Raw genomic sequence first — 228,359 nt, forward strand, 5'->3', positions numbered from 1 at the left:
AAAAAAAATGCTGCTAAAAATATTTTTGTATGTAGTACCTTTTTTCAACAGTTGTAAACCTGAGTCAAGAGTCATTAATGAACAAGTGACAGGGAAAACAGTCTTTGGGGTAATTTTCTCTGAAGACAATCTTATTTCCAATATATTTAAGAAATTGATCCAATTGTATATGAATATGAGTTGTTCGACAATTGATAAATGGTCTAATGATTTAAACTGACCATTCTTAAAGGAAGAAATTCCCTATAGGGTTCAGGTTATATGAAAAAAAATGTACCAAATCACACTAATTATAGAAATGCAAATGAAACAATTCTGATATTCTGCCTCATACCCATCAGATTGGCAAAGATGTTCTCCAACCCAGCAGGAGTAAGGGACTCCTTAGCAAAGCAAAATATGTCAGTTCTTTAAGGAATTTGGGTCAGGAGTATTCATCTCCTTGTTGATTTTTTTTTTTTAATTTTTGGCTGATCACAATAAAAAGCCCCCAAACTCAGACATATGTATGTTTGGTCATGTTTAAAGATCCTACAATCTCTCTAGCACTGTCTATTAGTAGCATTGGGCATGTTAGAAGGTGGGAATAGTCTTTTGAGGTTAGCAAATGCTGGCTCCAACCTATTTCCATCATCCTGGTTATACCTATGACTAAAGAACAGAATCTGGCTCAAACAAGGAGGTCTAGTTAGGATATCCCCTTCCCACCAGTCTCTATATTGATCAAATCTATATTTCTCCATGAAGTTTACAAATCTCTGAAAGTTATTAATAATAATTTTTTAATTCAGATTTTTGATTTCATTCTTGGTAAGGAAATTCAGTTTGTCAATGAAAAATGGCAATACTGTGTGACTTAGTCTTAGCTCAAATAAAAGCAGAGTTTACAAAGAAAGGCAAAACACAGATCCTGCTCTTAAGGAGCTCCTAGTCAATAGGAGAGACAACATGAAGATATGTATAAACAAGATATAAATAGGATGAATTGATAAAAATCAATAGAAGGAAAGCATTAGCCTTAAGGGGGAATTGGGATTAGGAAATTAATGAAAAAATTTTCAAGAAAGTGTGTATTTACCTAAAACCTGAAGGAAGCCAGGGAAACCAGGAAGCAGATGAGAAGAAAAGGACATTCCAGGAATGAATGATGGGTACCAAAATAAAGACTGACCTCTGAGAGTTTACAGTTTAATGAGGTAGACAATATGCAAACCAACAAGATATATATGACATAAATAGGAAATCTTTCACAGAGGAAAGGCATTAGAATGAAGAGGGAGTGGAGAAGGCTTCTAGTAAAGGATGGGCTTAAAAGAAGCTAAAAAGAACAGAGGTGAGAGGACATTCCAGACATGGAGAAAGGGAAAGAAAATGTCCAGGGCTGAAAGATGGAGTGTCTTGCTTGTAGAATATCCAGAAGGTCAGTGTCACTAGATTGAAGGACACTTGTTGAAGAGTAAGCTAATATTGGAAAGATGTTTGTTGTTCATTTTCAATCGTGTCTGACTTTTTTGTGATGTCATTTGAGTGACTTGCCATTTCCTTCTCCAGCTCATTTTATACATGAGGAACTAAGGCAGACAGGTTAAGTGACTTGCCCAGACATAGCTGAGGCCATATTTGAACTTAAGAAGATAAATCTTCCTGATTTCAGGCTCAGCACACTAGCCACTAAGCCACCTACTTGCCCAACTGAAAGGTGGGAAGGGCCACATTATAAAAGGCTTTGAATGCCAAGCAGAGCTTTTTGTATTTGATCCTGCAGGCAACAGAGAGCCATTGGGTTTTATTAAGTAGAGTAGTAACATGGTTGTAACTGCATTTTAGGAAAATTGCTTTAATGATCCCAAAAACTAAGAATTGCCCCACTGGGGCATATTCCAAGCTGAACACAATATTCCAACTGTGGACCTTTGCGATCACATTACATCAGTCCTATTTTAGTGAAACTTACATAGGCTCCAAGAGTGACCAGGCAGACATTGGGTCCTGTTCGATAAGGTTTATAGTCATTCTCTTAAAGACAAGTTCTGTTATGGTCATACTGTTTCATAAGGAGGAAAAATAATGAAACTAAAAGTAGAATTTTAAAATAACTTATTTTTTCATAAGTTCCAACCAATTCATAGAACTAGTTTTCAATCTAGTTTTTTTTTTTTTTTTTTTTACTATAATTATGATACTTTTTAAAACAAAAGAAAAAAATAGTCAGGTATAAAGCAGTGGAACTTTATTACAGTATGTTTTCACACAAGATGAAGCTTAAGATTTAAAATGAAACACTTTGCGGGAAGAGTCAAGGACAACTAGAAAAGGACAAAATCAGGGTTGACAGTAGGACTTCAGGTATAATGGTCTCAAGGTCAAGTTGAGTGACCACTCTTGGATTCAGCACATCCAGCTTCCCCAAGTTCTCCATTCTTTCTCTTGATTGGTATGAGATTCCTGTGTCACAAGGAGAAGAAAGAAGCAATCATGTATTAAGTACCAACTATGTAATCAAACACTGCGCTAAATGCTTTTTAAAATGTTATTTCATTCAGTTCTCACAATAACACTGTGAGATAATGCTATTATTATCTTCACTTTACAGTCTAAAAAATTGAGGCAAATAGAGGTTATAATATCCAGAGTCACATAAACTAGTGTCTGAGGCTGGATTTCAATTCAGGTCTTTTGACTCCAGATCCATCAGTCTGCTGTGCATTATGGCATCATGGATATTTAATATAAATAAAGGACTTTCAACCATTCCCGAAAAAACCACGAGAGCTGAATAGAAAATTTAACATTCAAACACAAGATTCAAGGAAGCATAAAAAGGTAAACATAAAAAAATAACAAAATCAAATTGTTTACATTTCTATATGGAAAGATGATATATATATATATAATTACTAATAACTTTATATTATTAGAGCTGTTAGAATAAATCTACAAAGAGGGCATCAGTATGAATCAATTATATTAGGAAACCTCCCCCTCTGAAAAAAATGAAGGAGAAAGAGCTGTGCATAGGGAGAAGAGGAAAGGGAGAGGTAGAATGATGTATTTCGTAACTGAATTTTAAATTATATTCTTTGGGGATATTAATATGATATCTATACATTAAACATAAAGTCTTGTTTTTTTCTTTTGAAAAGAAATAATCTTGTTCCCATCTTATTTGAAAATTCTGTTTCCTTCTTGTATGGACCTTTCTTACTGTTTCTAGAATATGGCATATTTTTTATTTTATTTTATATTTTAAAATAAAACTTAAATATGTTTTAAAATAACTTACAAATTTATATTTTAAGTCATAAATAAATTTATAATTTTTAATTTAAAAAATAGTAGAGGTACAATTAGAACATTTGTTCATATCCATTCAAGAAGTGTCTCTGGGATTCTGAAAAAATTTAACATTTTCCTATCAAGTACTTCCCTTCTATGGCTTGCACCAAAGAGTCACAACAAAATCCTTGTGGCAAAATTGTGGTTGGTTTCTCAAATTCCAAATTTAAAGACAAACAAAACTCAGTTTATTTAGCATAGTTGTTAGGCAATCCTGAAATTTTAAGATCTGACTTCGCATTCTTTCACTGCTGGGGTATCTTATGCCTTCCCCTTAAAGCCTGACTATCTCTATACAATCACAGGACTGAGGATTCCTGGTTCAGCTGCATCATCATTTCCAAAAAGTCATTCAAAACTAAATAATTTATGTAAAGATGATTCTCTTAAAGCTGGGAGGGGGCTTTTTTTCAGACCTGAAAGTTGATTGAATTTGAATTTGAATTAACTTGATTGAAGCTTCTCTCAGCTAGGACTAAGCACAACTAGCTCTTATGAATTTGTCTTTTTCTAATGAAGGAAAATTTCTTTTTCCATCCTCAAAAAATTCAATTCTCTCAGGTTGTTTTGAAAAGAAACTTTTCACAGAATCCTCTCAAAGTCTTGGAAGAGACTTAAACTTTTAGGTTGGAAGGCTTAAGAAAACTGGAATACCTAAAACAGACTAATGTGATTATCTTCAAGGTATTTTCAGCACAATAATCTGCATGGCATTTTTAAAGTCACCAAGTTATGCTCACATTCCTGTAAAATGGTTTTTAAACCCTGCAATGTAGAAGGATAACTGTAGTTCATCATGTTATAATCCTACAAGATTACACCAATGGTTCTGGCTGGGCCTGACTCAGACCAGTCTCCTGGTAGTTTAGGTTCTATATTGGAACAAAATGGGACATTCTTAGGTCATTCAATAGTTAAAAGGAAACTTACTTAGCCATAGCTGGAGAAGGATATTTAAAAAATAATGGGCACTGAGGACCACATAAATTGTTTTAGCTTAGCAAAGCTCCAATTGAGAGTCACCAGTCAAGCATCTAAGAGATCTTTCGCTTTTCATGGCTGCTTGTTATTCAGGTAATGAGAAGTGATGTCAATTGTTTGAGCCCTTAGTCCCCTAAACTAGACAACTTTGAAGATATGTCTTAATACCTTTTAAAGAAAAATTAGCCTACATAGCATGGAAATATGGGAATATAGCATGGGAGAGAGGTTAGGCGATTGCTCCTATTTGTTTCATGTAAGACATCTCCAAAAGTAAATAAACTCATTTGTTCAAGAAAATAGCAAACAGAAATCAAAATTCAAATTAAGTTATATAGAAAACACACAAGAATGAATAAACCTTTTTAGATATAAGTGAGATAAAATCACAGCATAATGAAAAGATTGATCCCAATCTCACTGAAGGGGAAATTTCCTGAAGTTTCTTAGAGAAGCAAGCTGAAAATAAAGGAACATGTTAAGGAGATGGTTTTGTGTACATGTCTGCCTTCTAAAGTCTGTTTCTATCTCCTCGCATGTCTGCAATCAGTCCCCATGTTAGTCTGAAAAGCAACATGTCCTTTCTCAAAACAAAATGAAAAATGGCCCTAATCTTCAAAGCCTCTGACCAAATTTGCCTATCACAAAGTCATGCAGAATTGCATCAAACATTCTTTTCACTATTCCACAATCACATTCCAAAGGCAACATGTCCTTTGATAGTCCTAAGACTGTCCTCCCTTAATCCAGCTTGGTTGGGGAGTAGAATTAATAATACTATGACTAAAGCATTTTAAAGGATTACAACTGTGGAAGACTTAAGAATTAGGATCAATGCAGTAACAATCATGACTAAAAAAGACAAATGGTGCATTATGCTTTTGGCAAAGGACAAGAGGTATAAATGAAATAGACATGTTTCACATATGATCAATGTGTGAACTTGTTTTGTGCAATGATATTTATTTGTTATAAAGGAGGAACTGTATTTTTGGAGAGGATAGGAAGAATTAGAGAAAGGAGTCAAGGTTAATAATATTAAAAAGAAAAAAAGGAAAAAGCATCATTGAATTTTTTTCCTAAAAACACAGAAAAGAGTAAATAGAAGCTTAGATGCATTCACAGACAAGCATGTTAGTGTTGCAACTATCATGTTAAAGTTGAAATTTTAAAAACATATACATCTCAAGTTGTAGGAAATGGAGACAGTTTTATTTTACAATCTTTGTGTTCTATTCTTTGTTTACAGAAATGTCTCTATTTGTCAAGTTCATAATAACTAAAAAGAAAAAAACAGTTCTAGGTATGTGGGAGTGAGGGAACCCATTCTTAATACAAATCTCTTATTTACCAGAAAAAATTTACAGGAAAGGGAACATCTTTGCTGGTTAGGTGATTCACCCTATATTGCCCCTCTTCTTGTGGACTCTGAGGTTGAACAAGATCCTAGGAAGAAGGAGAGGACAAAGGAAAGTGATTGTAAACTTATCCAAGAAAAGGTATGGTGACACTGCTTCAAATGGCTGCTGAAAAAGGAACAATAAAGAAGTAAAATGACTTTAATTGGGTCACTGAAGCTAGTAAGGTTATTTGAGTGTAGCACCAAGAGATGACCAAATGTTAACTGGAAGGGCAAGAAAATGATAACTGACAAATGAGTGAACCAGGAGAATGAGATTGTAATTTTCTCCTCTACCCTTCTCTTCTCTAGACAAAAGATAACTTTCCTGCATTTACTTCCTTTTATTTTACTTTTACTAATTTTTACTTCCCTTTACTTCCTCTTCTTATTGTCCCTTTTAAAAACAATCAATGGCATCTGGGTATGAAAAAATTTATTTAAAAATTTACTTTCATTCTTAAGCCATTGATCAAAGATAAGATTTCTGGCTATCAAAAAAAAAAGTGGGATAAAGAAAAAATCAAAAGTGATTTTGAGATTTTGATATCCAGTTGGCAGTATGTTGGTATTATTTTAAAATGTCATGATAAGGAAAAGTTTTTGAGCAAAAAAATGAGAAAAAATTATTAATTTGAGACATGTAAAGATTTAAATATTAGTAGCACATCCAGACAAAAATATCTAGCAGCTAATTTAAAGTATAAATCTAGAGCTTAGGAAAAATCAGGGCTAGAAGTAGATTTTTTAATTAGTTTTTTTAGTGATCAATAATAAGTATACTTCCAAAGGTATTCAAATTATATTCTTCCAGGCTTTAAATTATAGCATAAAATAGTAATAATCACAATTATTAGGTGCTGGCTTAAAAAAAAAGCAGAACAGCGGAATGCAGTAAATAAAAAATCAGAAATAATTCAACTTAATATCTCGTGTTCAATTATTTGGGATATAATGCCTTATTTTTTTATTAAAGCTTTTTATTTTCAAAACATATGCATGGATAATTTTTTAACATTGACCCTTGCAAAACCTCGTATTCCAAATTTCTCCACCCTTCTCCCTATTCCCCTAGATGTCAAGTAATCCAATATATGTTAAACATGTTCAATTCTTCTATACATATTTCTACAATTATCATGCTGCACAAGAAAAATCAAATTAAAAAGAAAAAAGAAGGAAAGAAAACAAGATGCAAACAAACAACAACAAAAGTGAAAATAAAATACATGTTGTCATCCACATTCAATTTCCACCATCCTCTCTCTGGATGTAAATGGCTCTCTTCATCATAAGATCTTTGGAACTGGCCTCAATTATCTCATTGAAAAAGAGCCACATCCATCAGAAATGATCATCATATAATCTTGTTATAACTTCTTATTTTAAAAGAATTGCTGAGAAAACTGGAAAGCAGTGTAACAAAACTTATGGATAGAACCACATACACCAAAACCACAACAAACTCAAAATGGATCTGCAATTTAAATATTGAAGGTCACACTATTATTAGATAGATAGATGAGATAGATGCTAAGTAAACCAAAAAGGTACCTTTCATAGGCATGGCTAGGGCAAGAAATTATAACCAAAAAGGAATAGATGTCATCATAAAAGAGAGATTTTGCAAGGGTCAATGGTGAAAAATTATGCTTGTATAAGTTTTGAAAATAAAAAGCTTCAATAAAAATAAATAAATAAAAAATAACATTTCTTATCCAAAATATAAAGAGAACTCATGGAAATAGTTTTTCCCCATTAAATAACTGGTTAAAGGATTGAAAAAATAGCAATTTTAATAAGTATCTCTAAGCTTACTCTCCCAGGGCAAGGTTGGATACATCTTTCCCTTAGGTTTCCAGGGGAATAGATGTCTGTCTGTTGGTCGGTCTGTCTCTCTTTCTCTCTTTCTCTCTCATCATTAGCTTAATTCCCCACCAATTATGTCCTCCCTACTGGTAGACCTCAGGGACTAGCTCCTCAGTTCTATATTATCAGGTAACATCAATTTTTTTTAACAAAGGTATATTTGTGTCAAAGCTATAGCAAGAAATACAAGTCCCCCTCCCCCTATTTCTGCTCCATACAGCAGGCATCACTCTTTCCTATGCCATTTTTAAGAAGAGTAGGCTCAACTTTAGCACAATTTGTACACAGGATTGGTCCCATGAAGCTCATATCCTAAAGAAGTGTCCTGGACATGAGTTATTTTCTCAGTTACTATCAGGTTAGATCCTGAAGGATTATTCTTTCTACATGGAGAATTTATGCTGGACTGACCATAAAATTCAGCATGGACTTAACTCTCAGATTCTTATAGATAAGTTCTCCTGATCTTTTGAAACTCACCAGATTCCAGGATGGAACCACTGGATAAATCTCCTTCACTTAAATGAAAGAACAAATCATTAAGGTAGAACCAGAATGGAGATCATATGTTGTCCTAGGATAGATAGAGCTCATTGCATCTCCCTTTACAGAAGTATCTCTCATGAGTGCATATCAATGAAGGATTTAAATTTAGAGTAGATGTATAACCAAAAGATGTCTTTCTGAAGTCACCCCCACCTTTAGTCATTCAATTGTGTCTGACTTTTCATGACCTATTTGGGATTTTCTTGACAGAGATACAGCTGTGGTTTGCCATTTCCTTCTCCAGCTCATTTTACAGATGGGGAAACTAAGGCAAACAGGGTGAAGTAACTTCTCCAGGGTCATTCAGCTAGTGGTTTTCCATTTCCTTCTCCAATTCATTTTACAGATGGGGAAACTAAGGCAAACAGGGCGAAGTAACTTCTCCGGGGTCATTCAGCTAGTGGTTTTCCATTTCTTTCTCCAGTTCATTTTACAGATGGGGAAACTGAGGCAAATAGAGTTCAGTGACCTGCCCAGGGTTACACAGGTGGTAAGTGTCTAAGGCCAGAACTCAGGTCTTCCTGACTACAGGACCAGAGCTTTTTCACTGAGTCACCTAACTAATCTTCTAAAAACATAATTTACTAGTAATCTACATCAGTAGAGAAAGTTCTTCATCAGAAGCTTCCTATACCAACAAAATCAGAGATGCAGTCCCTTCCCCACAATACCCTCTTTAAAAAATAATCACATGAAAGATTCATTTATTTGCATTAACTTGATAATCTTCTTCCCCACATCACTGAAAAACCACTGGCTGTGAGACTGATTATATTTATTCCAGGATAGCTTTGATCCTGTTCTTTCTCTCACCACAGGACTGCTTTCTTCTTATACTCAAACATTTCAGAGACGGGAAGAAAAGTACCTCTTCTGTCAGAAGGCAAAAATCACCTATGCAAGCAGAATATAGATTGACCTCCATATGTTGCTGATGCTAGGACCTTTCTCCCTTCTTTTTTCCCAAAATAAATTGCATGACTCAGGGATGAGTCTCAAGGACTTAGAGAATGCACAGATTTCCCCCATCTCAACTAGTCACTTTATTGATTTGATTTAATTCAATTCAATGAGCTTTTATTAAGCACCTATTATTGCCAGGCGCTAGACTAAGGACACAATGATAAAAAAAAAAAAAAAAACTAAACAGTATCAGGGAGAAAGGGAAGAAAAGATAGAGAACAATGAGCCATTGAGATGGCACACTGGAGAATCACTGTGAGGAAAAAAAACACTCTTTCATCCCCAGACATTTGCTTTTGGCCATGCATCTAGCATGACTCTTCCCTTGACTCTTCCCCTCACATAGGGCAGAATCCTCAAGTACAAACTTTCCAGTTAGATGGTAAAACATTAAATCTTACCATCTTTCCTATTACTGGGTCTTAAAATTCACCAAGTCTTTATTTTTGTCCTCTTGCCCTCCAGATCCTGATCCTGGTCACTGTCAAATCACCAGTAAAAGCAACCCAAAGAGCCTTATCACTCTCCCCACTGCCCCAACCTAGCTGCCCTTTATGTACGTTTAGTTTTGCTATCTGTACTCCTAGCTATGGACTAAGCACTTAAAGCTTCTTCATTCATTTATTCCTGTTTTCTGTCTGAAAGGCCCCAATGTAAAATGTAATGTAAAAAGATTAGTACAAAGGAAAACATTACTAGCCCTTACAGGCAAAAAGATCAGAAATGTCCGTCAGAAGACTAAAATCAGGCTTTCTTTGAGCCATAACCTTTTTATTCCAATACCCTATTTGATCTGCTCATTTCAGACTTGAGCCACTAGGGATCTTTACAATGTTCTGACTCATTCTCCCCCAATAAGACTCTGACTGTGGTTCCTTTTTCTACAAGAAGTATAACTCATGCAATGCCTGTAGCATTAGTAATAGAGACAATTATGTTTGTATTCATTTAAAGAAAACCATAGCTAGTTCTAACCAGTTTGAGCCAATTGTTAAAGTTTCAGCAAAAGCTACTACACATCAGAACTTGATTTATATAGCCTAAAAGTGTGATGTGCTATTTCAAAGAATGAGGCAGTACCAAAAATAAAGAAGGTAACTCAAGGTCTCTCTATAGCTCTTCTCTATAGCTGACATGGCAACTAGGGTGTTAACATAACACCTTAAACCTGTGACAGGCACCCAGTAAATCTTGAGCTTATTTGGAGTCCTGATTTCTGAATATGACTGCTTTGCATTTGGCTTTTCTCCTGTCAGGGTAGAGAGAATTTGTTCCAAAGCTAACAAGCTTCCCTCTCCCAACAAAAAACAAAAGCAGAGTTATTCTGCCGTCAAACTGTCACAAAACATTTTCCATAGATGATATTTATGGGCCAGATTCCATACTGTTTGCATATGTAAAGTGACTACAAAAAGAATACTAGATCAAGCTCTAATTAGGGGAGAAAGGCAGCCTCTGGCTCAGTGATTTCATTTTTTGTGAATTATGTAGTGATAGCCTATGGATTAATGACAATAAATTAACAGATGAGAGCGTTAATCAAATTAGTGCTATCTACACATTCTACTTTCTGACAAGAATGCTAATATTCGCTGACAAAAAAATTAACATAAGTCACCAAAGGAGGGGCTCATTTCATTACTTCATAAAAAAAAAACCCAGAGAGATGTTTTCCGTCTGGTTTTTAATTAAATCATATCTCATAAAATGACATAATGGATGACTATCCTTGGAGTTAGAAAGAACTGAATTCAAATCCTGCCATTATCACATGTTGGCTGTGTAAATATAGCAAGTCACTTAGGTTTTCAGTGTCCCAACAAATTCTCCAAGATGGAGCAAGTTTTCATAAATTCTTTATGTAGATGAACTCATAAGCCTACATCAAATTTAACCACCCACCTAGTACTTCCTTGAAGCTAAAACTTGGAACCAAAATTGGCAAATCAACATTATACATACAACATGAACCACAGTAGAGTTGATCCAAGTTCCATACTTATATTGACTTTCAGTCAGACTTGTCAATGTGGTCCTTTGACTTGGCAACTCAATCCACAGAACCCTACAGACAGACATAGATGCTTTGTTGATATTTCTACATAATTAATAAATCATGGAATGTTAGAGCTAAAAAAAGGACTTTGGACATGATCTATTCTAACTCCCTCATTTCAAAAATGAGGGCACTGGGATTCAGAAAGGTTAAGTAAACTCTCCAAGGTTGCATAGCTAGGGGCAACAATATTGAGAGGAAATTGGGGAATAAATAACTTTTAAGGTTTCTTCAAATTCTAAAATACTGGTTCTATGATATAGTCTATGACTATGACTATAGTATAAATATTATATTTTAAAGATTCCATTATACTTATGAGTTTTCTTTTCATTTTAGTGAACTTAAATCTAATCCTATCTTCTCATTCATTTAACAAATGTTTATTGAACACCTACTATGTGTAACTCATAGAGCAGTGATTAGAGCTTTGGGCCTAGAGTAAAGAAGACTCATCTTCTTGGGTTCAAAATCAGTCTCAGACACTAGCTGTGTGACTCTGGGCAAGTCACTTATCCCTATTTGCCTCCATTTCCTCATCTGTAAAATGAACTGGAGAAGAAAATGGCAAACCAGTCCAGTATCTTTGCCAAGAAAACCCCAAATCGGGACACAGTTAGATATGAGTGAAAAGTAATTGAAAGCAACAAAAAATGTGATGCAAAACTCCTTCAAAAAGCAATTGTAACAAAACAGTAAAGAATTGTGGACCCAGAAGAACTAGAGCACTTCTCTTTCCCCTGTCAGGAGCTCAAGCTCTGGATTCTCCTGGCTCCTAAAGAGTGGATCAAGTGCTTCTTCTTCTTCTTCTTCTTTTTTTTTAATCTTGACTTTTCTAGCTCTTATTATTTGACCCTGAAACCCTATGTACAATCAGGGAAAGTTTAAGTTTGGTTCATGTTGCCCCCAAATAGAGTAATAGAAAGGGACTCACTGTAAAATGAAAATCAGTTGTAGGAAAGCTGTTTATTTCTAGGAAGCAAAAGAATTTTTTAAAACACAAAACTGACAAGTATGCATTGAAAATGACTTAAACTTGAAACAATAACATAACTATTCTCTCCTGAGAGATTAATACTTAAAACATCAAAGCATGAAGCATTTTGCAGGACTAATTTAATTAATTCTAACTTTGACTTTCTGCACTATTTCCCTAAAGCTGCATTTCTTCTAGCAAGACACCATTTCTGTTGGTTGATGAAGGTAATAGGGAAAAAGTAGAGTTTATTGAGTAATAGAGTGAAGTGATCAGATAACTTTAGATAAATAATTTTGACAGTTATACAGAGAATGGATTGAAGAGACTTGGAACATCAAATAAAAACTATTATAATAGTTTGTGTAAGAAGTAATGAGACCCAGAGCTAGGGAAGAAATATATTAGAAAAGAATAGGCTATATTAGAAAGGGATGAAGAAGGGTCATAATGGTAGAGTTGATAGAAAGCTCCTCTCCACAAACTCTTCCTAACAATTCTAGAAAATGCATCAGACCAAATCCCGAGAACATTCAGAGAAAGTCACAATGAATCCTTTGTCCAGTCCAGCTTGGCATAAGGAAATTGAAGGATCAGACCAGGAATAAGCAATTCAAGAAGTACTCTTGTATACCAGGACAAAAGACAGTCTCAGATTGGGGACCACTAATCCCACTCTGGGAATCTGAGATGAGAGCAGATGCCAATAGGTAGCTTTGTCAACCACTCCTCAGGCTCTAGTCAAAGATTCAAGGCAGATTGAGAAAGGTACCTGTCCTTGAGATCCTGGAATAACTAAATACTTAGTACTTTAAGAAAGTAACAATAAGTCTAGCCCAGACCTTCTTTTGATGTTTCAGAGTACAGTCTAAAAAAAAAGTCAGGAAATAGGTGGGAAGAAAGGAGAGGAAAAAGAACTTTACTGTAATCAGCTATTCTGGTGAAAAAAATACACAAAACACAAACAAAAAGGAAAATGATTCCAAAATATCTACAAGAATTGCAACAGAAAAAGATATAGTTTAGGCACAAACTTAACTAGAATTCCTAGAAGAGAAAGAAAAGAGAAAAACTGAAAAATAAATGAGCTATGGAAGAAAGCATTAGAAAAGGAATTGAACAGATTGGCACAAGAGGTATTAAAAAATTTCCCAAGCAACAACTCCCCTGAAAATATGAACTAACCAAATAAAAGCCACTGACTCCAAGAAGAAATAAAAAATATTAAAACAAAGTCAAAAAGTGCAGGGAGTAGAAAGAAGACAAAGAGAATTTAAGATATTTCATAGCAAAGATGTCTGACTGGAAAACATATCAGGGAAGAGAAGTTTAAGGATTATTAGATTATCTGGATACAATGACTAAAAAGGGGGCCTGAAATTTCAAGAAATCTTAAAAGAAAAATGTCTTAGAACAAATTCTTAGAACCAGAAGAGAGTCTTTTCAACATCTAAAACAAAAGCCAAAAATGAATATACTCACATGATTTAATAACCACCATTCTAAAGAAGCAGAGAACTTGGAATATGATATTCCAGAAGGCAAAGGATAGGCACTTCCAGCCAAGAATAACTTAGCCAGAAAAACTGAGAATGAGGTTACAAGGGAAAATGGATTTTTAATGAAATAGAGGACTTCAAGCATTCCTGGCGAAAAGCTCAGAGCGACAGAGAAACTTCAAAATACAAACACTGGAATGAGGAGAAGTGTAAAAAAATAAACATTAACTAACAATGATAAAGGACTAAACAGGGATAAACTATTTATAGTCAAATATTGGGAAATGATAAATGTGTTCCTTCAGATCCCTATCACCAGGGTTTATAGAAGGAATCCAAATATATGACACTGGAAGTAGTTCTTTTATGCCTTGATGATCTTAAGAAAAGAATGAAGAGAGAAAGGAAAGGGGGATACCCTTTAAAGTAGAGGGAGTGAAAGGAAATTGGGGGAAATTATCTCACATAATGATGTTTTACAAGAAGGAGTAGAGATTAGAAACTGATATGAACTTCATTCTCATCTGAACTTTTCTAAAGAAGAAAGAATACAAACACACACATATATACATGTGCATTCACACACCCATACCTGTACACAAGCATATTTACACACACAGTTGGATATAAAAATATATTTCACTCAACAGGGAAATAGGAGGGGAAGAGGAGGAGAAGAGAGAAGGCAGGTTAAGAAAGGGAGTAGTTCTAAGGAGCAACAATATTTATAGCTTTTTGAGGTGAAAAAGAATGGGAATCTAAAGGAGAGCCCAGAAATTGGGCAATGGCTAAACAAATTGCAAAATATGTTCATGATAGAATATTATCCTGCTATACAAAATAATGACCTCAGTAATTTTTAGAAAAGCATGAAGAGATCTCCACAAAATAATGAAGAGTGAAATGAGCAGAACCAAGAAAACATCTTATACAGTAATAGCAGTATTGTTTTAAAAACAACTTTAAGCAACATAAATATCAAAATAATCTCAAAGATCCTATGAAGGAAGATGCTATTTGAATCCAGAAAGGAATATTTCTGTAGTGTAGGGAATGATGAACTGATTTAGAAAAACAAAGAAAGACAGACTTATAAAGGAAGATATTATCCACCTTCAAAGAAATAGATGATAGGAGGAAATAAATGTAGTGCAATCGTGTGTGTGTGTGTGTGTGTGTGTGTGTGTGCGTGTATTTATAGATATCTATGTATATATCCACATACTTGTGTTTATGTATTTATAATATCTATATAAGACATAGATATGTGCCCATATTTAATTAGAGCTTTCTTTATGGGAGGAGTAAAAAGTGCACAGCATAGAACAAAAGAAAACCAACAAGAAAACAAAGACAAGCTGGGTGGCTATAAAAACAAACATGTAATAGTTATTATATAGGTTTTCTTGAAATAGAAATTTATTAGTTTATATTGAATTCTCTCTTATGTTCTGCTATGTGTATAGCAAAATGTTTCCCCCACCCTTTTCTCATTTTGTATTTGTGTCTAAAATTTTTTTAAATAATTTTTTAAACTATTATTTAAAACTGTGGACTCCACAAATATCACCTCCCCTCCCCCCTCAGAGGTTCATAACTTTGGATTTTAAAAAAGATCTTTATTTTCACTAACTTATAATTGGAATTTAGACTTTTATTCTTTTTTTATTTTGTTTTTCTTTTTTTTTTTTTTTTTTGCTAAGGCAATTAGGGTTAAGTGACTTGCCCAAGGTCACACTGCTAGGAATTGTTAAGTGTCTGAGTTCATATTTGAACTCAGATCCTCCTGACTTCAGGACTGCTGCTCTATCCACTGTACCACCTAGCTGCCCCTTGTTTGATTTTTCTTTATGTCTCATAAAGTCATTAGCTTCCACTGGTCCAATTCTAGATTTTAAGGAATTATTTTCTTCAGTAAGTTGTTGTACCTCCTTTTCCATAAGATTGATTCAACTTTTTAAGTTTTTCTCTCCTATGATTTTTTAAATATCTTTTTCCATTTGAATTCTGCTTTTCAAGGCATCCAAAACTTTGGATTTTTGTGTTCTTTTTGACATTTGGCCTATTCTGTTTTTTTAAAGTGTTGTTTTTTCAGTATTTTTTGTATCTCCTTTGCCAAGCTGGTACCTCCTTTATCCTTTTTTCATTATTTTCTTACATCATGTTTATTTCTTTTCTCAATTTTTCTTCTACCTCGCTTATCTATTTTTAAAAATCCTTTTTGAGCTCTTTCATGATCCGAGAAAAAAAATTTTTTTTTGATGCTTTGGATACAGGAATTTTACATTGTTGTCTTCTGGGTGTGTGCTTTGATCTTCCTTGTCATCATGATAACTTTCTATGGTCAGAATTTTTTTCTGTTTGCCCTTTTTCCAGCTTATTTCTTTATTTTTACTACTTATGCTAAAGTAGAGCTCTCCTCCCATAATATAAAGTGCACTGTCCCAAGCTTCAGGATTTTTGTTCATCTGTTTTCAGAGATAATTCTGGGGACCTGTAAGTTTTTAGTTTTTTCAAGGTGGTATGATCTAAAGAAAGGTGGATTTACTACTCTCATATACAATGTACTGGCTTATGAGCAACCATAAACATTCTTTTCAACACTAGAACTGTCAGTTTCCTCAAGGCCTGTTCCTGGTTTGTGGGCCCGGTCTGTACTGACCAGCCTGCACTAGACTATGTTTCTCTCACACTTTGGTGCAACAAACCTTTCCTATCAATCTAAGTTGTCTTGGACTGAAAAACTTTTTCACTCCATATTTCCAGCAGGTTCTGTCACTCTAGAATTTGTTTAGAATTTATTTAAAGGTATTTGGAGGGATTTGGAGAGAGCTCAGGCAAGTCCCTACTTTGGTGTTCACCCATATTGATGCTGCCTCCAGTCTTTCCTTCAATTACAAATGTAGGCAGCAGACATTATTCTGAGAAGGAATCCATAGGTTTCAACAGGCATCAGGGGCTGTCAACCCTACAAAAGCATTCTGCCATCATTACGAAAGGGCCACAGGCCAAGAGTCAGAGTAAAGAGAGGATGCTGGGTTCCTTCAAGCAGAAGTCATTGTCTAGCCAGAAGAGGAAAAGTAAAAGGGGCATTGTTGGGTCAGAAGTGAAATTGGACTCTGGGAAAGGGAAGAGTAGTCCTATCTGACATTAGCTTTCATAGGGACACTCCAGAGAGCAATGGACTTTGGAATCAAATAGAATTTAGGGAAGTTAACTTTTAGTCCCCCAAAATGTAATATATATGTTTAATAGAATCAATTGAAAGGGTTCCTTCTTCATGAAAAATACAATGAGACAGAAGAGACTGTCTTACCACCCAAAGAAGAAAACCAAAATTGTCAAAAATCAGACTGTATCATGCAACTAAACAAGAAGTCTGCTGAATTAGTCTATTGATTTATGTGTATCTTAGATAGGATCTGCAGAGGGACAACAATCTAGGCCCAAAACTCAGGAAAAGGAGAAGACCAGGTTAGATCATAAAACCTATTCTCTTTTTCCTTTTTTATTATATTTTATTTTTATTTTCAGTTCCAAACTTTTTCCTTCCCTAACTCATTCAGAAGACAAGAACTACAGTATCATATATGTGTATGTATGTAATGTAAATAATACATGTATATGAATTCATGCAAAACATATTTAAATACTAGTCACATTCTAAAAGAGAAAAAACATCTGGGTCAATCTGCATTTCCGAGTCCATCAGTTCTCCATCTGGAGGTAGACAGCATTTTTCATCATGAGCTTTTTGGAATTGTCATGGAGCAATTTTGATTATATATTGATTAGAGTTACTAAGTTTTCACAGTTGATAATTTTTACAATAATGCTGTTGCTAAGTAAATTGTTCTCCTAGTTCTGCTTTTTTCACTCTGCAATTTCTCCCAGTTTCTCCTGAAACTATCTCTTTCATGATTTCTTATGGCATAATAGTATTCCTTTACATTAACATACCATAACTTGTTCAGTAATTCCCCAATTAAGGGACAAGCTCTCAGTTTTCAATTCTTTGCCACCTCAAAAAAGAGTAGCTATAAATATTTTTGCATGGGTCTTTTTCCTTTTTATTTTATCACCAGTGTTGGCTTATTGGTAATAGTCTGTCTATGACTCAGGGTACACCGTGACCTCCAAATAATTGAATTTAAATATATAACACAAAGAGCAAAAGAAAGATAGAAAGTGATAGTAAATAGGCTACAACATGTTACCAATGATGACTTCAATTTAGGGAGGGACATTTCAGACACTGACACCAGTATACATGGTTGGAAAAGAAAATGGACTAGTCAAGAAGGATGATAGATAAGATATGGATGGCCCAAGTTGTACCTTGGTACCTTTGAGGTATCCAGTGGAGGAAGCTTGAATAGCCTATCAAAGATTTATGGAAACACATGAACAAGAATCACATAGGTTAAATCTTAGAAGGACTATGATCTGCTTTGATAAAGATTATGCCAATGATAGCAAACCTTCATTGAAAGAAATTAATACAATAGAACTTTAATATAAGTGAGTAGAATACTATATTAAGACACAGATTCACACACAATTTGGAACAAACCTGCCTAGAAGCAAATGCCTGAAAGAAATATACTCCATAGAATAACTGAGAAGATTCTTGTTTCTGAGAATTCAACCATTTATGCCCCAGGTTAAAAATCTATTTTCTCTTTGGGTCTATTATATAAGACATTCTTTGTCTTATATATATATTTGTCTCATAGTTAGGCCAACTAAAATACAAATTTACCTGCAAAACTTCTGGCATTTCCTTCTTAGCAGGAAAATAATAATAGAAACTCCAACCACTGTTTTCTCTCCCCATTACTGAAACAGTGCTTTACATATTGAATTAAATCCAGTTTAACAAGTATTTCTAAGGGCCAACTATATGAAAGGCACTTATTCTAAGCATGGAAAATAGGAAGGTAACTATGAAACATGTCATTCCCTCAAAAAGCTTGCATTCTACTGGAGGGGGGGAGGGTAAATTTTAAAATATGCAAAATAATTTCAAGACAGAGAAATCAAGAAAGTCCTCTTGCAGGATATGGCACAAGTTAGGCTTTGAAAAAAGCTAGAAATTCTAAAGAGCTGAGGTGGGGAGAGAAAAAGAGTATTCCAGATAGGAGGGACAGGCTACATAAAAGTATAAAAAAAGATGGAATATATTATATAAAGACTATCAGAGGTCAGTTTATCTAGAATGGAAATTATCTGGAAAAGAGTAATATAAAATATGAAAGGTAGTTAGGAGACATATTGTTCAGGGCTTTAAATGTCAGGCTGAGAATTCTCTATTTCATCCAAGAATTAGAGAATTACTGAAGATTTTTAATAGGCAAGTAACATAGACAGATATGTTCTAGGATTGTCCATTTGGCTGCTATTTAGAGGATATTAAATTGAGTATAATTTTCATAATTTCACACATCTTACAAGAGAATCTTGAAAAGAAGATATTGCCTTGTTCTCTCAGTCTTTGATTAATAGGAAGCTTTTATAATTAACCTAATTTAAAAATAATTTTTCTCCTCAAAAGACACTTATACTGATATCCTATGTTGGAGAATGTTTTCCATTTGTTTTTTCTGAAACTTAGCCTAAAAAACAATCAGTTATTTCACATCAATTCCTGACAGGTATTTGTGGTAGACCAACAGAAGCAGTTTTTGCAGAGAAGGGGTTCTATATAATTTCATGAGCATGGAGAATTCCTTTCATTAACACAAATCAGGAGTTTACAGTCTTATAGCAAATTGTGGGGGCCTTCATAGTTAATTACTTGCCCAATGTTACACACAGTCATTATGCATTTGTGGAATGACTTGAACTCAGGTCTCACTAATTGGAGATCTGAGTTTCTTAAAACTTTTTTAATGCTATGAACCCTTCTGGAAGTCCATTGATACCTATCAGAATTATGTAACACATAGAGTGATAAATATATATACGTAATTATATAAAATGATAAAATATATGATTCCAAAAGAAACAAATTATATAGTTATCAAAATATTTCAGAAAACAAATTCACAGACTGCAGATTAAGGATGCTCTAAGACTAGCTTTCTCCCCTGCTTTGCTATACTGCTACACTGGTTTTTAGGAGAATTAAAAGTTATTATTACATTCTAACTCTGATAATTAAATGGTTATCTGTTGCTGCTCTCATTACAAAAGAGCCAACTAACTGCCTTTTAAGAATGTCCCTTCTTCTCCAGACTCTCCAGATTACACATCCTTTTCCAAGTTGAGTTGTGAAACTTCTTCTTGGAATGAATCACCCATGATGTGCTGAGAGACATGTCAATGGGAAACAATGCAAGAGAATATAACTTGGTCTGCTGCTGTGGATTTTGTTCAGACCACAAGTTTGCTCAACTTGCAAGGCTGAAAGCAAAGGTAGATTCTATGTTCCCTCCAGTGCCTGTTTCCAGCTGTGATTTTGATTTCCCTCGTGATTGGGAGAACCCAGAACTGTCTCCCCTTCTCCTTCCTGACTGCTGATTTATTGCAGTAGGTTGTTCACTGTACTACCATTATGTACTATCAAAATAAAAGGGAAACTCTGACATATGTGTATTAAAAAGAGATCAGCAGTTAGTTGGTTCTTTTTTAATGACAGCAGCACCCCAATAACCATCTATCAGAATAAAAGCGTAAAGTGAATCAGATTTAGAATCAGAAGACCTGGCTTTGAATCCTAGCTCTGCCCATTCCTGCAGTGTACTGGAACTTGAACAAATTATTTAACTTCTTTATGTCTTGGCAAAATGGTGCTAATATTACTTAGTATTGTACAACCTACCTAATAATGTTGTTGTGAAAAAGAACATTTTGTTATTATAGATATGAGGCATTATTGCATAAAATAGAGGCAGCCAAAGTTTCTGAAATGCCATACAGAAGAAGTTGCACTCAGGCTAATAACCAAAAATTCAAAGAGGGGGCATCTTGCTTAATTCATTTCCTGATTCTAGTAATCTTTTGTAATTTGCACTACTGAGTTGATTAGAGAAAAAGGAAAGAAGGAAGGAAGGAAGGAAGGAAGGAAGGAAGGAAGGAAGGAAGGAAGGAAGGAAGGAAGGAAGGAAGGAAGGAAGGAAGGAAGGAAGGAAGGAAGGAAAGAAGGAAGGAAGGAAGAAAAAAAAGAAGAAAAGAAGGAAGGAAGGAAGGAAGGGAGGGAGGGAGGGAGGGAGGGAAGAAGGGAAGGGAAGAAGGGAAGGGAAGGAGGGAGGGAGGAAGGGAAGAAAAGGGAAGAAGGGAAGGAGAGAAAGGAAGGGAGGGAAAAAAGGGAGGAAGGGAGGGAAAGGGAGGAAAGAAGGAAGAGGAAAGAAGGAGGGAGGGAGGGAGGAAGGCATTCACACATTTTTGAACTGGTGTCTTAAGTTAGGGTCTATAAGATCAAAATTCAGTTTCTAGAATTAACTGTATCAAAAGAAATAGTATATCTTAGAGAAAAGTGGACTGTAAGAAAAATAGGATTAAATAATATTTTGATAGCTAGAAAAAATGTTAGAGGTCAGCTACTCAAAATTCTTGTCTTATAACAGTGAGGAAATCTGGACAAGGACCCTCTCCACATATCCATGGGGTCAAGCCTTTAATTGAAAAAATTTTAGGGAAAGAGAACCTTCCAACTCATTCCATTCCACTTTTATACAATTCTAGCTCTTAGACAATCCCAAAGGACTCATGATGAAACATGTTATCTGTCCGATACTATCTTAATACAAACTGAGACAAGCTATTTTTCTTTTTCTTTTTTCTTTCTTTCTTCCTCCCTCCTGTTTTTCCTTCTTTTCTTTGAGTGTTCTTATACAAAATAACCAAAGTACTAAATAATACTGAATTTATATGTATTTACTCATTTATATGATTTCACATAAGTAACCTATATCAGATTGCTTTCCATCTCAGAGAGGGGAGAAGAGAAGGAAGAATAGAATTTGGAACTTAAAATTTGTTTAAAAGTTAAGAATTGTTTTAATAGATAATTGAGGGAAAATAAAGTACTATTTTTAAAAAGGAGAAAAATATCTTCTTACATGCAGCTTAAAGCTGCTTCTTTTCAACCTCCACCCAGACTCCTAGTTCTGCCCTCTGGAGTCCAGAAAAATAAGTTTAACCCTTTTTTGACACAACAATCCTTTCTTCAAACACTTGAATATTGCTAACATTGGTCCTCCCTCAAGCTTAACTTCACCAGACTAAACATTCTCATTTCCTTCCTTTTTATGAAAAATCGTGTTTCCATGAATTGAGTCAGACCAGTTCCAATTGTTCAGGAATGAAAAGAGCCATCTATATCCAGGGAGAGGACTATGGAAACTGAGTATGGACCACAACATAGCATTTTCATTGTTTGCTTGCATTGTTGTTGTTTGTTTGCATTTTGGTTTTCCTTCTCAAGTGTTTTTTTCTTTGTAGATCCAATTTTTCTTGTGCAGCAAGAAAACGGAGTGTGTGTGTATGTGTGTGTGTGTGTGTGTGTGTATGTGTGTGTGTGTGTGTGTGTGTTGGTTTTAACATACATTTTAACATGTATTGGAATACCTGCCATCTGAAGAGGGTGGGGGGGAAGGAGGAGAAAATTTGGAACAGAAGGTTTTGCAAGGGTCAGTGTTGAAAAATTACCCATGCATATGTCTTATAAATAAAAAGCTATCAAAAAACAAAAGAAAAGAAAAATCTTGTTTCCCACTAGTAGACAATATACACTGAATTGTTTTTTACTTCAATAGTAATTAAAGATTTGCACCTCAGTTGATAATGAAGCCTAATTTTTATAACTCTGTTATAACATAGCTAACTGAGCTAACTAGTCCCTGATAAAAATGAATAAATTTTATTGACTGATTCAATTATTGATCTGATTACTCATTATTGTTTTGATGATGAGCAATCAAATTTAGTTATTCCAAATCCGGATTATGAATAGGATGACTCAGTGCAATTCCAGAGCAAAATGTATAGATGTATAAAATGTCACTCCCAATATGAATATACATTGATTTCCTCCAAGCCTGAAGAATCCCCAAGAACATCAATTGGTTATAATATTAGTTGCAGAATCACTTATATAATTGGAATGGGCCTTTGAGATGGCCTTGTGTTTTAAAGATTATCTTTTAAAAACATGAAAGCAAAGTCCCAGAAACGGGAAATATTATGCTCAAGGTCAGAGTCACATGCATTTGATAAGATGCTTAATAATACTTATAGTATGATTATAGTGTGATGTTTCTCTATATATTTTCATTTGCTTGTGGCAACATGAGAAGATCCAGATGGTTGGAGCATTTAATCTGAGAATTATCGAGAGAATAATTGCACATCAGTTTTGTTTTAATTATAGCTGATTCAAAATTTTAAATGCAATCTGCAATAGGGATAAGCTAGAAGCCTTCCTGATAAGATCAGAATAAATTAAGAATGTCCACTATCACCTCTATTATTCAATATAGCACTAAAAATGTTAGTGTTAGCAATTAAAGAAGAAAAAGAAATCAAAGGAATTAGAATAAGAGATGAGAAAACCATACTATCATATATTGCAAGTGGCTTGATGGTATACCTAGAGAACCCTAGGTAATGAGCTAAAAAAATTACTTGAAATAATTAACAACTTTAGCAAAGTTGCAGAATATAAGATAAGCCCAGATAAATCATCAGAATTTCTTTATATGACTAAGCCTGCAAGAGATAGAAAGAAAAACGCCATTTAAAATAACTGTAAATTCAAAGGTTCTGATAAAGGCCTCATTTCCAAAATATATAGAGAATTGACTTTAATTTATAAGAAATCTAGCTTTTCTCCAACTGATAAATGGTCAAAGCATATGAACAGACAATTCTCAGACAAAGAAATTGAAACTATTTCTAGCCATATGAAAAGATGCTCCAAGTCTTTATTAATCAGAGAAATGCAAATTAAGACAACTCTAAGATACCACTACTCACCTGTCAGATTGGCTAGAATGACAGGGAAAGATAATGCGGAATGTTGGAGGGGATGTGGGAAAACTGGGAGACTGACACATTGTTGGTGGAATTGTGAACACATCCAGCCATTCTGAAAAGCAATTTGGAACTATGCTCAAAAAGTTATCAAGCTGTGCATACCCTTTGATCCAGAAGTGTTTCTACTGCATCTGTATCCCAAAGAGATTTTAAAGAAGGGAAAGGGACCCACATATGCAAAAATGTTTGTGGCAGCCCTCTTTGTAGTGGCCAGAAACTGGAAACTGAGTGTATGCCCATTAATTGGAGAATGGCTGAATAAATTGTGGTATATGAATGTTATGGAATATTATTGTTCTGTAAGAAATGACCAGCAGGATGATTTCAGAAAGGCCTGGAGAGACTTACATGAACTGATGCTGAGTAAAATGAGCAAGACCAGGAGATCATTATATACCTCAACAGTGATACTATATGATAATCATCTCTATCAGGTCTGATGGATGTGTCTCTTTTCAACAATGAGATGAAACAAATCAGTCCCAATAGAACAGTAATGAATTTAACCAACTACACCCAGCAAAAGAACTCAGAGAAGTGAGTGTGAACCACTACATAGAATTCCCAATCCCTCTATTTTTGTCTGCCTGCGTTTTTTGTTTTTTTTTTTTTTTTAATAATTTTTTATTGACAGAACCCATGCCAGGATAATTTTTTACAGCATTATCCCTTGCATTCACTTCTGTTCCGATTTTTCCCCTCCCTCCCTCCACCCCTTCCCCCAGATGGCAAGAGTCCTTTACATGTTGAATGGGTTGCAATATATCCTAGATACAATATATGTGTGCAGAACCGAACAGTTTTCTTGTTGCACAGGGAGAATTGAATTCAGAAGGTATAAATAACCCGGGAAGAAAAACAAAAATGCAAGCAGTTTATATTCATTTCTCAGTGTTCTTTCTCTGGGTGTAGCTGCTTCTGTCCATCTTTGATCAATTAAGGCTCTCTTTATCGAAGAGGTCCACTTCCATCAGAATACATCCTCAAACAGTATTGTTGTTGAGGTATATAATGATCTCCTGGTTGCCTGCGTTTTTTTTTTTTTTTTTCCCTTCACAGGTTAATTGTACACTATTTCAAAGTCCGATTCTTCTTGTGTAGCAAAATAACTGTATGGACATGTATTTAACATATACTTTAACAAATTTAACATGTATTGGTCTACTTGCTATCTGGGGGTGGGGGTGAGGGGAAGGAGAAAAACTGGAACAAAAGGTTTTACAACTGTCAATGCTGAAATATTACCCATGCATATATCTTGTAAATAAAAAGCTATAAATAAATAAATGAAAAAAAAACCTAAAAAAAAACTGTAAAAGATATAAAATATTTAGGAGTCTACCTGCCAAAGCAAACCCAAGAATTGTATGAACACAATTATAAAACACTTTTTACATGAATAAAGTCAGATGTAAACAACTGAAAAAAAAAAATCAATTACCACGGATAGGCCAAGCCAATATAATAAAAACGACAATTCTGCCTCAACTAATTTACTTATTCAATGTCATGCTAATCAAACTACCAAAATATAATTTGATAGAGTTAGAAAAAATAACAAAATTCATTAGGAAGAACAAAAAGTCAACCTATATTATAAAGCAATAATCACTAAAATTATCTGGTATTGGCTAAGAAACAGAGTGGTGGATCAGTAAAATAGATGTGGTATACAAGACACAACAGTTAATGATAAAAATAACTTAATATTATATAAACACAAAGACCTCAATTTTAGGGATAAGAACTCACTATTTGATAAAATCTCCTGGGAAAACTGGAAAACAATAGGACATGTACTAGGAATAGATCAATATCTCACACTATATTGCAAGATAAATTCAAAATGGGTGCATGATATTATACATAAAAAACAGACACCATAAGCAAATTAGAAGAGCAAGGAATACCTGTCAAACAGGAAGGAGGAAAATTCATTATTAAACAAGAAATAGAGAGCATTAAAAATGTAAAATAGATAACTTTGATTTTATCAGACTTAAAAGTTTTTGTACAAACAAAACCAATGCAACCAAGATTAGTAGGAAAGCAGAAAGCTGGGAAACAAACTTTACAGCAAGTATCCCTGATAAATGCCTTATTTCTCAAATATATTAAAAACTGAGTAAGATTTATAAGAACACAAGACATTCCCCAGTTGATAAATGGCCAAAGGAAAAATAAGCAATTTTCAGATGAAGAAATCAAAACTATTTATAAGTGTATAAAGAAGTGCTGTAAATCACTTTTTGATTATAGAAACTTAAATTAAAACAACTTTGAGATACCACTTCACACCTACCAGATTGCCAATATGACAAAAAAGGAAAATGATAAATGTTGGAGGAGTTGTGGGAAAATTGTGTCACTAATGCACTGTTGCTGGAGTTCTAAATTTATCTAGCTATTCTGGAGAGCAATTTGGAATTATATTCAAAGGGTAACTAAACTGTGCATACCTTTTGACCCAACAATACCACTGTGTCCCAAAGAGATCATATAAAAGGGAAAAGGATCTGCATGTGCAAAAAATATTTATAGCACACTTTTTCATGGCAACAAGATATTGGAAATTGAGGGGATATCTTTCAATTGGGGAATGGCTAAACAAGTCGTGGTTGTGTAATAAGAAATGATGAATAGGCAGATTTCAGAAAAACCTGGACTTGTATAAACTGATGCAAAGTGAAATAAGCAGAGCCAGGAAGACTTGTACACAGTATCAGAAATATTGTGTGATGATCTACTGTGAATGATTCACCTCCTCTCAACAACACAATGAATCCAAGAAAAGTACAAAGAACTCACAAAGGAAAATGCTATCTGTAACTAAGTAAGGAACTGATGGACTCAGAATCAAAGCATTTTTTTTTCAGTTACTTTATTCTTTCTTGTGACATTTTTCCCTTTTGATCTGTTCTTCTTTTACAACTGTGACTAATTAGAAAACGTTTTACATGATAGCAAATATATAAATCATATCAAACTGCCTGCCATCTTCAGAAGAGGGGAGGGAGGGAGAAAAGGAAGGAGAAAGGGAGAAAAAATGGGAACTCAAAAATCTCATAAAAATGATTGCTAAAAATGTTCTTGGCATGTAACTGGGGAGGAAATAAAATGCTATTAAAAAATAAAATATTAAATGTAGCCAGATTTAAACAATACAGGGGTTAGGAAGAGTCTGAGGAAGAACCAATAGAGGTTTGAAATGGATATGTGACAAAGGACTGGGAGGCATCTGAGCCAGATAAAATGTAATTTGATAAAAAGTATCATGATGATGCACTTTTGAATTTATGTGATCTTTGAGGACAGAAAAATCTGAAACCACAAATCAAGAGTATTGTTGAAAACTACAGTGACACTGAGGGTCTTCATTAAATTCCGAGGTGACATTTGTATTAATTCAGCAAAACCATTCACCATGAAGGAGAATGTTCCACCAGAAGTTGTGAATACAGGTAAATACTCTATTATTGAGACTGGAAAAAAAAAAAAAAGCAGTGGTACATTTCAAGAAATCAAACATTACCAAAATTACCTAATTTGGCAGAATACTGTGAGGATATCCTAAGCTAAAGGTATAGTTAACAAATGTCATATCAACAAGAAAACATTTGATTTGTGAGTAATTGCTAAAGAAAGGGAAAGTATTTCACCAATGAGCTGAATATACAAGGTAGACCAACTCAGGAAAACTCAACTTTCTAATATCTCCAGAACCTAGATGTAAGCACAGAAGTATGTTGAGAAATGGAACTATTAGTATAATCTTTTTACCTGGAAAGACAAAGAAACAAGGGAAGAGAAGTCATAACAATTTGAAACAAGAAAACCCAGAAAGATCAAACTGTTTATTTTCTGTTTCAAATATATGTATGGTCATATATCAAATGCACTTGAGAGAAATATGACAATTCCTTATAGATCCATCATTTAAACTTATAGAATCTTCCACAGAAGTGAAGTTAAAAAATGAGAATGTGGAATGCAATGGGTATACCAGACAGTGAATCATAGCAACTATCATACTATGAGAAACATTTGAGAATAATTCCACTACAATTTATGAAAAGGCTAGGATTTGGTAGACCAATTGACAAATACCACCCATACTTAGGATATGTAAGTGACATTGAAGTTTCCTAAAGAAGTTTTTGGTGTCAGCTTGAGTCATTGAAATAGTTTCCTCTTTCCTTAAGGACAAAAAAGTCAAGTTTAGCACCATGAGCTTATAGATCTGATGAGAATGATAATCAGCTAACTCAGGAAGAGATGCAGAAAGGTCAGTATATACAAAAGAGCCAGAACTATTTAACTTGTCACCAAGTTAACTAACAATATTGTGAGAGAAGCAAGAAAAATCTAACCCATGTAGCTAAACAGTTCAAATGCTTGCCCATTTTAATGTATTCCTTGCACATAACTGCATATGTTAATGGATGTGTTAGTGTTAGCTTCTTGAATGTAAATAACTATATCTGTTTATTAGATATGTATAAAGTTGCTACTTATGAATATGCTAGTAATTAGACAAGTTTTGGTATTATATAAGTCTATTGATATTGTTATAAGTTATGTTAGTGGGGTATTTTTTGCTATTTGTGATTATTTGCTTGGGTTTATGAATTTACATGTATTGTTATAATATATGTATGTAATATGTCTTATATACAATTAATATATTCAGTCTGATGCAATCTTGCCTATTAAATTAGCATAAATTTTATGTATGTAATACCAATGGGTAATTACTCATGATTTAGAAAAACATTATAATGAATACTGATGTTACTAACATGTCTATGATGTACAGTTGCACAAGTCACATGGGTATTAAGTGGCAGAAGAGATTCAAACTGAAGCTTCTAACCTCAAGATCTAGGGCTTATTCAAATAAAACAAAAGCCTCCTTTTATGGACCAGGAAAGTTATGGCTCCTCCTGTACATTTTGTCTAAGCCAACTGATTCATCCCCCAATTAATATCTGATAAATCTGACTGAGTCAAAAGAGAATATCCACATTGTGCAAAAGGAAAAAAAAAAAAAATCAAGTTCCAAATAAATGCTCTCTTCCCTAGAAGCTCACTAAGTTGATCTGGGGACTCCTATAAAATAATTTATAATTTTAGCCAGATGGATGACCTTAGGCAAGTCACTTAAACTCTCTCATCAAGAAAAGTAATAATAACAAATGAGCAAAATGAATAATAATAGGACTCAAAGGACTCCCTCAAAGGACTGTATAATTTTTTAAATCAGAAAGCATTATATAAATGCTAGCTATTACTATAGTCAAAGTCATGATTCAAACCAAGATCTCTTAATTCTATTATACCTCTAAGGTTTCTCTAAGAGTTATTTTACAACTTGTTATGATGTACTGGTTTCCAATACTGACCAGTGTCTAGGAATCTGTTTAGTCATCTGAATAACTGCCACAAGGAAAAACCTGCAGATCCCTATTATTTGGCTATAACAAAGATTCTAACTGATACTTGTCTTCCTTTATGGCTAAACTTGAATGATGCAGTATTTTCTGAGTGTTAAAATTAGCTAAAAGGAAATGCAGTACAGTATCCAGAACTTGATCCAAGATTCAGTTGATGTGGTAGTCCTTGTGCAAGGGCAGGCCAAGGGTGTGGTAGTGTGGCAACAGCCACAGGCTATGTGCATTGTGGTAAACAGAGGAGATAGAAAGGAAGAAGATATCTCATCGGAGATAATAGGAAACAGTCTTATGACTTGGAACTTTAAAAAAAAATAATAATTTCTTCTGAACTTAAAATGGATAATATTTATGTAATAATTCACAAGGCCACTAAGGAGACCCTAAGCTCTGGACCATACATGGATCAGGTTCAAATTGTGATCCTTCAAGCCCCCTCCCCAGATCCCCAGAAGAAATAAAAACACTTAAGGCTCATGTCTATAGTGTTCTCATTAGAGAATAGTAAGATGCTCAATGTGCATTGTAGATCAGGTATAGGACAGTTTTTCTTTTTTTTTTTTTACTATGAAAGAAATGCTTACAGCTCTAAAGACCCATAAACATACATTGATATATACTTAAAATATGATATAGTAATCTACAACTCCTATTTTATATTTCTAGGATGCCAATACTTAAAAAACTAATCATAAAATACTTAGTAGGACTACGAATAGACATTTCATCTTCACCTTAACTTTGTACTGTCTGAACAACTCCCTGAAGGTTCATGTCTTCTGGTCAGCCAAGGCAGAAATTGGGTTCATTATCTCTTTATGATCATTTTCCCCTGGTAGGGCATAGAAATCTCTTCCTGATATCAAAAAGCTCCAGCTGAAGACCCCAGGAACTCTTGAAGTTGCCTCCAAAGTTGAAAACACCCATCTCCAAATTAGCGTTTGGTCACCTGTGTTCAGGGAAAGAAACACAAACAGAAGAGGCAGACAGAACCTTGAGACCCAAATGCCGACTCAGAGAGGCAGCATGTGTACATTGCTTCATGTGTGAGTTGCTACTATGATTTCCTGGTTGTGGAAAAAGGGCTGTTCTTCCCTTACCCAAAGGAAATCCCATGGGAAGAGTTTGGTTGGGAGAGGAGAGGAAGGAAAGAGGAAGGATAGAAAAGCAGAATTGGTCTCTCTTTTTAAATTCTATTCAGTGGGTAGCTAGTCCTTCCAGAATCATAATGTTGAAAGATGAGTCACCCTAACAGCTTTGGCAGTCCCCAGGCTGGTGTCGCAGGTTTTACGAAAGAATTCGCCGTCTCAGTCTCCAAGTTAAAGGTTGGCAAAGGAGAGTTTATTGACACAGAGGCTCTCAGCCGGCTAGTATCCTGATTAAGAAGATAGTAAGGAACTGAGAGACAGAGTTTAATTTTATTTAGTCGTCTGTAGTCCAGGACTAGGGATTGATCTCCTGAAGAATTAAGAGTGGAAGGTGGTCTGAAGAGTAATCTTCAGGTGAATTAAGGATGGAAGGATTGGGATGGTCCAAAGCCAAAAGATTCAGACTCCCCTCACAAAGATCAGGGGATCAAAGAGTCCTATGACCTCAATAAGGGGATTGCTTCATCAACTGAAAACAAAAAGTCCTGCAGCACAGTGAGCCAGAGACCATGTGATCCACTGTATATATGGGTTAACCCCCCATTATACTTAAAATGTAAAAGTTTTGAGTTTCAGTAACTGGAATATACAAGTTTGTAGAAAGGAAGACAAATACTAAAGTTTGAGAAAATGGCCATAAAAATACTTCAGTGAGAAAAATTCAGGAATATCTGGGAATAAATAGTCCTGTATTGGACCTAGTATACACACACACAAATATATGTGCATGTGAACATATTTATGTATGTGGACAAGTAGTAGCATTGTGGGGCACTGCACTCATGATTTCTTACTATCATGACTCAGATAGTAACTCTGACACTTACTAAACAAGTCACTTAACCCTGATTGCTCAATTTTTCACTTTTAATTGAGCTGGAGAAGGAAATGGTAAACCATTCCATATCTTTAGCAAGAAAATCCAAAATGGTATCCTAAAGAATAAGATATGACTAAAATGATTCAACAACATGCAGATATGTATATATACATACAAACATTAGGAATATAGATATAGAAAAATGTGCATTAGGAGTTGATCCCTGAGGCTCTAGTACTTAATCACAGAAAAGAGATCAAAAGTGATGCTTAATTAAAAATGGGAACTAACCTGGTGGTCCTTCTTAAACAATGAACCAATCCCCCCCCCCAAAAAAAAATTAAATTTACATTTTCAAAAAAAATTTTCCTTAGGTTTCAAAACAAAGAGAATGTATCAGTCACAACAAAATTCCTATTAGTATGAGTAGTACCATACTGTTTCCAATCCCTCCAAGGCCATTAGTGCCTTACCCTCCCTTTTAATAATAATAATACTAATAATAACCCTCTTTTCTATTAGGTTTTAAGGTTTAGAAAGCACTTTTCCCAGAAATATCCTGTAAGGTAGATAATGCATATAATATTACTTCCATTTTTCAGATAACAAAACAAGAACAGAGAATTGATGAGCCCTAATCACAATAATACTGCTAAAAGTGCTAGAGCTGGAGAAAATCCAGGTCTCTTGGGCCTAAGTCCAGAGTTCTTTTCACTACTCAACACTGCTTTCCTTACATCCAGCTGAAATCCAATTAACAAGTCTAGTAACTATTGTTCTAAGTCATTCCTCTCCTTCTCAGCCATACCATATCTCAAGATGAAACTGTCTACTCATGTTATCTTTACTTCTCCTCTCAACCACTTCTAAACCCTTTCAACATAGTTTCTGACCTCATCATTCAACTGAAACTAAAGCTTTCTTCAATATTAACAATGATCTTTTCATTGCAAAATCTGATAGACTTTCTCAGGTCTCATCCTTTACTTCTCTGCTACATTTGACACTGATAACCATTGCCTTGGATACCCTCTACTAAGTTTTCATGAAACTATTCTCTCCTGGTTTGCCTCCACTTTTCCTGACTATTCCTTTTCCATATTCTTTGTTGCTTTATCATTCATATCATACTTCCTACCTATGGATGTTCCTCAAAGTTCACTTCCCATACATTCTGCTCCATATCATCTCTATGCAGATGATTCATAGATATAAAAATGTAACTATATATGTATAAAAAGATATGTTATATGTGTATATATAATAATATATGAATATACTACTATATTAATGGTTATATATACTATATGCAAATTATGCATATATAATATTGTGTGATACATAATATATATGACTATATACATAGAGTTACATACTTATATTTAAATATTAAATTTTATGTATGTTTATAATATATGTGTATATGTTTATATAATCATATAGGTATAAAATTTTATATAGATATTTATATATTATGTTTTTTATATATGCAAAAATATGTATATATTTTATATATAGGGCAAAACAAGATACAGGAACTTAATTCCTATTTATATGACTCTGAAGGCTCCAGTCTCTCCTCTGAGCTTTAAAGCCTTCTTACCAAGTCCCTATTAGATATTTCAAACTTCATTTTCCAAAAACACCTAAAACTTGAAATGTCTCAAATTGAATTCATTATATTTTGCTCATCCTAATGTCCTTACTCTTCCAAATTTCTGTGGAAGTTACCACTATTCTTCCAATCTCCTCAGTTCAGATTTTAGCATTATCTCAGACTCCTCACTCTTCCTCACCCCACACATCCAATGAGTTGCAAAATTTTGTAGTCTTTGTCTTCACATCTCTTTTATCCTACCTATTTCTCTCCTTCAGCACTTACACAGCTACTGACTTAGTTCAGACTCTCTTCACCTTTTATTTAGATTATCACAGCAACCTCCTAATTGGTCTCCCTGACTCATCTTTCTCAACTCCACCAATCCTATACATTGTTTCCAAAATAATTTCACTTAAATACCTGGTCATGTATCTCACTCACTCAATCATTTCCAGGTACCATTATTTTTAAGATTAAATATAAATTATATAATTTTTAAAACCCCAATCTATCCTTCCAACTTCATTGAATATCACTTTCCCTCTCATGCATTCTATAATCTAACCAAACTTGTCTTCCCTTTGTTCCTCACCCAAAACACTCCATCTCCCTTTTCTGTGTTTTGTCTTCCCATATGCTTAGGAGACAGACATTCCTCACCTCCTCCACCTCACAGAGGGCTTCTCTTCTTTTAAGAAATTAATTCTGAAGAAAGCTTTTCCTATCTAACCAACCTCTATTATAAGTGTCCTCCTTTTCAAGAAAGATTATATTTATTTGCTTTATATTTATATGTATAATTGTTGCACTATAAAATGCAGGTGCCTTTGGAGAAGGTACTATTTCACCTAGCACAGCACCTGGTACATAGTTAGATATCAATGTTTGTTGATTGATTGGATGATTCTTGACTTCTCTGCACTATTTGCCACTGCTGACTATCCTCTCTTACTACACATTATCCTCTTTAGTTTTTTGTGATACTGCTATCTCTTGGTTCATTTTTTAATTCCTGATTGCTCCTTATTTTCCTTTGCTGGTATCATCATCATCTATGTCTTGCCCTTTAATTGTGGTTATCTCCCAAGGCTCTGTACTCAGGCCCCTTGTCATCTTTCTCTACACTCTGTTGGTCACTATTTCCAACTCCCCTGGATCTGACAATATTTATTCTCAGATAACATAATATATATATATATGCATATACATATACACATATGTGTATATAGAAACATACATGTGATATGTGTGTGTGTTCATACATACATATAGCTCTAGTCTCTCCTGAATTCCAGTCTTATATCTCCAAATAGTTATTAAATGATATTATTAAAAATCCATCCCTCTATGTAGCTACCAAAATTATTTTGTAAAACAAGTATTTTTTTAAAATTACATTATAGAATTTAGATTATTGTCAAGATCAAATAATAAATAAAAGCAGTAGCTGCCTATTATTTATTTTCTTTAAAACCATGTCTCATTATATATAAGTATAATAAATATTATTTAAATTAATATAATCAACTATTATTAATTATTTTATATATCATATATAAGTATATGTAATATATTAATTATATGTAAAATAAATAATATAACATAAACATATATATATATAAACAACCTCTAATTTTGTAGTGAGAAAGCAGAAACCAGGACAAGTTAAGTGACTTGATCAAAATTATTCAGGACCTAGAAACAAAGCTGGAATCCAAGTTCAGGTCCCCTAAGTCTAAATAGAGTAACTTCTCCAATGTAACAATTATCCAGTCTGGAACTTAAGAGTTCAGGTCATTTCTGCAGTAATAGTATGGAGTCATAAGTTATTAAATCAGAAGTTTATAAGTTGATGACTACCTATATAAATCTTTCTTATGGAGGAACACAAAATTATCCAAGTTTCTATCAAATCTTGTAATACAATAGCCTACCAGTGGTATTTGCTCTGCTCCTCTTCAACTTCTACAACACTTTGTGATTGGTCAAGTACCAAGTTCTTAAGAAGTTGCCTATTTGAACTGGAAGCAGACAAGTACAATGGAAACAGCCTTGGATTTGGAGTTAAAGGACATAGTTCTTCCCCTCGCTACCTGTGAACTTTGGTAAATCAAATTCTCTCTATGTCTCAGTTTTCTCATATGTAAAATAAATCACTTGAACTGGATCAGAGAATGTCATGATCTGAGAGCCAGAAGGGACCTCAGCAATATCAAGTTCAACTTGTATATGAAAAAAAAAAATTCCAACTATAAGATATCCCACAAATAATCACTTAGCCTTGTCCTAAAGACTTCTAAGGAGGAGATCGAACTGCCACTCAGGGCAGCCCATTCTACTTTTGAAAAACTCAAATTGTTTAAAATGGTTTTTGATGTCAAGCCTAAATTGGTTTCTTTGCAACTTTTACCTAATGCTCTTGGTTCTATCCCTCCAGAGGCCAGAACCTGATAGCTCTTCAATTATTTGAAGTCGACTATGACATCCTCCCTCCCCCTGCCCAAATCTTTTTTTCTCCAGGCCACATATGTTTGGTTTCTTCAGTAAGCCAATAAGCAATTTTTTAAGCACCTATCATGTGACAGGCACTGAGCTAAGTGCTAGATACACAAAGAAAGGCAAAAACCTTTTCTTCAAGTTCACAAGCTAATACGAGAGACAATATACAAACATCCATGTACAAACAAGCTTCGTATAGAACAAATAGGAAATCATTAATGGAGGGAGGCCCTTGAATTAAGAGAAATTGGGAAAAGCTTCTTAGAGCAGGTGAAATGAAAATTGAAGGAAGCCGGAAAAGCCAGAAGACAGAAATGAGGAAGAAGCAATTCCAGAAAATGTCCAGTGACAAGAGATTGAATATCTTGTTTGAGGAATAGGAAGGAAGCCATATATAAGCCATAATATCAATGCAATAGATTATGAAGGCCCTTGAACACCAAACAGGAAATTTCATATTTGTTTCTAAAGATGATGGAGAGCTAATGGAGTTGATCGAGTAGAGGACATGATATAGTTGGACCTGCACTTGACAGAAGTGGAGAGAGACTTGTGACAGGCCGGCCGACCAGCAGGCAATTGAAATAGTCCAGGAATGAAGAGATGAGGGTTTAGTAGCAGTATCGGGGAGAGAAAGGAGAGTATTTGAGATAAGATGCAAATGTAAAAATCTGTGATGACTGCGTATTTAAAATCAGCTAGAGTCAGGAATTCAGGTTAAGGGAAAAATCTTCAATCTTTATTCTCAGTAGAGGTAAAGAAGAATTGTGATAGCAATATGGGCAGCTGCGACAGGAAGCCAGCTAGCAGAGGTGAAAGGGGGATTGCAGGTGAGGAGGGGATCAGAGGTGAAGGGCGGTCACGATAGCAATGCGTGCAGCTATGTCAAGACGCCAGCCAGCAGTCTCTCTTTCTGCTTCCTCTTCCATTCCCCTGCCTCCACCCACCAAAAACGTCATTTCCTATACAACACATCAGGACTTGCACAAAGAGTGGGTGGGGGCCATTCTTTCTCCAAGCTTATATATTACTAGAGTATGGTCCAATTACTATTTAGCCTCACATACTTGGGATCTCAATGCATCAATTCAAGCCTCAGCCCATTACAAAAATCAGCAGATTTTAGCAACCGATTGGATAGTGGCAGGTAGATAACATCTAGGTTATAAGTCTGGAACTTTCAAAAGATGGCAGTGCCCTCAACAGTAATTGGAAAATTTGAAAGGGGAAAGGGAAAAAAAAGAGTCCTGTTTTGAACATGTTGAATTTAAAATGTCTATTGGACAATCAGTTTGAAATATATAATAGGCAGGTGGAGATACAAGACTAGAAGTCAGGAGAGAGGTTAAAGCTGGATAAGTACAATTAAGAGTCATCAGCAAAGAGATAATGAATTCCATGCAACCACTTTGCATAAGACATTACTTAAGATCTGTCATCTCAGTTATTTTCCTCTAGACACAATTTCCAGATTCTTAAACTATGGTGCTCAGGATGCAATATAGTGCTCCGAATGAGTTCCAATGAGGATAGAGTACAGGGAGACTATCACCTTTCTGTTCCTATAAACTCTAACTCCTCTTAATGCAGCCTAAGATCTCAATGTCTTTTTTGAATACTATATCATAATAGCATCTCAGGCTGAGTTTAAGGTCTACTATCCTACCTCTAGATTTTGTTTTCATAACAACTTCTGTCCATCCATGCCTTCCTCATTTTATCTTGGTGAAGTTGATTTTTGTATTTTAGTATAAGTCTTTACAATTATATCTATTAAATTTCATCTTATTAAATTCAGCCTAGCTTTACAAAATTCCCCAATGCAGCTTGAACTAGAATTGTAATTGAGAAAGGTTTAATAAAAATAAGTAAAAATACAATGCAACATAGAAAATGTTGATTTGTGGTTTTCTGAGTCCATTTCTATTTGAGTTTGACATCTCTGGTTTAAATTGTTGAGGTTCTAAGTATTAGCTATTCCCAACTTGATGTCATCTGCAAATTTGGTATGTGCTATGGCCTTAATCAAAATGTTAAACAGCACAAGATTTGCTATAGATCTGGGGTTCTCATTGACAAGACACATCCTGTCACAGGACATTGAGCCATTAGCAACTACTTATTGAGTCTGGTCAACCAACTAGTTCTAAATTCATCTAATTGCCTTATTGTCTAACCCATATCACTCCATCTTCTTCATAAGTATGAGATTTTTTATCAAATGCTTTGTTAAATATACATAAACTATATTCACAACATTCTCCTCATCCACTAATTCAATACAATAAATGTTTCATTCTGATTGTTCTTAAGCACATAAATGTGGAAATATGTTTAAAAGAATTTCACATTCTTCTATATTGGTTTCTTGCTGTGTAGAGAAGGGGGAAGGGGGAAAGGGAGAAAAATATGGAACACAAGGTTTTGCAAGAATGATTTTAAAAACTATCTTTGCATATATTTAAAAAACAAAAAGCTATTAAAATATTTTTTCATCAATTCTTGATGGAGTCATCCAAATACTCTGTAACTGTCACTTCTGTTTCTATATGGCTTGTCAATCATCTTTCTAATAATCCATTCTGGAATTTTCCAGAAATTTTCTGCATCAAACTCACTGGTCTTAAGTTTGCAATTCTATTCCTTTTCTTTTAAAAGAAAAATGAGACATTTGCCCCTTTGCAATCTTGTGTAACTCCCTTATTTTCCATGATCTTTCAAATATCTCTAACAGTAGCTCATTAATCATATCTGCCAATTATTTCAGGACCTAAGGGTGTAGTTCCCCTGGACCAAATGATTCAAATTTATTTAGATCCTCTCTTATAGTCTTCTTTCAAATCTTGGCTATTGACTCCTTGTTAGTCATTTTTGGTCCTCTCCTTTGGAGAGATAATAAAAACCAAATAAGGAACATAGCAGCTCTTCCATCTTTCTGCTGTCAGTTACCATCAAGTCATCTGTCTCAAGAAATATCAACAAAACTTACATGTTATATGTCAAGTATTGTTTTAAGTTCTGAAGACACAAAGAAAAGCAAAGGCTGACCATTCTTGCTCTCAATAAACTCACTTTCAAAAATAAAATAAAATAAAATAAACTTACTTTCTAGTAGAGAAAACAACACCACCCAAAAAAATGTATACACAAAATAAGTACAGTGCAAATGGAAGGTAATCTGTAAAGGTGAAAGGGGAATGACCAGGAAAGGCCACCTGAAGGCTGTCTGTGGAAAATAGGATTTGATCTGAGTCTTGAAGGAAGCCAGGGTAACCAAAAAGAGCATTCCAGGAATGGAATTTACATTTCCAGTGAAAAGCCACAAATTAGTATGAGGGAATATAGTTTCCAAGTAACAGCAAGAAACTTGGTGTTGCTGGATTGTAGAGTAAGTGCAAGAAAGTAAGTGTAAGAAGACTGGAAAGGCAGGAAAGAGCCAAGTTGTGAAGGGTCATAAAAGCCAAACAGTGTTTTATATTTGATCCTGTAATAGGAAGCCAGTGGAATTTTTTCTTTTTTTTTCTTTTTGGAGTGGTGAGATGACATGGTAAAACCTGTGCTTTAGGAAAATCACTTTGGCAGCTGAATAGAGGATGGATTGGAGTTGGGAGAGACTTGAGGTGAGGAGACCACCCAGAAGGCAATTGCAAAAGTCCAGGAGTGAAAGGATGAGGGTCTGCACCAGGTCAGAGTCTGTGGGATAGAAGAGGAGAGAACTTAAATGAAGACTTGGCAACAGACTGGACAGATGAAGTGAGTAGAAAAGAAGGTTAAAGAATGACAACCAAGAATTCAAGGTAAGATAAGGGGAGAGCTTAGGAGGAAAGAATGAATTTCTACTCCACTTTGATCCTCATTTTTTCTCCCAAGGTAGCTCACCATCATCATCACATCTCCCTCCTCCCCAAAAAAACATTCCAGCTCTAAATTTATGAAGATTTTCGGAGAGGAGCCCTGCCCCACCCCCACTTCCAGGAAGAAACTTTCAGCCAGTACTTGGCACTGATGGGATCAAACTAAAAACAAACTGGAAAATATTAAGATTACAGTTAAAACTGATGTCTTAAAGAAAGATGAACATATCAAATATATTCATAAAGATTTCATAGCCCAACACATTACCTAGGTATTTCACATTGTGAAAAAATAAAACGATCCCTCATCTGAAAGAGTTTACTGGAGATAGGGCATAACCTGAGCTGTGGATTTTTATTCTTGTTCTTATAACTTTAACAATTAAAAATAAGAAGTCTTATCCCTGCCAAGTTATCTCCTCCAACATACCACAGCTGAGCCCCAGTTATAAAGTTCAGAGAAAGAGTGAAGGGCCAAAGAGTGGGTGAAAGTTTAATGACATGGAGAGCCAAAAAGTGGAAGGACTGAACTGGTCAGCGAAATCAAGAACTGGCTGGAAAACTGCGGTAAGGGCAGGTGCCAGCTAAGAGTGGGTGGAGGGCTGGGCTCTGAGCCAGAGCCTAAGGGAAGGCAGTGCGTTACCTCTGCCTCTGGGAGTGCAAGCGGGCTGGCAGAACTAGCCGGGAGAAGCCCATCCCGCCTGCCGACCCTACCACTAGCATACACCCTCGTGCTTCCCCCTGGCTTTGCCAGCCTGGGGCACGGACGTCCCCACCGCCTGCTAAAGGAACCGCAGAAGCAGCAGCAGCCTCTGCAGACGAGCCTCAGGCAACGCAGCCGCTATTTTCTTCCCCTAAACTGACTGGCCCACTTTTCTCCTTTACCTCGACGCCTCCCACCCCACCCCACTTCGAGGCTACTACTAGCCCGGGGCTTCCGGGCATACCGCAGGTCTGCACTTTGCTGGCGGGGTTTCACCTGCTCTGAGCGGGTGTTCTGGCTGCAGAGAAGAGAAGGCTCAGATCAGACATTCACTCGCTCCACTTCCCCTGCCTCCACATTTGGTTTGATGGAGTTTGGTCGCGACCCCGAAGAGTGGATGGGTGCTGTCACTGACAGATTGATCAGCAGCTTATCGCCTTAGCCAGCCCCGAGCCTGCTTCCAGGGCTCTCCCAGCCTTTACATTCCCTTGCTCTTACCCTTCGTAGACCGGAGGCTCCCATTCTTCCGAAGATCGGGTTAGTCAGCCCGCCCCAGTTTGGCCCCTTCGGCCCTACCCAGCCTCCGCCATGCTGGGACTCCGCCGAGACCGGCTGCTGACCCTGATGTTGCTCGGGGCGCTGCTTTCCGCTGACCTCTACTTCCACCTCTGGCCCCAAGTGCGGCTCCAGCTGCGGCCACGGAAAGGTCGCAGGAGCTGTTCTTGCCCAGATTCCGCTAGCCACCCCCCCGCCCCGCCCCCGGACTCCGCAGCTGCGACCACCTCCCGCCCGGGCGAAGCTGCACACAACTTTTCCCAAGTCCAACCCGGCGAACGGAACATTGAGCAGGGCGGCCGCAGTGCTGACCGCCAGGGCCTCGCCTCTAAACTGCAAAACCTCTTTGCCCACCCGCTATATCGCGCTCTCGAGGAGCCGTCTCTGCAAGGACCCGAGGACACTCTGCTGTCCAGCCGGGAAGCACTACGCTATTACCTAAGAAAGGTAGCCCGTTGGAACAGGTGAGATGGGCCCCAGTTGCTCCACCAGGCGGCGTCACTACCAGCTCCCCTGCAACCAGCCTTCTAGGTACCTTGGGGCTGGCCCTGCTACCTATCCGCCCGCTCAAGCTGGTAACTGACCAAAGCCCTCCTACCTCTTTGGGCCCTGTGCCCAAATTCCCAGCTTACACACGCGCGCGCACACGCGCGCTCCGTACTGTCTAGTATTGATGACCACCAGGACCCATCCTGTACACCTCACATCCCTGAGACCTGGACCCCGTAGATATTAATGACTCCCAGAGGTCAGTTTGAGAGAAGGCATAGGAAAAGTTTATATATCAGACACATTTTAAAAGCTGTTTCACTTCCCCATGCCCAGATCTCTCTCTTCCTTTTTTTTGTTTTTCTGCCTCACTCCCTTGCTTTGGGTCTTGACCCATTTTTTCTTTCTCTCCTCTGTTCTGTTGTAGATTTTGCCCACATGTACTTTCCAATGAAAGTAACCACGTGAAGGCATTTTTGGCCTTGGGGCAAACTCGAGTGGCTCTGGAATTAGTTCTAGATCCAATCTGACTTACACCCATCCCTTTTTCTTCTTCCTGTCCACTGTTGGAGGGAGGAAATAAGACATTAGTGAAGACAGGAAGCATATAGTAGTCAAAAATTGTTTTGTTGTTAGGATTACAGAAGGTAATTTGAAGGTGGCTGTAAAGAGGATGTCTTTCTATGCTGATTTATTTATAGAAATTTTACCCCCTACATATATGAAAACTTTTGTTTTTAACATAAATCAGATAGTTATCTACTTGGGAGTTTTTAAAACTCCAAGTAAACTGGGACAAAATATATCAAGTAATGTAAGAAGGGAGGAAGAAAGGGAGAGAAAGAGGGAGGGAGGAAAAGAGGAGGAAGGAAAAGAAGAAGAAAGGAAGGAGAGAGGAGAGTATAGGAGAAATTGTGTACTCTTCCAGTTAATGGCAAAAAAAAAAAAAAAAAAAAAATTATGAGTGCTAAGAGCTCTATTTTGAATCCTGTACCTATGTGATTTTTTTTGCTATCCTGTCCATAAACTCCATCTACTAAAGCTGAGGAGCAACAGTTCTGCAATTTAGGCAGTTTCCTCAAGTAACTGGAAAGTTAAGTATTTTGTCTATAGTCACCCAGCCATTATAGAACAGAGACCAAACTTGAACTCACATCTCCCTCCCTCCAGACTAGTTCCCTATCCATTGTCCCATGCCACCTCTCTCTGAAATAGAAATTTCTATCACTTTCTCGAAATTCACTTTTCTTCCTTTTTTTAATGCAAAAGATTTCAAAATAAGATGTCATGAAATTGTGTTCTTTCTCTGCAAGGAAGGAGGGCTTTACCAATAAATTTGTTAAAGCAATATACTACTCCTTTCCCAGGAGTCACAGACTGATTGTTTGATGTCACTTTGTAGAACCATAAGAATTTTTCAGCAACTTTCAAGGAAATGAAAGAATAGGAAATCATCATCATTATTTCCAAAGAGAGTATTCTTGACTGAAATCAATGAAGTAAAAGTCCAATTGCCATTCTGTTACCAGGAGCTTTATATTAGAGAAGGAAGGAGCATCAATGGATTTCATTTCTAATTATATGCAACATTAAGGTAGCTTGGGATTAATATGATTTTCAATATTTTCTTGTTTTCATCCGTTGTAGGGTATATCAATAGAAGGAAAGTTTGGCAAGGCTTCTTAAGTCAAGCTAGAACACAAGTGGAACAATGACAAAAGTGCTAACTTGGGGGGGATTTAAATTCAAATCCTAGCTTTGCCACTTAATGCCTAGAGGACTTTGTGCAAGTCTCATAATTTTGGGCCTCATTTCCTCCCTGGTAAAATTAGGAATTTAATTCAATCGACATTTATTTAACCCCTACCAGTTTCTAGACCTGTACAAAGTGATTGAATTCTAACCCGTAAGACATTTTCTAGTTCTAAACCTATAATCCTATAAACCAAAATCTTTTCCTCTAGGATATCCAAAAGTCATCTTTTGAAAGACAAACCCCTTTGGACTTGAAGATACAATTTGTGTGGAGAGTCACTTGAAACTTATTTTTGAAAGTGTTGGCACCATATTGTTTAACAGCTATGATCTCTAGTGTGCTCAATGCAATTTTGATGCAGTAAAAAGTCATAGTTGGAACGCAGCCTTTAGCAGAAACTTAATTACAAACCTGGCCAGGTGTCTATTTAGAGCTGTCTGGTTTGTACAGCTTATATAATATCAAAGGAAGGAAGGAAGGAAGGAAAAAAGGAGGGGAAAAATACAGGAGAGAGGGAAGGAGGAGGGAAAAAAGGATGGGAGAGAGAAGAAAGAAGGAAGAAGGGAAGGGAGGAAGGGAAAAAAGAAGGAAGGAAGAGAAGGAGGGAGGAAGGAGGGAAGGAAAGAAGAAAGAAAGGGAAAGGGGGAAGGAGAGATGGAGAAAAGGAGGTAGGAAAGAGGAAGAAAAAAGAGAGAGGAAGAAGGAAGAGAGGAGGAAAAGAAAGAAAAAACACAAAGAAAAACTAGCAACAAGAAACCATCTGGAATATAATAGAAGATAAATGGAATTGAGCAACCTTGCTATATTCAGTGGTAAAACTGTGTTTCTGTGTGATTGGTGGAAACTGACAGTGGAAATTAGTAATCTTGCTACTCTCTGATAAATGAATCAAAAAGCATATATTAAACACTAAGTACAAAGCATTTTGCTGATAGCTAACTCTGGGATACAAATAAAAACAGAGAGAAAGTGCCTATTCTCAAGTTGCTCATCTACTCGGGAGAGACAACACATATATATTTTAACTGCAAGTCAAATGAAAAGATCCCATTGCCCTTAAGTTATAATATATCTTCTTTCATGTCATTTTAATTGATAAAATCATAAACACTTCAGACATTGGATCATTTGACAGTGCCAAGTATTTCAGTAGTATGAATTTCTCCTCTGAATTTTCAGTAGCTGGGGCTGCTGAGAGGGCAAGAGCTGCATTACCTGCAGAATGGTTACTCAGGATAATGGTTTTAGGGACTGAAAGCACTGTCATTCCAGATGCTCTTGGGATTAAGTGAAAGTTAATGACAGTCAGCAGTTGGTATTGTTGGTTTTGATGACTATGCATATATTCATGGATAAGGTACATGTGCTTTAAGAATAGATAGGAATTAGATACTGCATTGAATCAGATATTGGAATTAGAACTGATAAAAATATAAAAATGTCAATTCCTTCAACTCAATCCTTACTAGAAGTGTTAATATAATTGAGATTAGGATTGATTCTATATCATTTCCTTATCAATCCTATTTACCAGTAATTGATTTTGTCCTGTAACTACTTAACTCATGATTCTTTGTCTCTGAACTTAGTTCAGAATTCAGCAGTCCTGTAATGAGTTAATTCTAGAAATCCAGTTCTGCTAAACAGGACTCTTCTTCCCTCAAGGGCTAACCTTGAGGAATGTGCATAGAAGAAAGGGAGCTGGGCCTGATATCTTTACTATGCCATACTATCTTTCAAGGATATCTGGTTTGCTGTCCAAAAGTCTATTTGGCTCATGAGAGAAGAAAAGAGGTCATTGCTGTGCCCCATTATCAAACTTCCAACTAATCGTGTTGGGACCTCCACCTCAGCTCTATAACTAATCATGATGCCCTGAATCTTGTGAAAGCATCAGCCCTGTTCTGTGCTTTTTTCTGTACTCTTCAAAAATCTATAAAACAGGAATTGTCTTTTTGTTTAGAGTCTTTGGCATGAATGAAGGCAAACCATTGTCCAACTTGTTGACAGGTAATATGTCCCTGCTAACAAATGTTGTCTTGTACAGAGATGTACCTCAGTTTACCCTTGTAATTTATTACATTGCCATATAATAATGCTGATAAGCATGTGTTAAGTATAAATATGCATATTCAACACATGTGTATAATATTTAAGATGGAGTAGAGACTAATATCAGTATAGGGAATATCCCTCATCAAAAAATATCTTTTTCACCAGTTTAAATCTATCAGAAAAGTAAAGGACTAGCAGAGAAATCCTGGCAGAGAGATAAAGAGAGGTTAATGCTGAGAGGAGAATGTCTTCACAGCGGGCAGGGTCCTGACAGGCAGCTATGCCAAGGAGAGGGAGGTTCCTTGACATGGCATGGTTCTGCTTTGGGCCTCTGCAAAGAAATGAGCCCCAAATTGCCCTAAAGAGATCTGAGACTGAAGTGTCAATTGAATGAGATTCCTTCAATGTTGTCATTACCCCAGGCCTAGATTTCCTGTTGAATGAAACCATTTACTGAGCATGGTCCTGAGCCAATTTTCAAATAGAGGTCCATCTCTATTGAAATATCAAAATCTAGATCTCCAGCTAAATGAGACCACTTAAGTTCAGGCTAAGTAGGAGTGGTCCTGGACTCCACTAGTCCCACGAAGGTAATAGAATAAAACCACTTTATCTTGATTCCCTGAGGCAGGCCTGTCCCAGAGGAGAATCAAGTGCAAGTTCAAGGAGAGTTTTTCAAGAGTTCCCCACCAAAGTCAGAGGACAACTTCAGGGTTCCCTTCATTACAGGAATATATTCAGTATCGTTCATTTTGGAAAACCCCTTTCCTCTTTCCCTTTTCCATTGGAATTTAAAAGGTTCATGAATTCCAATTATGTTTGTAGTTCTATTGTGAGGCATAAGACTTTTTAAATGTTTATGCCTTGATTATTAGATCCAATATGTGAACTGTTAAAACATAGGTTTCTTCTGCAAGGTTCAAGATTGGTATTGATTAAGGATAGATTAAGGATAAAGTATCTAGTTCAAAATGTTAGAGTTAACAGAAATATAATCCTTAATTTGACTTTTTTTTTTTTTGCTAGTTTTTTCCCTCTTTGTAGACACTGATACACTTTGGTTTTTTAAATCTTGAATACATGGTCAAAATATAACCTGTAACATATTATAAATGTGAGCATGCCATTCTAAAAATAATGTTATAAAATTTAGCCATTAGCAAAAGGGTTTTATAAGTTAATGGTTGCCTTTGCCATAAGAAACACAAATGTAACACAGTCCATCAAACTTATGTCAGCATTCTTTACAACCTGATTAGCAAATAAAATTAGTCACTTGGTTGGGGAGGGAGGCTTTGCTAGGCCAACAGACAGCAGAGTGATAACAGAAAATGCTTTTATCCAATTTAAGTATCTTATAGATAATATACCTTTGCCTGTGTACTCCTTTCCCATTTCCCCTCAATGAAAAACTGAAGCCAATCAGAAGAAAAATATATCTTACCACTAGTAGTTTAAGATTTAAATTCTATTTGATATTCAATGCTTCTCCCGTTTCTTCCTTTTTTTCCCCAGTATGTTCTTTTTCTTTTCTTCTACTTTGTTCTCTGAGAATTTAACCACAATTAACCCAAGTTAATAAGGTTATAGGTGAAAGTTGTCATAATGAGAGGCAAAACCTAGTGAAAATTTAGGACCTGATTTAGGAGATAAAGAGAAAAGGAATATAGAATGCAAGGTCCATGAGAGTAGGGTTTATTTCGTTTTTAATCTTTATATCTCCAATTCTAAACATACTTCCTAGCACATAATATAGCCTTAAATTTATTATTTATGCTTCAGATCTAGAATTGGAACCTAGATAAAATGGTAACCAATTACTCATCCAAAATTAGTATTCTTTCTCCTATACCACACTGTCTTACCTTTTGTTTTCTTTCTTTTTTTAATAGCAAACATTGGTGTATAACTGTAGATAGTGTTTTCCTATAACTCAAGTTTCCCCATTTTTCAGATTTCTAAGTACATACTATAACTTCTGTGTGTGTGTTTATAGTATTAGATTTGCATTATATAGTCAGAAGATGTCTTTTTCAATCTTTCCACAACATTGCTATCACAGGGGAAAAAAAAAAAAAAAAAAAAAAAAAAAAAGCCTGGTCCTGCATCCTGCTATGACAATTTCAGAAAACTATATTAGAAGATATTCAAAAGTTACAGTTATTTAAAGATAAAATGAGAGGCAAATTGGTTAAAGTTGTTGGTTTTTTTCTTGAGGGGAGTCATTCTTTGAGAAGCTTCAGGTACAGGGTAAGAAAAGATGGAGGTTTTCAGGGGAACTGAAACATGAAGGGGGACAAAAAGAGAAAGGGAAAAGTTAATCAGAAAATAAATCTCTTGGTGTTTTTGAGAGAAGTTCTGCCTCTTCAGTCAAAGACATATATGTAAATGTCACAGCTAATATATATATATAGCCAATAGCAAAAGGATGTTATCAGTTAATAGTTCCCTTTACCAAAAGAAATATAGGTGTGACATAGTCTATTATCCTCAATGTATGTATATGATGCCATTAGGGAATCAAATGATGCAGTCAGTGGCAGTGCAAAGAGTTGTGGGAACCCTTCTTCGGTCGGTGCAGGTCCAATGTGAAAGAATTCAGGAACCCAAAATATTAGACTGGCAAAAGGAAGTTTATTGTTGGCACTGAAGAAGTCAGCCCTGTCCCCAGGCCAATTGAATAAGATCACTTAAGTTCGAGCTAAGTAGGAGTGGTCCTGGACTACTGAGCTGAAAGCTCAACGGAGGGTGCAGCTATTCAATAGAAATATCAGGTCCAGATCTCCAGCTAAATGAGACCATTTAAGTTCGAGCTAAGTAGGGAATAGTTCTGGGCCCATTTTAATTAAACCATTTAAGTGCCTCGAAGGGTGGGTCCCTGTCAGGAGAGTTTCAGGGCTCACCCCAAAAGTCAAGGACAGTTTCAGGATTCCCCCATCATATATACATGTACGTGTGTAAATGTACATGTGTGTGTATCATTTATACATATATATAATTTTAAAGCTTACAAAGCATTTGGTATATATTATGGGATACCTATGGTGTGTGGATATGATCTCATTTGAACCTTACAACAATCTTGTGTGATATGTACTATGTGTACTTATTCCCATTTTATGGATCATAAAAGCTTGGAATCTCTAAACTAGAAGGACTTCCAGTCAACAGATTAAAGAAGATCTCTAACATGCCAGGCTCTATATATTCAAATAGTTTACTAGTTTTCTCTCTATCCACTCTCTCAGAATACAATTAAAATAGTATCTTGGTTTTTATCTAAAGCAAACAAATATTAAAATACCATCTCACTAGTATGAAAGCAACTTCAAATAATAGGAAACTCTTGGGAATATCTGTATTAATAAAGCAAAGGAGAAAACATAGTGAAGAAAGTCAAAGGGTCTTAGCAATATCTTGGGGTACACACAGTCACTTCCCAAGTGTATTCTTCCATATACAGAACAGCAAGCAGAGAATCTCCTTGTCGTCAGTTCCTAGGTGACTCTAGATCAGGTTTCTCACTGTAGCATCCTCCATCACTGCTTTGGCATCTGTAACTACTCTTAATCCCCTTTTATGTACCATTTCAAAAAATTTGTGAACTCCCTTCTACAGACCATATATTAAATAGTTTAGCCTTTTTCTAAGCTACAAAAATTATAATGACCAGAAGTCCATGCAGTTATATTAAAAAAAATTTCCACACACTCCAAAAACTCCAAAAACAAACCATAGTATGGAATTTCCAAAAGCTTTTTTTTAATGGCCTGAAGCTTGCTGTATGTCCTGTAATTACAATTTTAAATTAACTCATGATTAAATTTTAAAACCTAAACCTTTTCAATGCATGTTGAAACAATAAACATTCTTCATTTACTTAGTGCTACCTGTGTAGATGGATAAATCAAATGCCTTTGGGTCATTATAGCCCCTCTGTAGTCTCATCAATGTACTGGGAGTTGATGCAGTTAACACAATTTCATACATAAATAGCATCTGAAAGACCATACCATATATCTTTGTTCTCTTTAGTGTTATTTCTATTTCCTTTATAAACATATGTAGGACTGTGGTGTTAGGTCCCAAATGTGATGATTTCATTGCCCTTGATGTAGTAAACAGTTTGTTATGAGGATTCATGCAAATTTCCCCTTATTTTTCCTTTTTATTCCTTATTCAATTTGAGGGATGATTTTGATTAATTGGATTTCCTGCCCCCAAAAGCTGATATATATTTTTTTTTGTATGCATTGTTTCTTGCTCCTTCATGAGTTATGCTCATAGGCCATCCTTCTTCATAAGATTTTACAAATGAGTTTGTATTCATTCCCACCTTGACTCATTCTTTGGACTTCTCCAGGTTTTCATCAGCAGCCTTACCACTATGAAAATGCCTCTGCCCTGAGGCATGCTCTGCCAAGTGGGTAAACTCTTAAAACTTTTTTTTAAATAGTTCAGTTGAAATGTATTTACATTTATCTTTTGTGAGAAAGGGGTAATTTAAAGGAAATGTTGGGAGTTCTGGAGGTAAGAATCAGAAAAAGCAAATCAAAGTCATTTGAAAAAAATGACTATTCTTTCCAGCTAACCTTCTTTCAAATCAGAGGGAATATTTCTCAGCCCCTGGAGAAGCAATGAGGGAAAGGATGAGAACAACACAGTGAGAAGACCCCGGTAATTTATGGCATTCTGGAAGAAACATGCGTAAGTCACTTACCAGTTTAGAAAATAAAAAAGGCAAACTGTCCTGTGGGGCCCCCTTCTACAGAAGGGGCTTTGGTAGACCATTTCATGACAGGTCCAAGCATGTCTTACTTGACTCCTTGGACTTCTTTCAACAGAAACTCCCTATCTCCTCCCCACCAACTTTCAGCTACACATTGTATTGTCTTTCCCCATTAGATGCTAGGAGCTGTTTTGTTTGTCAATATTAGTATTCCTAAGCATTTAGTATAATGCATGTGATAAGTGCTTAATAAATGTTCTATCTAGTTGCCTAGATATCTATTCATATTCTACTTCAGTGCTGCTTTTGGCAGCCAACTCTACCCATTGGCAAGTAAGTCAGATATCTGCTGACAACTTTCTGGATACTTTTGATCTTTATATAGAAAATAATTTTCTTCAGTTACATTTCTAGATGAAGTTATAGTTGGTATTGATGTCATTTCTGTCATTGTATCCTAAAATTTTTGAATTTTTTCAGTTCAGATAGTTAAATGTTGTTTCAGTACTGATATTGTGTCTTTTTTCTCATTGGTATTCTTGGTTTTTACTTTTTTTGATCTTAGTTTTACTGTCTTCATAGTCAATGGACACCAATCACTGACTCAGGGATAGCTCTCATATTAATAAAAAGTTTCTTCCATTTGTTCAAAATATAATCTCTTTCTTGATAGTTCTATTTGATGTTAGCTATGGTTAGCACCTAAGTATTTTTTTCCACAAATTATTCATGATATCAAAGCATTCAGCTTCTGTGTAATTATCAAGTCTTTGACTTCTCTCATGTTTTGTTCCTGAGCTATGCTTTCCTATATACTTCTCCCCTTCATCACTTTTTTCAACCTTTTCATCAAAGTCACCAAGGGTATGACTATATATTGATTTAATTTGGAGGATCTTATCAAATTCTCTATAGAATTTCTCTACCACTTTATCCTCAACAAGAATGATGGTAGATAACCTGAAATTATTTTCACAAATCTTTATCATTAGCAGTATCTTGGGGTACACAAGTTTATCATCAGTACTACAATACATGATAATCAAATATCTCTCCAAATGTTTCTTGTTGCTTATCATAATACTTGCTCTAGCAAGTCCTTTTTTCTTCAAAAAGTACCTATGAGCTAATTCTTCCATTAGCTGTGACCTTCTTTCTTCTGTATTTATTTATAGCAAGAATGTCAAGGCTGTTACTATTCAGCTTCTCTTCTAAGATTTCCATTTGCTGGATATTAGTCAAGAATCTTGCATTAAAACACCAATAGTCAAATTCAAGCTAATAGGTGGTCTAAAAATTGTGTGAGTTTTTAGCAGTCTTTCCCTTTTTTTTGCTACTCTGTTGTCACTGAAGAAGAAGATAAAGCCCACACTAAAAGCCACATTAATTTTCCTTTGTTTTATAGATAATTTTATGACCAAATTAATTCATCACTAGATGAATAACCTACTGGTAATATGCCTTTTCATATTTAGCTAAGTTGGTTGTGGGAAACAGACCCAATCTTTGGTTAGATCATACCCAAAACTTTTCCAGCATGGTAGAATCTGACAGAGCTAGAGATCCATTAACATAGCCTTTAAGAATCCAAGGTCACTTCTATGCCACAATGAGACATCAGAATAATACCTTATGGAGATTGTTTATCAGTACCTATAATTGGGATTGAAAATTGATAGACAACAAAATGAATCAAGAATTTAATAGGAAGGGCGTGGTATGCATAGTCTTTGGAAACTTGTAAAGCTCCTTTATTGACCCCAAGCTTCTCATCAAAGGAAAGCCTCTTCTTTTACTATTATGATCCCATTGGTGATATATCCTACTGCAGGAAGACATGAAATATAACTTCCTTTGAAGAATTAAAAATAAATATCACAGGAGGCAATGAAAAGGCAAGTGGTAAAAAGCAGCAGACTGCAATATATAACCAATGAGGAAATGGGTAATAAATGGTGTTATTCAGGAACTGAATGATAGCAAGAGAAGATGAGTTTGCCAGCATGCAATAGTTTCTTTTATTATAATTCATAGGATTAAGAGATGGATGAGAATTTAGAAGTCATCTAGTTCTAATCATTCATGGTTTTGACAAAAAAAAATTACTTGCCCACCAAGGTACTAGAGAAACGGATTCAAGCCTATTTCTTCTGGCTCCATATTCAGTGCTCTTTTCCATTACAATAATTTTTTTTAGATGACTTTCTCAATTTGATCACTATCTTGCCCAGCAAAGTGCCTCTTGAATCATATCCAAACCCCCATTCTGGATCTGTACTCTAAGATGATCTTTCTATGAGGTCAAACTCCCTGATAGCCTTCCCCAAAGCTTTTCCTCCTAACTTTTTCCTGTAGAAGGAAGAGCAGGATGTAGGTTTGTCACAAAAAGGAAGGGTGCTGGTGCTGATTATTGAACACTGAACTACATTGTATCATTTGGAGCTGTATACTTAATAATTGCTTTTTAATGATATTGGAAGTGATGCTATTGAAGATGGAATCACTGAAAGAAGGAACATCTCTTTTCTTGATTGGTAATTGGTCAGTACTTGTTGGAATCCTTACAAAGTATAAAGTCATTAGAGTTGATAGAGACAATAATTATCTAATTTAGCATGGTTCAGTATGACTGATCTGATCTTACAAGGAGATGTTATGGGCTGGAAGAAACAAGATACTAAATGGAACTGATAGAAACAATGCTTGTGTTCACACCTTTAGAGAGCTCATATAAGCAAGAAGCTCTTAGGGCCAGAGAGCACTCTGGGAGGAAACCCATAATCCCACTCTCGGATCCCACAATCCCACTCTCAGAGGAGGAGTCAACCTTTTACACTGAGCATAAATAGAGCTTCAGCGAGCCAGTCAGAGTTAGTTCAGCTGAAAAGATTGAGAGGGGAGTGTCAAGTCAAGTCAGCCTCTCTCTGAGGCACAACCAGATTTATTCATCCCACGGTGGTGGCTCACCTCTTGCACTTCCCCCACCGAGACCAAAGCTGGTCTGAAAGGCTCCAGAAAGCTGCCCAGCCCCAGGCAAGAAGACAAGACTCGGAAGGAGCACTCTGAGAGATTGAGAGCCAGAAGCCCTCTCTCGGAGGCAAGAGAGATTCATTCTATTTTCCACTTTTGTGCTGGCTGAAGGACAAACCTTTGGATTTGGAGACATTCAGAGGGAAGTCTTGGAACCAAGCAGAGAGATAGGCCACCAAGAAAAATAACCAGTGCAACAATTGCATCTAACTGCTCCATTGGACTCTGCCTACTCCACATAATTGAAGACCTCCACAGTTTTCCCACAAACATGGTTCATCACTTCAAGGAAAGGGAAAAATAAAAATTGCTAAAGATAGTGAGCCAAGGGGAAAGAAAAGAGCTTTTCTTTAGCCTGATGTCATGGCTGCTACCAACAATATAAGAATAAGCTGGCTTACTTGTGGCTCCCTGACACTAGGAATCACTTGAGTAGGATTGCCATGACATCAGGCTAAAGAAAAGCTCTTTTCTTTCCCCATGGCTCACTATGGTTACATCTTTGACATATAGTCAAAAGAATAATAAACTCCAGGAACATTACATACTAAGGGGCTACACAAAATCTGTGTTATCATATTTAAACACCAAGTCTTTTCATCAATGGGTCCCCATTTGGCCAGAAGCAGCTTCAAAGTTGCTACAAAATTTGCTAAAATGCAACAGAGAACATCTATGCATGCTCCATGAAATACCAGTTATTAAAGTAGTATCATAAAATCATAAATTTAGAGCCAGAAGAAACTTGATAGATCACTAAGTCCAAACCTCTCATTTTACAGATGAGGAACTAAAAGATTAAGTGACAAGTCACAAAGATAGTAAGTGTCAGAGCCTGGATTTTAAACCTAAGTTCTCTGATGCCCAAACTAGCACTCTTTACACTGTGGCAAGCTACAAAGTCTTCAAAGTGATAACATTTCCATAATCAAACCAGCTAATTTTACAAAGCAATGACTTTCTAAGCAATATGTTTAATAAGCTTCTAATGAAAAAGAAATGTTATAAAGAACATTTTTTTAACATCTTTCACAGTAGATTTCTTTGACAAAGAGACCTAACTCAGTTTCAATTGATTAATGATGGACAGAAGCAGCTACACCCAAAGAAAGAACACTGGGAAATGAATGTAAACTATTTGCATTTTTATTTTTCTTCCCGGGTTATTTTTACCTTCTGAATCCAATTCTCCCTGTGGAGAATTGCAACAAGAGAACTGTTCGGTTCTGCATACATACATTGTATCTAGGATATACTGCAACATATTTAACACATATATGACTGCTTGTCATCTAGGGGAGAGGGTGGAGGGAGGGAGGGAAAAAATCGGAACAGAAGTGAGTGCAAGGGATAATGTAGTAAAAAATTACCCTGGCATGGGTTCTGTCAATAAAAAGTTATTATAAAGTAAATAATTTTTTTAAAAAAGATATATTAGACTGACATAGCTATTTAAATTTATATTTGCATTATTCTAACTTTTATAATTAAATATTGGTGATGCTTCTAAAATATATAAATATACATAACTTCTTCCACATATGCATAGCTACACAAATAAACAAATATATATATCACAAAAAAAAAAAATCCTTCACAGAGAAAACAAAATTCCATATGCAGGCATCCACCTGACTGATAAGCCCTAGCATAACTTCCAGTCATCTTCAAAGCTTCTTTGAAATTCAATAACAATAGTTGATATTTACATATCACTTTATGGTCTGGAAAATTATTTACATAATTATAAACTCTTAATAAATGCCCACTGAATTAAAATGAATTTAATCTTCCAACCCTGGAAAGTAGGAATTATTATTTTCTATCCCCAGCTAATAAAAAAGGAAACTGGCTGAGAGAGATTATTAAATGACTTTCTCCAGATCTCTTAACAAGATTTGAACTCAGACCTCTCCTGACACCAAGTGCAACATTCTAACAGTAAGTCAGAAGTTGGCACATTTTCAATCAGTCTTCCTGCCATAATATTGTGGTCACTTAACACTTTCTAGCTTGACACGCAAGAATTTACCTAAACTGAAAAAACTTTCAAACATTTCCCAAGAATCATAGAACCAAAGATAGAATGGTCCTTAGAAGCTATTGAGTCCAACTCCATCGTGTTTTGGAAAAGGTAACTGAGTCACAAAAAAGGTAATTGATTTCACAAGAGTCAGACAATAAATATCTCAGTCAGACTTGGAGATCTTCCTGACTTTTAAGACCACTTCATTATTCACTAAGCACAGTCAGGATCGGTGCTATTCTCACTGGTAAGACCAAAGTTTGTCAGTAATACTAGCACACTTCCTGACTCCCTATGACTGTCTGATCAGAGTGGCTCCCAATTAGGGAGAGAGAAACACTGGGAGTATGGGATGGCTCTTGCTGTCCTAATATGTCTGCTGCAGACCACTCTCAGTCTGCTCTATCAAATATTATCCAATTTGGTGACCAAGGAAAGAATACTGCTTAGTCTCTTAACAATCAAGAACTGTTCATTAGTTACAGCTTTTGGCAAGTCATCTTTAGATTTTATTCTTTTTAAACGGCAAAGTGCATAGAGAGTAAGAGCTGGAGTCAGGAAGACTTATCTTTCTGAGTTCAACTCTGACCTCAGATACTAGCTGTGTGATCCTAGACAAGTCATTCCATTTTGTTTTAGTTTCCTCATCTGTAAAATGAGCTAGAGAAGGAACTGGTAAACCATTCCAGTATTTTGCAACAATAACAACAACAACAAAAATCCCAACTAGGATCACAGAGTTAAATATGACTGAAAATGATGGAATAACATAAATGAAATTACATGGTGGGATTTTTTCCCCTTATATCAAGTCTATGCAAGGTCTATAATACATGTGTGAGTTTCCAGAGTGCTGTTTTCATCCTTCATAATTATCCCAAATCTATTATAAATGTTATTAAATGCTTGAAATAGTTAAAGCAGTACAATGATAGCACTTTACCTGGATGGAACAGAGAACCTTTTGCATCTCTGACTTTCAAACTAGCCATATTATCTAGTGACTGAATTAACTGAGCAACCAAAGCAAATTGTTCATCATGAGTGAGACCAGTTTAATGCCAATGAAGGGATTCAACCAATCTAAGTTGCTAGTGTTAATATTAGTAACTTTATCCAATATAAATCCAAGAATTATTAGTCAGTGCTTTAATAGAGACTTTCTTCATGTATTCATTTAACATTTATTGATTCTTTGATTTTCATAAGGCTAGATTTGAAGGCATACATTTGGTGATGGGATAGAAGGAATAATAGAATCAATTATTTGTAACTCCTGATCTCAGGAAACTTTAAATTCCATGAAAAGAAATATTAAATGTAAATAAATAATAAGAATGAAAGGAATAATATGTTGTGTACTGTAATCATATTTTTGCTAAGAGGAAAGAAATAAGGAAAGAAGCAAACATTTATTAAGTACCAACTATGTACTAGGCACTATGCTAAGCACTTTACAAATATCCTATTTAATCCTCACAACAACCTAGTAGATAGATGCTATTTTATAGTTGAAAAAACTGACGCAGAAAAATTGAAGTGACTTGACCAGGGTTAAAGTGTTTGAGGTCAAATTTTAATTCTGGTTTTCCTGAATCCAGGTCCAGTGTTCTTTCTACTAAATCATTTAGCTTCCTCTATTTTCTAGCTATTCATCAGCTCAAAAACAAGCATTCTTTCTTTATGTTAGACAAGAAAAAACTTGTGGCGAACTTGACCACTGTACATGAGTACTTGAAGGCCTTAGAAATGGAAGAAGAATTAGAATGTGAATACATTTTGCAGTAATGGAATCTAAGTCATAAAGATAAGGGAGCCATTGATCCATCCAGAGGGATACCTGTGAGTGCATATTTGTGTTAGAAAACCATTTTCTTTACTAATTTTGTTAAATATTTTCCAGTTACATTTTAATCTGGTGGCCAGCAATGCTGTAGGATATTTGACACTTCTGCCCTAGGATATAGAATAAGACAAAAGAAATGGAAGTTGAAAATAGGTAGACTAAGACTCCAATACAGAAAAACTCCCTTAAATCATTTCATTTACCCATCTATGAAATAGACTACTTCTAGAAGAAACAAATCCTCCTCCTGGAGGTTTGCAAAGAAAGGCTTAATGACTTCTGTCATTGTAGAAGAATTATTGTTCAAATATGGGTTGAACTAGAGTTCTTAGGGTTCCTTACTTAGAAGGGAACCCTCTTTGTATATGTCAGAGAATGACTTCCTTAAATCATCCTAGTTGCTAGTGCTCTCTTTTTTCAAATTACCTTATATTTACTAAACTAAATTTCTTTGTACATATAAAATCATATGTATGCTTCCAGTTGAATATGTTTGTGGGAAACTATTTGGGTTTTTTGGAATTTTTGGTAGCCCCCATATCAAGAATAACACTTTATTAAAATCTAATCAATGTCTATTGAATCAGCACTGAAGTGGTAAATTTGACAAAATTGTTCCTAAAGACAATGATTTACAAAGAACTAGAGAGAATTCAGGAATAGATCTTATTTCAGTATTTACTGTGAGAAAAAGTACTACTAGACCCAGAGTTTTCCCTGAACAAAAATATAAAGGCAATTTTCTCAAAACTGATATCACTCATACAAAGTGATGAACAATTTTTTTTGGTTGCTCACTCAACTTAGTCCCTAGATAATATGGCTATTTTGAAAGTTAGAGAAGCAAAAAAATTTTTCTATCCAGGTAAACTGCTTTTCATGGGAAGCATGGAATCACACAGAGAGAGCACCTGCACCAAAATATCTCTGTGGAAAAAGAAAAGGACATGATTATTTACACTTCTAGTCAGCTGGACAACAGGTGCTGGAACCATTAGCTCTTAGAAAATCAGAGCATTTGCTGAGCAAATATACTTAGGAGGCTGAAAAGAGAATTATCATTCCCAATGTAATAATACATTCTGGTAGGGCCAGGTCTATCTAAGTTGATTCATCCTCTCCCTTTTCTCTGAAGAATCCCTCTTATCTCTGGAGGAAAGAGAGACCTGACTTCTAAAGAAAAGGGTCAGACTGGTTTTTTATTATCTCTGATGCAGGGAAAATTATTCAAAGCTTCAGTATGGCTCTAAGATGTCACTAAAGAGAGGTGAGGGAAGTAAGAAGCTACTCAGAATATAACAGAAATCAGGTGTGGAATACAAAATGTTAAATACAAAAGATTCATAAATGAAAGGTGACCGAAAGATTCAAAACTAGAAACAGTTAAGATAACTATTGTTACATTCTCCCTGAAGATTGATCTTTTAAGATACATTTTCAGGACTGCTGATTAGACCTTTTACATCTTGGCTTACCACCATCCAAACAATTTCTTCCAAGTCTATGCCTTCTGGAAAACCAAATCAAGGTTTGGGCTCAACTTTTATTTATTGTTGTTTTATTAATCAGAAAGTATTACAGAAGATAGAGAGTGTGTACTTCTCATACTAAGGACTCAAGATTTCTGTACCTATAAAACTTATGAAGTATATTCCAAGAGTTATCATCTCAAGATTGCTGCTCAATTACTTGCAATCTGGCAAAAAACAAAACACAAAACAAAAGAGGGAAACAGAGGCCCAATTCAAGTTCACCCGAGTCCCACTATAATTGTTTTATACAAGTGGTCACCATGTCACCTTGTTGATGAAATGGAGAAGGAGGGAGAAAAACCTACCCTCCACCCTCATGGAAATTCCTAGAATTACATGATTCCACCAGGAAAATAAAAGGAAGAGAGGCTACAGGGAAAAAAATCACTCTCTTAAATAGGCCCACGCTTCCTGGCTTAATGTTTCTTTTCCTCCCCTTTGCTTTTGGCCATCACAATGTGGGGAACCAAGGAAGCAGCTTGGGTTTGCTAGATAGGTCCTAAGTTCTTAAAAGGTGAGCATTCAGAAGTGGTCAGGGTAATTCAGTGCATGCTCTAAGGAATGGCCCCCATAGACCCGTGTCTGTTATGCGATCCTTAACATAGACATAACACTAAGGGTGAGTGGTTGCCACCACAAATCCATTATTCTTTTATGTATTATACCTGGAAGACAGGAGTTGTATTTGCTAATCCATTAATATCCAGCTTCATTCATTTATACTTTCTATTTGAGCTCATGCTGCTGAAAGAACATTTGCCATCTCTGCATTTTGTTCTTTATTATTTATTGCTAGAAGAAAATCATGGCTCCCCAGATTATTCATTTGCCCTTGTTTGATTTATCTATGTCTAAAGCTTTGAGAACAGGGAAGATATTTATTGATCTCTGCTCAGTCATTTTAACATTTATGTGTGTGTGTTTATATATATATATATATATATAAACATTCAGAAAATTTGATCAACCTGTTAGCCTGCCCATTTAAGAATTACTCCTTTGGCAGAATGAAAACTTAGAGCTTTGAATAAATCTGATTATAAGTTCCTTGATGGGAAACACTATTTCACCATTGATTTTTTATTACTAGCACCTAGCACAGGGTAGGGTAAGTGCTTAATAAATATTTGTTGATTAATTGATGAATTTGCTCTATTTGCAGTGATCCTAATCCTTCCCTAAGCTATTGGAAACTTCTTAAGGAATCGCATGTAATGTCTTACATAATTTTTGACAAAGTAAGCTAATGCCTATAAAATTACTTTGAAAACGTATGTAATTATGATATATTACTATCTTTTATCCTTAACTCCTTAACTTAGAGGCTTCTTGAGTCTCACATTCCTTAGTTCACTAACAAATAGGCCATTTATTCCAAAATAGAAAATTATATGAAATCTAGAAGAATCCTTGTGTGCATTAACAGAACAGTTTAAACAGAATTCCATAACTTATAGTCATAGTTTGTATTTGTTGTGATGCTAATAGTTAAGTCTCATCAATATGTTAAATTATTTGAAAGGCTGCTGATTAGTCATTTTACATTTCATCTCAGCACTAGGGAGTCCATTCAATAACTCTTAGCACTTGTTGCTGGTAAAATGGGCCAGATTATTCAGTGACAGCTTTCCTTGCTGTCAATCAGTCCACTCAAGTGAATATCTGTTTCTCTTATGCCCCCGAGTACTATTGCTACTTTCATGCTATTTACCATCTTTTTTAAAACTCATAGAGTACCTGGACACTTTCATCTCAAGTTGATAGTTGATCACCTACTCATAAAGAAAAAAAGCAAAAAACAAAAGAGGAAGCTCAAACTTAGACCCAATTGTTCCTGGTCAGGACATGGGTTGATGACCACATGGAAGCCAGGTAGAGAAACAGGTTCCACTCCCTTCTCTCCTCCATTGGCTCTCAGAAGGCAGTTCAAAGCAGTCCTCACTTTCAAAAGGAAATGTGAGAGGCATACCAATGGGTCATCTTTTGAATATCCATTGAATTTTGGCTTAGCAACCAATTAAAGAGCTTTTCAACATTTCTGTTATAAGCCCCTGAGTGTTGAGTTGTACAGTACTTACCAAATATTAGATTTCACTAAACATCTGCAAGGTCATATAGGAGAAAACAGAGAGTATCTGTTCTTAATTCATATAACCAAGAAGAAATCTGAATATGCTCCATGACCCTATTATAATAAAAGTAAAGAAAATTATATGTATGTCTATATATGTGCATATGTATATATAGGTGTGAATGTGGACATATAGATATATTTGATATTAATGTGGCATATTTAAATATGAATGTGGATTAGATATAAATATATAGAAGTTAGGCAAATATGATGTTGCCAGAAGAGTAAATAGAGTAGTAGAATAGTAAAAGAGCCCAAAACTTTCAATCAGAAATTCAGGATTTGAGTCCAATTTCTGCCACTTACTACTTGTGGTACGATCTTGGACAAGTTACTGGACTTAAGTTTTCTCATCTGTAAAATGAGTAGTTTGGAGCAGATAATCTCCAAAAGCCCTCTCAGCTCTAAGTAGGATCAAGAAAACATTATCCATGTAACTTCCAAAATGCAAACTGAAAGGAAATAAAGCAAAACTTGAATATTGTCTGATTATAATGAAAGGTTGGCCCTAAAGAAGAAGTAAGAAAAGGTTTCTAATTATTGAGAAAGATCTTGGATGGTCTCTCCTTATGGAGCCCTATAAGGCTTCTACCAAGCAGAATGTTATAGAAATGATGGGAAAATCCAGACAAAATATTACTAGAAACTTAAGGAAGAAGAGAAGGTTTCATGGAGGAGATAACATTGAGTGGGAACTTGAAAGAAAGGAAGAATTTCAACAGGTGTAAGTGTGGGTAGCTAGGTGATACAGTGAAGAGTACAGGTTTCAGAGTGAGGAGAACCTGGCCTTGGACACTTACTAATGGTGTGATCCTGTTTGCTTTAGTTTTTCTCATCTATCAAATGAGTTAGAAAATGAAATGGCAAATCACTCCAGTTTCCTTTGCCAAGAAAACACCAAATGGGGTCATGAAGAGTTGGACACAACTAAACAACCATAGCAACATGGGTGTGAAGGAAGTTTACACAACACATGAGAAATAGCCTATACAAATGCATAGAAACAGGATAGGAAAGGACTATGTTAGGGAATAACAAATATTGCAGTTGAATTAGAAGGCATATAAATTCCCTTCTGGTCCTAAATCCCATGACCTATTATTTCTATAGCTCAATTTAGTTTGAAATTTTATATTTATAAAGATAATTTATTAAATTACTGGTATAGGTTTTTGCAAAAATTTCCAATAAAGTAGATGAAGTCCCCACTTATAGCATAGGATCAATGGGCAAGGGTAGAGAAATGCCAAAGAGTTCACATGATACAATCTTTTCCTCCTCCTTTTGGGTTCCTTAAAGAATATTACATGTGTCTGTGTGTGTGCACACGAGAGTGCTCTTATTTCTCTTTTTTACTTTGGAATATCTTGAGGCTTATGTGTTGGGGACCAACATTGTGGGACACTGGTGCCATCCAGGACCAGACTTATTTGAAGACCATCTCCCTATTTTCCAGCCTAACATCAGCTGCTGAATAAGATAACAGGTTTGTTTGTTTTTTATATTCAGGACTCTAGTAAATCCTCCTCATCCTTATCACTCCCAAATAACAAGGTAAATACAAATTTACCTTGAGGGTAAATACACCCTCAGTTTTCTTTAATCTAGCAGTGATATAATTCTTTTTTTAAATTAAAGCTTTATATTTTTCAAAACATGTCCATAGATAATTTTGCAACATTAGCCCTTGCAAAATCTTGTGTTCCAGTTTCCCCCCCCTTCTTTCACCCTCCTCCCCTAGATGGCAAGTAGTCCAATATATGTTAAACATGGTAGAAATATATGTTAAATCCAACATATGCATACATATTTATAAAATTATCTTGCTGTACAAGAAAAATCAAATCAAACCAGAAAATAAAATGATGAAGAAAATAAAATGCAAGCAAACAATAATAAAAAGAGTGAGAATGTTATGTTGTGAAACACATTCAATTCCCACAGTCCTCTCACTGGGTATAGATGGCTCTTTTGATCACGACCATTGGAACTGGTCTGAATTATCTCATTGAATAGAGTCATGTACATCAGAATTGATCATCGTATAATATTGCTGTTGTCATATACAATGATCTCCTGGTTCTGCTCATTTCACTTAGCATCAGTTCATATAAGCCACTCCAGGCCTCTCTGAAATCATCCTGTTGGTCATTTCTTATAGAACAATAATATTCCATAGCATTCATATACCCTAACTTATTCAGCCATTCTCCAACTGATGGGCATCCACTCAGTTTCCAGTTTCTTAGCAGTGGTATAATTCAATAGCAAAAAAGAAATGGACAGAAATCACAGGTGAAAAGTAGAATTGTGATGATGTTGTACATTGCACAACCTCAGTAACTAGGCCACCTGTGCTCTCTCTCAGGGAAGAAATAAAGAACAAATTCTAAAGGAATGGGTTAAATAAGATAGCCACCTCTTTCCCTGCTCAGACTCATGGAGGAAGAAGGTTGTCCTAGAAGGCATGTCACCCACCCTAGTCCTCTAAGCTTGTAGAGTTTACCTTCATAATATTTCTTACACATATCCACTTCTCTGACACTCCCACTTTGATTTGCCTCTCATAAATCTCTCTCCACTCCCATATATCACATACTAGCTATGATTGATTTTCCTAAAACTTCAGGATGGACTATGCCCCCCTCCTCGCACCTCAAACTTTTATGCCTTCCAATCACTTTCAGGATCAAATACAAAATCCTTTTTGGTGTTCAGAGCCTTCCCCCACCTTTCCAATCTTCTTAAACTTAATGCCTCTCTCCTCTTCTCTCCCCCCATCCCCACCATACTCTGAAATCCAGTAACACTGGATTTCAATCCAAACAATCATTTCCTGACGCCAGTCATTTTTATTTCAATGCCATCTCATTTCTACTTCCTGGATTCTTTCACATCAAAGCTAGACTTATCATCTTCTGCAGGAAGTTTGTCCATACCCATAGTATATAGTTATTTCCTCTGCTAGTTTCCTCTGATAGTTATTTCTAATTTTTTTTCTATATAACTTTTTATACATAATTGTTTGTACTTTGTCTTCTTTATGAGTTTGTAAGCACAGAGAGCAGGCCCTGTCTTTTGCCTTTTTTTGAACCTTCAGTGCTTAGCATAGTGCCTGAAAAATAATGGGCACTTAATGAATGTTTATTGACTAAGCCACAAACTGCCTGACTTTAAACTCTACACTTACTTCCCTCATTCATTATCCTCTGTCTGAACCACTATTATCAAAACACCTGTTTTTCTCAGACTCTTAGGGGAGTAAAGAAGCAAGAATCTCATGTTAAGTGTTTGATCCTGCAAAATCTACATCTAGCCTTAAAATTAAGACAGCTCAACCCTTTAACCTGGGTTATGGCTTTCTCCTTTTAGCATTCCTCTCCCAGCTTAATTTCAGTCAACTTTATACAGCCTTCCCGGTGTCTCTGTTCCAAACTATCCTTAATGGTGTGCATTATAGAACTGGTATACCTCACCAGCTAGGATTTAAAAGGAAAAAAATAGGAAATCAAACCTTAAAGGGAGGTTGGAATCAAATAGGAGAGGATCCTACATGCTAACTAAAGAGATCATAGAATTGATTTATTATTTATTCTATGCACAAAGGGGAGCCATTGAAGATTTATTAGGAGGGGAATGGCATGATCAAATGTGTGCATTAGAAAGATGATTTGGAAGCTGTGTACGGAAAGGTAGGGGAGAAAGACTAAAAAAAGAAAAATCATTTATGAGATTATTAATGAGAACCTGAACTGGAGGTAGGGAAAACCAGTAATAAAATGATACACTGTGAGGTGGAGACAGAAAGAGACAGACTGTAAAAATAAAAACAATAGAGCTAGGAAACTGATTAGATGTCTTAGAAAGAGGGGTAGTAAGGAAGAGTCAATGGTGTGTCAAAGATTTTAGGGTTGAGTGATTTAAAGGATGGGGGCAGTAGTACTAGCAATAGAAATAGAAAATTTGAGGAGAGTTAAATTAGGATTAAGAGGGAGGGAGATAGGTAGTAAGGGGCAGATTATCCAATTGTGAATTAAAGAAGAATTGCTATTTCTCAACATCACTTCTAATTTTATAGTCTTTATATTCCTCATATATGCTTGTCATATTCCAATTTTGTTATATTCATTTAAATATGTCTTATCTTCACTGTTATACTGTCAGCCTCTCAAAGACAGGACCTGTCATAACTCTCCCAGTTTTCAGCATACAGCTTTAGATTCAGTAAGTGCTGAATAAATACAGCCAGTTAAGAGATTATTACAATAATCCAGAAGAGAAGTAATATGGATTTGAATTAGAATGTGATAATGTGAATGGAAAAGATAAGAATGATAAAAATGGGGAAAATTTAGGAACTCATTGATTTGTAAGGAGGGGCAAAGGTGATAGGATAATCAAATCTTTCTGGTATTAACTTTACTAACAAAAACTAAGAGAAAACTCAAACTTATAACTACTCTTTTTTTTCTCTGATGCAATTTTTTTTTTAATGGTACTTTTACTTTTTTAAATTATAAGATATTTTTCTTCTACCTGCTCCAGGGGGAAAAAAATATCTTACAAGGCTACTCTTTATATATTTGCTGTGTTCGGGTTTTATACAGTAAGTTTTCTAGTGAAGAGACTCCAAACAAGGACATTAGATTGATGTGTAAATATTGTTATATTTGCAAATCAAGACTGATTTGTTTTGTGTGTGTGTATGTGTGTGTGTGTGTGTGTGTGTGTGTGTTAGTGTGTGTGTGTGTGTGTTTTGTCAAATAAAGCCTGTGTTGGGTTTTGTCATCATATGTCTACTAAGGTGGTATAAATCTAACAATCAATCAAGCCAAATTTGTCTTCTTCAAAAATTACTAGATCACAATTTTGTTTATTACTGTGCAGAAAAGCTAGAAAGAGGCTGTAAATATAATGATAATGACAATGATGATGATAATACAACATTTTAATCTTTGCAAAGTACTTTACATGTTTTATTTGAATGAACTTTCACAATAACGTTTGAAGATAGGAATTATCATCTCCATTTTACAGATAAGGAAACAGAGGCTAAGTGAATGTAAGTGCTGAATTTGGAGTCATGGAGAATTGAATTCAAATTTGATCCCAAAAGACTTAGTAGTTATGTATTGTACCACCTATTTGCCTATCTAAAGAAACTTACATGATATTTACTACAAATATTCAACTAACCTGAATCAAGAAATAATTATGGGTGTTTTCATTATATTTCTTATCAGTCAGTATTAAGCACTTACATTTGCAGGTGACTCTTTAGATCATACCTAAAATAGCCATATCGCTGAAGATCCCAGAACTTTGCCTAGGACTTCTACCTACCTAAGACAGTCATTAAAATCTGATATGGTATGGCAAAAAAAAGTGAAAGGGGGATTTTAGGCAACTTAACCAATTAAGAAATTATCATTTTCTGGGTTAAGGAACCAAATTCTATGAGAGTTAGCCTTTCCAGTTCCACTATTTAATATTTTATTAATATTTTATTTCCAAATTCTCTCCTTCTTTCCCTTCCAATTAAAAAGTCAAGAAAAACAAAATTATTACAAATGTATATATAGTCTTACAAAATAAAATTCTGCCATGTCCTGGCAGAAAATAAAAGAAAGAGAAAAAAAGAAAGTCTGGTTCAGTCTAAACTTTGAATCCATCAGTTTTCTATTTGGAGGTGAATAACATAGTCCCTCACGAGTCCTTTGGAACCATGGTTACTCCTTGTGTTAATCAGAGATATTGTCTTTCAAAGTTGATTATCTTTACATTATTGTTAGTATAAAGTTACTTCACTTTACATCAGTTCATATAAATCTTTGCAGATTTTTCTGAAACTATCTCCTGGATCACTCTCACAGAAAAATAGTTTCAATTCATATATCTTAACTTGTTAAGTCATTCCCCATTTGATAGCATTTTCAGTTTCTAAGTCTTTGCTAACACAATAAAAGTTGCTATATTTTTATACATATGGGTTTTTTTCCTCTTTCTTCGATCTCTTTGTGATATAGAGCTAATAGCAGCATTGCTGGATTGTACAATTTAGTAGTTCTTAGGACATACTTCCAAATTACTTTCCAAAATGTTTGGACTAGTTCACAGTTTCACCAACTGCATATTAAAGTATGACTTGTTTTCCCACAGTCCCTCCAGCAATGGTCATTTTCCTTTTTTGTCATCTTACTCAATCTGATGAGTATGAGATGATACCTCGGAGTTGTTTTAATTTGAATTTATTTACATATTAGAGATTTAAAGCATTTTTTCATATGGCTCTTGATAACTTGGATTTATTCCTCAGAAAACTTCTATCTATATTTTTTGACCATCATTATTTATTAGGGAATGGTTCTTATTCTTATAATTTAAGGCAGTTTTCTGCATATTCTAGATATTGTACTATTGATTTCTGTGACTTTTTATTGTCTGACATTTTCTGATTGTGTGAATTTAGGCAAGATATGCGTGTATATATAGATATATATTCATAAGAATTCAGTGGAAGTAGCTTCAGAAGTTTGTAGGAATCCCCTCTACAACATATTTGGCAAATAACCATTCAGCTTTAACTAGAATACCTCTATTGATAAGGAATCCACTACTTTGGATTCTATAATTTTTAAGTTGTATTTTATTTTGCCAAATATATGCAACATAGTTTTCAAAATTCACCTTTGCAAGGATATCAACAGACCATTTTCAGATGATGAAATTGAAACTATTACCACTCACATGAAAGAATGTTCCAAATCACTATTGATCAGAGAAATGCAAATTAAGACAACTCTGAGATATCACTACACACCTGTCAGATTGGCTAAGATGACAGGAAAAAATAATGATGAATGTTGGAGGGGATGTGGGAAAACGGGGACACTGATGCATTGTTGGTGGAGTTGTGAACGAATCCAACCATTCTGGAGAGCAATCTGGAATTATGCCCAAATAGTTATCAAACTGTGCATAACCTTTGATCCAGCAATGTTTCTATTGGGCTTATACCCCAAAGAGATACTAAAAAAGGGAAAGGGACCTGTATGTGCCAAAATGTTTGTGGCAGCCCTGTTTGTAGTGGCTAGAAACTGTAAAATGAATGGATGCCCATCAATTGGAGAATGGCTGGGTAAATTGTGGTATATGAATGTTATGGAATATTATTGTTCTGTAAGAAATGACCAGCAGGATGAATACAGAGAGGCTTGGAGAGACCTACATGGACTGATGCTAAGTGAGATGAGCAGAACCAGGAGATCATTATACACTTCGACAACGATATTGTATGAGGATGTATTCTGATGGAAGTGGATTTCTATGACAAAGAGATCTAACTGAGTTTCAATGGATAAATGATGGACAGAAACAGCTACACCCAAAGAAGGAACACTAGGAAACGAATATGAACTATTTGCATTTTTGATTTTCTTCCGGAGTTATTTTTACCTTCGGAATTCAATTCTCCCTGTGCAACAGGAGAACTGTTCGGTTCTGCAAATATGTATTGTATCTAGGATATACTGCAACATATTTAACATATATAGGACTGCTTGCCATCTTGGAGGGGGGGGTAGAGGGAGGGAGAGGAAACAACGAAACATAAGCGAGTGCAAGGGATAATGTTGTAAAAAATTACCCTGGTATGGATTCTGTCAATACAAAGTTATTATTAAATAAAATAAAATTTAAATTAAAAAAAAATTCACCTTTGCAAAACCTTGTGTTCCAAAGCTCTCTCTCTTCCTGCTCTACCTTTCCTAGAGGGCAAGCAATCCAATATAGATTAAATATGTGCAATTCTTCTAAATATATTTCCATGTTCATCATGAGCAAGAAAAATCAAATCCAAAGGGGGAAAATACATGAGAAAAGAATAAAAAAATCAAACAAACAACATCAACAAAAAGGTGAAGATAACTACATTTTGATCCACATTTAGTCTCCATAGTTCTCTTTCTGGATGGAGATGGCTCTTTCCACCACAAATTTATTGGAATTGTTTTGAATTATCTTATTGTTAACAAGAGCCAAACTGGGCTGCTATAATTGTTAGAAAATGTATCCTATGTATTACAAAATAACCTAAATCAGATTGCTTACTATCTCAGGGAACACAATATTCCAGGTATAGTCTGAACAGGATAAAGTCCACTGAGATTATCACCTCCCTTACTTTGAATACTATCCTTCTCTTAAAGTAGCAAACCAATTGCTTTTAAATAGTAGACTGCTTAGTTAGCTTTCAATTATGAAGGGAATTCATACTTCTTAGGTTTTTAAAATATATATAGAGAGATAACTCTTGACTATCTAATGCCTGATAATCATTAGGACTTTTTGATCTCTTCCTCTTAACCTCAGTTTCATCATTTGTAAAATGAGGGGGTTATACTATGATATAGCAGGAAAAAAAAGGACTTTCTCATTATAATAATGTTTTCTAGTCTATTGAAGTCAATTTAAGAGAAGTACTAATAAAAACATAAAAAATACTGGATTGTAGGCAGAATACCTTGGTTCCAGTTCTGCCTAAATCATTATCAATCAGTGAAATGACAAGCATTTATTAAGTACCTACCACATGGCAAGCATTGTCCTAAATACTAGAAATAGTGTCCTAATACTAGAAAAAAAAGTGAAACAGTCCTTCCCCTCAAAAAAGATACATTCTAATAGGGGAGACAATATATAAATTGGAAGGTTAGAAATAGAGCATTCCAGAGATGAGGGGCACTGAGACGGGAGATTGAATGCCATGTTGAGAAGTGCAAAAAGACTAGTATGGTTGTATCATGAAATTTGTCAGTCAACAAGTATATCTTGTGTGGAATGGGGAGTTTTATATATATAATGAAATCGGAAAGGTAGAATGAGGCCAAGTTGTAAAGAATTTTAAAAGTCAAAGAAATTCATTTTGATCCAAGAAATAATATGAAGTTTTTGAAATTTACCAAATTAAGGGGTTGAGATAGTCCTACACTGTAAGAACATTACTTTGATAGCTTTGTGGAGCATGCTTTGGAATAAGGAGAGACTTCAATAGAGAGCAATTAGGACGTCCATTATTCTGATGGAAGGTGATAAGGTTCTAAACTAGGATAGTAGGTGTGTTAATAGAGAGAATAAAGTTTGAGATAATGTAGGCATTGTAGATATATAAATGATGAGATCTCAGGTTGCCATGGAGATTGTTAACATGGGTAACTGACCAGTAGTGGTGTTCTTAAGAGAAATAGGGACTTTTGAGGAAAAATATAAATTTGAGGAGGAAAGAAAATGAGTTATGTCTTTGTTTTGTTGAGTTTGAGATGTAGATGTCCAGTAGCCAATAGATGAGATGATAGTAGAATTCAGAAGAAAGCCTAGAGCAGGATATATAAGTCTGGGAGTCATCTGCATGGAACTCATGGGAACTGATAAAGTTATGTGAAATAGAGAAAACAGGAGGAGAAGGAAGAATACTGTCAGTCATGGGTAATATATGGATAATGAAACAGCAAAGGAGGTAGAGAAGAAATACTAAGATAGGTAGGAGGAAACCCAAAAGACAGCAGTGTCACAAAAACCCTGAGAGAAGAGAATATATCTAGAAAATGAAGGTAAAATCAAAAGCCCAGGAAGAATGAAGAGATTGGGAAAAGACCATTATATCCGAAAATCAAGAGATTTATTAGTAATTAGCTGTTTGACTTTGGATAGTCATTTGTTGTCTCTGGGTTTCAGGTTTCTTATCTTTAAAATATCTAGGACTTACATCCTATCTAATTCTACCTCTGTCTCATCTATTCAATAATATTCAGCCTTGACAATAAACAAGGAAATCTAGGGTAAGAGAAGCCAATCATCATGAGAGCAGAATCACGGGCTACACCCAGGAAGATGATTCCCTTTTCTCCTATGATCATTTAAGCCTCAGTTCTCAAGGACACAAAGAGAAAAGGCCAAATGGTGGGAGGGATTGAAATAACTGAAATTAGAAATGTGTTGTTAAGGTCCTTGGAGTAGAAACAGACAGGGAGGTGCTTTGTCAGCATTTTGCGACCTCCTAGTTGTGATGACACTGGCAAATTTCACATAGGTTTGTTCCTGTCTGCTGAAGGTAGTTTGTTGTGCAATTTGTCATTCTGGTTCAATCTCTCTCACTAGAGAGCATATTTGTCAGGGTTTATGTCAATACAGAACATGACAATAATAAGAGTGCTCACATTTGTATATTTCAGGAGTTCTTAACCTTGAATCTATAAGTTATTTTTTAGAACTATGATAACTATTTCGGTGTAATTGATTTCCTCTATATGTTTTCTTTCATGTATTTTAAAAATATTATTCTGAATCTGTGACACATATGCACACAAAGGTTAAGAATTCCTGAATACTGCTTTAAAGTTTACCAAGTATCTATACATCACTTCATTTGATCCCTGCCTCTCAGTCCAGCCAATTATAGATTGGATGTCAACCATTTCCTATAAACACATATGCACTCTCTTATATCACTTTCATGTAATTAAAGCCAGAACTAGCACTGCTAACAAGTTTAAAAGGTTGGAAAAAGACTTGCTTCCTCTTCTTCCCCAACCCCCTCCCCCTCCCAGTACTGACCAGCCCCTACCTTCCCAAGGTCCCAAAAATGGTGAAATTACAGATATGTCCCAGGCAGAACTACTTGTTGTTGTTGTTGCTCTTATTGTTATTGAGTCATTTTCAGTCTTGTCCAACTTTTCATGATTCCTTCTGGAGTTTTCATGGCAAAGACACTGCATTTGCCATTTCCTTCTCTATCTCATTTTGGAAATGAGGAAACTGAGGTAAATAGGGTTAAATGATTTGCCCAAGGTCACACAAGTAGGAAGTGTCTAAGGATGGATTTGAACTCGGCTTTCTTTACTCCAGGCCCAGCACTCTATGCATTGTACTAAAATCTTTTCTGAAGGCAAAGCAGGCCGTCTTTTGCCTTACTTCTTAAATACTCTTTAATCACTGAATGGGTGTTGCCTCAGACAAATTGAAACCTGGGAAAGACTTTAGCTTAAGAAGGCCAAGGTGAATCCTTGCTATATCCAGGGCTGTTGCCAGTCATCTTGACCTGTGTCTTACAACTAAACTCCTATGACTGGAGAAGAGAGTAAGACTAATGATTTTACACAGCAATAGTTCATTTTAATCCAATTTACTTGTAAGTTAAGACATCACCCTTTTGATATCCTCCTTCTGATATATTGGTCTTCTTTGGAAATTGAAGAACAAATAGCTATAATTCATTGCACCACCTATCTGCCCTCAGTGGACAGAAAAATGTACTGTCTACACTGGTACCCAGGTTGATCAAGAGAAAAGATGGAATTGTGCTTTCTTTCACTACCCCTCCACCATAGAAAATTAAGTCCTAGACTTCATTCATTCCTCTCTTCCACTTCCCCAAATTTTTCCATTGTTCTTTTAGTAGTGTTCTCTATTGTTGACAAAATTTTCCCTACATCCTAGAACTCTTCCTTTCATATTTCTTTTATTTTCTGATGTTCATTAAACCTAGCTTTCTTTTAAAAACACCACATATCTTGGTATACTCTCCAAAGATGGCTGCAATTTATCTCACACTAGTGCTACAGAAGACACTGACAATTACATCCTCTTTGCCTCTTGTTACCAATTTTATCTTTTTTCTGCTATTGCTTCGCAACCACCTCTTCTTTTCTAAAGTTTATTTCAGTTCTTACAGTTCTTTACTTTTGTCATTCCTGGATTTTCAAGTATCTCTCCTTTCTCTTTAATAAATTCAGCACTAGTCTTCTTCACCCTAATCCCTGCCTCTTTCATACATCCCAGAGCTCTCTTCCCTTCTAGCTCTCAACCCTTTTCTATTCCCATACTGTTTTCTCTAATCTACTAATAGGAGTGAACATTGAATATTATAACCAGCCTTCCCTAAATTTACTCCAGAGGCAAGAATCTCTGCCTCTTTCATATATCTTGACCTTTAAGTTCCTCAACCCTTTTCAGTTCCCATGATTGACTTCTCTAATCTACTAATAGGAGTGATGGGGTTAAGGAACCAAAATGATGCAATTAGTGGCAGTGCAGAGAGTTGAGGTGTGAGAATCCGCTTCTGGTCTGACTGGCAAAAGGGACTTTTATTGGCACTGCAGAAGTCAGCTTTGCTAGGAGACTGACTTCCTCAGTGGCAAGGTCCTGACAGAGAAGTAAACAGAGGTGTTAATACTAAGAAAAGAATGTCTTCACAGCTGGCTGGGGTCCTGACAGGCAGCTATGCCAAGGAGAAAGGTTCCTTGACAAGGCATGGTCCTGCTTTAGGCCTCTGCAAATTATGACTTAAAAATTGCCCTTTTTTATAAGAGGTCAATTGAATGAAATTCCTTCAATGTTGTCACTGCCCCCAGGCTTAGATTTCCAATTGGATGAGATCACTTAAGTTTGAGCTAATTAGGAGTGGTCCTGGACTCAACTAATCCCTCCAAGATAACAGGATGAAATCTTATCTTGATTCCCTGAGGTGGGTCTCTCCCAGGGGAGAGTTTCTCAAGAGTTCCCCCATGGCTTTCCCCCCAAAGTCAGAGGGCAGTCTCAGGGTTCCCCCCATCATTTCTCCCTTTCAAGCAGTCACCCTCAAATTCATTTGGAGTAAAGGGATGAAGGTCTCTTGGGCAATTGCTTCAAGCAGGCAAGGGTTATAGAGATGTCCCTAATTTCACTTGGGGGTTCATGCCAGGAAGGGAGGTGTGAGATCTGTGATTTACAGTCAGTCCTGCCATGACCTCCAAGCTGGAGGAGCAGTTGAAAATTCACAGCTTGAGGTCTAGAGGAAACAAATCTCAAGAGCAGATTAAAAGTGGGGTGTCATCCAGGATTGAGATGGTGACGTTTGGTAATGGGGCCTTTTGCAAAAAATACATCAGATCCTATCTGTGGACTACCTTAAGAATGCTGATAGCCCACCCAATAATGCTGAATGCCCCCACTGCCCAAAGAGCTCCCTAGCTGAAAGTAGTTAAGAAATTAATTATGCTAATTGCTGGCAGGGACATAGAATGCTAATCAAGAAAAGTAGGAGAGAAAATGTTAGAAGCAAAAAAGTTCTCATCCTTATGAGATATACCCCTGCAAGGTTTAACAGCTCCCTCAGGATTCACTTGGGCACAAATTGGGCAGGGCTGGTCAAACCAGATAGGAGGAGAAAGGATGTACCCTCTTTCTTCTGCAGGGTTTTTTTCTTTGTTGTTGGTTTTTTTTTTTTTCTTTTTTCTTTTTGTGAACTACAGGAAGGGGTATAAGAATCAGGGAGTTGCGGGATTAAAGGTGCCATAGTCTAGCATAAAGGGTAAATGGACAACAACTTTAGCAGCTGAATCTGCAATCTGTTTCCCTTGGCCTGAAACAAATCTCCTTTGTGGTGTCCTTTGGCTACTAAAATGCTCTGGACCCTGGGGGTTAAAACCTCTAATGGCTGTTCCAAAGTTAATTTTGAGGCCTCTTCAATTAAAAGGGCCCTGGCAGCCACTGCTCTGAGGCAGGATGGCCATCCCAGGGAAACTGAGTCCAATTTTAAGAGAGAGACAACCGGTCTGGGATGGGCGTGTCCCTGCCTGTCAAGATTGCAAATCAAGATATGACTGCCATAAGCTTCTCAAAATCTCCTAACTTTCTAACTAAAAGTTGGTGTGCAAAAAATTTCTATGGAGGTCTGAGAAAAGAAAATTGGGTCCCCAATCTCACCATTAAGTCACCAAGTTGGAGAGGCAGAGGTCTCAAGCCAGGTCTCAAGCCAGGTCCCAAGCCCCCTTGCTATCCCCACTCTATAGGGGGAGGGATAGGAGAGACCAGAGGGCCAGAGTGAGAGTGAAGAAGACTCTCCCATCTTACCAGCTGCCAGGTGTTGGGCTGTTGTAGTGGAGCAAGGAGGAACTTGAACAAGCCCCAAATTCCTGCCAGAGGGCAGGGCATTGGGGGCACAGCTCGACCCCTGTAAGCAATCCCTCCAGTGATTCTATTGCTTGAACTCAGGACAAGGACTGGGGAGTCTCCCATGATACCTAGAGCATGAACTTTTGGAGTTCTCAGAAATAGCAGCCAAAAATAGGGATGTTTCTCCAAATCTCGCTTTAATTCTGTGGCCTCTCTCCTTGACTAAAGACTGATTCCTATCATTAAATACTCCAACAGCTGTTTTTAAGGGAGAATTTTGAGGGACCAAATGTGGCTTCTGCAGCTTCTTCCGTATATCTGGGGCAGATTCATTAACATCTCCCCAGGACAGATCAAGGAGGGCATTGGCCTTGGATCCCTCAAAAGGTTGGATGTGGTCCCCAGAACAATGGCCAAGTTTCTCCTCAGTCTGGGAGAGATTTAACATTGAAAGAAGCACCTCTACTCTGAGTGTTTTTCCCAGGAGGTAGAAGTTGCCTTAAGGAAAAGAAAAAGAGCTTGGAGTCCCAGGATTTGGTTCAGATGAGAGAGATAAAGAGATATTGCCGGACATAAGTCTTATTCTGAAAGGGATTTAGAACTGCATAGAGATGCAGAGAACTCCTGAGTCCTTAAAGGACTTAAAGGAAGGAAAGAGTTTGGTTTCCTTCCACCAAATTTAAGCAGCACCCTACAATGCTGTTTTAATTTAAGCCTTTTAGGTTTGAGACCTTTCAAGATCAAGAAACAAAGGTGTTTTGTCCCATTTTTGCCAAAAAGCCTTAGTTTCCCTGACTGTATAGAGCCTCTTCCATCTCTAGATGTTTCTAAAGATGGAGAGGACAAAATGTTCCCTGAATAAGGGGGCCTTTTTGTCAGAAAATGCAGATAGTTTCATACCAGGTCTCCCTGAGAGAATTCTGCTCTAGCCTACGGCTCTGACGACTCAAACCTTCCCAGATATTTGAGTGTCCAGAATAAAACAATAAGAAAAGGCTTTACCTCATCCAGGTTTTCTGGGTTCCTGGTCAGTCAGGGAACCAAATGATATGGTCAGGGAACTGAAATGATTCAATTTCCTGTCAGGGAACCAAAATGATGCAGTTAGTAGCAGTACAAAGAGTTGAGGTATGAGAATCCCCTTCTGGTTGGCGCAGGTTCAACATGAAAGAATTCAAGAACCTGAGAAGTTTGACTGGCAAAAAGAAGTTTTATTGACACTGAGAAGTCAGTCCTTGCAGAGAGAGAAAAGTCCTAGCAGAGGAATCCTGGCAGAGAAATAAACACTGAGAAAAGAGTGTCTCTTCACATAGGGCAGGGATCCTGGTAGGTAGCTGTGCCACTTTGGACCTCTGCAAATTATTAGTTTAAAATTGCCTTTTTTATAAGAGATCAATTGAATGAAATTCCTTCAATGTTGTCACTGCCCTCAGGCCTAGATTTCCAATCCAATGAGACCACTTAAGCTAAGTAGGAGTGGTCCTGGACTCAACTCAGTAGAGGGTACAGCTAGCCCCACCAAGATAACCACTTTGTCTTGATTCCCTGAGGTGGACCTCTCCCACAGGAGAGTTTCTCAAGAGTTCAAGGAGAGTTTCTCCCCCAAAATTCAGAGGACAGTTCAGGGTTCCCCCCATCAGGAGTGAACACTGAATGTCATGACTAGCCTTCCCTAAATTTACTCCAGAGCCAAGAATCCACTGCATCCAATAATATTTTTTACAAGCTGACTCCATCCTTCACTTGAAGGTATATCTGCAAGGGATACAGTGTTTTTAACTCAGTCCTGTGGATGATAATAATAAGTTTCAGCTGAACCAGACACTATACAAGATTAGTCAAGTTCCCTGACACCACAAATACATTTGCATTGGTAAAGGGAGTGGCCTTACCTATGAAATTACAGATTCTTGAAATATTAAAGTATAGGTTAAACACAAGTAAAAAAAATTCAGAGTTTGCAGTCGCTTCTCTTTTTTTTAGTGCTGCCTTCCTAAAAACATCATCTTGTTCCAAATATATTCTTTCTCACTCCCTTATGCAGTGAGTCAAACCTTATAACAAAGACTTTAAAAGAAAGAGAGAAAAAAAATAATTCAGCAAGACCAATAAACACATTGAATGTATCTAACAGTATATGCAGTCTTTCACACCTATAGTCCTCCACCTCTGCAGTGAAGGGAGATGTGTATATGCGTGTGTGTCTTGTATTCTTTTTTTAAATACCTTTCATTTTGATATCATATTCATTTCCAAATATATCTCTTTTTCCTTCCATTACTCAGTGAACCATCCCATTTGACAAAGATTTTAAAAAGGCAGGGGGGAGGAGGGGTGGTAAAGGAAGGGGAAGAAAGCAGGTCAGCAAACTGCTGAAGACATCAACCAAAGTCTGAGAGTATGCAATATTTTACATAATGGACCCCTTAGTGTGCAAAATGAAAGCACTGAACAGTCAGCAAAATCCCCTACTGACTTATCATATCATGTACAGTGCAATGTTTTGTCTCCATTGCCTACTCCTCAGGCAGAAAGCTGAAATTTGTTTTCTGTCTTCACTTTTAGATTATACTTGAATTCTAATAAGGCATGAATCTATATGTAAAGAAAATCTTTATATTTTATTAAATATGAAATTGTTGTGCTTAATGAAAAATAACTTTGCAGGTACACAATTGGGGGAAGTATGATTAGAAATTCTAAGGATTTTAGTGAGTGTGGATATAACATGAGTTAACAATGTGTGTGATATGAAAGCCAAAAGTATATCATTATTGGAGGCTATGTATATGAGAAGCAGACTCATCAGAATAAGGGAGATATTGGTTCCATTGTGCCCTACTGTGATCATTCCTAGAGTTTTCTCTTAGTTCTGGTCACAATTCTTTAGGAGAAAACTTCTATACCCAGCCATCAGACCACACGTTATAAGGATGATTAGAAGCAAATAGAAATTTTAAACCTAGAAAAGAAAAGCTTTTCATAAGATATGATGCTTATCTTGAAATATGTAAAGGAATCTCTTGTTGAAGAAGAAAATTTATGCTGCCGTTCCCAGAATATAGGATTGGAAAGAGATCAAAAAAACTAGTAAATTTATGCTTAATGTAAGGAAAAAATTCCCAACAGTTATAGACAAAAAAAAAAAAAAATTAGTGTTAGAAAGGGCTACTGAAACCTTATAGGTCAACTGATATCTGAACAAAAATTCCCTCTACAACTCACACAATTAGAGATCATTAAGCTTCTTCCTGAAGACTACCAGTGAGGAGGAACCCACTGTGAACTGAAGTAGCCATTCTACTTTAAAAAAAAAAATTGGACCTAAATATACTTATTCATGACTTCAATCCATTTCACTTATTTCTGCCTTATGAGCTAAGAATAATATATTCAACCCATCTTCTACATGACAGCTCTTTAGATATTCAAAGACAGCTCTTATATTCAACTATATATCTCTTCTCCAAGCTACATATACCCAGTTTCTGTGAACTTTTCTCATGTGACATGGTCTTAAAAGTTCTTTGCTATCTTTTCCAGATGTTCTGGATCTTAATTTATCAATGTCCCTCCTAAATTAGATGCCTAGTACTCCAGATGGTTCATGACCAGGTCTAAGTATGGCAGGACTATTACCTTACTAGTTCTGAATGTTATGCCTCTCTCAATTCAAAAATAAAATGTAATTAAATATTACTATATTAAAATGCCAGTCTCTACTGAGCTTGCATTCCACTAAAATCTTCAAATTTTTTTTCAGATGAACTCCTATCTAGACATACTTCTACCATTCTGTATTTGTGGATTTAATTTTTCAAACTCATGTGTATGACTTTTATCTCTATTTAAATTTCATTTTAGTTCAACCCTAGTCAAGATCTCATTGGATCCCATCATTCAGTATGTTTGCTAACAGATATATGTTGTTTGTAAATGTGATGTTTATCTTTCATTTTTATATCTAAGTCATAGATTAAAATGTTAAATTGGTGAGACAAAGTGCAGATGCCTACAGAATCCACTAGAAACTATTCTCCAAGGTGATATCAAATCATTAATAATTATACTGGATCTGGTTATTTAACTAGTTCTGATAGTAGATTACGCCACATCCTTCTATCTTTTCCATGGAAATAATATTAAAGAATTTGTCAAATACTTCATTAATATAATACCCCTGCCAGTTTACCTTTCCAACTCAGTGCTCAGAAATGTATTTTGGATGTCCAGGAAGGGTTACAAGCCCAGGGTTGATGTATTCTCTGAATCTACACTACTCATCCTATAGCTCATAAGCTTACATAATTGAGTTTGACTATAATAGTTAATCAATAGTTATAATTAGCTCAAAGCAAAGACTTTATTGAGGTAAAGTTATCCTTTTCCTTTATAAAGTTAAGGCATGCTTTCTCATTGAAGCACACAGTAACAGTAACAGACTAATAATATGCTAATAACAATGAACAGGTATAGTGGGCACATTTGGCTAAGGCAACTCACCCCTCTAATATTATAGGACCCCAATTCCTCCTTCTTTTCATAGAATCTTCACCATGATTTCCCCTATGGACATAAGCATCTCTGCTGAGAAGGCCATTCACTTGGGCTCCCTGGATTTAGTACCCTGCAGATTAGCTCTCAACTGTTATGATATTTCTCTTATGAATCTACAATTGTCTCCATTTTCTGCCTTTTATTGTCAAATTCCGTTAAGCTGCTTTTTATCTTGAATATTATTACTATATTCCCTCCTGTGGACATCTTAAATTGTCTAGACTGTTTGACAGTTGAATCTCTTCAATTCTGCAAAACTTTCTCTGCTATATGTGGACAAGAAGCTTGAGTAAAACTCAATGGGCTATGAGGAAGAGAAAATCCCCTCCCCTCTATTTCACTTCCTGCCCTTTGATAAAGGTATGGAGATTACATTCCACGGAGCATTCCCCAGTCTTAAACTCCTTAAACTCTCTGACGAATTCAAATTGTCCTCAGTACTGGTAGCTTTAGCTTTCTAAAGGATCTCTAGTGGAGTATGGCTGACTTTTTTGTAACCAATGGCCATCTGCCCTTCTAACCTAATCAAAGAAATGTTTCACATGTTAAAAAAGAATGACAGTAGTAAGACACTTTTTTATGCCTTATTAGAATAATACCTTTGTTATATGTCCCTTATTTTCTGTGATTACATGAACTACACTAAAATGTAAAAAAAACTATATCCATATATTATTCTTCCCATCAGTCTAATTGAATCTAGTAGATCTATCTGTAAAAAAAAAATAAAAAAATAAGAAAATAGATTAGTTTGTCATGACCTGTTCTTTCTTTTTTTTACATTCTTTTAAAATATTTTATTCCCTCCAATTATATGTAAAAATAATTTTTATCTTTGGTTGTTTTTAAGGTTTGAGTTCCAAATTTTATCCCACCATCTCTCAAATTCCCCCTCTCCTTGAGATGGTAAGCAATCTAATATAAGTTATATATATGCAAGCACATAAAACATTTCCATATTAGTTATTTTGTGCAAGAAAAAAGGAAGGGAGGAAAGGAAGGAAGAGAAAGAGAGAGGAAAGAGGAAGGAAGGAAAGGAAGGAGGGAGGGAGGGAAAAAAGAAAAAGGCAGGGAGAGAGGGAGGAAGGGAAGGAATATGCTTCAGTCTATGTTCAGATAACAGTTCTTTCTCTAGAGGTAGATAGCATTTTTCATCATGAGTTCTTTGGAATTGCCTTGGATCATTGTATTTTAGAGAATAGATAAGTCATTCACAGTTGCTCATCATACAATATTGCTGTTACTGTTACAAAGTTCTTCTGGTACTATTCACTTCCCTTTATATCAACTCATGAAGAACATGTTGTGAGTTCAAATGTTGGAGTTCTTGTTCTTCTCAAAACACAGCCAGTTTAGCTTAGAGCCCTCCAAATATCTCCAAATATCTCCAAAGGTTCTGTCCTTTAGCCTCTGCCTCTGCTTTCTTCAGCCTCCAGCCAGCACAAAGATGGAATGACTGTCTTGTCTCCTTCACTTGGGGCTCGGCTAGCTTTCTGGTGAGTCTTTGAGACCAGCTTGGTCTCAGTGGGGGGGAGTGCAGGAGCCCAGCCACCAACCCCAGTGGTGTGAGATGAAGATGAATCTGGTTGTCCTCTGACTCGTAGCTTCTTCCTCTGAAGAACACCTGTTCTTGGTGTTCACTAATTATTCTTTTAATAATATATTTAAGAAAGATGCAAAGAATTGAAGCCAAGGTCATTGACCTTTGAATTTGAATAGGCCATTCTATTTTTGAACGTGGGAATCTTTATCTTTCTCTAGTCCTATGGTATCTCTTCTATTTTCTAACATTCAAAGAAAACTGCCAGTCATTCAATCATATCCATTTTTATCCCCAGTACTTCAGGGTGTATTCCCCTGGGCCTGATAATTAAACTCATCAGTAGTAGATAAGTGTTCTCTCAATATCTCCCTAATTATCTTGAGCATCAAGCTCTTATTAGCCATTTATGTCCTGTCCTTTCCAGTCCAAAGATCATCATGGAAGAGAAAAACAGAAGCAAAATAATCATTAAGTACCAGGCCTTCTTTTCATTGTTTATTATCATCCTGTTAATCCTGAGAAGTGGTTTTGTGCTTTCTTTGATTGATCCTTTGGCAGAGATTTCATTTCAGATGTCCATATAATTGAAACTTCCCATCATTTGCATATCATGCCTTTATTTCACACCTATGATATTTTCCAGGAACTCTTCCTTTTTTTTTTCCTTTTTCAATCTAAGTTGTCTAGAGTATGCTTCAATGACATTGCTTTTGTTTCTGTCTTAAGTGATTATAACCAAAGTATTCTTCACTGTGCTTTTTCACTCTCTTTCCTATGTTTCCTCTTGGGTATGTCTCCTTGAATATGTCTATATTAAAACTGCCCAAATATGTAATGAACTTTATTGGGAGGTAGTAGGCTGCCCATTGCTCAAAGTTAAGTGGAAGCTGGATGAAAACTTGTGATTGTAGAATAGAAATGCTCATTTAAAAAATTGAGAAATGTTTAACAAAATAAAAATATAATGAACATAAGTAATGTTAATTTGTAAATTTTATAAGTCAATATGTGGTTTACAAGGATCGATATAATTATCATAGAGTAGTCTTACTCCATGATAGATTGGACTATATGACCTATGAGGTCTTTGACTTCTAATTCTGTTTTTGTAAAGGGTAGGTAGGTGGCATAGGGAATAAACCTGGGCCTGAAGTCAGGAAGACTCAAGTTTATGAGTTTAAATCTGATTCAGATATTTACTAACTGCGTGACTAGCTGCACAAGTCACTTAACTTTCTTTGCCACAGTTTCCTCATATGAAAAATGAATTAGACAAGGAAATGACAAACCACTTCAGTGTCTCTGCCAAGAAAACCCTAAATGAGATCAGAAGAGTCAACCACTACTGAAAAATGACTGAAAAAACAACATGAAATCATTATCATCAATGTCTGAAATCCTAGAATTTCATCTTACTTTGGCTTTAGATTCCCCAAGGTTGTAGATGGAAATGCCTATATATTTATGCCAAGTCTTGGTCATTATTAAATTTTACCTACCCAAATTCAAGGAAAATGGCTCTCGATTGCTCTTTATACTATATATATATTCTGTTAGAACCTAGGATTCTCTTATTATTTCCTCTTTATAAAAATATTTGACATTTATTCTTTTTTTCTCTGTTAGAGTCAAACAGTTATAGCAAGTTCAGGCTTGAAACTCTGCCACATGAGTCTTGAAGTACAGAGTCGAATATCTAAAAATTTTCTTTCTCTCTAATACCAATGACTTAGTCAGATAGCAGCTACAAAATTTTGTAGCAAAGTCTATAAAGAAGATCAAACTCAAGATTTAACTGCTTCTCTACTCCTTCAGATGTTTTCACATTCACTAATTGTGAAGCCTGTCAAGTAACATTTAAAACATTTTTAATGTAAATAATTTTAGAACTTTAGACTAGAGTAGGAAAGAACTTACAGATCATGTAAACCAATCCCTCATTTTACAGGGCAGGAAACTAAGACCCAGGGAAGGAAAGACCCAGGAATCACTCAGCCAGTAAATGACAGATTGGAATCTAGTTCTCCTTTCAAGTTAGTGTTTTTTCCACTGCAACAACAGTGTTATAATAGAATTCTTCCAGAAGAATTGCCTTATCCAAGAGATAGGCAATCAGAAGATATGAGAAGTTTTAAAAGAAGAAATGCAAACTATCAACAGCTCTATGAATAATATTCCAATGAGAAATGTAAAATTAAAGAATTCTAAGGTTTAATCTCACATCTACCAAATTGTCAAAAATGTTAACAGATCTAAACAGTACTTGTAGAAAGAAAGTACTTTCTTATGTAGTAAGAAAATTAGATGCACTAATACATTATAGATGAAATTGTGAATTGGTTCAACTATTCTAGAAAACCATTACATTAAAAAAATAGTTAAATTATTTATGTTCTTATTGGATTACTTGCCATCTAGGAAAGGGGATGGAGAGGAGGGGAAAATTTGGAACACAAGGCTATGCAAGGATCAGTGTTGAAAAATTATCCATGCTTATGTTTTGAAGATGAAAAGCTTTAATAATACAAAAAGAAAGAAAGAAAGATTTTTAAGTTCTTTGACTCACTGGTTTCTCTGTTGAGTCTTTATCTCCAAGGAACCAAATGACAAAGGAAAAGTCCCAAATAGACCAAAATATTAATAACAGTATTTCGGAGGAAAGCAAAAGAATAGAACTAAAGTAGGTAACCAAAAATTGGGAAATAGCTAAACTCCTATATAAATGTAGCAAAATATTGTTTTGCTAGTAAAGAACAACAATAATTTGAGGAAGTCAGAAAAATTACAAATACTTTAATAAACTGATTCAGACTAAAATAAAATAAGAGTACAACATATATGTATCATAGAAATTGGGGCTACTCTCTCAATCCTCACTACCAAAATTAGATCCATTCTTAAAAGGCAACCAAAATTTCTTCCAAATGAAGAAAGTGAACTCAAAGTAATTGCTACAAATATTTGCTCCCACCAAGTTTAGTTGGCTGAGTCCAGCATATTGTTCCTCAGGGTTGGATTCTCAATAAACTTGGATGTTTTAGTTACTAACAGACTCCACTGTGATCTCCAGGTATTAAGCTTCTGGTGACTCTTCTGATTTTTCAAAATTCACAACCTGGTCTGCTCCCTCTCAGATACTCATGCATCTAAGATCAAGAAAGAGCAAAAAGATACATTGAAATGAAGGTACCATTTGTTCATAGCCACATGGCTACCAAGTTGGAGAGATAAAACTATCACTACTGCTGTTACCATTTTTCTGAGCCAGAAGTCTACAATAATTTTCCTTTGATCATGACCAAGGAATAGAGAATTCATCCATTCTAGATTTCTTAAAGATACCCTGTTCCAATTTAATGACTTTTCTTTTACCATGTAGTAATCAGACAAACAAAAAAAAAAAAAAAAGAGAGAGAGAGAGAGAGAGAGAATCTTAAGTGGGGAAGGAAAGATCCCCTTCATTGTGCATTTCTGGAATCAGGCTTACAAAACTTTCACATAAATATTGTGGCAGGCTAAGCATATTGTTCATCCTTTAAAGACTGGGTTCTCTTTGGCCTTTCTTCCTGTTATACATTCAATACCCATAGTAATTCAAAGGAAAGCAGCCCTAAATGACATAAGAACTGTGGTTAATTTAGTGGCTAATCTTGATTTTAAGATTTTCCTTCTCTCAAAGGAGATATAAAACACTACAGATACAAAATGTTGCCTATGCCATTAGACATAGTCTATCAATCTGTTTTTCATTAACTTTTGTCAGTGTTTTTACCAAAAGGAATGGTTCTATGATAGGAAGTTGGTAAAAAAGAAATACACACACACACACACATATATACATTCACACACATATATGAGTATATATTCTAAATAGTCTACAAACTTTAGCTTCTCTCATTTCTCAATCTATATCTTTTGGTTTAGGCTCCTGTTTATCTTCAAGTTATTGAATATTAAAACATTGATTTGTTTTCCAAAAAAGCAAAATAATTCATTCTTTACACATAATTTATTTACAATATTGTATAAATAGCATTTAATATGGATTAACCAATAGGAAAAAAAAAAGATTTCTGTGCCCTAGAGGTACTGGCATAGAAATAAATTTGACATTTCAATAATTCTCCCCCCTCCCTTTACAGTGTCCTTTCTCTTTACTCCTGTCTTTGAACATATATTAGTCCTGTTGTTCCAACTTTAAAGCTGAGCAAAATGATGTTTTTCAGGTCCTTGTTGAAAATGATGTGGTAAATGAAAGAGAGGGCCAGGAGGATTCTTTAAATCCCTCTGTTTCCTAATCTTTTTTCAATCCTCTGACTCACCCTGTTCACCTTCTCTTCTTGAAGCACTCCCAGCACCTGGCTAATTAACACTACTCACTCCCAAATTGTTTCTGACTTCCCCTCATTCAAGAAGAAAAAGAAATATTTCTTTTAGCACCTTCCAGATGTTCTCATTTTCCCACATCTAAAGAGAAAAGGAGGAGCAAATAGTTGCCAAATTGCCCAAACCCTCTACTCCTACACCCTCACATTCACTCACCTGCCATGCTTAGTTCTGTCTAAACAGGTCTTAAAAGCCTCATTAATTTGGCTACTGCTTACTTTCTGTCCTAAGCGACCTCAGGGAAGGTTCAGCTAGATCCTAATTAATCAAAAAGCAATTATTGCCTAGTACTACGTTTGTTACTGTGTTAGGTGCTGAAGATACAAAGAAAAAAATAATCCCTGCCCAGAAGGAGTTTGCATTCTATCAGGGAAAAAAAATATCAGGGAAAAGAAATATCTTAGTAGATATGAAAGATATACAAGGTAGCATTTTTGTAGGGGTAGAGGGAAGGTAAAAAGATTGGGACAAGACTCAGAGGGAAAGGCACTTGAGTTGACTCTTAAAAGGAAAAGGAAAAGGGGTTCCAATAGGCAGAAATGAAGATCCAATCCATTGCTCTCCCAGAAGAGAGAAGGTCAAAATTTTCAATCTACAGAAAAATTAGAAATTATGAAGACTGAGGAAAGGTCACTGGGCTTGGCAATTAAGACAATCATTAGTAACTTTGGAAACAATAATTTCAGGTGGGTAATGTAATCAGAAGTCAGATTGCAATCTCTTTTGGATGCTAAGGTTCTCCATGGAGCAATAATGACCATATTTAATGGTTTAAAATATGACACACAAAAATGTTATTTTCAAATATAGGATGATCCTTTTCCCTAAAAGCACAGTACTTTGTTATTACTCAGAAAAGCAGTCTTTTTTGAGATGTCATCAGCTTCTTAGTCTGTAGTCTCCATGACAACTACTCCTAATTGGTTCTTGCTCTACTCCGTATGATCTAAAATGTTCAAATGCTATACCACAGTTACCTCATCGTTTAAAATATTAGATTTTAAGGATAGCCAAAATCATTGTCACCAAAAAGAGACCTTTTCCACGTTGTTTCAATTTAATTCAATGAACAATTCTTTTTAAAGTACCTAATCTGCACACTATGCTAGGCTCTAAGTATAAAGTATATCCAGAATGAAACTCCTTCCCCATAAGTGAAGTGGAATAAATATGAAGTGAAAAAGTACAAAAAAATGTTGCTTTTCATCCTTCAATTTCAAAGAGGGCCAATGATATCATAGTTGATGTCTTGCCTTGCAAATAAATTGGATTTAAGAGAGGCAGAGTTGCACAAAGTTGTCATTGAAGTGCAATAGCAGAACAAAATTCCAAGAGGATTGGTGATGCAATGGATGACCTTGATGTGTTCAATGCCTGACCAAGCTCTAAGCACTCCATAACACCTGCTATAACTGCCTTCCAAACCACTGGAACAAATTGTTCTCATCCACTCATTAGCGGGGAGTAGTCTTCTCATAGGCTTGGAGTAAACACATCCTCAACAGTTAGCCTCAGCTTGGTTTAACCCATCTGTTGAGAAGGTTTACCAGATGTGGCCACTTTGCATACTACAGCTCTTTGGAGCCACAGGTGACAGATGGGTGCATGTGAACACCAAAAGTGAATAAGCAGCCTAGAAAAGGACTCAGCAAGTTTTCACACAGAAGTGCTAGCCCTAGTGAACACCCCCTACATCCCATATGTGTGTGTATTCTAAATTCAAAGAAATACAAAATAGAGAGGAAGACACCAGTATTTGTTGGGGGAGGAGGGATTTAGGAAAAGCTTTTGAGTTTGTCATTTGACATATGAGTTAAGTCTTGAAGAGAACTATGGATTCTAAGAGGCAGAAGGGAAGAAGTGCCATGTGTGAGGAATGGTAAGAAGTCTTGTTTGACTGGACCATAGTGGGAATAATCTGTGATAAGAAGTGATAATAGGATGAAGCTAGTGTGTGAAGAGCTTTAAATGTCAAAGGAATTTATATTTGGTTCTAGATCAGTGCTACTTAATCTGGAGTCCAGGAATTCTTTTCTTTTCTTTTTTTTTTTTTTTTGAAGATTTTGATAACTGCATTTCAGTATATTGGTTTCCTTTATAATTTTATATATTTTGTTTTATGTTCTTAAAAACATTATTCCAAGAAAGGACTTTTCCATGGACTTCACCTGCGGAAGAAGTACATGACAAAAAAGAGTAAAACCCCCTGTCTTAAAAGTAATGGGGAGTTTTTTTTTTTTCTAAGAAGGATTAAAGAAAAAATTGTCTAACTTATGTTTTAGGTATGTCACTTTGTCATTTATATGGAAGACAGATTAAACTTCAGAGAAACCAGTCAGAGATTAGAAAACCATTAGAATAGTTTACATGAATATTGATAAGGGGCAGAGCTAGGAAGGTCATGATTATAGGAAGAATCTTCTGGAGAAGATTTGAGGGATAAATAGTGAAGGGTTGGTCTTACTAAAGAGGAACTAAAGAAAAACATGGGAAACAGTGTCAGTGATCTGGAGATGTTTAGAATGGAAGAAAAAATGTTAATGGCAGATGGGGAGGGAGAGAGAAGAACTCAGAGAGGAAGATGTGGGTGGATTGAAGAGTAACAAAGTTTAGAATAGCCAAACCAACTTTCACAACCTCACTTAGCCGCAGAGAAGTTGACTCACAGCTACTCAGTATTTGAATCAGAATTCTAATTACCTTTTCTGACCCCAAGTCCAGTGTGTTGTGTTGTTTTTCCATTTTTGTTCAGTCCTTTTTAGTCATGTCTGACTCTTTGTGACCCCTTTTGGAGTTTCCTTGGCAAAGATACTGAAGTGTTGCCATTTCTTCCTCCACTCATTTAACCAATGAGAAGTTGAGACAAACAGTATTAAATGACTTTCCCAGGATCTCACAACTAGTAAAATGCCTGAGACTGAATTTGAACTGAGGTCTTTTTGACCTCTTATCCACTCAGCCATCTAGCTTCCTCTTTTTCCATTTTTACTATGCTTCTATTTTACCCGTTTCTATGAAAACTTGTAGGAATAGTTTGCTGACAGAAAATCCAACTGTGACTTTCTAGAAAGACAAACTTATTCAGTTTCTCAAACCCTAAATTTATGCAAATTGATATGGACCAGTGCACCCACTAACACAAGAACTCTTAAGGTTTCCCAAGCCCAAGGCATACAATACCACCTCAATACCACTACTCCTAAGCATCCACCAATGTTACTACACTAACAAAGTATAATTACTTTAAAGCAAAAGATAGTGCATAAGCTGCATAGAATGACCCTCTTCTCCCTCCCCAGTCCCATACATACAGAGGTATATTTATATATTTCCACATCACTGGTGGGAAAGGGAATTATTAACATGCCCAGAAAACATGGGTGAGAAAATAAATAAATAAATAAATATCACTGTCAAATATATTCGAACTCCTAAGGCTCTGAGAGTGTCCAGGATGGAAACATTTTCTGCCTTTAATGTAACTTGCTAATATAGGACTCCTTCATGGTTAGATTACTGGACCATGAATCAGAAAGGCCCAAATTCCAATCTAGCTCCAGACTTGTGTTATCTTAATCAATTCACTTAACCTATGTCTTTCAATTTCCTCAAATGTAAAATGGATAATAATATCACCTTCTTCTCAAGTGTTGAGAGGAGCCAAGAAAATAATATTAATAAAGTGCTTTATAAACCTGAAAGTGCTGTATAAATGCAAGCCATCCTATGCTGGTCTACTACAGGGTTGAATTCTGCAGATCCTCTCTTGTTTCCTACTGTTAGGGCTGCCTCTGGCTGGCCTCTTCTTTACAGAGGAAAGTTTGGTGTTTTGTTTTTTTTTTTTTTTTTGTTTTGTTTTGTTTTATCATAGCCCCAGGGACTCTCAATTTTCTTTGTAATTAAGACTCATCCTCTTAGTCACCCATTTCCTTTTAAAAATATATTTATTCCGAACTTAAAAAAGTAAAACAAACATTTCCATAATATAATAAAATGGAAGGAGAAGATAATTGTATGTGACACTGCAAATATATTATGTACAAGTTGCTATTACTTTTAAATATATAATAAAGTTATCATGTAACTTTTTTTTCCTTTTTTTTTCTTCCCTCCCCCTCCCCACACTGTATGCTTCTTCAGCTCCAGCCCCTCCCCATATGGCTCCCCACTTTTACAACTTCAGTGTCATCCTCTCCTTATTGTCTCATCCTCTACACCCAATCTATTACAAAAGCCTATATATATATTTTTTACTTTTATGACATTTCTTGCATATTTCTCTTTCTCTGTAACACTGCCACCTGGTACAAATCATCACCTCACACTTGGACCAGTGCTATGGTTGATCTAGTTGTCTCAGTTTTCTCCCAACTCCAATCTATCTTCTACTCAGTTGTCAATTTGATCTTCTTAAAAAGCACAGGTTTGACCATATGACTCTCCTACTTAATACACTTCCATACCCTTCCAATCTTCTTACAGCTTATATTGCCCCCACTCACAGTCACTAAATTGAGAGACTGTATGTTCCTCAACAAGACTCATCATTTTCACTGATGATCCTCCACTCATGGAAAGTTCTCCTTCCTAATTTCTACCTCCTAGCTTCCTTCCAGCTAAAATCATACATTCCACAAGAAGCCTTTCCTAATCCTTCTAAATTTAAAAAAAAATTTTTTGTTATAGCTTTTTATATATAAAATATATGCATGGGTAATTTTTCAATATTGACTCTTACAAAAACTTCTGTTTGAATTTTTCCCCTCCTTTCCTCCACCCCTTCCCCTAGATGGCAGGTAGTCCAATACATGTTAAATATGTTAAAGTATACGTTAAATACATGTATACATATTTATATAATTATCTTGTTGCACAAGAAAGATGAGATTTAGAAAGATTAAAAATAACCTGAGAAGAAAAAAATAAAAATGCAAGCAAACAATAACAGAAAGGGTGGAAATGTTTTGCTGTGGTCCATACTCATTTCCCTATGTTCTTTCTCTGGGTGTTGCTGGTTCTGTTCATCCCAGATCAATTGGAACTGATTTGGATTCTCTCATTATTGAAGAGAGCCACATCAGAATTGATGCAGATGATCAGAATTGATCATCATACAGTATTGTTGTTGCCGTGTATAATGATCTCCTGATTCTGCTCATTTCATTTAGCATCAGTTCATGTAAATCTCTCCAAGCCTCTCTGTATTCATCCTGTTGGTCATTTCTTATAGAACAATAATATTCCGTAACATTCATATACCACAATTTATTCAGCCATTCTCCAGTTGATGGGCATCCATTCAATTTCCAGTTTCTGGCCATTACAAAAAAGATTGTCACAAACATTTTTGCACATACAGGTCCCTTTCCCTTCTTTGATATCTCTTTGGGATATAAGCCCAATAGTAACACTGCTCGATCAAAGGATATGGGTAATGTGATAACTTTTTGAGTATAGTTCCAAACAACTCTCCAGAATAGTTGATTCCGTTCACAACTCCACCAACAATGGATCTGTGTCCCAGTTTTCCCGCATCCCCTCCAACATTCATCATTATCTTTTTCTGTCATCTTAGCCAATCTGACAGATGTGTAGGAGTATCTCAGAGTTGTCTTAATTTGCATTTCTCTGATCAACAATGATTTGGAGCACCTTTTCATATGACTAGAAATAGTTTCAATTTCTTCATGCAAAAATTGTTTGTTCATATCCTTTGACCATTTATCAATTGGAGAATGGCTTGATTTCTTATCAATTAGAGTCAAATCTCTATATATTTTATAAATGAGGCTTTTATCCGAACTGTAAAATCAGTTTTTTTTAGCTGTAAAAATGTTTTCCCAGTTTATTGCTTCCCTTCTAATCCTCTCCACATTAGTTTTATTTATACAAAATTTTGTGATCAATAACGACCTCTAGTTCTTCTTTGGTCACAAATTCCTTCCTCCTCCACAGGTCTGAGAGGTAAACCTGATCCTTCTAAATTATAGTGCCTTCCCTCTGTAGATTATTTCCCATTTGCCCTGTATTGAGCTTGTTTGTACCTAGCTATTTGCATGATGTTTCTCTCATTAAATTGTGAGCAACTTGAGGGTAGGAAACTGTCTATTGCCTTTCTTTATATTCCTTGTGCTTAGCACAGAACCGTTACATAATAGGTGCCTAATAAAATATCAGTTGACTTCTTTTCGGAGAAGGCCTTAGACATTGCCATTTTAAACTTCCTTTATTTCTGCCTAACACCATGACAACAGGTTGGCTACTATCTGATTTAGGGTTGGTGAATGCCTCTCAGCTCCTCTCCACTCTTATCAATGCCCATTTTGACCTATGAAAATCTCATTTTAGGAGCTGGATTGAAAAAGATTAGGTGAAACTGATGAACTTTGCCATACTTTTTTGCTGTTAACATAGCAACTGCTCTCCCTGCATATGTCAATTATATTTTGGACAGCTAAGCAGTATAGTTTTCTCCACAGATGGGATAAAAATAGAGAAAATGATTATATTTATTTACAATTTATGCTTTCTTAGCTTCAGAAAAGGATGAACATTAGCATAAAAAGGGATAAGCCCTGGCAAGCAGAAAAGAATCTCATACAAATTCTGTAAGCAATTATAGTTTTAGAGTCACAAAAGCTGTTGCCAAGCCCATCTAACTTTCCCTTGCCCCAAGCCTGTTCAGAAGTCTTTCAGTTCTTTCACTACCCCTGTCTGTTGATCCAATTAGGGCTGGAGTAACATCTGAAAATACAAAATTATGAAATTAAACACCCTCTATTATAAAGATGATTATCACCTCAGAGGGCATTCAAATCTGGTTGTCATATAGCCCATGAAAGTAAGGAGAGCAATCAAGTATTCTACCTGTTGTAGAAGTCCCACTCATCTATTCATATTTCCATCTGTGGCCTAACATTATAGTAGTTTGTCTAACCCAACAATTTTCACAGTGTGATCCATGAGGATCCTGAGACTATTTCAAGTGATCTCTGAGATCAAAAGTATTTTCATAATACCAAAATAGTATTTCACTGTAAAAAAAAAAAACAACTTACCCTTTTCAACTATATATCTGTATGAAAGTAGATTTTCTTTACATACTTTGACCAAAACAACATATCACCAAAAATTGAATGACTCATTGAACATTGAAAAGATTTGCAATAATATCCAAAACAAACAGAAATATCACTCTCATCATTAATTTTTTTTATTTGGAAAGAATAGTTATTTTTCATTTTAAAATATGTTAATATGTATTTTTCATTGTTTTGTTAAATTGACAAATATTTTTAAATTGTATCCATTTTTATTTTATTATGGTACATATTAGTAGATATAACCCAAATAAACCGAAGATCTTTCGGTTCTTCAGTAATTTTTAAGAGCATAAAAGGTTCTAAGACCAAAAAAATATGAAAAGTCCTGACCTAGCCTATGGATGGAAGTCATGTCGCCTGTGTTAAAGTTAGAGAGATCTTAGAATTCGTCAAACCCCATAATTTTTGTCAACAGACAATCCCAATTTCATGAAAAATGTGAAATTTAGGTTTATTGCTAGAGAAGTGAGTATGCCTGTGGAAACCAAAGAGTTCACAATCCATACAGAGGTTTACATATTTATGACAACAGGACAAAAGAGGGAAGAGGAAATCAAATCTCCATCTAAAGGAGTGTGAAATGGGAAGAAGGAAATGCTAGTAAAAATAGGAAAAAGACAAAACCCCTCTCAAAGGGAGGAATACGGTGATGATGAAAGCCACATTTCTTTCCCTTAGGAACTGATAAACTATGAAGATAGGATGGTCTGTTTATTTATGACTCCCAGCTACACAGGGTGAGAGAACTTTGTCCTTGGCACATTTAGGGCCTTCTGAATGCTCTGGGTTCAATATTACTGGAAAATGTAGCAATTCAAAAGGATAAGTTCAGAGAACTCCTTAATGGTCCTTAACATTTTATAAATAGGGAAAATTTAATATTGCAGATAAAGAAAATGACTTCCCCAAAATATCATTGTTAATCAAGACAGATTTTTCTATATGTATTCAACTGTTATCTCCCACTTGTTCTCAACTCAAACCAGACTGAATTTCTCAAACATTCTATGCCTATATCTTCTCTCATTTTCTCTCTCTACTAATCAAAATTCAGTACTTTAAAAATCAGGTGATTTCTATTATAAAGCCTGCCCTGACCATTCCATGGTGATGATCCTTCACTATCTTGGGTTTAGATATGGCAGTTTTGTTTTCAATTGTGTCAGATTTTTCATGACCCATTTGGGGTTGTCTTAGCAAAGATACTGGAGTAGTTTTCCATTTCCAACTCATTTTACAGATGAGGAAGTAAGGCAAACAGGGTTAAATTATTTTTCCCAAAGTCACAATTAGGAAACATCAGAGGACCCCAAGTTCCTTTCTACTTGTGTCATTCTACTGTGTCATATATGTTCCTTTGCCCCAGCCTGAACCATAAGCTATAGTTGATTTTAAATAGTATTGTATTTTTTCTATTTCATGTATGTAACTTCCTATCTACTCAAATATATTATAAGCAGGTGTGTGTTGGGACATGTTTAACAACTAGCTCTTCAAAAAGAAAAGAAAAATTTATTTGTGGACACATTTCTATATTTAATCTACATTATTAACGATTTCTTATCACTGAATTAAGACAATCTACAAAACAACAAATCAAATCCTGATTTGTAGCCTATTGTGATTTCCAAGTTATAAATGTTCACACTGAAAATTTAACAGATTCTAGAGTTAAGCCAAGCTGACTTCAGCCCACTACTGATTGTAAGCCTATTGAGGGCATCTAGATGCCCCAGTGGATAGAATGCTAGGCCTGGTCAGGAAGACCTAAATAAAAAATCTAACCTCAGATACCTTAGCTATGTGACTTTGAACAAATCCCAATCTCTTTCAGGCTCACTTTCCTTTACTGTAAAACAGGAAAAAATAATAACATCTGCCTCCCAGGATTGTTGTGAAGATCAAATGAGATAATATTTGCAAAGGCTTACAAGCACAGTGCCTGGAACATAGTAAAAATGGTATAGATCCTCCCTTCCTCCCTTCCCTTCCTCCATTCCTCTCTCATCCTTTTCCTTCCCCTCCTTTGCCTTCTCTTCTGCAACAGTGTCCAATACAATGATAACCATGATAACCACATAGTAAGCTTTTTTTGACTCTTAGTGATTAATCTAAGTCTGCTTTCTTCAATAGTCATCTTGTGGTTCTTATATGACTTTTCCAGGTCCCATATCACAGATGTGATTCACTCAAGCTTTAGAATATAAAGTATTTGAATTTGTATTCTCCATCATTCAATGAAAAGTCTTAGTATCTTCTTTCAGACGACACAAGGCATATAAAGAGAAACTCAATCAGACCTCCTCAGAGGCCCCACTACAGTTCCAACATGAAGCCAGCTGGGTCCAGTTCCAACTTGGTATCAATCGCCATGGATTGTACTCCAGATCAAGTCCCACCATCAACAAACTCCTTCATGACATGAGGCACTTCCCTACCATCAGTGCTGGTGAGGTTTCCTGGAATTTACTAGGTTTTTATCACTTTTTCACTATAGGGTGGGTACATTGTCCCCAGGGCCCAGCAACACCCTAATCACTGAAGGGGAATGATTTGAGACACTTTATAAAATAACAGTAAGCTATTACATTATTAAAATGTTTTTAAACTTATAAAAGAGTTATCACATTTTTAAATTTTATATTTTCACAGCCATTTTATGAAGTAGAATACACAGAGTTAGAGCTGGAAGAGAATAGAGATCATCTATTCATTTTGTTGTTGAAGAAATTGGATCCCAGAATAGGGAAGTGTTTAGCTCATTATCACATAGCTGGTTGATCACACAGCTGGAATTCAATCCAGTGTTCTTTCTATGACAAGTTACTGCCTCTTAGATATAAGGAAAGAGTTTTAGTTTTTTCCATTTTAGAAAAAAAGAAAATGAAAATACTAAGATGCAAGTTCAGAGAGTATCAGAATCATAAGGTACCTGAAAGACCTTCTAGTCTAGTCACCTGGTTTTATAAATGAAGAAACCACAGCCCAGAAGCTACTTGTATAGGAACATATAGCTAATATATGGTAGTTGAAAGATTAAAATTAAAATTCAGATTTTTTGACATGTCCCAATCTGGCCACCATATTTCCCTAAATAAAGGAACTTATCAGAGTTCACATAGCAAGTAATCAGCAAAAATGGGATAATAATTCAGGTCTTCTTCAGTGCTTTCATACTATCACATATTCCACTGAATTTCAGTCTTGAGAGGAGGAAGACAGGAAATTAGAGACCTCTGGGAATTAGCAGGGATGTCTGTTGTGTAGGCAAGATTGGTTTCACTCTGCTTCCTCTCCTTTGCAGATTACAGTCAGGATGAGAAGGCTTTGCTGGGGGTATGTGACTGCACCCAGAGTAAGTGACACACTCCCACCTCTGTCTGGCCCCTAGTAAGTGTCTTGTCACGGATCCTATTGTCTACATAGCAGCACGGAAGGGCTTGGCCATCCATTCAGACATATTAAGCACCAGGAAGAGTCCTGGCACATAATACATGAAAAATACAAAAGCTTGACTGTTTCAATAATAACAATAAAACCTAATTTGAACACTTTCAGAAGTGGAAGAATAAAATCAAAGAGATTGCACACTAAGGATACTGGGGTTCTGCCTACAACTCTTAGAAGAAATCCCATAGATTTTTCAGTGAAAACCAAAAACAGTATGGAAACAGCTATAGTGTTTCCTTTTCCAGTAGGGGAAAGAAAAGCATTCCTTGAAGCCACCAGTATCCTGGAGATTTTCCCTATGGGCAATATAGAAGGCATCCTTTCCAATAGAGACATTTCAACCATCTGCTCATTACAGTGCCTTGAATATAATAGGAGCTTAATTAATGGCTGCTGAAATAAATTGTTTCGAGCTAAAATCCTGGAATTGGGAGGGAGTCAAGATATAAACCAGATCTGGTCAATTAATAAGATTAGGGTCTGAACCTTAGAACTAGGAAACTTCTAAACTCATCCTTCTATCCTATGCCATTGTCCCAGTTGTGAAGCCCAGTGGAGTCCACTTGAAACTGGTTCTGAGGTTCCAAGACTTCGGGAAGGCAATGTTCAAACCCATGAGGTAAGCACCAGCCTTCCCCACTTCTACTGTCTATCTCATGCCCCATTGGGTATTCTGCCTCAACAATTTCTCCTCGCATTCGAGAAAAGCAGCACAAACATTCCAAGTCAGTCATTTAGAGTTTGGCAACTTTCATGTAATGAGCAAGCATTTATTAATCAAAAGAAGTAGATGTTTTTCGAACACAATCCTTCCTGTCTGTGGGATGGAAGACAAAGAAAATTTTAATGTCCACTTAGAAAAGACCTGAGGGAAATGCAACTTGTCTTTTCTTTTTTTACAACTCAGAATGTACTTTCTTCTGAGAAAATCCAAAGATGCTGATTTAGCTGAATCCCTAGTATTTATCTAATTCTACTTAGGGGATAAGTAGAAAGACAGTGTTGTACAGGGGCAAAGACTAGAAATCAAAAGATCTCAGTCTACAACTGGCCAACTATGTGATCTTGTACACATCACTTAAATTTTCGAGACTTAATTTTCATCTGTAAAATTGGAGATAAATGGATGAGATGATCTCTAAGACCCTTTCTAGTTCTTATATTCTATGAAGAATTTGGGGAATGGTGGTTCTCAAAGGCTGTTTACTGAATTGGGACTATAAGCATCCTTCCCTTTTAAAATAGGGAATCTTGACTAATTTAAAGTGAAGCAGTACCAGAACAATTTATATACTGACAGCATTATAAAGAAAAAAATAATTTTCAAAGACTTTAAAAGAACTCTGATCAATGTTAAATGTTAAAATCAGTATTCCAAAGGACCAGAGACAAAACATACGGCTTGATATGGACCAAAACATGCAAATGAAATGAATATTTTTATTTATGGCCAATGTGGAAATTCATTTTGTGTGTCTATATATTTGTGAAATTTTCTTTCTTTTATTTTTCTTTTTTTGATTTAATGGGGGGAAGGGGAAGGAAAGAATGAATGCTTGTTAAATTGGAAAAAATTGAAAATCAATGTTGAAATAAAACTTGCAATAATTTTTTTTCAAATGAGTGATCCTGCTTTTGTGTATTGATATGGATCTGGTGTGACTGCATAGCAAGTTAGGAGAGATTTTGTTTTGTTTTCCTTTTTTTATTCTTTTTCTTTTCATTTGCAGCTTGCAAATTATTGTTTAAATTTTTGACTACTTATTTACATTTTATTTACATTTAAACTGCTTTTGTAGCCCTATCTCAGTACCCTTCTTAGCTTATGAAATTATTACGAAGGCATTGTCTTTCATGTTTCTGGCAAAGTGAACACTAAGACTAATATCCACATTTAATTATCTTCTTCATCTGTTAACGATCATTGTCATATTCCAACAATAGAATTTCTGTTGGTACACAGGTGTTTGTATGTTGTGTCTCCCATTAGAAGGTAATCTCTTTGAGGTCAGAGATCATGTTTTCACCTTTCTTTGTATCCCTAGCACTTGGCACAGTGTTTTATTGATAGTAATAAATAAAATAAAATAAATTAATAAAAAATTGTTGACTGATCTGCAGCCTCCCTAAAAGATTCCTTCATAGACATGTTGTATTTAAGAAGAACCCTGAAAAGATTTTAAAAAGGAATAGGTGCTCACATTTCCTTCCTCTTCTCCAAAGGACTGCTTGATATAGTGGAAAGAATTGTGAATTTGGTGTCAGAGTTTAAATTCACTTAACTTCTGAGCCTCACTTCTTTCATCTACAAAATGAAGAGTTTGGACCAGAAGAACTCAATTCTGAATTCACAATTCTATGAACCTTCCCTAACCTACATAAGGCCTTTCAAAATAATCAGTTTCTTCTAAGACTCAAGATAGCATGAAGAATAGGGACATGATAAATTTTCATCAAAGTAAGGAAGTCTATTTCTGCTGAATTGATCTCATTCTGTTTCTTTGTTCTCTTCTGCTTGCTTACACAGAGCTCCCACCAATTCTCTGAAGTCTATTTCTCAAAATCATTGAAAGTTGTTTAGTTCTCCCAACTAATTCAGATTCTGTCTGTCCAAGAGCTCTTAATGATGAAATAAAATTCCTCTAAATATTATCCTGGACAAAAGCACTGAACTTGAACTCAGGAAACTTGGGTTCCAGTTCTGGCTCTCTAATCAACTTCCTGGTGTTGGAGAAGAAGGAACCTGAGTTCTAATTCTATCTAATTGTAATTCTACAACAAACGCTTGCTTGAAACAGATAACTATGCTCTTCTGTGGCTTAAAAAGGAAAAGAAAAAAAAAAAAAAAAAAAAAGGACATGAAGTAGCCAGTACATACTCAGATCATCAAATCATGATATCTCTGCTGTTTCACTGCTTGTGTGACCAAATCATAATACTCCCATTGTTCCTTTATCTATTCAGTGTAGGGATTGAACCTGTCCTTTCAATTCAATTAGCATTGATAAAGCACCAATGTATGCAGAATGTTGTACAAAGTACCAGTGGAAAAAGATGAAGAAACAATCTTTTGCATGGAGTTTATATTTTAAGAACAGAGGTTTTGAACATATTCCCTGCAAGCTTCATTGTGACTTACAACAAATACTGGCTTGAAACAGATAAAAATATAATTAGAAAATATTTATCAGAATAACTAAAAATACAACAGAACAAAGATAATGTTAATATGTGATTTTCTATATCAATATACAACTATAATGATCTTTATATATGATTTGGTGGCTCCCATTTCTCTGAATTTGACTACACTGGTCTAGGATATGTTATAAGGTATATACCTATCAAATCATAATATACATTATAGGATTATGCAATAGAGAGATACTCCAAAAAGCATGGTTTAAAAGAAAAGGTTCTTATTATTAAGAGTAGTATGTAAAAGGATATGTAGAAGAGTTAAGATTTGAAGGGATGTGCTGGAATTCAACAGGAAAAGGAATTTGTGAGGTTATTTCTTGCACAGGAAAGAGTAAGCAAAAGCACAGTGACTGAAAGTGTAGGCTGTGTAAAGGGGACAGCAAATAGCCCTGTTTGATTGAAATATGGAGAACATGGAGGAGATAAAATCAGAAAAATAGTCTAACATCAGACTATGGAGGGTTCTACAAATGAAAGAACCTGAACCTCTCTCTGGGGCTAGTTTCCCATTTGTAAAATGGAGGTAAAATTGGAAAGGGAATTGGGATTGCTGAGGTCACTGCAGGATCCCAGCATCTTGTTATAAAGACAGACATCTATTTTTACTCTCATATACGCTACCAACTGATACACAATTTAGTGGAATTATAAAGGACTTTCCAAAAAAAAATTAGATAAGAAATTCAATGCTGAAATTAATGAGCCTTTATTTAGCACATTTTTTTAGCCTTTAGACCATGGCAGAGGGAAGATAAAATTCATGAGGGTACTGTGAGATACCTTTCCCTGGATTTGCAGCATGGTTACACCAAACTTATCCTTTCTCCTAATCTGAAGGGTAGGATCTTATGGATCTCATTGCCATTTCAAGCTTCAGGGAAGGCCATAGATATAGCATTTTTACATTTAATATTAATACAATTACAATAATAATGTTAATAACAATAAATATTAATAAAATAATATTTTATCAGGAGGGTCAGTGCCTTAGATTGGCTTCCCACTTCTCATGTCAAAGGGAAGGAGCCTCCCCTCTCTTTCCTCCCAGTGAAGCTAGAAGTTTATAACAAATATATATGTATGGGAGGAATATAAAGAGGTAAAGGAACCATATAAAGCAAAACTAGCTTATCAAATGAAAAACTGCTCCTAGAAACTAGAGAGATTTTCTGGACTACCATCCAGATCAAGAAAAAAAAGTTTTTTTGTTTTTTTTGTTTTTAAACTTTGGCCATACCATTCTTCTATGGCTTAAAAAGGAAATGGAAAAAAAAAAAAAGAGGATATGAAGTAGCCAGTATATATGCTCAGATCATCAAATCATGACTCCTTGCTTCTTTTCAGACAGCAACGGGAGGAAGAGACACCTGAAGACTACTTCTACTTCATTGACTTTCAAAGACATAATGCTGAGATCGCAGCTTTCCATCTGGACAGGTGGGTGCTATTAGCCTGAAGACCAAGTAGATGGTATTGAGAGGGAGGTTGGGGTATGACCTTCCTAAGACTGGATCTGGGCCACCCTTCTGACTATCTGACATTTCTTCCTACTTATCCATTTCCTTTGGATTCCTCTCCCCATCTCACCACTTGTAGACAAACATTATGACACTACAGTTAGTGGCTAGGAATCTTCATGCTACTATTAACTTGTTTCCAGAGGCAGTGTGTAGGAGGAAATAAAGTGCTCAAATTGGAATTAGGAAGAGTTAGATTCAAACACAACTTCATATACCTACTTGTTCTATTCCTAGTAAAAAGGGGATAAAAGCATCCATGTCACAGTTATGAGGACCAAATAATTGAATGTATATAAAGTACTTTGAAAAATTTAAGGTGATACATAAGTGTTTAATGATTATTAGTAATTTTTAAAATTTAACTTCTCTGCAACACAGGTCTCCTATTTTAGAATTGGGGAAAATGATTTCTGCCCTAAGCTACTGAGATTTTTGGGAAACCAAATATAGTAAATTGAAAGTACTTTTCTCAAGTTTCCTATTCCTTTTGGAGATGAATAAATAGTTTAAGGCTCAGCCAGGAAGATGACTGGTATGGCCAAGGGAAAGTGATGAAGTAGGACTACTGCCCCACTTAATTTAAAATTGAAGCTTCCATGGAGGATACTATCAGTTCTACCCCATGGTTACTCATTTGCTTCTCCTGGCTAAACCTATTTAGAATCCTGAACAGGCATCCAAGGTACAGTGAAATTTGGCACTGGCCTGTGAAATGAGATCTGCCTCTATGGTGTGTCTAAAGAGTACAGCTGAGGGGTAGTACTGTGGGGAAAGGGTTCTTCTCTGTTATAACAAAAGAGATTCAATAGCCATTTCTTGAGCACAAATTATGTGTAAAGACATTGTTCTAGGTTCTGAGGACACAAAGATAAGACACAGTTGTATTCAAGAAGTAGCAGTAATGGTCATAGTAACAATAATAACGTAGGAGGAATCTTCTGATTTGGAGTCCCACATACTGATGAAATCATAGATCGATGCTAAAAAAAAACAATAACAACAACAACAATAGTGACTGACTTTTTTATAATTTATATACATCCTCCTCATTTTATCCTCACAATGTACGGATGGGACTGGGTATTGAGACTCACAGGGCTAAGTGACTTATCCTTGAGCATACTGCTAATAAATATCAAAGGCAGAAAGATTTCTATTAAACAACTGTTAGAGGAAGCAAAAGTGGTAAATTCCATAAGAAAGGTTGGGAGAGGGAAAGGGATTTGTAAAGGATACAGAGATTAGAACTAATGCCCACCCCCCTCTCTTTCAGGATTCTGGATTTCCGTCGTGTCCCCCCTACTGTGGGAAGGCTGTTGAATGTCACCAAGGAAATTTTGGAGGTCACCAAGAACGAAATCCTGCAAAGCGTATTCTTTGTCTCCCCAGGTACAGAACACCAGCCCCAACACTTTTTAGGGACTAAGTATAGAGTGAATAAATGTGGAAATGGAGTTATCATCCCACTGTCTTTAGTGCATATACTTTGAATTGTTTTTCCAGTGATGAAGGGGAGGGTTTAGGTTCAATCTTCCTACTCCATCTACTGACTGGGGATTGATAGGTGCCATCTGTGGGTAGGAGACAGAATGTTCTGGGTATGTGATATTAACTGGTTTGATGGGTATTGAACCTACAACCTTAAGCACATTTATGTCCTGCTGTCAATAATCAAACCAAAGGATGATGAGTCTCTGTAACCACATGGACACTATAATAGGGTACACTATGAGACTGAGGTCAATGTATCCTTTCTCCCAGTGGAAGTTGTTATCAGAAATAGCACCCAGATTCCTGTTTAATTACAACTTGTGAGAATTAAATGATGTAATTCTAGAAACCTTAAAAAACTATTTTGGTTAGAAAAAAGCTCACAGGATACTAGATTTAAGTTGGAAAAAACTTTAGAAATCATTTAGTCCAACTCCTTCCCTTTTCACAGATGAGGAAACTAAGGCTTAGAGCAAATAAGTAACTGGTCCATGGTGACTCTACTAGCCAGATATGTCTCAGTTCTGAATCTGGATTTGAACCCGGGTCTCCCTGACAGATGGTAGAAATATTCTACCTACTATACCATGAAGTAAGCTTCATTTCTTCTATAAATGTGATCTCCCCCCACCAAAAATAAATAAATGCTCCAATAGAAAAAAAAAATGCTTTAAGCAGAACCATTTCTTTGCTATATGGAGCTCCCAACAAGAGAGGGTTTAGTACAGATTTGCCTACCATGGAAAAGATATTTCATCAAGATACTCCATTGGTTAAGGAGAATGTAGGTCCCTTCATTTTTGTTTAGTGGGGTGTTGTCAACCAATACAGCCACAAAGATTCCATCTAATTTGTGCATGCTAAATCTCGTAGACTGAGCCTTTTATGCTTTAAGTGAGCTAGAAACTATGTTAAAACCTTAGTCCCCTGAACCAATTAAGTCTGGAGAATGATTTCCCCCTTTCTAAGGAAAAACTGGCTTAATCTAAATGAGAGGAACTTTGCTCCTAATACATTTCACCATATCATAGCTTCAGTCAACCTCTCAGAGGCAGAGTACAGACTTCTCCAAATCCTATAATGCTGGAAATCAGCTCAATGACAAATTCTGTGTCTATTGTCTGAAAATTAGTCTGGCTAAATATGGAAAAGCTCGCCACCAAAAGATTGAAAATTTTTTGCAGGGGGAGGAAGAGGGATCCACAGGAACTCATGAAGATCATGAAACAGTAGAAAGTGGACTGATTAAAAGTCAGATGACCTGAATTCATAGTTAAGCTCTAACATTTAACTACCTATATGATCTAGAACAAGTCAGTCACTTCACATCTCTATTCCTCAGTTTCTTTCTCTGAAAAATAAAGTTTGTACTAAATGATCTCTAAAGTCATTCCAATGCTAAATTTATGATTACATGTTGTACCAAGGTACAAGAGGTAGACATATACATGGTGACAGAAGTACTCACCACAATCAAATCAGGGCTTTTTAAAAGTACTTTTTGAAGTTATTTGAAGTATTCTCTTTATCTGTTTAACAACAACAAAAAAAATTGTTTACATAGCACACCCTCCCAAGCTAAAGAATGGAATTACTCTTTTTTCCAACTGCTCTCTCCTTTTCTAGTAATTTATATTAGCCAGCACTTTTACGAAAAATTTACAAAATATTTTACATGTATCTTATTTGACAATACAGACAATTCTCCCTTTACATATGTGCATTCTGTGCTAAAGTAATTTTTATATTCTGCTAATTTGCCCAAAGACATGGAGAAGGAAAGGAAAGAAGGGGACCACAGGCCTTAAAGAGAGGGAATTGAAATATAGTTCACGGACACATGAGGGCCAGGGACAAAGAATCGAGAGCAAGAGGAGGAACTTGTTAGGAGGCTTATCCAGGATTGAGAGGAAGAACACAAAGTTGCAGGGGGAGAACACACACAAACATGTAGGGGCCAGACACATAGACAGAGAGAGAGAGAGAGCGCAAGAGACAGAGAGAGAGAGAGAGAGAAGGAGGAAGGGAGAAAGAGCACACAATACTGACAGTAAAGTAACATAGGTGGTTTCTTGGAATATGGATTTCTTTCAGAATTCTTTGCATAAAATTTTGAATACAGATTTACATAGAACAAGAATGGTCTACATATGTATTTTTAATGAGTGGTTTTCAGCTAAAAAGACAGTGTCCTATTAAACTCATCCTTTTGTTCCTGCTTTTCTCCTCCCCCATCATCTAGCCAGCAATGTGTGCTTCTTTGCTAAGTGTCCATATATGTGCAAGACCGAATATGCTGTCTGTGGCAACCCTCACCTATTGGAGGGCTCCCTCTCAGCATTCCTGCCATCTCTCAACCTGGCCCCAAGACTATCTGTGCCCAGCCCATGGATCCGATCTTATTCACTGGCAAGAAAAGAGGAGTAAGTCCCTATAGGAGTTGGGAATTTGGAGTAGATGGAGAGAGTTAGCCTATTGGCCCCAATACATACTTGTCATAGTCCTACAATCCATGTCCTGTTTTTTATCAAATATAGATGAACCATAACTAGAATTGTATCTTACTTTCAAAGAGCCATCTTCTCTCCTTAAAAGTCAATCAATAAATATTTATTAAGCATCTACTATGTCCCAGACACTGACAATTCTTCAAGACCAGACTGGTTAGTCACCTGTCCTGGTTAAGTGTCTATCCTTGCTGCCAATCTGTGTGCTTACAGGCTCTTTCTTCTTCCTGTCCAATTTGAAATTCTCCCATATCAGCTATTTCTAAAGAGGGTCATTTAATTTGTACCACTCTCCCACATTTACTGTCTCTCTGCATTGACAGGCTGAGAGATTTGTAACAGCCTAGCTCTGACTGATGTGATCTAACCTTAGACTAGGGTCCATTCTCAGGAAATAGATCCATAATTACCTAAATAATCATCCTAAGTCTTTAGGGATTGACTCTGGCTATGTCTGAGTAGCCTGTGTTTCACTGAGAAATCCCATAAACTCAGAGGGGGATGAATGGATCTAATGGGGAAGTGGGGAAAATGGAAGGGACTCTGGGACCATTTCTGTGTTCCTAGCCTCCTGGATTTTCTTCTTTTCCTTAGGTGGGAGGTGAATCCACTGTATTGTGACTCAGTGAAGCAAACTTATCCATATAATAGCAGCAACCGACTCCTCAACATCATCGACATGGCCATCTTTGACTTCTTAATAGGTAATGAAAAATGATCCATTTAAATAACACTTAAAGAAGCAGAGTGGGGTAGTGAATAGAGGAACAGCATTGGGTTCAGAAAGATCGAGGTTCAAGTCATGTTCCTGACATAAACTTAATTATGTAAGCATGGGCAAATTGTTTAATCTCTCAGTGACAGCATCTCTATCAAATTGTCCAAGTTATACAACAGTTACTGACATTGAGTTTTAATACAGCAGGTTCTTTTAAACCAGTTACATCACAGGTCTGAGCCAATGATTGTGTATAAACACTTATAATGTATGCATACATGTGTATGTATGTATACATTGTATATTGCATGTATGTGTACCTAAGTGTGTTAGTGTGTACAGATATGTGTATATACATCTATGTGTTATATATATATGTAAAGTGAGGATGACAGTACCTTCTCAGTCTACCTCATAGAGTTGTTGGGATTACATGAGGTAATGTTTATAATGTACTTTTTTTTTTTTTTTTTTTTTTTTTGGTAAGGCAGTTAGGATTAAGTGACTTGCCCAGAGTCACACAGCTAGAACATGTTAAGTGTCTGGGGCAGGATTTAAATTCAGGCTCTATCCACTGTACTATCTAGTTATCCCTATAATGTACTTTTTATTTGCCAAGTGTTCAAACTCTGCTGCAAAAAGTGCAACTCTTTGACCACATTGTTTGAATGCCAAAGGTATGCTTGCCTGTAAGATTATTTTATGGAGGATTCACACAAGGCAAACACTCACATGATGGTTAGAAAAAGCGATACAAGGGCACTCTCAATGTCTCTGTTTAGAATTTTGGAACTGATTGCACAATATGAGAGATACCAACTTAGAACTGCCCAACAAGACATACTTTCTTCAGAGAAGATGTGCTCTATGAGTAAAGCAGAAGCTTTCTTTTTAGCTCAGAAGAAATGCAAGATGTCCAAATTTAGAAAAATCCATCCTAAATTTCACATGGACTATTTGACCTGACCCATACTAGAGCATTATGAGCTTATATTGCTGTAATCAGCCACAGTCAGTGGTCTACTGTACCTTGATTCTAATACAGTGGTGTCATTTAGGTCCTTTTCAAGAATTAAGGATAGCAACCAACCAAATTTTTAACTGTAAAATGTTTGTGTTTTGTGTGTGTGTATGTGTGTGTACATCACACACAAATACTTACATACATTATACAAACACAAATAACATGCATCTTACAGTATAGAAACACTTCATATGCATATACATGCATTTACATGTGTGAATATGTGAAGTGTTTTGTATAGATAACAGTTTACAGCTTTAAAGTGTATTAAAAACATTGTCTTACCTGATCCCAACAACCCTATGAGGTAGATAGGGCAGGTATTGTCATTCCCATTTTACAAAAAAAAACAAACAAACAAAAAAAAAAAAACTGAGGCTGACCTTTTTGTAGTATCAAGGAACTAAAAATTGAGTGGATGCCCATCAGTTGGGGAATGATTGAATTAGTTATGTTATATGAAACTAATGGAATATTATTGTTCTATAAGAAATGATAAGCAAGCTGATTTTAGAAAAGCCTGGAAAGACTTATATTAACTGATGCTGAATAAAGTGAGCAGAACCAAGAGAACATTGTACATAGTAAGAGCAGGAATATGTGATGACCAACTATGATGGACTTGGCTCTTTTCAACAATGAGGTGACTCAAGGACTTGGGGTAGAAAAAGTCATCTGCATCTAGAGAGAAAACTATGGAGAGTGAATGTGGATCAAAGCATAGTATTTTCGCTTTTGTTGTTATTTGCTTTTTTTTTTTTCCTTTCCCATGTTTTATTTTTCACTTTTGATCTGATTTTTCTTGTTCAACATGACAAATACAGATATAGATTTAGAAGAATTGCACATGTTTAACCTGTAGCAGATTTCTTGCTATGTTGGAGAACAGGGGGGGAAGAGGAGAAAAATTTAGAACAAAAGGTTTTGCAAAGGTGAATGTAGAAAACTATCTTTGCATGTATTTGGAAAAATAAAATAGTATTTTAAAAAAAGAAAGAAATTGAGGCTGAGAAGGATGAAATAGCTTGTCCAGGGTTATACATTAATGCAGGAGCCAGGAATCAAACCCAGGTTTTGTGACTCCAGATCCTGTTTCCTTTCCTCTTGGGAGCAGGGAATGGAAGAGAGAGAGAGAGAGAGAGAGAGAGAGAGAGAGAGAGAGAGAGAGAGATTGAATAATGATGCTTAGTCCACACCCTCAAAGGGTAACATGAAATACTGAATATGAAGGTACTTTGAAAAGCAGAAAGGGCAACAGCCATAGGAAATGTTAAAAACTGCAGCTTAAAAGATCAAGTTTACAAGAAAAAGAAATTAAGCTTTTTCCCTATTGTTATTGCTTCTCCATTTCTTCACAAAGCTCAGGGGTTAGAGGAGGAAATAGGAAACATAAGTGGCTAAGATTATTAGATTTGAAGCTTAGACAATAAACATTGGCCTGCTTGACCCCTTCATTTCCCAAAGGAAGAAAATGAGATCCAGATAAATAACTGATTTGCCCAAGGTAAAGAGGCATATGAGGGTAAAGATAAACATATCGTTAACCTTCATGGGATCTAGAATCATCAGGCAAGGAGCCAAAAAATAAGCCATAAACCTGAATCTCATTTTATTCTACACCACAGATTGACTTTCCAAAGATTTTTGAGTCTGTTGAAGGCAAACTCTGGTATTCTTTTACCTGAAGAAACTAGAAAAGATAGAATGACTCAGTCAAGTAAAGGGATATTATTGTTGCCGTTTGTCCTTTGTTCTCTTAAGAGGAGCATGACATCAGGGAGGTGATGCCATGACATGAAAGTGAATTGCATTTAAGTGAGGGAGAGCTGGGCAAAGTCACCTGCCTCACTTTCTCCTCAAGTGCCATCTGGGCTCAGTAGCCAAACAGATCAAGATGACTAGAGATGAGTCACGTTATATGGCACCCAAAGGTTTCAAGCTTTTAATAAAAATAGTCTACATTCTGGATCAATTCTAGCTGGGTTCCCACTACTGCTACCCTTATGAGCAGCTTCAGGATCTCTCATTTCATTACTCTGGATTCAGTTCTGTAACCATGGGTTAGGGCAAATTACAGTTCTTGTAGCTGCTATTTGCCCCTCTTCATTATTGAGAGGAATAAAAGGTCAGGAAACTGACACAATGACTTATGGTCTGTTTCTTTCTTTTTCTATATAGGAAACATGGACCGTCATCATTATGAAATGTTCACCAAGTTTGGGGATGATGGGTTCCTTATTCACCTGGATAATGCCAGAGGGTAGGAGATGTTTTCTTCCCTGCCCACACCAAAAAAAAAAAAAAAAAATCCTTTTCTTTGCTCCACACCAAAGTATATCTTCAAACAATTCTGAGAATTCCCTAAGTCCCAGCAAAGAAAGGACAAGGCATTTGTGTGCTTTTTCCCCAACCCTCACCCTCTGGATGACTTGTCCAAAATCCTCTGCAAGTCAGCAGCCTAGCAGGCCCTAGGCCTGAGGTTTACCTACTCTTCACTAAAGGTTTTGTAGCTTCACACCAACTCCATGCTCTCATAAACATATTAAAAATATTCTATTTATAAAAATATTTTAGAATCCAATTTCAGTTCCTATATGGCAATTTCTTGACTATCCCTAAGCTCGGGTTCAGAAAGAACTCTTGTTCCTCCCTTTCTCCCTTTCCTCATTCCCTTCTTTCCTTCCAAATTCTTTGGGAAAAGGAACCAAGTTGTCCCTCCAATCTATGAAATCTAATTTTTCTAAGAGATAGATATTGTTTTCTAATTACTATTTTAATTATAAAATTCTACAGAGTAGTTTAACACTCGTAGATTTCTGTACTTCTCATTCTCTTGGGTTTCTTTTTAATAACCAAATAGGAATTTGCCTTTTAATTTCAGTGGGGACTTTCTTTTGAAGATTAGTCTCCTTATCATTTTGACCATTTGGATATCCTGAGCCATGTTTCAATCTTTCATTAGTAAAGCAAACACGGACCAAGAAATCACATGTCTTAAGTCACCCCCCTTTACCCTCTACCCTTATCAATTTAGAAAATCTGGGGAAAAGTTGGCAATGAGAATAAAATGGCCTGGAATTAGGATCTGAGTTCAAATCTGTCCTCAGATACTTATTAACTATGTGAAACTGGGCAAGTCATTTAATCCTGATTGCAAAAGAAGCGAGGGAGAGAGGGAGAAGGGGAAGGAAGTGGGAAGGGAAAAGGTAAGGAGAGAAAAAGGCAGAAATGGAGGGAGGGAAGAAGGAAAGAAAAGAAAGGAAAGGAGGAGAAAGGGGAAGAGAAAGGAAAGGAAAAAGGAGAAAAGAAAAAAAAAGGAAAGGAGAGGGAGAGAAGAGAGAACAGGAGGAAGAGAAGAGAGAGAGCAGGAAAGAGGGAGGGAAGGAAAGGAGAAAAACTGATGGAGAAAAGGGGTGGGGGAAGAGGTGGAAAAAGCTTTTAATCATAGTATCATGGTCTCAAGGAAACCAAAATTCACCCACATATCAATATCTTTTCTTAGATTTGGGCGACATTCCCATGATGAGCTCTCCATCCTTTCACCTCTCAACCAGTGCTGCATGTAAGTTTTCTTTCATCCTCTAAGTTAAGCACTATTAACAGATGACCAGAAGAGATGGTGAAATGACCTGAAGTCCTCTGAACCCAAATCTTATAGATTTGGACAGGGCACATAGCAAATGGATTCAATGTTCCTTTCCGCCCTTCCCTTCTATGACTGATCAGAAACACTTATCACTAGTAAAGTCACTTTTTATATAATGCTTAGTACAATGCCTGCCTCATAGTACGCACTATATAAAGTGGGGGGGAGGGGGTTGGTTTTTACTCTTTAATAATTCAACCACCTAGTTTAAGGACACTAAGAAAACTTGTAATGTTATCATCAAGTCCACTGTTTTCCCAGCTTTGGAAATTAGGTGCTAAATGTGGTTTCTTTTAGTCCTAAACAGCACCCTTAAATTCAGTTCTTCAAAATGATTGAAGTGAGATTAAAGAAAAATTTTTACATATTTTGCCTGGCCAGTTTCTCTCTAGGTAATATCTACTCTGCATCGATGACACTTTCTCTGTTTGAACTACACATATAAAATTGTCCTTTCTGCAGCTATTTCAGCTCCCTTCAGTTAAGTTACTTATATATCTAGCAAAAGTCCCTCATTTCCAGATGAGACTTTTAAAATCAAAATCCTTGATCTAGTTTTCTTGCTAAGTTCAGTCTTCATCCATCTTCATACCACTACATTTACCCTCATTTTACTGTCTGTCTTATCAGTATAAGCAGTTCCTGTTTGTCAATCAAGAGGGAAGAGAGAAACTCAGGGCCAGATAGCGGAAATACAAGCAAGCCCAGGAATCAATACCATTCCCAGATCCTTACCTGCTCAGTACCTTATGAATAGAAATAGGAATAATTTAAATTGGGATTACATACTTGTAATCCCAAATCCTGGGAATAATGAGGCTGGTAGATCTCTTAAGCAGGTTGAGTTCTAAGCAGCAGGTGGACCATGCTGATTTGGTATCCGGTGTTCACTGGGTGGTATTAATATTATGAAGCCCCAGAAATGGGGGGCTACCAACTAAAGAAGGGCAAAGCAGTCCTTAATAGAAATGGAGATCAGAGCTCCTGTACCTATTAGTGATTAGCGTAAACAGCCCTTACATTTCTAGCCTTGGTGAAATGGGGAGAGGCAGTCTTAATACATTAAGATGTTGTAAAAGCTGGATTCAGTATTTTACCTCTCTACATCTCTTCCCAAGTCAGTACTAAACTACGCTGGAATGCTTCTGGGGACCAAAGCCCACTTTGAATTTGGTTTGAGATTAGTAGTCACTAACATAAGCAATGAAGTATCACATGAAAATACACTTGAGATTCTTAATTTGGAAATCCCCTTTTTTTTTTTAAATACTTTGATAATTTGTTTATTCACATATATAATCGGTTTCTTTTTCAATTTTGTGTATTTAAAAATCTTTTTTATGAGAAACAGTAAATACTTATTTACTGATTCACCAGACTGCAGGTCCATGACATTAACAAAAAAGTTAACTCCTGGCTAGTATTTTTATCTGCAACATTCAATATAAAAGACCAAAAGGTTCTTTTAGGTCAAGGACAACAAATCAGGCAAAGGTCCTTTACATTTGTCCCTTTCTCTTTTTGCTTAGTTTTCATCATAATGTATCTCTGAGAACATTTACCAAGCAAATGAGCTAATGTATATAGTTAAAAAATTTTTTTTTGTTTGTTCCCCTCCCCTTACCCCTCACCCCACCCCCATAATTTCTTATCATTTCAGGATAAAAAAGAAAACACTGCTGCACCTGCGGCTGCTGGCCCATCCAGACTACAAATTGAGTGATGTAATGAGGGAATCACTTCAGGAAGACCAACTAACTCCTGTCCTCACAGAACCCCACCTTCTGGCCTTGGACAGGAGGCTACAAGTCATCCTAAAGACAGTGGAAAGATGTATAGCGATTCATGGAGAACAGAATGTTGTAGCCACTGAAGCATCAGAACTTTTAGACCCAAACTCTAACCAAGTAGATTTGGCAAGCTAGGATCTGGAGATTAAAGTGGAAATATCAAATTTAAGAAAAGGTCCCAGGAGACAGGCAGTGTACTGAATCATCAATTTCACCTGTTGTGTCTACTGCTGGTCCACGCTGAGATATCACAATCTCAGGAAAGATGTCAGGAGCTCAGTTGATTCTAATAAGTAACAAAAGTCTCCTGATCTTGAACTTCATTCTTTGAAGCAATATTTTTATAGCTGTTGCTGCCATATTTTCCCTAGAGAACAGGAACTCCACAAAGCTCACAATACTGCCCCTGGGCATCCAACATGAACCCAGGTAGAGAAATGGGTCTAAATCAGTTATCCTCATATGAAGGTTTCAAGTTTTGACACTTGACTCCTAGTTAAAGGAATTAATGCAAACAAGAGGCTTTGAATAAAAAGACAACAAACTGAGTGTACAATTACTCCTTGATTCTAGTTTTGATATTGTGAATGATGAAAAATGCTTTACACAACTTTAATAATTCCTAGGATACCCAATGCAGGCTAAAATAAAAAGTTGGGAAAATGGAGTAATCCAACTATAGTGAGGTTCTTTATCATCACCATCCCCACATCCCCACCCTACCCAGCCTCACCCCCACCCTCCCCCTTCCCACCTTTAGAGCTCAATTGAAATACAGTGATACCTCTTAATGCATTCCAAAGACACACTTTATCAGAAGCTTTGTTAGCAGAGGCAGAGATAACAACAGTTATAGAGAGCTTTAAAGTTTGCAAATAGCATTACATACATTTAACCTCACAACAACCCTGTGAGGTAGGTTTAAAATACATTAAGTCTTCCTGGACATCAGAAAAGGGAAAAGTACATTATTTTAGCTAGTATTTAATGTCAAATACTCCACAAGACAAAATATGTATGTATGAGGGTCTTGGAACAGGAAAGAGAGCTAACCCAGGCACAAACAAGGGAAGGTTAAGTCTGCTAGAAGACAACAATGGATGCGTTCCTATGCTCCTAGCAGCTCCCAGATGACTTTCATTAACCATAGCTGGGTTAGTCCCTAAAATCCTTCTGAGAGAGACTGATTATTCCCCATCCCCGTACCCTAATGGTCTAAATTGGGTTTATATTCAGAGTCTACTACACAAATAGGTATAGGGTCATTTTCTAAATACCTCTCTTCCCACTTGCTGAAGACTGAAATTCTTTAACACAGGTTAGTCTCATTCCAGAAATAAAGACTTAAAATGCAATTGCTTAATTGAAGTGCCACAGTGATATCTATCCTAAAGCCTCATCAGTTGACTAATGAGACTAACAAATTCTTTTCCTGTTTTGACAGGCTATTAAAAAAGTAGGGTAGGGATGATTCCAGAAGCACAAAGGGTTTTTCCATCTGAACCCTGAAGTGGAGCTGAGGGAAAACTCTAAAGATGAACTCTTTTTGAGGAATGTCACAATTTTCCTAAGGTGAACCATTATCTTCAATTGTCAAAATAAGGTGTGTGAGGGGGGCTATTTCTCCTACACACACAACTTAGGAGTCTGTCACAAGTCAATACTGCTTCACGCTATTCATCAAGCTTTCTTTTAGCTTTTTAGCCACATTAATTACAAAATAACATAATTCTGAGAATTTGAGATACTATTATTCTGCACAAGGTTTCCTAGTTCATTAGCCATCATTCCTATTTATCTCATCTGTATCCTGTAGAAAATGGGACAATCAGAAAAAGTGCTAAAAAGCAGGCTTAGAAAAAGTCCAGTTTTAAAGGACAGAAGCTATTAATCAACTAAGGGGTCACAGTGGTATTACTTCAGACTAGCACAGCCCAATTCCAGTCTTAAACTGAGTCATTTAACTGCTACAAGTACACAAATATTCACAAACAAATTTGGCTAGTTTTGAAGCACCAGAAGGAAGCTTATTGCCCCTACAAGGAAAGAAATGGGGCGGAACTAAGGCTGGACAACAATCTTAATAGCTAACAGTTTTAAATGCTTCTTTTCACCTATCCTGCATTTCCCTTTCTCCTTTTTGTCTCACAAAATTCAATTGGAAACATTTGACTACTAATGTAGTCCAAAAAATGATAAATTGAGCTAAGAATTCAAATTTGGCTGTGTAGGATACCAAACCATTTTTCTTCAACCTGGTATTCTAATATTCTTTCTGACCAAAATTCAAAGGGAAAGAGGTGGGCTTTGGTTTCATTCATCAAAAATACCAGAAAACCCAAACTGCCATTCTTAGAACTAACTACCAACATGTTCTTTTTGAATGAATTAATGAAATTTCTCTAAATAATGGTCTTATTGCCAAAAAACCGAATACCAAATAGAACTGTATAGAGGGAAAGAAATGTCAGGTTGAAGGGTAAAACTTAAATTTAAATGAGCTTTAGAAACAAAAATAATAACAAAAATAAGATTCTCCATCTAGTGGTAGTTTTTTTGTTTCTTTTTTAACTCTGAAAGCTGTTTTACACTTTCTACTAAAAAATGCACAGGCAGGAACTGTTTTACAAAATGAACAGAGTTGCATTTGGTTGAGTTTTAGGGTTGGCTGAGGATGAGGTCACAGAACTGAAGTCAAAAAAAGAACATTAGCTCTGCATGCATATCAGAGCTGGTTATCATGGAAAATATCCCATGAATTAGGAGGGGAAAAAAAGCCCAAGTCACCTTTCTTACCCTCAGGTCTACAGACTCCCAAGTTTTTATGACTAAGTTTTGGGAGGCATAACAAGGAGCTACCTAAACATGCATTCCTCAATGTCACTTTTATTCATTTAGAAATATACTGGGGAAAAAATTTTGGTCCAGACTTGTGATTTCATTAAGGAACTCAATGCAAATAGGCAATTGCACTACAATTTATAGTCTTAGAGACTTATTGAGGAGCACATACGCAATATTTATCAGAGGCGGGATTTATATCCATGCCTTTCAACCTCTGAGGTTACTCTATATATGACACAATACTGGGAATAAATGGAAGAAACAGCACTTTTGGCTATGAATTTACATTTTGGGGTAAAAATGTTGTATTTTTAAAATTCAGTTTAAAATCCCGTCAAGAAAAATTGTAGCAACATGATATTGGTGAAAATTCAATAAATATTTACTGAGCTCTTATTATATGCAAGGCACCATGGGGGATACAAAAAGGAGTAAGACACAGACTCTGCCCTGGAGAAGACAACCTCCAATTGGAGCTATCATTTTAGTGCTCTGCTTTGGCAAAGGGCACATATAACTAAGGATCCACCCAAAGGAATTGCTGTTGAGTAGGATTCTCTTTTGGCTGTATCTATTTTGTCCATGGCCCCCAAAACAATACTGAACATGTTCAAGCTGTTTGCCTTGGAAAGCAAAATAAATGGGGGGAAAAGGTTTTTTTTGACAACATCTGAATATACTAGTCTTACATTTCATTACATGTGAGAATAAATACATTCACATGAACTAAACTGCTGTATGTATTAACAAGGTAGAAGTCTTCTTTCTGCCTATGGTCAAACATCTGAGGACTGACCAACTGGAAGCAAAGCTAATGTGGAGTTAAATATAAAGCTAAGCAATATGTCAAGCTTTATACCAAATTAATAAGCTGACTCAGGAACTATTGTTTTGGTTTTCTTGTTCTTCTATAAAGTCTAGGAAAAAAGCTCAAAGGTATTAACTTTCTGCCTTCAGAGTAGGAAAAAAAAAGTTTTTGCTCTGGAGGTCCCTTCCAGCTTTAAGATGCTATGATTATTGTAGTCTGCCCAAGACTGACAGTACTCTCTTGCAGCAAATTTATCATCAAAATATATTTCAGATCCATTCTTTGGTTGGTAAAGACTGAAATGGGTCTCTCTGGAAGTAAACTCTTTTTAGTATATTAACATAGTTCTACACTAATTAATTTCTAATTATAATCATTTCTGTTTGCTGAGATAAAAGATTATTATTGAAGGGGGGAGAGGATTATATTTAATAATTTAAATCATTTTTTATTTGCTTTATCTACCATTAGGTCAATCTTTAACAAAAGCAATAGAATATATTAGGATATACAGTATACAGCCTGATAACAATATAAAAATGGTCCGCTGGTCATCTACTGATTGCTTTCTAGGGCTGTAGCTAAATGGAGCTTTTGAAAAAATGAGTTCTAAAGCCCTGACTGTTAGTTACAGCAACTATGCCAATTGTGGTTTCTCACATATATTTTAAACTTCATACAATGGTAAAGCTAGCACTGATTAATGTTTAACCTAGACCTAGCTTATCTTAAAATCTTTCAGGGTAAAGCTAATACAAGGGGTAAAAACCACTAGTTAAAAGACTCAGCAAGGAAATTTAATTAGAATGCAAGCATTATTATATTTATCTAAATAGGTATAGCTACATGTATATAGATCTATACAAATATATACTGGAAGTATGCATTTCTGTGGCATTCTAAACTTGTTTAAGTACATTTCTGACATTAATAAGGATCAGTTTTTACAATAACTAATGTAAGAAGATAGACTTAGATAAAAAAAAAAACTTTTTAAATTGAAAAAAAGATACTTATACATGAAGGTAAGTACAAGAAACTTCACTCAACATATTCTTTTCAAAAACAAATATTTATACACGGTGATTTTTTTTTAACCTTCCCAAGGATCATGCCTTAGGATTTGAAAACCATTTAAATCTCAGAACAAAATACACCATGACCAATGTAAATGCCCAGGAAAAAACAGAAAGCATTTTAAGCCTGTTATATAACAAATACAAAAAATGCTTGTCTTTCACTCCCAGGTACAATTTTCCTCTATAAGATTACAATGAAAATGAAACCTAACAAAATTGCTTACATTATGAAACTGTGGAATTTTGTTTAAAAAAAAAAATAGAATCACTGACATACTTAGAATATAACACAAAGCCAGTAAATATTGAAATATATTAAAGACTCCGAGACGTTTTACTTAAAGATTGTTCTAGAACTTTAGGTTGAAAGGAAAAGGAAGTCTGACATGGCATTCTACATAAACTTAAAAATAAAAACACATACTCCCAACCAGTATAATTTCTGGTTAACACAGAAGAAAATTAAATCATAAGCATTTTTAGGGATAGGAAAAGGTACCTGACACCACACTTGATCCACCTCACAGTTCCCACATTAGCCACAGCACCTCCATATTAATCCATGGTGACAGGGTTTTCCACATGTATACACTCCCAGTCAAACCAATCTCCTGGAATCAGGCAGAGAAACTTATACAGAAATTAAAGGAAGAACATACAAGAAGCAAAGTCTACAAGGAAAAAACAGAAAATTTATCTCAAATTCTTGTACTGAATCCGATGCCTGACATTTAATATTTGGCACTAATTGGGTAAATAGAGGATTCAGTCTACAATCTGTGAATCATCGGACAAATATCATTTAATATTAGTCCAATTTTTGTTTCTAACAATGAGAAGTAGATAATGGCAGCTGGATATATGTCAAGCAGAAAAGCTTCTTCTATGAATTAGGAAAGTTACATCAATATCTAGTGTGAGCAGAAGCAAGCAATTAAACATGACAACCAAAGAAATCTGGAGTTTTTTAAGAAGAAACCATGGTAAGTCATTTGAAAACCAACAGACAATGGACACATTTCCTGCTATCTCTAAACATCATTTGACTAAAGCAAACGCCTCTCCACTGCACTGAGAATTAAAGAGTACCCATGCATTTTTTAAACTTCAGAGATGTTTTTTTGACAAAAAAAACAGCAGATAACCACAGTCTAAAATATGCTTACAATAATTGGAAAAGAATGTTTCATTTTTTAACATTTTTCCACTGTTATAGTCTTGCTCTATGGTAATTCATTTGGTGGTGGGAATCACCAAAAAGCATGGCACTCACTGCCAAAAGCTGGGACACTAACACTGCACAAAGAGAAGCAGTAACAGCAAAGTCTCCATATAACTCTATTTATTAAACTGGACACAGAGCACTTTAACTAATGCTCCAAATTAAAAATGGTGCAATGAAAGCAACTTTTTTCTTTTTTTTATATAAACAGACAGGAAGCCACAATGACAATGGCCACGTGGTGCTGCAAATGAAGAAAAGGACTGGTGAAGCATGGGCTCAAGCAGGGGGAGCCACATTTCAGACAGACAGTGACACAAAGCTGTTGTACTGCTGGATGTTGCGTTTGAGGATGTCTGAGCAGGGGCCGAGAACACGTTCAAATCGGGGTCGGTCCAGTTTAACACATTTCAAGGGGCCACGAGCAACCACTGTGGCAGCTCGTGGACGATTCATCAAAAGTGCAATTTCACCTGAAAGGAAAAAAAAGAGAAAATAAGAGCAGGCTAATATCAACCACTTTGAACATTAGCATTCTTCTAGGCCAGGAGGTTTTTTTTGTTTTGTTTTGTTTTCTTGAGGCAATTGGGATTAAGTGACTTGCCTAGGATCACACAGCTAGGAAGTGTTAAGTGTCTGAGGCACATTTGAACTCAGGAACTCCTGACTTCAGAGCTGGTGCTCTATCCACTGTGCCACGTAGCTACTTTTAAGGCCAGGAGTTCTTAAACTAGGGTCCATAACTTATTCTTTTTTTTTTTTTTTCCATAATATTCTTTAAAGACAACTAAATTTATATAAATTTGGTTTCTTTCATAAAGTCTACAAATTTTATATACTTAAAAATATCATGAGAAAGATTCCATGATAAGAATTCTTTTCCCAGGAGATTTCTAATAAACTAGGACTAGGGATTGAATCTACGATTTCATTAACTTAGGAAGCTTCCAACAATATGGGATATAGAACCTTCTCTGTAATTTTTAGGGTCAGTGCTCAGACTCATACAACTAATATGTGTTGAAGATGGGTTTAAACGGTTATTTTCTGGGCTCCAAAAACCAGCTAGTCACCCAACCTTTCTACTGATATTGCCAAGAAAACAGAATAACCAGATAGAGGAAGGGAGATTATAAGTGTTTATATGGTGCCCTATAGTGTACCAGGCACTTTGCAAAGGGCTTTTTATCTCATTTGAGCCTCACCACAAACCTGTGAGATGGATGCTATTTTTATCCCCATTTTCAGCTGAGGAAAGATAGTGAGGCAGAGTTTAAGTAACTTGCCCAGAGTCACACATCTAGGAAATATCTGTAGCCAGATCTGAACTTAGGTCTTTTTCACTCCAGATTTAGCTTTCTATCTACTGTAACAACTAGCTACCAATGAACATATTTCAATCATTTAGTAGAGCATATTTAAAAAAAAAAAAGTAACAAAAGGCAATGATATGCCTGTATTAGACAACTGACTTGAAGTTTCTTCTTATGTAACTTCTCTACCAAAGTAGTCTAGAACAAGAATCCTGAAATCTTATACCACTTTCCTAAAAATGTCCAAAAAAAATCTACAGCAAAAGCTGCTCTTCTTGAAGACATAAGATAAGAAACATCCCAATGAAATATTACAGTTTCTCATGAAAAGTTTAAGTACAGGTAGACTATGAACTAATCACATACCAAAATAATCAGAAGGCCCCAATCTTCCTACTTCAACAAATTCTTCATTCTCCGACCTACGCTGTAGCACAGCAGCTGAACCCTACAATAAAACCAGCACATTTTTTATCAAGATTACAATTGGCAAATTCTTTTGGTCTATTTGTACAATTTCAGAATCTCAGCAAAATATATCAACTGATCTTTCAAATCTACCAGTTTTTAATGTGAAAAAAAAGTTGTTGTTTTTTTTTATTTCTTTGCCTTTACTGCCCTCTTGTGGAAGTGTTCCTTCCTTCCAGCAAGCTATAATAGAACCAGTGATATAGAGGTTTCTTTAAAAAAAAAAAAAAAAAAAAATCTTGGATCTAAGTGTTCTGTTCCTTTTCTTCACAATTTCATGAAAGTATAAATCAGTCTTCTAGAAAATATCCTGAAATCTATTTCTTCATTATGACTTATCACACAAACAATACTGATATATACACTGACATTCATAGTGTACTTATTAGTTTATTCACTTAAAATATGTTCAATGACAGAGCTCTGTTTAACTAGCATGTCAATTAATCAGGCTGAGTCTGAGAGTTTATCTTTTACTTCACTGTCTAGAGTACTCCGACTGCATTTTTGTCTCAGCAACTGAATTCATCTAAGCAACAGCCTTTAGCCAGGGTACCAAACAAAACAGCACCAAAAAGGTATAGATACCATGATATTTCAGTAGGTATCTTCAGAACTTATATTCAATCAATACCAGAGGTTTCACATGTTATTTTCCTAGTCTAAGTAGTTGTAAAAGTTTGCAAGTTTTCAGTTTCTTTTCCTGTCCTTTGTAAATAACCTTTACTCACCTCTAAGATAATGAAGAATTCATCTCCTGGTTCTCCTTGCACTACAATCTTCTGCCCATCTTCAAACTGAACAGGTTCCAATGCATCAGCTACTGTGAGACGCTCCCATTTGTCCAGAGACTCTGGAAGACAAAATAAAAAAAAGTTCCTTAGTATTATTTGGTGATGTTTTTCTTCCCACAGCCATGAGTTTGGCATCACTGAATCACAAAGTATCCTTGGCCCTTAGATCTTCACTTCAGGAATTTATTTGCCCATAATTAATTTCAAATACATCCAAAAGCTTCAGTTAAAAGCAGCTGTGCAATCCAAATGTGAAAGAACACACTTAATAAGCACAGGACCCAAAACAACTAGTATTATTACTAATTATTTTATAGGTTCAATTCATTGTAAAACATCAAATGACATAAAATCTGATACAATTTTTGCTAATTTTCCTATAAAGATTTGCCTCCAACAAGAAGATTCACATATCTTATGGACACATCATGTTTCTTTAAGTAAAATCTTGATACCTTTTTTGGGGGAGCTGAGGTAATTGGGATTAAGTGATTTGTCCAGGGTCACACAGCTAAAAAGGATTAAGTGTTTGAGGCTAGATTTGAAATCAGGTCTTGACTTCAGGGCTGGTGCTCTATCCACTGTGCCATCTAGCTGCCCCCCCCCCCCCCCCCCCATTAAAGTCTTAAAACAATCCTTCCTTATACCTCCAGAAAAAGAAGTGATATTGCTTGAATATACAGAAGGAAGCATGTTTTCAATTTCTTTCATTTTTTTTTTTTTTTAGTCAAGTGTTCTTGTACAAAATGACTAGTGTAGAAATGTTTTACATAATTGCATGTGTATAACCTATATATGATTTCTTACTGACTTACGGAGGGATTAGGGAAAGAAAAGGGAAAAGTAAAATTTGGAACTCAAAACTTTAAATAAAAATGTTAAACATTAAAAAAAAATTGCTGGAAAGAAAACTGGTAAATTATAAAATTACTGCTTTCTAAGTAATCAGAGACCTCCATAAGATGGAAACTCCACATATCACAATGATTTAGTAAAGGGATGTATCTAAAGCACTCAAGATGAAAGCGTCAATGACAATTATGACAACAATAAAATGATAATTATGGCAACAAGTCCTACAACAGCATAATTAACAGTTCAATAAATTAATTTCAATATTCATGGTCCACCAACTCACCTAAAATAGAAACTTTGCTAAGGAATTCTTCATACATCTTCCGCTTTCTCAATGTGCTTCCCTACAAAAGGAAAGAAAAACTGAAATTCAATGTAAATGTCTAATTGCTACTCAGTTCTGTGAAAAAACAAAAATGAAGCTTCGTATAGAAAAATGATTCAGTAAGTCATTTTTTAAAATGCACTGAATACTGAACCGTCTTTGCTATGAGGTTTTTTGAAAACATCTAGGTAATTGTAAAGATTTCCTATAAACAATAACAAGTGGCAGGGGACAGAGGTATTCAGATCTTAACCTGACAACCAGACATGGCCACAAGAAATTTCCTAACATCACCCTGTGAAATTACAAGCAAATGAGAACTCTAGACAATTTTTTACCATAAGGATTCTTCTGTAACTGTCTCGGTCAATGCCCCATAATTTCACATTTGTCTTAGCTTTGACAGTTGCTGCTCTAGGAGTTCCATAAATCAAGGCAAGTTCTCCAAAGCTCCCTCCTTCTCCAACACTGGTTGCCCACTCATTGTTGACATAGACCTAAAAAGCCAAAAGATATGATTACATTGTTTCTAGACAAATATGTACATAGAACAAAAATCAGCTATTTTCAAATGTTTGGGATCCTGTACTTTTATTTCAGGATATCAAATACACAAATGTTTAAAAATCAAAGGAAAGAATACCATACTTATAGTTTACAATGAGTATAATTAGCTGTGTATTTTATTTATCTAATAAAGGCCATCTACAGGTGTAGGGTAGGAGACCAAATTAACCTAGAGAAGAATTCAAAACCAGTATTTAATTACAAAACACAAATAATGAGCATCACCACCTAATGCTCCAAAAAGCTTACCTAGCTCATCAAACAATTCAGAAAAGGGTATGAATGAATACTGGTTTTACTCACTTCTGAGACAGAACAAAATACCTGTTTCTTTGGCCATTAGTAATAATATTTCCTACTGCTTGAAGACAATAGAATTATATTTGTGACTTAAAAATATTTTTATATCTTACATCCATCTCTCCTTGATCAATCACATAGAAGTTATCTCCTTCATCACCTAAAAGAAAGAAAACCACATTATAACTATTTCAGAAAAAAAACATATTTATGAAGTACTTACATAGAAAAAAAAATTCACAAATGGGACAACTGCAGTGTGTTAAATGCTGTAGAGGCATCAGTCCTTTGAGAAAATTCCTTAAGAGGCACAAATTTACTCATTTTTTTTGACCTCCACAACATGTGACATGTTAAATACTGTTTGATTTCTTGTATACTATCTCCTTTCTTTTTTTTTCTCCTGTTTGAAAGCTCTTTTTAAATGTCGTCTTTGCTGAACCATTCTTTTCTCGTGTCAATATACTCCAAAACTACAGAGTCCCCTTTTCTCTATGCTTTCTCTTGACCTCATTAGTTCTCAGGAGTTCAATTAGCATCTCTACATAGATGATTCTCAGTTATACATATCTAGAGAGCTCCCATCTCACATTACCCACTGCCTATTGGACATTTTAAAGTAGATGTTCCAAAGGTATCTCAAATTCATCATGTTTGCACCAAAATTTATTCCCTCCTAAATTCATCATCCCTCTTTTAAATTTTAACTTTATTCCTGTCACAAACATTGTCAGCTTTAAAATCACTCAAGATTAAAAGCCCCAAGTTATCTTCAAATTCTTTACTTTCTTTCACCATACATATCCAATAAAGTGTCAAGTTTTATTGACTTTTTAAAAAATATCTCATATTCATTTCCTTTTTTCCACTTTCATGGTCATCATTTATATCAGATCCTTCCCTGGACTACTTCAACAGTCATAACCAAATAAAGCTAACACCATGTTGGACATTCTTGGAGATCCCAGGAAGTCCTCTTGGACTCAACCGGTCAGACCTTATCTAGAGTATTACATTCAGTTCTGGCACCATGACTTAATCTGGAGAGTATACCATGGGAACAACTAGGATGGTAAAGGATCTTGAGTCTATTTCGTATGAGAATCAGGTAAAGGGAAAACTCAGGACTATGTGGTGACATAACAACTGTCTTTAAGTATGTGAAGAGCTATCACATAGAAAAAAGATTAGACTTGTTCTTTTTTGCCTCAAAGATCAGAACGAGGAACATGTGGAAATTGCAAAGAGGCCAATGTAGATTTGTCAGGAAGTTTCCTAACAATCAGACTTGTCCAAAAGCAAAATGGGTTGCCCTGAGAAGTGCTTGATTCTCTCTCCTTGGAATTCTTCAAGAAGAGACTAAATAATATTCTGTCAAATAAATCATAAAAGGAGATTCCTTTTCATTTTGGCCTGCACTAAATGAGATTCCTTCCAACTCTCAAATTTTGTGCTTCTATGATTCTGTTTGGTTTTTCAAATACTTCCCAACCTGATCTCAAACTGTTTCTTTAATTTCTTTACTTCCTTAATTTCTGGCTAAAGTGCCTTCTTGTCCATTCTTCAGACAAAACATTCCATATTTGGTATTTATTTATTATTACTTACAAATTGCCTTAAAAAACAAACTTCTTGACAAATTTCATTTTTTATCTGTAGCACCTAATCTAATGCACAATGGAATAACTATGTCACTTCCTTTGATTTATGATTAACCACATCGATAAATTCTGGTGGCTCCTCATTATCTACAGAATCAAATACAAACTCCTCTACTTGACATTTAAAGACTTGCACAATCTAATCTCAATTTACTTTTGCACTTATTACACAAGACTCTTCTTCACTCACTGTAATAAGTCCAACTGGCATTCTTGATGTTCTTCACATGATTTCTCATTTACCTATATATTTGCAAAGGATATGCCTTATGCCAGTAAAACACTCCCTATTCCTTTTACAAAACCTCATTTCCCTCAAAGTTTATTCAAGTGCCAATCTCCTACATTAAATTCTTCCCTCTAAGTCTTAAAACCACACTTTCCTCAAAAATTACCTTGTATTTGTCTTTTATATATTTTGGGTATCTATACACACAGATACACGTTATCATCTATCAAAATATAAAAGTGTAAGTAAGGTTCCTGTTGGCAGGAACTATTTATTTTTCTCTTTGAATTATGGGAGAGAGCAGGTGCTTAATAAATGTTGACTGCAATCCAAAGGGAAAAATCATCAAAAACATGAAAAGGAAGTAGAATAATTAAAAAAATAACACAACTTAGATTATTTTTTTCTGATTAAAAAAAAAAATCATGCCACTGACACATTGTTGGTGGAACTGATCCAACCATTCTGGGAGAACAGTTTGGAACTATGCTCAAAAAAGTTACCAAACTGTCTTAAAGGAGGGAAAGGAATCCACATGTGCAAAAATGTTTGTAGCAGCCCTCTTTGTAGTGGCAAGAAACTGGAAACTGAGTGGATTCCCATCAATTGGAGAATGGGTGAATAAATTATGGTATATGAATGCTATGGAATGCTACTGTTCTGTAAGAAACGACCAGCAGGATGATTTTAGAGAGCCTTGGAGAGACCTATATGAACCGATGCTAAGTGAAATGAGCAGAACCAGGCGATCATTATATATGGCAAGAACAAGACTATATGATGATCAATTCTGAAGGACATGGCTCTCTTCAACACTGAGATGATTCAAACCAGTTCCACTTGTTCAGTGACGAAGAAAGTCATTTACACCCATAAAGAGAACCATGGGAACAAAGAACACAACATAGCATTCTCACTCTCTCTGTTATTTGCTTGCATTTTGTTTTCTTTCTCAGTTTATCTTTTTCTTCTTTCTTGATCTGATTTTTCTTGTGCAGCAAGATAATTGTATAAATATGTATACATATAATGGATTCAACATGTGTTTCAACATATTTAACATATATTGGACTACCTGCCAGCTAGAGGAGGGGGTACGGAGGAGGGGAAAATTTGAAACAAAAGGTTTTGCAAGGGTCAATGCTGGAAAAAGTACTCATGCACATGCTTTGTAAATAAAAAGCCTCAATTAAAAAAAAAGAAAAAAAAAGGCAAAATAAATAAATATATAAAAAATAAAGTCGTGCAAATGATGGTCCTTACCTTGTTGAATTACAGTCTCTCCAGCAATAAAGGAGGCTGGGAACATGGCATCAAAAATATCACTGCAATGGAGAAAAATACTTTTAATGTTATATTTTAAAATATGCTTCTATCTAAGGATATGCAAATTTGAGTGTAGGCTATTTTAGGCTAGGCTGCTATCAAAAGGATATAAGTTCTATCTATGTTAACATTTAGCCCTTTTCTAAAAATTTTAACTACAAAAAATAATTAGGGCAATTTACCTAAAGAAATGACAAAATCATACTGGTCCAAGAAAAAAGACCTTTACCAGACACCACGGGGGAAATAATCTATTCAACAATACAAGGAGCCTGAGAGCAAAAATGACCTGGCTGAGAGTACCTCAAAATGCTTTTATCACTTTATAACCAGTTTAGCCCCATGATATCAATTCCTACTCTTGACTGTCAGGCAGGACTATGATTTCTATGGCTTATCTTCCCTACTATCAAAATCAATCTCATCCCTCCATTGGTATCTCTATCCTACTCTTTCTCATCCATCCATCTTACTGTCTGGAACTCTATCACCATGCTAATAAACTGTCTTTCACATTAAAAATGTGATTCCCCATTCCAGAAATTACTTTATATTTGTAAATGCTATTCCCCCTGCTTCCCCCCTCCCCCCACTGAAAGTAAGCTCTTTTATGGTGCCTGGTGTTTATGAAATGCTTGTTATTTCAAATTGAATACTAACATTGCCAGGCAAAGCAAAATCTACCTTCTCTCGTTGTCATCAAGATGTGAGAACAATACATTCTTCTCAATGGCTTTAGCTAAAGCAGCCATAGTCTTGTAATCTTTCGGAATAACCTAGAAAAAATTTTTACAAGATCTAATGTTACAATTGCTTTAAAAATATATATATACATTTTGTAATCTGTATACCAACTTAATACCAAACTAACCTATGAATACTGAGACACCACTCTTTCAAGCATTTATCATGATAGTCTTCCAACAATTGTGATTCTCACAGTAAATAACAAATGCTAATGATCAATCTATTTAATACTCAAAGCAAGTTGGTTTCCAGCTTAAACTTAATAAAACAATGTATCAGCATTTTCACTCTTTCTGTTATTGTTTGCTTGCATTTTTGTTTTCCTTCTCAGGTTTTTTTCTTTCTAGGTCCGATTTTTCTTGTGCAGCAAGATAACTGTATAAATATGCATACATACACTGGATTTAACATATATTTTAACATACTTAACATGTATTGGACTACCTGCCATCTGGGGAGGGGGTGGGGGAAAGAAGGAAAAATTTAGAATAGGTGGTTTTGCAAGGAACAATGTTGAAAAATTATCCATGCATATGTTTTGTAAATAAAAAACAGTAATAAAATAAAATATAGGTATATTCTCAAAAAAACAAACAAACAAACAATATGTCCATACAAGGTATGCCAGAAAATGCAGCTAGGTGGATACTTATGGCTGTGTGACTCTGAGCAAGTGATTTAATTTGCCTCAGAGGAAAAACTGTATGAGGGATATGGATCTCAAATTACTTTCTGAAAGTTGACAATGCTAACAATGCTGATAGTTAGGAATCTCTAAGAAAGAAAAAGTCATTTTTTTTTTAAAGTAAGCATGGCACTGATCCTTTAGGGAGAGTAAGATGAACTGACTAAAGGGTAAGTCTAAAGAAGAAGGAAAGTGGAAGACTCAGAAGAAAGGGTTACCAATCATGAGACATACAGAGTGTCTAAATTCAAATCTTGCCTGTCATTTACTATCTGTGTCATCTTGGCAAGTCAAAAAAACTCTCTAAATTGCATTGTGCCCATCTGCAAAATGAAGAGGTTAGATAGACTAGATGACTTCTAATGTACCTTTCAGCTTTAAATATGATTTTAATCTAACAAAAGCAAGGAGTACCTACTTTCCTCTTCTGTAACACAATAAGCTTTGGAGTAGGAAAAGATTCAAATCCCAATTGTAACCAATGGCATAAAAATACTGATGAGTTATTTGTAACCTTTTACTGGCAGCCTGTAGAAATCTGAAGACAAGATTTTACAACAGACTGTTATAAGTGAGAGTATAGAGAACTTCAAGTTTTTGCTTAATCAAAGTTTAAGTTATCCATTTTGAGCCTTGAGGACATTTTTCAAATTTTTAAGTGGACTTCTAAACGTGAGCGATTTCCCACAGATATTTATAATATATAGAAGGCATATTATCTTAGTGAGTTCAACAAATGATATTTCATTGGCCTTAAGGTCAGTGTGTGTGTGTGTGTGTGTGTGTGTGTGTGTTTTGAGAGAGGTGGGGCGGAGGGTGAGGTTCTAAGTTTACTAGTCTGTCACTGATCTCAAGGTCTGAGACAAAACAGACTCAGATCTGGATGGCCACAAACTGAAACAGTATTACCTTTCTAACATATGATGCAGCATCTTCCTCGGTATACACCTCTGCACTGATAGCCCCCCTTCGCCTCCGACCCTTAACCACAGGATTGGGAGGTGGAGGAGAAACTTCTTCTTCCCTTGATTCAGATTGAGTACTTGCTTTCTGCAGAGTCTGGAGCTGTTTTGTTTCCTCCTAGGAAAAAAAAAAAAAAAAAGGAAAAAACATATGTTCAGGGCACAAGATCATCCATTGTAGAAAACTACTATTTTATTTAAATCACCCTACTTTTCCTCTGGAAAATATGAGGGGAAAAAGTTAAATAAGGAGAGGGCAAAAAGAAATTCTGAGAAGATCTGCAAGAAATACTCCTAAAATTCAGCATTCATTCTCAAATGGGATTAGATGTTATATTTCAAATTCAATTTCTTTTAATACTAATGACAATCAGGTAGCAGTTTTTGAAATTGGAAGATTCCACATTAGGTGAATTTTTCAGATAACTGAAACTTACCAAAGAGGTATATTGTTGTTTTTTTACCTTAAAAATTTTTTAAATCAAATCAATAAGCATTTATTAAGTACCTACTATGTGTCAGATACTTTTGCTAAGCACTGGGGATAAAAAGGCACAATTATATCACAGATATCCCTGCTACTTTGAACAGGATACATTTAACAATTTAAACTTTATCGATTAACAACCATCAATATAATCATGACTTATTGTATTGCAATTTATGAGAACAAGAGCCATTCCCAAGAAACAAATGGTCAAAAGGATATTAATAGTTTTCAAATGAAAAAATCTAAGTTTATCAACAACTATATGAAAAAATGCATAATTAATAATAATTATAGAAAATGAAATAAAAGCACTTTTGAGGTTCTACTTCACATCCATAAGATTAGCAAAGAGGATCCCCTGAAAAGAAAATGACAATTGTTACAGGGACTGCAGAAAAACAGGCACACTGCTGCAGTGTTAGTGGAGCTGTTAGCTAGTTCAGCCATTCTGGGAAACAATGAGAAACTATGCCCCAAAAGTTCCTATATATAAGCTACTATATACCACATATAAAAGTCACATACTCTTTGACCCATCCATAGACTTCGCACTAAAGACATATTCCCAAAGAGATCAAAAAAGAAGGAAAATGCCCATATATACAACAATTATTTATAGCAGTTCTTTTCAAAATAGGAGATTAAAAGGAGGACCTATTTATTTAAGAAAAGCTAAACAAAAAACAAACATGTGAACTATTATAATGGAATATTATTGTTGTAAAAGAAATTAAAAAAATAGATAATGGTAAAATGTCTATGAATTTATGCAGAGGAATTATATATAATAATAACAATGTTATAAAGAAAAATAATCCTTGAAAGCTTTTAGAAATATGGTCAATACTGTGATAAACTAGTCTAGGGGACTGAAGATGAACCATTCTAACATCCTGACAGATAAATGATAGAATAAAATGAAACACAAGAAAGACATTTTGGGATGTCACCACTATGGGAATCTGTTTTGCTGAACTACACACACACACACACACACACACACACACACACACACATTTGTCATGTCTTCCTTTTTTAAAAAATTGTTCAACGAAAAATTTTGTTTTCTGGTACATTCAAGTTCACATTGGGAGGGAAAGACAATAAATGCTTGTTAAAAAAAATTTTTTTTCATAGGAGTGAAAAAGCAGAGTCAGGAAAGCCTGTTATAATCCTGTTTTAGAGGCTATCTAAAAGTAATGACTATTGTTGTAGTTTGTCCTTTGTCCCTGATATCCATAACATCACGGAAGTGATGTCATGCATTTACACAAGCAAGTGACCTGGATTTGGGTGAGGAAAGGCTGTGCAAAATCACCATCCCCACTTTCTCCTTTGAAGTCATTTGCATCCAGTGGTCAGACAAAAGATCAGGACTAGAGATGGCCCTGGATGCAGCAAGAGACCGTGACCATTTTAAGCTATGGCCTTTTAACAGGTCTCAGTTTGAGGCAACTAGCCATTCAGTGATTAAGGCTAGGCAGTGAAACCATAAAGGAGAGGATAGATGTTAAAGATGTTGCAGAAGTAGAATCTAAAGGACTTAATAACTGACTGGATATAACATAGAGAGGAATCAAAAAAAGTAAAATCAAGGTTCCAATAAGAAAGGAACAGGATGATATATGGTGCCACACAGAAGTGGTAAAAGTTAGAAATAGCAGTTTAGAGGTAAAATTTTAGACATTTTGAGCTAAGGAGTCATCTATAAAGAGATGATAGTTGAAACCACAGGAATGAAAGAAATGAATAAGGAGTAGAATACTGAGATGGTCAAAATAAAACTATTTTTATGGATATAATTATTTCATACTAAAAGCAAAGTAAGACACTGAGATTAACAATTTTAAAAAATACTTTTAAAATGAGAATCTGTAACAAACATGCATCTCAAGAGAATGTAAGCTAAAATGCAATGTAATTTGTATTATGATGAAATGCTTATTAAAATCAGTTAATGTTCCATATAAGACTATTCAAACCCAATTTGGATAAAATGGTAATTAACAAAATTAAAGGTTCTTTCATTTTAATAAAATTATAAATAACAATTTGACTCCCAAAGTTAATAAATTATAACTCAATTGCTCACAAAGAAATCACTTCAATTACTTAATCTTACATCTCACCTTGGTTTAACAACACATTATAATAACAGCAACACATTAACAAATTGTGTTCCATCCTTGTTCTTCCTTTTTTCCTTCTCCCATACCACATTCTATAACAAAGATTCTTAATCTTTTCTATGTGTATCATAAAGCTCTTTGGCAGTCTGAAGAAGCCTTGAACCACTTACCAGAAAGTCTGCTGTCTAGAGAGTCTTTAATTGAAGGAAATGTTTTATTTCAGTTAGTGATTTGTGAAAATATTTAATTTTATTTTTCCCATCCAAGTTCACAGAATCTTTGAAACGTATCCACGGAACTCAGGTGTTGAGAATCTTTAATCTATAGGCCTATACTCTTATCCTTAGATACAAAAAAAATTAATTTCATAACTCCAAGATAAGGGAACAACATCTTAGAGAGTTATTCTGAAAGAGATCATGAGGGTTTTAATGAACTGAAACTCAAAGAGTTAGCATTGTGATATGACAGCCAAAAAGCCAATTTTAGATTGCATTAAGTGGGGCATAGAGAATATGGGAATAATCTGGGAATAGAGAGGTCATAGTTCTAATGTTATCTATCTTGGTAGAATTCACCTGGAGTATTGTGCTCAGTTCTGGTATCGTGATTTAAAATAAGGATGCTGTTAAACTTGAAGAGTATTCAGAGGAAAGCTATCAGGATGGTAAAGAATCCTGAAGAAGAAAAGATATACAGAATAGGGAAATGATAACCACCTTCAAGTATCTCAAGGGCTGTCATATAGAAGAAAAACAGATTTTTTTCAATTTGGCACCAGATGGCAAAAGCAATGAGTAGTAGTTGCAAAGAAACAATTTGGGCCTCATGTCAAGAAAAACTTCCTAATAACTAGAGCTGTCCCAAGAGAAATAGGCTGCCCTGAGAGAATGTAGGTTTCCTTTTTCTAGAAGTCTTCAAGCAAAGGTTGACTGACCAAACATTTGGGTAGCTAATCGTAGAGATTACTCTAATAACTGATTAATTACTTTGTTGTTATCAATGACAACTTACAACTTAGATTTGTATGATTCTGAGCTTGCAGTCCTCTAAAACCCTAAATCTTTTTTCAAATAAATTTAATTCTAACCATTCCTCTATTTTGTACTTGTGAACTGCTATTTTTCCTCATCAAGGGTAAGACTTGACATTTATTTCTGTAGAATGTCAATCTTATTAGATCCATCCCAGGGCTCTAACTTATCAAAAGACTTTGACCCTGTCCTCCACTTTGTCAACTATCCCCCCTCAGTGTTGTATCACCTGCAAATTTGATAAGCATAGCATTTCTGCCTTCATCCAGTTACTAAACCTCATATGGCAAAGCACAGATCCATGGAATAATTACACTGGAATATTTCTAGCCAACTTAACAACTGCTCTTTTAGTTAAGACATCTAACCAAAATGGGTCCATTGTTGTTATTATTTTTAGTCCACATCTTTTCACCTTCTTAGAAGTCTTATCAATAGTGTAACCAAAATCTAGATAAACTACTGTCTCAGAATTCCCCTCATCCAATAATTTAATAATATTGTCAATAAATGAATGAGGTTATTCCAAAATCATCTTGTTTGGAAGCCCTATCTTTAATGGTCCATTAATTTTCTCAGAAATCAAGGTCAAGCCTATAGTTGTAAATTGTTTTCCCTCTTTTGAAAACTGTGGTAACATGCTTTTCTCCAATAGTATAGTTCCATCTCCTGATCTTTCATAAACTACTGCTAGAAGTGGGTCAGTCATTTTTGTCAGTTCTTTCTGTGCCTATGGATCTAGTCTCTAGTCTCTCTAGACCAGATGACTTAAATTATCCAAGGCAAGTAGGTACTCTTTCACTATCTCTTTACTTCTCAATTCCCAGAAAACACATTTTGTTCTGCCATCTTCAGTGTAGTGTAAAAGTCACTAGCTTAGCAAAGAACAAAGAATATAACATAGAGCAGTTTGCCTTCTCTGTTTTTCAGTTATTATCATCTGATCCATACCCAAGCTCAATTATTTCTTTGATCCTGTTTATCTCAACATAGCTTTAAAAAAAGACAAAAAACAAATTTTGTTGTCCTTTGCTGTCCTTGTCAGCTTCTGCTCATTCTCAACTTTCATACCAGTGATATAATCATCCTCTGTCTTAGAAAACTCCTAGAATTGAGGACTTAAGTAATTTGATCATGATCACACAGCTTTAGGTTTCACAGGTAAGATGTGAACCCATGTCCTGACTCCAAAATTAGTTCTGTATCTACTATATGACACTGCTTCTCAAAGTGGGTAATATTGCATTTTAATCTTTTTTTTCAATTTTAAAGTTCTTAAAAAATTATTCATAGCTCAGAATAAAAACTCCAACTAAAAATATCAGTATGTTTCCTAAGCTAACTTTTCTATCCATGCAGAGAAGCAACTAGAAAGGTTCTACCTACTAGCAAAGGTTCTTAACCTGGGTCTACAAACTTTTTTTTTTTTTGATATTTCTTAATTATACCTCAGTGCAATTAGTTTCTTTTTATAATGCTAGATAGTTTATATTAAGGTATTTAAAAACATTCTGAGAGGGGACCAAGGCCTTTTCAGATTGCCAAAAGGGTCCACCACACATACAAAAAGGGTTAAGAATTCATCTTCTTGAGAGATGATCTGGTCAGACAGCTCCATGATGTTAAATAAGTTATCCAGGATAGAGATGTGCACAAGATCTCGGTTATTTCATTCATCAGTCCTTAAGAAGAAAGTGAATTTAAGGTTTATTCTCAATAGAGGAGAAAAGCCTTACAGAAAAACATGCTCCAGCAACATCAAGATTATATGATAATCAACTGCAATGGACTTGGCTCTTTTCAACAATGAGATGATTCAAGCCAACTCCAACAGACTTGTGATGGAGAGAGCCATCTGCATCCAGAGAGAAGACTGGGGACTGAATGTGGATCACAACCTTATATTTTTTATCTTTTTATGTTGTGGTGTGTGCTTGCTTTTTTCTCTCATTCTTTTTGCTTTTTGATCTAATTTTTCTTGTGTAGCATGATAAATGTAGAAATAAGTTTAGAAGAATCACACATGTTTTACCTATATTGGATTGCTTGCCGTCTAAGAGAGGAAAGAGGTGGAGAGAGAGGGAGAAAATTTGGAACACAAGATTTTGCAAGGATGAATGTTGAAAACTATTTTTGCATGTATTTTGAAAAATAAAAAGCTATTAAAAAAAGAAAAATGTGCCTCACATGAGTCAAGAGTTAATACAGAAATTTCAGAAAAATAAAAAACAAAGAGATCAGATACCTCTATATCACTTTCTGAAAAGGAAAACTGTTTCAATTTTCTTTATACAAATGCAAAGGATGTGATAAAAAAGTGTTAACTGGGGCTCTCTTGATAGATCTACCTGTTTTAGAACAGTAAGTTTGATTCATTACATATAAAATCACTTTCTATAATTATAATATTTTTATAATACAGCCTGGGCTAGGCTAAAATTTACATTGGTACTAATCATAAAAGAAATGGAGCTCCTCAGGTAATTATATTTTTTTCTTCTTCTTTTTTTTTTTTTTTTGTTGTTGAGGCAACTGGGATTAAGTGACTTGCCCAGGGTCACACAGCTAGGACATATTAGGTGCCTGAAGCCAGATTTGAAGTCATGTCCTCCTAATTTCAGCGGTAGTGCTCTATCCACTGCACCAAGTAGCTCTCCTGGTAATTATATTTCTATAAATAAAACTTTTAATATACTCATTTAATATAACAAATTCACTATATTGCATACTTACCAATTCTTAATGAAGACAGATCTGTCATTTCAGATCTTCAGTTAGCCTAGACACTTTTGAATGCACTTAAAAATGATAAAATCAACTGCATTTAAAAATCTATTACTTTAGACTTTTCATAGACAAAGACCCTCCCATTTAGTACAAATTAATTAGATTGATTAGCAAGTAAAATTTATCAACTGTTTAAATCTCATTGTTCCCTTCCCATATTTTTTTCCCCTTACCTTCTCCAGTCTCTCAAAGTACTCCCTAAGGAATGCCATGGGTCTATCAGGCCGAACAGTACAGAGCTGTACAATGGAATCCTTGAGGAGTGCCTGGATATTATGCTTCTGGACATAGAGTTCACATTCCCGGAGGCTCCGCTCCTCCTCAGTGGTGGTGCTACTGGTTGCCATTGCCTTTAGCTGAAAGAAAAATGTACATATACATTTGCATAAACTATTTGGAAATAGAAAAACAAAATTCCACTTCTATTGTGCGCAATATTTTAAGCCAATGATTCACAGGACATCGTACGATTATGTATTTCTGATTTCAGTGCTGCTCACAGTCACTGAATGCTACTTTAGGAACTAGACTTGTTCCTTAATGAAATACTGTTTGACTTCATCTTTGATTTTTCCCTTGCCATCTACCTTCTTTTTCAGGGGAAGGAAGGAGTAGGGGGAAAGGGAAGAAGGTGGAATTAAAAACGTAACTAATATTCTTCATTAAGAAACAAGTCCATTTCCTAAGGCAAGACTGGTCATAGTGAACATTTGGAGATAGTAAATTAAGCTATGAACCTAGAATTTTTCAGCAGCTATTTCTCAGACTGCTGAAAAGTTAACTCCTTGAGGACATTTTATTGACTGTACTTTATCTTAATAGTATGGGATTATAGCAAAAAGAAGTATTATAAAGGCAAGATTCTAAACAACTGTGATTTATTGCTGATGTATACTTCTATCTACTTAAGAGTGTCCTAATATGTCAGGTACATCAGCACTTGGCTAACTAGTGATCCTGGCTTTTTTTTTTTTTTTTTTTTTTTTTTTTTTTTTTTTTTTTTTTAAACAAACCACAAAAGGAATAAAAAATAATAAAATTTGAAACCATTTCAGAATCTCCTGTTTATGAAATATTTGTTTGTAATCATGACTGATGACTTTCCTCGTAGCAGTTTCATCAAAATTTTCCTTTAAATAATCTTGAACATCTTTTTAATGTTTGGCTTAATGGAAGACAGATGGATTCTCATATCTGCTTCTGCATTTCAATCTGTTGCTCTGGTTGAAGTATATAAAGAAAATCTGGTCTCACTCTGATCCATAGTAGCCAAAGGGAAGAGAATTTAATGTTTTAGTATTATGAAAAATTTTGTCTTTGCAAACTCCCTGAAAGAATCTCAGAAACTCTTGGGATCCATAGACCATACATTGAGAACTACTAAATACAGTTTAACCCTTTTATTCAGGAAACTGAAGTCAAAAAAAGTTAAAGTAACCTGCACAAGGTCATTTAAAAAAGTGAGAGACAGGACTCAAACCCAAGTCCTGTGGTATTCTTTCCATTACACTATACTGCCTGAACATTTTAATTATTTTTAAAAGGATGCAATTGGTTTGCGTGGCTTTACAACATATCAAATGCCTTAAAAGTTTATACATTTTTAAAAGTTCATTTGAAAATTTTTGAAACAGGCTCAAATTACTTTGATACAGGAATGAGAATGAGTATAAATGAATAATTTACAAAATAAGTTACAAATTGTCAGTTATAACTTAACTTAAAAAAAACTTGATCATTAAAGTTTTTTGTAATTAGCCATGAAAAACTAAAACATCATTCATTTGAAATGTCACATCTCTCAATTGCAAAACAGATACCACAGGCTAAGTTTATCAATCAAGCTCCAACCATGTTGTGGTGTTCCCCTCCCCCTTCAGCCTTTAGCTTAAAATTAAAATGCAATTGAAGCTAATGTTAAAAATAATAATAATAATAATATTTCCCAACAGGGGTATACTAATGAGTGGAGAATCGTTTAAAACACATTAATTTACAAGGTCTTTTTTTTTAATTCCTACACAGTCACTGCTTTTGTTTTGACAAACTCTAGGATACAAGCCAATTATAAGTATACTCCTCATGCCTTCTCATCCTAAATATTTTTTAGAAAATAATTGTGAGATCCTGGACAAGGTGTCTTTGTACATGATCATACAAAGCAAAATCTATTCTATTTTAAAAGAATGGAATTGTTATTAATATATTATTTACTATTCACCATAGTAAAATTTATATATTTACTATTCACCATAATAAACACATTAGTCCCAAAGTAGACACACTAGAAGCACCTTGCTGCTGCAATTGATAAAAAATGGCACCCTGCTACAAAAAAAAGAGGCATGTAACAACATCCACTTAGACTACTCGTTTTCCAAGTTATTTAACAATGTGAAATAAGGCTTCATTCTTATTCACAAGTACTAGGGAGATGACTGCATGTCAAAAAACCATAAAAACCAGTAACTGCTAAGTTAAATTGGATTATTTTAATACTTCAAAATCTGAAATTATTTCACTTATAAATGACAAAAGTTACCATTATGATAATAACAAATTAAATTATAAATATTAATCCTATCCTTCTGAGTCAAACCACATTGTAGCTTAGTTTTTTAAAACACAGAATTACAGATCTAAGGTTAGAAGGGACCTCAGAGAAGGAAAAAAGCTACACCTCCACTTTACAGATAATTAAAGGGAAGGGAAAAAAAAATACATAAAATCATTCAATTCCCTGCATAACTTTCAACATGCTATCATCACCTGTTTGCAGACTTATTTTTAAGAATCTAAATCCACAAAAGCTCCTCCCAAACAGGTTAATTATTCTAGATACTACATTTCAATGTAGTTCAGCAATTAAATATTCCTGCCTTGTGATTCTCAGTCTAGAACTGGCTACAGGGGCTAATCACTGTCCTTAGATTGGCCTCCATTTTGGCAGTGGGAAATGTATTTGCCAAGCCGGTAATGTTTGGAAATGAAGTTCCCATGTTAAGAGAAACTTCTTGAACCTTCCACAATAGCATAAAATCTGTAAGAGTTTTGGTGATAGTTGTTATGGTTGGCCATGTCATGTGGATGTTATATATACCAGACATTTTGTTTATTTAGAATTTCAGTGAACATATTTCTTCAGTTTAAATAGTCTGTCAAATGATTTAACATCTTATTTTGCCAAAATCTTTCTGCTTCAGAACAATTTCTATTTAATAGGAAATCCAACCAAAAGCTGAGCTGACAAAGGTAGACAAAAGCCTGAGGGAGAAGAGGCACAATGTTAACAATAGAAGTATATTAATGATTTTGTAGCCCTTAAATAAAAGCTACATTGTAACTATTGTGGACCTTACAATTTTCCCCCTATAAAAACTAATTTTCCTTTTGTTGTCAGATCTTCAAATTGAAATAAATTTCTACCAAAATAAAAAATTGTGGTCCAACTTCCATATGGGGCAGAGGAGATTAAGAGACCCTCAAGAGAATTAAATTACAATTCATTGACGATGTATAGCAGGACAATCAAGACTGCAGGTTAGGACGTTTAACCATAAATCAGTTTGGGTTTTTTTCCTGTGGTTTGGTTTTCAAGGACAGAGGAAAAGTGCCCTTCACTTCCTTTATGCCCACAGGGAACTCCGTAAAAGAGTGGAAAAGGAAAGCCAAATCTCCATCCAATAGCAGCAATCAAGCAACAGTAGATGAAAACAGTGAGGAGAGAAGAAAAGAGGGCAAGAGCAGAATGGTGTAAAAACCTGGTTTAAGAGAGAGGTGAGGAATAACAAAGAAAATCGGAGAGGAATTCGGCTCAATGGAGTATAAAAAAGGGAAGAAAGTGAAGAAGATGAAGAGAAGAAGCTGAGGAGAGAGGATGAAAATAAAATGCCGTTATTATGGGAGTTTTCAGGAACAAAAAGATTTGTTAAAGCAGGATAGAGTGACAGATAATAACAAGCACATATCTATAACAATAACATATACACGTAGCGCTTTACGATTTGCAAAGCGCTCTAAAAAATATCTGACCTTAAGTCTCACAATCACAGGAGAGGTATTATTGTGTATAGAACATTTTAAAGTTCGAAAACCACTTTCACATATTTTATTTCACTGGATCAGATTCAGATGTTTCACTTTCAGTAACGGGAGGAGGGGGAGAGAATCGCAGGAATGAGAAAGGAGGGGGCTGTTCAGTGATGGGAGAAGCAAAGGGAGGGCGTGAACGAGCAGGGACTAGGGAGTGCGATTTGTAGACGGAGGAAATTGAAGGTGAATGCTTCAATGGGTGTAGGGGATGGCTGCAGAATACCGCAACAGGGGGTAGGGGGCGGGGGGCGGGCGCGGCCCGGAGGCCTGGCGGGGGAGGGGGAGGGGTGATGACGGGTGGGTGCGGCCCTTCCCCAGAGCGCTCCCCGAGGCGCCATCTTGGATCCCTCCAACCGCAACAAACGAATCGGCCCGGCAGTGAAGCGCGACCGAGGCCCGACCCCGGACACGCTCCACTTACCGAAGTGCTGGCAACCGCACGCTCACTGTTTCCAGGACTGGGCGGCTGAGAGCCGCCTTCAACCCGGTTTGCGTCTCCCCCCTCCACCTCGGCGGCTCTCAGGTGATCTCGACTACTCGGAGGCCCCCCCAACCGGAAACGAAACAGCAACGACCAATCAGCGCTCGATCACTGACGTCAATGGGCCTCGGTCTGGTCAAGGTGGTTGCTCTGGGCAACCTTAAAGGGGTAACCACCGCCCCTCCCCCCCACAGTCTCAATTTTTCGAACCCCATCCCCCCTTCCCTAAGGATTCTTCTACCTTTGGCTCCTTTCTCCTCTTTTGCAGCCTTCCCCCATTCCTCCCACTCCTCCCTTCCCCCCTTCTTTTTCGGGTCTTTTCTAACCCACGGTCCACTCACCTGCTTATCCACAATTCTTCCTCTTCTGGCTCTCCTTTCTTCCTTTCTCTATTTCTATTTCTCTTTCTCTATATAGCTATACCTCTCTTTTTCTGACTCTCGATCTCGGTTTAGACGCTATGTGTCTAGAGTGAGTGCCTCGGTCCCCTTTTTTCTCCCTGTCTCCCTCTTTCTCTCGGTCGGTCGGTCCGTCTGCCTATCTCTCGGTCTCCTCGAGCTCCACCTCTTCTAGTAGAGCTCCACCTCTTCTCGTGGGGCTCCTCCTGTCGCTTCTGTTGCACCCTGTTCCTTGTCCTTTTCTTCCTCTGCTCTCCTCTCCTCCGCCTCTTCTGACTAGTCTGTCTTGTCTCCCCCTTTCCTAGCCCCAGACTCCCTCACGTGGGCAGAGAGGAGGGGGCAGGGAGGCGCCTCTGCAGCTGCGCCCTCTTCTCTGCAGACCCTGTGGGGGGTGGGGCTGAAAAGGGGGGTTGTGGGGAAGGTTTCGTGCTGTTACTAAGGCCGGGGCGGATGCTTAAGGACTGCGGCTACTGCGGCTGAGGCTGCGGCTGTGGATGCGGCAAAGCTTTGCTACCATGGCAATTGCTGCAGTGTCTGGCAGCTGCAGTGGCACGTCCCAACTTGGCCACTCCCTGCCCCGAAGACTCTTGGCGGTACTGGGTGTATGAGATAGACTAGATTATTCTCTACAACTAAAAAACCATCAGCCCCATCATTCTTCAGAGAGGGAAACTGAGGTCCAGTAAAAAAAAAAGGGGGGGTGGTGAAGGGGGAGGAGAGATGATTCTCCTTTCCAAGGGATTAAGTAGTTTAATCCCAATTCCAATTCAGGGTACGTGGGAATCTGGATTCTAATATAGGCGACCTGACTCCAAACAGTGATCTTTGCTCTGATATCTTATTAAACTCACGTTTCTCTTAGACCATTTTCCTTCCTTCCTCCAAATTGTCAAATGTAACATTAAAGACCTTTCAGGGACCCGAAATAAAAAGTGTTTAAGCCTTGGACTTGATTCGTAAAGGAGAACTGCTTGTTCTTATTGCCGATGAAAATCAGTCATCCTGAAATCTGTGATGACTTTAGAATAACCACGAAAATGCTCGCAAATTGATGAGCCAAGGTTATGAAGAAAATTAGAAGTCTTAAGTAAAATCAGGTTTAAGAATTTTAAAGAATAAACATATTAAGAGCTTCTGGCATATAGTTATATGCTGCTCTAAAGCAAATGATGTCATTTGATGGTACCACTTAGGGAAAAGCCAATCAATCTTCTCTTGAATGCATCATCACCAATTTTGGCAAAGAGAGAAAAGAAAGGGAGAAAACAATTGGATTGTTTTTAAGACACATAATCTAATCAACTCTCACAATTCATATTGAAATTTCCCTTCAAGCCTGGTTGCAAAACTATAATGATCAGGGAAGGAAGGCAGGGATAATTCAAGGATAAAATGATTCCTTTGATCATTTTTTCACAGGCTCTGTCCCTTACTGATCTAATTCCTATCTTCAAGGGAAAAGGGGGAAACAATTGTTTCAGAAGAATTGTTTTAAGACTTTAATTAAATCTTACTAATAAGCATATATATGTATGTATACATATCCATATATCCATATATATATATATCCATATATATATATATATTGCTGTATGCTTTTGCACTCCTTTCACACGTGTTTATGCAGAACCAAAAGAATGAGCCATGAGTATTCTAACAGGAAAGAAACCAAGAAATAAAACATTTTTTTTTTTATTTATGATTACCCTCTTACATCAGAAGCACAGACATGAGACATGCTTTAAGACTGAACAAAATGAAAAAAGCAGCCAAATGCTGGAGAGAGCTATAGCTGGAAGTCTCCTCTCCCAAGGGTATTCTGTGATGAACATCACAGGTGACATTTACTCTGTGGCATGCCTGGTATAGTGTAATGGTAGGATAAAGACAGCTTCTTTCACACAGGATTTCACACCTAAGAGCAAAAAGAGAAGGGACTGAAAATTTTGTTCTCAGCTGTCATGCAAAAGGAGGGAATAGGATACTGTGAAGCTAAAGGGTCATTCAAGCTACAAGGTTATACCCTTTTTGGATTATGTGGGCTCTGTGCCATGTTTCATTTTGGTGCAATATTTTGATGAGACAGCCTTGGAGAGCCTATGAGAAAAGAAGCAGTAAACTGGGAATATTAAAGATTTTCTCCTATGTTCTTTGAGTGACAGTTGCTTGTTCAGTAAACAATGAGGTTTTTATTCCTACCCATCTGCACTATAGGCACCATTCCAACCAACGGCAAGGACCATATTATTTTCTCTGTTGATAGCAAATGCCAAATCCATGTTTATTAGAAAACTGGAAAAAAACAAACAGGAAGAGAAGCTGCTTATAGCTGAATTTGAGTGAGGTTTGCTAAGACAGCTGTTGATTTACTTTTTTTTTTTAAGTCATAATGGCTTATAAATTAAGTCTATTCAATTCCAAACAGATGAATACAAGATTATATGTGATATTTTTCAATGGATGTTTTTATATAATATATAATCCTTGCCTTATTGTGTTTTCAGTGTAAAATTCCTCCATGCTCTTAATCTAAAGCGTCTTTTCCTATTTCTTTGAATAAATATAGCAAATATAAGTGAAACTGAGAGAAGTAAAATTAAAACAAAAGAAATAAAGCACTTTAAAGCCTATATCGATGTTTAAGATTGCTCTTTGCCAAAGACAAATTTATAGGCTTCAAGTGGAACAATTAAGACAAAATTCTATTCTGTTTATACTATTGTTGAATGTTTTGCACCTTGTGGAACCAAAAATATTCAAATTCCCTGAAATATTTCAGATTCCAAACAACTTTTCTTTAGGAAATACTTAAATTATTGGAAAACCATGCTACCATGGTTTGCATGTAATGGAAAGAGCACTGGATTTGAAATTGTAGGGATCTGGATTCAAGACAACTCTGCCATCCATTGTGTGATCTTCAACAAGCCATTACACATCTGTGGGCTCTAGTTTTTCACTAATGTGAAGGAGGAGTTGGGGAGAAAATTCACCATCCTTTCTAACTCTGAATTCTATGTTCTTATAATTCCTATGGAAAACAATTTTTTTAAACCAATCAAGAACCATTTATTAAGCCAAACAGCTTGTTGGCTTATATGTGGCTGATAAGCCAGCAAAAGAGATAGAGTGAGTAATCAAACAGGTAGGAGAACCAAGAGAGAATATATTCTGTATGTGATGAAAACCCAGAGAGAAGAGAATATCCAGGAAAAAAAAGGTAGTAAACAGTATCAAATGCAGCAGATAAATCAAGAAGGATGAAAACTGAGAAATGGCTATCAGATTTGTCAATTAATCAAGCACTGGTATCTGAAGAGAGCAATTTTGCTTGAGTTATGAGCTCAGGAGCCTATATGCAAAGGTTTCAGGAAAGAAGAGAGGAATTGAAAGAAAGTAATAAGGAATTTATCTTGAATATTAATAGAAATTATAAATCAAATTTTATGCAAATGGATCTCAAGATTCAGATCTCATTGAGTTCTCAGTGAAGATGAAAGTATATTGAGGGGCAAGCTAGGTAATGTGGTGGATAAAACACTGGCCCTGGAGTCATGAGGACATGAGTTCAAATTCAGCCTCAAATACTCATTAGCTCTGTGAACCTAGACAAGTCACTTAACCCTGATTGTCTCTGCCCCCCTCCCCACCCTCAGCCAAATAAAATGTATTGAAAGTCACCACATTCAACAATAGAACAGTTATGGAGCAAAACAATAGTGGCAAATTTGAATTAGAGAAGGTAAAAAGTAAAAGAGGGACAAAGATCATCCCATTAATCCATATAGGTGAGGATGAAGCCCTATACCAAAGTAGAACAGGGAAAGAATATAAAACATGCTATGGAGAAGAAAAAAAATTTTGTGGGGAAGCTGATTGGATTTGGGCATGAGGAAGATGGAAGAGTCATAGATAGCCCAAGACTTTTAAATCAGAATTTGAATAAATGACAACTCTATTTTTGGAAATACTTAAGGTTTGGTCAGATATCCAAGACACTAAGAGCCAGTATATCTACTGCATCCTGGGTATCCAGGCACCAAGGGCATCCACTATGTATATATACTGCATGCTAGATATCCAGTCCTTTTTACTTTTTTCTTACTACTAGACTTTGATGATTCAGAAAAAGAGAATGAGCCTGATAACTTTGTGTAACTCTGCCTCACTTAAATCCAATTCACATAAATCAAAACATCATCTGTTAATATCTTTGGTCCTCTTCAAAAGCAAGGGATGAGCAACAACTCTCAGAAAAAATGAAGGAACAGCTTCTTGCAGAAATGTAATAGGCTCATTTTTGGACATATTAAGTTGGAGATGTCAATGGGAAAGCCATGGAGATTCTATAAACAAATGAAAATGCAGGTCTAGACCCGTGGAGAGAAATCAAGGCCAGAGAGAGAGTTTTGTAAGTAATCTGTGCAAAAGTCAATAGAAAACTTGGTAAGCACTTAAAAAAAATCATCAAGAAAAGAAAGAAGTATTGTGTATTTAATTTATACTTTAATATATTTAACATCTACTGGTCATCCTGCCATGGTGGGGATGGGGGGAAGGAGAGGAAAAATTGGAACAAAAGGTTTGGCAATTGTCAATGCTGTAAAATTACCCATGCATATAACTTGTAAATAAAAAGCTATTTAAAAAAAAAAAAGAAAGAAAGAAAAGAAAGAAGAATGAATGAAAGAAACACTGATCAGATAAACAAGCAAAGAGCCAAGAGAGAATGGAGTTTTTTAAATCAAGAGTGTAAAATGTTACCACTATCAGGGAAGCAGTGAGCTGAAATCTGTGTTTGACAAGAGAGCTGCAGTTTTCATAACCCAAACAAAAGCCCCATTCAGCCTTTTTCTCTGTCTATAGGCAGTAGGTAAAAGCAAGGAGAAACCATTCCTTCCAGCTTTTTAAAAAATATATAATATTCCCCCTTATTACGAAGTGTCCTAGCTGATGTTTAGGTTGGCCACTTCTAATGAAACAACAGAGATGTATGTCATAATAGCAAAAAGGAGCAAAAGAACTGGGTGAGACCTCTTCATGCATAATGATATGGCTTAGAGCTGGGGATGAGGAGGGAGGAAAGGGGAAAAGGAGGGAAGCATTATTCTTAAGTGGCTTTCCTTGTGTATTTAGTTTAGTGTTCCCATGTCTCAAGCAGGCTCAAGTTTTAAAATACAATAAGTTCTTGTGGAGCATAAAAAAAAAAAAATTAAAACCACCTTTACTAAGAAAGGATTTAAAAAAAAAACATAATTCCAAAGTTAAAAAGGGATAAAATACTTCCTCAATAGTTACCAAGGCAACTAGAACATTAAAGTATTCCCCTGGTGGGCAGCAATAGCAAAGGTGAAATATCAATCTTTTCTCCAGGCTAAACTTCTTTATGCTTCTGTTCTTCCTTTAAAACAGTACTGTATATATAAAGGAATGAGAATTGGTAGGAGTTGGAGGAGAAGGTGAGGAGAGAAGGGAAGAGAATTGAGTTGTGGCCACAGTAGCTACAAGACTGAATGCCTACTTCCATTCTCATTGGTTAGGTGAGTTAGATCTACCAAATCCCACCTTTCCATGACTACAACAATATTAAAACAACCTTAACAAAGCAGGAAGAGGATAGGAGGAAGAAAGGGGAAGAAGAAGCTTAATACAAATGAAAAAAATGAAAAAAACAACCATGGTATCCAGGATCAGCAATAGAATGGATGTTCCACTGAATAAAAGAATGATACTTCGAACACAACACAGGTCACAATGTTGACCTGAATTAAAATAGCTAAGAATACTTCTTTTATGCAACTTATATGTGGCTTTAGTTGATTTTGGGACTCATATTCAGTGTTCTCAGCCCACCAGCCAAAATTTTCTCCTTATTTAGAACCCCATCAGAAAGATGATAATGAATTCTAGTCTATATAATTCTTGTCCTTTTAGAAGTCACTACTGAAGGCTACCCCATTTTTTTCTAGAGGAATTGGATGAAAACTTCCCTTCAATTTCATCTAGGGCAGGGATTTTTAATCATTTTTTTTAATGTGTCTTGGAACCATTTGATAATCGGGTGAAATCTATGGATGTCTTCTCAGAATAAACTGAAATGCATAAAATACAATGCATATGATTACAAAGGAAACCACTTTTATTGAAATAAAGATACAATTATTCCCATCCAAGGTCATGGATCCTCTAAAATCTATAATCCCTCATCTAGAGGCTCTAAATTATTATCACCAGATAAGTTAAATAAAGGCTCCCCCCTTTCCCACATAAATTCCCAATCATCACGGTTTGAAAAAGACAATTTCAGTTTCCCCATAACATGAAAAAAACCCTTCCCAATAATTCCACTTCTGTTTCCCCAAATCCATTCTTTAAAGAACTATCTAAAGTGAGAGGGGAAGAGAAAGGCAAGAAATTTGTCAATTATGGAGTTTTGAATCATTTCCATGTACAACAATCCTTGAAGGGACAAAAAATTTGAAAAGGTAAATCTGTTCAGCTAATGGAAATAAGAAAGGGTTAGAGGGGGGTCAACTTAAACTATATACAACAATAGTTCATTATGATAAGAAAAGCCCTGAAAGCTAGATTCAATAAATTGCTGGACTCTCTCTTTTTCAGTATCTGCTGATCTATCAGATACACAGCCTCTGAAAGTTAGGGCACCTAATTCTGATATTCCAAGGCATCACAATAAAGCTGCTATCTTTAATAAAAAATCCATTTCAGTGCTCCATAATATCAGCTGTATAAGGATGGTATAGAAAATGGAAAACTTAATAAATATACTAACAATGAGCCTATTTTGGAATGTTTTTCCAATAATTAATACTTTTGATCAGAGTCAGTGGTACCAATGAGCTCATATAGAAAATGGACAAGTTCTGTAAGTGCCTTTTTTGCCATGCTGATTCTTTTTTTAAAATAGCTTTTTATTTATAAAACATATGCATGGGTAATTTTTCAATACTGACCCTTGCAAAACCTTCTGTTCCCACTTTCCCCCTTCTTCTCCTCCTCACCCCCTATCCTAGATGGTGGATAGTCCAAAACATGGTAAATATGTTAAAGTATATGCTAAATACAATATATATATACACACACACACATATATACAGTTATCTTGCTGTACAAGAGAAATCAGATCTAGAAAGAAGGTTAAAAAAAAACTGAGAAGGAAAACAAAAATGCAAGCAAACAACAGAAAGAGTGGAATTGCTATGTTGTGGTCCACACTCATTTCCCATAATTCTCTCTTTGGGTGTAGCTGATTCTCTTCATTATTGATCAATTGTAACTGATTTGGATCCTCTCATTGTTGAAGAGAGCCATGTCCACCAGAACTGATCGTCATATAGTACTATTGTTGAAATGTATAATGATCTCCTGGTTCTGCTCATTTCACTCAGCATCAGTTCATGTAAGTCTCTCCAGGCCTCTCTGAAATCATCTTGCTGGTCATTTCTTACAGAACAATAATATTCTATAACATTCATAAACCACAATTAATTCAGCCATTCTCCAAATGATGGGTGTCCATTCAATTTCCAGTTTCTAGCCACTACAGAAAGGGCTGCATAAACATTGTAAATGCTTTTATAGTGGCTATTTCAGTAATAGACTTAATTGGCACTTCAATCCCATATCCTGAATAAGTATCATTTTTAGTGGAGGAACTTCTGGTCCTTTGATGGAGCAATACCAACATAAAGTATTTACGAATCAGAAGCATTAAAATCCTGATCTTGGATTTCTCCTTACAGTGTTAATAACATTCCTACAGGCAGATTCTCAGTCATATACTTATGTACCCCCACATTTTAAAAAGAGCAAGCAATTTACCTTCCAGGAAAGAGTAGAATCATTCTCTGATAACCTAACGTGGCAGTGGGCATTATATTTCCTTCCTTCTTTCATAGAGTGTCTATTTGTATAGATATTCCTTTTTCTTCTTTTACTAGAGGTACATTAATCTCTCATTCAAACTTTACCAATTGGTAGACACAGGCATGTAGAGTGCTGTGGTCTTAAAAGAATCATAGCTAAGGCCTAGTCTACTCTATATAGTTCTGTCCCCAGAAACTGGATGTAGCTAAAGCTAGATGGTTACAGAACAGAAGGTTGTGGGGGTGAGTTGATTTTAAATCACTCCTTTCATTTTTGCTCTCCTTTGGACAACTTGGTATATACTACAGTTTCTTAACCTGGAGATCCCAAACTTTTTTTGAAAATATATTTCATTAAAAACTGAGCTTTTTAAAATAATATTATGTATCTTGCTTTATGCATTATTCTAAAAAGGGTCCATACTTGCCAAAGAGAATCGTGACACAAAAAAAGGTTAAGAACTCTTAATATAGAAGGAATTCATCTTTATGGAGCTGTATGTGTAGAATTTTTAAAGGAATAAATAACAATCCCCATTTGGGACCTGAGTTGACTAAAATGATTTTGCAAGAGCATAAAATCTATAAGATGTCCTAGTGAACAGAATTTTGCAACTGACAAATGTTCCAAATTATTCCATTATATTTATATATTATTATATCATATATAAAATATATAATATTTATATATTATACCCTTATTGCATACTGTATTAGTTTATCTTTTACCCACTCAAGTTTATTAATTTTAAAAGCTCACCCATCTTATGATTCCCAGATATTTGAACTATATGGCCTTTCTCTAGTTAATTTTGAGGCTGAGCTAGCAATGGATAAAGGTCTTGAAGTCATAAGGACCTGAGTTCATCTCTTGCCTCTGACACATTCTGGTTGCTTGACCTTGGGCAAGCTACTTTGCATTTCTGTATTTTAGGCAATTCTCTAATATTAGAAGTTTCCAATCTATTTTGCTAGTGGGAATTTCTTCACCAAGAATTCATTCCCTGTGCCAGTGAAATTATAGTCAAACATAACCAGACAGGCCAAAAGACTAACAAAAAACCTAACTAATCAATGTACCATACAAGTAAATAAATAAATTGACTAATTAGTTAATACATTAATAGAGAATTAAATGAATGAGTGAATAAATAAGGAGTAAATAAAGTTAACCTAGCCTCTGCTATATTTAATCAACTTTAACCCCATTGGTAGCTATACATCTCTGGCTGCCAGGGCACACCTGTTAACTCTTGTCTATTCAAACTCACCAGGCTACATCAGAACAGGAGAGAAAGCCCCTATAAATTACTATGTTCCTGGAATAATGCTATGTACTGAAGCTACAAAGTTAAAAATGAAACAATAATTGTCTTTTGAGAAGTTTACTTTCTATCTAGGGTGAAACAACATCAACATATATAAGAAAATACAAAATACATACAAGTTAAATACAAGACATTGGGAGGGGCCAACTTAAAGCTTAGTAAACATTTCATGGAGAAGGTGGAATTAGATATAATTTTGAAGGAAACAATGGATTCCAAGGGTGGAAATCAGAAAAGAGAGTATGTCTCAGTATGAGAGACAAGAGATAGAAATTTATAGGGGAAAGCTAGAAAACTGTTGTGAATGGATTGTGTGACAAAATCAGACATTAAAAAGGTTTCAAAAGTAGTTTGGCATATATTTTAACAATATTTAACACATATTGGATTATTTGTCATGTAGGGGAAGGAGAGGAAGGAGGGGAAAATTTGGAACACAAGGTTTTGCAAGGGTAAATGTTGAAAAATTATCCATGCATATGTTTTAAAAATAAAAAGCTTTAATAAAAAAAAAGTAGTTTGGGAGCAGTTGTTAAGATTCAGAGGAGTTTATATTTGATCAATAGGGAGCCACTGAAAATTATTGATCTGGAGAATGATTCATGATTGGACCTGCATTTTAGGAGTCATTTTGATAACTGTGTGGAGGAAGACTTAAAGACAGGTCTTATCTTCCTCAGTTCAAATTTGACCTCAGACATTTACTGCCTAAGCAATCCTGGACAAGTCATTTGACCTATGTCTTTTGTGACTGTTTGACTCAGTTTCCTCATCTGTAAAATGAGCTGGAGAAGGAGATAGTAACTCATTCCAATATCTTTACTAAGAATATCCCAAATGGGGTCATGAAGAGTCAGACATGACTAAACAACTACTTTTGTATTAGGATAGTGACCATGTGAGGAAGGAGCAGATGAAAGAAGTTTTGTGATTAAAATTATCAGTGATCATAATTCTGCTCTTCTGTGCTTTGAAGTTAAACAGGCTTTGCCAGACTCTACAGTGTCTTCCCTAAACGTCCCCATCCAAAATCCATTCCCTTCCTGTTCCCTCTGACTGGATTCAAATAGGTGATTGCTGACCCTAACCTGCTTCCTTTAAATCCACTTATGTTCTTCTCCCTGATGCTACCAGAGATTTTCATGAATTCCAACTCAGCTTTGACTCTTGACCTTATACTTTTCTTTAGAATAGCTGACCTCTTAATCATGACTCCATAACCCAAACAGTTGTTCCATCTCTTGTTATATTAATAATTGAAGGCCTTTATGATATCTATTCCTAAAAATTCACTTCTCCAGGAAAAATATCTCCAGTTTGGTCAACCAATTCTCTTATTGTCCACACACTGAGATCCTTCATTGCCATGATCACCCTCTTTTTGGTATTCTACTTGCTATTAATGTCCTTTCAAAATGTGGACATAAGACTCTAGTGCTCTAACTAGAGTAGAGTACATGTAACTGTCATCTCCCTAGATCTGAATACTATTCAGCTTTTGATATACCTTAAGTTTGCACTAAATTTTCTGACTGGTATAATAAATTTTTTTGCTGTCAGCATACAATTGACTGTTACTGAACATGCAGTCCACTAAAAGCCCTCAATCTTTCCACAGGAATTTCTCTCAAGCAATCCTTATGAAGATGATTTTTTAACACACAACTTGATATTTATCTTTATTAAATATAAGTATAGTGTTGTATGTAATTTGTGGAATATTTTAGGATTTGATTTTGTCATCCAATATGTTAACTATCCCTTCCTGCTTTGTGTCATTTGCAAATTTGGTAAATATTCCATCCATACCTTTATTCAAGGTACTGATTTCTCTTAAAAACTTTACTATTGATTGCATGACATGGGAGATACTGGCACAAGACTGCCCAGCATAGAATGCCCTCATCAGAAAAGATGCTGTGTTCTATAAGCAAAACAGAATTCAGAAAAATACAAGATATACAAAATTAGAGAATGTACCTCAAATATTCATAGGAACTCTTTGTTCCTGACCTGTGACAGAGCACTCTGAGCTCGTATTGGTCTGATCAGCCACAGTCAGACACACGGCAACTTGAAAACAAAGAACAACAACCAACCAAGTCACTGATGAAAATTTTAAATAGTATAAGAGTCAGATTCCTGAGGTACTTCATTGGAAACCTCCTTAATTTCAACACAATGGGTCTACCCAATGTGTTAGAGGTCCTCCTCAGTTTCTCCTAACATCTCAAGCATACCAGTATACCACTTTAGCTATCAGTATATTGTTGCCTACTTTTGTCATGTGAGCAGTCCATCCCCTCTTCCTATCATACATGGCCCTCAACACATCTTTTACCCTTGGTTTTTGTTTTTAATTTATGAAATAAAACAATTATTCCCATTACAGTGGAAATTAAAAAATGATTACACATGAAACTGCAAATTTTTATTATGCATAACTTTCTATTTCTTTTAAATATACAAAAAAGTTATCATATGAATTTATTTTTTCTTTCCTCTCTCCCCCATCATAATGGTCACTGTTAGACACAAATAAATATACACGTGTAAAAGTATTCTATACATATTTCTATTTATTGGTTCTTTCTCTGGATAGAGTTAGGAAGAATCAACAATGTCAGATGCAATGGCAAAGTCAAGAAGAATGAAAACTGAGATAGTCATCCTAATTAGTATTCCCCTGTGCCTAACACAGAAGGTTATTGTCCTTCATTCTGGAAGAAGACATCACTACGTAATGAAATCACCATGTAAGAGTCAAGTTAGTGTATCTGACTGGCTTATCTGACCAATACAAACTCAGAAGGTTCTGCCACAGATCAGATACAAATAGTCTGTATGAACATTTGGGGTACATTCTCTAACTTTGGGCATCTTGCTTTTCTTCTGAGCTAATTAAATTCTATTTTGCTCATAGAACACAGCATCTTCTCTGATGAGGGCATACCATGCCGAATGGTCCTGTGCCAATGACTCCCATGTCATATAATCAATTCTAAAGTTCTTTGAGAGTACCTTTGCATCACCTTTTCTTATCACCTGAGTAGTTGTGCTGTGTGAGTTCTGCATAAAATAATCTTTGGGCAAATAGACATTTGGTATTTAAACAATGTGGCTAGTCCAACAGCAATGTGCTCCCTGCAGTAGAGTTTGAATGCTCGGCAGTTTAGTTCAAGAAAGAACATATAGCTTAATAACGCCTTTTTGGATTGGACTGGATTCTTGAAAAGGTTATCTTTACCTAATACCCCCATTACTTTACTACATCTTTCTCCTCGGCCCTTGCAATCTAGCACCTGTCTTCATGCCACTATATTGAGATTTGTCTCTTAAATGTAATCTAACACTGAACTCAAATACTTTTAAAAAAATTCTTCATCCTCCTTGACTTCCCTACTGCTTTTGACATAGCTAGCCATTCTTTCCTATTTGATCATCTTTTCCTCTTGGCTTCAGAATACTTGTTTCAATTCTCTCTCTCTCTCTCTCTCTCTCTCTCTCTCTCTCTCTCTCTCTCTCTCTCTCTCTCTCTCTCCTTCTCTCTCTTCTCTCAATTCTCTAACCTCTTTCCTTCTTCCATTGGCTTCTTGCCCTCTTTCCAATGTGGGTATTCCCCAAAGGCCTGTCCTTTGCCTTCTCCTCTACCTTTAAAATCTTTCCTTTGGTAATTACATTTACTCCCCTAGTTTTAGCTATTACCTTCATAAAGATTTTTCCCAATTTTTATCTCCACTCCTGGATTCTCTTGGTTCTTTAAAGTTTCTCTTGCTTACAATTAAGAAATTCCTACCTGGATTTCTACCACAATTTAAAATGAGTATGTCTAAAATAGAACTTATCTTCTTCACCCCTGCCTATAATTCACATTTTTGGGGGGATGTGCCGTTTGTCCAGTCTATTAAGTCTCTATCTTTGTGTTACCTTTGATTTTTCTTCTCCCTTACCTCTCACATCCAATCATTTGTCAAGGTCTGTTGATTCTACCTTCACAGCATCTTTTCATTTGTATTCTCCTCTCTCTTCCCATCGCTGCCACTGTAGTAAGACCCTTATGACCATCTTCCTAGGCTGCTACAATAGCTTTTTAACAGATCTTCCGCGTAGCCACTCTTTCCCTTCAGCATTTCTCAACTTGGGCCTTTCACTGTACTCAGTCATAAATAAGTTGTTAAGTACTTATTATGTGTCTGGCATTGTTCTGAATACTGGGAATTCAAAGAAGGGGGGGAAACAACAATGACAAGAAAAATTTAAAAAAATCCCTATTCTCAAGCAGTTCACAAGATAGTTGGGGAATCAAAAAGTGAAACAACTGTGTACAAACAAGATAAGACATAATAAATTGGATATAACCTCAGAAGGACAGCACTAAGGTTAAGGAGAACTGGAAAAGACTTCTTGCAGAAGATGGAACGTTATCTGAGACTTGAAAGAAACCAGGGAAGTGAAGAGGTAAAGGGGAAAGGGTTCTAAGCCTGGGAGACAATGTGTTTTGCAGTGGAAAAGGGAGTTTCCTTACTGGACATTTCCTATAAACCTAACTTTAATTAGTGCAAATAATGAATCCCCTGAAGTTATTGCATCATTTGAATTTGTACCACATTTTCCATTGTGCTGGAATCAATTATCATATTTTATATAATTATAAATTTGAATAGTGTTAATTTGAATATATACAACCACTTCAAGGAAATTCTTATTCATACTAATCAGGACACTGGTTGCACTGATTAAATTACTTGTCCAGTAACAAAAAATAAAATGGGAACATAATAGCTATGTTCATAGGATTTTTATGTAGATCAAATAAGATAATGGATATAAGATTCTTTGCAAATTGAAGAATGTTATATAGATGTTATCTATTCTCCATCTTTTTTTTTTTCAAACTAGGAGCATATGTGCATCCTTTCAAGGGGAAAAAAGATACCTGTTTTTGATAGACTCTTCCCACCCACCCGCTCATCATCTAACCTGTGGTGGTACTTCTTCTGTTTGGTTCATTCTAGTACCATAGTTTTTTGTTGGGCAGGCAAACACTTTCAGTTTGGTCAGTAGAGTTATCCTCTCCTAACCCTAGTCTGTTCCTCCCTTAAACTTTCTATTTTGAATAATAGATCCCTAAGAATAAAACTAGATAATCTTGATATCAAAACTGTTTCCAAAGAATAAAAGCACTTTGAATCTAAGCACCTACATTCAAAACCATCTCTGCCATTTATCTACCATGTGACTCTCCAGAAATCATTCCCTTCTCTGGGCCTTGCTTTCTTATTTGTAAAAGAGGGGTAACATATTAGAGAACCAGCTCTCAAAACAAATGAAGGTGCCCAGGATATCCCAGATCATTAAATCTCTAGCCCTGTGGTATTAGAAATATTGAAATGCTGTTAGGTGCCTTATTTTTCTCCAATCCATGTAACTCTATACTGATGTCTCCTTTCCTTCCCAGGACACTCAGAACAGGAAAGCATATATCAGATACCAGAAGTCAGAAAAGGGATTCCTTAAGGATCCAAGCCCAAACCTTTGCCAACTTGGTTATTTTTTCCCAGTACAACATGAACCACCAACCTACTTATGCAAATGCAGCAAGATTTGATTTAAGACTAATTTGCTGATATCTGGACTATTCATGGAATCTCATAACAATTCAGAGGCTATTATATTGAGAAAGATTTATATATCTTCTCCCTAAGCTACGGTGATTTCAAGTTTTGTGGCTGAATTACAATCTTATAGTGTCCATATTGGCATCCACATAAAGTTGGATATTTAACTTTCCAAATAATCTAGGAGGCCTACATCTGCCACAATATTAATATTTATATGTTTGTTTTGGAACTATGCTCAAAAAGCTATAAAACTATGCACCCTTTGATCCAGTAACACCACTGCTAGGTCTACATCCCAAAAACATCCAAAAGAAAAAAGTGGGAGAAAAACTTATTTGTACAAAAAGAATATAGCACTTCTTTTTATGGTGGCTAAGAATTGGAAAATGAAGGTTGTCCCTCAACTGCGCAATGGCTAGACAAACTGCATTATATGATTGGGATGGAATATTATTTTGCTATATAAGAAATGATAAGCAAAGTGATTTCAGAAAAACCCGGAAAGATTTACATAAACTGATGTAAAGTGAAGTGAAGAGAATTAGGAGAATGTTGTACACTGTAATAGCAATATTGTTCAAGGAAGACCTATGAATGACTTAGTTATTCTCAGCAGTACAATGATCCAAGACAATTCAAAAGGACTAATGATGAAGCATACTATCTACCTTTAGAGAAAGAACTGATATTTTTAATACAGACTGAAGCATGATGTTTTCACTTTCCCTATTTCATTCTTTTCTCTTATGTGTGTCTTCTTGTACAAAATGACTAACATGGAAATATTTTACATAATTACACTTGTATAACCTACATGAAATTGTTCCTGAGACAGAGAAGGGTTTTGAAAAGGAAAGAGGGAGAGAGAAAATTTGGAACTCAAAATTTAAAAATAAACAAAAAAAGTCATAAATTGTGTTAGCATTTAATTGAGGAGAACAAAATATATTAAATTATTAAAATATTCATGTGTTTAAAATAATATTTCACTATTGTATCTCCCATAGTAGTCCCATATTACCATCAGAGTGCCCCATAAGGGACAAGGTTGATGGTCCTTTGAGTATTATTAGTGCCTTCACAAAATTGAATCATTTTGTCAAGTCAAAACCACTCTTCAATTAATATCAAAAATAATTTGCCTATAGACTTCAAGCATATATTTGCTATCTCATTCAAGATCCGTTCCATGTTCTTAAGCTTCCTCCTTCAAGTTCAGTTGGGATGAACTCTTTCATAGCTGAACAATCCTGCCTCCTCCAATAGCAATTGAATGTATAATCATAGAAAGTTGTCTAGGAGATAGTTGAGGAGAAATAGCAACCCTGAGAATCCTTATAATATTCCCTTCTAAGCAACTTTAAAATAATTCATCAAGAGAGCAGCTAGGTAGTACAGTAAATAGAGCACTAGCCCTGAAGTCAGAGGACCTAAGTTCAAATCTGACCTCAGACACTTGACATTTCCTAGCTATGTGACCCTGGGCAAATTACTTAACCCCAGTTGCCTCAGCAATAATAACAATAACAATAACAATAGTAATAATAAAATAAAATAACTTCTCAAATAAAATTTCAGATCATCAGAAACAACAAAATTTCAAAGTGAGACAGTTTTCCAACTTAAAACAACTCAGGGGGTCAACAAGAAAGATCCTGAACAACAAGAAACACCCCTGAAGTTTGGGACAGTTTCTCCCCACTCTCAGGAGAGCAGAACCTAACTTTAACATAAAATACAAAGTCAAGAAATAGGCTGGAAAATGTACAAACTACAAAAAAAGAACTTGACTATGAAAAGCCATTACAACAAGAAAAACCAAGACATAAACTCAAAAGAAAACAACAATGTGAAAACAACTACAATCAAAGCTTCAAAGAAAATGTTAATTGAACACAATCCCAACAAGAATTCCTAATAGAGTTAAAAAGAAAGAGATAAGGGAGTGGGGGGAGAGGAGGGGAAGAGATGGGAAAAGAAATTAGAGTGATATAAGAAAATGATGAAAACAGTTTGGTAGATGAAACTCAAAAAAAAACTGAAGAAAATTATTTTTAAAATATAATTGGCCAAACAGTAAAAAGAGCATAAAAATTAACTGAAAAAAAAAAGAAACCCTCAAAAATCAGAATATGCCCAATAAAAGGAGGCACAAAAGCTCACTGAAGAAAATAATTCCTTAAAAGTTAGAATTGGGCAAATAAAAACTAGTGATTCTATAAGGCATGAAGAAACAAGTCAAAAGAATGAAAAGAAGAAGAAAATGTGAAATATCTCATTGGAAAAACAACTGGAAGATAAATTAAGGAGAGATAATTTGAGAATTATTGAATTATCTGAAATCCATGATATAAAAAGAACCAAAACTTCAAGGAAAACTGTCAAAAAAAATCTTAGATTCAGAAGTTAAAATGAAAAGGGAAAGAAGTTACCAATAATATCCTAAAAGAAATCCTCAAATGAAAAGTCCCAGGAATATTATTATAACTAAATATCAGAACTCCTAGATCAAGAAGTAAATATTGCAAGCAACCAAAAAGAAACCATTTAAAATATTAAGAAACCATAGTCAGACTCATACAAGATATTGTAATTTCCTTATGAAAGAAATGGAAGATTTGGAATATGATATTCTTGAAGACAAACGAACTAAAATTAAAACCAGGAACAACCTACCCAGCTAAACTGAGAATCATTCTTCAGGGAAAAAATAGATATTTAATTAAATAGAAGACTTTCAACCATTCCTGATGAAAATAGCAGAGCTGAGTAGAAAACCTGACATTCAAACAGAAGACTCCAGAGAAGAATAAAAAGATAAACATAAAAGAATAATATAAGGTACTCAATAAAGTTAAAGTGTTTACATTACTATATGGTAAGATAATACTTATAACTCCTAAGAACTCCTAAGAAGAATATATATATATTCTTAATTGGGTATAGAAATCCATCATACCCAATACAGAAATGGAGGAAGGTGATGAGATTTGGATCATGTGGATATGATAGGGAATGACAAAATGGAGGACTGATTAAGGGAGACAATATTAGAAGCAAAACAAACTTTTTAGGAAGAACAGGATGAAAAGAGAGAGAAGAATAAAAAGAAGAAAATAGAATTAATTAGCAATGGCAATTGTGAATACGAATGGGATAAATTCACCCATTAAATAGAAACCAGAATCCAACAATATATTGTTTATAAGAAACAGACACAGAAAGAAACACAAAGACATGAAACAATTAAAATAAAGGACTGGACCAAAATCTATTTTGCTTCAGAGAAAGTTTTTTTTTTTTTTTTTTTAATGGAGCAAATAAAAGAAATAATCAGGGAAATTACATTTTGCTAAAAGATACTCAGATAAAAAATGAATATCAAAAATTTTTATAATAGTTTTTGTTACAAAAGGTCCGATTTCTCAAATATGTAGGGAACTGAGTCACATTCATAAAAATAAAATCTATCCCTTAATTGATAATTCATATTAAATTATATGAACAGGCATTTTCAGAAGAAATCAAAGCAGTCTATAGTCATATGAAAAAATATTCTAAATTATTATTGATTAGATTAGAGAAATACAAATTAAAATCACCTATTAGAAATGACAAATGTTGGAGCAATGAGGGAAAATAGATACACCAATAAACTGTTGATGGAGTTGTAAACTGGTTCAACCATTTTGAACAATTTGAAATTATGTCCAAAGGGCTGTAGAATTTTTCATACTCTTTAACCCCAAAATACCACTAATAGATCTGTACCCCAAAGAGCTCAAAGAATAGGAAAGAGAACCTATATGTACAAAATATTTATAGCAGCTCTTCTTGTGGTGGCAAAGAACTGGAAATTGAAAAAATGTTCATCAATTGGGAAATGGTTAAACAAGTTATGGCAGTGATGGAGTGTTGTTCAGTCATTTTCAGGCACATTAGACTCTTTGTGACCCCATCTGGAATTTTCTTGGCAGTGATACCAATAGTTGGCCATTTTCTTCAGCTCATTTAAAGCTGAGGAAACTGAGGCAAATAGAGTGACTCATCCAGGGTCACCACATATATCTAGTAAGTACCTGAAGCTAGCTTTGAACTTAGAAAGATGAATCTTTTTGTTTCCAGAACTAGCATTCTATCCACTGCACTACTTGTTGTCTCTCTGATGAAGTACTATTGGATATAAGAATGATGAGGGGTGTGGTTTCAGAAAAATCATGGCAAGACCTATATGAACTGATGCAAAGTGAAGTGTGAAAAAGCAAGAAATCATTTTACATAATAAGAGCAATGATGATATAATGATGATCTATTGTTAAAGACTTGGCTACTCTGATTAATATAATTATCCAAAGGACACATGATAAAAAAAAATGCTATTTACCTTCAGAGAAAAATACTGATGAATTCTGAGTACAAATTGAAGTATAATTTTCTCACTTCATTTTTTGCAATATAGCTGATATGGAACTGTTTTGCATAATTTCACATATATAATTATATAATTCTGTTTGTCTTCCCCTTGGGTAAAAGGGGCATGAGGACAGGAGAGAATTTGAACCTCAAATTTTAAAAAAAAGAATATTTTAAAATAAATAAGTAATAAATTATGTTTCTTTCCTCCCCAAAAATGAAAGTTATCTGGGGCACTGAGAAAGTAAATCATTTTTTCCCAATCTCATGGCTGGATGTATAAGTTTTTCTGATTCTAAGGACAGTCTTCTGCCAAGCTGCCCCTCATCTTAGTAAGTGAAAGAAACCAGCTATTTGATCCTATACTATTGTCCACATTTTACAGATAAAGGAATAAGACTCATGTGGGATGCTTAAGACTTGCATTACATAGTTAATAGATCTTATAACCAGAACTTTACTTCATTTTTAAAAAATAATTTCTAATTTATGGAATAAAACAAGTATTTCCATAACATAGTATAATAAAAAAAGATGATTGCACACAAAATTGCAAATCTACTATGTACAATCTGCTATTTCAAATATGAAACAAAATTATCCTTTTTTATTTGTACATTGAAACAAAAAAAAATTGTAAAATCTCTCTTTATATCTAGGTCATATATCTGTTTTGATGTTATCTTGGTAAATACTGTTTTCCAATTTTCCCAACAATTTTTTAACCAAATAATGAATTCTTATCCCAAAATTGTCATATATAAGGTTATTATGTTTATTTGCTGCTGTAAATTGTATATCTACTCTTATTCCATTGATCTACTTTCTATTTCTTAGCTAATACCATTGGTTTTAATAATTATTAATAATTAAAATTTGGTACTGTTAAATCTCCTTTCTTTACACTTTTTTTCATTATTTTCTTTGATTTTTCTGGACTTTGTTTTTCCAAATGAATTTTGTTTTTGTTTTTTACCTCATTTCTAATCTTGGTCAATAGCTAATTCTTTCAATGAGTCTTCAGAATGATTTGGGACCATAATTACCAAGTGTCTTAGCTGATGTTCTTGTAGCTACAAACAATTAGGTGCTACTTTTTAGGAAAAACATCTCTGTAAGCAGGAAAATGTTCAAAGATAGTAAAGAACTTAAAGATGAAACCATGTGAAAGTTAGTAGAAGGAAGTTGGATGTTAAGCCTGAAAAAGAGATGATTTAAGGTGAATGTTGTTCGTAACAGAAGCAATATCATAACAAATGTTGATAAAATGTCTTAATTTTAGAAATCAATCAACCAATAAACATTTATTAAGTATCCATAATATATCAGACATGATACTAAGCATTGTGATTATAAAAAGAGGTGAAAGACAATCTCTAGTCTCAAGGAATTTACAATCTAACGGGGAAGATGGTAGGCAAATATATACAAAGCAAGCTATATGCAGGATGAATAGGAAATTATTAACAGTGGAAAGGCACTGGGATTGAGAAAGTTTGGGTTAGGCTTTCTGTAGAAGGTAGTATTTTAGATGAAATTTAGTTAAAGGAAATAAGGGAAATCAGTGGTCAGAAAGGAGAAGAAAGAAGCATGGGGAGACTTTCAAAGGGAATGCCTGGAGCCTAGAGGTGGAGTGTCTTGTTTATGGAATAGCCAGGAGGTCAGTATTACTGGATCAAAGTACATGTTGGGGAGTAAGATGTAAGGAGAACAGAAAGTCTGAAGGGATTTGAATGATAAACAGAGCATTTTGTATTATTTCTGAAGGTAATAGCAAGGTACTGGAGCTTTTTTTTTTTTTTTTTTTTGGTTGGGGGGGAGGAAAGGAACATGATTGTTTTAGGAAAATCACTTGAATTATTGAATAAAGGATGAATTAGATTAGGGAGAGACCTGAAAGAGGCAGAGCCACTAACAGGCTATTACAATAATCCAGGTGTGAGGTGATGAGAACTTGCACTAGAGTGGATTCATCAGAGGCAAAAAGGATGATTATTTGAGAGATGCTGAAAATGTGTAATCCAGAGACCTTGACAACAGCTTGGTTATAGAATGGGATAGGATAGGGAAGTGAGAGATGGTAAGAAAGTCAGAATGAATCCTAGGTTGTGAATTTGAAAGACTGTTTAGTGTTGCCCTCAATAGTAATAAAAGCAGTAATAAGAGAAGGTGATAATTTGGGAAGAAAGATAATGAGTTCTGTTTTAAGCATATTGAGTTTAAAACATCTACTGTACATACAGTTGGAGATATGATGTTGGAGATTTTGGAGATGTGAGATTGGAGATTAGAAAGAGATTAGAAAAGGATAGATAGATTTGAGAATCGTCAACACAAAAATGATATTAAATCCATCATCAAATGAAGAAGCATAGAGGGAAAAGAAGAAAGGTCCCAGGATGGAATGCTGAAGGAAATCTACAGTTAGAAAGCATGGTTTGGAGGAGGATCCAACAAAGAGACAAAGAAGGAGCAATCAAATGAGTATAAGGAAAACCAGGAGAAAGCAGTTCCTGGAAACTTAGAAGAGAACATCAAGGAGAAAAGAATGCTCAACACTATCAAAGTTCTTTGAGACATCAAAGGATCTATCATGAGATTTTAAAAGAAGCAATTGGATTTGGCAACTAAGAGATCATTAGTAACTTGAGAGCATCGAGGTGGCACAATGAATAGAATACTAGGTCTGAAGTCAGGAAGCTGAGTTCAAATCCAGACTCAGATACTTATTAGCTATGCAATTCTGGGCAAGTCACTTAATCCTATTTACGTCAGTTTCCTTACCAGTAAAATGAGCTAGAAGAGCAAATAACAAACTCTTTTCCAAGAGAACCCCAAATGGAGTCACGAATGGTTTGACGTGACTGAAAATGAGAAAAGTAACTTTGGAGACAACATCTTCATGGGAATGATAAAATAGGAAGCCAGATTATAAGAGATTAAGAAAAGAATGAGAGGAGAGAATAGCACCTATTATGGCCACTTTGCTTTTTTTCCCCTCTCCTCGAATTTTTTTTAATTTTATGCTTCATTTAACATGCAATGTTCTGTTTATTCCTTTTCCCATTGAAGAATCTTGACGCCATCAATTGAATAACTTTTTCCAATACAAGCAGCATATAATACAAACTTTCCAAAAAGTCATCAATTGTGGATCCACCTTGGGGGTTTTCTTTGGGTAATATAGGCCTATAATGACATTGCTAGGTCAAAATGTGTGCTCCAGCTAATAACTTTTGTGTCTTAATTCCAAATTTCTTTCCAGAAAAGCTGAATCAATTCAAGCATCACCAAGAGTGCATCAATGTGCTAATTTTGCATAGTTCCTCCAGTATTTATCATTCTGTCAACTTTGATAATCTGATGAGTATGAAGTAGAACTACAAAGATGTTTAAATTGAAAATTATGAAATAAAATAATAAGATTAGACTTTTATAACCAGTCTTTGTTTATGTATCAGCAGGAGGATTCTGTTCTGTACTAACATACTGTCGAAATAGCAAAAAAAAAAAAAAAAAAACTATTTGTGGGACTATTTTAATCAATGTAAAACCTTGAGCCTACAATTTTTTAAAAATTTATTTTTACTTTTTATAGGGTTTTTGTTCTTGTTTTGTTTTTAGACTGAATCTTATCTTTCCCCAAATAAAAGAGCAGCATCCCTTCATGTGCTTGTTCCCATTGATAATCAGCATAGAAGCTTTGACCCACTCAATTTCTGTCCTAGGTCAGTTTTCCCTTCCTTATTCATAATGGTAGCTCCATGCTCCCAAAGACCCACCATATTGATGATGCTGGACTTAAAATTGATTCACTAGCTTCAGCCTCCCCATAATAAGGATTACAGTCATTGGCTACCATGTCTAGTAAGGGATATATTTTTAGAAAATGACCACTCTCTTTTAGGTTGGACTGGCAGTATGGTGTGGTGGGAACAGCTATAGATTTGGAGTCAGGAGCACCTTTTTTCATGTGAGTTAAGAGAAATCTCAATTTGAATTTTGCCTCTGAGATTTTATAACTCTGACAACAAGTGAGTCATTTATTCTCTCTGTCCTTGAATTTCATCTGTAAAATGAGAGAAATAATTACCTATAGTACTTCCCTCCCATTGGACTATTTTGAGCATGAAACAATATTATCTATCTATCTATCTATCTATAGCACTTTGTGAACCTTAAGGTACTATAAAATAGCATCCACCATTATTATTTTAGTAGCTAGAAGCAATATCATCTTCTACAAAAAATTTGTGACCTGGAATAGGATTGTTTTCTTTATTATGAACAAAATTTCAGAAAAGATTCAAAATTGTGTTTACCAGGTGTACAAGGAATTAACTACCATAATTTCTGAGTGTATACTGAAAGATAATGGTAGGTAAGATCAAAAGAATTTTTAAAAACCTGATAAATAATAGATGCCTTTTTCTTTGGGGAATATTAAAAGCTGCAGTAAAAAGAATTTTGAGACTGTGATCAAGAGATCTTTTTGAATCTGGGTTTTGGGTTTGCATCTTAGTTTTGTTTCTTGATACCTATGTGACATTGGGCAATTTATTTAATCCCTGTGGATTAATATATAATAAAATATGATAATACAATAAATAACCTTAGGACCTTAAGGTTAAGAAAATGAAAAAATTGTATTAGTTGACTTAGAAGGGCCCTTCCAGGTCTCCAATCTAAAATCTCAATATTAATAGCTAGCTAAAAGGGTTAAATACAAAAACCATGAACTTTCTTTCCAAAAATATAAAGTAAGAATCATACAATGTTAGCTCTTTGATGGCCAGCATTCTTACTTTTTCATTTGGAACCCTAGAACCTAACACAAAGCCTGGCCCATAGCAAATTTAACAAAAGGTTGTTGGTTGATCAATAGATAAATAAATACCAATGGTAGAATGTTCCTTGAGGGCAGAAACTGTTCTCCACATCCTGAGTACCTCCAACAGTGCCTTGCACAGAGTAGGTGCTTAATAAGTGCATATTCAATTGAATTGAGTAGACTAGCTCAAATGGTCAGCAAATGGTGGAACCCCAAACTTGGCTTCATTGTATCTCTCAAATTGTTTAGAAGAACATGTTCTGTGAAGCACGTACTGAAATTTTGGTCTTTGTTTTAAGGGGAAGGGGAAAAGAACATACATCCATTACGTATAATCACTTTTAAAATTTATCATTTGATCTTCACACCAACTCAGGAAAGCAAGTGCTATTATTACCCATTTTTTAGATGAGAAAACTGAGGCTGGAAGAAGTTAAGTTAAGCTATATAGCTTGTGCTGTTTAAGGGTAAGTGTCTGAGACTGTACTTGAATTCAGGTCTTCCGGACTCCAGGATCAGCTCTCTATTACAGCACCTTCTCTGATAGCAAATAACCTAAAACAGAAACTTTCACTATTCCCATAGGTTTTCCCTGGATATTTTTCACAGAAAAATTTGGCAGAACTATTTACATTTTTTTATTTAAAATTTCAAGACACAGCCCCTATTGACATACTGGGGTATGATTGGGATCTAAGAACTTGATTCAATTCAATAAACAGTTATTAAACACCTACTAAGTACCCAATATTATGTTAAGTTTTAGGAATAAAAAGACAAAAAAGTCTCTTTCAATGAAATGTTTACATTATATATTTAAAGGGGGCTTTTCTTTTCCCCTCATAAGATCATAATACTGTATCTTTTGAGCTATGAGGGAATTTATAAATCAGCTATTCCAATGTCTACAATTGCAGAGGAAGCCCAGAAAAGTGAAATGTTTCCCAAGGTCACACAATAAGTAGCAGAGATGAGATTTCAATGAAGAACCTCTGACTACAAATCCTGTGCTTAGAACAGAGATAAGTGGAGCCAGAGCCAGCTCGGCAGGGAGCCCAATGACGTCAAAGAGTCGTGGATGGGTGTGGTTATAATGCTATAATGACATTGTGAAATGATGTTGCCTGGTGCAACACTATGCAGGTTATGCCTGCTAGACTCTGAGAGCCAAGGACTGAATAAACACATTAAGAAACCCATCCGGTATTTTCTGCTCTGTTCAGGCATTAGTCTGACTAATGCAGAACTGATTGCAGACCTCACTGATTCCTTTGAAAAGATTTTTTTTTTTTTTTATGGCACATCAACATGGACTGAATCATTAAATATCTCATACACTCCTGAATAGACTTAGTTTCTTTAAAATCACTCAAAGAAACATCAGTGAGTCAGGCAGGAGCTGAAAGAAAGGAATATAATGGAAATGTGATTTCTTTCACTTTCTGTGACTGCTCCCCCTTCCTCGCCCCCCCCCCCCAAAGTAAAATAAAGCCTTTGTAGTGACGATATGATCATTATTTTACCAAAAAAAAGGGGGGGGGGGGCAAAAGGAAATTCAGAAGGCCTTATTGTCCCGAATAAATAAGCATAGGATCAAAATGACAAGGTGAAAGCTGAAATATTTTTTTTTTTTTGTTCAGCTCTGACTCATTGTTTGTGGGAGATGATTTATTCTCTTTTTCTCTCTGTTCCTTCTGCAGGAAAGCCAATCAAGTTTCTTTCTTCTCCATCTTAGACACAACTGCCAAATAGATATACCTAAAGCAAAAATCTGATCATATCCCTCCTTTACTTAAAAAGCTTCATTAACTTGTTATTCTCTCTAGGAGATAAAACACAGACTCCCGTGTTTGGCACATAAAACCCCTCACAATCTGAATCCATTATCCTTCCAAACAGATTTTACATTATTGTGACATTCTATTTCTTGACCCCATGTTTTTGAAAAGGTCCGTAATCTTCACCTTCACCTACTAGAGCTCTTAGCTTTCTTCAAGGGTCAGCTTGGGTACTTCTTTTTACAAGAAGTCAATCTTCATCATTTTTATTGCCAGCTGCCTTTGCCGATTCTGGGAAATTTCTTTTTATTTACTTATTAAATATTTTATATCTATGTATCTGTGTACAGCTTGGTTCCCTTCTATAAAATGTAAGCTCACCTTAGGACAGAGACTTTTTTTTTGTCTTTGTAGTTTCAATGTCTATTGTTAGTGCCTTCAAGACAATAGGCATTCAATAAATGCTTATTGGCTTGAATTGAATTAATGTTAAGCCTGTACAATCTTAGGTTTTGAAATATCTCAAAATCCTAGAATAATATACTGATAATATGATGTTAGGCTTATCTAGACTTATCTAAAGGATATCAGTCAGCATCCAACTGTTTATGAGAGAGCAAGCAGTTAGAACCTTATTTTTTTTTTTTTTAACTCTAACCTGCTGTTCAACTGACCTTTCATTTTGAACAAACAGCATAGAATGTTTAGTCCTCTGTTTTTCCAGAATCTGACCCAGGATGGTCTGAGTCATTTAATATTGTTTATTGCAGGGGGCAGCTAACACTCCGAAGTCAGATTTTTCCAGTGATGGCTGATAGATTGTCTTTTTCAGCCCTCATTTAAATGACTTGATCTTGTACCTGTTTATCTTTTACCTGTGTCTCTAAAAATATGCCCTCCCCCTGAAAAGAAAACCAACAAAAACCTAATATCCAGGTGGAAACTATTTGTTTCATGTTTTATATTTTAGAGTGAACATTTTTATTAAGTGAAGTAAATGTAGTCAGGCTTGAATAATCAGGTATAAATCTTCAAGTGAATCTCTAATATTTATTTTCATGATCATTTCAGAGATGGTTTAATTTATTGATATGCAAAATAAATAAATAAATAAACACTGTGAACATCCAATCCTGAAAAAAAAAATGCTAATCCAGAATATTAACCACCTACATCTTATCTCCTACTTACCTCTCTCTCTCTCTCTTTTTTTCTCTCTTTCTCTCTCTCTTTGGCTGAGGCAATTGGGGTTAAATGACTTGTCCAAAGTCACTTAGCTAGGAAGTGTTAAGTGTCTGAGATCAGGTTTGAACTCAATTCCTCATAACTTCAGAGCTTGTGCTCTAGCCACTGCACCACCTGATTGCCTCTATGCTGCTTACATGTTAACCAAGAATTCTGTAATCTGACATTCACTAATTAAATTTGGTAAGGTGACATAATCCCATAAAGGCTAAGCCAATAGACCATAAACTCTGGCAGATCCTTTCATACTGGAAAAGCTTCAAGATTGGTCCAGGCAATGGATTGACCTTTCTTTCTAAGGACTTTTCTAAGTTTTTTCCCTCCTTCCCCCTACTTCGTCCCCTAGATGGCAGGTAATCCAATACATGTTAAATATGTTAAAGTGCATGTTAAATCCAATATATGTACACATATTTATACAGAATAACTAAAATATTTGTAACAGACTTTTAATAATAGCAAAAAATTGAAATCAAAGTAGATTGATTGCAAAGTGGCTAAAGAAATTGTGGATATGAACATAATAGAACATTACTATCTTATAAGAAATAACAAATATGAATACTATGGAAAAGAATGGAAAGCCCTCCATGAACTAATAGGAAGCAAAATAAGTATAACCAGGAAAACAATATGTGTAGTGACTACAGTAATTTAAATGGTAATAACAACCACCAGAATAAAAATTGCAAATGAATTTTACAACATTTTCAAGAACAAGTTTGTCCCAAAGATGAGATTTAAGAAAATATTTCTCCTTTGCAAAAACTAGGAAGAAGAGTTAGGCCTATAAGTGTGGGAACATTGTATATATTGTCACATTTTTTCCAAGATATCCATTTTGCTGAAGTTTTTCTCTTCTATCTTTTTTTTTTTCTTTTTTAAAAGTCTTTGAAATAAATGGTGATTCTCCAGAAGAAAAAAAAAAAGGTTGAATATAGTGGAGATAGAAATCTAGGTGATGTAAAAACAAAATATCTGAATAAAATGTACATAAATATTTGAAATTTATTTGACCAAGGTGCCCTTGAAAGAAAAAAAAGTAAAATGTCCTTCAATTTTGTATGATTCATTTCCCCAGTTTATAAATGATCAAAGGATATGGACTGTCAGTTTTCAGAAAAAGAAATCAATGCTATCTATAGCAGTATGAGAAAAATGCTTTAAATTACTAATGATTAGAGAAATCCAAATTAAAACAACTCTAAGGTTTATATATCTATATCTATATATCAGGAATGGCAATTAAAAATTTTTCAAAGAAAGTCAAATGATAAATGCTTGAAGAGATAAGGAAAATAACTGTTTGTGGGATTGTGAATACAGTGCTTTGATGAAATCCAAGTATTGTGAAGAACAATCAGGAATTATTCCCAAGAGGCTATAAAAATGTGCTTTCCTTTTGATCCAACAATACTCAGACCAAGACTAAATATGTACTCTAAAAATGTTAAAGGAAAAGGAAAAGAATCTTTAATACAAAAATATTTGTAGCAGCTTTATTTGTGATAGAAAGAATTGGAAATTGAAGGGATGCTCATTAATTGGGAAGTAGCTGAACAACTTATGGACTATGATTGTGATGGTGCAATATTTTGCTATAAGAAATGTTCACAAGCCAGACAGTTAGTTGGTGCAATGGATAAAGCACCAGCCCTGAAGTCAGGAGGACCTGAGTTCAAATCTTGCCTCAGACACTTAATACTTCCTAGCTGTGTTTCCCTGGGCAAGTCACTTATCCCCAATTACATCAGCACAAAAGGAAGAGAGAAAGACAAAAAAAGACAGAAAGAAAGACAAAGAAATTTTGAGGGGAGTGATCTCAGAATCCCATGTTTTTCTGAGATCACTCCCCTCAAAATTTCTTTCTGTCTTTCTTTCTGTTTTTTTTGTCTTTCTCTCTTTCTTCCTTATGTAGGAAGACCTACATAAACTGATGAAAAGGGAATGAGTAGAATCAGCAAATCATTTTACAATATACAATACATATATATTGTATATACAACATAATATGCTGTATTGTATATACAGTATATACGGGTATAATGTACTTGTATATAGTAATAGCAATATTGTGATGATGATCAACTGTAAAATATTTAGCAGCTTCATCAATACAATGATATAAAACAGTTCCAAAGGATTCATGATGAAAAAATGTTATCTACTTTCAAAGAGAAAACTGATGAACGCAAAACAAATTGAAATATAAATTTCTTGCTTTCTTTATTTTTCTTGCCTTTTTGGGGGAATGGCTAATATGGAACTATGTTTTGTATGATTTCACATGGATAATTGATATCATATTGCTTGCCTTCTCAGAGGGTAGAGGAAGGATGGGAGAGAGAAAGAGAATTTTCAAACTCTAAAAAGATTTAATTCTGAAAATAAGTAAATAATAAAATTTAAATTTAAAAACATTTTTGTATGGCTTGCTTCTATTTCTATAATGGTGACAGAATGACAGTGTACCAAGAATCTCAATAATTTGGATATGAATATTCTAAATGTGATATTCTTTTTCAGTAATCAACAAGTGAATGAGAAAAGTCAAAGACATAAACTTTTAGAAGGCTCATCTCCATAAATCATGAACATTTTTATGAAAAAAGAAATAGATTGAGCAATACATTGTGAGCATTAAATAAAAATAATTTTTAAAAATAAAATTGATTTTAATAGAGAGGAAACAATGAATACTGATACAATATCATTTCTGAATTAGATGTGTATAGACAACTGACTTACTAAAGAACAAAATTAATAATGTTAATATTAATAATATTATAACAATACAATATAACATTAATTATATGTTATTCATACTATAGTATATAATAATATAATTAATAATCATATTAATAATCAATCTAGAAAAAAGGACAAAGATGAGAAAAGGATATAATGTACAATTAAAAACAACTCCAACTGAATTACTGATTCCAAAAATTTGAAAATGGATGAAAGAAACAACATCAACATTGATCATGATAATTCCTTAAGATATTTAACTGTAATAATTCAATTGCCATAACAAGGAGGTCAAAAGCACCTAAAAACTACCTCAGACAGAAATCACAACTTGCATGTCAATTGAAGAGACATAACAGCCAAAGGATACATTAGTTTAGACTATTGTCTTGTTGGTTTGTTTTTTTTTTAATCTTATACAGAAGACAACTGGGAAATTAAGAATGGTATAACCTCTTCAAATAGGAAAAAAGTACAGAGAAAATTATTTTAGAGAAAATCTGGTGAGATTTTCAGCCTAATAAAGTCATTTTAAGCTTATTTAAAGATGAGATTGCAAGACAGACAAAGAGATATAATCTGAAAAAGATCTTAAACATTTTTAGAATAAACTCTTTTTTATCATCTAGGATAATGGAATCAAACTATTGTATTAATATCATGGTGCTAAATGCCTTTATAGAGGAAGTAAAAATGGAATTAAAGAGAACAGAGAAACAAAAAATAATTAAGACTAGGCCAAAGGTACACAGGAAAGGTTCCTCCTAGACGATTTAGAAGACATGGAGATTCTCAAAGTATGGAAAAAAATGATATTATATCAAAGGGAAAAAATTGGACAATAATAACCAAAAAATAATAGTCTTATTCAAAGCCTTATGATCATTAATTTCAAGTAACATAAAACAGAGGCAACTTACCAAAATCTTACCAAAATGGTGTTTGTCAAGATTATGGAAGGGAATGTAAACTTCAAGTTATATTAGGAATTTCTATAGTAGAAGAAGACTTGTAGAAGTCATCCAGCTATAGCTATTCCCATTTGTGCTTGACAGAGTTACCTGCATTATGTTCCACAATATAGCTAAGTTTCATGAATAAGATCCATAGTTATTTGAAATGTTTTGAGCTAACTACCCATATAGGAAAAGCCAAGTAAATTAAAATGCCTATTGCCTAGACTATGACATGAAGGAATAGAAAACCAGTAGCATTCATTTATCAAAATATACATCTTGGAGAACTCACTGGGAGTAGGGATTGTATCATTTTTTTGTATTTGTGTCCCTAATATCTAGAATAGTACATGGTATATGTGTGCTTGTTAATTGAATAACAAATGATACAAATGGAAAGTGAATTGAGTCCAGAATTGAGCAAGAGGAAGAAGAGAGTGAGCCTGATTATCTTTAACAAATGGTAAAATTCTTTTAACAACTCCCAAGTTTTTCTCTGAAACAAAATCTATATTTTCCTGGAAAATACATTCTGGAATGGTGAAATAGTTCCAAGTCATCCTACAATTTCCAAGTAATTAGTGTCAACCAAAGGGCAATGAAAAGGTGTGAAGAAGCTGTAACACATTGCACACAAGGTATTATGCAGCAATTAATTAATATGTAGTCAGGACCATCTCTACCTCTGGAAACCTTATGTAATTTATTCAGAATTGCTGAGGGTTTAATGAGCAGTTTCCTTATTGGCTGTATATCTGGAAGGATGAATTTCTGCACATAAGGGAGTTGTGTTCCTTGTATCTCCGTTCAGCTGCAAATCATGTAAGACTGTTGGTGTTTTTTCTGAGTGTTGGTAAAGGATAGTTAAGTAGCTCCAATCTGGCCTCCAATGTGTCTATAAATGTGTAGCAATTAAAATATATATTCCAAACAAGAATATGCCTGAGTTTGAGCTGTTTATAGTATATTTCTTTTTTCCTGATCTTAAAAAAACAAATATCTAACCTCAAATGGAAATGTTTAGGATTAGAAATGACCTTGTGAGTTTGAGATGGCCAGAGGTCCTAGATCACCTCAAATATGGGCTGAATAGTGACAGAAGAATTCCTAGAAACTAGCTACTTCAGCATCCTTTGAAAACATAGTCTCCAATGAGACTTGTCCACCTTGCCAGCAGACAAATATTGGTACAATATTAGACCAACATGAAATATACAATACTTAATGAGCAATCCTATACATTATTTTACATTCTGATAAGGTTTAAATATTAGCTTCCTAATTGATATAATAAGTTCAGTTATTGAATGCTGTTTTAAGTTTGTTTTTTTGTTTTTTTTTTTTTACCAATGCCACTTTGTGATATCGTGTTTAGCATTTCCTTTGTGTGTAGGAACAAAATACCTACTCCATATCTGATTCATGTTATTACATTAGATACTCTCTTTTTTATTTCCTACCATTGTGGGGAGATCCTACATTGAGCCACAATCTAGTTTACTCTTAAAAATATCATTCCTAAGGGAACATGATTAGAGGTTTAATGAATTAATGAATGTGGGGGAAAAGGGCCTATTCATGATACCCAAGGACTGAATTTGGTCCTAACAGAATATCTGGGTCCAGAACAGATAGGTTCCTTTAATGGCAAAGGGAGGGTCACAGTAGAAATATCATCGAAGAAATGCGTAAATGGATTGGCTATGTGGTAAGAGAAAAGGGTAATCGACAGATAGCCCATGTACTTTATTGGTATTCATATAATGACAAGATAAAATGAGGAAAGCTCCTTACACATTAGGCAGATTCCTTCTAATGAGTTTATGGGAGATCATTTACAAGAATTTCACAGATGGGACAGGAATGGATGAATAGCAATCAACAATGTTGGGGGAAACACTGATATTAATGAGATACAGACCCATTTGTGCTGCACACAACAAATTCCTGTTGTCCCTTTTTTTTTAAGCTGGGTGGTTAGATCCTACAAGGTTACCATTCTTTGAGCCAAAAAAGATAAGGATCTGTCAAGTGAAATATTATAATTCTGATCTAGTTGTTTGTACATGACTCTGTTTACTTTAAAAAGAAATGATTTTTAAAATATTTTCCTTTGTTCATAATGTACCAATGTATTTTTTTTCTATTTTGGGGTTAATTTTGCTGTTATGTCTTGGAACTTTAAGATGAATTTAAAATCTTTTTTATACTTTAGTATATATATACATGTATATATGTACATACATAACTGCACATATACATATACATACATGTTTTTATATTTCAGTACAGTTTTGTAAAAACAACATAAAAGAGATGGACAATTTCTCTCCTGAAAAAGGAAAGATGGGAGCAGCTAGGTGGTGCAGTGGATAGAGTACTAACCCTGAAGTCAGGAGGACCTGAGTTCAAATTTGGTCTCAGACACTTAACACTTCCTAGCTATATAACGCTGGGAAAGCCACTTAGTCCCAATTGCCTCAGAAAAAGAAAAAGAAAAAGGAAAAGGAAACATGGACTCCTGTCTTCATGTCATAATTCTGTAGTAGGGTAAAGGAAAAGAGATAATCAACTTTAGGCAGTAGTCAAAATGTGACCACTGTACATTTCATATTATGCTGCAATAATGCAATGAATCTGTGATTTCATCTATTTGGAGCTCTCCCCACTCTTTTCATCTTCCAGCAGTACAGATGGAACAACCTGTTTATCTCTTCTCTTGTTTAGAAATTCTCTCCCATGTCTGTGAATCTGCCAGCAAGCAGTCTTTCAGGTCACTGTAGGCCTTCCTCTGAATTCTTTTTAATATTTCATGATTACTAATGAAGTGCTACAGCTGTCCATGTTTTTTTCCTTACTATCATAACAAGTCCAGTACTTTTCTTGCTAAGTTATAGAGGAGTTTCAGAAGAAGGATGTCACTGTTAAAATTTCAGAGCCTTTAAAAATCAGAGTATTATTATTGTTATTGCTGTGATTATTAAGTAGCAGAAAAAGAAGAGTGCTGGAGTATACTATTTATAAATTGGCTGTACATTATTGGAAATGAAGGCAGTATTTGTCTACTTTAATCTATTCTGGCCCCAAAGGGGAGAATTTGGAACTATGGCTGGAAAATGGAAATTGCAGAGACAGTTTTCAGTTCAATATAAGGAAAGGTTTTGCCTTGGAGCTATTTTAAAGTGTAATGGGCTGCTTAAGAAAAGGAAAGAGTAATGAATACTATACTCCCTATCCCTAGAGGACTTCAAGCAAAGTTTGTATAATCCCTTTTATAGGATGGGGTAAAGGGATTCATGTTCAGATATAGGCTGGATGAGATGATATCTATGATTCTTTTTAAATCTGAAATTCTGTCATTCCAGTCCTTGGCCATGCTGATTCCCAGTGGTCCTTTGCCTAAATCATTTATTTATCTTTGTGTTCTACCATTCTGCCTTACCTTTAACAGGTACTTAATACATTTTTTAAATATATGAATGAATGAATTTAATTTCTGTGGGCTTTTGATTTCATCTTAACAGTAAAGAAACTTGTTTTGTATATATTTGATATTTACTTAGCTGTACATATATTGTGTGTTGTTCTACTCTTACTACCAACACCCAGAATGGAAGCTTCTTGATGACAAGGACCATTTCAGTTTTGTTTTCATATACTTAGCATCTAACTCCATGTCTAAAACATAGTTGGTATTTAATAAATAATTGTGGGAGGAAGGAAGAAAGGAAAAAAGAAAGGGAGGAAGGGAGGGAGGAAGGAAGGAAGGAAGAGAAGAAGACAAAGAAGGAGGAAAGAAGAAAGGGACAAGAGGAAAGGAGGGATGAGAAGAAAGGAGGGATTAAGGGGAAATAAAGAAGAGAAGGCAGGAAGGGAGGGAGTAAGGGAAACATTGCTTGAAGTACATAGTATTTCAATGATTTGCCCAATATCAAAGAATTGTTTTCAGAAGCAGGATTTCCTCTAAATCTTCTTGGTTCCTAGACTAGGATTCTATCATCCGTGAGACCCTGTTATCATATATATAAAAAGGGGACAACTATGCATGTAAGGACATAGGGAAGATGTATGATATGAATTATTTCTGAGAAAGCTTTTGAACTCTTTACTGGAAGCTAGCTCTGTATATAGAAACTTCCATGATCATTTGTGTAATGGGTAGATTCAAAAAGCCTTTGAACTGTATCCTCCTATATCATGTCCTCACCCTCCCACTCTAATTTCTAGCACCTGGTCCACTCACTCTTCTTGAGAGGACACAACTGGGAAACAAATACTTTAGGCTCATTAATTTATTGACAGGAAATAATACTTTTTTCCATTTAAATTGGGAAACACTTGAGGCAGATTGCAGGGCTTTTTGTTTTGAACTTTCAATGATTATTCAGAAATCTTAATTGGGAATTAAGGGTCATTGCCTTATATACTGCTCAAGGCCCAAATGTTCTGCTACTATTAATCATGAGGCAGGACCCCTACTGTCTCCTTCCTGCTGCCAGACTTCTCACTATGTGTGACATTAGACCACAGGGGATCAAGTAGGCAGTATGGGCAGGTGGTGACATCCAAACCATTCCATTTCAGTCGCATACCCTGAAAGAAGGGGAAGTCCAACCCAGGAAATAACTGTCATTGGTATCTTTTTATTCTGTTATGAAGTTCAGAGCACCTTCAAAAGCAGTCACATCAACAGCTGATTCCCGCTCATGGCAAAAATAAGCCCCAGGCAATATCAGAGTTCTTCTCTGACTTACTATTTTAAATTTGGTGTTATTTTTGTGGTCTTCAAACTATGTCAGTTGAAAGAAAAGGACTTCAAAGGATCTTTGTACCCGTGGGACTTGAAAAACATTTCAAAGTTCTTGATACATTTATGCAAAAACATAATTTGTACAATAAGCTCATTTACTTCTGCTTTTTATGTCAATTATATTGTTTTGTTCAACACATTTTAATCTCTATTTTGTTACATACACTCCTCCAGAAGATTACAGTGTTAGAAAATCTGCTACTTCATGAAAAAGTCTATTCCACTTATTGAAAGCACTCACTATAACAGTAAAATATTGCATAGAGGTTAAATCTCTCCCTCTATAATTTACCTATTGTTCCTGATCTTATTCTCTAAATTGAATTCTTCTTTTATGTGACAACCTTTCAAATATTTGGTAACAGTTATTTTGTCCCACTTATATCTTCTCTGTTTAAAAAAATATTTTTTCCAATTATATATAAAAACAATTTTGAACTTTCATTTTTTAAAATTTTGAATTCCAAATTCTCTTTCTCCCTCCCTCTCCTCTCATCATCCTTATACAGTAAGCAAATTGATATAGGTTATACTTGTGCAATCATGCATGATATATTTCCATATAAATCATTACATTTTCTCTTTTATATGCTAAACATCCCAATTTATTCAAAGAGAACTTGGCTTCAGTTCCCTTCCAATAGTAATTGTCTTCTTCTGGATCTACTGTCATATTCTTCCTAAATGTGTTTCCCAATATGATTTAGATAGGTTTCTCCTTATCCTTCACCATATATCTTTCTTTCTTTCTTTCTTTTTTTTTTGGCAAGGGATTTGGAGTTAAGTGACTTGCCCAGGGTGACACAGCTAGTAAGTGTTAAGTTTCTGAGGCTGGTTTTAAATTCAGGTCCTCCAGACTCCAAGGTTGATGCTCCATCCATTGTGCCATCCAGTTGTCCCTACCTTCACCATATATTTTGAGGAAACATGCTACAGTGAAAAGAGCACACTGGCTCTGGATAGTATCAGACAAAGGCTAGATTTTAAATCACTTCACCTCTGTAAGCGTCAGCTTATTCATCTGTAAAAAGGAAATAATAATACTTGCATTATGTCCCACAAATAATTGTGAGAAAAGCATTTTATATAAATGCCAACTACTAGCATTACTAATAAGCCTTCTTTGTTAAGTGATATGTTCTCAAAAAGTAGAAACTCATTTTTAACAAGAAATTAAACAAAACAAAATTAAGAAGGAACTATGCTTTGTCAAAGTTTTAAAAATGATTCCAAAAACCTTATCTTAAAATAATTAGTTAGTATGTTTGGCTTTATAGTATTCCTATACTCTATTAGCATGGATAATTGAGAATTTAAACCAGAAGTTCTATCTGAAGTCCACAAATTCATCAGGGGATCTCTGGATACACTTGAGAGGGGATGTTATGAACTAGTTTTTTAAAAAATATTTTGATAACTATTTCAAACACAATTGATTTTCTTTGTAATCTTATGCATTTTTATTAAAAAAAACATTATTCTTAGAGGGGCTCTATATACTTCAACAGACTACAAAAGATATTCATGACACACACAAAAATGTTAAGACTTGCTGTTTACACAAATATCCAATGGATACTCATTAATCTTACCTCATTGCTCTCAAGAAGTATGCTCTGTGAATATGTTTCCAGATCTGTGGTTTTATTCATTATGGGCTTTTCTATAAACAACATTTGGTAAAAAAGGGCTAAGCTGGTAAATACAAGTTAAGAGCTATTCTCCCTCTGGAGAATGACTGGGTAAATTGCCTTTATTCTGAACCCAGATTCATACCCCTAATCTAGTGATATTTGAGAGAGAGACAGACATTATCTAGTTCAATACCACAAATTGTTGTATATGAATATAATGGAATAATGCTGTCAAAGAAATGATAAATTTGAAAAAATACAAAGAAGCTTGGAAACTTGTATGTAATTGATTCTCCCCAGCTCTGTATAATCTTCCTAAAGGAACAACCACATGATTTGTGCTGCATATCTATGAAGGATATGATTTCTAACTGAATGAGAGAGTCCTAAGCATGATATTTTATATCTGCAGAAGGGAATTTTTGGAAGTGCACTTTGAGAGGTCTTCAAAAGAGACAGGTTGAAGAAAGTGAAGTATGAAATTTTAACAGATAATGGGGTCCTCCTCCTCCTAGGGTCATAGATATCCAAGGAAGTCAGCCACTATCATGTTCCTTGACTTCTAGTAACTATAATTCTACACACTGCTGAGAATAGATTTCTCCTGGTTAGATCATTCCCTGACTCCTAGTTTGAGCTGAGATCTTATCTCACTCCTCATTGAAGAATTCATTTACTCTTGGGTATTCTTTGAGCGTATTACAATCTATGTAATTTCTCCAATTTCTGTTGGTTATTTTCTTCATTAGAGATTAAATCACTTTTGGAGATAGGAGAGATTGCTCAGACTTAGTGGATCTAGATCCCTGACCTGTTCCTCAAAGGAGGTTGAAGATTTTACCATCTGACTCTCCTCCTCTTCTCCATAAAGTTGGACCAGATCCTAGATCATGTCTATTTATGCTACCCATGACCTATAGCTATAAATTTAGAGAACTCATACACACATAGATCTTATAAATTCAAAGCTGAACTAGGAAAAACATAAACTCTCTTCTTTTTCACATATACAGTTTTGTTTACACAAAGTCATCAACCTGCAAGATAAAATCAACTCAGAAATTCATACCTCAGCATAGTCTGTCCTTAAGACCCCCTTCCTCCTTCTGATTAGAGAGAGAGTAGGAGATAGATAACCAAAAACTCCTTCCTGATCCTCCTCCATTTAAAAATAACACTCAGGAAATTCTCCTCATCATTTGGTTGTGTAATTTCAACATGCTCCTGTCTATATAACCTTCCTCCCTATCCCCACAACTTTTTAGCTTCTTATTGTCTTTTCCATTAGATTATGGACTCCTTTGGGATTGCTTTATACCTCTCTTTACATCCCTAGCATTTAACACACTACCTGGCACAAAGACATTTAATAAATGTCTATTGATTTGTTTTTGATTAACCCAATGACTACAACAATATAAATTGGAACAACCAAAAATACCTCCCCAAACTACACTCAAAACTTATAGTTATAATGATCAAGCTTAGTCCCAGAGTCAATAAATTATACTTCCCATTCTTCTTTGTAGACTTAACCTCTATTTGTCTCAGTTTTTTTAAACTCTAAAATGGGATAATAATAGTGCCTCTCTTCTAGGGTTGTCATAAGAATCAAATGAGATAATATTTGAAATTCACTCAATATAGTGCCTGGCATATAACAGGTATTTAATAAATGCTATAAAAAATATTGATGTGGAGCATTGACCAAGCTTCCACCAGACTTCCTTTAAATGTTGATTAGGATGCAGTTTTCTGATTGGGAGGAGGAAGAAAGCACTATATTGAGATACTAAACACTCTGCAAACACAAAAGATGTCAAGAATTTTTAACAATTTTCAAACATTATGTGACCATCAGCAAATCATTTATTCTCTCATTTCCCAGGCAACTTACCAGAAATTAACTTACAGAGGAATTATCAGTAACTCTATGTCTATACTCAGTACCTATGACAATCCACATCAGTTAGAATAATAGCCACCTTGAGATTTCCCACACTTTGAGATCATAGGTCTAGACAGAAGAAAAAAAAGGTGAAGGGAAAGGAAGTAGGTGTAAATGACATCCACATGAAACAAGGGCTTAAACATAGTCTCTAAGATTTTGTCAAAATACAAAGAAAGTAACAATCAAAGGGTAAAGTATTTGATTTAACAACTAAACATTTAATAAAGCAAACCTATGCAAGGCATTCTCTGTACTAGGACTATATAAATGAAAATGATAGTTATTCCTCTCAGAGACCTCACAGACTAATTGAGGAAGACAGATAATAGGGTGACTAGTTCACATACACAAGTAATTATTACAGACATAGTTTGGGAAGCTGCCTGGTATTGTGAATATGTCTCCAGAGTCAGGAAGATCCTGATCCAAATTTTACCTTGGACAAAATATTAACAATATGAGTTTCTAAAATTTTCAGTGCCTTAGGCAACTAAGACTATAAGTTATAGTTTCCCATGCTAATTATTATAGTTTCAACATTGAAAACTCCCTAAATTGTTGAAATCACCAGTCTAGACACCTTTCTTGTCCCTGATTCTTAAAAAAAAAAATTAGGAAAAAAAAGGCAGCCAAAGAAATGCTATGAGAAATTTGAGAAAGGAGAGATCACTTTCAAATGGGTGGGTCAGGAAGGATTCAAGGAGCCATAAGGAAAGTAGCACTTGAGTTGGGCCTTGAAAGAATGAAATGACTTCAACAGATGGAGGTGGGGGATGGGGAGAGTTTATTCCAAGTTCATGGGATGTCATATGCAAAGGCACAGACATGAAGAGAACAAGATAAAAACAGGAGATAGAGTACAGTCTAGTTATGTAGACTATGTATAGTAGCATAATATTAAATAAAATTAAATGGAAGGTCAAACTCAGATTTTGGAGTATTTAATGACAAGGTGAGGAGTTTTAATTTGATTCAGTAGGTAAAGGCATAAGAGGGAATAGTGAGAAAAACAGCTGTATGGAATAGAGAGGGGGTAGATTGGAAGAAGAAAGATCCTTTAGGAGGGCTTTGTAACATTATGATAAATAAATGATAAAGACTCAAATTACATTAGTTGAGATAAAAGTAGAGAAGAGAGGCTTGATGCAAAAGATATTTTAAGCTGGGAAGAGCAAATCAAAAATAAGAATCTCTTCATATTCCTTGAGGCTTCTTAAACTTTTTCCACTCTTAAAACCCTTTTCACCCAAGAAATTTTTACATGACCCTCATATTTGTATAAAATAGGTGTATAAATCAAACATTGACTGATAAATAAATCATAATTTCACAACCTTTCTATTCAGTTATGAGACTATATATAAGTCTAAGAAACTGGGCCTTTAAATGACCTAAAGAAATCATTTTAAAGATAGTTCTTCCATTATGTCTCTAAGGGTCTGAAAACTAGAGTTCTTTTCAGGGAATGATATAGTCCTTTATGGGAAAATCTTTTTTTTTTAATCAACTTTTATAAATATAAATATTTACAGAATAAATGTATATCTATATATATACATATATATGCATATATTTATACTTAATAAATACATACATACTGTATACACATTATTTATATATATACATATATATAAACACAAAAATACATTCATATTTTTACTGTATCTGTTATTTCATAAGTATAAGGAATTCTCAATAAGGAAACTTTTTACCAATAGAAGTCAATGACAATACTACAACTTCTACATTTCTTTTTTTCTTTTTTTAACAAGGCAATTGGCATGAAGTGACTTGCCCAGGATCACACAGCTAGAAAATGTTAAATGTCTGAGGTCAAACTTGAACTCAAGTCCTCCTGACTCCAGGATCAATGCTCTAGCTACTGTGCTATCTAGCTGCCCCACTATTATAACTTCTGAATATGTCATCTTAGAGACTTTTAGTGACTTATGAAGGTCATGTATATATATGAATACATGTACATGTATATAAAAAGAAAGAATGTTATCTGCAACACATGATTAATGTCATCATTAGAAAGGAACAGAAGAAGACGATTATTTCTAAAAAGATGGCAGCTATTTCTAGTCATATGAAAAATCACTATTGATTACAGAAGTTCAAATTAAGACAATTCTGAGGTATCACTTCATACCTTGCAGATTGGCTAAGATGTCAGGAACAGATAATGATAAATGTTGGAGGGGATGTAGGAAAACTGGAACACTAATGCATTGTTGGTGGAGTTGTGAACTGATTCAATCCTTCTGGAGAACAATATAGAACTATGCCCAAAGGGCTATCAAACTGTGCATGTCTCTACTGGGTCTGTATCCCAGAGAGATCATAAAAGAGGAAAAAGGGTCCAATATACCAAAAAATGTTTGTAGCAGCCCTCTTGTAGTAAGGAACTGAAAATGGAGCGAATGCCCATCAGTTGGGGAATAACCAAATAAGTTATATTAAATGAATGTAATGGAATATTATTGTTCCCTCAGAAATGATGAGCAGCTTGATTTCAGAAAAATCTAGAAAGATTTACATGAACTGATGCTAAGTGAACAGAACCTAGAGAACATACACAGTAACAAGATTACATATTGATCAACAATGATAGACTTGACTCTTTTGAAGGGATTCAAGGTGATCCAAAGCAATTCCAATAGACTTCTGACAAAAAGTGTCATCTGCAACCAGAGAAAGAACTTTGGAAACCGAATGGATCAAAGCATAGTATTTTTGCCTTTGTTGTTTTTTTGTCTGCTTGCTTGCATGTTTTTTTTTTTCTTTTTCATGTTTTTTTCCCCTTTTGATCAAATTTTTCTTGTGCAACATGACAAATATGGAAATATGTTTAGAAAAATTTCTCATATTTAATCTACATTGGATTGGTTGCTCTCTTGCAGTGGAAAGAAGGAGGGAAAGAGGGAGAAAATTTTGGAACATAAGGTTTTGCAAAGGTGAATGTTGAAAACTATCTTTGCTTGTATTTGGAAAAATAAAATACTATTTTTTAAAAAGTAAGAAATATGACAGCTTAAACCTGTGTGAAACTGTTCTAGATCTCCAAGGAGAAGGAACAAGAGTGAGAGGGTCTACAAATGAATCAGTTTTAAATCTGATGACTTTTCTTGTCAGCCTAATGCTTTTCCTAAGGACTTTACTTCTCTATACATTATTGGCTTTTAGCTGATATCTACAAATGAACCTTTATAAAAAGAATCTGACCAAAGGACCGTTCAAAACTCAGAAACATAATTGAAAATAGACGTACTTCAAATATGCAAGTTAATCTCCCTAGCCATTATTTTGGAAGACAATATAATTAGTGGTGGGGAGGGGAAGAGTAGGGTACTTTCTGTAATCGATGGGGAGAAAGAAATGATGAAAATGATGAATACAAAAGTAAACTGCACCAGCTTTTTCAGCAATGCTTGTGAGACAACCCTCATTTCCATTTATAACATGGTCTCTCATTTGACAGCAATGTGTAACAAGGAACTACTTACAGCCAGTTCAGCAGTTCTTGAGCCAGCTTTGATCCTGACAGGTGTTAGTGAAATTAAAAGAAAATTCTCAAGATCAAACTGGAAAATGTCGTTTCAGTTTGTCACCAACCAAATATGCCAACATTTTACATTGATAACAGTGTATTAGTTCACACATAAGGAATATATTATTTTTTAGTCTCAAGTCATATAATTAGCAAATCATTATTTTTTATCATTTTCATCTTTCATTATCTTCCCACTTGTTTATTAATATATATGTTTAAACACAGGTGCCCATAAATATATATGTACATATACATATGATATTCTAAAATGCATGCTTAAAAGACACAATCCTTATCCTTTTAAAAATAGCAATCTAAGGACACTGATTTAGAAGGGTCACCTTTTAAAAAAATCTTCCAGTATTATCTCCTTATTCTCTTGTACTTTTTGGCTCTCTTGCACTCGTAAGCTTGATAGTACTACTTTATATTCAGATATCTATCAATCTATCTCCATATACATGTATATATATGCCCCCCCACAGTGTGGATAGAATAAGTAGGATAGTCATGATTATGTTATATGGCAAACAAAAAAAATTAGAACACATAATTTAAGAAAGCATATTCTTTTTTGTAAAGTTTAATAAAAATTATAGTTTCTTTTTTGAAATAAGAAGTTTTTAAAAAAACCCAAAAGTGGAGCTACTAAAGATATGGTAAAGAAAAAAAATCTTTATATTGCTATTTTCCAACCACAGGCTTTTTGGTTACATCACTGTGGTATTCTTGGTGGATCACAAATGTCTGAGATTTATAATCATAGATATGCTTAGAGATAAAGAAGTTGAGGAACAAAGGAATTTTGATAACATATTCATAGTCACCCAGCTAGTAAGATTCTTTCTTGTCCCCTAACCCAACTCTAGCCCCCAAGGATGATCATAAAGTGTTCCTAGTCTTTGACAATACATTAATATTCTCATGAGTATTAGGGAAGAAGCAATTCAGGCTTGAAGAAAAGGTTGAGATAGGGAATTAGTCAATTCATCTATCTCTAAGTCTTTATACTCTTACTTTCACTCCAACTCTGATTAATGATATCATGAATATGCACAATTTAGGGAGGTCCCAATATAATTTGTGTGGGTGTTTTTTCTTGTTTGGATTTTTGATTTCATGGATATAAGAAATTCTCAGACTGAAAATTCCCATTGGAATCTTCATCAACTGGTAGCTTGATTATAAGTAACTGAGTTGCCTTGAGTAAAAAAGAAGCTAAATGACTGACCCATAATCACATATGTAGTATGTGTCAGAGAGAGGACTTCAGCCCAGGTTTTTTTTTAATGGAAAAGCCGGCCTTTTCTCCATCTTGCCATGTTACTATCTCTCTATAGGGTATATATTCTATCACATTTTTCCCAACCAAAAATCTGTTTTTTCAAGGTACTGCCTTTGGATAGTTTTTTTTTTTTTTTTTTTTTAGAGAAAGAGTAAAGAAAGTATAATGTGGTGCTCCCTCAATGAATGTTTTGTATCTCTTACAGAGAGTCAAGAATAAACATTTCTACCATCTCCTCCCCTCACCCATCTTTCAGACAAACTTTAGTTCCTCATAGGAGAGGAAGCAGGAGATTTCTGGACAGAACTGACAACTCTGTTCTCCACAGGGAAAGAGAGTACCAAGCTAGGAATAAATCTATTTGCTTCTTTAAATATTGCTAGTTTAAGGAAAGTAACTTTAATACAAGCTAAATTCCAGATTACTAATTTGGAAAGGTTATCCCTCACAAGGCTTGCCACAAAGTTGACTCCCTTCCTACAAAATACCAACTACATAATGAACACACATAGCAAACAGCAAAGAAGCCCATTTAGCCAAGTTGATAGCAAAACTGAAAATTAAAGTGTGTGTGTGTGTTTGTGTGTGTGTGTGTGTGTGTGTGTGTAGGCATATTGGACAATCTAGATTGAAGTTACTATTCCATTGGGAATGAGATATCTCAGCTCAACCAAGAGAGAGAGAAAGTCCCAGAGCTCAACCAAGGAGAAAATTCCCTGAAGTCTCTAGTAGAGCAAGCTGAGGAGAGTGATATGATGGAGACTATCAGCTTCTCTTATGTCAGTTCTTCCCAGAGTCCTTCTCTCCCATCAGCAACCTGAAAATAGGCGCACATTGTGCATCTTCTTCCTTAAAGCTGATAGTTAGTGTGTGTGTATATGTACGTATGTATATATATATACATATACATATATATATGAATGATATAATGAAAAAAAGCAAGATGTGCATAATAGGAATTAAGTTTCATATATGATCTTTTTTCTGTCCTACTATATATGTATATAAATATATATACATATATATGAAAATGACTATTTTATTCAGTGTTTAAGTACAGAATTTATTTTTAAAAAATTTTCCTACTTTTTCCCCATGTATCAGTTATATATATATGTGTGTGTGTGTGTGTGTGTGTGTGTGTGTGTGTGTATAGTACATAGATATTTTATTATGCTGGTTAGTATGTACACAAGTTGGTTTTTTTTTTAATCTATCTCAATGCTTCATCAGTCTACATATGATTATTTTTGTAGGTTTCAGCTATTATAAACAGCTGCATGTATAATCTGTAGAACTGAAGAGGTACCTAGATGGCACAGTGGATAGAATATAGGACTGGAAGTAAGGAAAACTTGATTTTATTTTTTGCCTCAGACACTTACTAGTTGTGAGACTATGAGCAAGCCACTTAGCCTCTCTGTGCTTTATCTGTCAAATGGAATAATACCTTTCTCAGTGTGCTGTTATGATTATTAAATGAGATTAAAAAGGTCAAGTGCTTTGCAAATTTTATATAGATATTAACCATTATTATTATCATCCAACACATATATCTTAGATGAGCCCTGAAAATGAACAATACCTAGAATTAAACAGTAGAAAAATTACCTGGATTGTCTTTGAAAATTGCACACTGGGAGCCAAAATGAAAAACAGGGACTCACCTGAATTCTCCTGAATTCCCCTCTAAACAATTTAAAAATAGTGCCTCAAAAGGAATTCTGGAATGGCAGAACCAACAAAAGGACAGAGAGAAATAATTTTCCATCCAAAAAAAACTTTGAAAGTTAACAGTAAATGTTAGTCTCACTGGAGTGAGAGTAGAGCAAAGTCCAGCACAGACAATACTCTAGCATACCAGCAACAGACATTGGGGGCAACTGAATCAGCAGTTGTAGTTTCCAGATCTCTCAGCTCACAAAAGAAAAGGGGATCAGATAACTGGTTAGAAAAAGATTACATGAGTTGAGACTGACACTGGAAATAATGACACTGGCTTCTACAGAAAGCCTTTCTCAACCCCCTCTTCACCCTAATGCCTTCTCTCTATTAATTATTCCCCATACAGTATATATTTTGCTTGTTTATTTATTATCTCTCCTATTATATTGTGATTGCCTTCAAAGCAGGTACCATTTTTGTGCTCTTTTTTTTAAATCACAGAGTTTAGCACAATGGCTGGCATATGATAGATGCTTAATAAATGTTCATTAATTGATTGATTTTTTAAAAAGAAAAAAAAAGATTATAGAGGATCTTTTGTAGGCACTGGGAGCAAGACTCTGTTGCATTGCCCATATGCCATTCTGGGTGGCAGTCCCAGGACAAAGAGAAGCACTAACATGCTACAGTATGCAGATACAGGGAAGTAGGGAACCTGGTCACAGTTCCAAGGCAGAAAAGAGTACTTGTGATTACTCATAGAACACAGCACAGGATAGGAGAGCCAAGATCATACCTCTCCTTAGTTCATACTATTTTAGAAAAACTAAAAATTTAAAGACCCTCCCAGAACTAGCTCTGAAAAGAACGATATAAGTTTGAGTTTGAGACAGTACCCCCCCACCATCCTGGGAGCGGAGACTAAATTTAACATGAAGTTAAATTTCAAGAAACAGGCAAGCAAACAAATAACAGGAATTTGGTCATAAAAAGACTATTATGGTGAAAGGAAAGATCAAAATACAAACTCAGAATAAAACAACAATGTCAAAACAACTAAACAACTACATGCAAAGACCCAAAATAAAATGTGAATTTTTTTTCATGTACTTATTTTCTCCCCCCAAAATAAAAGAATACTTGAAAGAGCTCAAAATGAATGAAAGAGAGGAAGAGGAAAAATCAGGAAAAGCAATGACAGTGATGCAAGAAAATCATGAAAAGAATCAATAGTTTGGTAAAGGAACTTAGGCATAAAGAACGAGATTATAAATAAATTAGAGGAACATAGAATAGTTTATCTCTCAGACTTGTGGAGGAGAAAGAAATTTGTGACCAAAGATGAACTAGAGACCATTACTGATCACAGAATAGAAAATTTCGATTACATCAAATTAAAAAGCCTTTGTACAAATAAAACTAATGCAAACAAGATTAGAAGGGAAACAACAAACTGGGAAAACATTTTCACAGTTAAAGGTTCTGATAAAGGCCTCATTTCCAAAATATATAGAGAACTGACTCAAATTTATAAGAAATCAAGCTATTCTCCAATTGATAAATGGTCAAAGGATATGAACAGACAATTTTCAGAGGATGAGATTGAAACTATTACCACTCATATGAAAGAGTGTTCCAAATCATTATTGATCAGAGAAATGCAAATTAAGACAACTCTGAGATACCACTACACACCTGTCAGATTGGCTAAGATGACAGGAAAAAATAATGATGAATGTTGGAGGGGATGCGGGAAAACTGGGACACTAATGCATTGTTGGTGGAGTTGTGAACGAATCCAACCATTCTGGAGAGCAATCTGGAATTATGCCCAAAAAATTATCAAAATGTGCATATCCTTTGATCCAGCAGTGTTTCTATTGGGCTTATATCCCAAAGAAATACTAAAGAAGGGAAAGGGACCTGTATGTGCCAAAATGTTTGTAGCAGCCCTGTGTGTAGTGGCTAGAAACTGGAAAATGAATGGATGCCCATCAATTGGAGAATGGCTGGGTAAATTGTGGTATATGAATGTTATGGAATATTATTGTTCTGTAAGAAATGACCAGCAGGATGAATACAGAGAGGCTTGGAGAGACCTACATGAACTGATGCTAAGTGAAATGAGCAGAACCAGGAGATCATTATACACTTCGACAACGATATTGTATGAGGACATATTTTGATGGAAGTGGATTTCTTTGACAAAGAGACCTGAGTTTCAATTGATAAATGACGGACAAAAGCAGCTACACCCAAAGAAAGAACACTGGGAAACGAATGTGAACTATCTGCATTTTTGTTTTTCTTCCCGGATTATTTATACCTTCTGAATCCAATTCTCCCTACGCAACAAGAGAACTGTTCGGTTCTGCAAACATATATTGTATCTAGGATATACTGCAACATATCCAACATATATAAAGGACTGCTTGCCATCTAGGGGAGGGGGTGGAGGGAGGGAGGGGAAAAAAAATCGGAACAGAAATGAGTGTCAATATAATGTAATTATTAAATAAAAAATTTAAATAAAAAAAAATCAAAAAAAAATAGTTTGGTAAAGGAGGCACAAAAAAATTACTGAAGAAAATAATACCTTAAAAAACAAAATAAGTCAAATGGTAAAAGAGACACAAAAACTTATTAAAGCGTAAACTCCTTAAAAAGTAGAATTGGTCAAGTGGAGAAAGAGGTACAAAGGGTCACTGATGAAAATAATTCCTCAAAAAGTTAAAATTGGGAAAATGAGAGTTAATGAGTCCATAAGACATCAAGAAACAGTGACTCTACTCAAAAGAATGAAAAAAATAAAATAAAATGTGAACTATCTCATTGGAAAAACAACTTAGAAAATAGATTGAGGATGCATAATTTAAGAAATATTGCATTAACTAAAAGCCATGATTAAAAAAAGGATTCTACAAATCATATTTCAAGAAATTATAAAGGAAAATTGCCCTGAAATTCTAGCACTAGAGAGTAAAATAGAACTTGAAAGGCTCCACTGATCACTTCCTGAAAGAGATCCCAAAATGAAAGCTCCCAGGAATATGATAGCCAAATTCCAAAGCTCCCAGGTCAAGTAGAAGATAATGTAAGTATCCAGCAAAAAACAATTCAAATATCATGAAGCCACAGTTAGGATCACATAAGATTTATCAGTTTGTACATTCAAAGACTGGAGGTCTTGAAATATGACGTTCTTGAATTAGAATTACAATCAAGAATCATCTTTACAGCAAAGCTGAATATAATTTTTTGGACAAAAAAAATGGATAGTTTATGAAATAGAGGATTTTAAAGCATTCCTGATGGAAAAAAAATAGAGTTGTATAGAAAATGTGATGCTAAAAGACATGACTTAAAAGAAGCATAAAAAGGTAAACTTATAGGAGAAATAAAAGATTCAATAAGGTTAAACTATTTGCATTCTTACATGGAAAGATAATACTTATAACTCCTTTTTTATTTATCATTATTATTAGTGCAATTAGAAGAAATTTACATAGACAGAGGGCACATTTGTGAGCTGAAAATGATCAAGTGTTTTAAAAAATTAAGGGGTTAGAAGAGATAGAACAGAATAAATTATCTGACATAAAAAAGGCATGAAAGAGATTTTACAGTGGAGAAGGAAGTAAGGGAGTGAGAAAGGGCACATATGAATCTTACTTTCATCCCAATTGGCTCAAAGAGGGAATAACATGCATACTTAGTTGGGTATAGATACAGGGATGTAGGAGAGGAAGAGGATAAGAGAAGGTAGAAGAAGACACAAACAGACTATTTCTGAGAGAGAGAGAGAGAGAGAGAGAGAGAGAGAGAGAGAGAGAGAGAGAGAGAAGAGAGAGAGAGAGAGAGTAAATGGCAGAAACTAGGTTAGAGGAAAATACATGATAATTATAAATGTGAGAACATTTTTACAGAAAGTTTTTCTGATAAAGATCTCATTTCTTAAATATATAGAGAACTGAGTAAAATTTAAAGAGTATAAGATTTTCCAGTTGATAAATAGTTAAAGGGTATGAACAGGCAATTTTCAGATGAAGAAATTCAAGCTATCTATGGGTATATGAAAAATACCCTAAATCACTGTTGATAATGGAAATGGAAATTAAAACAACTCTAAAGTACCACCTCACTTCTATCAGATTGGTTAATATGACAGAAAAGGAAAATTATAAATACCAGGATGCATTGTGGGAACATTAGAAAACTAAAGCACTGTTGGAATTGTAAGCTGATTCAATCATTCTGGAAAGCAACTTGGACACATGCCCAAAGGGCTATAAAACCATTTGACCAAGTAATACCACTAATAGGTCTATATCCTAACAGGATTTTTTTAAAGTATTGGGATGGAGGGGAAGGGCCTATATGTACAAAAATATTTATAGCAGTTCTTTTTGTAGTAGCAAATAATTGGAAATTGAGCGGGTGCCCATCAATTGGAAAATGGCTAAATAAGTTATGGTAAATAAATATAAACGGCATAATATTGCGCATAAGAAATGAGAGAGAGAGAGAGAGAGAGAGAGAGAGAGGCTAAAGAATTTTAAATATCACTCAACAGGCATTGCACTACATGCCTCTGCAATGGCTGTTGAGTGATATTTAAAATATTTTGAAAATAGTAGTTTCATGACTGTATATGGTCATGTATATGAACAATTGATTTAGGAATAGTTCAATAATAAATTTTTTGTCTATTAAAATATAATCACTTTTATTTTTGTAGCGTTATTCAGTATTTACCTTTTTTATTCTTTTCTTGAAATTATTCAAGATGACAAAATCACAGAATCTGGCCATCTAGTATAAAACATACAAAAGGAATTCCTACTAAAACACATCTAACAAATAGTTGTCCATACTGGCTTGAAATACTTCTGACAAAGGGAAGCCTATCACCTCTATGGGAAGCCCTTCTCACTGTTAGACAATATTAATTATTAGAATTTTTAAAAATCAAATCTAACTTTGCTGCTTTGTAACTTAGACACACTGTTCCTTGTTCTGCCTACTTGGGACTAAATATAATAGATTTAATTCTTCTTCCATGTGACAGTCCTTCAAATATGTAAAACAGAGATCATGAGCCCCCTGCAAAAAAAAATTGTTTATCAGGCCAAAAGTACCAATCAGCTATTCATATGACTTGCACAGGGCACTTTATCATCTTGGTTTCTCTACTCTGGACACTCTTCAGCTTATCAAAACCACATTTTAAACTGTGGTGACTAGAAGTAAACATAGCATTTCAGATGAAGTCTGACTGAGACAGAGAACAGTGAGGCTACCACTTTCCCATTCCTAAATGCTGTGCCCCTCAATATAGCCCAGGATTAAATCAGTTTTTTTGGACTGCCTCATCATATTACTGACTCATATTGAACATATGGTCTACTTTAAAACCCTTAGATATTTTTTAAAATAACTATTAGCTACATATGCCTTCTTCATCTTACTTTTGTGATGCTGACTTTTCTGTACACAAGGGAAAAATTTTATACTGATCCATTTTGAATTTCATTATTACTATTATTTAGTTTCTTTAATTATGGATGAGAGAGTATATGCACTGATTTCCTAGGCAGTCTTTTTTATAATGCTTCTGCTAGCATGAAGAATTTTAGTTCTTTGATGATGACACGTATATGCTTGAAGTACTTGTTCTTTCTATATACCTTCTTTAGTTGTTGGGAAAATCAAATGAGATAATAATTATAAAGTCCCAAGCACAGTGCCTGGTATATAATATATAAATGTTTGCTATATTTTCTTATATCTACGCTTCTTTTTTTAAACCATATAATAACTTCTATATTGCTTTCAAAACTGCCCCCCTTGTTTGTGCTTCTTTCTGAACTTTCTTCTACTCTATTGTATACATTATTTTAAAAGTGTTTTAATGATCCTCATGATGCTCTCTTTGTTTGGCACCATAGCTACTAAGTTCCTTCTTCCTCACCAACTACTCCCCTTCCCCATAAAAAGGAGGAGAGACAGACAGACAGCAGACAGACAGACAGACAGAGACAGGGAAAGAGGCAAAAAGAGAGAAAGAACTCTTGTAGTAATAAAGGCAGCCAAGCAAAACACATTCTTACAGTGAACAGATTTAAAAAATTATATATGTTCCCTCTTTCCTTTTGAGTTGATAAATTCTCTGTCAGGAAGTACTTTATCATGTCCTCTGGAAGCATGATTGCAATGAACAAATCTTAAATCTTTCAAAGTTGTTTTTCTTTACAATGTTGCTCTTCTAGTTGGGCTCACTTCGCTGCCCAAAATAATCTGAAATTATCTCCATTGTAATTGATTACAGTGCAATAGTTCATAATCTTCACATATCACAATTTGTGGAGGCATTCCTTAACTCATCTCCTTAGACAGTTGTTATTTTGTTTAAAAAAAAATCTGCCTAAGTATCAATATTTAGTACCTGCCTCCAGTTATTTTACTGACAATTATTCCCTCATCAGTCTTACCCTTCCTCTACCTATCTCCTATTATTTCCTTTTCGAGATTGACAGATATTTATACCAAACTGTTTGGTATAAATTCAACCCCTTCCTAGTTTAGCTATAAGAATATATTTGTATCATAAATAAAAGTTGGCAAAATTAATTCTTTTCCTATTTTTGCCAACAGCTTATGAAATTAATTGTTCTTTGAGTCTTGGGTAGAATTCACTTGCAAATTCATGTCATCCTATAGTTTTTCCTTTGGGAGTTAATTTGAGATTTATTCAATTTCTTTTTCTGAGATTGGTCTATTATTTTTAATCTTCATTTTTGTTCTATTAATCTGGGTATATATTTTTGGTAAATATTCATCCATTTTATTTAAATTAGCAGTTTAGGAGCATATAATTTGGTAAAAGAACATTTAATGACTTCCTAAATTTGTTTTTTAAGTCAATTTAATTTTCTGTCTTTAATTTTGTAATCTCTTCTTTGTTGTATCATATATTTTTAAATTTGCTGCTTTTTTAGGTTTTTTTATTTACTCGTTTTATGAATTTTTATCTTATGTTATTGAAAGTTTTTATATTAACTTTAAATTGTTAATCTGATTCCATAAGAGTCCTAAGGATAGATTTCAGTGAATTCATGAATTTGGGTGGGGAAATTATATATATTTTCCACTGTCCTCTAACTGAAATTTAACATTTTCTTACACTGTAAATTAAAAAAAAAATTCTGAGAAAGAGATCATAGGTTTCACCAAACTGCCAAAGTGGGTTATAACATTCAAAAAAGCTAAGAACCCTTGATACAGAAATACAAATTTTCCATTAAGGACTGCTTTTGCTACATGACAAAAGTTTTGATAAGTTACCATATTGTTATCAGTTTCTTCAAGGAAATTAGTTTCTATGATTTATTCTTTGACCCCACAAATTCTTTTAAGATTTAGTTTTTTAGTCTTCAATTAATTTTTAAAATCCCTTTGTTGACCCCATATCGAATGTACATTTTATTTTGTAGATATATTTAACATTGCTGATTTTCTGCATTTCTTTATGGGGCAAGCCTCAATACAAAATCATTTTTGCAATTATGATATGCAAATGAAGAAACATATATATGTATATATATTGCTTTTTATTCCTATTCAATAATTGACAGAGTTCTATCATATCTACTTTTTTTTCCCCTAAAAGTGTTGTTCAGACTGCTGGGAAAAAAGGAAAACAATATAACAGGTATAGGTATAGTTATAGACCAACATTTTACGCTATATTCTAAGATAAAGATTCAGATAGGCACTTGGTTTAGATATAAAAGGTGATACTATGAATAGATTAGGAGAACAAGGAATAGCTTCTCAGATATATGAAAAATATATGGAAAAGGGAAGAATTTATCAACAAAAGAGATAGAGAACATTACGATATGTAAAATGGATAATTTTGAATACATTAAATTTAAAAGTCTATACAAACAAAATCAATGCAAACAATATTAGAAGGCAAGCAGAAGGCTGTGAAACAATTTTTTTACAGCAAGTGTCTCTGATAAAGACCTTATTTCTCAAATATACAGAGAATTGAGTTAAATCTATAAGAATACAAGTCATTCTCCAATTGATCAATTTTTTTTAAAAAGGAAAAGAGTTTATATGTACAAAAATCTTTATTGTGATTCTTTTTGTGGTGGCAAAAAATTAGAAATTGAGGGGATGCCATTGGGGAGGGGAAGAGAAAATTTAAAACTCAAAATTTTGTTTAAAAATGAATGTTAAAAGTTGTCTTTATACATCATTGGAAAAAATAAAATAGCATTTAAAATGTTATTCATGAATTTCTTTTTTGTTAGATTTGTCTAGATCTAAAAAGTTCCTATTATAATGTTTGCTATCTCTTCTCCACACCCATTGATTAGCTTTCTTTTAAGTACATGATAAAAAGTAATGCATAGAAATTAAGTATTGATAATAATTCATTGTTGAAGATGTCTTTAAGCATAATGTAATTCCTGTGTTTATTATATTTATACATGTCTATTTTTACTGTTGCCTGGACAAAATGATTACTACTCTCTCAAATAAAAAGTTCATTTAAAGCATAATGCTTTTTAGTCCAGTCTTTTATTTTATATCTGCATGAATTTTATGTTTCAAGTATGTTTCTTATAAACAACATATTATTGAATTCTTTATTTTAATATTTTTTGATATCTAGTCCCATTTTTTAATTCATCCCATTCATGTTAATGGTTAGGATTATTAATTATGTGTTTTCTAATCACTTATATTTCTTACACTGTAACTTTTGTTACTTTTTAAAAAATCAACAAGCATTTCTTTTCTCTTTCCTATTTCTAACCTGCCCCTATAAGCAAAAACAAAATTCTTGTAATTAGTATATGTAATAAAGCAAAGTAAATTGTCATGTTGACAATATCCAAAAATTTATATCTCATTCTGAATCTTGAGTTCATCATCTTTTTGTAAAGAAAAATACTTCATCATTGATCCTCTGGAATCTTGATTGGTTGTGGCATTATTCAGAGTTCTAGAGCCATTCAAAGATGTTTATGTTTTAAATGTTGCAATTATTATATAGATTATTCTTCTTTTTGAGCTCAATTTGCTATGAAAGAGTTTATATAATTCTTCCCTTGTTCCTCTGGATTCATCACTTTAAACATTGATAATTGTTGTTCGGTAATTTTTTCAGTCACATCCAACTCTTCATGATCCCATTTGGGGTTTTCTTAGCAAAGATCCTAGAGTTCATTGTCATATCTTTCACTATAGATGAGGAAACGAAAACAAATAGGTTTAAGTGACTTACTGAAGGTCACATAGCTAGTAAGTATTTGAGGCCAGATTTCAGCTTAAAAAGATGAGTCTTCTTGATTTTAGGCTTGATACTCTATCCATTGTGCTACCTAGCTGACCAATTATTAAATTAACATACCACAATTTATTCAATTATTCCCCATTTTATGGTGATAATATTAGCTAACTGTTAATTACTAACTTTGAAATTACTCATTTGATCTTCACACAATCCTGGGAAATGGCTGATATTTTTATTCTCATTGTACAAAAAAAAGAAACTGAGGCACACAGAGGTTAAGTGACTTGCCCAGGAGTTGTCAGTTCTTTGCCATTACTTTTTAAAAGGCTATACATATCTTTGTACATATTCATTTTTTTTTCTCTGATCTATTTGGGAAATAGTCCTAGTGATGGGATATGGCTCCAAATTACATTCCAGATGGGCCAGACCAGTACATAGTATCGCCAACAGTACATTATCATTCCTTTTTTTTCCAACAATCAATTGTTTTCTTTTTTTTTGTCAAATTGGTCAATTTACTGAGTATGATATGGGACCTAAGAACTGTTTTAATTTGTCTTGAATTTCTTCCTTTTAAAACTTTTTTTTATATCCTTTCATTACTTATAAATTGTGGAAGGATTTTTATTCTTAGCAAATTGAATCAATTCCTTGTATATCTTGGAAATATGAATTTTATTGGAGTATTTTGCTGCAAAAATTTTCCCCAATTATCATTTTCCCTTTTAAATTGTTATATTTGTTTTTGTCCAAAAAGTTTAAAATGTCAGAATTGCTTATTTTATCATCTGTGAGTTTCTTTTGTTTGTTCACAATTTTTTCCATTATTTATTAATCCAAAAGGAAATTCCTTCTTTGATCTTCTAATTTGTTTATAATATAATCTATATAATAATCATTACTATAACACTATTGGTATAACACTTATTATGGGCCAAATACTGTGCCAAGTGTTTTACAGATGTTATCTTATTTTTATCCTCACAACAACTCTGGAAACTAGGTGCTATTATTTTCTTCATTTTATAGTTAAACAAACTGAGGCAAATAGATGTTAAGTGACTTATCCAGAATCATATTGCTAGTAAGTTTCCAAGGGTAGAGCCTTCCTGGCTCCAGATCTAGCGTTTCATCCACTACACCATCTAAGTTATATTTCCATATGTAATTTATCTTAGTGTGATGAGTGGACCTGGCTCAAGCCAGTATCCTCTTATTTCATGTTTTGATGATTAAAAAAAATGAGGCATTCATAAGTCATTCGACAATTATCAGAAGTAATCATACTTATTCACAGCATCTGAAAGGATATTCAACAAAGGTATTCTAGAATTCAGTTTGGATAGAAGTAATCCCCTTTGACTTCATATGGAAACATATTTGGTCAAAATGGCAGGATGGCTTTTATGGCTTTAATGGCTTTAATGGCTTTTATGTTTTTGAAACATCATCAAGTTTGAAGGATCCACATCTGAGCAAATGGGTTTTTATGACTTTGGCAACCAGGAAGATACTTCAATATTTTTAAAAACTATCAGAAAGTGACATCAAGGCAATTAGAGTCTTAAGTCCTAAACCAATCAAGTCTTAGGAAGAGCTTTTGTAACTTTTTAAAGAAAACTAGCTTCACTTATGTTGTGGAAGAAGTTGGGATATTGCTCTTCCCACTCTTGGTATATGGCTTGAGATACTAGTCTAACTCTACTTTCTGTCACAATCCTTTCAGGTTGTGTCTTTTTTTTTTTTAATAGGTTTTTTTTGTTTGTTTGCTTGCTTGATTTTTTAAAACATCAAATATCGAATCCTTATCCAGTAGCTGGACCTCTTAATATTCTCTCTTCTCTTTGCTCCCTTATGTTGTTGTTCAGTGATTTCAGATGTGTTCAACTCTTTGTCATCCTATTTGAGGTTTTATTGACAAAGACATGAGAGTAGTTTGCCATTTCTTTCTTTAACTAAACTAAAGCAAATAGTTAAGTGACTTGACCAGGCTCATACAGCTAGTAAGTGAATGAGGCTGGATTTGATGAAAAACCTTCCTGATTCCAACCTCGGTGCTTTATACACTGTGACACTTAGTTGTCCCCTTATTTATTTATTTTTTTTTACAAAGAGAAGAGAGTAAGAGAGAAATGTGCTCATGCTAATGATGTAATTTGCTTCTGATACCCTTACCTAAACTCTGATCATGGGTTCTTACCCATTCTTTCTTTCCTTATAATTGTCCCTCACAATCTATCCTCTTAAACTGGTTTTTTTTGAGGGATTACCTCTCTGATTCTATCCTTCTTCTTGAAAAGATGTACCCTTCTACCTCTCTTAAAAAAAAAAAAATTATAGTCAAATAAAGTATATTATCATATTGGTCATATTCAAAAAATATTTTTCTGTTCTGCAAATTAGTACAACCCCCCCTCTGTCATTAATTACCAAGTTGATTTTTATTTTAATCTTTCCTGGAGGGCTATAGGGTCAAATTTATTTCTCTGATTTAGAACTTCTAGTTCCCTTTGTTTGTTGCCTAAACTTTTGTTTAAACATTTGTTTATACACATATTTTACTACTGATTGCTTTCTTGAATTTTTTTCTCCTATGAATTTCTGTGAACCTCAACTGCTAGTCTTCCTTTTTTTTTTTTTAAACAGTTACTATTTTTCCCCCTATTTTGGGGTTAGGTGACTGGTCCAGAGTCACACGGAAATGTTAAGGGCTTCAAACTAGATTTGAACTCAGGTCATCCTGACTTCAGGGCTAATGCTCTATCCACTGTGCCACCTAGCTGCCCCAACATAGTTACTCTTTAAGAGAACTAACTTAGCTAGTCTTTTCCCTCCTCTATCCTTTTAAATTTAATTTAAATTTGAGTTGATTGGCAAACCACCTAGCAAATAGATTCTTATCAGTATTTGTTAGGTATAGTTCATCTTTGGCCAGGAATGTGGCATCTTTTTATTTTTAACTATGCTCCAAAAGCACAAATTCCATCCTGAGTCAACTTAGTCAACTATCTACTTCCAAAATTAATTTTTCTCTAAAGGGCAACAGTGAGGAAAACACAACTAGCATCTCTTTTGTTTTTAGTTTCTTACCCAAGACGTCATAATCACTGGCAGTACTTTTTAGGTTCCTTCTGCAGTGAAATTTGTATACATGTGAATCACCAGAAGTGAGTAATATTATTCTTTCTGACAAATCTGGAGAGGTTCCATTATGTCTTGGATACTTGACTTGGGAAAATAATAGACCTCTCTTTCATTGTCACATCTATAAATAGTTGTCTTTGTACCTTTAAGAAGAGAATCATCAATTACTACTTTTCTTCAATTCTTCCTCTGACCCTTACTTAAATGTGTTTGCATCTGATAGCATCTTTGGCTTCACTTTGTCATTCTTTGGAGAAACAAGCAGCTTCTTCCTCCTTATGGTATCTAATTCCCTCCTCTTTAAGAAGAATCTCAACTTCGTTTTTTTTTTTTTAATTCTAATTATACACCTAGCTTCTTCCTTCTTTTTATCCTCTGTTCAAAACTCGCTAATATTCTACCAAGCATTGTCTCTCCCTCCACTTCCGTTCTCTATATTTTACCCCAGCTGAATTCTCACTTCTCCTTCCTTTGGAAATACTTCAGAAATTCACTTTATATTGACCATGAGCATCTTGAAAGTAGAGACTGTATTTTGCCTATCTTTCTATCCCCAAAACTTAGCATATTATCTGGCATATGTGGGACAGTAACTTTTAAAAATTTTTTAATAGCATTTTATTTACAAGTTATATGCATGGGTAATTTTTCAGCATTGACAATTGCCAAGCCTTTTGTTCCAATTTTTCCCCTTCTTTCCCCCACCCCCCCCCTAGATGGCAGCATGACCAATACATGTTAAGTATATTAAAGTATAAATTAAATACAAAATAAATATACATGTCCAAACCGTTATTTTGCTGTACAAAAAGAATTGGACTCTGAAATATTGTACAATTAGCCTGTGAAGGAAATAAAAAATGCAGGTGGGCAAAAATATAGGGATTGGAAATTCAATGTAATGATTCTTAGTCATCTCCCAGAGATGGGCGTAGCTGGTTCAGTTCCTTACTGCTCCATTGAAACTGACTTGGTTCATCTCATTGCTGAAGATGTCCAGGTCCATCAGAATTGATCATCATATAGTATTGTTGTTGAAGTATATAATGGTCTCCTGGCCCTGCTTGTTTCACTCAGCATCAGTTCATGTAAATCTCTCCAGGCCTTTCTGAAATCATCCTGTTGGTCATTTCTTACCGAATAATAATATTCCATAACATTCATATACCACAATTTATTCAGCCATTCTTCAATTGATGGGCATCTACGCAGTTGCCAGTTTCTGGCCACTACAAACAGGGCTGCCACAAACATTTTGGCACATACAGGTCCCTTTCCCTTCTTTAAGATCTCTTCGGGGTATAAGCCCAATAGTAGCACTGCTGGATCAAAGGGTATGCACAGTCTGATAACTTTTTGAGCATAGTTCCAAATGACTCTCCAGAATGGCTGGATGTATTCACAATTCCACCAACAATGTATTAGTGGGACAGTAACTCTTACCCAAATTAAAACCAAAGACTCTTAAGGTAAAAAAACAAACAAAAAAAAAGATTTATTATGATCTCAAGAGAAAGGGCTACTCCCAAAAGACAAGGGATTCGTAGAGGAATATAAGTACAAAATGCAAAATATAGATCCTAACCAGAAGCCCCCTCCTCTCTCCCTGCCCTTTTTTCCCATTGTCTGGTGGAATCTAGGTTTACACTCTAAATGCAGAAATCTATCTCAGCAACAAGAGAATACTAGTACATAACAAACTCTTTATCCATTAAGTACTTAAATGTAAGAAATAGAGGGAAGGATAGGAGGAAAATGTTTATTTAAGAGAATAGAACACTTGCAGCTTTTAGCTTATTACAAAGTCTCAAGTCACAATTAGGGCATAGGTGAAGGCCAGATTCTTATGACAGGTTTATCCTATTCATGGCATATAGTAGGTACTTTCTAATTGTGTACTGATTCACTTAAAACCTGGAATGTAGAAAATCATTCACCTTTTCCACCAGGAAGAAGATAAAAGTTGAGTCACCATATCCAATTTAAGAAGGATGCTGAACAGAGAGCTCCCAGACTAAAATGAAGTCTTTTCTTTGAGTTCTCTATATCTAGAATTGACTCACTCCCCTTTGTCTCTGACAACTCTCAGACTCAGGATTAGAAATTATCAAGCCCTTCTTGGACCAATTTTCTTGACATACAAACAGATCTGAACCACAATATGTGATAGGTGAAGTAATTAAAATCATTTTTTCCCATATAGTTTGCTTATATTCTCATCTGGCAAAAATAATAGGTATTTAAAATGGCAAATAGTCACTCGTCAAACTGCCCCCATATAAATATAAAATGCTGGTATGTACAGTGTTTTCCTTTGTGATTAAGCAATTACTGGTGCTACTTGATTAGCTCTGGTGGCCCTGATAGTTAATGTTTATTTAAAGTATCTATTTTTTTCTTTTTTTTTTTTAAATTCAACCTACTCCACCAAATATAAGGATGAAATTAATGACTCTATGCTAATGACTTTTCTTCCTCTAAATTTTCCCTGAAGATTTCTTATTTTCAGCAATGTAAAATGCTACATCTTTAGTAGATTTCCCCAAGAAAGATGAACACAATAATTCACTTTTGTATTCTTTTGTTCTTAGGAATGTAAACAAAAATAATTTGTTTCTTCTAAGCTTTGGGATTCAAAGGAGACCCTAAAAAGTTGGGATTCCAGACTGGTGTTATAAGAATTTGCAGGCTTGGACCCATCTCCAAGTCAAGGGGCAAAATTTATTATAATTGTAACATCAATTGAAACAGGCTAAGTTCCAAAAGGATTTAGCAAAGAACCAGGAACAAAAAGATAAATATGCTGGATAAAAAAAGAGTAGGTCTTCCTGTCACTGCTAATTTTATGACTTACAGGTTCAGCTGAGGAGTGGTCTTAGTATTGAATTCTATGGCTTAGTGATGAGTTGCACCTCAATATTGAATTTCATTGCTTAAACTGTCTCAGAAACTTTATGACTAATAGATTGTCATCTGACAGCCAGCATTGTTTGCTGGAACTACAGTACTCTCAAAGTCAGGTGGTCTTAAGGTTATTTCTATATTTTCCCTAGGAGTTATACCATATCATAAATAATGAGATGTATATAATTTGAAGTGGAATTAATGTAATATAGTCTCTAAGGAAGACAGCAATAATTTTAAGGTTCCCTGACTTTTGAGTGCCTCTGTTCTAACAATCTGTCAGTAATTCTAAATCCTTTGGCTTTAGAATCTGTGATCCTGAGGCCCTCTGATCTAAGAAAGCTGTTATTCTTTCATTGATTATAAAAGTCCTCTGGCCTAGGAATATAATAATATTTCTTCCCTTAGACTTAGATATTAGTGATCTTGAGACTATTGTTCTAACAATCTGTTGGTCAATAATTTCAAATCTTCTGGCCTTAGAATAGTCCTACAAACATTACTATCTGTTGGTCAGTGATAACCAAATTCTTGAAATCACTCCTTGATTCTATCCCTAGGCCATAAATTTAGCATATCAATGACGTGGATAAGAGTTCTCTTTTCTCCAGTTTCCTTGCTAAAAATCTTTGGACTTTACCTCACTTCAATTGGTGCTACAATTACAATAAACTTTGCTCCTTGACTTGGATATGGCTTTAAGTCTGCAGATTCTTTTGAGATACCACATGACACCAGTCTTTGACCCCCAATCTTTTGGGGTCCCTTCCCAACCTCAACAGAATGACAGTTATTTAAGAAAATATCTCTAGTCAGGGAAATTCAATTTAATTTTTCTTTAAAAATAGTATTATTATTGATTGATGAAATTTAACTACATATTCTTTATTGTTTAGATTTAATTTTAGAAGGTCCAGATTATACATTTTAGAAGAATGATCTTTTTACTTAATTTTTAGTCATATCAGAAAACTTTGATACTTTAGCTAGTTAATTTTTCAAGCTTCCACTAAAACTTACTCTGATTTCTTTTTGTGATACAAAGGCAACAATTTATTATTAAAAACTTTGCCAGTGGAGAGTATCATAAAGCAAAGTCTAATAAGCTGGAAGTATTTCAGCTATCGGCCCAAGAATACTGTTTGTCTGTTGTCTAATGTAACAACAGACCAGTTCAAGTTCAGGAAGCATCCACTATCTCTCCCTCTAAGGGTCTATACCTCTGACCTCACATTGTTGTGCCACAGTTCCCTTTTATTGTCCTGACTCAGTTTCCCTAATTGTTCTGCCTCAGTTTCCTTAGTTGCAACTCCCCTTTCTGATAATTAGAACTGAGATAATTAGGGCTGTGGCGAGCTGACATTCCAGAAGAAAAGACTCCAGATATCCTATCTCAGATACCTAATTGGCATTGTTTATATCTCTAAGTTTCAGACTTCTGGCTCTAGTTGGCCACCTCCTCCAACTTCCAGTTAGTAAGAATTTATGGTACTACCCCCCCAACCTGTCAGAACTGGATTGATGGTCCATGTCTGGAAATTCCCGCTCACCAGAGTTTAGACTCCATCCCCTGCCTTTGTTTAGCTACCCACTTGGAGCCAAAGCTATATTTTCATGGTAAACAGACATTTGCTGCTGGATGCTTTGGATACCAGCCCTGGGGGTAACATGCCCCCAGCACAATCTCTCCCTCTCAGAAATCCAAATAAAATATTAAAAACTCTCTAATCTCTATCTTGCCTCAGTTTCTCCAGCATTACAACATATGCTATTAGTTCTTTAAGACTAAGGGAATGAGAAGGATCAGACTCTTTCTCTGGCTCTCTGGCTATTTATTTCCACATCCCAGAGTTCCAGGGAAAATCACTTAAAGTTTAGATTTGGTACATATGTAGGTTCTCCCACAACAGGGGTAGAAAGGTATTTGGTGTACAATGTCAATCAAGTATAACACAGCTATTTTTTTCATAAAAGGAATACTTAAAATACAAAAAAACTTATAAATGTGAATTGACAAAAACTTTAAAAATGAAACATGAACCTGTTCCCATTATATTCTATCAGGAGATTGATACTTAAATCATTAACGTGTAAAATATTAAGGTGTTGAGGAATGGTCACTGCACCTTTATCTTTATCTGCACTGTCTGAACAACTCATTTTAAAGTCTACTTAGGGGTGATTTTTTCCTGGCTCAGTCTGCAATCCTCTTTGCAGAAGTCTCCTTCTCCTGTTGTTATCACTAGGACCAAGGGAATTCTGTGGCATACCAAAACACAAGTTCTAAGCTAGAATGTATGGCCTACCAGAAATAGCATGAGATCCTTCAGACCAAGAGGACTTTACCATTTGTACTTATTACACTAAGAACAACCTAGCTATGTTTTTCACCAGAAGACTGGCTGCCAGGTGTTTAATATATTTCTTACTCACAGCAATTTATCAATTGAAGTGTAATGCCTCAGTTTCCCTCAATTATTATGCCCTGAGTGGAATTGTTGTGGCCACCCCCCTTTCTTGCCCCAGTGGAACTTCTCAGTCCCACTGAGAATTGGGGTCCTTAAAGCTCTGGCCACTCTCACATTCCAAAAAGTCATAAATCTCCAGATGGCTTATCTCAAATGCCTGGGTATCTCCTGTCTCAGATTTCTGTCTCCTGCTCGACCTCCTTATCTTGACCCCCAATCTGTCAGGACTAAGTTATGATCCTTTCCTGGAATTTCCACTCACCCAGTGTTCTGCCCCTTACCCCCTGCCCCCCGCCTTTGTTTCCATGTTCTGCCCCCCCCCCGCCTTTGTTTCCCTGATAGCTGGAGCCTTATAAAAGTCTCTGGAATTACTTGCTGGGTGCTGGATGCTTTGAGACAAGAGTCCCCTTCAGTTGCTTAGAGATCGGGCATCTTTTGGACATGGGTCCTGTTGATTGTTAGTCCAAATTCTCCACTGTTAAAATATTAAAAACCTAATTTCTGTCTTGCCTCATTTCTCCAGAATTCCAGAAAAAACTTGAGATTTTTAGTCAAAGGAAGGGAAGATTCAGGAATATATGATGTCTATCATCAAATACATGAGATATTTTCAAGTGGAAGACAGATTAGGATTGCTTGATTTGGTCACATTATACAGACCCAGTAGCAATGAATAACACAGAAGCAAATATAGGTTTGATACCAAGAAAAATTACAACAAAGTACAATGTACTATCACGAGAGGTACTGGATTCACTTTTATAAGGAGATATCCTAGGAAAGACTAGATGCTATTTAGTGTACCTAGAAAACCCTATTTCAAAACCTGCCTCAAATATTTAACTAGCTGTTTATTCTTATTAATTGATGAAATTTAACCACATATTTTATAGCTTAGATTTAATTTTAGAAGTTCCAGATCATACATTTTAGAAGAATAAAACCTTTTTACTTGATTTTTAACTATATCCGAAAACTTTGATACTTCAGCTAATTGATTTTTCAACCTTCCACTAAAACTAACTCTTGATTTCTTTTTGTGATACAAAGAAAACAATTTATTATTGAAAACTATGCCAATGGAGAGTAAGATAAAACAAAGTCTAGGTCATGTTTGAGCCTCACTATCTTAACTTAGAAAATGGGGACAATAGTAATTCATAAGGTTGTTATAAGGATTAAATGAAATAATGCATGAAAAGCATTTTGTTAACCTGCAATATAAAGATGAAGTATTTTTCAATGAGGGATGGAGGGATTGGAATATGGACTACTTAGATTCTTGTTTACCCTAAAATTCTTTGATTCTGAGATTTCCTCAAGGTGGTCATTTTCCAATCTACTTTCCAACAATTGGATAAAACATTTCACTCACTAGGTGGCACTATTTACAAACGATCTACTTGCTGGTAGACAAATCCTCTGGAAAAAACTATTCATGGTGAGCTCAGTCCTCAGAAAATTAAAAAGTTCTTTCAATTAATGAATCATTATAGTGAAAACAACAAATATAATTTATAAGACCCTATTCATACTGACACCAAATTATTTATCTACCATCTAAGAGATTGGAAATTTTACAGTGGAATAAATGAGCCATCTTCAATGTTTATAAACAAATCCCTGTTTAGCTCCCTCACATTTTTCCCCTTTGCATTTATCTTCCAAAGGTGGTCAACACTTTAACATAGGTTCATGGTTTTTCCGTGTGTTCCTCCTTTCTCTGTCTTCACACTTCCATCTCTGATAAAATGAAATGGAGTACATATGCAAAAATATTTGTAGCAGCCCCTTTTGTAGTGGCAAGAAACTGGAAATTGAGTGGATGCCCATCAATTGGGGAATGGCTAAATAAGTTATGGCATATGAATGTTTATTGTTGTTTAAGAAATGATAAACAGGCTGATTTCAGAAAGGCCTGAAAAAACTTGCCTGAACTAATGCTGAGTGAAGTGAGAAGAATCAAGAGAACATTGTACAAAGTAACAGCAAGAATATGTGATGATGGACTGAGCTCTTTTCAACAACGAGGTGATTCAAGGAAATTTTAATAGACTAGTGATAGAAAGAACCATCTGCATCCAACAGAGAATTATGAGGTGCTTCTAGAAAAAGAATTATAGAGACTGAATATGGATCAAAGCACTATATTTTCACCTAGTTGTGGTTTGTTTGTTTTTTGTGTCTTTTCCCTTTTGATCTGGCTTTTTGTTTATTTTCTGCACAGCATGACAAATACAGAATTATGTTTAGAATAATTGCACGTTTACTCTATATCAGATTGCTTGCTGTCTTGGGAAGGGAGAAAAATTTTGAGCACAAGGTTTTGCAAAGGTGATTGTTGAAAACTATCTTTGGAAAAATAAAATACAATTTTTTAAAAAAAAGAATGAAATGGAGTGGAACTGAGTTCAAATCCTGTTTCTAACTTTTTAGAAGTTATGTGACCTTAGGCAATTGCGTCTCACTTTCTTCATCTCAAAAACTGGATTAACAATACTGTAGCAATTATTTCAAAAACTATTTGTTCTGAGGCTCAAATGAGATAATATATGGAAAAACATTAAAAAAAAAACCCTTAAGGCTCTAAGAAATGTTATCTACTTGTACTTCTCCTACTGCTAAAACTCGAGATTATCCTTCTTTATCAGGGACACACCACAAAAGAGCTGGTACAAGAGACAAAGAAGGCCTGATAGATAACACCTGATATTAGATAACAATTTCTTAAATGGCCTGCCAAACCTATTGCAACATTAGATCCTCTACAAAAATAAACATCCTGATTTCTCTTTGCCGGATTAGTCTTTACTATGGGTTAATTCCTCAACTATAGCTTAAAATTAGTGACCTAGTTGTGCTGGTAATTGCACACTTAAGAAGCTACTATATCATTCAAAAAAATTGTAAAATGTCTATTATGTGCTTGGTCCTATTCTAGGCAGATGACAAAGGGAGTTTTAAGTAAAGTAACATGCATGATACATGTACATAATGAGCCTAAAGAATATTTCATGAATAAAAGAATGAGAAATGCAAACAATACAAAATCCTCATCATGTGTTTTATCTGCTGATTTTTTTTTAAGCATATGATTCAATAGAGAAAAACTCTAATATCCCCCATACATACAACAAAATTATCCTCCTTGAAAAATGTAGCAATGGAGATATCTTCATGCAATGATCCTGTGATTTATTTAAGGAAAGATATAAAATAAAGAGCTCTGTATGCTTGCCAAAGGTGTTCACCATTGTCATTGAAGAAAATCGGTACAAATTCTAACTTAGAAGGATAGATAATGAGGTCCTCCAGATTCTCCTGTTGGCAGATCATATACTGAACACAAGATGGGTGAAAATTAATGAGTTAAAATATGCACCAATGGAGGGAGCAGTTAAACAAGATCATATATTATCATAGTTCAGAATATATGAAGAACTGAAGAGAAGAACCTTTTCACTATCAAAAATCTATACAATGAAGAACTGTTTGAAGAAACAGAATTCCTTACAAGAAAAAGAGAACAAGGCAAGATAGTATATAATAAAGTATTCAGTTGTATGAGACAACTAATGAATGCTATAAAGTTGAAATAAAAGGGAAAATCTAATTTGGATTAGAGTAATAAGGGAAGGGTCTATGGAAGAAGAGACCTTTTAAGATGAACTCTGAAAAGTAATGAATAGGATTTAAATGAAGACAAAAATCACAGAGACAAGACCAAATATATGGGAAATAAAAAGATGAACCTATACTAATTTAGAAAGATAGGAACTGGGGCAGCTAGTTGTTGTAGTGGATAGAGCACCAGCCCTGAAGTCAGGAGAACCTGAGTTCAAATCTGCTCTTAAACATTTAATATTTTCTAGCTGTGTGATCCTGGGCAAGTTATATATATATGTGTGTGTGTGTGTGTGTGTGTGTGTGTGTGTGTGTGTGTGTGTGAGAGAGAGAGAGAGAGAGAGAGAGAGAGAGAGAGAGAGAGAGAGAGAGTGTATATAAAGATAGACCAATAGATAAACATATAATAGGCATTCATTAAATATTTATGTGATAGGCACTGTGCTAAGTATAGGGGATACAACATGAGCAGACAAGACAATTCCTTTAAGTAATTTACAATCTGAGACAATAAATGGAAGGATTCTGTTGGAGAATATCATAATATCAGAACTAAACGGGACCTTAGAAGTCATCTAATACAAATTCCTTATTTTATTGAGGAAATAACTCAGTCCCAGAAAAGGCAAATGACACCCAGATTCACAAGTCTTGTTTCATACAAAGTTTGTTAGATAGAATATAGACAAAATTCAGAAATCATTTATTAATTAACAACCATGTGCCAGGCACTAAAAAAAAAAAAAAAACTAACAAAATGTTCTGCTCTCAAGTAACTTACATTCTGCTGGGGAAAGCAATGTATACACAGTTAAGAAAATACATAGAAATATATTTTTAAAAAGTAATTTCAGGGACAAGAGAATAATAACAAAGAAGAACAACAGGAAAGGCATTGTAAATAAGTCTTAAAAAGTATTATAGGTCCTAAGAGGCATAGAGTCAGTCTGGGAGACAGAATGTGAAACTGGGCACAGGAGCCCAGTTTGAATGGAAGATGGAGTTCATGAGACAGAATAATATGAAATTGGTCTGAAAATACAGACTGGAACCAGATTGTGACAGACTTCAAATGTCAACTAAAGTGTATATAATTATCCTAGAGGCAATAAGGAAATGGTGGAAATCTTGAGCAGGAGAGTGCAATGGTCAGATCAGTGCTTTTTAAATTATCTATTTGGCAGATGTGTGGAATATGAGTTGAAAGAGGGAGAGCCTGGAAGAAAGTTGACCAATAAAGAGGCTATTGCAATAATCCAGGTAAAACAAAGGGCTATAAAACTGTGCATATATATATATATATATATATATATATATATATTGATCCAGCAGTACCACTACTGCCAAAGAGATCATAAAAGAGGGAAAAGAATCCACATGTGCAAAAAATGTTTGCAGCATCTCTTTTTGTGGTGGCAAGGAATTGGAAAATGAATAGATGCCTATAATTTGGGGAATGACAATAAGTTATGGTATGTAAAAGTAATGGAATTGTTCTATGAAAATGATAAATTGGTTGATTTTAGAAAGGTCTGAAAATATTTACACAAACTGATGCTAAATGAATCAAGCAGAACCAGGAAAACACTGTAATTGTATAACAGCAACAGCAGGATTGTGTGATGATTGACTATGACAGATTCAGTTCTCAGTGGTTCAGTGATCCAAAGCAATCCCTATAAACTTTGGATGGAAAAACTATCAATATCCAGAGGGAAAACTATGGAAACTGAATATAGATCAACATATTATTTTCACCATATTTTTTTGCTTGTGATTTTTCTCTTTTGTTCTGATTTTTCTCGCCCAATATGATTCATATGAAAATGTACAAAAAATGAATGTACATATATAACAGAAATGTTTTTATATGTAACTAAGAAAAATTTTAAAATTATATTAAAAAAGGAAAAATAATTCAGGCAAAAAGTCATGGGGATCTAAATTAGACTGATAGCCATATGAATGGAGAGAAGGGGATGTGAGTATGTTTTAGAGAAAAATCATTGGGCCATCACTGGTTGCCTTGATTTATGTCTTGCCAATGGACTATAATGATTTTGGAGAAGAGAATGGGACTGATGACTTTGCATTCCTCTGCTTCACTTAAATCTAATACACTTGCAAATCATGACATTTTCTTCTGGATGTCATTTCTCTTCAAAACTGAAGGATGAAAAACAATGACAACAGATTAAAAACTGGCAAGTGATTGGATATGGGGTATGAAGGAGTGAGGACTTGAAGATGATCCTGAGCCTGTAAAACCTGAAAGGATAACAAAATCTTTGACTAATTAAGGAAATTTAAGAAAACAGGTGAATGTCAGGGAATTAGTTTTGTTTGGACATGTTGTGTTTCACATATAAATGGGACATCCAATTGGAAATACACATTAGGTAGCAACATATATAGAGAGATAATTGAACTCAGGAGAGATGAGAGATGAATATGCATTTGGGGAAGTCATTTGCATAGAAATTATACTTAAACCCATGGGGCCTGCTTGACAAAATCATCAAGAGAAAGTTCACAAAACAATAGATAAGATTATTTAAAGCACCTTCTATGTCTCAGGAACTGTCTTAGGCACTAGAGATACAAATACAAAGAAAGAAATAATCCCTACTTACCAAAAGCTTACATTGTAATGGGGGAATCAAGAAATACATACACATCCAGAGACACATACATGTCCTTAATATAAAGTAGCCTTCTTTTGATTTGTACTAATAGGTACAACTTCTGCTTGGATATAGATTCAGGTCTGATCACAAATACTGTCTCTAGCCTTTATTTATCTTTTTCCTATTTCAATCTTGGGATGCAGAGGGTTTTGGCCTGGCATCTGAGATCAATTCCCAGGACTGCCTCTTTGTTCTTCTGACTCTTTAGCCCCAGAGACTGTCTTTCAAAGAGAGCTAGGGGTTAATCTATTGTGTTTATCCTAGAACTGCTCTGCCTTTGTACCTCAAAAATTTTACACAATAAACACAAGACATATAACACGCTAAACCAGTTTTATGTATGCATATAGAGAGAGCAAATAGCTGTCAGCTGCTCATTATAAACACTGAAACACTTTCCCCTCCAGAGTCATCTGGGTCCAGTGGCCAGATATATAGATCAGGACAACTAGAGATGGCCCTGGAAGCAATGAAAGATTTTGGTCTTTTTAAGCTAAAGTCTTCAACAGGCCTCAGTTTGACTGAAGTTGCACCCATTCAGTGATTAAGGCATTAATTAGCAATTGAGGCATCTGCCTTTTAGTGGAACAGAAACCAGGGATTGGGGGAGGGAAAGAATAATGTCTATTTGGAGATGACTCATCCAAATGGATATACTTTGAGTTACCAGATAAACTCAGCAGGCAAAACTCTATGGTTATTAGTTATCATAGTCCCTTCTTATCCAGTCCTTGGGGACTCAGATAGCAAGTTGATGTGATTGAATAACAATCTTCACCTTTTCTGGTTACAGTAGGAGAATGTGTCTCAGTTTGACAGCTTAAAAAGATGCGACCTTTTCCAACTATACAACCAATGGAAAGAAGGCATTCCCATCCATGTTGTAGGAGAATGCAGGATGTCTTCTCCCAGAAGCAGGGTTTCTTTATGTTAAGTGGTCTGGACATTCTTCAAAGCTCCCATATAGGAATCTGAGCTTATGAAACAGAACCTACACATAAGTTGCCCAGTGAAATAAGTGTACATGATGACCACATGATGACATATAAAGAAAAGACTTTGAACTCTAATTGGTACTGTAACTAATTACAACTTCAGAGGATTAATAATCCTTCCTCTCAGCAGAGAGGTGGTGAATTGTAAGTGCAGAGCGCTTTATATATATTTTTGATATGGCTAGTATGGTAAAGACTTTTCTTAATTGTATTTATTTGGTACAAGAGAGGATTTTTATCTGAGAATGGGGAGTTATTGGGAAATGACAGTAATATAAAAAGAAAAGCATCAATAAATTATTTAAAGAGAAAAATAGAAGTAAATGGGATGTGAAGAAATAAAGGTAACAAGTACAGTTTTTTTTCTAGGAGTTTGGCTATGAAAGGGAGGAAACTAATTCGACAGGTGGTAATGTCAATGAAAGTTATTAGAGATGGGAGCTAACTGGGTATATCTATAAACAGTATAAAGGAATGTATAAAGAGCACTGAACTTAAAATCATGGCATTCATTTCCCAGTGTTTTTTCTTTGGGTGTAACTGCTTCTGTCCATCATTGATCAGTTGGAACTGAGTTAGATCTTCTCTTTGTCAAAGCAATCCACTTCCATCAGAATATCCTCATATAGTATCGTTGTTGAAGTATATAATGATCTCTTGGTTTTACTCATTTCACTTAGCATCAGTTCATGTAAGTCTCTCCAAGCTTCTCTGTATTCATCCTGCTGGTCATTTCTTACAGAACAATAATATTCCATAACATTCACATACCACAATTTACCCAGCCATTCTCCAGTTGATGGGCCTACACTCAGTTTCCAGTTTCTAGACACTACAAACAGGGCTGCCACAAACATTTTGGCACATACAGGTCCCTTTCCGTTCTTTAGTATCTCTTTGGGGTATAAGCCCAATAGAAACACTGCTGGATCAAAGAGTATGCACAGTTTGATAACTTTTTGGGCATAATTTCAGATTGCTCTCCAAAATGGTTGAATTCCTTCACAACTCCACCAACGATGCATCCGTATCCCAATTTTCCCACCCCCCCAACATTCATCATTATTCATCTTAGCCAATCTGACAAGTATGTAGTGGTAGCTCAGAGTTGTCTTAATTTGCATTTCTCTGATCAATAATGATTTGGAACACTCTTTCATATAAGTGGAAATAGTTTCAATTTCATCATCTGAAAATTGTCTGTTCATATCCTTTGACCATTTATCAATTGGAGAATGGCTTGATTTCTTATAAATTAGAGTCAATTCTCTATATATATTTTGGAAATGAGGCCTTTATCAGAACCTTTAACTGTGAAGATGTTTTCCCAGTTTGTTGTTTCCCTTCTAATCTTGTTTGCATTAGTTTTGTTGACTGCCCCTATATTTGAAATGCACATTCCTTTTCTAATTCAATGTCATAGAGTCCCTTCTTCTTTTATGAAGCAGGAGAGAGAGAATTCCTTGGTTGTGGTAGAGGTGGAAGAGAGGTAATACCTGTCTCCTCTCCCCTACTCCCTCTTTCAATTGAGAATATTGTGAACTTCAAAAAGTTAGGGAATGTGGACTTCTCATCAGCATCCCAGAAGTGTCCCCACTGATGCTAAGTGAAATGAGTTGAACCAGGTGATCATTATACATGACAACAACAAGATTATATGATGATCAATTCTGATGGATATGACTCTTTCCAAGAATGAGATGATTGAAGCAAGTTCCAATGATCTTGTGATGAAGAGAGACATCTATACTCAGAGAGAAGACTGTAGGAACTGGGTTTGAACCATAGCATATCATTTTCACTCTTTTTGTTCTTTGCTTGCATTTTGTTTTCTTTCTCATTTTTTCTTTTTTGATTTGATTTTTCTTATGCATCAAGATAATTGCATAAATATGTATATACATATATAGTATTTAACATATATTTTAACATGTTTAACATATATTGGATTACTTGCCATTTAGTAGTGGAGGGGGCAGGGGAAAGGAGGAAAAAATTTGGAACATAAGATTTTGCAAGGGTCAATGTTAAAAAAAATTATCCATGCATATGTTTTGGAAATAAAAAGCTTTAATAAAAAAAGAGAATGGTGAAAAAAATAAATAAAATTCTGGATCATGAGGGTGGAATACTTGTGAATGATGATGAGATGAGAATAAAGTCAGGCAGGGGTGTGTGTGTGGCAGGGGTAGACTGAAAATTCAGGTCAGCAAAGCTGAGGAAGTTAGTAAACAAAGAACAAAATGTCCTTTGATTACCTGAGTTTCCTAGCTAGGTTTGAGTTTGGGATGGGCAGGTTGTGAAAGGCCTTGTATCTGACACTGTTAACTGAATAAGCAGCTCTGCCTCACACTACTTTCTTATTGTATTTCTTCATTCTTTCCTCCAGCTTCTATGGAAATATGAGAGAAGGACTTAAACTGAACACGAAGGATGAAATTGTATAAATGATTTAGGGGAGTTTGAATTACTGAAGTAGAAAAAAAGTTGAATTTGAAAAAGAAAAAGTTGGTTAATTTTAGGAGAAATTGAGAAAGTTTTGAAGACAAGCAAACTCAATTCTAACTCTCTCCAGATTCTACTTCAGGATTGGAAGAGGAACAGTATAATTAAGGATCAAGGAGAATTATAACATTAAACATAAAGGAAGAAAATAGAAGGTAGTTTGTTGAGGACCATACCTAGGTAAAGAGGCAGGTCAATTCTCCGAGAGCTTCCACAGCTGTGAATCATAACACTTGAAGGAATTGCAAAGCAGATGTTCCTTGTGGATTGGGAATGAAATAACTGGGAGAGAGGTCAGAAAACAGCAACTGCCTCTCATTCTCCTTGTATAATCATCATCATCATCATTATCATCATCATCTGCATCATCATCATCATCATCATCATCATCTACATCCACATCCACTCATATAAAGAAATCCATGCTACAGGTCTGAGTTAGATTTCCAGCAACCACTGGCAGGCGGCTCCCATATCACAACAGTAGTTGTCAAGACAAGGAAAGGTAAGTTAAAAAAAAAAAAAAAAGCTAAGTGAAACAATTAGAGGGTAAAACAAGTTGAATAGGCAAGTAAGAATAATTGATAAAAGAGATAAGAAATGGTTAAGTTTAGTACTGTATTGTAACAAAAGGTTTGAGAGACTTGGTTTCTGGGTAATTTAATCATTTCATTAATAAGGCCATGACATTAATAATAAAAGGATGATCACTTGGCCATTTCTCTTAGATCAAAGACAATGGGGGGAAGGTTTAGAGTTATATATTCTTTTGGAAGATGAGTAGTGATAAACTCCAGTTAACACAAAAGGCAATGGACTATATTAAAATGAGGGACTGAGAATGACATCATGTCCCCTTTGAACAGAGAAACTATTTCTCACCCAGACCACCTTGGACCATCTATTCAAAGAATGTATATAAGCCTGAGTAGAACATCATGGCTGCCCCATCATGGTGGGGTCCTAGTCCAATGTTATTTTTTTTTAAATCAACAATGCCTTTCAAGAGACTCAACTTTTAATATGAGTTAGGGGGGAAATTGGTGGCTCTGGATCTTCCTACATTGCTATCAATAATTATTTTTCTCAGTACAAAAATATAGCAAAAATCTGTTGTACTCCTCCACCAAAGAACCCATCATGAATGCAAGTAAACAAGCCAGGAGTCTGCCCGCCCTCTAACCAGAGACCCTCCAGGGACGTCAAAAAAGTACAGTACTCTATTCCTAGGAAGCAGGAAACCCTACAGGGGTTTCAGGAACCTGAAACAGTCTGAACACTCTGACCACTAACACAGGGTTAGGACCCAGAACTTCTCTAATTAGTATTCCCATAGAAGGCTATAAATCCTTGGCAGCCCAATCAGAGATATTCAGAATGGTCCATAGACTTCAGCCCTCTAACCACAAATGATTCAGGAGTGTCAGAAACTTGTCAATGTTCTGAACAGAGACACACCATGGGGAAATGGAAACCACTAGCAGGATCCAAATAAATTACCTTAAGGACTAAAAAAAGGCTTAACTACCACATCTAAGTTCAGGAAGGAGTGAAGAATGACCCTGGCTCAAAGTCCCAAACTAAGAATTTAGGAAGAAAATGCAAATAAATAGGTACCAAGAATACACACACAAAAAATAAAAATATATATTGTGGATCAACAGAAAACCTAATAATAACCTCCAATCTAATATCTATAGCTATCTATTAGACATCTTGCCCTGGATGACCTGTAGACATCTTATTCTCAACATGTCAAGAACTTGAACTCATTTTTCTTCCCAAAACTTTACCTTCTTTCTAAATTTCCTATTATTGTCAAGGACAGCATTATTTTTCTAGTCACCTAAGCTTGTGAACATAGGTGTCATCCTCAATTTCTCATTTTCTCTCACCACCTCTATACAATTTGTTGCCACATTCTGTATTTTTTCCCTTCACATTTCTTAAATATGCTCTTTTCTCTCCTCTGATAGTTTGTCATTCAAGTACAAGCCACCATCATTTCATACGTGCCTCAATTATTGCAATAATCTATTGGTTCATCTTCTTGCCTTGAGTCCCTCTTCAATTAAGCTGTCAGATAGAGTTTTTAAAAGCATAGATCTGACTACACGTTTCTCTCCCCATTCCCCTCTCTTTTTACACACACACACACACACACACACACACACACACACACACTATTCAATAAACTCAAATAACTCCCTATTACCTTGGCTTTAAAAGCCCTTGATAATGTACTCTTATCTTTCCAATCCCTTTATATCTTACTCTCCCTTACCACCTTACTTGGAAACCCAAAGAATTAGTCTCCTTGCTGTTCCTGGCAAAAGACAATTCATCTCCTAACTCTGGGCATTTTCACTGCCACTATACATGCCCACAATTCCTTCCCTTCTCATTTATATCTCTTAGCCTCCATGGCTTCCTTCAATTACTAGCTAAACTATCATTTCATACATGTGTTGACTCCCCACTAATACTAGTGCTTCTCTCTTTTGAATTATCCAATTTTTAGAGATATCCAATTTTCCTTTATGTATTTTATTTGTAAATAGATGTTTGCATATCGTCTCCCTGACTAGAGACTGAGCTCCTTGAGAGTAGCAACTGTTTATTTGGGGATAGTTATTGATTGGGAGTTTCGGTTCATTTGGTTTAGGGATTTTTTTGGTTGATTTGTTGGTCTTTATTTTTTATTTTCTTTGAATGCTTAACACATTAACACATTGCCTAATACATAACAAGTGCTTAATAGATGTTTGACAGAATAACTCCACAACAACCATAAGCAAAGATTCAGAGGGGGAAAATGGTTTGGCCATAATGACTCCAAGAGTATCTGGAAATAAATGAAACTAGAAATAAAAAATGAAATTATAAATGAAACAAAAGAAAAGAATTAGAATTCTTTCCATCTTTGCTATTATCCAAGTCTCTTCTCCTCTTTGTAGCTAAACTCCCTTGAAAAGACTATCTAGAATAAGTGCCTCCTTTCTCTCCTTTCATTCTTTTCTAACTCCTTTCCTTCTGACCTTGTCATTCCACTGAAACTGATTTCTCTAAAGTTACTATTGATCTCTTATTATTAAATCCAATGGTCTTTTCTCAATTTTCAATCTCCTTGACCTTTTTTCATTATTGATCACTTTCTTTTCTTGGAGATTCTCTTCTAAGTTTGCAGGACACCACTCTCTTGATTTTTTTTCTCCTATCTGTTTGATTTCTCCTTAATCTCCTTTGCTGGATCCTCTTCCAGATCACACCTTAGGTGACTAATCATAGGTGTCCCTTAGGTTCTGTCCAGAGTCCTCTTCTCATTTCCCTTTATACTACTTCAATTGGTGACTTCATCACCTCCCATGAAATTAATTGCCATCTCTCAGCTAACAATTCTCAAATCTACCTAGCCTGCTCCAAACTTTGGGCTGACTTCCAATCTTACATGTCCAGATGCCTTTCAGACACCACAAACTAGAAGTCCAGTAGACATTTTAAACTTGCCCTCCCCCCTTTTTACCTTCCCTATTAATATAGAGGGCAATACCATCCTTCTAGTTTCTCAGTCTCATGTTCTAGGAGTCATCTTAGACATCCTAGACACTCCACCCTGTCTCATATGTGGTTAGGCCTGTTCATTTCACCTTTGGAACATTTCTTGAATAATGACATCTTGCCTCAAATCCATCTTCAATTCAGCTATCAAATAGACTTTTCTAAATCACAGATCTGACCACATGTTTTTCTCTCCTTCTCCCCCTTCTCCCCTCTTCTTCTCTCCTTTGACACAGCTACTGCTCTAGTGTAGGCCCTCATTCCTGAATTACTGCAATAATCTTCCTGCCCCAACCCTCTAAGACTCTACTCCATTCATCTTCTATTTAGCCTCTAAAGTGATTTTTCTTAAAGCACAAGTCCAACCATGTCACCCTCCTATTCAATAAATGTCAATGTCTCTCTGGCAAGTAAAACCCTTTATAACCTTACCCCCTACAATCTTTGTGCTATTTGGTCCAATGGCATTGACTGTTCCACAAATAAGAGTGAGGCAGACGCTCAGTTTGTGGCATTTTGTCTGGCTGTTCTCCATGTCTCACAATTCTATCTATTAGTTTTTTTTGACTTCCTTTAACTCTCAACTAAAATACCATCTTTTACAGGAAACCTTTTCCAATCCCTCTTAATTCTAGTGTTTTCCCATTTTCTACTAATGTGTAGAGATTGCTTTATATATATTTATTTACATATTGTCTCCCCAATTAAATTGTAAGTTTTTTGAAACAGGAACTGTCATTTGTATCTTTTTGTATCTCCATTGCTTAGTGTCTGGAACACAGTAGCCCCTTAATAAATATTGATTGAATGATTGATTTTTTTAGGTCAGATTATTAGCAAAAGATGATAGAGAAATTGGCAGCACTTCAATCTCTAAGGAGAGGTTGTGCATCAAAGCTAAAAGAGGTTCCATACCCATTCTAACGCATTGCTAAGAAACAGTTTCCAATTGTTAGCTTTCTTGCCCACTACCTCATTCTTCTTGATCACTGGTTCAAGATATACAGAGGAAGGTACTTCCAGAAACAAACGATAACAAAATGACTCTGATCCCCAGGAACAGAGCACAATCTCCTCATTATTAAAAGGAGTCACATCTATTAGAATTGATCATTGTATAATTTTGTTGTTGCTGTATACAATGTTTTCTTGGTTCTACTCGCTTCACTTAGCATTAGTTCATGTAAATCTCTCCAGGTCTTTCTGAAATCATCTTGCTAACAGTTTTTTATAGAAACATAATATTCCATAACATTCATATACCATAACTAATTCAGCTATTCTCCACCTGATGGGCATACACTCAGTTTCCAGTTCCTTGCCATTATAAAAAAGGGCTGCTACAAACATTTTTGCACTTGTGGGTTCTTTCCCCTTTTTTTATGATCTCTTTGGGATACAGACCCAGTACAGACACTGCTGCATCAAAAGCTAGGTGCAGTTTGATAGCTCTTTGGAAATGATTCCAAACTTCTCTCCGGAATGGTTGGTTCAGTTCACAATTCCACCAACATTATTCTACTAGTAACATCTTGAAAGAAATTCCAAAATTAAAACTTCTAGGAACATTATAACCAAAAAATAATGAAATACTGAACACTGAAGAAAAAATACTGCAAGAAGTCAAAAAGAATTCAAATACTGAGGAGCCAGAATTGGTAATATTACACATGATTTAGGAACAATTAGCCTAAAAGAATGGAGAGTCTAGAATACAATATTCCAGAAGGCAAAAGATATAGGTTTATATTCAAGAATAACTTACCCAAAGAAACCTTTAATGAAATAAAATACTTTCAAACTTCATGGATGAAAAAAACAGCTATGTAGAATCTTTAAAGTTCAAACACTGGAGGTGAGAAACATAAAAAGGTACAGAAGAATGAACAATAATAAAAAATGAAATTGGGATAAACTGCTTACATTCCAATCTGAGATGATACATATGTTTCCTCAGACTCTTATTATCAGAGTTTATAGAGTGATTCAAATGAGACAAGGCCTGGGGAAGGTTTAATGATCTTAAGAGAAGAATGGAAAAAAGGTAAAAAGGAATACAATAGGAGAGGAAGGCAGAGAAAAGTCACAAGTAAATTATCTCACAAAATGAAGGGGAGGGAACTGGTGTATACCTGAACCTCACTCTCTGCTAAACTGGGAAAAAGAAGAATATACACACCATATATACTTCACTCCACAGGGAAATAGAAAGAAAAGATAATAAGGAAGAAGAAGCAATGTAGATTAAAATAGGGATTAATATTAAGAAAAAAAATCAATTCTAAGATATAAAAATATTTATAGCTCTTTTTCAGGTGGTAAATATGTATGCTAATTAGAAGGTCTCTACTTCTAGAACTGTTTGCATATTCTTTCTCTTGGCAACCTCAATTTTATGAAATAATAAATTCTTTACCCTTCTTTTTTATTTCTATCCAAGTACATTTTTCCTTTTTTTTTTCCTCTTAAAAACAACAAAACAAATACACATTCAGGCCTTGTATTTATATATTATTTAACATGCTCTATAACACTTCAAGACAGTGAGATTCAGAAGGAGCACTTGATTCTACTGCTTTTTATTAAAATTGTAAATACTTCATCATTGTTTAGTCCCTTCCCTAGCTCAAATTTAGTTACCTTTCTAGGTTCTCTTCACTCATGAGTTTTCATGTCAAAGTTTCTAAACAATATTGTTCTTTACATCAGGAATAATGCTTTAAAATCCTGTATATTACTAAATATTTTTCCTTTATAGGATAATGTTTAATTATGTCCAAATAGTTATTCTTGGCTACAAATCTTTATATTTTGTCTTTAGAATATTATATTAGAAGATTTTTCTTCTTAGCAAAGATGCAGCATAATGTTTTGTTATTCTCAACTGTGATTCCTTGGTATTTGAATTCTTTGTATTTTCTTGCAATATTTTTACTTTGACTTGAAAGCTTTAAATTTTTACTTCAATTAATGAGTATTTATTAAATCTTCTAGGTTAAATACAAAAATACATATATAATTATATTCAGAATATATATAAAGGGAATAAGAATATTAGCCAGCATTTATATGATACCTTAAAGTTTACAAAGCACTTTATAAATATTATCTCATTTCATTTCTACAACAACCCTGAGTGACAGGTGCTAATATTATCTCCACGTTATAGTTGAGGAAACTGAGGAAAATAGAAATCAGATGACTTGCCAAAAGTTAGACAGTTAGGAAATATTTAGGACAAGATTTAATTTCAGGTCTTTAACTCTATTAAACTATATCTATCCACTGTGCTACAAAATTTTTAAAAAGCAAAGTAGTTGACTACAAGATAGTTAGGAAGGGGGAATTGGGGGAATCAGGAAAGGATTTATACAGAAGTGGTATTTTAATGGAATCATGAAACAAGAGAAGAATTCTATGGGGCAGAAATGAGGAAAGGATGTTTTCCAGGCACAAAAAACATCAAGGGCAAATGTACAGATAATAGAAGAACAAAAAAATGTAATTGGAAAGGTAGGTTAGATATGGGTGGTGAAGGGTTTAGAAACTAAACAAAGGAATTATGGCTTAGAGACAATAGGAAGCCCCTAGAGTTTTTTGAGCAAAAGAATGATATAGTAAGATAAATGCTAATTAAAAACAATTTTATCAGAAATATATAGGATGAACTGGTATAGGTGAGAGATTTGAGAGAGGAAATCAAATTAGGAGGTCATAACAGTCATGTAAGCAAAAGATGATAGCTGTTTGAAAAGAGGCTAGATGCTAGAGTTGTTGAGGTAAAAACAGCAAGATTTAGCAATAGATTGGATATATAGGATGAAGGACTATAAGGAGTGGAAGATAACAATGAAATAACAATGACATTCTTGGGGTGTTTTCATTTTGTGGTTTCTTCCAGTAGGTGACTAGTGAATTTTAAAATTTTTATTTTGTCTCTTGGTTCTAATAGATTAGGATAGTTTTCTTTCATTATCTTTGATAATATAGCTTCAAATTCTTGGTTGGTACTCAAGGAGGTCAGTGATTCTTAATCTCTTTTCAACCTGTTTCCAAGCCGGTTGTTTGTGATAGGAGATATTTGACACTTTTTTTCCATTTTTAATTTTCTTTTACTTTGTCCTACTATTTTTGTTATCTTTTAGAGTCACTGAGTTCTGTTTTTTTCCATTTTGCTTTTCAAAGACCAACACCTTTGTAAGGTTTTCTATCTTCCATTTTAATCTTTTTTTCATTTTTCTTCCAACTTTTTCCCCCTTCAGAGATCTAATTTATAATTTTTTTCTCTTAATTCCTTCCTTTCAGTCACTCTTGTAGTCTTTGTCACTACACCAATTTTTTCCTTTTAGGCTTTTCTTTGTACTTGCTTTGGAGTTAGTTTTTTTTCTTTCATATTTAACTCAAACTTTTCTGAACCCATAATATTTCTTAACATCTATTTATTCCTTTATTATCTGTCAGTGACTCCTTTCCAGCACTCACAGGCTTCAGTTCTATTCCACAGGTCTTAGGATGATTTCCTGGTACAATCTCTCTTCTAGCCTCTGCTGCTTTCTGACCGTCTTTTTGTGCAGGTCTGGGCTAGATGCCAAAAGGGCACATACTGCATATTGCTATATGAATTAGAAGCATGGAATGACATATATTATTCATAACCTCCGCTAGGTGGCATTCTAGGACAAAGAACAGGAACACTGCTCATTGACTGCTCCTCTAATTTGGCTGGTAGGCAGAAAGCCAAAGCATTATCAATGTGGCATTTCAATGGCCAGATTTAAGGACCACTTTGCAATCTTGATCCTTCTTGAGTTCTTTGCTCTGTTCACCATTCTCTCCTTCTAGAGAAGTGCTTCCTCAGTCTTTATTGATTTATCATTCATGTGATATTTAGTGTGGGTGTATTGCAAGGCTCCATTTTGGCTTCTGTTCTTTTTCTCTAAATTCTACTTAGTGACCTCATTAGCCTTAAAAAATGAAATTTCATTTCTATACAGATGACACAAATTACCTATATAACATTTCAAGCGTAACATGCCCAAAACAGAGCTTTTTGTCTTTCTCCTCTTTTCTGCTTCTTTCTCCTCTTTCTCTTTCTTTTTTCCCTCTTTCTCTTCTTTCACCTCTTTTCTGAATTTCCCTATTACTATCCAGGACAATCCTTCCACTCATCCAGTTTTGCAATGTTGGTATCATCTTTGACTCCCCACGCTCATATTTTATAAATATCTTGTCAAAATCTCTCACATAGATGGGCTTGGCTCTTCTCAACAATGTAGTGATTCAAAGCAATTCCAATGGACTTGGGATGGAAAATGCTATCCACATGCAGAGAAAAAAACTATGGAGACCAAATGTGGATTAAAGCATAATATTTTCACCTTTTTTGTTTGTTTCATTCTTTCTTTTTCATGATTTCCTTCCTTTTGGTCTGATTTTTCTTGCACAACATGACAAATATGGAAATGTGTTTTAAAAGATTGCACACCTTTAATATATATATATATATATATAAAATTGTTTACTGTCTTGAGGAAGAGGGTGGTAAGGGACAGAAAGAAAAATTTGGAACACAAAGTCTCTCAAAAATAAATTTTGAAAATTATCTTTACATGTATTTGGAAAAATAAAATACTATTCAGAAAAAAACTCTCACATAATCACCTCCTCTCTACACAGAGAGCAACTATTCAATTTTCAAGCTCTTGCCAACCTCTCATCCAGATTCTTACAACACACTTTTAGCTGGTTTCCTTATCTCAAGCATTTTCCCTCTCCAGCATATCCTCTAAAGAGTTGCCAGGGTTACTTTGTATCTAAAGTACAAATCCGCCCATTTTACCCTTCCTCTCCCCATTTATACACACTCAATAAACTCAACGACTCCCTGTTACTGTTAAGATCAGTTACTAATTCCTTTTACTTATTTGTCTCAAATGTCCTTGGTAGTCAGCCATACTGGCCTTTCTGCTCTCAAATACAATAATCTATCTCATATCTCGGTGCTTTGCATTGGCTTTCCCTTATAGCCAGAATGAACTCCTTCCTTATAATCGCCTCTTTTACTACCATCAGTTGTGGAAATATGACAGCTGCCCCTAAGACACCTGGATGATACATCCAAAGTGGGAAAATATACTTTGACAAATAAAAAGTACCTTTGCTTTGTCTTATTCAGCCACAGAACTATGTTAATATTTACTATGTAAATTTCAGGTTGTTCACAAGTGGATGCTTTATACACAATCTAGAGAATACAGTATACTGGTCCATTTAATTTCTTTTGTCCAAAGTCTGGTAATCAATAAACATTTGTATCTTTCCATTTCTCATTGTTCCTAGTATAGGTGATAGATATAGACCAGAGATTCTTAAACTTTTTACATTGGTGACAACTTTTCATTTGAGAAATTTTGTGACCCCAGCTATATAGATTATAAAATAGGTATGCAAATCAAACATTTACTGATAATGAATCATTTCACAATCCCCACAGTCAGTTACAAGACCCCACAAAGGGTCATGAACCACAGTTTAAAAAGTTGGGATATAGACTGTTGGAGTCTTTGATGTAAATGACCAACTGTTCTTCTAGACAGTTTTTGTTACCTTAAACATGTGCCACATCCCACTTGTGCATTGAGGCCTATTCTTTTACTGAGCTTTTGTTTCACTTATCCTTGTCATCTTCTGTTACTGTTATGAATATCAAATATCTAAATATCCACTACTAAATTTGAAAAGTCAGTGTTCTAAAGATATGCACTGCCACTGCATGTCTTCATTCTCTTATAGGCTTCTGCCTAGGCTGCATTGGTGAGTATGTGAATAAAATATACAGATATACAGTCCCAATTTGTATCCTGCTAGTATTTTGAATAAGGTAAAATTGTGGATATTATATCAATGCAACAGAAATAAAATGAAGATCATAAAATAATATCAACTTTTTTCAAGTTAATAAATATAGTAAACAATGGGAATAACATGAAGTAAACTTTTTAATTGCTCTAAAATTAAAAAAAAAAAACAAAGCAAAACATTTGCTCAAAACCAGTTAAATCTGTTATCAAAATAACACAACAAATAAGAACCTCAATAAAACATTTTATTTAACAATATTTTATTTTTATTAGATTGATTGGGGAGAAAGACTAGTCTGTTTGAGGCCTGAGGACAACACCCCAACAAAATCAGAAAATAATACTGGCAACAAAATGGAACATTTCTGGAAGAAGTAGCTATAAGCATTATGGTAAATAACCAGAAAATGTAATAAAATCTATGTATCCAAAACCCCCAAACAAACAAAAAATGATATGTTTAAAGGAAACTGAAATAATGGACTCCTGGGGGAGGGGAGGAGGAATACCCACTCCCACCACCCTCCCCCCCCATCAAAAAAATTGGTTCCGAATAGGAAAATTACCCTCATTGGAGGGTAAGATAAAATAGGGATCTAACTAGTGATTTCATTGGTACAGGGATTTCTCAAGTGAGAAAAGCACTTTTACCAAAATAGATCACTACCTTCTCTAAAATTTATAATCTTGGGAAATTGCCTAGAGGATTTAGAGATTAAGTGACTTGTTCAGGGATACTACTGGTGGTTTATATAAGAAATTTGAACTCCCTCAGGCCCCCCTGATTTCAAAGCTGGCTCTTTATCCATTACATTAAATGCCTTTCATAGAGACAAAGAAACAATGTGATATATACAACAAAATTAAAACAAAAACAGGATTGAAAATGTCCCACTCAGGGAAAAAAAATTAATAGTCACAAAAATATTTAAAATTAAGCAACTGGAACATGAAATCCCAAGAAAAGTGAATAAACCAAAATTCTTTCCAGTCAGCATCACTAAACATGAGCCAAGGACCAGGTCAAATTCAAAAACTGTCATAAATAATCTAAGGACGAGAGGGAATTTAAATGACTATTTAAAGGAAAATCATAAAACTTAATTCCCAGTAATTGGATAGAAGTAACGAGAAAAAAAGACAATCTTTCCAAATTGGTCCGCAAGGATGAGGTCTCTACTTGAAAAATTGTAAGGGATCCCCACGTGTTGGTATTTTGTTGGAGAAAAGGATGAGACGCCTGCTTGTAATATTTGTACAGGACTACCATATCCAGCACTTGTCATGTCCCATGTTTGGATAACCTCCTTTACCAGGTTTTGCTTGCTTTTTTTCCTGATGAGATTAATAATCTCTGCTAGGTCTAGAAATAAATTTACCATGTGTTATTAACTTTTCCGTGCTGGACCCTATTTCAACATACCTCCATCTGTGAGGGCAGCTAGGTGGTATAGTAGATAGATTGCTGGGCCTATAGTTAAGAAGACTTGAGTTCAAATCAAGCCTAAAACTTCACCTTGTTTACTGTTTTCTCATCCATAAAATGAGCTGAAGGAGGAAATGGTAAATCACTTTAGTATCTTTGCCAAGAAAACCCCAAATCAGGTCACAAAGAGTTGGACATAATTGAACAATAATAAAGAGTATTTGTGACTTCTGTATGGAGTCACCGTTTGCTTCTCTTCTTTCCTTAAGATTCAATTTCACTGAAACAATCATTTTACAAAAATCCAAACCTTTGGCATTTGTACAGATCATACAAATAAGAATTGGCAATTATCAGATTTTCTTTTATATAAAGTTGTTGTTCAATCATGTCCAACTCTCCATGACCCCATATGTGATTTTCTTGACAAGAGCACAGGAATGGTCTACCATTTCCTTCTTCCCCTTATTTTACAGATGTGGTAACTAAGGTAAACAGGGTTAGAAGACTTGCCCAGGGTCATGTAAGTAATGTCTGAGGCCTGATTCCTGACCCAGGGTTCTATCACAGAACAATGAATGGCAACAATGGAAAACATTCTTTTGGATAGGAAAAAATCAGTGGCTAATTCAGCAGGCTTCAAAAAAAGCTTTTCTTCCTGAGTTCAGTCTTCTCTCCAAGTGAGAACTGTGGAGGAATTTAAAGGAGAAACAATCCTTCTTTAATCTGAAAATGAAGGGAAATGCACTACAATCTCTCCAATATAAATTCATCAGTTCTTGGCCTAAGGGAAAGAGTATTTGTCAACTTCTAATTCACATTAATGTCTTGTAGGGTCTTGGAGAATGGGAATAGGAGAGATGGCATCCCCTTGACCCTAATTACCTGCCTCCTCATGTTATAATTAACAAGAAGGTAGATATTGGAACTGGGTGGTAGAAGGCTTTGAATGGCATGATAATTGTTTGAAATCAGGAGCTAGTCAAGATTTTCATACAAGGGATGACATGATCAAATATGTGTTTGTTTCTACTATGATGCAGTGCCAGACATGACTAATTGCTGTTTCCTAAGTATCTTATTTCACTGTGATTATGAATTCTTTTTTTTTTTTTTTTTTGGCATAGCACCCCTATTAAAAATGTTTGATCTTTATTATTGGCTTCACTAAGGCTGAGTCAGAAAGTGTTTAACATTTCCTAAGCTTTCCTTTTCCTTTGACCTACTCATTGTCTGAAGTTCAGCAAAGATGTCTGTCATTATTTCTTATAAATTCCATGCTTCTTATGAGGTAATCTGTCCTGCTGTTCCATTAATTTTTTCCTGTATACTACTCCTAAACCTTCATTTCAAGAGAACATAATGTCTCAAAATTCTCTCCTCTCCTCCCAACATGTGTAAAAAAATAAAAGATCCTAAGGAACATGAGCTGGGAAATTTTAGGTAATGTTTTTAGCTAACCTCTCCATTTTGCAGAAGAAGAAACAAAGGCACAAAGAAGTGAACAGCTTCTCTGCTTGCTCAAGGCCTCACAGGGAACAAATATCATAGATATCAGATCCTCTGGCTTAGTGTTCCTTCTTTAGAAATGGTATCGATAGGGGGCAGGGAAGAATATTGAATTTGGAGTAAGATAACAACTGGTTTTGAATTAGTTCTAATACTTACATGTAGTGCAATCCAGGGCAAATAATTTAAATTTGGGCATGGCCAATGTGCTGATTTGCTATACTTTGTTTTAAGGGAGAGTTCCCTTTTTGAGGTGGGAAGAAGAGTCAGTAGAAAGTTCTGTCAATGAGACGTTAAACAAAAAAAGCACCTTTTCTTCTCTAAAGCATACTACTAGCAATACTAAAAGTTGTCAATAGATCCCTTAGACCTCAATTTCCTAGGTAGAAAAGGTTCAATGCGGAGAAGGTGGGGAGTAGGGAAATAAGAAAAGAGAAGGACCTTCTGATGGTAATAATCCTTGAAGTCCTACCTCAGAACATCAGAATTGGATTTGTATTCCTTTTATTTAAATTTTTATTTTTCAAAACATGTGCAAGGATAATTTTTCAACATTGATTCTTGCAAAAACTTTTGTTCCAATTCCCCCCTTCCCTAGACTCCCTCCTCTAGATGGCAAGTAATCTGTTAACCATGGTAAAAAATAAGTATAAATCAAATATAGGCATATATAGTTATATAATTATCTTGCTGTACAAGAAAAACCAGATCAAAAGGAAGAAAAATTAGAAAAAAAATAAAATTCAAGCAAACAACAAGAAAAGAAATGAAAATGCTATGCGGTAATCTGCAATCAGTTCCCACAGACCTCTCTCTGGATGTAGATGGCTCTCATCATCACAAGATCATTGGAACTGATCTGAATCATTTCGTTGAGAAGAGTCACATTCATCAGAATTGATCATCATATAATCTTGTTATTGCCATGTACAATGATCTGATTCTACTCATTTCACTTAGCATCAGTTTCTGTAAGTCTCTCCAGGCATCTCTGAAATCATCCTGCTGATTCTTGCCTATAGAACAATAAGATTCCATAACATTTGTATACCATAACTTATTCAGTCATTCTTTATCTGATGGGCATCCACTCAGTTTCCAGTTTCTTGCCCTTACGAAAAGGGCTGCCACAAACATTTTTGCATATGTGGGTTCCTTTCCCTCCTTTAAGATCTCTTTGAATATAAGCCAATAGAACCACTGTTAGAGCAAGGAGTATGCACAGTGCGTATTTGAGCATAGTTTCAAATTGTTCTCCAGAATGGTTGGATCAGCTCACAATTCCACCAACAATGTATTAGTGTCCCAGTTTTCCCCAATGGATTTGTATTTCTTTAAGGCCTCCTAGGCCCCTGCAAGCAGGCAAGGCTACCAAAACATTAACACATTATGTAATTTAATGTATTATTAATTCATTTTATTAAAGAAAATAAGTTTATAATCAAGATCCTTTAGAAAATCAATAGTTTTAATCTTTTGTCAGAAACTCCAGGGAACCTAGATGGTGCAGTGGATAGAGCACCAGCCCCCATGTCAGAAGGACCTGAGTTCAAAGCTGGCCTCAGATATTTAAAAAAAGCACCTTTTCTTCTCTGAAGCATACTACTAGCAATACTAAAAGTTGTCAATAGATCCCTTAGACCTCAATTTCCTAGGTAGAAAAGGTTCACAGCAAGGAATTGCTGTGTGTGACTCTTGGCAAGTCATTTAACCCCAACTGTGTTAAGTAAAAAAATTTTTTTCTCTTAACCTTATAGTTTGTTATAATCATTGAAGAAAAAGTGAAATATTATTAGTGTGAGTGGAATTGAAGATTTCAGTGCAATTCAGATTCATTTCTTTGAAGCTTCTCTTGACAATTTTATCCATTATTTTTAGGAACATACAACTACATTCCTGTAGCTTTCTGTCTCAGTTACTGCTTTTCAGCACATACCACAACTCTTCAGGCATTCACACTGGCAAAATCAAATCAGCTTTTCAAGTACATGTGTCTCAAGGCACCCTTTCAGCCTGTAAAGCTTATTTTGGAACTTCATGGATCTTTTTAATATGAATCCTGTAAGGAGAACTGTTCGGTTCTGCAAATATGTATTGTATCTAGGATATACTGCAACATATTTAACATATATAGGACTGCTTGCCATCTTGGGGGGGGTGGGGTGGAGGGAGGGAGGGGAAAAAAACGAAACATAAGCGAGTGCAAGGGATAATGTTGTAAAAAAAATTATCCTGGCATGGATTCTGTCAATACAAAGTTATTATTAAATAAAATAAAATTTAAATTTAAAAAAAATATGAATCCTGTAAGACACACCCACCATACTTATAAACAGAGTTGTTTTGAGGAAAGAAAATTTTGAACTATCAAATGTCAGCTTACTTTGTTGTGTGCTATTTGTTCCACGATAACTTATGGACTATACCACATTCCTGTTTTGCTCGTTTTATGAGAGAATGAATAAGAAAAGCGATTTAAAAGATACTTGTGTATTTGGTATAAAACAATGTATAAAGTCAGTTTGCATATAGTTTTCCAGGAACAAATAAATTTCACAAAGTACATTTATAAGTTTACTCTCTTTTGTTCTCAAGTCTTAAGAGGTCTGTTATTTCCTCCCCACCTTACAGATTGTAGAGACTTTAAGCCTCTTGCTTCCCATTGCAGTGACTCAGAGCCAGATCTAGAAATAGAACTTAGCATTCCAAACGCCATTCTAAGCAGTAAATATTGAGCAAATTGTCTTGCTTCTCTAAATAGAACATTGACTACTATATAGAGAACTGAAGTATAAGGCTGAGCGGGGAGGTAACGCTCTTTTGACTTGGAACATTAGAGTGAAGTAATATCACACCTAAACAGTTTTCATTCATAATACAGCACAGAGTTGTGAAACTAAGAAGCCTGAACCGACCTATAAATAGACCTTTAATTTGCCTCGAGAAGGAAGGGAACAAGGAGCAGAATGATAAGACAGCCAGTTACCAGGACATTAGGGTTTGAAATGAAACTTGGGATGTCTAATTTAAAGATTTAAATTATCCTATACCCTTTCTCTGCCTTTTTTTGATTTCATAGTTTCTAAATATGTACATTTTCTCTCCTCTTTCCCCCAAAGGTTGCATGTTGTTATCATTTATAATCCAGAATTCTAGGAATTCAAGTTTTGAATTCTTGAGGAATCTACAGCACAGGAAAACAGGAAAAGCATTGGTTAATAGGAAAGAAAAAAGAAAAAGCCTTTTCCAATGTCAAAGAAACGGATTAATTGAATTCTCTTCAGTGTTCTTTTCTTCCAGCCG

At 35.1% G+C, this 228,359-nt stretch overlaps 2 protein-coding genes and 1 long non-coding RNA gene across 6 annotated transcripts; 1 reads left to right on the plus strand and 2 right to left on the minus strand.

Moving 5' to 3' along the window:
• Positions 1-2,208: 2,208 nt before the first annotated feature.
• LOC127560558 (uncharacterized) lies at positions 2,209-42,064 on the minus strand. Of its 3 annotated transcripts, XR_007953359.1 has the most exons (4): positions 40,236-40,333; positions 29,848-30,062; positions 5,669-5,763; positions 2,209-2,445 (listed from the first exon to the last, which is right to left on the minus strand). It is a non-coding gene; the product is annotated as an uncharacterized LOC127560558 (long non-coding RNA). The 3 variants fall into 3 exon arrangements; XR_007953360.1 differs by lacking the exons at positions 5,669-5,763; positions 40,236-40,333 and adding an exon at positions 40,731-42,064; XR_007953358.1 differs by lacking the exon at positions 5,669-5,763.
• Positions 40,326-111,313, plus strand: FAM20A (FAM20A golgi associated secretory pathway pseudokinase). The gene is made up of 11 exons (XM_051995232.1): positions 40,326-40,756; positions 93,672-93,856; positions 94,712-94,762; positions 95,398-95,476; positions 99,403-99,495; positions 100,852-100,967; positions 103,312-103,492; positions 104,171-104,280; positions 107,497-107,578; positions 108,821-108,880; positions 110,625-111,313. Exons 1-11 carry the CDS (start codon positions 40,326-40,328, stop codon positions 110,887-110,889), a joined length of 1,653 nt encoding a protein of 550 aa, XP_051851192.1. The 3' UTR covers positions 110,890-111,313.
• Positions 111,314-111,545: 232 nt separating this feature from the next.
• Positions 111,546-138,723, minus strand: PRKAR1A (protein kinase cAMP-dependent type I regulatory subunit alpha). 2 transcript variants are annotated; one of them, XM_051995233.1, is made up of 11 exons: positions 138,294-138,723; positions 133,553-133,735; positions 126,887-127,057; positions 125,230-125,321; positions 124,483-124,544; positions 121,443-121,489; positions 120,801-120,959; positions 120,421-120,481; positions 119,220-119,341; positions 118,387-118,468; positions 111,546-117,180 (listed from the first exon to the last, which is right to left on the minus strand). In XM_051995233.1, exons 2-11 carry the CDS (start codon positions 133,724-133,726, stop codon positions 117,008-117,010), a joined length of 1,143 nt encoding a protein of 380 aa, XP_051851193.1. In that variant the 5' UTR covers positions 133,727-133,735; positions 138,294-138,723; the 3' UTR covers positions 111,546-117,007. The 2 variants fall into 2 exon arrangements, with proteins under 2 accessions (XP_051851193.1, XP_051851194.1); XM_051995234.1 differs by lacking the exon at positions 138,294-138,723 and adding an exon at positions 137,893-138,125.
• Between the last annotated feature and the right edge of the window lie 89,636 nt (positions 138,724-228,359).

The sequence above is a fragment of the Antechinus flavipes genome, chromosome 4 (assembly GCF_016432865.1).
Source record: "Antechinus flavipes isolate AdamAnt ecotype Samford, QLD, Australia chromosome 4, AdamAnt_v2, whole genome shotgun sequence".
NCBI lineage: Eukaryota > Metazoa > Chordata > Mammalia > Dasyuromorphia > Dasyuridae > Antechinus > Antechinus flavipes.

What these genes read in the sequence shown, in the direction of transcription:
- FAM20A (XM_051995232.1), top strand. Translation starts at nt 40,326, where the DNA reads ATGCTGGGACTCCGCCGAGACCGGCTGCTGACCCTGATGTTGCTCGGG. An exon ending in CACCTGGATAATGCCAGAGG is followed by an intron (nt 107,579 to 108,820) that starts GTAGGAGATGTT and finishes ATCTTTTCTTAG; the next exon opens with ATTTGGGCGACATTCCCATG. An exon ending in CCTCTCAACCAGTGCTGCAT is followed by an intron (nt 108,881 to 110,624) that starts GTAAGTTTTCTT and finishes TTATCATTTCAG; the next exon opens with GATAAAAAAGAAAACACTGC.
- PRKAR1A (XM_051995233.1), bottom strand. Translation starts at nt 133,726, where the DNA reads ATGGCAACCAGTAGCACCACCACTGAGGAGGAGCGGAGCCTCCGGGAA. An exon ending in GTTACAGAAGAATCCTTATG is followed by an intron (nt 120,482 to 120,800) that starts GTAAAAAATTGT and finishes TTCCTTTTGTAG; the next exon opens with GGAAGCACATTGAGAAAGCG. An exon ending in TAGCAAAGTTTCTATTTTAG is followed by an intron (nt 119,342 to 120,420) that starts GTGAGTTGGTGG and finishes TTTGTCTTCCAG; the next exon opens with AGTCTCTGGACAAATGGGAG.